Source organism: Agelaius phoeniceus, chromosome 4 (genome assembly GCF_051311805.1).
Source record: "Agelaius phoeniceus isolate bAgePho1 chromosome 4, bAgePho1.hap1, whole genome shotgun sequence".
NCBI classification, from domain to species: domain Eukaryota; kingdom Metazoa; phylum Chordata; class Aves; order Passeriformes; family Icteridae; genus Agelaius; species Agelaius phoeniceus.
In genome coordinates, this window is record NC_135268.1 from 42,713,008 (window position 1) to 42,984,623 (window position 271,616).

General features: G+C 36.9%; 3 protein-coding genes and 1 long non-coding RNA gene across 27 annotated transcripts; 1 reads left to right on the forward strand and 3 right to left on the reverse strand.

Annotated features, from left to right (window-relative positions):
- Positions 1 to 9,616: 9,616 nt before the first annotated feature.
- PDLIM3 (PDZ and LIM domain 3) lies at positions 9,617 to 32,950 on the reverse strand. 2 transcript variants are annotated; one of them, XM_077177428.1, is made up of 8 exons: positions 32,570 to 32,950; positions 27,178 to 27,329; positions 25,505 to 25,589; positions 20,167 to 20,354; positions 16,388 to 16,651; positions 13,733 to 13,860; positions 12,484 to 12,595; positions 9,617 to 11,604 (listed from the first exon to the last, which is right to left on the reverse strand). In XM_077177428.1, exons 1-8 carry the CDS (start codon positions 32,660 to 32,662, stop codon positions 11,415 to 11,417), a joined length of 1,212 nt encoding a protein of 403 aa, XP_077033543.1. In that variant the 5' UTR covers positions 32,663 to 32,950; the 3' UTR covers positions 9,617 to 11,414. The 2 variants fall into 2 exon arrangements, with proteins under 2 accessions (XP_077033543.1, XP_077033541.1); XM_077177426.1 differs by lacking the exon at positions 16,388 to 16,651 and having other exon boundaries at positions 32,570 to 32,939.
- Positions 32,951 to 47,642: 14,692 nt separating this feature from the next.
- SORBS2 (sorbin and SH3 domain containing 2) lies at positions 47,643 to 192,671 on the reverse strand. Of its 23 annotated transcripts, none has more exons than XM_077177435.1 (25): positions 192,379 to 192,671; positions 173,706 to 173,833; positions 125,783 to 125,832; positions 118,156 to 118,182; positions 117,035 to 117,159; positions 115,426 to 116,043; positions 107,691 to 108,176; positions 103,808 to 103,952; positions 101,347 to 101,522; positions 96,033 to 96,099; positions 95,189 to 95,233; positions 93,828 to 94,011; positions 90,700 to 90,814; positions 77,681 to 77,733; positions 76,852 to 77,039; positions 73,072 to 74,631; positions 70,304 to 70,395; positions 67,858 to 67,904; positions 66,555 to 66,669; positions 66,331 to 66,459; positions 64,385 to 64,588; positions 56,844 to 56,951; positions 53,282 to 53,331; positions 50,445 to 50,551; positions 47,643 to 49,683 (listed from the first exon to the last, which is right to left on the reverse strand). In XM_077177435.1, exons 3-25 carry the CDS (start codon positions 125,790 to 125,792, stop codon positions 49,622 to 49,624), a joined length of 4,713 nt encoding a protein of 1,570 aa, XP_077033550.1. In that variant the 5' UTR covers positions 125,793 to 125,832; positions 173,706 to 173,833; positions 192,379 to 192,671; the 3' UTR covers positions 47,643 to 49,621. The 23 variants fall into 23 exon arrangements, with proteins under 23 accessions (XP_077033550.1, XP_077033553.1, XP_077033551.1 ...); XM_077177438.1 differs by lacking the exon at positions 192,379 to 192,671 and adding an exon at positions 192,099 to 192,340; XM_077177436.1 differs by lacking the exon at positions 192,379 to 192,671 and adding an exon at positions 191,978 to 192,093.
- On the reverse strand, positions 59,095 to 64,378 carry LOC143693969 (uncharacterized). Its single transcript, XM_077177454.1, has one exon. The coding sequence runs from the start codon at positions 61,097 to 61,099 to the stop codon at positions 60,284 to 60,286; it is 816 nt and encodes a 271-aa protein (XP_077033569.1). The 5' UTR covers positions 61,100 to 64,378; the 3' UTR covers positions 59,095 to 60,283.
- Positions 76,222 to 85,043, forward strand: LOC143693970 (uncharacterized). The gene is made up of 3 exons (XR_013182106.1): positions 76,222 to 76,279; positions 76,428 to 76,507; positions 84,873 to 85,043. It is a non-coding gene; the product is annotated as an uncharacterized LOC143693970 (long non-coding RNA).
- Positions 192,672 to 271,616: the final 78,945 nt, after the last annotated feature.

The window sequence follows — 271,616 nt, forward strand, 5'->3', positions numbered from 1 at the left end:
CAACCTTTAAATTTAACGTTCAAATTAAAAAAAAAAAAAAGTCTGTAATATGATGACTTAGACTCTGCAGAGCGTTTGCTGGACAAGGACTTCTCTGGCTACGAAGGCAGGCACAGGGAAGAAATATCTCAAGGGAACGCTGGTGGGACATTCCCAGGCTTTTGGAATATAATTGCCTGGCTAGTTCAGTGGTGGGAGATGTTGAAGAAATTTGGGCTTTTTAATATTCAGTCGTGGGACTTGTCATTCAGTGCTGATGCTGGAAGTTTACACGTTTTTGTAGCGTTGGAGGATCGTAGTTCTGCAGACTGACAGAGACATTGATAGTTGTCCATTTGAGCATCATTTTGGTGGGCAGTTGCAGTTATGTAGGTAGTCCAGGTGGGGTCATGACTCTCATTCCTTAAGAATGGTAATGCTCAAGGTTTTCAGGGTCTCTGAAGAGTTCTAATGTGGTTTTGCAGAGGTACAAAGTTAGTGAAACCACTTTACACCTGTTGAGGGACAGCTGAAGAGTTTAGTGTCTGGAATTAGGCCAGCAGTATTACACAACACCAACAAACGTAAATCTTATATTTAGCTACTTACCAACTGAGAAATAATTTATTTTTGTTTTTAATTTTTGTGGCATCATAAGGAGAAAAACAAATTTTGGTTTATATATGCAATCCATAATTAATACAGCATAAAATCTGTCACTGAAATCTGTCCCTTGCATACAGTTTTGGAGAATTTTATGGATCCTATTCTATGATTAGTGACAAAGTTGTCTCCAGAGATCTTCAGTGCTCTTCTGTTCACTAGAATTAGAACCTTTTACTGGGAATCGCTGATAGAGAAATTTGCCCTTAAAGTTTTAGGAATGGCTTTTAACAATTACTGGTCTTGATCTTTGAGTCAGGGATTTCAGCTAGTCCTTAAGCTATGCTAGCAAATCAAGTAGGATTTTTTTTTTGTTTGTTTGTTTTTGTTCTTATATTGGGCCGTTTTGTCAAAAGTAACATACAAAATGTTTGTTAAGTTGTAAGCAACCTTACTATACCATGAAAGGTTTGGGGGACAGCAGAAAGCATTTTTTCCAAGGAATGCAAGAGCAAGAAGGATGAACTAGTGATGCAAGAATAATTAATCATTTGAATTGAATAAATGTTAAATTAATTTACCAGTTCCTGATACAAGCCCTCCAAATTGTGGAAATTTCTCAGAATATTGCATCTTCTTTGTCATTGAGGATACAAACATTGAGAACAGTGAGTTCTGCCACTATACATGGCACAAATTGATATACACATCAGGTTAGCATTACCAGGGTGATGTGTGAATCCCAGCCAGGGAGAGAGTTAATCCTGTGGTATACTATCAGTTTACAGATCAAATAAAAGTTCTAAATAATGAAATTATAGATCTACCCTGGAAGAGAACATTTACTTGGAAATTTCTTCATGGTACTTTCCTGACTGTTTATGCTATCATGGGGTTTGTGTGCAGTGGAGACTGTTCTTAGCTTATCTGTGTTGTGATCTTCCTGGATTCCTGAAATGTCAGTAAGACAAGGAGGGATGACAAGAGAAGCCTTCTGGAGTTGTCAGCTCCTATTTGCTGTAAATAAACAAGATGAGCTCTTTGAAAATACCACAGCTTCCTAAATAAAGTGTTTAGTCCCAAATTTGAGACAAACAGGGAATGGGTATGGGGGTCTTCACCTGAAAACATAATGGAAGTCTTGGCTTGAAAACAATAGAATCATTGCAAAATTCAGATGTACATCTTTATCTGAAAGAAGACCAGTACATTGCTTTGTTTAGAAATAAATGACATTGTGCATTTCATTTTCTATAAACACATCCAAATATCGACCCATGAGAGACCATTGGTATTTCTTCAACAAGAAAATAAATGAAAAGTAATGAATATTCTTTTTTTCTTTCTTATGAAATACATGAAAATTGTCCAGTGCAGAAAGACATTCCAGGAAGTTAAACACTGCACAAAATCACAGAAAACAACAATGGGACTCTTAGTTAATAGTGTGAAAATGAAGAATTGGTTTAGCCAGTTTTAGTTTTTTTGTGTTTTAGCAGCCAGTGATGATTTATGTAGCTGTTTTTCCTTCTCTCATGAGCTCTTTCCCATAATATCATAGTTTTCTGTTGTTAACATAAGGACTCATCCAATTTGCAGCTCCATTACAACATGCTTCTTATGGAAAACCACCCAAAAATATTTACAAGAGATGTGGAGGGAAAAGAAACTGAAAACCAAGAACAAGAGTAGATGAAAAACAGTAGAGCAACACTGTGCATCAGAAAATTGCCAGAAATTTAGCAGTAAGTGAACAAAATTCAGAAAGTATTAACAAGTAAAATGAGGAAAAGCATAGAAAGGATTCTGAAATGCATGATTTGTTTAGTGGCATCCAGTTATCTGAGTAAAGACAGGGTGATTAGTGATGAGATTGTATTACTAATTTTGAGGAATAATATGATGCTTGGGGAATAACCCCAACCCCCTAAAAGCCCATTTCCAAAGGGTATCAAAGTTATATAGCAGATTTAAAGTGTAAAGAATTTTTGAAAGATTTTCAGGCTGTTGAGCAAGTTTGGAAGAGATTATACACACTGTAATTCAGCCTCAGATTTTAATGGTGAATTGAGAGTAAAAAATGGAGGAAAAGTTGAGAAGAATAAACCTAAAGTTCACTTCAAAGATGCTCTTCTGGAATTTGCTAAACTTCATAAATTAAGTTTATCAGTAGTTTATTAGAAAAAAGGAAGAAAAAAAAAATCTTCTGGAATATGCAAGGGCAAATTGAAGTTAAAAGTATAGGGGGAATATGATAAAATGCCTGTAAGAAAGAGCAAGGCATGGACGAAAGAGAAGTAAAGAAAAAATTGTAGTGACCAGTTAGTATGGACAAGAGCAAAAACCACCATAACAAGGCCAGCTAACAGGGACAGTAAAATCTGTGAAGAGATGATGTCCAGCACCTTGTGTGATGAAGAGTATTTTGAGAGTAACTTCCAAGGACTCCCATTTGTTTTTGTCTCTTCTGACCTGGGGCATGCAGGCTCTTCAGAGCTCTTGCCAGACCAGGACTTCTCTGGCTACCAAGGCAGGAATAGGGAAGAAATCTCTCTGCAGAGCCCTGGTGGCACAGTCCCAGGCTTTGTGTATAGGTGGTGGAGGTCCCCTGTGTGCCCTAGAAGATGGTTTTGACATCAGTTTTTGAATGGGACCATGTAGAAGCTATTGTGCTCATGTGGGAACCAGAGTGGCCCACTGATCTCATTCCCCACTGCTTGCCTTAAGAGCTATGGGCAACTGACTGGATCACTTTTAAGCTGGAATTGCTGCAGCATTTTAGTATGAAACCTAACATTAAAGGTTTTGGTGAAAAAAAAAGTTATGGAAAGAAAGTTAATGATTCCTCATTTACTTGGGAGAAAATAAATTCTGTTTTCTGGATAAGTGAATTGGATGTGAAGGTAAAACGTGATCTTGAAAAGATCACAAGTAAATAACCTTTTTTTTTTCTTTTTTAAAAGAAAAGGCCTCAGGAAGAATATATAAACCATAGAACAAATTCCAGTAAAGAAGAAAGATCAGTTTTTGGGGGGTAAGTTTATGAGTTAAGGCTTTATCTTACATTTTAAAAGGTAATAATTTTAAGGTGGAAGAGACATTCTCTGAAGATGAAGGTAAATTGTTTTTTCTCAAAGATATGAGGAGAATTGTCTCCCTTCCTTCCTTCCTTCCTTCCTTCCTTCCTTCCTTCCTTCCTTCCTTCCTTCCTTCCTTCCTTCCTTCCATTTTTATTAGATACTATTGTTAATAAAATCAGAACTGGCATATTCTTAAAAACTGCTGAATACATTCTGAACCCTTAAAGTACTGATTTATTTTGCAAAATGCTTCAACTTATCTAATGTAAAGCTCTAGGAAAATGTCTGGCATTGCTCTCTCAACATGAAGGTTCAAGAGGTGCCAAGGATGACTCCTATTTTCCTTAATTGGTGTTTGACATTGACTGTTCCCTAAAGAAAGCTTTCCCAGAAAAAGTCAGTAACAGTTATTTGCTGACTGGTTTTAATAAAAGAAGGAAAAAGAAAGAAAATAAGAGAGACATATTCAGAAGCAGCCCATTGTTCTCATAACTTACAGTATCAGATGGCAATCTGCCTCGAGAGTGCATGACTCAGGTCTTTATAGCCTCATGAATCTTCTTAAAGAAATATGGACTGAATCTGAACAGCTAATGAAATTTGTCTGTGTCCCTCATTATGATAGAAATGTTAGAATCAGATATGGGTACAGCTGCCACTTGTTGATTATTGTGAGGTGATCAGTAGACATGTTCCACCAACCTTTGAACAGGTGCAAGCTTGACAGGTTTATTGAAACATGATAGGAGTGAATATACAAGTGTGTGAGGCATTGGGATCTGACCGGGTGATCATAGAGACAAAATCCGTTAAATACTTGGAAATGTCAGTTTGATTCTCTAGCTGGAGAGGCAGTGTATGAGTCAGAGCTGGTGATGTAAATTGACCTCTCCAGCAATGTCTGAAGTATCAAGGGCTGAGTCATTTAAGGGATACATTCAGAACAGGATTCTGGTATCACCACTGTTGGCAAACTTGCCCATTTTCAAATAGGAATCTGTATGAGTGTAAATATTCATACTGTTCTGCTCTACTAATTATTTTGTACCATGTATCCAGCATGCTCTGTTATTGATAAATTAAATATAAAATTAGACACAACATTTTTACCTGACACTGGAATTTTGGGAAAAAAGAGATTGTCCTACTTTTCTGTATTATGTCTTATATTGTGTTGAGAACATGAATTTGAGCCCTTTCAGCATTCAAGAGGAGGCTTTGTTTCCAGGAGATTTAATTGCCATGAAAAGCCTTTTGGCAAACAGCAGTGAGATCTAGTGCAACATTGTGTTCTGAATGCCTCAAAGGTTTTGCTTTTTCTTCCTTACATGCCGCAGTAGACCCATGATTGTTTTGACAGCTTGTTATTTGCCCAGATGTTACCCGTGTAAACCACATTTTACTCAGTCCTTACTGAGCCTAGAGCAGCCTAGAGCAGGACAATAACTGCTGCAATTTTTGCTAACAGACATCAAAAGCCCCATCTCTGTTTAGGCATGTTTTTCAAAGAAAAATATCATGGGGTCACTAAAACCTCATCCTTAATAAAGGAACTTACCTCATTGGCATTTCTGTGGACATGTAAGGAAAAACAGCCCTGTGTGTCAGTGTGTAATTTCTGAAACATTACACTTTCATACTTTGTCAAGGGTGAGAGTAGTTCTGGATTCAGAAAGGCCAGTTGTTAATAAGCAGAGAAGAGGAAGTATGTAGGGAAGGCCATTACCAGAGCTGGGTGATGCATGTGCTCATAGAGAAGAATTTCATAACAAGCCAGAATGGAAACAGTTGGATGAACGATGAGTCAGAGAAGTAACAAGTACATGTTTTTAGAATTATACTCCAGTATTAGGATTAAGGAATCTTCTGAAGTTCCTGAGAATGTATAACCATACATTAATATATACCCAAGCAGAAGTTTAAAGAACTAATCCTGTTAATACAATGCAGGATCCTTACCTGGCTTCTCTTTTTTCCAATTCATTTTTACTTAGGGAAGAGAGAAATTGTTATGAGCCAGCCACTAATTGGATCAGCTGATAAAAGATCTTGCTGGTGTTTTGGTGTATGGCTAGTTTTTACACTCTGTGTGTTCTTTCTTTGTGCTGAGTGATTACTGTGCATTCTTCTCACTTTGCAATTCTTAAAGCTTCTTTATTTCAACTTCAGTCCACTAACCTTGTGTGAAAAAATGTTTATGTCATCATGCCATTTTTGCTTCTGTACTGTAACTACCTTGTCTGCTTAGTCTGAATTTTAAACTGGGGGCTACCAATTATTTTTAATTCTCAATACAGTAGCTGATAGAGTTGGACCATTTCTGCTTCTCAGTGATCTTGGAATACGCTTTCCTTGTAGGATGAGGTAAGGTAATCAGTGGAAGAATTTAATTTTGAAACAAGTAGAGTTTTCCTATATCCTGCTTGTGTGTAGTTTTGAACTGGCTTGCTGAAAGAGGTGCATGAGATCTGGAGCAGTGAACAGAAGCTCTCTGTAAACATGACCATGATTTGGAATATAGGGATATTCTTGCAGTGAAATTAAAAGGAAATTGAGGGAATTTGCAACAGTAGAACAGCAGAAAGGAATGCAGTTCTTGGAAAATAATAGAAAGCCAGAATAAAAGTGTCTTAGTTAAGTGTCTCATATTTGGCAGTTTTATTCCACTCCCAACTTCCTTAAATATGCAAGATATGGAAGTAAAAATGTGAGAAGTCCAAATTGCACAAAGTAAAGAAGTGGTGAGAATTATTTGTGACACTGCCAATTATAACAGAGAAATTTCATTCAAAAACATGATTATGAAATAGCATTAATTTATTAATAATGCATTGAATAACTTCTACACAAATGGGATAGTCAGTATATGAAAACGATTTTTTGTCTGTAATTAGAGTGAAATACTGATTGTCATTTGTTCAATCATAGATTCTCTTTGGGATTTACTCTTCCTCACAGAAAACTACCTATTCCTATGCTTCCTGTGCACAGCCTGTGAGCACCTCATAATTACCCTGCAAAGCTGGTGCTGGGAAACTCAGATTCCTTTCTCATTGCAAATGAACTAGATATTTCTGTGCTTTGTGCCAGGAGTGTAAAGTGTTGCTACTGACACCCTACAGGTTTTGCATAAAATCAGAAGATTGTTCTTTGTTGTAATATAGAAACTTGGTTCTGGTCTGAATGTGTAGAGACAATTGGCTGCATGTATTATTTTATTGCCATTGAACATATTATTCCAGTCAAATCTCCTTGGATATCTGGTGTAATTAATATTTAAATTTTTATAAGCTCCTATTTTTACAGGATAATTAAAAATTTCTCAAATCAAGAATATACTATTTTTAAAAATAATTATACAGAGAATGAGTCATCTATATAAATCTGTGTTTGAACAGTAACATGAAAAGAAAAATTGTAAAAACCTTGCAAGAGATTTTTCCTCTCAGAATCCTGTTGGTATTTAGGGAATATTTTGTTTTCTGAGTAAAAGTAATAATCTTTAACTATTTTACAGCTTCTGTGTTTTGTGATTTATCACTGTAACACAGCTGTAATTTTGTCTACCCTGTATAAACCAGTATTTCCTTAAAGGTTCATTTTGGACAACTGTCCCCTAGTGTGCCAAAGAGAGTGTTTTTTTTCAAAGTAATATAATATAATATACAATCTTTCAAGACTCTCCTAAAAGCTTTATTGATCTTTGGATCTTGCTCTGGTGTGCAGAGAAGGAGGATTAGGTAGAGTGCATGTAACTACAAACACTCACTGAGAACTGTAGATCAAACGTGCTTTACCATATATAGAAAAAAAATCCTTTGTGAATTCATTGTGTAGATAACATTTTTTATTCAGCATATGCTGTGGAGGCAAAGATTTTTGTTGATGGTGCTGACCATAAACTGAAGACTTGCATTTTATTTCAAAACTTCATGCACTTACAAAAAGATAGGAATAATCTGTGTGTGGAGATTTCTCGCTAACAGTTTCAAAGAAGCTATCACAGTAGCTTGCTTGGATGGCAGGAGCAAAAAAAGAAAGAGAAATGGATAAATCTGCAGAGTATGCTTGCCTTCAGAGAGAAAATTTGATGGATACATGCCAGCAAACATGTTTTATTTCCCACCATTTAATTTATAAATTTATGAACCCACTAGGAAAATAATGGTCTTATCCTAGTGAAAAAGATCCCTAAAATGAAGTTTAAATCAAGTACATGTGTTTCACAAGCAAGTCAAATCTATACCCAGCTGCAGAGTTATTCTCCTTGATATGGTTTATAGAAATTTGAACCAGAAATCTTGATCAAACAGCTCTGAGCTTTGAAACATCTGAAATCAGGTCCAATTTCTGAGACTGGATAAGCAGTCAGTGATTTAATTTCTGTTAAGAAGCCTTTTCTCTATGAAACTTGCAAGCAATTCTTGAAGCTAGGTGTGTTTTAAAAGGCAGCAAGATGCAGTAGGAGAGATCAATTGGTATTGAGGCATCTGCCTTAACACAGGTGTCAAGCATGGTTTATTCAGCTCTAGTTTGATTCTATGGACTGAGTTCCCTTTAGTGGTTGGTGTGCATTAGCAGTGCTCCCAGATCACAACTTCTGGTTGAGTTTCATCCTGAAGGAAACCACTTTGTGCACTCTGATGTTGTGTGATGTGAACCAAAATGCAGTCCTTGGGAACAGTGGGGGTTTGCATTCAATAGCCCACTTCTGATCTGAACAGAAGTGTGAGTCTAATTTTTTAGGTGATGAAAGGTAGTTGAAAAAATGAAGGAAGCTATTTATTTGATGGTAAAAGCAGACTCTTTTAGCTACTCTAGAGTACTTTCTAAGATTTCAAATTTTTTTGCAAAACTGCATTATTTAAAAGACCAAAGGCATTTGTCTTGGAAGAATTGATTCAAAAGTAACATATAAATTAATTTATATATTTTCAGAAGTAATTCTTGGCTTCCTCATTTGGAATACTGCAGTTTCTTATAAGTTTTTAATATCTCCCAGAACAGCCCTGATGTTTATGTAGCAGTAGCATAACTAGGGAAAGCTTTTCCCACTTGTTGATCAACATCTGGAGAGTTGAGATGAAAAGCATATGAGGTCACACTTCTACCTTTTTCTCCAGCTAAAAATAAATGCCATGCCTGCCTTTGGCTTGTAATATATGTAAGAGTCCAAGCACAGCTGAGAGGCACAGTAGCATTAAGCTACCATCAGGATTGAGAGGCTACAATGTTCTGAAGCCAGCAGATACAGTGGGTAGATCTTTAGGTGGCCACCTTGTGTGCCAGGAACCAATGACACCCTATGGAGATAAAGAATTCGACCTTGAGGATGCAAGAGAGAGAATTGGTGTATCTTCCTCTCATATTTAAAACTATTTTCAGTTCTCCCAGAGTGAAGTGGCTGGGGTGAGATTTCCTACTTGTCTCTTCTATCAGGATCAGAGATTTCAGAGTCTGCATTAACTGAAATAAGGGTTGACTTGATGTTATAGTGTTGTACAGGTTTTCATCTAGGTCAGTACCTGCAATTAGATAGGCTTACCTTCTGATTCTATCAAAGCCACATCCAACTTCAAATCTCCCAAAATAGCACTACAGGATGATGCAATACCACTGAACTTACCCCAGAGTTTCAGCATCAGGACATGTTCTATGACTTCTTGTGTCTGTATGTCCAAGAGTTTCCCCACATTTACAATTGGTGTGTTTGGTGTGTTAAAGAGTTTTGAGTCTTTAGTTTGGAAAGCACGTGATCTCATTGTTTTAGAAAGCCCTGGATGTGTACTCCAATGCCTAATATAAAAACTGTCTTTCATTCTTGCCAGGGATCTGATCAGTCCAAAGCACACTGCTCTCTCCGACTGAAATCCAAACCTCTGTTGTTGTCAGGTCACTTGACACTCACACTTCCTCATTTTCCATACCAGATGAAAAGAAACACAGAATATGTATCATATGTAGTAGATTTATTTTTACTTTTAGTTACCTCACAAAGACATAAAAATTAAACAAACATTTGAAATAATGAATGACATTTTAAGTTTGTAAAAATAGACATTATGCACACTTTTATTTTCAAAAGGATTTTCAAATTTATGAGCTTTATCAATGAAAAAATATTAATACTACACATTTCCTCCATGATACCTGAGGAGCAGAATTATATTTTGTGCCCAAAAATAATTCAGAAAGTAACCTTGAAACGGGTGCAACGCTTTTTTTTTTAATCTCTGCTTTTGATATGGAAATGTAAGTAATAAATGCAGTGACACACACATTTTAAAACTTTTGAGTTCTGAAAAAATACTTTAAGACATTTTGAGAAGTCTTTGAAGATACGGACATTGTATTTAAATCTTTGGGACCTGTGAATTTTTAAAATAAATTTAAAGTATGTATAATTTATTTTGATTCCACATTCTACTTGTATTATAGGCTTACATTATAGAATGGGTAAAGTACATGAGATTGTTTGTCTCTGGGTTGTTAATTTTTTGCTAGTCTTGTGGATTTGATATAAAATTTTGTAGATTTTTCTACTTTAGAGCATGTTCAAAATACCCCAATAAAGAATTTATGACTTGGTTTGATGTTTTCTAAAAGTGCTAAGTATGGTTTTCCCATTACGTGTGTTTATGTGGCTGGCACCTACCAGAAAACAATGTAGTCCTTGACAAGTTTCAGAAATTGATTATAAACCCATATTCCTTCAGCTTTTTGGTTTTTTATTCCTTAAGACTTCACCAGGCTTTTTAATAAAAGACCTTGCCTTTGCATATTTTAATTAACATTTTATTTTAAAGTTGTCCAAGCTTTAATTTATCAGCAATAAAGATATTGTGATGATATTTCCCCATTGTTTCTAGTATGGAAATTTAAATATGGAGATACAAACATCCACTATCATTTTCTGCAGGAAAGTTTTAAAATTTGTTTTCATTATGAATTCACAATTCTTATTAGAGTGTGAGGTTCTTTTTCCAAAAAACAATTTACGTGTGTGCATGCCTTAGAACAAATTTCTGCAAAGTGATGTGAAAGTTGATATAATTGCAAAATCATTAAGACAATGTAGAACTTTTGCTTTGCTTCATACTAACCAATCTTTATTATACTAACCATTTATTGTGTGACTTGACATTTATTTTTTATCACAGTTGCTGCATCAGAAAATCAAGGCACTATAACCCCAAATTCAGAGCAAAGTAAGCAAAACATGTTTGGGGCATACATTAATGATAGTTGAATAATAGCAGACATGAACAACTGCTTGTTTTGTACTAAACATGTAAAATTGCTGTTTTTCTAATCTGTCAAGTTTCTACATTTATAGCGGCCCAGCCTGTAAGACTTTGATGGTGTTGGTGTTTGCACAAATACCTAATTTAAGTTAAAAGTAATATCTTGCTTACAGCACTTATGTATATAATAAATATATATGTGTGTACATAATGCTGTAGCATTCATGTAATACCTCGGCTGTTTCACTTTTTGTGTTCTGGAGAGCTTTTTTAGTTTATACTTCCTTGAGTTATACTGACAGTTTCAAACCCAATATTTTAGCAGAATTTTGGTGGTATAATAATCTATTGCTGGCTAACAAGGACTTCTGCCTCTCTCAGAATCCCACAGGGAAAGGTTTAAAAGCTGCTACTTTGGATTTAGGCAGAAGTCTTGACACTCGTACTGCAGTTCTAAGCTGGTAAAGGCTTTTTGTGTGCATGCATACATTTGTGTGTTAACCTAGGACTAGCATTTGGGGTAAACCGTGACTGTTTCGTATCCCTCTGGTGGCCTCATGCGGGCGCGGGCGTGAGCTTCACAGTACAGCTGGCCCTCCACAAAGAAGTAGCCTTTTTGTTTCAGGTTGAGATCGCAGTCAGAGCACACAAAGCACTCCGGATGCCGGTATTTATCGCGTGCCTTCACCACTGTCCCTCTATTTGGAGACAAGGAAAAGAAAAAGGCCCAATCAATGAATACGAATTCAAAATGAGAAAAGAAACTGCAGCAACCCGGATTATTAGAAGTTGTCTCTGCCGATGGCAGGGGGGTTGGAACTAGAGGATCTTTAATGTCCCTCCCAACCCAAACCATTCTGATTCTATGATACAAGGTATGTTCTAGGTATTTATTTTAAGGCTTTACAGTTGTTCATCTTGTGGTTTTAGAAACTACTATATAATTTAAGATTGGATGCTGAGTTTGAGTAGGTGACATAAAATGCTGTAGAGTTGATCACATAGTTTACGAACACTGGAAAATGAAGAGTTTGAAGAAATGTTGGATTGGTTACAAGACAGAAAGCACAGCCTAACTTATCAAAAGGGTGACAAAATGACTTTCAAAACCACATTGCTTTTTCTTCATGTGTGTGTTTTCTCAGTTCATCACTGTGTTCTTCGCTGAAGTTAGTGATGTCAATCAGGTAGAAATCTGATAGTTTTAAAACAGGACAACAGAGCTTTCTGAATACTCCCACTAGGTTGGGAAAAGGATGCTTTGCATTAGCAAGAAGTTTTTTGGAATTCACAGCCTGACACAGCACAGCATGGGTAGCTGCTGGTTTCATTGTGTAATTGTTAATAGTTGACTTGCAAAAGGTCCTGAGAAATCTCAATTAAAACCTCAGTGGTACTTAGTCAAAACTTATATAATCTGTATTAAAATTGTTGAAGGTACAGGTTATAATTTGACATTTGGAACAATATATTTTTATATCTCTATTCTCTAGCAGCACTTCTGTAGTTTCCAGTGGTGTTTGAGGATGATATGTGCTTGAGCTGGGGATTTCTAAAACGAAAAAGAAACAACTTACAGAATCCCACTCCCACATTTGTCACACTGTGGCACTTTCTGGACACCAGGCATGGCAGTAGGTATCTTTGTTACAGGTGCTTTCACACTTCTTGTTCCCACAGGGCGCCCATCTGAGAAACAAAACAATCCTGTTATGTACAGGATAATATAAAAGCATCTGATGCAGTTAAGTACTTTTCTGCACTTTTCTGTACTTTCTGTACTGTATGTACTCTTCTGGATGTTTTTACAGGCTTTCACTTGCATGAACAAACAATGCAGTCCCACTAGAAAAGTTTAGTAGGCCAGATTCCACCTCTTTGGAATCAGGAGAAATATTTTGTAAGCTGCAGCCAAAAGCAAGTCCAAAAGAGTTTGCATATGCAGTGCTCTCTGCCTCATGGACATCACCTAATTCTCTGAGAGTAGGTCTTGGATATAGCAGAGAGGGAGGAGGATTGGACTTTAACACAGAAACATGACATAATCCAGACCTATTGTCAGAAATCTTCTTATTTATATAACTAACCGTACAACAATTTGGAAAGGTTAGTAACATGATATCAATACAAAATAATAGCAAAATACAAGAAAATGCTAAGTAAAATCCCACAATGATATATATGTAGACAATTGGATGACTTTATTCCTTCTCCAGTAAATATTGATATATAAACATTAAAATTTAAAATATTACCTTTTAGGCTAATTTTGGTTCTATTTTGGTCTTTATGTTCTTTTTGCTCAATATAATAAACTTGCTGCCTTTAATAATTTTATTTTCAAAACTTCTTCATTTGAAGGAAATATGACTATAAATTATATTGTCTTCTTCAGTTTTGATTTAGAATGAAGAGGAAATAAGATTTAAGGGGATTTCAGGATTAGTTTAAATTCCTCTTTTCCTGGATGTGGAAGAGAGTGTTTTCTTTCTTGGTGTCATGAGTATAAGCATCTTGTCCCAAAAATGCTCACAGAAAAAACTTTATGTTCAGTTCAAGTCAACTTTGGATATTAAAGATCTTAAAATCTGAGAGGAGATTCTGGAAAATGTGATCAGCACCTGCATTGTATTCACAGAGGAGACTGCTTGCTGTAGCAAGGAGGGGAAATGGCAGGAGACTGGTGTGGCAGCTATAAGGTCAGGAATTATTTGGGCTTTCAGGAATTCTTGTATCTCTAATCTTTCTTATTTTCTTCATGGATTCCCCCCTCCCACAAACATTTTGAAAGTATTTGAACAGGTAGAATATGTTGTTATTAACCACCTTCCTCGGAGACTAAATTCTGGAGCACCTTAAAGGAGCCAGACTGGCGCGGCTGACTGGGCTCCTCCTGGTTGGCGTGCAGCATCTTGTACACGTCAGACTGACACACTGAGTTGGGAGATGGGTCACTGTGTTAAAGAAGGAAGAGCAGATAAAAACAGTTTATCAAACATAACTCTAAAGCAAGGTCTCTACCAGGCATAGAGTATGATTCAAAAAACAAACATAAAGACATGTTCCTACGACTATTGAGAAACTTTCTTCCCAGGTAGCATTGCTTTATATGGCCTCTTTGATCTAAAAAGTAATGAAAATAATTAAATCAGTGCAACTGTTACAAAAATAAATCTAGAAACTCATTTACATATTTCCATAATTACTGTTTTGGCTCTACTGGCATTTGAGAAAAGGCCATTTAATCTCAAAGTAGTTTCATTCCAGTAATCATCTGCTGTATTACCGGGTGCTCTCTGCTATGGTATCCAGAAGTTCCCTTTTTGCAGCAGCTGCTCTCAAGAATGTTGTTAAAATCACAGCTCATGCCTTTACATACGGTCAGCCAAAACCTAACCAGTCAAATCTTTTGGGAGAACATGACTTCTAAGTTAGCTTGATCACTAGGTAACATGGTGATTATTTGGCTAAGAGAATTGTTATTTATTAAACATACAGAGATTACAAAAAAGGAGTGAAATAAATACTGCAAAATAGGAAACACTGTAAGGTGAATACTGAAAAATGGATGTTCTAGTTCTTAATTTAATAAAAATAAGACAAGGATTTCTTTTGCAATGGCAGTGTTATAATAAAAATATAAAGCAATTTATTGCCCAAACAAGAGTTCATGGTTGAATCTCAAATGATCTGTGAAACAAAGATTTTACTGAGAATATTTTCAGAGGCATTTTAAACTCTGCTGAATATTTCAAATTGTTCATGATAAATGGCATCCTAAGTAGTCAAGAGGAAGAGTAGAGGTCTATAAGCACTGACAGGAATTAGACTGAGTATGTAGCATTTGTAAATTTCATATACTTACTGGGGGTAATCAGAAGCATCCAAATTTACTTTGATGAAGTCTGTTATCTTACAGCTACACACGCAAATGTCCAGTTTAAATTTCCTGTTGCAACTGGCTTACTACTGTCCACAAAGAATTAGACTGGGTTTTTCTTTAAATGGTTTAGTTTGTTTCTCCTGGTAGCATCCAAGCTGCCAAATGGCCCAGTAAAAGCAGCAGCAGTTGGACAATGACCCCTGTTGTTTAAGTGAATTTTTTGATCTTCATCAATCAGTAGATTTCTTTGAGCCATCTTTAAGCTGGTGAAAAAACTACCAGTTTCTCCTGTGAGCTTTTAATGAATAGAAGTAGTGTAGTTTTTACAATTCTTGGCAATGTTTAATTAAACCCCTGAATTCTCTCCTCTTTACTAAACTATTTATAAATATAAAGCAGGTGATAATGCAATTACATAGAAGGCAAAAACCCCAGACACAAATGTGTCATTTTACATTTCTTAATGCATTCATAGTGAAAACCATCCCAACAGTAAGAGACATTTCAAACCTGCATAGAGAGAGTAGGCGATGTCACAGGCAGTGTGAAATCTGATTACTTTGGGCTTAATCCATTATTTCACAATAATGAAGCAGCAAATTTTTCTTTTATTGTTCTCTAATTGTTCTGATTGAGCATAAATATTCGAGCAATAGAGTAACTTCACTCTGAAAAGACTTCATTAACTACAGTTTTCATTAAATAGGATGAACCTAAATATTTTTATATAGATATGGATTTTTTGTTAGCAGCAGCCAAATTCAGCAAGGTGCTGAAGAAGGCTCATTGGTGCCAGGGATTATTCTTATTTAAAATATTAGTACTTAGCTTTATTTTATGCCATACATATTATGAATTATTAACTTAAGTACTGTTGTAAAACAGGAAAATAGGTCACTATTATGCAAAGGTAAAGATAAAGCAACCTAAGTGGTGAATTGTCTCCTAAAAAATGAATAGTGCTTTAAATTTTTTTTATTGTATAATCATAATTGTTATCCATATACATAAGGTTCCTATCTGACTTTAGTTGTGCACTGAATAAATTCATAAGTCAGACAGGAATTGTAGGCCTACAGTCAATTCTGTCTCTTTTTATATGAGATTTAGTTGTACTGAATGAGTCTAGAATGGGAGTTAAGTATCTAGAATACTATAACCATCTATACTATTTCCTAATCTTCGTAACCTGAATTTCAACAGTAGATATAAATTTTATTTATTATTATTTTATGAATTATTAATAAGATGAAATGTTTAAATCATTATTAGATAAATATAACAGTTGATTAAAAAGTTTTAAATTTTGGAGTGGTCAGTCAGGCAGTAGTCCAGGCAATATCATAGTTTTTATTTATTAGCTGCAATTCTAAGATTATTACTTATGAAAAATTTATTTGTACATTCTGAAGGACTCCTTTAATACTTTGGGTTAAAACCCAGAAATGACTAATATTTTAGTGAGTATTGAATGGTTTTAAATTACTTGGTTTCTCTCTAACCGCTTTCCCCCTTTTCATAGGAACAGTGTGATACTATTTTTTTGGTATACTTTAAATTAGTGTATTTATAAATATTATAGATGCTGCTCTAATTACCTTATGACAGGTGTTTCCCCCAGAGCTGTAGAAACTTGGCCTTGCAGTGTTTCCATGATATTGTCATCTGAGTACAACTGCATAGGTGTGTTAAACTGGGCGTGTACAATCTTGACACCGGGAAGCTCCATTTCCAGGGGCACATTGGGGGCCATCTTAGACACCGCTTTCAGCTCCGTGGGGCAGATGGAGCTGACCGTGCTAATGGAAGAGGGGGTGCTGCGCCCACTGCCACAGTCCAGCCCCGAGGGAGTGCTGCATCCACTGTGTTCATGGCCACAGGGCAGGAAAGGGTGCAGTGTGCATGGGATTACAGAGAGTGAAGACAAAAGGACAGGGGTACGGTGATGTTAACAGCGCTGAAAAGCATAAGTGGAGCGAGCTCCGAAAAGCAAAAGTACAGAAAGTAGAGAAAAGCAAAAGTACGTGTGGTTATTGATGATAGTTTTCCTATAAAAAGTATCAAGGCCAGTTATAAAGCAGTCCTCAAAATTCTGGCATGCATTTTCTTTAAAGATAGTAAAAATCCTTTTATAGATGAAATAATTCAGTATATAACATTATTTTACATTTTTAATGCTAGGTTTTATTGTGGAATAATGAAGCCTCCCTAAAATTCTCTGTTCTAAGTGAGTAATTCTCATAATCTATAAAAAGGGTAGGAGGCAAACTTTATGTAAGTTGTTCATGTCAGAGACAGAATAAACACCTGCAGCACTGGAAGAATCCTAGACACATCATTCCAGTTCTGTACCTCGCAATTATCTCACTTCACTGCCAAAAAAATACTATGAAGTAGTGTAATACAATGAATGTGACATTTCCTAGTTTTACTTAAATTCTAGAGTAAAATATTTCTGTATCTTTTAAAACTAGTTTAAACAAATTTAAAAAAAAAAAATATTTGTTGATCATTGCAAAGAAGAAAAGTTAATAAAACATCCAGGCTTACTTTTGCTTTTCTAAATTACAGTGTTTCCAGTAGAATATAAAGTGGTCCTCCACAAAAGCAATGGGTTAATTCAGAGAATTAGTCTTATGGCTTTTGAAGTAGATGTTACATATAATTTATATATAAAAAATAAGAGGTACACTTTTAAAAAATATTAGTGTTGCTTGACATGACTGAAGTAACTGTACACCAATTCAACATACCTGGAAAAAGATTAGCAAAAGAATGTGAATACTAGACCTGAAGTCTTTTTCAGTATCACTATTTTGAATACTTCAATCTTGTCTGCATGGTACCTCAGGATTTCTTTGTTAAGGGGTATTTCTTTGCTGTTGCTGTGTAACAGCACATAACCAATTCTTTCTACAGTCATTGGTTTGCATTTATGTGATATTCTGAGCTGTGGGACAATAAATGCTTCATCTCTGTCCTCCACCCTGATATCAGGGTTGTGGGTAGTTCTTTCCAAGCTGTGTAAACCTGGGACAATGCTCTGTTTCCCAGTTTGATAGTACAGAACTCTGCCCAGTAGCTACTCTTGGGTGAAGTAGAAAACCCAAAATTCTCCCTTTGATTCAAAGCAGAATTTGTGTAGGACCACTTTCTCAAAGTTTTAGAGGGAACTAAACATTTTTTCATCAAAGATATGTCAAACAAAAGCATTCCTGAAATAGTAGGCAAGCCTTAATGCAAATATAGTTGTGCATCATCACCAAGCATGAGCCAGCCAAAAAATTCACACAGGGCAACATACATATTTGCAGTATTTTCTTTTAGAAGAAACAATACCACCCCATTAGATCCTGCAGTAGAATAAGTTCTGTCAGTGCTAATAATGTTAGTAAATGGAATGTAGCAGGAAAAGACTAGAAAAAGCACAACTGTCACTCTCACTACATGAAGCCAAAGTAATATTAAAACAGAATAAATTATAGGTAAAAAATAAATAGCATATAGTTAAATATTAAAGACAATTTCCAGTTAGTTTCACCAGAGTGAAGTCCCAAATTCTGTCCAATGTCCAATCCATTAGCTCAAACCCACAGTCCACAGTCATGTCTTCTTATAGTCAGAGTCCTGTTTAGCCTCTGCTATCTGTTCTAAAGGGATATTTAGAGCTGAGGTGGTTTATTTTTTGCTGTGTTTAGCAGTGGATTAAGTCCAGCTGATGAAAATTAGTAGAAAAACTGTGACTACCAAGGTTTTGTAAATGTAACACCCTCTGTCAAAGATTCTGCAGTTTGCAAGTGCAAACCTTCCCAGTGCTAGAATTCCAGATAGACCTTGCCCAACTGAAGTTCTTAAATTTGTTGCATTGCAGTTGGGGTAGTTTTTGCAGTTTATCTTCTTCATTTTATATTCTGGTAAAAGGCCATTTACTTCAACATTGATGTCATTGAAAACACGACATCATTTTCATTTCTTAATTGTGAGATTAGGCTTTTGATACTCATTTGATTCTTCATAAATCTAGGCACTTGTAAAATGGTACCTAGTGGTCCCACATACTGCTACTGCTAGAAAGGAAAAAGGATCACATCACAATATATTTCATCCCTCAGGCCCTTTTGAGCTTCCTTGTGGTTTTAGCCACAGAGCTTGCATTGGTTTTGTCCCCTCTGTAATAATGAAAACAGTAGTGAGGAATTTCATCACCAGTTAAGACAGAGGTTTATTACACTAAAATAATGGATCTAAATAGATAAGACTTTCTGCTTTGGAACTTTACAAATCTGTGGCATCAGTTTTACTACTTTTAGCTCAGCAGTAGGTTGTCCTCTGGAAAGAGGTCTGCTGAAATGCAAATTTGAAATCTCTGAAGGGCCTAGCTTATAACTTTCTATCTTTAACTATCTTTTATTTATATGTAGGCTATCTTTTATTTATATGTAATATGCAATATATATGTACTATGTAGCTATGTTTTATTTAGCATGTTAACAAATTACACTGTGTTTGGTCAGAAGAAGATATCATAGTGGCAAAGATCTGTAAGTGTACAAAATCTGGTGCTGCGCTGTAAACTGAATCATGGCTGCAGTTACTTCAGACTCTGAACAGTATAACTGAGATGGTAGTGTAGATCTACTTTGCTTTGGAAAGAGAAATTGGAATTTCAAGCCTGAGTTCTGAAAGACAACCATTTAATTATTTTTGTTTGTTTGCTTTAAATTTCAGCATTAGACTGTCTAATACTATAAGTAAATTTCAAATGTATCAGAATGCTTAGTTAATGTCAATGGTGAGTATCCATCCATTAAAAAAAATAACACCATGCATCAAATCCAGCACAGCACTCAAAGTTTATAACCTGCTTCGGCCTGAGATTATGAAGGGTTTGGGCCGAATATTATGCTTGTGCTCAAAGTAGTTGATATCCTGTAAAGCAAAAAGAGATAAAATAGCTTTCTTTGGCCTACAAATCCTCATTCAGTCATAATGCTTTCTAGTTTAAACATAGCTAGCAATGTTTACAAATTTTAACCATGAAGTAACCATGTTTAGTTTGTTCATTCCCGGTGCTCAAAATACAATCACTGTACTGTTCAGAAACATGCAGAGTAAAGTGCAGTTACAGGAGAGAAGGTTGGAGGGTAGTGTGTTGCAGCCCAAAGCAGAGGGCAAATTGTAGCTACCTGCAAGAAAGCTGAATGGATAGTTCTTGGTGTTGGAAAAAAATATTTCTTTGATCACCCTTTTTTTGGATAATGAATAATCTCCTGAGTCTCAGAAAAAAACAGCAAGAGCTGGACTTTTAAATTGAAACCAGAACAGATAATGACATACCAGAAATGACGATGTATCGTAAGTAAATACCAATACTCACTTTTGAGCTGAGTTAGGAATGAGACCCCTCAGTTGTCCATGAAGCGCGTCTTGAATATTGCCAGATGAATAGAGCCCAATTGGAGAGTTATAGGAGGAGCTCACTACCTGTCTTTTGTCATCAATATTTGCTGCTGCAACAAAAGGCTGGGCCCTTCTGTTGTGAGCTGTACCAATAGGCTTGAATTCCTGTACATGATAGGCAGACAAAACACACAGAGCTACAATGCACACCGAAGCTAGCAATGAGTAAATCTGACAACACCAGTATTGTTAATAACTGCGTTTTTACATTTGCAATTCTGTTATTTTTTAACTGGTGCAGGCATATTATATTTTTCCATGAATTTTGTATGTCCTACTTGAGCCATAAACATTAATTTGTCACCTCCAGGAAAACAGAAGGCTTAGAAGAAATGGGAGGGATGAATATTATAGTGACCTTTCATATCGGTCCCCAGATCTGACACGGTTTACATTATTCTTTTAAAACATTAAATGTATGCTTATCTTAATTTCTTTGCTTTAGTGCTAATCTCTAGTTTCTTCATTTTCATCACAGAGTGATAGACGGACTTCCAAAAGTATGATTTTATTGCAAGTGTCTTACCTAGAAAACACATAATTTTTAATGCTTATTTTAACTGAAATAAAATCTTGAACACACATCAGATTGAGGACATTCTTCTGAATGTGTTTTATTTTTAAAGCATATCTGTGTATCAAAAATTTCACTGCTCCATAATTTTATGTGAAATCATCATAAATAAGTAAAACCCAGAAATGGGTAAATTTGAAATCATTCTGCCTATGTGCCCATATTCTGCCATACGTTTTTTGTCATTTACCAGGATAATTTCTTCAATTTGTGGAATTTGAAACGATAAGGTCTGGAAATAAAATCTCTGTTGGTTTATCAGATACCTTAATATGTCCTTCTGTAGTGGTTGGCCAGGAATGATAAAGATGTTTGACTGCATGAAAATTCACTTATTTGTGTTCTGCATATTTATTATAGTGTGCTTTGAGGCACTTCCAGCTCAGGTCCAGTCCTAAGCCTCAGAAATAAGGACTTTGAAAAAAACTAATGTTTTCATCTGCCGAGGGTTTTTTCCCTTTTTCCATAGTGAGTGAAGGACATGAACTGCTGCAGTTCATCACCTTGTCCTGATGGCATGTGGCACTCTTTGGAAACAGTGCTGTGAGAGGAGAGCATTTGAACTTTCATCCATATGGAATAAAAAACTTTTGTTTCTAACAAAGAAGTTTCTACAACCTGAATTGGTTTTTCCTTCGAAACTTGAACTTGCAATGTTCAGATAGCAGAGGTCATTAATACTTCAATTTTCATAGAAATTTTTTCCAGTTCTCCAGTTGTGTTTGGTATTGAGTACAATTGTTATACAAGAGTTTAGGATCAGACTAAAGAAAAGTCATGGATATATAGAATATGCAACCAGAAAATGCAAACAGTAAAAAGCAGTTTTATTAAATGAAAATGTTGAGCAGCATTGCACTTTAAGAGGCTACTGAAAGCAGTAATCAGATAAATGAGCACAAAGCTTTTACTTGCAATTCTTTCTTCCTGATAGAACAGAGTTGCAGTTAACAAAAATGTATTAGTAAATGGAAATAATCTAATGGTTTAGGATCATGGCTACTTAATGAAAGATATTAATGTCAAAGTATTTAAAATTGATTCAAATCCATGTATGATACAAAACAAACAAAACCAACTGTGAACATTGTAATTTCATCCCCATATTTCATTTCTTATAGAGAAATGAACTGAAGATGTGGCACCATAACAACATGTTTACAATGTAACAGTTGTGAAACAACTTGCAGTTAGTGAGACTTAAATTCTACTTTCTTTATAACTCATCTATTAATATAAAATGTCAGTGACAGAACATACAGCAGCAAAAGTAGTCCAGCTCTTGTGTTTATTTGATATCGTTGAGTCAGTGAAAAGTCCTCTTTTAGTTCAAAAGCTAAATGAGAACTGGAAGTTGTTGAAATTTCAAAATAGGAATATTGGAGAATTACAGTACTTAATTTATTAATTATTTTTCCCAACTGACTGATTTTTTTGCAGGCCTAGCTACATTTTTGCATTGATACAGGTGTCAGGGATAGAAATAATGTAGCACCAAAAGCCTGTAGAAATGCATCTGTCACAGCTTATATGATGGCATTCCTTGGGGTAATTGCTGTGACAAAACACAAATGTGTACGTTTTGGAGGTATCATGTGACTAAGATCTTTATCTTTGAATGCTGTTAGAAAGAGGGGTAAGACTTTAAAACTAGTCCAGCACAACTGTATTGTTTCAAAAGTTGATTATAAATGGTAATAGACTAATAACTTCTTAAAACAATGGGTTGTGTTTTTCTTAGATTTTTATACTTATCTACATGCATAATATAACTCCCAGGAATGCATAATCTCCTTCATGGCCAAAAGTCTCGTCTGACTGAATGTTTAAAGTTCAAAAGCAAAGGTAGAAGTAAGAAAGAAAAGTTGAAATAAAAACAATTAAAGAAATTGTGGCAATGAATACAAAATTATTTTCAATGAGGTTAAAGGGATCGTAACAGAAAACATTTAGGAGTCATCAATCTTTTACATTGACAATACAGCAGAAAGCATTTTAAAAGTAATTTTATGATAAAATTTGCCATGTAATGGTTTTTTTTTTCTCTTTCTACATATATTTGTTGAGAACCTTATGTTCTAAATTGCCTTTATGCAGAATACAATGTGATTGTACTAGTAATTCTTCAAGTGGTCTGCTATTTCCTATTATTTATCCATCACACTATAGGTTGCTCCAGTCTATCAAAATCAGGGTGGCTGTTTTTTTATGTGGGAATGTGTAGCTTTCAAGAATGACTCTCAGTCAGCCACTTAGTGCTGTGAATTAGAATTGTTGCCTCAGTTTCCTCTTCCCAGTTTTAAAAATAGTGAGAGATTTTACTGTGCTCTGACAATTGCCTGTATCAGTCTCCAGGTGCTTTTTAGGATATTCTCAGTCTAATTCAGAAGTTTGCTACAGTGTGAAGGTTCCTTGTTCCATACTGTATGTGGGCACAGTATTTAATTGTTTATCAGGTTTCACATAGCCATCTCCATGAACTGTAGAATAATTCTCATTCATTGAAGCTAAAGTAAGCATTCTTTGCCAAATATTTGGCCACATTGCTGAACAATTTAACATAGGGTTTCCATTCATTTGTAAGTATCTTTTATTAGCTTACAAACTTGAATTAGATACTTATTAAGAAGATTGTGTAAGTCATCATTTGTTATTGTTATTTAGTTGGCTCATAATGTATTTTAAATAACTGACTTCTCTTAATGTTCTTAGTGAATTTTAAAATGTCTATTTGATGAGAGTGAAAAAAATGGATACATTTATAAGATCTATGACCTTTTGAGTAATTTCAGTTATTATATATATAGAAGTCAGGGGTTTTCAATTTCTGCACACCAGTAAGTGTATGCAACACTTTTGGATAAAAGATTTCTATATTTGAAGTAATATATTACTGCTTTTGCATTTTTCTCCATTCATTTTGGCTTCAGTGCCTATCTTTATTGTTAGAATTCAGCAAACTTTTAAAAGATTTGGACAGCACAGGTTGTAGTTGTTGTTGCAAAAATTTGTCATCTGAGATTCAAGAAACTTTTACTGTTTTCTATACTGCTGTGTCTTGTGATGTGACTAAATATGCTGTAAAATTTCATATTAAGTTCCAGCAATTGTAGAAAAATAAGCTATATGTATTTTTTATTCCACAGGCAGTGGTGGACACTCAGATGGAAGAATTTAATCTAAAATGTAAAACGTTCCACAAATGATTTAGTATATTTGCTTGCAAGCATTGCTACTTTTTGGATGCCTACTATTTATGAAATATACTCAGTACTCCTGAACTTCCTAGGAATGAAAAAGAGATATACTAAATGAAAATTCTGGCTGTTTAATGTAGGAGAAACAGTTTTTCTGATTGCCCAATGGAGGCTGCTTTTCAATAGTCTGCCAGATAGCACTTAGTGAAATCTTGTGATCTATTTTTAAGGAACTGTCCTTTTTAGGAATGCAGCTTTCATGCAGAGGGATTGCTCTTGTGTCATGCATGCCTGCATGGTTTTCTCTAGCTTTTGTAGTGAATTTGTTCCATTGCTAGTCATCTAATGTGTATCCTAGCACTTCCACAAGAATATGCATTTAAAATAGTTTTGTTTCTTCGCTATAGTATTTCTGCTGCTGAAGAGGCTATATTATTTCTGATGGAGTTTGCTGTATCACTTAGTTTTAGATCAGAAAGAAGAGAGAGAAATGTAACACTGAAATGCTGTATTCATGTTTGGGAGCATCTCCGTGAAAACAGAATTGGTGGAAGTATTTATTGCACAGGGTTTATTGAAATGGAATCTAGACTTACATTTTTTTTTCCCTAGGATATCACAGAATAAATACTTTGACATATTTGCTTTGAGCCTGGCCTTCCAGGATCAGCAGAATATTCTTCCCTCCCTGCTCTTGAGATAACAGCAAATGTTTATATAGGTTAAAGAGGAATGTAGGTTAAAGAGGAAAGAAATAAAGGATGAGTTGTAAGCAGTGGCTAGCTAATTTGCTATTAGCAATATGAAGGCTTTGACTGATAGTAGCTTTTCTTTTTTTGAGTTTGAAAAGAGAGATGGCTTTCAATTGATTGGATTTGCTTTAGTCATATACAATGATCAAGACTTTCCTAGTCAGAAGTGGTGAGTGGTTTGCTTATTGACCTGTACATGGATCTTGTGTAAATATGTAAACTTCAGTTCTCTGGCATAGTATAAAAATGTGTGGAGGTAAAGAGATTCAGGATTTAAAGATTTCTCTGTTTAACTGACTACATCAAAATGAAGTTTGCGATCTGATGAGTTCATCACTTAGGTACTTGATATTTATTCTGAATGAAGAACTTCCACCTATGACGAAGAATCTCTAAAAGAGTTAAAGCAACTTGAACTGTATCAGAATAAGAGGACATCTTTTATTTCTATAATAAAACTATGGTGATATGTAGACTCTTAAAGGAAAATGAGAATTTGTTGTAGTTTTTTAATGTTTTGTTTTGGTTACAGCTGAAAAATCAAAAACATTGAGTCAGATAAAATGGTGTTCCTGGATGTCATAATCATGGTGGTTCATATGAGCTTAAGCTGGCCAATTATGGATGAAGTTCTAGTTTTAGAAGTTCTAGAATTTTAATGACCACAAGAGAGATTTCTTTGAGTTTAAAAAGGCAAATGAAAATGTTTGGGTAACTTTTCAGAGTTCATACCTGAGGTTCAGCTTCCAAATTTATCTTGAAGGGATGTGCTTTGCCATCTTCTGAAACTTGTGGGGACCATAATTTAGTTCCTGCCCTAGAAAGAAAGTAAGAGAGGCAGAATTTAAATAATTTGAATTCCTATAAAGTTGTGTATGTCCCCATAAATTATAATGCAGCTTGTAAATCTGCAGGCCTTTTCTATGCTTTTTAAGTATTTGACATAAAAATATGTCAATGATATGTAACTGATATCTATTAAATGTATTTACTTTAAAGAAATTATGTATGCTATTAACAATGGGAAATAGGTTGTTAATAGTTATCAAATGCAAAAGGAAAGGGAGATTAGTGCCATTCTGATCAAGCTAACCAAAGTTTTTAGTTGCTAGTTTTTAATGGTTGCTAGAATTTATGTTGGGTCCTCAGAATATTTTATATGAATAATTGAATATATTAGTAATAAGCCTAAACATCAATTTCTTTTTTTTTTAAGACCATAATTTCCGTGTCAAGCCTGCTTTTCAATGTTGAAGTACAGTCTAAATATGCAAAGTATTTGCAAGGGGAAATTGAAGTTGCACAGATGATTCTTTCACTCATGTAGGCAGAAGTAACAAACATGAAAATATCAGTTACAGTTCTGTTTTTATTGATAAAGTGAAATGTGTCAGCTAATTTTAAAGTAGGGTAGTAGTAATGTTAAATATGAATCTGGTGCTGCTTGTTGTATATGGATTTATCACATCTTGAAACTGACTTCCCAGGATAGTTGTTAAATGGCATATCAATCTGTGGCAGAATATTGAATTAACAGAAGGAATTTTTAACTATGGTGTGTGCTCTAGTAATTCAACAACACTCCTTAAAAAAAAGGAAACACTTTTGTATTTCAAAAGAATTATTGAAGTCAGCTACCATAAAGAGCTGTGCCTCCTTGAGAGCCTCAGGTTAATCAGCCCTGTCTTAGTTTTGGAGACAGCTGAAAGAGTGTGCCAAGTGATTCTGATTACAGGCTAAGCAAATTCAGCTGGAGATGTGAAGCTGCAGGTTGTTTCTCTTCCTGGCTCTAGTAGAGAGAAGTGAGCACAAAAGTTTCTGGATTACTGCAGTTCAGGTAAGACAGTGTTTCTCTGTTTTGTTTTGAACATTGCTTTGAGAATAATTTTTAGGCTTAATATGTTATGACCAAAGAGATCGATTGGCTTTAAACTCACTCCTTATGAAAGTGTGATGTGATGTTGTTTTCCCTAACTGGGATGATGCAGTGGCAGCTTCATATGTGGTTGGGAGAAGGAGGCAGTGACGAGCACATGTGGCTGAGGGAGTGTTAGAGCAGAGAGGTCACTGAACAACTGACACTAGATGGGGGTTTTATTATTTCCCCAAAACATGAAGAACTGCTTGCTTACTGACAGTAGACAGAAGACTTGTGCAGTCAGCAGAATTACAGAATTACAGTATTACAGTGTGAATAACATGAGGGAAGCCGTTCTTTTTGTGCCTACAAAGATGGGTTCTGGGGAGTCTTGCTTGATCTAGAGTTTAAGAGGTAGGCCTGGTACTTGTAATTTTAAGGATCTTGGAAACTTCCTCAAACTATTTTAAATAGTTGCACCATATAATAATTGTACTGTTGATTGAGTAATATCTTCTTTCAGAAATAGGCAGATGTGTACACGTACCTCTCTATTTTCAAAGAAAGCTGATGTGTAGCTGCTTTGATTCTCTCCTGGGCATCATTATGTGTCATGTTCTCTGTGCCTAGACCATCAATAGCTATAATAACATCACCAGGGCACAGGTTGGCGGCTGAAGCCTTGCTTCCAGGTGTAATCTGAAAAGACCAAAATGTAACTGCTTAATCACCATTCATGCCCAAAAATTGATAGAGAAAATAAACTTCATCACATTCCCCTATTTCCTATTGGACAGGGGAGGTACTTTGCCAAGGCTTTGCAGTTCTATTGTCAGGAAACCATATGAATGTTTTACTCATCATAACTCTGAATTAAAAAGAAATTATCTTCACCTTTCTGCATTAGTCTCTACTTTGATTTCTGTAATTACTGTAACTCATCTTTAAATATTATTTCTCCACTGCCATTGTAAATATAATTTGCTTGAAAAAAAAGTTATATTTTCCCTTTAACAACACCAAGCAGTAGAAAAACATTGGTATTAAATTGTGTTGCTGAACTCCTTAAAGTGCTTAGTTTTAAATCCCACGGCATTTAAGTACCAGTGGCCCTGATCCTTCATGGTGGTTTGTGTGGTGCAATTCATACCTTATGTACATGTACCACTATCTGTGACATTCACAGAAATAGCCCTAAACTTATCTTTCTATGCTTGCTTTTTTCTTTTTTTGTCTAGCTAACAAACTTCTATATGGTTGTGAAACTAATTGAAATGCAACATAATTTTGCTTTGAAATAGCTATTGTAGAGAGGCCATGACCTTAGATGTTACTGAAGCTTGTTCTAGAATTACAGGCCTCTATTTGCAAGAGGTGACTTCTCCTGCCACTACAACACTTACAAATACCACATACACAAGAGGTCTTAGGTCACTGAGTGGGATTTCCGTCCCTTACGTATGTATTGCCGTTTTGGGCAACTCTTGATTACCTAGACAGCAACATGAAATTGATGCCTGTAGCACATAAACTTCTGAAATTCAGCTCTCAAAGAGCAGAAGGGACAAGTTGGGTCATGCAAAGTAACATTAGCTGCCTATTTGTAAGTAAATGAATCCCAGTGTGAAGGCAAAAAAAAAGTCAATAAAGTCTTATTTCCAAATGTAATTATTTTATCTGTGGTGTATATTAAATGAAAAAGAATATTGGAGAGAATTTTTCTCAGTATGGGTTGTGCTATAGTGAAAGTAAGTGTTGTCTTGACTGCAAAACATGCTATGGAGACATTATTCAGCTGTGCGGTTTCACGGTTTTCTAGCAAAGGAAGAGAGTAAGCTGCCCAGTGTACTTCCAGCATGTTCTGAACCCCTGCTTTGGTGAAGCTGGCAGACTTGTCTCTGAAGGGGACACTACTGTCAGCATAAAAGCCAAATAGAAATTCTTTTTACTATGAGTTGCGCTGTATTAGTGTTGAAATAATGGTAAAAATCAGTGAAGAGGAGTAGTTCTCTCCTCTTTCCATCTCCGCTAGGGCAGTCTAAATGATCAAAGAGATTGTTTTGTGAGCTCTTTTTCTGCATTCCCACATGTAAACTTATTTTTCATATCACTGCAACAAACTGCAATGCATGTGTTTTTATCAAGTCAGGCAAATTTTTGAAAGGGGTGCTTATGGCCAGCTTCAGACTTTTACACCCTCACCCTTCAAAAGAATGGACTAGTGTATTGTGTGCTTAACAAAATGTTCAGGTGCCTGAATAATCTCTTTGTATATGAATTGAGGAAGTTATAAAGTCTAAGTCTGAAATCTCTAAAATTGTCTACTTCTCAAACTTCAACAGCTGCAAGTGTAAATGATCAGCATTGAGACCACTTATACCACTATAATAAGACAGGGGTTAGAGGTATGATCATTCTTCTTCCTTCAACATGGAATTGCTCCTGATTTGGCTTAGCAGGTTTGAATATCTCTGCAATGACAAACTGCAGCAGAATTCCTCCTGTTCCAATGTGACTGTTGATGCTTTAATACCTAACTGGGCAAACCAACCATTCTTGGTTTCCTCTCAAGAGTAACTTAGCTTGTATAACCCTTATGGAGGTTACCCTGCAGCTTATGTGTTTTACACGTCACAACAAATCATCTGCTGTACCTGTGACATACTGCAGCAAAGCCCTGAGATAGTGATCCTGCCTTATAAAGTAGTGTGTCTGCCTAGCACAGTACATTCCCCTGCAGCTCTGCTGCTAGCAGAACATGCCCTGCTCCCTGTTGCTCCTAAATCCCTTGGGTTTTGTAAGTTGTCAGCAGCTGCAGTGATACCACATAGATGTTTGAATGGGGTTACCATCGCTTGGTAGGAGCAAGGAGGGAAAGGCACAGGAGTCTGTATTTCCTATTCCTTGGCTGAACTGATCATTGCCAAGCTCCTGAGATTTCCCTTGAGCCTTAACACCTTGATGGGGGTTCTGTGCTCTACATGCCCAGGCCTGCTAGGCTGCAGAGCAGGCACCTGCCCTGCAGACTACATTTAGTAGGAAGGGACCACGTTGTGCAGTGCAAGATATCGTGGGTATGATATTGACATTGTTCTTTGTATTGACATGATATTGACATAATTTAAGTGGTGCTGTTTCTTAAGGACTTACTAGTGACACATTATCTGTGTATTTTGAACACTTAGAATTGTGTTGTGACAGTAGTGCTTTTGCTTGCTCACCCTGGCTTCGTGAGGTAGATTCTAGTCTTGCTTTGGGAAATTTTTGCCTTGCTTTTCAGGCCATGTCTGCATGGTATGCCTGTTACTCCTGTATCCTGGGCATCTTGGATGTGGATAAATACAAAAATATGTGTTGGTCATTCAGATGTTACAGACTATTTAGACACATGAGGGTCAAATGTCTCCAAGGAAACTCTGAAAAAATTTCTCTGGATCTGATAATAGACTTGTAAAGCTTATCACCTTACACCATCATAAATATTTCAGGCACTGTGTTTTTTGAAGAGCGCTATGAATGTCTACAGACAGAGTGGCTAAACATAAAATTGAGTTAATATGAATACTTGCACTGTGATTGGTAAAGGTCTATAAAATAAAATAGAACTTAAATCTAGAGTTCATAATATTTTACCATTCTCTCCAAACTGCACAAGTTTCAATTGTTCCTGTAATCAGTTTCATTATTGCAATTTCTTTGCATCTGTACAAAGTTCCAAGTATTCTAATGTTTTCAATCTTTGTAGTTAATTTATTGTTTTTGACAATAATAGAATTTGAATATGTTGATTTTTACTCCCCTCCTGTGTTTCCTTTTCCTCTCTTCCAGTGATCATGGCCTGTAGGTTTTCATTTGCTTGAAACAGTCAAAACAACAGAACAATTTTCACATGATCTTTTGAAGTGACATCTGTTCTTTAGACAGGTGGATAATGATCTCTTATGCCGTCTGTCTCTCTTGACAAGTCCTGATAAAAGCTGTCTCGTGTTGAACAAGGACTTAGCCAACCAATCTTAACACCTGCCCAATTATTTTATTCAGAAAAAATTTAAAAATAATTTCTATTTATTTAGTTTTTCTTGTCAGGACAGTTAAACCTAGTGTGAATGGGCTGCTTATGATAACCTTTACAAAAGGAATACCTAGACCCCAAGAGGCAAGACTGGTGAATCTTTTGAAATGCTCTCTATTTCTTAAGGGGTATTGCATGAATACTTTATGAGGGACTCTTCTAAATGTATGCAGTGGCAACAAAAATACTAACTTTAAACAAATTTACTGTTAATATTCTTAAACCTGAGCTAAGCAAATGTAACCTTTTTTTCCTATATATATGTATTTATATATATAGATATATTTAATTGTACTACTTGAAACGTGATTTTGAGCATTTCTGCAATGGCTTATGTCTAGTGAGGAATTTGGTAGGTATGAGTCAACTGCAAAGTAATTTATTCTTTAGAAAGTTATATTTATAGTAACATCCTTTGTTATTGCAGTTTTAAACTTCATTGCACTTAATCTAAACACAAAGAAAATACAAACCAGACACCGCTAAAATATTTTTCATTAGAGATAATGGAAACTATTTTTCTTTTAGAGGCCCATAAAAGGCAAGGAAGGCCCCAAAACATCCAGAGATTTTTTTTTTTAATTCAATGTTTCTGTCTCCTCTTTCTCCAAAGGCTTTGCTATATTCTATGAGTAGTTGTTATGTAGCTTCATTCAGTCAAATAATAGCTTTTAAATTTACTCTATTTAAAAGAAATAATTTTTTAATGCTTTTATAAACCTGGAATGAATCACTAGGTTAATTTTTACTAGTTACTATGTGAAAAGATGGTCCTTAAACTTTCTATTGATTCTTGTTTGGAAGCATATTTACTGCAAGATATCACTAGTGGTATCCATCCTTCAAGGCTTTTGACATATACTCAATACCAGGCAAAGTGTATATAGTAAGTTGTAGTGTAGGGCTTAAAAAAAAACAACCCAGAAAAAATGAAACAAAAAACCCCCGTAGCAATTAGGAGGCTCGTGGAACACGTATTTGGTGTGTCTAAGGTCCTGAAAAGCAGCAGAAATATAAGGAGAATGAATTCTAGTCTGCTGGTCATTGAACACAATTTTGAAAATACAGAAATTCTCCAAATATGTACCCTGTATTTTGAGCACATCCACATCTGTAGATGCAGGGCAGCTGACAGTGTGTTGTATGCTACATTGATGAGTCACTGGTTTCTTATATTGTAGCTCATATCTCAAAATCCATGAAAAAGAATCAAGGCTCAAATTCTTGCCATTTATTGGGGGAGGGAGGGCAAGGTAAACTTTTAGTTTCTAAATATGGCAAAACCCACCAAATAACCCACCTTATTTCATATGCAGGACTGGATAACTTTCTAATAACTCACTTTTTTAACATTCATGAAAGTGAAAACTTTTCGATGTGTAAAAACAGTTATTGTTGCCTTTGCTGGCAATAAACAGAACTTGGTTTAATTAAATAAGAGTCAGATTAATCTGCAAAGCACAAACTGCCAGGCATGAGGAGCTGCTGCCAAGCAGTTTTCTCCCCTAGTGATCAGAGAGGCTAGTTGTGGAAAGCATAAAAGTGAGGTCTTGCTTTTAGTTGGTTTAAATGTAATTTTGAAAGCCTAGGAAATAATGCCAAAGTTTTTCTGCTGCCAACGCACTTGAATTTAATTTTGACACCTAAGTAGAAGTGCAGTTAAAGTCTCTTAGACCAATCACAGAAACATGTCACACAAAACTTGTAAAAACTCTTAGTATTCAGCTGGCTTTCCTCAGAACTAGCAGCTACTTTTTTATCAGCTCACAGCTTTGTCTGCATCTCTGAACTCCAGAAAAGTAAATGACAAAAATCTACAGCAACTATTAAATGGAATAAGTAGAAAGGAAATTGAAAGAGTACATACCCTGGTTATGATTAAGGGTTGGTTAAAATCTATTCCTCCTGAGAGCCTGAATCCCCAGGGTGATGGTCCTTGGAGAACAACATTTTGTGGCATTGTGGACGGATTTTCCTTGTTACTGTTCTCGTTTCCTTGGGTCTGTGTGAGGAGCTGAGCTGTAGGAGGAAGGCTGCTGTCAGCAGAGCACCTGCCAGACAGGGCAGCCGACCTTTTATACCTCCTAAGAAGTTTTACTCATTCCAAAGCTGTGGGCACTGCACTTTATCCCTGCTCTTTGGGTGACGTCAGCCAGTCCCTCGGCTTCTCCACCCACAGAGGGGAGTATCAAACTCGGACAAATAAAGCTTGAATGCTGGAAAGTTTACAACAAACGCATCAACTTTATCTGCTGCTTCAGCGTCCCCCTCAGCCCGACAATCAGTAAGCTTCAGGATGCAGCGTCCTGGTTTCTTAAAGCAACCTTGTTGCTCACTTGATATCTCGCTGTTTATGTTGCTGGTGTTTGATTCAGCTTTGCAATGCAGTGCTTTGATTTTGTACATTACTCTGGTTCATGTAAACAGAAGTACTAAAAAAGGAGATTTCCCTCTCAAGGTCTTGTTTCACATCTTGTCTTATTTGTAATGTAACAGGGTATTGCATTAAAAAGTCCTTCCAGCCCTTCAGCTGCATTTTTTTAGATAGTCACTTGAGACCATGGCATGCACCAGTCCTAATGCCTTGAAAAATCTGGACTGACGTCATACATATTTCTCATACTGTAGAAGAGAAATGCGGTATTAGGTGATGATGTCTTTTTCCCTTTGTACAAATCTTAGCTTTTTAAAGACAGTTGTCCTTTGCTTGTGACTTGCTAGTAAATAGTAGTGTTCATCAGAGGTTTTTGTAACTGTGTTCTTGTCAAGAATATTTGAAAGATATCCTCTGTTATTAAAGTATAATTCACATCCTGATCAGAATGAAACACATAGTAGTGACTCTTTGAAAGTAAACCATCAGAAAGGGTATCTGTATCACAAAGAGCTTGCAGGGTGTCAGTCAGCTGGTGGGGGCACAGCTTTCATTAGGAATGTGAAGGAAGATAGGCACATTTAAAGAAATAAGGCAGGTGTTTAGGTTAGTGGTGTATCAGTCTTGGTGGCTGAAATACTTTTGTGTATTTTGAAGTTGAAGAAAAAATCCTCTCATTCTTTCTGAGTGGTGTACATACTCTGGTACGTCCTAACATTTTGAGATTGGTTCAGTATATATACCTTCAAAATATTGCCACTATATAGTTCATCCTGTCAGAGTACACTGTGTGTGTTCAAGGTCAGAACTTATCACCAAGTAGTACTTCAGTTTCTTACCTTTTATTCTCTTCCATGATTATCTGTTTTGAGTGAAAACACCTTGCATATTTGGTACTCTTTTGTTTTCACTCCTCTTCTGCTAGTGAATCATGTAGTGTGTTTTGATTTGTAGTGGGAAATGAATAAGATATTAGATGTATTTATTTAAAGAGTTCTTTCCTGTGCAATTTGCATTATCTTTTTCTCTGAACACTGGCAATGTCAAATATTAGATTGCAAATCCTGCAATGCACTTCAGTAGAAAATGATTCTGAAATATAGGAATTTCAGTGTCAGGTCAAACAGTATAATCAGGCTCTGAGTTTCCTGTGTCAAAAATTATGCTTGTATAATAACTTGTCCACTGGGGAAATTCCTTCCAAGTTCCCATTCTTAAGTTACTGATTTATATCTTAATGTGCAGGTTTACTTTCTGGGTGTGGGGTTTTTTATTTGGTGGTTGTTTGTTTTTTTTTAAGAAACCCAGGTTTGTGATTGCTTAAGTGTCTATAAAGTTTGTTCATGTTTCTGTACTATACTGAAATTTGCTCATATGTCCCTTCTAATCTTGTTAGATATATGTAAGGGCAGGGTGGTTGCTAGGCAAGTGATAGCTCTCAGTTTCAGTGGAAATCATATGCATCTATGAAGCTGAGCTTTTACTTAAAGAATAATTTTTTTTCTGCCTGGTTTACTGGAAAGGTGACTTGCTCTCCAAGGTGCTGTTGCTCTGGAAAGCAATTGTGAGATCTGGTTTTATTGATGTTTCCCAGGTTCAGCTTTTTTTTTTTCTTTTCTTTTTCTTTCCTCTCTCTAATTAGAAAAAGGAAAAAAATAACCAGAAGATTGGAAAGGCAATACTGACTTGATGCTTGTCACATAAGGCTGTTTTGTAGTTTCTTTTCAATGGCTGCTTTTAAGAAACTCCTTCACCCATTTACGTAGTATGTGTACATTTTTTGGCTTATCTACCTAGACCACTTCTGTTTTTACATACTAGACCAAAATGACCAGCTGAGCTGGATTGAAGCCAGAGACTTTTATCCACTGGACAAAGGTATATTCCTTTCAGTAAAGTAAAGAACATGTTCTTTTTCTTGTCTGGTTTTAGGGCATCATATTTTCTTTCTTAATAGTTGTAACTATGAAAATAGGTTTTTGTAAATATGAAGCAGTGTGCTATTTCCTCTTTTTTCCCCCTTGTATCATTGAAACTTCCATATAATAAACCAAGCATTTTTAATAGATTTTTAATAGATTTTCTTGTTTTGTACTATGGGGTCACTGGTGTTACAACTTTTTTTACTTGCAAATTCTGCTGTGAATTTATGTATAAACTGGCCTCCCCAGAATAATAATGTAATCTTTTGGTTTATAGTATGACTACCCAAATGTTTGAAGCAGGCTTTTGCTTTCCAGGTTGATATTTCATTTGATTTTTGTGCCAAATGTTATTTTTCTATCCAATACAACCTGAAAGTATAACCACCATTTTCCACCCGCTTCCTCCCCCAGAAATGGAAGGTGGGGGGAAGCTGTGTCAAATTCCTTTGTGTCACTCAACTTGTAGAGATTTGGGAGCTGGGCTCTCAAATTAGGTATTAGAGTGGTAGCAAGGTACACAAATCTGTCATTGCACACCGTGACATCTCTCTAGCTTTCAAACTCTAGCAATCAAACTCCTATGCCCATGGTATGGCATTGTTTTCCATTTTGCTAGCAAAAGGCGAACTTCTTACTTCACATCAGAATGTTTTGGATGCAATTTTCTTGTTTCTTCTCCCAGTATGTCCCTGCCTTGATGGAAGAAAATGTTGTTTTCCTTACAACTTGGCAGACTGAGAGTTGAAGAAAAAGGTTTTAAGGAGCAAATGTTTAAAACCAATTAATCCTTCTGTAAACTCATGGAGTGCTCTGTTTCAGCTGCAGAACCAGAATAAACCCTGGTACAGGCAGAAACAAACAAAAAACCCCCAAACACTTCAGAGTCCACATTTTATGTCATAAACCTTCTGTTTTACTTCAGAGCTTAGTCTATATCATAATAAACTATATTGGACTTTACTGTTTGTGAAGTTTAGACAGTAAGAGTCTAGGATGCTAAATGGAGCCTGAAAATCACTTGCACATGTGGAACAGCATGTACTGAAACTGGCTGTCCAGAGGTGAAAGGTCATAGTGTTCCAAACAGCCTGTTTTCTATTTCAAAACTCATGGGTATATGAGAAATCTTTTTATAATAAATACTACTTATTTTAAAAGAGTTCCCAAGGCAAGAAGACTGATTGTATGCAGATTGTAGTTTTTCCTAATTCCATTGTTTGAGAATGATTAATAATTTGGATACTGGTGAACTTTTCTTATCAGCTTTTGGTTAGTGGATGTCTGACAAATTAGCAGTACCGTTAGTTTTTCCTGGCAAGGGAGAAATCCTCTCTTCTTTTCCTAGGTGGTATGAGAAGCACCTCTGTTATTCTTCTCATGCATCTGGCAAGGAAGGGGGGAGTGGAGGTCTTGTACTTTACCCCTCTCCCAGGCATTAGAAATTCCTAGGCTGGAAATACAAGTGAGGTGGAGAAGGACATTCCTACAACTCCTCCCTCCCTGCCCCAGCTTTGTAGATGTTTTTAAGCAGTGATTTAGGTCAACTGACCTCTCATTTTAAACCTTTGGTTATCATTTTTACATAACTCTGATACTTTTCTCTGCTGTTAAGATTCTGAGTAGTAAACTGAAACTGATAAGTATTTTCTTAAAATTTTTGTATGCAGAGGATTTGTTCTAAATTAACAAGCCAATAAGTGTAATTTTTTTAGTGAAATAGTATGTTTCAAAGCTGTTTCATAAAACTCTAAGCAAATTGAAAATAGAAATTGAAATATTTTATTTTTAAAAGTTGTTTAATTACCGATGTGCTTGGTTTTCTTCTTAACTGATATTTGTGCACTGATTTTTTCCCCTTGGTTTTTTTTTTATTTTTAAAAAAATGTAAAGGAGGAGTTGGGGATATTTATAAAATAATGACAAATGTTTTAAAAAAAATCTAAGGAGTATATTGAATAGAATGAGATGCTGATGTCACATTAAGGTATTGAAGTACTGCTTACCTTAATTTTGAAAACTCGTGTCTATACCCTACATTTGCAGCTCTGTGTTTGCAATCTATGCATGTATTGACTTTCAGTCTGTGTTGCTAAGACTCTGATTACTGCACTGGTTTTCTGAAGTGTTGCTTCTGTCATACTAATTCAATTTTGCCTGTTTTGCAGGGGGTTTGATATGGTTATGACTAGGAAAGGAATTTGTTGTCCTTTATTGGTTTCATTGTGAGCCTGATGTGTCAGCTCATTTTATCATTATGACTCCCAGCAAAAAAGTTGCAAAGCATTTCTCAGATTTTGTGCTTAATCGCTGCATTTCTCAAATTTCACAATTAATTTTATGGCTGTTTTTTTCCTGTTGTGTATGGAAAAGTGTTTGCCTTTATGTTCTGACAGCCTGTGGAAGTTCTGCTGGAGAATCTTAAAACTGAGGAAGGATTTGTTTTTCTTTTCAGCTCATTCACTCATCTGTGGTTCTGCTCCCTTTAATAGCTGCAGTCAAACGTCATGTCCAAATTTGGCAAGCTGATGCCTTTTTTGTTTAAAGTTAAAGCCATTTTGGCATTGGAAATGAGATAAGCTCATTTCAAAGAACTGAAGTTGGAATAAGTTAGCAAGGCTTTGTGCCAGCAGATAAGTCCATTATGCTTCATAAATTAACATGCTGGCACTTACATAATTTTTGAACATAAGTTGGCTGTTACACAACTCTCTGATGTGTTTGCCATTTGACTTTACCTGAAAAAATAATGCACAGCAGTTGTTAGATTTATAGAACCTCTTTCATGAGACATATTATACTGCAGCATTTAGGAAATAGTCCAAATACTTCATTAGGTGTGCAATGACACGTACCTACAGAAAAGATAACATGCCTCTTCAGACACCCAGCACTGCCTCTGTTAAAGGCCAAGTCTCACTTTTCATTTCTACAAGAATTAGTCCTACTTCTTGATTTCATGTGTGATTTTATGTGTTTAGCTATGTAATCTTTTATTGCTACATGGAAATTAACTGTATCTTTTCAAGAGAAAAGCTTATTTTGCTAAAGGGATAGTGAAAAGATCAAGTGGTATCAAGACACTTGACTCTTGTTCTTTCCAAGCCTTAGGTGTAAAAGGTAAACGTTTACCACTACATTATTATTGCTTGTGTCTGTGTAGGCTAAAATACATCTCTGATACTGTTAGTATGCCAGTGGTGGCCAACCATCTTTTTTTTGTGTATCATGGGTTGCATGGTACAAGTCAAGTATTGGCAGGGCCCAGAAAAGAAGACTCTGGAGGACATAAGGTGATTAGGACCAGGGAAATGGGCAGTGGAAGTGATGGAGGTAACGTGAGGCCTTCCAGAGGGGTATGTTAAATTGTAATTTAGCAGATAGTTATTTTAGATACTTAGAAGCTGTTGGCCAACTGTGTTTCAGGCATGACCCAGTCAGCTTCTCCTGTGGACATCTTGGTTAGACATTGCATCCTTTCTTTTCAGACATGTATTTTTGAATTGCTATTCAGGTCTCATTCATGGGATATGAATTACTGTATCCACGCAACTCATAGACCAAAACTGGCACAAAATGCTGTGGTATTTCCCTTCTATGTTAGTTATAATTAACCTTTTTTCTGCTCCTTACCTAATCAAGATAAAAGGTTATAGGCAAGTGAACGTATTGGGATTACATATGCTGCTGCTGGAGAAGGAGCTATTCAGTAGCACTAGATGCAACAAAAATTTAGAATTTTGCAAAACTCAAGGGTAAGAATAGATCCCTAGTACAGCTTGTGTGACTACAGGAACCCATCAGGCAGGAGGGAGTAGCAGTGCTTTTTTGGATTGCATTTTGTCTAAAAATTAATAGATGACAAGAGAGAGCTTGTTCTTCTTGGAGTGGTAAAATTGTCAATGAAGATCCTGTCTACAGTGTATGTCCCTCTCTATGGCAACGCTTATGTGTATGTATGTTTTCTCCCTTCTAATATATTTTTGTCAGTGAAAGTTATATCTAGAAAAACATCTGAAGTGTCAAGAAAAGAACAGTGATTTCTTGGTTAAAAAGAAAATTCTTATCCCTTTATGGTTGTGATTTGTATTTTATTCCTGCTCCAAGATTTTAAATTTTTTCCATATATAGTTCTTAAATTATTATTTTTTGACTTATTGAGAATGTCTTATATTGTAAATAACAAATAATAAAAGTCTGGGAATGCTATGACTATTTACAAAATACCTTTAGGAGAGGCAGAAATAAAGTGGGACGCAAAGCTGCCCATCCTGTCTGGATCTTCTTCTGAAGTTTCTCTTAGTTTTCATTCTATGCAGTTCTTTTTAACCACACCTTTATCCTTGGCTGTAAAATACTGCTTTTGCGTACGGCTCTTTGAATATAGCAGAGCAAACTGCTTATATGCAACTGTACTCCAAATGAGTGAATGCCACTGAGAGTGTGTCTGGTGTTTCCCTGGGGCTGGCTACAGGTTTTTTGGAGGCATGTAGGCAACAATGAACCATAAGGATTTGAACTGTGGTCCATGGTGGCTCATTCTGTATTGCTGTACTTGGCAGGTTTTTCTGTCAACCCCTGTCTGTGAGCATTTGTGTCTATGAGAGAAAGATATCCTTGGGAACAGGTATTTACAGTTGTTCTGTGTTAGTCTACTGATCCAAGATCTCTATCTAGGAATCTTAGGAAGAAGGGAAAACAAAAGTTCATTCTGCCTTGAGCCTGAAAAAATATATGTTTTTTTTTTCTAAGTACAGAGCAGTCAGGTGTTTCTTCAAAGCATGTGTCAAACTTCTAGATCAATACCTTGACCTATTTTGTGGTCTCCCAAGAGATAAGACTCCATACACAAACAAATGATGAGATCACATGTGAGATCACATGGTAGGTCATAGTCACTTGTAGTCCTAGTGCCAAAACTTCTGGGTATTTTTCTCTTAGAAACGGGCATCAGAATGTCTTTTAATATACAATTGTTTTCTTATGTTCCATAAAGTACCGTATTCAGCATCTATTTTTCTTTCACTTTGTGGCTTGGCTTCAGCATTTTAACAGCAGTTGCTATGGCAGAGTTAGCCATGTTTATTGGGTCATGACAAACGGCAACAGCTGAAAGACAAATATCGTATTCTGTTTTAAGTATAAGGTGGGCCCTGAGCCAGAGATTAGCAGCTTCAGAATATAGCTGGCCACAAAGCTGGATCCTCGGGTCCTGACGCACACTCTAGTTACTCAAGCAGAATGCTTGAATGTGGCTAGATACTGTAAATATTTTCCCCATTACTATCTCGATTAATCTCTTTCTGCTTGTTTAAAGGACACTGGCAGCTTGTTCGTGTCCATGAATTAGTTTTTTATCAGCAAAAAAAAAAAAAAAGCTAAATGAAAGTAACTAATTATGTATTTCACACTTTGCTCTGACTGGAGTTTTTGCTTGATTCTGTTCAGTGAATGTAGGGGTAAGTGCACAGAATTGAGAAAACATTTGCAAAAACTGGCTGTATTGTGAAAAATGGTGAACTGCAGCAAGGATAAAAACAGCAGAAACTTAAGCAGGACAAACTTCTCATTTTATCAATCACTTTATATAAAATGGTAGATGTGAAACTGTCAGATATCTACAAAGAGTCTTAAAACTGGTATTCATATATCCACTATTGCTATATCCCAGCATGTGGAGAGTTAATGTAGTTCGTACCATAGCTGGGAATTTTTGTTCTTGAAGTTTGCTGGTATTGTGGAAATCCAGGCCGGAATTAGGGTGTAATTCCTCTAGGCTTTTCAAAGGGTAATCCTCATTCTACAATGTGAAGTAAATAATGGTATTTACAGGTAGTGCTTTGAAATGTGAGTAAAGTCTCCTAACAAAAATCTCTCTGGAAATAAAGACCTGAAAACGGTTTTGCTTGCAATCCTTTTTACTGTCTCCCTTCAGCTAAAAAAAACCCCACCCAACAAACCAAACACCAAAACCACTGAAAACTACAAACCTCTTCAGAAATGCAAAAAAAAGTCTCCCTAAGACTGATTTTTTTATCCGCTCTTACCTGACCATTGCATTTCAGCAATTTCTTTAGCATTTCTCAGAGCTTAAAAGTAACTTGCTAAAGGTCTCTTGTTTGAGGGAATGCCAGAATGTTTAAAGTCAGGATCTTCCAGCAAGCTCCAGGAAATGTGCTGTGGGTGCTGTTAGCTAACTTAGGTTTTATGGTCTGATGCAGGTGACCTTCTCATCTTTGCAAGTTCTGGATTTCAGCAATGATGTCAAGTTGCTGAGGTCTTTTGGTAGACGTCTGGGTAAGGCAAGAACCAAAGTGTGAGAGCTTGAATGGAATAAAACAGAATTGCAGTAATTTGCAGTAGTAAAATGTTTCATATTCCATGGATGCCTTTCCCTCAATAGTAGTTTTGCCTCTGGAGCTGACAGGAAGAGGAGTGGTAGAGCAGGAGGAAAAAGTAGGGTAGGTCACTCATATGTGGGGGGGTTGAGAGAGCAGCTGCATGGTGCTTACTTTCCAGCTGGGCTTAAAACCAGGACAGTCAAATTTCCAGCTGGACTTAAAACCATGCCCTTCAGGGTGGGCAGGCCCATACAGCCTGAAGGATTTCTTTGGGTTTGCTGTAGCTGTTAGTATCTCCCCCTGTTGATCTTACTCTTGACTCTTTTTAGTCTGGTCTGACTATAATAGTTACCATTTTGTGGCTTTCCTGGGGAGCTATCATTCATGGAATCACAGGATGTGTGTGCTGAAGGTGATGCCTTGTGAGGCACCTAGAACAGAGGCTAGACAGTGTTAAAGGAATAAAGCAGGTATTTATTACAAGGCCTTCAGAGGATACACCTTGGGCAGTACAAGAGCCCGGCTGTGGCTCCACCCAAGATGAACACTGATTCATGAGTTTTCACACTTTTATAAGTTTTGGTCCATTTACATATTGGGGTTAATTGTCCAATTACAGCTTCAGGTTATGAAGTCCCATCCTCCCAGATTGCTCTCCTCATTTATCTGTTGTTTATCTGTTTGGGCCTGAAGCTACAACAGTGGCCTTTGTTCTGAGGCTAGAAAAGGATTGTTTTGTCTAACTAAACTGAAGAGAACTTGCTAAGACTTTATATGAAGTTCAGAATTATATATACTAATGTATACAGAATCTGGAAAATATGAAAGCTAAAACTTAAGGCATCAAAGGAAGAAGGCTGACAAGGCTGGCTCCATAACATGGCCAGGTATCCTGTTTCTAGGACCTGAAACAGCTCTCCCTGGTTTTGTCTGCCTCTGATGTCCCAAATACACTGCTCTTTCTTCAGTAGTAGCCACCCCACCTCTCTGGTTTTGTTGTGTATTAGGGGTTTTTTTTGTTTGGTTTGGATTTTTTTTGTGGTTTTTTTTGTTTTTTTTTTGAGTGGAGGACATTGAAACATCATCTCTTTCTGTAACTGAGGTACAGATGGTGAATGTATGTCTGTAATGAAACAATTTATTTTAATTTAGTGCTGTTTTTCCTCCTGCATTAAAGCAATGGTTAAGACCTCAAAGGACCAAGGACATCTTTGCATGAATGCTGTACAAATAAGTTGCAGATTTTCTGCCTTGAGAATTCTTGTCTTGAAGCTTGTGCTGTTTGTGACCCTGAAATGAAATAGATAAACAAAGGAAGTGTGTGTTGCAAAGAATGGAGAAAGTTTGGATAGTTAGCAGTAATTTTATGATTCTGTGCACAGAATTTATCCCTGGTGTGTGCAACTGAAAAGTCAATTTTCTGTAACAACTCAAACTGCAGAAGTTTTGTAATTAAAGCTGCAATGGTCAGAAGTTATGTGATGCTGATATAGGTTTGGGACAATTTCTTTCTTCCAACACTCTCCTTTAAAACTCCTTTTGACTGAAATGGTAGGTACAAATGTTTTGCACCCCTACGTAGCAGCATGCCTGTTTCAGAATGCGAGTATGCATTGGTGACTAGCAGAGGGGCTTCTTGTGCGTCCTTGGTGTTTCCCTGTGGTTTTGATGGCACATGACTTTCATACTTTGTGCTTCAGATTGTCTCATGTGCTGCTTTATGTCTTGTACCTCAGAGCTGGCTGCAGGAGCAGTTGAAATGAATCTATAAATAGTTCCTTGAACTCTTCCATGGCATATAAATATTGCTCTCTACTACCCCAGACATCCTGGGCACATTCATTTGTCCTCTTTTATGGTGTAAGGAGGGAAGGGCTCATTCTCACCTGTTCAAATATTTCCAGTTACTTGTGAAAAAACCCCCTATCTTTAACAGATGAATCTGTGGTAGTGTAAGAAAAGCCTCTGGTGAGTATTAAGCCAGCTGGTATTTGTACATGTTTCACATTACAGTTCAGAGCACTAACCCAGGGAAGCATGAGTTGGGTCATTGCATGCTTGGGGTTTATCTAGCAAATCACAGTGACAGAAGCGGTGCAATGACCCACTTAGAACGACATGTTCAGGCTTCTCAGTGTTCCCCATCTGAAGTGCTGGTTTCACTTATATGCTTAACTCAGGAGTGAGGAAAAGAATCACAGTGCAAAGGACTGAAGGCTTGATTATTTTATTGAGCAGTTTATTTCTTTGGTCCTTAAGTGGCACTTGTAGAAAGTCTTGAGATAACATAACTCCATTTTATATTAATGTAAGATGGCCAAAACAATCTTAAAGGACCAGATCCTTTAAGATATTAAAATAGCAAATTTCTCTTCCAGTTGGTTGGAGCTAAAGTTTGGACCCCAAAGTGGACATAGGTGAATACTGGGCCCTCTCTTGCAAAGGGAAACGTTGGCTTGTGAGAGAGAAGTGAAACCCCTCCTTTTGGAGGGAACTATCAAGAGCCACTGCTTGTAACTCTCTGGTAATTCTTCACTGATAGAAATAAATAATTACATTATTCTTGGGATGTTTTTAAAGTGGTTTACTGGTTTATCTGATGGATGGAAAATGTAGGAGGATTACTTTGCTATTTGTTTATGGGGGTGATGAAATAATGGCTTCCAAGTTTGTTATTTGTGTTGGCAGCAAGAAACATGAATTGTTGAGATGTGAGTGTCTGTACTGAGGATAGCAACGCATTTTGTGTTGTCAGTCAACACTTCCCCCCCTCCCTGCCCTCGTGTCACTTGTGATGTAATGCCATTCTGATCTAGTGGAACCCTCTGTGCTCCTGATTTGTAATTAGATGTGACATCATGATTTAAAGGTAGCTCAAAAAATTGGTATGGGATAGTTGTTATAGGCATTAAAGCTATTTTAGTAAGAATGCTTTCTGCTTTTTTGTGGTATAAAACAATTGGTTACCACAAAACTTTGCTCTTTTGTGACTCCTGAGGAAAGAAAATCTAAATATCAAAAGTCATCTTTCTTAATACATTATATATGGGATTCTCATTGATGCAAATGAAACAGGAGCTGGGAGTCCCGGGTGCAGCTGCACAGTGTAACTATTTGCATCACATTTGCACTAGAAGTTGCACCTGCAGGATTGTTCAGGTTCTTCCCTGGTTTCATCACCACATAATAACTAGAAGCTTTTGTTTTTTTTTTTTAATGTTTCAGAGGTGACATAAAACCCATAAATGAAAGCCTAGCAGCCACCAGTATCACTTTCTTTGGCCTAATTAGTTTCTGACTTAGGGAAGTGCAAGCAGGAATTCATTGTGGATTTCTGTCATATTCTGCATAGATATGTGTGAAAATAGTTTTAATTTTCAAAGGAATGTGACTTCACTATATGGATGAGAACAATAGATTCTATTGGGCAATCTTTAGCTAGGACTTGGGAACTTAACTATCTGGCCATTACAGGGTGGATAACAGTAAAATGGCAATTTTTGCATCCAGTCAGATAAATGGCATGATGTTGATTGATTATTGATAGACTTTCTTCTTGCAGAAGAAAGTCTTGTTAAATTCAGCATCCCCATTTACTGTGTATGGATAAGGTACTGATTTCCTTTGTGTTGGTCTGGCAGTTCCCTGCTGTGTAAAATGGATGGATTTAGGTGTTGGTCTGATTGGTATTTGCTGGTTGTAACAATGGATAAAAGAATTTTTTTTTAAGCTAACTTGTCAGTTAAGTACAAAAAAAGGGAACTCTCTGCTCTGCTCTGTGTGAATGGTTAAAGAAGTGGATTCTGGTCTCTGTGTGCACTCACACTTTTCAATATAATAAAACCAACCCAAACTGGATGTTCAGTTGTTCTAGTGATTCTTTCTTATGCAATTTATTTTCATGCTAACACAGAAATTATTACCAATACTGTGAGATTTCTTGACTTCAAAGGAGCTTGCTATTAACTGGAGCAAAGGCAGGGTTTCACCCTGTAACTATTAATGCTGTAAGAGACTATACTTAGCAATGACCTAAGGTCTTTGTAGGGCTACTGACTTCATGTTTCCAGCTTCCCATGGGCTCATGCACTGCTTTTTCAAATGCACAGGAAGCACCTCGTGTTCCTGTCCGGGTTCTGTATATCAGCATTTAAAAGGCAACTAGTAAATACCAGGCATGGCAGAATGACAGCGTGCTTTGCTTTGGCACGGGTGACAGAATGTGAGACCTGCTAGGGTGACCCTTTGCTTAGTTTGGGATATAGATCACTACCCTGAACTGCTCATGCATTAGTCTCCCTGGCTTGTTGATGTGTTATGGGCTGTCTTGTTTTAGGAAGCCTTTCCTCAGCAGCAAATACTCTCTGTAGGGTAGGGACTGAGATCAACTGGTTTTTCGGGATGCTGTGGTTATATTACCTGTTTGTCTGTAATGTGCAACTCTGCAACGGACTTCATTTTATTGCACTGGCACTGACTTTTCTTAGTCTGCAAATCCAGCTGCCAACTCATAGCATTAAAGCAAATCCTAACAGAAATCAAGAAGCATGCTACATATGCTGACAAGAGAAAAAGAATTTGGTTTGATACATAATTTTCCAGAAAAATCAGTGAATATCTGAAGCTTTTAATTGATCTGTTCTCATCTTTTCCTAGATATTAAACTGGCTGGCTTCTAATTGCCCAGACCTCTCTTGCTCTGGCTTTTTTTGGATGAAACACCAAAAAAGTGGTGATGGGGTGGCCTTCTTGGTTTTATAGGGGCCTATCCAAGGAAACTCAAAAAATCCCTTTTTTTTTCCTTCAATAGTGTAGTTGGGATTTCAGCAGACTTAGCAGATTGAGTATGTTTGGTTTACCTGGACATACTTAAATATTTATCTACTTTTTGATGAAAACATTAAGAACTACAATCTTCTCCTGAAGTGTCAATGGCTTGCTATTCTCATTAAAACGGCAAATATTTTCCCTGTTTTCATTCACTTTGCAATTAGCAGAGGATTCTATTTCATCCCTTAACCACTCAGACCCGTAACAATCCAGAATTTCTTTATATTAATGAGACTATACTAACCAGCTGATGTTACTAGGCTAGTTTTTATAGAAGACTATTAAAGCACAGCACTGCCTGTTTCTGACAGTTCTCGCAAGTACCTGGCATAAAGCAGGACTTCAGTGATGCCCTAAATGCCATGCTGGGTCACCCAGCAAACAGAAAGGGCAAACCAAACCATGTTGCACTGCATATGCTAGAATTTGGTTATTGGGCTGTGAGAAGAGATGCATGGGGTGGGTTTAAGCTAAATTAGCAGAGGAAGGGAATGGTCACTTCAGTCATACAGACTAAATCAGGCCTTGTCCTGACTGAAAGCACTCCCAGAACTGACAATTATACTGACGAAGGAGTTTCTGCTGGAGTTTAACAGCAGTCCTTGGTCTAGCCTCCCTGTAGACAGCTATCACTTTCAGCTACATATTTATTATTTATTTAGAGATTTTGGTGGGTTTGCATTTTCCAGCCCAGCAATTGTGAAGACAAAACAGCATACATCAGACTTGAGGAAATGGATTATTCCTGTCCAAAGGCAGGTTGCTGCTCTACTGGATTCTTTAGTGGTAGAAGTAAACCATGCACAGCATTTGGGAAGAAGCAGTCTGGCAGGAATGGACAGTGTGGCATGGTGAAGAAGGACTAAAGAGCTACTCTGAGGCTCCAGCAGTATCTGTGTGACCAGGCAGTGAAAAAAAATTCAACAAAAAAACCAAACACAAGCCCCCACCCCAAACCTAGAACCTGCTTTGCTTCTTGCTGCAAGTTTTTTTGGACAGTTGTTGCCAGGCAGAGATGTCCCAAGTGTAAAATATTTCCCAAAACCAGTGTTTTCCTCAATTCTCGTTCCTATGCTGTCATTTACCATGGGAGTTCTCGTTTTGCTTTTGTTGAAGGATTAGGATGTAAGAACTTCTGGCATGTATAAAGGGTTTATACATTGTGTTTCTCTGTGAAGGGTGGTTCTGGCAAGAGAAAAATCATCTCAAATTATGGACTTTCTATGCAGAAAGTCCATAATGTTGCTTTTGCATTCAGGTGTTTCAGGCATGACACAGAAGTGGACCAAGTGAGAGCTGTGTGGGCAATGCTAGTGGCACATATATATAACTGGTGTAGGCTTGATGGGGGGTGTGGGGGGTGTGTGTAAGTACAAGGTGTACTAATATTTGCATATAAGCTTGAAGAGTTAAGCACTTTGCAATACTTAAGTGATAAGCTACTTGTATTTGGAGAAATGATGGGGGAAACAGTTTTGTACTCCAAGCAAAATTTATTAGAAGTCTATTCAAGAAAAAAAAAACAAAACCACAGAGACCTTTTGCTTGTAGGAATTCAAAGTCAGTTACCTGAAACTCAGGTATGAAAAACCTGCATTTTTCTAAAATCAGATACAGAGTAGAAACAGTACTTTTTAAATATCACAGGCAACAGATATTTAAGTCCTCAATCATAAATGGCATCAAAGATAGTATTAATCTCACAGCAAAGCTGCATGCAGATCTAGTTTAAAATTGAAAGCCTTTGAATATAAAGCTTTTGCCATGAAATCTGCAATAATAAAGGTATGCTGCACAAAGATGTTTCTTTACCTTTGCCTTAATGACCTTTCTCAGTAATAAAGACATATGTACATTTAGATTTGGCTGGTAAACCATATTTTAATTAATAAAATTTTGCATAAAAGGCTATCTTACAGAATTGCACTATCCAGATGTGCTTATGGTAAACAGAGAAAGAAAAGAAAAAAATGCATTGAAATGTTCTGTATGTGAAGAGGGCAAATAAGAAACTTAATTTTTTAAAAATCAACAACCAAATGGCTCTGTACAAAAAAGCAAAATTATGTACAAAATGCTACAGAGACTACATACATTTTGATAATTTTGATCCTTTATCCATGAAAAATGCAGCAGAAGCTTTTGCCATCTATAAGGTGCCAAAGAAACCAAATCCAAATTTTTATTTTCATAAAGCCATAGTCATTATCATCCTGTGCCTTAATTTCATTTGCTATTTATGCTTACCTTTGCTTATGGAAAATGTATGTTTTCAAACACTTGTTCATTCAGACAAAAAAACAAAACCCAACACCTCTAAAATATATTTGTTTTAATACTTGTGACTTCTTTTTTCTGTCTAAATTCCTAAAAAGAATGTGTAACTTGGGTTTCATTAACATACATACACATATATAGTGAAATAAATCAGTACATGATGCTTGTGAATATTTTTCAGGTGGCTATGTTAGGAAAGAAAAAAACCAAAATCCAACAACCCTTTGCACTAACACTGTTTACCTTCCTGCTTCTTTAATTTCCTGATAAGTAAAAACACTACCTCTTACACTTCATGTTGCTTACTATTACAACATTTTGATTACAACCATTTAATATCAGACATCAATAGCAGGTTATTATTGTCTATGCTTACAGCACTGTCTTGCTCTTCCTTAAATCCTCTTTCCCCAGTCTTTGTGCCTTTTGCACTTCTTACTTTTTAACAGAAAACACTACAGGTTCACTACAGTTTTTCATTAGGGAAAAAAAGATAAAAGATTTAGCCAATACCATTGCACCCGTTCAGAACACTTGCAGTTCTTCCATTTTTCACTTTGCTTGCTTGAGATTTTACAATCACTGTGCATTTGTTACAGCATACAAGTGCAGGCAAAAAGTCTATATTATAGTTTGTCATACATTGTAAACCAGTACAATAGGCAAACCCGTGACACAGCAATGTGGAAGCAACAAATGCTACCAAGCTAATAAGAATGTGTAAAATCAAATTTTTAAAAAATAGTAAACAGCAACTTTCCTCTGTATTACATGCATGCTGAAAAAATCCCACCAGACTTCATGGTAGTACCACAAATGTTCAAAATAAGAATACTTTTTTTCCCCCTTCCCCCCTACCCCCCCATGGTAACTCATTTATGTACCTGTCATCAGGCTTTTTCCTATTGTGTTTCACACGGAAATACTTTAAACCAGGGAGTATTTAAATGTTGAAATGCTTCCTCTTGTCTCAGAAAAGCTTAGTTATTCACACTGTGGTCGTTGCTGTAATACTGCTGGGACGGTTTGGCGGGTGGGATGGGATGAGGGTGAACTAGATGGCCTCTATTTGAGACTGCAAGCGAGAAAACAGAAGGCCAGCGTAGCATGTTTTCTAGCAGCTTTATGCAGATGTGTTGCAGAGATGCAGCATAAATAAGTAGAAAAAAAAAAATTCACAGCCTCTTGACATAGTTTCCAGGGAAAGTACCAAAGAATTTGGTTCTTCTTGAAGTTCCTGAAATTAGAAGCAATAGATGAAAGATGGGAATAACAACAGAAAATCACTATGTAAGCATGGCCTTAAAATTTTTTGTGTTTAATATTGCACAAGCAGAATGATCTAGAGTTCCTTATACTATATATTATTTGTGAGGTTTAACAAAGTGTAACACGGGAAGCAAAATGCAAATGAAGAAGCATAATTGACTAAATTGTTAGGCCTGATTAAAAGCTGTGCTAAAATTCTTGGTACATAGAAATAATTTAATTTCATCAACATAAAGTCTATGAAAATAATGTGAATTTTTTAAGTATTAAGAACTTGTCTGTTGATTAAGTTAGCTGCTGTGTGCATGAGGGTTTATGAAATGATTAGGTCACCATATCTAGGCCTGGTCATGAAATCATCATTTGATCAGTAATACTTGGGTTTCACAAGTGGTCAGTGCTGTGGATGTATTCCCATGAGAAGGTTTTAAGGTATCTGGCCTTTATAAAGAGAGAAGTAATACATTGTCCATTCTGTGTCACAAATGGCAACAATGCTGTACAACAATCAGGAGCTGTGTGTCAATTTGGCATCTATCAATTTTAAAAGAGAAAAGTGCAAAATCACCTGCTAATTTCAGTGGATTTTGGTTGGGATTTCTCCTGATAAAGCCAGGTTCAGATTTATTACACTAAATGCCAAAAATCAAGTTGTTTAAAAGACACTACATGAAGAGGGCAGCACAGGTCAGGGGGAAAAAAAAGAAGAGCAACCAAATCAAAACATACCCACAAACCATCCATCATCACATTTTTCCATCACATCAATGACATCTCCCTCTCTGAGCTCCAATTCATCTTCGTTCCTAGGGGTATAGTTATATAGAGCCTGAAACCTTAAATAGGACAAATGAGTCATTTTAAAAAGAAGTAAGAGTTCCTTGCACTTTTGCTCAAGTAATGGAGCTGGTTCAAACATTAAGAAGAAACACTTCTTGCAAATAGAGGGGAAAAGGAATTCTTTTTGCCTAGTGGACTTGAGGGTTAGGAACTTATAGTAAATAAAATCTTCATTAGAAAGGCAACTCATGAGACATTGAAGACTGGGTTTAAAGGCAAGTCTGATGGCTCCTCAACCACTTGTTTCAAAAGCATTTTTTAAAAAACATTTTAGTGTTATTTTATAGTTCAGTAACCTAACAGAGGACATTTAAAGGAGAGTCTAGATGCGCTAGCCATGGTCAGCACTGTGGTTCTGCCTTTAAGCTCCAGAGAAGGCAGTAGCAGCACAAGTGAGGGTACCCAGCACAGCAGCTCTCACACACTGTCACTGGGGCTGGGGGAGCTCCCTGGGCTCTTCAGTGGCTACACAGATAAGCCATCTGTGAGAGTGAGGGAGAGGCCTGGATCAAATCAGAGGACATAGGGATGGAAACTCAAACAATATTCAAGCCCTGAGCTATGCTTCTACACCTGGCCAGGGCTGCAGATTGCAGGATATAAGTGGATAAATGGCAAGAGGTGTGCAATTACTAAATACATTGTATTTCATTCCTTGCCAGCTTTTAATTAAAGTTTTTTGAATTGAAAAAATAAACTCTCAGTAGGGGGAACTAAAGGTTCTTGGGCTGACAGTCCACAGGAAGATTGTTGTAAAAGCCTTTGAATCCTATATGGTCAGAATTGGCCTTTTTTCCTAAGCAACCGTGCCTTAGATATGACTGACTGTCTAAATGAAGCAGGGCAAAACTGCAGAAATTGGGAAAAGGATATAGTTTGAATTTCAGATTACTGAAGCAAAACATAATTGTATCCATTCTTTTCTCTTAGAACAGTTCACTGAATTTTAAACCTTATTACCATCATTACACTTTCCCCAGTACTAACAAGATAGGTTGCTCATTGATGTTTTTATCATTCTGGCTGAGTTTTCATGGCTTAAATAAGATGTTTACTTCAGTAAAAAATTCCTGCTCCTGAAAGGCCAATTTGAAAATCCTATATACAGACTGGTGCTAGGTTTAGTTTCAGGATGTTTATCTTAAATAAACTACACTTATTTTTCACATTGCTGGTTCAGAGATTAGAAAAGAAGAAAATATTCCAAGAAAAAAAAAGAAAACCACCTTAATTTCTTGTCACTGGCAGTCATCTTCCAAGCCCCAAAAGTATCTTTTTGTATTTTAATTAACAAAATGGAAAGAGACTAGTTGTTTAAGCAACTACCTTTGGTAATTTGTATAGCAGTAGTAAGAACAATCTGTGCAAAGAGCTAAGTGGCAATAATATTTTCTGTTATGCTTATCATCATTCCAGGAAAGCAGAGCTATGGTGATATTCCAAAAAATAATTAAATGCAGCTTCCAAAGGGAAAAGCTTTGCAGATGCAATGTGTCATGAATAGGATTCAAGCCAATTACTTACTCAAGTACAGTAACAAGAACTTACCATGAGCTCTCTTTGTACTTTAAAAATTGAATCTTAGTAATTTCTAGATAATCCATCTAAAAAACTCCTTTGTAGTAATTTCATTCTCTCTATGCTAATCTAAGACTTTTATAAGTATGAAAACTCTACTGGCATTTACAATACTGACATAAAACATATTCAAGAGAATTTATATATAAATTTAAATATAAAATGAATATATTTATATTTTTAATTTTAGGAGCCAAAAAATTTAGTCATGAACTACTTATGTCGAACAAAATGAATTAGAAAATTATTGCTTTCAAAACTGAGTAAGGTGCTTCAGTATGCTCAACTATAGCAACAGGAAGTTGTGGTTTTAGTGAGATTGAATATCCCAGTCTTATTATGTATTTGTGGTATATCTATCTGGTAACTTTTTGCCCCTCTTTTTAATCTTTAAATGACTAAGGAAAACGTAAAAATATTTTTAGACAATATTAGAATATATTAGGTACATTTTATGAAAAATTATCTAATAGGGCATATACTGAAGTGCTCTGATGCTAAAGGAAGAATGGCTACTGGTTTCAGTGATCACTGAAGTAGGACCTGAGTGCAAGGCTGGGGGGGGGATGGAAATCTCAAGACAATCTTGCATTTTAACTGTCAGTACTGAAATATCCCAAGCACTTAAAATAAGACTTGAGTTCTAGGTTCTTCTCCAGTTTTCAGAAAAGCTTTTCTTGTATCTCATATTTGAATTGCACTTGTAAATCACACCAAAAAGTGTGAGCCTGTGTTCCTGTGATCAACATTATCAAGTTACTTTTTTTCTCTCTATTCACATCCTGAACTGTTTCTGAATAATTGTATCAAGTCAGTGAAGCAGATCAGTTGAATCAATGTTGAATCTGTAATTGTCATTTTCCTGAGATGTAAAAATGGAGAGAATAAAAAAAGTCAAAATCTCTTCTGTAATTACAGAAAACGGAGAGCTGTTAAGTTGCCATGTCTGGCTGCACTGAATGTAAAATTAAACAAATAAGGCTTTGCCCTCTGGGACATTCTTGGCTATCTTCCTACATCATGCAGTTATCAATAAATCTGTGAAATCTCTTCATAATTGTACTTGGCAAGTTAAAAAATTATCTGATGATGTGCTGGCTGTTACTTAAACGTTAGGTTTTGGTTTAGTAGACAAGAATTATACTTACGGTTCCCCCCCACCGTGTATATTTTCATGAGAAAGCACAGGGCGCTGTGGCTGAAATGAAATGATTTGAAATGTAATAAAGATTTGCAGTTTAAGGTCCAAATAGTTGGATAGGGGTGTAACACATAGTTGCTCAAGAGTCCGTATTCTACCTTGTGTATAACCATGGCCCGTTATGCCCCCCTTCCAACTCACAAGCAATCCTTAAGAGACACATCAAACAACTGAATCTCAGCACGTTTAAAGATCTGATTTTTGGAGGTCATAATAAAAACTAAACAAAACTGTGAACTTCATCAACAGTCCATTCTATTTATAGCATAGTACAAAGCTGGAATAGAACCCTGCTGCCTCTTCACTGTGAAACAGAAATAACACTAGAAAAATCAGATGCAACTGATGAACATCATACATTTTTTGGGTGAAATATATTTTTAGATAAGCAGATAAAATCTCCTATACATAATGGCAGAATCTAGAATATTCACAGACGAACAACATACCAATTTACATTACACACACAGAGTACTAACTTGGCAGGCATAACATGCTATGCTTTAACTAATTCTGTTTCATCTCAAGCCATGCAGGCTATTGGGAGGCAAAGAACAGAAAACAATTTTGAAAGAATACATTTAATTGTGTGACTATAACAATTATCACTTCAACAGAAAAAAGTAGTCTGTATTTCCAGTGCAGAACTTTTGAAAGGAACTATGTTCCTTCTTAATGGAGCATTACTGAGCAATAATATCCAATACATCTGGATGCATGTAAATGAAAAATACTAACCTTCTACAGAAACCATATCCTGCTTAGAAAGTTATTGACTTATACTGATTATAATCTGGCTGGGGCCAGAAAGTGCAGGAGCAGCTGCTTGGAAAAGCTCTTGATATGAGCAGGGATCGTATTCTCTGTTGACTGAGGATGCCCTCTGGTCACTCTGTAGAGACAAGTCTGGGAACCATATCTGTTTTGGGAATGTGGATATCAAACACTGCTCATAGCACTTTCTTTCATGAATTGAGTAAACTGCAACCTGATCTTTAGCCATGGAATTTTTCTTATTGCCCCATGGTTCTCTCTTGGTTTGACTATTTCAGTCACCCTTGAAGATGATACAGTCTTCCAAGAGAGAAGGCAGCCGTAAACAATCCACAGGCTGATGGCAAAAATTGAACAGAAAAACACGGGATGTAGTTTGTTAGGTTTCTTTCCCCTCTTTTTCCTCTCAGCATCTCCAGATGGAATTAGTTAAATTTCTTTTCAGCAGTTTCTATGAATATGTGCAGAAAATATTGTGAACAATTTGTACTTTACAGTCTATAGAGTATATCTTTTAAAAGGTGTCTAAATTTGCAGGCAGGTAGATTACAGATTTTTTTTTTTTAATTCATATTATTGAATGCTAGGTGGGAAATAGATTTTCAAAGTAAAAAAAAAAAAGTTTATACTCTTTACTGTCTTCTCTCCCTCTTAACTCTGCCTCTGCCCATGTACAAGATGGATAATTTTTACTCAAGAATAAACAGTAAAGATTACAAATTAAACAGTTCTCAGTAAACCTCCTTCAATGGCTGGCTTGTCTAGCAAGCAGAGAATAGTCAAAATTCTTTGTATTTAGATTGAAATCTGCCCTGATTTGCTGCTAATCTTTCATCAGGTCTGTAACTGAGCTGAATGTCAGAGATAGAGATGCAAAAGAACTCAGCCAAGGTTAAGGACTTCTCCTATAAACAATGGAAGTAAAAGTCCTAAACAATGCTACAAATGATTTAATGCTTTGAACATAATACCAAGCCAGGAAGAAACTGGGTAGGTTAGTATTATCATCTTTTTCTGCATACGCTTCATAAGAGGTTCTATTGCTAATTAACCACTGTAGAAATAGATAAGAATCAAGACTCATGATTTAACTCTATGTTATTGCTGCAGAGAAAACAGTCCGGTGACAAAATTACAATCTTGGAGAAATAAGGTGAAGTGATTGGTGGTATGTCTGAGCAGGGGGACCTTGGTGCTTGCTCTCTATTTGGAGGCATTCCACAGTAATACCCCAGCTGACATCCAGAAGCTTTCTCCCTGTTTTCTTTCCCTAAGCTCTCATTCCCATATACAGCTGTATTGGCTGGACAAAGGACTGTTAACAAAGATTCCTAGTTTTCAACTGCAACTCAGTTTACCAGACTGTCCTATTTCCTGGGAAATATTGCAGGACCTAATCCCAAAAACATTAAGGAGTGTGCAATCAAGTCAATGGTCCCAGCTGTAAGCCTGATTTTCATGCATGACTGATACTGCACTTACATATAAAAGTTCTGTAGCATCCTAAGAATGCAAATTAGGTGCATGATATGTGCTCTTGTACTTTTGGAATTAAAGTAATAAACACTACACATTAACCAATACACTCCTCTTAATATACTGGTTACATTTCATTCATTTGGAGTAATGTGCAAAATTGAAATAGGGCTTAATCCCTTTTTTACAGCTCTCATTCCTAGTTGGCCTTTGTGTTAGATGGTATTTGATTGCTACTACAAGAATTCTGGCCTTCCTAGGATTGAACTGTCTTTCTTCATTAGTGAAGAAAACGCTGTCCCCTCAATACCTGGAAGCAAACAGAGGCCTGCCAAAAAGCAAAGACTTTAGAAGTTACACAAACCTGCCTATCTTAAACTAAGATTCAAATTTTAAAAAGGGAGACACCAGAAAGATGATCACCTAAAATCAGCAGCAACAGCATGGAAAATAATTAATCCCATTACCAGTTTTAAGACCTAAAGTTAAGAAACCAATGCGAAGGACAAATAAATCCTGGGCTGAAAGTGAAGCATAAACCACAATTTCTCATTCTCATATTGTTTAGGTTGAGGGTGGGGTTTTTGTGTTTGATGTTTTTCGGTTTATTTTTTTTTCCCTTTTTCATAATGTAGATTACCTTTTTGAGCAAAATCCATGCAAATTTGAAACAACCTGACTTTTTGGCTAAGTGAAAAAATTAGAATTGTGTTACAGTTACATTACAGATAAGAAGTGAAAGGTTAAAGAGTATTAAAATCTGGAATGCTTGGATAAGGAGGACAGTATTGAGTGAAAAAAATGTAGCAGGAGCAAAACATTTTGAAAAGAAGGATGTGGATTCAAACCAAAAAAATTCAGTCTGTATACGTGCAAAAGCCTGTATATATGAAATAGAGAATAATTTTTTTTACTGTTAGAAGCTGTAATTTTAATAAACTAAAAATACTTTGAAAGAGACAAGTAATTTTAATAGAACTAGACTAACTATAAATAACTAAATATAAACACCTTGTAGCACTGGAAATACCATGCAGTACTGCAGAGATGCAATACACTAGTGGATTTATATAAAAAGTTCAGGCACACACAGACCTGTTGCCTTTACTCAGTCATAGCACAGAAGCACAACAGGAAGAAAACACAGCATACTGATAGTATTGAGACACTTGGATAAAAGCAAAATACTGAAAGACTAGACACTGAGCTCCTTGTCCATGGAAAAGCTGTTATTGCACACTGGGCATCCAGTACCATACCCTGTGTGAATAGCTGTGACCTCTGACAGGTGAGCTGCAGGATCTCTTAGTCATCACTGGGCTACGAGGAGGTTTACCCATAACAAATAGCTCCCTCTTTAAATTAGCCTAGAAGAACCACAAAAACTTTGTCAAGCGAGAGTTTAAGAATGAAGCACCATGGGATTTTTGTTGCTTCATTCCTACATGCAAGTCAGACATGCTTTTCCTGATAACAAAAAGCAATTGTTACAGGTAGGAGGAGTACTGTTAGTACACAGTATTTTCATTGCTACCACTGTATCTTTTTTTCCCAAGGGTTTCCTGCTCTGGTACATGCCCTTACATGTTACAATTATAAGATGAATCATGTATAGCATATGCAATTGGAACAGTTATTGCATGTGGACCCCCTGAAGTAGCTCAGATAATAACACAGAAAAGCTCAACAGCATAGAGCAGAAATGCTACCTTAGAAATACCAATGGTGAATGTAATTCCTTGCTGTTAAACAGAACACACCCCCTGGATTTGCATTTAGAAAGCAAGTAAATACTTGGTGGAAAGTACTTCATGGAAGTATCCTCATTTTGTTAGCATCCCTACAAATCAGCTTCATGTTTGTCAGAATTCAGTTATTAAGGAGTGTGTGTGCAGCCCATGTGAAATCTCATGGGCAGGAGTGAGCTGGGGGGAATGTGAGGAGAGCAGAGTGCTATATTGGAAACCTTTTCTTAGGTATTTCTGACTGTCAGTAGAATGTGACTAAACAAAAAAAACAAACATCCCCCTCTTAGGAGAGGGGTGAATAAGAACAGCAAAAAAAGATACCAAGAGAGGCCAAGGAGGCAGAAAAATGTCAGCATTTCTCCTTATGATGTGTCTTCAGACTTCTTTTTTTGGAGGACACATCCCTCCCACCAACAAAATGCAAAGTGACACTTCCCACCCATAGCTCCTTGTATTCCATTTAGTTTTAAGCCACATAGCAAATATATATATATGTGTGTGTGTGCGTGTACATATGTATTTTTAAATTAACAAAAGTTACTGAAGTATGCGTATACCGTTTCAAGAACATATATTCTTTCTATGTATTTTCAGCTTGGATTAACACACCTTGCTCAAATAAGGGCAAGGAATATACAGGTCACCTAAAAAGAATTTCAGTGTAGATGAGGAATGTTCTTAATTTTTCTGGTTAGGCTAAGCAAAAGCACCAAAAGCACTCTACCAACTGCTACATTATTAAAAGCTGCAGACACAAGTGCAGCACTCTATTTTACTCTTCTTTGAGATGGAGCAAACCTAAGCTCATGACAGATTCATGCCCTGGAAAGAAGCCTTATGTCTCTTCCCTGCTTCAGAAAAAAAACCCTGATTTTTCAACAGATTTGTTGATCTTAAGACTTCTTTAAGTCCATTATGTCTGTTTTTTCTGTGAATGCACATTGTAAAATGGGGTAGATCTTAAGAAAAGAAAAAAAAAGGAGGGCATTTATGACATAGATGTAATGATGGAATGATCACTTTTCTAGGATAGTTTCTCTTTACGTTACTTTTTCTCCTATTCATGAGCAGACAAATTTTCTGGAAGTTAGCACTGCAAATTAACGTTGTCTTTCTAGAGCAAGTTTTCATTTTTCTGCCACAGAGCTTCAATGCTGACACAAAATGTAGTCCTGAAGAGGGAATAATCTTTGTCAAGTCCTTGACAAACAGAATTGGTATTTAGAACATGACCCTCAGCAGTGGTGCTTTCCTGTGAAATTTATGACTTTTCTCCCAGGCTTTGGATTGAAATTGAAAACAGGAACACAAATGTTATCTAGTTTCTGCATAGTTGAATACAGTTCTGTTTCATTCAAGTAACTCAGTTACACTGCTGTCCTAGTATGAACCTGAAATTGAGTAGAAGGCTTTCTGCTTTCCTATCATTGGTATCTCCTTAAACTATTGAATTGTATCACAATGGTTATAGCTTTACCTTGTGTTTCACTTGAAAAAGGCCTATCAATCCTCCATTTCTTATGTTATTTAATATTAGTAGAGAAAGCAGTACATCTGAGAAGATCAAACTCAGTGTTAGCCTTGCAGTTATTTAATAGACACGAAGCTTTACAACAATCCATATTCAAGGGGTGCAGTTACCTTTAACTGTAGTGAGTCTTTCTCCTGCTGATGTAAGGGTTTAGAGAGGAGAGGAGCTGAGAGGGAAGCAGTAGACAGGGATATTGTAGGAACGGAGTGGGAAGTAGGTGCCTTGGCAGAGGGAAATGGAAGATTAGAGGAAAGATGGAAAAGAGGATCAGTCTCTTGATGTTCCAGCAGAAAGCAGAGCTGGCTTAAATGTTTAAGAAATATGAGAAGTAGCTCTGCTATAAAACTGTGTTCCAAAATCAGCTGAAGGATGTCAAATGCTCAGTAAGGGGGCATGTAACTAACCTCAACAATCGCAAATCTCACGCTAATCTTATTATTAGTCATCTACTTTTCTGGAAGACATCTCTTGCCTCAGAAAGCATTAAAACGATGCCATTTGTGGCCATGGATTTCACCTCTATTCTTAAGTTTTTCTTCTTTGTTTTTCAGGTCATTTAAGGGTAGAATGTAATTAAAGGGCAAAATGTAATTAGATAGTTTAACATTTGGTCTAAAACATATTGTCCTAAGCACCTGACATGCATGCTGTCAGTGAAAGCAACTACCTGAATAGTCTGTTGAAGTAAGTGCTGAACAGAAAAAAGAGCTATGCCTGGGAACCACACAAACTGTATAGTTACATTGTGGCATTTAATGGGCAGCACACACTTGGGATAGCTCAGTGATGTAGGGTCCCAAAGAGGAACAGGGAGGGCTTGGGGAGGAAGCATTTGTGTAACTGCCAAACATAATCTGATCTGTTACTGTTAGTCAGATCCTTGTAACAGAGCCTGCTATAAATACATCAGCTGTGAGCTGACACATGCCAAGCACAAACCGCAGAGTCTCTGCAGCAGGCGCATGTCCCTCCTTCTGGAGGCTGCTGACAGCATTTGCTTGCTGGGGCCTGTCTCTCAAAAGGGGCAGCACGCAATGGGCTGGGGAGGGAAATGGTTCACTGGCTTTTCACATCAGAAACTCCTCAGCAAAGAGCAAGGGCAGGAGGGAAAGGACAATTGATACATCATAGAATTTACAATAGTGCCTGCTTCTGAGAAGGGACTGCCCCCTAACGCTGACAATTTTTAATCATAGAATCATAGAATGGTTTGGGTGGGAAGGGATCTTAAAGATCATCTAATTCCAACCTCCCTTCCATGGGCAGGGACAACTTTCTTCTTAAATCAGCTTGCTCAGAGCTCAGTTTTATCAAATGCAATTATATAAAAGTGTGCCTGTGCACAATACAAACGTGTAGATACAAGGCAGAGAACAATTACACTAAGTTATCTGAACACAGAAGTCAGGGTTGTCAGAAATTAAAATACCTTAAAAATATCTGGTGAAGTATATCCTTCATAACAATCCATAGAATCTTCTCCACTTGCTATTGGGAATTCTAAATTGTCATGTACCAGATCCTCCTCTATGTACAGTCTAGTCAGTTCTTCTGTTGTGTCTTGTGCTTCTCCAGAGAAATCTGATTCTTGAGATTCTGACTGATCCCCTTTATTAAGTGACAGGTCTGCAGTACAGATTTCCTCTTCGTTTTCAGCAGCTAGCACACTGGACAAGGAACCTTCTTCATATGGCAAAGGGATGTTATGCATAGCACCGTGTTCACCTTCTCTTGTAGCATCTGACAAATCTCTAGGTACTTCAATAACTAAAGGATCAATTATGCTTTCTAAGTCTTTATCTTTTCCTGATTTGGTATTGTTGCTGACATGCTTATATGTTATGTCATGAGATGAGCTGGCTGAAGATGAGACAGAGGGAGATACAAGAGAGGACAGAGGGAGATCTGTAGGAGAGCTGAGAAACACCTCTGTATTTGGCATAAAGTGACCATCCTTAACATGGTGAATGCTATTACCTGGGGAGATTGCTACAGTCTGGGAGGTTGCTAATGCCAAAGAATTGAGTTCTTCTAAGTCACAAAGAAAACTGTCTGGAACTGATGGAGAAGTTAAGCTGCACATGCCTGAAGGTCTTGAGAACCCAACAGTCCTTGAGAACAAGTCACTACAGTCAACCTGGAGACTCTTTTGATCAATGTGTGACCAAGATGACGGAAGTTGTCTGGAAAGTGGGCTCAGTGCTTGGGAAGGCAACTTCAAAAATAAGAAAAACATGGGAATTGAAATAGATAAGCATGACAGAGAATTAGGATATGAGTAAACTGGAAAATAAAAATGTCTGTGCCATCATCTGGATTACAGGGTACAATTTCAGTGACCATGGGTGTCTGAAATCACTACTATATGAATCAGAACAGCAGGAAAGACATTTGAAACATGAAACTATCAGGTTCTGGCTTAGGGCATAAATGTCAAACATGAAGACAGATCTGAATCATTACATTCATGAAGGCAACTGCATTTGATCTGCTGAAGTTATGTTACTCATGGTGCTCTGTTAGTGAGCCTGTCACAGGTTATTAAATCATACAATTAATAACAATAATAATGAATTTTTCCCAAACCATTACTCTTATTTTGAGAATAGAATTTTCAGAAGTACACTTCAGGTATTATTAAATACTTCTTTCTAAGTACAACAACTAAGGTAATTTCTAATTATTAAAATGTTAATACTTCTATTTTTTCTTAGTACTTCTGAGTAAATGTTTAAGAAACATCTTTAATACATTGCATACTTTTATTAAGGCATGAGCTGCTGCTCAGAATGAATGAATTTGAGAATTCAGAATGAATTTTTTTTCAAAATTAACCCCATTAGTTCAAAATGATGTCAACATTTGTGAAAGGTACATTCAGTTCAAACTGGACATAGGCAGTCAACAATGCTTTTGAAATAGTGACAGCACAGTACACAAGAGTATGCTTTGAGTACCGTTACACAATATTGATTGAAGTATCCTTCTGGTAAAAGAAACGTCCTTTTCTAAGAACGAGAGACTGGTGAGTCATACGTACACAGCATCAGTAGATATCCATTGCTTCAGTAAATACTGAAAATGCATTTTTATTACTATAAATCCTCAAAATTAAACTTGAGCAAAAAATATTTTGATCTCATCGTTACAACTATCCAAAATAATTAGATGTACACCTCTTAGTTATCTGGACTACTACACACTTTAATTATTAATGTAGTAGAGAAAAAAATTTCAGAAGTCTACAATAATGTTGCAGAATAGGGAGGTTAGTTTACTTACCTTCTGCTTGAGTTTTCTTGAGGCAAACAGCTTTATATTATAGTTAGACAAACCTTTGTTACAGAGTCTTCTGTACCAAAATAAACAGTATAGACTGATACAATGCAGTCTGCTAAACAGAGCTAAGCTGTTACAGAAATACTCAGTCTCTTTCCCTCATCAATCCTCTTAAGCAAGGGTCCCTAACCTGTGGTTTTAAGGTCAATAATACTGCTGAGGAGATTTCACCATTTTTACTTTCCCATGGCTATAAGCTGCACTATATATCTATATCTAAAGATATAGATGGATTAGGCCAAGTTACAGAGAGCAAAACTTGCTCACAACTTGTATGGCTTATTTATCTTACTGCCATTAGGTCAGAGAAGTTTAGTACAATTGTTCTAGCAACAAGAAGTGATATGTGGTAAAAATCTCCAAAGGAGTAGGGAAAGTGGTATCAGAAAGTGTGGTAAACTCTAGAACACCTTCAGGACTGATGAAATTCTTCCAGGTAGCCAGGAACAACATGTCTTCTTTCTGTATTCAGAAATGGTATTGCCATTTCTGAATACAGCAGAATCCAGAAAAAAGATGTCTGTTTAAGAGTCTCAGTGGAAGGTGGTTTTGATTTTTTTTTAACCTGATTGTTGAAGAAGTATCTTATGTTAAAAAGAAGGCTTCTACTAATTTCCTTCCCTCATGAACTAATTTAGTAAAAACTAACTTAATAATAGCAGCAGGATATTCTTGTAATATGGATGTAAATGCTCTGAAGCATCACCTGTGCTCAACAAGAGCTACGGAGCTTTGGCAGGATACCTTAGAGAGAAGCCTGCTCCATAGAAAACAGGGAGAGGCATCTCTGGAATAGGGAGCACTTAAGCTGCCTCATAGTCTTGACTTGCCTTCAGGACCCTCTGGAGTCCTGTAACAATAAGGAGCCCTGGCTTATTAATACCTCAGTTGGCAGCTACAGAATTTGATGTTACTTAAGCAGTTTTGTGGGAATAGAAGAAATAGGATCTAGTTCTCTGTTGTGACACATTCTGAAAAACCAGACAAGACCTGTTCTAGCAACTGTCCCAAACTAACTGATGCTTATTACTAAGAGATATTTTCAGGGGCTACTGTTGCCTATAAATGACATCTTTGGATAGCTTTTTACAACCCCAAAGTAGTTAGTAAATGTGGAACTTATTTCAAAGTTGAAGAATGTGGACGATCACCAAGTATGGAAGTAGATAGAAGTAGAAAAGAGGACAAACCCAAATGAAACATGAATTAATAGCAGGACAAAGAAGTTTATAATTACACACAAAACTCACTGCCCATGCTGAAGAGATAAACAGCAAAGGTAAAGAGGAAGATCTAGAAAAGTTTCCATCTTGAATGTTCAAAGTAATTGATAGCAAGTTAATTCTTAGCACAGTTTGTGTGCAGAAACTTCCTTAGTTTTGATCACTGCCAAAAATGTTATGTTCCCCACACAGGTGAGTGCAAAGCCTCACAAGTGAATGATAAACCAGAACACAGGAATCTTTCTGCAGCATCCTGTAGTATGGTTTGTGGTAGTTATCTAGACTAGGAAGGAGAACAATTTGGAACCTATGATATGCATCTGGTGTGAAAAATATACAAGCATAAAGGTCTGCATTCAAGTTCATTGACAATGTGATGACAATCATCTCACTCCTAAATGAAACAATACTGTCAGTTTGTACCCCTCCAAGGAATGTACCAACATTCTAGCCTCCTCATAGACTATGAATGGTAAAAGGAGAAAGGTTTTGGTACAGAATCACTGGCTGTTCTCCTTTGCTTTAAAGGTACAGAACTGGTCTTGGCAAGCTGTGTCCTGCATGCTTATGGAACCGTAGGCTTTTAGGACAGCTGTGTTATGGGAATGCCTTCAGATTGTATACTATTAGAAATCTTCTAGACATACCCTTAATGCTCAAATTCTTGCTAAGATTCCCAAATAAATTTTTCTCTGTTGACTTGACTTTTCTGCCCAAATTTCACCTGTCTCTACTAAAAATAATGTAATAGCCAATTAAGAACAGAGCATAAATCCTGGCAGAATATGACACACTTGTCTATTAAAAATTATTTACTAACAACATAGTAATGCAATTCTACCTGTGCGAGAAAGAAAATGTTGTGTACTTAATCCCAAGTTATGTATAATGTTAACAAAACATTACAAGTCCTCCTAAACCCACTCTAGGGGTGGCAGCTAACATCAGAAAATCCTTACCTTAGTTGAACTTAAATGATGTATTCTGTCACTAGAATAGCTTTGGGGTATTGGAGGGTCAGGATAGTCATCTACACCTTTTGATGGATTCTTTTTGATGACTTCTACATAGGAGACAGGGAAGATGCCTTGTTTGTTGGTTCCTGGTATTTTACCTTCATACCAGTTTTGATCAACTCGCTTAAGAAGAATTACTCTGTCTCCCTGAAATGCATTATGAAAATGAGTTATCGGCACATACATTGAAAGTTAATTTTGTACATAACAACTATTATTTTAACACATAATATTATCTTCCCTACAGTGCTGCTTCCGATCAGTCTTGAGCATCATCTCCATTTTCCCATTTTTTCCTCCCGTTGATAACAGCCATATATAAAACTATCATCCCAGTAAAAGGAGGGGTTAGGCATAGACAATAAATGTTGTTCTTTTACTGGAGGGGAATCTCATCTAGTCCTTTCCTCTTGCTTGGGAGATTAACATTAACACTTTTCTTTGGAACATAACCTGTTTTAATTGTTGGCCAAACCACTAGCTAATGCCCCAACCATAGTATGCATTGACTGATATGCCCATTTTTTCTTAAGAGTGATAAAAGTTCAACAGTGAAATCCGTGCAAGTGCTTTGTCATCAGTAGCAATTCGAGTAAGTGAAGGTAGAAAACTAAAATATGTCAGTCTGTTGAAAATATGAGAGAAATAAGTGTTTTTCCTATGTAAAATAGGCAGAACCTCACTGTTTTTAGGGACTGTAGAAATTGAAATGGGAAACATCAACCTTATATTCAAAGCTTGTACTTTACGTGCTAGACCCTTCTTTGGTTTGCATGATGTTCTTTTCACCATGTCTTTCTGAAACAAATCCTTGCCTATTAGTTTTGCATTCTTTTGGGTTTCTTCAATTTTGTTTCTGTAGCTGATGTGTGGAGTTCACTACAATTGTCCTTAGTGAGATGGAACAAAGGAAAACCAATGCAAATCAGCTTTCTAAACAAACCAAAACTGGGCCATTAAGATTATGATCACCTCAATAAACACAAAAGCTAATTTTAGAAAGAAATAAGACCCCCAATTATCCCCAACCTCTGACTTCTCTAAGTTCCACTTCCTGGGGTTTTTTTAGACCTCTCTGACTTTTACAAATTTCCAATTAATAAAAAAAATCCATTATTTTCAGTAGTGCTGGATTAGGCTGTAGGTCAGCAACAAACATCTCTATCCTTACTTTTTTGCTTAAAAGAAAAACAAACCACTGAAAAGCTTCTATGAACTCTAATTCTTAAAAGAAAAAAAAAAAAGTAAGGGGCAGAACTTCCCAGTGGATGAGAAGTAACCACTGCTTACAACTAAGCATTTAATGTCTGCAATAATAAAGTTTTTCTACAGTATTAATATTTCAATGTCTAACAAACTTCAAAAATTAAACAGTTATTTTGTTCATGTGCAATTCAGTATAGCCAATAGGATATGCATAGGAAAGATAATAGAACATTATAAACAAAGAGCTGTTATTAAGTAAAATATTTACATTCACAAAAATATCTCTGAGGCTTTTTTTGGTATCTTTTATCTTGTGTAATTTTCTATTTATTCTGCATTAAAATCCTTACTATGATAATTGTGACAGCCAGAAATAATTTAAAAAAGGAATAGATAATTGAAGTGAAAACTCAAAATTTATCTGGGCAGTTAGCAGCTGATTGCATATGCTACTCTGCCACAGTCCAAATTAAAGGCAAAACACATTTACAGTATTTGCAGGTAGCTGAGACAGACTGCAAGGCAACAAGCTATTATGTTAGTGTTTCCTACCATGGCACTGCTTTGTGCATTGCAAATCTAGAATGCAGAGTGTACAAAGAGCAGTATTTACCTATATATTGATTCTGTGTAGCAGGAGACATTATAATGGTATTTTGATGGAAGATAGTTCTCAACTGTACCTTTCTAAGTGATAACTCCACATTTGTGTCTGCACTGAAATTATATTTGGCAACAGCTTCTCCAATCTCTCCAATCTGTGCAGGGGGAGGTGGCCTGGCAGGCTGTGCTTTTTCTGGGGGAGAAAGTTTCTAAGGAAAAAAAAAACACCGGATTTTCATCATTCTCATGTGGTTTGTGGACCTATTACCCAAATTAATTAAAAGAATTAAAACAAAGAACAAACCTCAACATAAGAAATTGGGAATATTCCAACTCTTCCATGGTGCTCACCCTCATACCAGTTTTGATCAATTTTCCTGAGGATATAGACAGTATCTCCTTTCTTAAAGGACAGCTCTCTGTAACAAATTTATTTATATCAGATGTTTATAGCTTTACATTTAACTCTTCTCCCTGCATGGTTCCTGAGATCTTTACAGTTTGGAACTTAAACAGAATGTAACAACTAAACATTTGAAGAAAAAGTGTCACAGCTATGGTACATTTATCAGTTGATCATAACATATAAAATCAAATGACTTGCATTATGAATCCCCATGAAGTATCTATAGGTTACAAAGGCCTGTCTTACATTGTGATTTCAAGGAGGCATTGCTGGTTACTACCAGAGAACTTAGTATGATGTGTGCATGCAAGTATGATGATCTTCATGGCTTATCACTACCTTTCTGCAGCATAAAGCTTGGTGTGCTTCTGCTCTACACATTTTTTCTTTCATAACATCTATTCAGAAGCATGAAGGACACAGGATTATGTTCTCACCATTTCTCAATATCAGAGACAGTGGGTTGTTAAATGTTGGATACCAAAAAAGGGACTTTAACATCATTAAGAATATTTTCAGATCCTGGCTTGGGAGATCTTTGCAGTATCATCCATTTGGTTTTTCAAGAGCTAATGTGCTGCTCTGGTAATTTCAGTTGTGACTTTTGTCCTGACACAGCTAATGTAATTCTACTGTCAATGTTTGGTCATATCTAAAGACTGTTTAAATGTCTTGAATCATTAGAACAACAGCAGAACTTAATTGTAGACATTCTACTTTGTCTCATATCCTAAATTAGTGGTTCCCAATATTTTGCTATGGACCACTGCTTTTTGTGTTGGTATGTGGCACGTTACATCCTGCAGAAAGCCTGTGTGTGTTGAGACAGACAGGAAGAGGCTGAAGCATTATACAGACTTTTGATAAACTCATTATCTATGACTCTGGTTTTAGCAATTTACCCTCTGTCACCTAAATGTAATTCACAACCAAGAGCCTTCACAACCTGTGCTCTAGAAGGTGGAAGATGCACAGCTATTCATGTGTTCAAACAGATACAATGGAGAATATAATAATTTAAGATAATTTTTTTACAAAGTAACTTCTCACACAGTTTGCAAGTGCAGGGACTACTGTGGCAGCAAGCAGGGTCCTCATGCCCATGGCATCCACTGTTGAAACTGGCTCGAACACCACTTAAGTGGTAGAAAGAGTTTGCTTGAATTATGAATTCTTGAATGAACAAAAGTCTAGTACTTACTTAGAAGTCTGAGCTTTAAAGTCATATACAGCTCTAGCTGGCAGTTTCTGAAAAACAGGTGAAGTGATTAATACATTCAGGTAGTATTACTGTATGATAAATGTGTTTCAATTTTTAAATGGTGACCAAGATCCAAAAAGAAAAGGATGAGCTTTACAGTGGTTCTTGAAGAAATAGGCAATAAAATATACATCTTTTTTTTAAGGTAGTTAGGTGTTTGGGACTTAGTGTTCTAAAACCAGAAATAGCTAAATTTTAATGCAGACTACTGTGCAACTTGATGTTTAAGAGAAGTACCAAAGTAAATAAAAAAGTCACCTATGTCAATGTGACTTGTAGGCAACTAGATCTCTAGGTACAACATAAATACACATACTTAATATTCTGTAGTATTTTAGGTGCCTTTAATGTAAACTTGTTATCTGTAGGCTAATTTCAATTGCAATGATGCATGACATTTATATATATATATTTATATATACACATATTCTCTGACAGCTGGAAATGGTTGGAATATTTTTAATTTCTATAATTACATTCATAGTTTTAAGAAAGCACAGGACTGGAGGTGATCTGGGTCATCTGTGCAGCTCTCTTGCTATCACAGGCAATCACATGATAACATTTCTTTCATACATTTATCAAGTTCTGTCACCAAGTACATGTAAGCTCAATAGGACTGTCTGCATCTGACAAGTAGCCAGCACCAGATACTTCAGAGGAAGTGAAAAGCAGAACCACATGAGGGCAGTTGTTGAAGTGATTTAGTCTTGCTCTGCAAGTACTTGCACAGATAAGATCACCCCATTCTAATAAATTCCTCTCTAGGATGTCCTAGTGACTAGAATGAGCTGATTATGCTATTCTGAGAGATACTATTTGTCATGATGTAAAGGTGCACATCTTTTTATGACAGGAATAAAAAGGGACACTTGTAAATTTTACATTTTAGCTTTATTCCAGGCCAGGTGTTCTTGACTTGGTTCTCTCTCTTCTTGTCATTTTAAGACTAGCAAATCTAGCACACCTACAGAATTGTCTTCAATATAATAAAAAGCCCCTGAAGTTATTATACGGATCCTGTCAATTTGAATTTTGCCGTACTAATACAATTTTTATTACAGATCTTCTTCAAATAAGATAGCCTAAATTTAAAAGCATTTTTCTGTTCCTTGCTCTTATTAAAAACAGTCTCTTAGACAGGAGGGGATATTCATATCAACATATGATTCACATCAACTGTAACTAAGCCCTATGCAGTCTTTCCTGATTTTGGTACAGCTGGTATTGTAACTCTTAAAGCAAATAACAGAAAAAGTGGATATGAAAAGAACAGTGGAGCTGTTTAAATACAAAATACTTTGAAATGTACAAAACATACTGGAAATAGACATGCCTTTTCTCTTTAACATTTTTAAACTTTTTAAAACGATCTTAAAAATGTCTTGTAATTTAAGTATTTTATGTATTTTCAAATTGAAAGATGATTTTCCATGTCACAGGATTCTTTAAAAGAAACATACAATATGGCTCCTATGGAACTATGGAACTCCTATGGAACAATATGGCTATGGAACTTTTTTAGACTGTATTTTGTAATGAGAAATCTTTTTTTTTAAAAAAGCAGACTTTTAATCAAATTGCAGAAATATAAGCAAGTCAGTGGGGTATAAATGGTTCTGAATTCAGTTCTAATCATACCACCATTTATCAAGGTGTATAGCCCAGACTAAAATCTTATCTATTAGCAATTAAAATATAGTAATCTTTTATGTTGTTTGGAGAGCATTTATAGTTCTAGACCTATAAGCATTCTTAAGATACAGAATAATATACGTTATTTTTCAAGATGTACTTTTCAGTGATGCTTTGTGTTACTTTAAAGGTGGTACACTTCCATTTTCTGGTGGCCTGCTTCCATTTACTCTTCCAAAACATAAAAGCAATCAGTACCTAACCATAATCACCAACTGCTACAGATGTTAGAGACTCCTCTTAGGATAACTGGTTTTGTCTAATCCACTGACAGCAGTGGTTTGCTTTCCAAACAAAAATAACAGTGAAATATAGATATTTTGTATCAGTTTTGAAACTACCAAGGTAGTTTCTTTGTGTAATACTTCGGGTTTCTGAACAGCCTTTCCCCAGTCAAGTCTGTTATTTTTCTCTATTCCAAACACACACTCCAATCAGTTTTGACAGAGCTGATCAATAACTAGTGAATTTATGTCCATTTCTATTTAATAATGAACAAAAGAATGCAGCTTATCTTACAAAGCCTGATATTATTTTAACTTCTTGAAATACCAATCTCCTTAATGAAAAAGGAAGATGCTGTTCCTTTGGTCTGCATCATTATATAGTCTTAAAACCAAGACAAATCTTGTCTCAAATATGTTTCCAATTTTCCATATGGATATTGCTGTGTTATTTATTGTTTCACTACCTCTTTGTCTGTAGTTCCTCTTCTCTCCCTTGGAGTACATCGTCCCACATCAGTGAAAGCAGAAGAATAGCTTCCAGGAGACTCCTGGTCTACTGAAAACAGAAATTATGTGAAACTACGATAAACAAAACCATTCAAATCTGTAATGCTGCTTGCTTTCATTTTGGGGGGTGAAGAGATATTGAAATCTATATTTTACATTTAATAGAAAGAAAAGCACATGGTATGATGGTTAAGAGCACCTTTAAAGGAAAAAAAAAAATTACTAACTTTAAGGAAAGGCTAAGGCTGTCCTCTGATCCAGAGCAGAAGGAACTCTATGACTGAGGATCAAGAGAGTGTATTTATGCCTCACTGTGAAAAGGGATGCTCCCCTGCTGGGCCAAGTGGAAGACATGACAGCAGGTCTCAGACTCCACCAGGTTGCAGGACATTGTTTGGAATGCCAGCAATGTAAACACATAATTACATGCACAAGACATGATTCAAGCATGCTTCAATGAGAAAATGTGAAAAAACATTGTTTCCTCCTAAGTGATCTAAGATGCATTTCTACTTTACCAGGGGCACATGTTAGGCAGCACAAGGGAATTTAAAAGGATGTTACTTGATAAAAACAATTCTGTTTTAAGAGATGGAATACAAATCATATTAGTCACCAATCTATGTGGCAGACTTTTCTAAAGCACAGTTTGCCAGTGTTTATTAGAGGATGGTGAATATTTTCTCATGTTTTGATAAGGATAAAATCAAAATCTCATACACTCTATAGCTCTGCAAGTTGCAAATGTGAACTGAAAATAGAACTATTTAATGAACTGTCTCTTAACTTCTAGAAGTACTGTTTTAGTTTCCTACTACCACAGTGGTACTTTCTAGTGGAAACGTGATTTATATTTGTCTTCCCTTGACTTCATTCCCACAATCTGTTGTTACCAACATTTCTAAAGAAATGCAAGTGGAACAAAGAAAAGAACTGAAAGCATCTCATCCATTCTAATTGGTTGTTGGCTAAGCCACAAAAAATTGAGGCTATTGATAAATACAATGGAGGTAAAGAGATCATTTTATGATTTATGCCATTGGTTGTAAGCATGTCATTCCCAATAAGTATATCCTAGCCCTAGTTCTGGACAGCTTTTTTGATACGGCATGTGTTCCTGAATGAGGATGTACACCTACTGCATAAACCTAAAGATACAATGAATGACTCCAAACACATCTATTTTTTTTCTTAAATTTCTAGCAGTAAGAGAAGGATTTGGAAAGGAGTGAAGATGCAGAAGCTTTAGGACAAAAAATTCTCCTTCTTTTCTCCACAGCTCCTTATGCAGTCAATACTGGTAGCTTTGAGTCATCTGCTATGACCTTCAGGTCTCTGTGTGGTTCTAAGAGATGCACACGCATCCAGCAAAACACGAAAACTTGATTAGAAGTAGAGCTCAGCTATGACTGGTGCTGATGGAAACTAATTGAATATTCTGCTTTACTCATTCTCCATGCTACTTTAGGGATATTAATGTTGACAGAGTGTATTGCTTTCCTCATGCCAGGCTCCTTCATAACTGCAAAAGCTAATAGAAATCCACATTTACTTTACACTATGGATTTCCTTATTTTCACAGACTGGAAAATTCTCATTTAGCAACTACAATATGTGAAAAACACATTTTTCAACAACTTGAGTCTCATCATGTAGTACTGTGTGCCAGGGTTAATTATGATCAAGTATGACTAATTAAATTCTGAACTGCATTTTATAGCTGTTTTTTTACCAAATTTTCTATTCTAAATATGCCTGTTACAACTAGTTAAGAAAAGATGGTAATAAGTTCAATTCTGATTTCTCTTGAAATACATATTTATTATTGTGCTACTTGCAAAAGTTACACAAAAACATGTGAGAATAATGATAAGATGGGTTTGATCAAATATTGCATAATTTCTATATTAAAGACATTCTCTCTTACATCCATTTGGGATTTCAAGAATATATTTTAACTATTTTTTTATTTTTAAAATTGAAATAAAAGAAATATCAAAAAAAGAGGCAGAGCAACAAACAACTCAAAGCAGTAACTTTAAAAACAGATTGGTCATACGTACCCTGACAATTTCATTCTTGTTTTGATTATTGAGAAATTCCCTTCTAAGAAGACAGGAAATTTCTCAAAATTTATTTTGAAATTCTATGGAAAGAATTAGTTTGGCTGCCACAGAAATTGGAAATTGTTTGAACAGTGGAAATGGAAACTTCCTAAAATGACCTTAATATCTATTCACAAAAAATAACACAAAGTAGTGGATTCATAAGAAAACAGAACCATCTGTCTATGATACTGGCAGCATTAACAGCATTTTTATCTCTTATATTTAATAAAATTATATAGTAAAATATATTTTAGAGTCACATTCTTTTTTTCTTAGTGATAAAGAAGAAACCAATATGCAGATAATCCTAAGTTTGACCAGCATCTTATGATGCATGAATTCACTGCTTAATAACATCATTATAATTTATAGAACTAATTTAGTTTCAATTAGTTGAAATGCACTGCTACTTCAGTTGTCCTGGTTACTGTATTTTGTGAATAGACAGCAAATTTATCTATCCTCAACACCTAGGTGAAAATGATGTCCTTCACTAAGAATTTTGTGGGATGAAAGCTTCTTATAGACAACACAAAGTGGAATGAGAAAGGGTGGGAAACACAGGGAGTAAGGTTGGATAAGTCAATAACAAGGATAGAGGAAGAAAGTAAATCCACCTTGGAAACACAGTGCACTATCATTGTTGTTAGTTGCATCCATGTCTGGAAAAGAGGCACTAAGAGGTAATCTTCCACAATCATTCTGGTACAGTGGACAATGGATAGCACCATCTTGAGGCAGTGGATGAAAAGGCTGGTGCGTGGGACTCTTTTTCAGAGCTTTAAGAGATGAATTCCTTTCTGGAATGTCTGGAAGCAGCTCAGTAATAAGTCTGTGTAATATACTGTTGTCGGGCAAGCTTCCCCGCCTTTTTTCAGCTTTAATTTGGTCACAGATGTCTTTAAGTGCAGAATCTAGTGCTTCAAACACAGATGACTTGCATTTTTTCTTTTCAGTTTGTTTTTTAGGAGCTGCACTTTTTTTCCTCCGGAAAGGCACTGGACTGACGAGGAATGCTATCTTAGACAGGCCGGATTCAACTTCCTGTCTCCTTGGATCTTCAGTGGTTTCTTGCTTAGCCCTTTCATGTTTTAGCATGGTGGTGAAGCGGGTGTAGGATGCTGGGCATCGCCCTTTGCAGGAGCTGATGAGATGCCTGTGGTGGTGGTGATGGTGGTGGTGGTGATGGCCTGATCCATAGAAGCTTTCAGATGAAGTGAAGGAGAAGTGATCAAAGTCACTTTCACTACAAAAGGATGAACCCTCTATCTGGATAAAGTCACTGAGATCAGAAACCACTCCGTCTTGATCGCTGTCTGAAAAATCTATATGTGATCGTTGTGGCTCATCACTGGTCACTTCAATATGAATTGGCACCAGGGTTTTAGACTTGTAGCTCCGTTGTACCTGAGAGGGATGTCTGACTGGAGTTTCTTCTTCCAGCAGGGATTCGATAGAAAACCGCCTCTTTGGACACAAGCCATTTTTAGGAGGCTCTAATGTAACTGTTGACAACATGTCATCACCAAGGTTCGGCATTGATTTTGACTTCTGAATTAACTTTTCAAATTCAGATATTCTGGTTGGCACCATGTCTCTGGGCACCTCCTCAGTAGATGACTCTCTCCAGCCTTGAAGAATACCTTTGTGCTGTTCTTTTTCATATTGCAGTATTCTGGACTTGACAGAACAAATCACCTCAGAATTCATCAAGTCCTTGCGATTGATGCGGTGCATCTTTTTGTACATCTTGAGGAAACCTGGAGCATCATGCGCAGATCTGTGACGAACTCTTGACCTACCACTACCACGGCCCTCAGCGTATGGGGAGTTCCAGTTCATTGAGCAAATTTCTTTGGAGTCCTCCTCACATAACAGAGAGCCCATGCTTTCGGCCTTGGCCTGTGCATCAGGATAGCTATCATGATCATCTGTCAACAGGTCATCACAGCTACGAGATTTCCTCTTTGGAGAAGCAGCTTCCTCTGTGCTACTCCAGACTTCTGCATTTTGGCGAGTCATTTGCCAGCCATTCTTGTAGCTGGTTGCCCTTCTTGAATCATTTGGAACAGCTAAATGTTGTCTGTAAGTGCTACAGTAATCTAATTCATTTGAGGTGTTGTGGTTGTGCACTGAGTAACTTAAAAGGGATGGATATACTTTGCTAATATCCCCACCTTTATAATCCATAGAGCAGCATGGTAAAAAAGAGACATTGCCAGAAATTAAAAGATTCAGAAAGTTGGAATTAGCATCAGTAAGTATTAGAAAGACTAGAAAAGAGATAGTAATTAGTGCATTTATCAGCTTAGGTCAGTACATAGTTTGTTACAGACTAGGACTGCAGAGTTAATTATTAAGTTATTTTCCAGCTGCTAAAATGCACTCATGATAATCTGAACAACAAAAAGAATTCCTTATTAATTATAGAGATGTTATCTCCTCTACAACTGCTGCCATCAAAGCAACATAAGAAACCAGGCATTAATTGGGGATTAATTGGGATTTTTAAGCAGGTCAACAGACAATAAAAACTGCAAAGTATTTAAAGATGAAGTCACACAACAAATCTAGACCTCAGGGTAATACTGACTTTTCCAACGGAGCATTCTGAAAAAGTTGTTTATGATTTTTAACCTGTATAATACCCAGAGTTCACAGCATCCACATATTCTAAGATAATTAAAATAAAGATAAATCTTTGTATCAGATCAAATAGGAAATTTCTCCCTGTTATTCACAGGTAGTCTGCTCCTTCCCTGTGTGGCAGCACTGAAGGGAGTAGTGTTTTGTACAGCTTATGCAGGGCAGAGGAAGGCAGCTCAGGAAGTGCTATGCAAGTGTAAAGGAAGGTGTATCAGTTTACTGAGCCTAACCACAATGTAGAAGTAAAAATAACCCTTAGATTGACTTCCATAACAAAAGCCTGATTTTTCAAGCTTTAAGACATATTTTTATGTGCATGGTAGATCTAGAAGACACTACAAGACAAATCTGGAACAGTGGTCTTTCATAATTGTACTGAACTTTCAAAAATAGTCTCAAGTGGCAACATTCAGTTCAGGAAGATGCTTCAAACAGCTCAGTCTGCTTTCTAAAAGAAATGGAATCTAGATCTGAAACTGAAACACTTGAGTTCAAAATTCATGGTGATCAAACAGTTTATAATGTGCTCCTTTAACAAATTGGTTAATTTCAAGAAAAAATTAAAATTCTACAGGGGTCATAATGCTGGGACAGAACAGTGTCACCTTCTGAAAGGTAATTGGCTGTGGAAGATATTCTTAATGGAAGGATTTTTAAAAACAGGAAGTGTTGAAGTCATGCTTAGTACTTGTTATTGGTGGCGGAGTCAAAGGCACATGCAGGCAAGTAGAATCTATTAACTTTTTACTGCCTCGCCTAGTAAGCCAAATGGATGAGTTATTCCACTTTTAAAATTACTGCTGTAACACTTTAATATTTTAAATGTTTAAAATACATTTACTTTTCAATCACTTCACTCTCAATGTTCCTCACTGCTTTTCTTAGACACTTTCTGTTGCAGTCTAGATATTATGTTCTTTTCACTGTGAATTTAGTGTTACAAAAGTTTACTGATTAGTTAGTATAGCTACAAAACAGAGCAATTAAGAGAATAATAAAAATAATAATTCAAAGAGATGGAGACATATTCAGTATTATTCTATATATTACTTCCATTTTATATTTTACTGGAAGCTTTTTTGTTTTCTAGAAAAACCCATCCAAATCTCCAAAAACCCAAATAAAGAACTGACTCTGTGATCTCTTTCCTGGAGAGACATGGAAAACAGTAAGAGGATGGTGAGTTACTTGCCAAAAATAAGCTAATTAGATTGCATCAGCTCTACTAAATACTACCAAGGATTTAAAAAGTAAGAAATCAGACTATGGATGCTTTCTTGATTAAATAATGTCCTGATAACAATGGATATTTTCTTGATTACATTAGGTCCTAATAACGGACAACTAAGACATCCCCTATGGATTTAAAAGGTCTACTATCCTGGACATACATCTTTAATCTTACAGGTAATTTGTCTCAATTTACTTCCTCAATATAATAAAACTAGCTTTAAAATCACAATAATCTAGTAAGAGAGTAGTAGAGTTAATAAAAATAAATAGGGTTTATGTATTGTGGTAGAATTCATAGTCTTCTTTTAGTCAATTCTCTTGTCAGAACAAGCAGTTGAAACTGGAAAATCCTTGTTACAAATCCAGCTTTCCAGCTTAAAATTACACCTGTAAGAATAAAGAAGTCTGCCTTTCAGGAAAGGCTCAAAGCTGCTGACCAAGCCGCAGGCAGCTGCTACCCACATGAAGTACAACACATCAGCAGCAGTTTTCTGCTAGCTAACATGGCCTCCTCTTACCTTTAGCTCGTGATGGAGAAGAAGGAGATGAGCTAGTTAAAGGCTTCCTAAGGGTGGAACATGAGCCCTGTGTGTCTGTACGGCCCAGGTTAGGTCTGTTGGCGTTCTGGTCACTGTGTGCCCTCTGGTGACTCACAGCGGGCTCTGACTTCCTTCGCTTTCTGTAGTCACTCGCAGTACTTGCAGAACTACAGAAAAAAGCAGGATCAGTCTGACTCTGAGATCAGAATTCAGGAATTTAAGAAGTAAGGTCATAATTATAATATTGGTTTATAGATGAAAAACACATAAAGGGAAGAAGCACTGGTCTCACATATCTTACAGCCTATTTCCCAGTGAAAAGATTAATTTGTTCTTAACCTGATTGTTTTAAAATTGTACACAACATTACTATGCCATTTTCTTTGAAATAAATGCATCAAGATATGTTAGACTATTTTTTGGAACTAGAGTTTAGATGCAAAGATATGAAAAAGATAGAGACTGAGAACAGTCAAGGTATCATGCTTAGGGAAACAGCACTGAATACACTGCAGGCAGTAAGGGTAAAGAATAAATCACTGCTGCTGAGAGAGAAGCTCAGGGATGTTAGTGGAAAGACCCAGAACACGGTGTGATTAATTTAAATGCAAACGCTAAGTCCTTGTAAAACTAAAATAAAATCTACACATCAGTATCAAAATCAACACTCCAAGCATCTAATTTGCCAGTAGCTCACAAGGTGAATGTTAAAATCTGACTCTTCACAAAATCTGCTGGTGTCAGGTCTCAAAGAAGACCCTCAGGCTGGATAGTCTGTGTCTGCTGAAGTATAGATAGTGCTTCTTACCTGGAGGGCCTGTCCAGGCCTCTGTCTGTTGAATAGTGATGATATAAGGAAGCCTGTGAAAACAAAAACATGGATTGTTATGTTTGTATTTGAAGAAAGAGTGACAATTTTTTTTATCATATTTGATGACTCCTTGTTACTCTGTGGCAAATCCTATAACAACAGCCCATGATAATTAACATCCTGAGCACTCCATCATAGACACAGCAACATTTCATGAGAATAAATTATGCAGCTTTTAAAAAGCATTGCTAGATTTCATTACCTATTCTACTTCAGGAATTTTTTTCCTTTAAAGCACTGTTACATAATGATCCCTAATCATGCTTTTTTATATACTTTTCAAAACCAGTTACAGAACAGCTGAAACAAATCTTTACTGTAAAACCAGAAAAATCTGAAAATTATTCTTTTATGTATATGTGAGGTCTGCAAAGCTTCTCTTCATCCCTCAGTTACTCACCAAAATCCTACAACCAATAATAGCCAGAAGCTTTTGTCAATCCCATGATGTTTGTGGTGCACAACTGGCCTTATATACCTGGTAAGAACAGTTCTCATCACAGAAAATGAGTCATTGCTTATGGAGTTACAGATGCAGCTACTGGGAGATGGAACTTCCATAATTACATTATTAATTCAAAGTCAGCCTTAAATGACTACTGATTTTAAATCAACCATTTTAAGCCTTTAGTCAGAATTAAGTAATATTACAGTTCTGGTACCCAGGTATGAATCTAGAATGAACTGCTTGGTTCCTGGGGTATTTCTTCATGGGTATAAAGCAGTCAGGTTCAAGAATTGAACTTCTTTCAAGTTCCTGCCATGTCACTTCAGCTTTCCATAACCCAATGGACTAGAAATAGAACTATCATACAAGTTTCTAAGGTGCAGGAAATATTTTTTCCCTTTATAGAGAGCCTTCTTGGCTTTTTCTGTGCATGGAAAAATCTTTGTCCTGAAGGACTGCTGAAGTAATGCCACTCATGGGCTGTACAAATCCTTTCTTTTGTTGGATTTTTTTTTTCCCCAATGATTTGATTTGCAAGCTCATGAACAGAACTTCACCCAGATCTGTTAACTGACACTTAGGTAGAGAAGTCACCAGTAGTCTTAGAATATTTGGGAACAGATTTTTTAGGACTATGGGGTGGGGAGAGCCACACAAACATGCCACAATATGAAACAAATGTTATCTAAAACTTGAGCTATTTTCACATAGTTCATATTTTCAAGTTTTTCTTTACACCCTCTGAAGGCTTATAAGTACTTTGTGACGATTGTCCCATCACTCTCCAAATGCAATGATTTTAAGATATATATCAATACTATGAGGTCTATCTGCAATAAAACCATAGAAGCCAGACACAGTGTTGCTCACACCACCAGCCAGTATAACCACAGGAAGCAAAGGCCTCAGGTCTGTGTGCTTCCCTGCACTACCCATAAAATACACATTCAGCCTGTCCTGGAAAACACTCGAGTCTCATTTCAAAACTGGCCACAACCATCTTCCTTCTCTTGACCAGTCACTGCCATGGTCTGGAAGCAGCCAGGAAGGACACACAGGACCACGGGTGATCTCTCAGAAATGTTGCACAAGGTGGTGCAAACGTTGCAGACAAATTTTCATTGAGGATTCTTTCGTGCAGATGCCAACCACCTCCACTTGCTACCACTGACCACATTGGAGGGGACAGTGGCCAAATGGCCCTGAGGCAGTGCTTGCTTCCCACCACCTGTAGTGGCTCCATGCCTGTACAGACCATGATGTCACTCCCAAGGGTGGAGCAGATCCTCACTCTCTCCTGTGGAAGGCTATGGGATCACACAATGGAAATCCCACCAGAGGGAACTTCTTTTCACAGCATTCCCCAGGCTATACACAGATGGCTAGAAGTGCCTATCATGCCAAAATTGCTTGCTGGGTTACTGGCTTTCACTTTACATCCTTTAAGATTCTTTTACCACCTTGAATGCAACTTGCCCTTTTATCCTTTATTTGATGCTGGCTTTAAAGTTTTTTCTCTATGACAGATCCTGTACTTTGCCCATTCTACAACACTAATTTCTACTACAGGCATATATTATTTTATAGATTGTGTGGAGTTTATACCTTCTCTCCACAGGAAGAGCTTCATTGATGTGACATATAGAGGAAAGGTGAAAGTAAATGCTGTGTGTGGTTGTTTTTTACTACTTGTTTTACTGTTTGCAGCTGTCCTATCAGCTCTTGGGTGTTTATTGACCCACTTTTAGATGGCCCAACTGAACACATCTCTCCCATCCCCAAAAATAATTAGCCATCTTCCACAATATTCAACACTGCTCTATATGAATAAAGGCAACTTGAAAAAAAATTAAATACTGGAGATGACAACTCCAAATCTTTTTTGAATACTTTGATTTGGTTTTACTAAAAAAAATGATATATTTATTTAGAATTTATCCAGTATTTTAGCTGTTTTCATGCATCAAGGCTTTAATGCTGATTAAAAATGGAGCTAGGGAAAGTAGGCAAAAGTAAAACGAAAATAACAAATAGGCTTGTTTGTACGATGGTTATAATACTTTATCAAGTTATTTTGAATAGTCTCCTCCTTTGGAGAAGTATTAAGTTGCTGTCATTTTTGAACATGATTTATCATATTTAAAGATTACTAAAATTTCAAAATTAAAGAGAGGACTTTGTAAATTAATCCAAGAGAAAACCAGTGATACTTAATAGCCATTTTACCCAGACCTACTGAACATGGGAATATTTCAAAGTCATGTTAGGGCTTTTAAATTGTCTTCCTTGATTTATTGAAAACCAACAGGAATTAGAAAAGGCCTAGAAGCTTTTTCTTTCAGAGAACTGGGCCCAAATTTCAAAACTATGAGCTTTTTCTAGATCTATAGAGAGCTTAAAATCAAACGAGAGTAAATTGCAAACAATTAACAATTTAAGACCACAATTTGAGTTTAACTTTTGGAGAAACTGCAGAAGATGAGAGTGAATCACAAATATGGATGAATTAAAGCCACCATATGAAGCAAAGTTGCCAGTAGAGAGGATTTGCTGACTTTTGCCCTAACGCTGTAAAAAAGGGGAGGGAGTGGAGGAGGAATGAAAGCCTGAATCTCTCCCACTCAGAGTAGGGCAATGTCAACCCACTACCTGATCTTGATTAATTTTATTTGCAGTACTGACAGCAACTGTCAACCCTGAGTTATAAATTACAAAAGTACTATTAATTGCTGTTTTACCTGATGAGCAACCTTAATTGGAGCAATGACAGCTTAGCCACAAAGGCTTTCACTTGACAGATAGAATTTGCAGTCAGATATTTTAATAAAAAAATAAACTGTGCTGATGGATTAATTGTGCAAGGCACATGCCCAACTCTGAAAAGTGGGAATTTGTCAGTTAGAGACGTATGGAGTGTTGTGTAATTCTGGGTATTAATCTCTGAGAAGTTTTGGGTATAAGGACTCACAGTTCCTAGGATAATAAGATCAACATCCAAATGCACTAGTGATCTGGAAAGATATGAAGACAAAGATACAATGATTGTGAATTAGAAATGTTTCATAGCTATCAGAAGGAAACCACTAAATTTTAACAAACCAAGATATAAATGGTGAGCATTCCAACCCTTCTTCCCAAGAGAATCATCTGAAAAAGAACCATTCATTTACCTCATTGGAAACACCAGAAGAATTGTCTTGAACATAGTCCAAAAGCTTTTTAGGTGGCTGCATCATAAAAGCAGAAGTGTAGAGATGAAATGAAGGAGGATCAATGGCAGCAAGGAATGAAACATGTGGAAAAGGTGACACAGTTAGAAATTAAGTGTTGACAGCGTCAGATACAAAGAGTGACACACACGGGTAGAATGGAAGGATAAATGTGTTATTTTTAAAATATCTTAATAAAATGTTAGTAACTTTAGGTGGTAAAATTTACAACTGGAATGGCTGAATAAATACCAGCAAGTTTTAACACTGAAAGAGAAAGGTCTAAAGCATCACAGTTATGCTCTGTTGGAGGAATTTCAATAGATTTTATTTTAAAAGCTATTGTTATCTGTAAAATATTGTTTAGATATGGTTAATCAGAAGAATTTATCTGTACTGTTTCTGCCCACATAGAGGGAGAAATGATAATACCACTTGAATGGCAGGATAATGGAGATAAAATGTAATCCATGACAATGTGATAACAATATAGACCACTGCACAAGAAATTAAACCCAGATATATTTACCTTTATTATTTTTTAAAATTTTCATGGGATATTCAATGGGTAATTTTTAAAATGCTATGATTAAAACATTAAGGTTTTAAAAGAGTGTATATCATTTGCTTTCTCTTCTGCTCTCCCTGAAGCAACAGGGAGTTTTGATTTTGGCTTATGGCTAGCTACAGAAAGGGACTAAGGTGCCTGGTTCCAGGGTGTTCTCCAAGGCCCTGTGTCTGTGCTCAGGCTCCTCATGTAGCTGGCATGTCACTAATTAAAATTCTGATAGGCCTCCAGAGAACTGTTGGATGACAGGGAATGAAAAGAATGGGGATATTTTAAATCCTGATACTCTCAAGCTCATGTCTTTAGATTTCCTGTCTGTGGCCTGTGGCTTCTGCTTTTTAAACTCAAAAAATCTCGGGGAGGATCTTGGGGAGCTATGAGAATGCTTAAAAAGACTGAGGGAGTGCTTAGGTTTACTTCCCTCCTTTTTCTAAGGGGATTTTAATTTCTTTTAATTTTCTGCCTGTCTGAATATTGCAGACTTAGACACTCTTTTGGGATGAGGATATTTGCTATCTTTTTTCCTAAAGATGTTAGAGTGCACAGGAAAGAATTGGAGCTCTGTGGAGCCAGAGAGGGAGTGTGCAAAAGCAAGAGCGGGTGCATCTCCAACCGAGTTGTTAAGGCGTTGTGCAGGGAGGAAGTGAAATCTAGTTCTCAGTCTTGCCTCAAGGACAGTGTTACTGTTTTACCATTGTAAAAAACATACAAACAGCCTTAGGTGCTTAGATACAACTAAGCCTATGGTATTTGCAGAAGAACTGCACGTGCTAAGGAAATTGAAGGTGAAAATTTGAGATATTTCTGATTTTTAGGTGTTTTGGCCAGATGGAACTATTCAGGTTTATAATTTTAGACGTAAGTGCTGGCAGCAGGTCTAAACCAGCACCTGTTTGCCAAAGCCCTTGTTTTGGGTAATGGCACTCTGTGAAAATTGGAGCAGAACTGAAGTCTGTCAATTCAAACAGGTGTCCAGCTTGAAAACAGAGCAAACCCATATCTCTGTGTTCAGGTAAAAAATACATATTCTGCATGTATGTATATAAGATATGAAGAAAAGGAAAAAAAATTCTCAGTAGTTCCTGCTGTAAGAAATTTGTTTCTGGCTTCATACATTTAAATTTAGATCTGGTCCTTTAAGTAAAAGTTATGATCTGTAACTTAGCTTCTCTAATGCAAACTGTCATATTTTTCTGTCCTAGAAGATTGTTCAAAAATAATCCAGCCAAATGAAAAATTTGAGAGAAACCAGCAAACATCCCTGTTTATAATGGAATTTGTCTTATTATTAATGTCTTGTTATTAAATACTTACACACTACTATTTATCTAATACCTACTCCTTATTAAAGCTATTACTATAACTACTCTAGCAATTTAAGAGTCTATTTGAAAAAAAAATACTTATATTTATGGGACTTTACTGCCTTTCCTCAAAAAAAAACCCTTATATTAATTTTACTGGCTTATACTTGGTGAATTTGGTAATTTAAATTCCTCATTCTAAAAAGATTTTTTTCCTAAAGTGGAAATATCAATATTCTGTCCTCACTTACCGGACGTCCAAACTCCAGCTCTGAAAAGAATTTATACCAGGGTTCGTTTTCTAAATCTATGTCATCTGGGGTTATGCGATCAGTCTGGAGCAGTTGTGAAGGAAAAGGGAAGGAAAAGGCACACACTGAGCAAAGTGCTAGAAATGCTGTATCACTTTAACAACAAACACACAGACATAGAACAAATATGGGGAAATAAATGGAATAAAATGAAAGAATGAAGATGGTATTTAAGATAGAGGATATTCGTGTTCAAGAGCTGTCATTCACTGGTAGCTTTAATACTTTTCTTTTGGTTGATGTTCTTCCAAGGACTGGAAGATGTTAAACATTTTAAAATTACATTCTTAAAGCTAAGAGGGCTCTTCGACCTTTTCTTTAACATCACTGCATTAGTTAATTACATTTAATGCTGCTAAAGAGTCCTTGTTAGGAAGATGGTTTAAATGATTGTCTTCTCCAGCATAGGCAGGAAATTGCCCATCAGATCAGCAATAAAGACACAACTTTATCTGTATTGTTTTTGGTCATTCTTTGTCTTCTCACAAAGCATGTTAATTCTGAATCTTGATGTCTTGAAGCAAGCACTGAGCAGAGATAAGGAATATGCATCATGCAAGCATCACTATGTTAAAAAGCCACTTCAGCCTATGAAAAGGAACTGATATATTTTAAATCCTATGGTCAAAAGATAGGGAACAAAAAATTATGCATTCCATTAATATTTGTTTCAGCAGTACTGTGAAATGCTTTATCTTGCATAGCCTTGTTGACATAATGAAGCATTTTTTTCGACAGTGGAATACATTGTTTTCATCTGAAAATTCTCACAACCAAGGGATAAAGGAATTGAAGATAGTATTAAGGAAATTCTTCAGTGAACAGAAGAATAATTGACAGATTTATTCAAGCAGCATGAAAACATGACGGTGCAAAACAGTACAGCTCTCAATGGGATATCTAATCAACTGTAAACTTGGCTGCATAATTACTTTCTAAATAGCTTCAGTTTCTTTGTAGCATCTGATGTAGGCTTTCATGCAGCACAGAATTACAGTGAACTGTTGGCTTAAATATCTCTGAAACAGAGAAATCCTCTTGTTAAAGACATTTCTGAATTTAAAATTTGCTTCTCCATAACTGTAATTATCAGAACCTAGACACTAATTATGGTGTGCCCTAGAAAGCAATCATCAAAGAAGACAGGGTCTTGCAATAAAGAATGACACTGGTGATCAAGTATGTGACACTTTTTCCTCCAGTTGAACTGTCACCAGTAGACTGGAGCAATCACACACAGCTATTTCTGTTTTCTGCAAAATATAACACTGTGCTTTTGACCATTTCAGGTAATTAAACATCTTACAGCACTTTTCTTGCTGCTTTTGGTGTTACTGGGACAGCCTGCCAACACTGCTCTATTGAAAAGTCAACAATCCTTCAGAACTACCTTGGTGCTCACGTGTCTGTGAGCTGTTCATGCAATATCTGGACCCCAGCTGTTGTTTTATACACTTATCTTCACAATGCCCTTTCAAGTAAGAGAAGTAGTATTTCTGTGAATGCAGAGGGAAGTAAATGTCACTGATGAAAAACTTGCTGTGTTCCACAGAAGGGTTAGGAAGTGAAGATCCTCTGGAATTTTGCCCTTACATTTCTACCAGCCACAGCTGTACCTCAGCAGTACAGCTTGAACTCAACTATAGAAACCCAAGTCTTTCGTAGAGAAGCACTACTGAAATTAGTTTCATGAACTGACTACTAAAATGTGTGAATTTAATAGAGACTAGGGCTAATTTAAGAAAAAAACACAGGATTCTCTTCTACAGAGATAAAAAGGCATGAGGGCAAAAAATGACAAGATGCAAAATGCAAAAGATAACTTTGCTGTATATCAACTTGATATACAGGAATTATAGGAAATGCTTGCCATATTTAGAGGGTTTTTTTGCTTATCTTAAAAAAAATTCCACAATTTGCATCTGAATAGTCTGAGAAGACATTACTAAACAATTATTTTCCATTCTTTCTCCGAACTAAGTTACTGTATGTTGAAATATTGCATGTTTTTATCTTTATATTCTATAAAAAAATTAATTTTCCCAGAAATGTTGATATCAACAACATTTCTGTGTATTTACAGAAAACAAACAAATAAATAAATAATATAAAATGTATATAGGGTTGGAATTGTGGAATTTTTTGCTCTAGAAGTCCTGGCCTACTGACATTGCTCTGAGCCTCAAGGTGCCCTGAAGAGCCCCACACGTACCCAGTGATGGAACCATGTCCCTCCTTGCAGGGAGGCAGAACACACTGACAGATCAACTGGGCTCCCCTAAACCAGCCAAGGAGATAAAAATGAGAATGGGAGTTGCCTCCCTTTTCAGCTTCAGGATACTCTTGCAATTAGCTGTAAGCTTAAAAACCCTTGTGTTTCTGCTGGTAAAGAAGAAGCTAGAAATCATGTATTTTATCTAGTTTCTAAGTTTTAATTTCTTCTTGGGTAGCAAATAAAATGAGGCTGTTAAAAAGTATGTAAAGCTAGCTCCATGCAGCCAAGTCCACTTTAATTTACAGCTTCAACCGCAGAGGGCAGCAAACAAAAAGAAACTGAGCACTAAAGCCTGCAAATTCCCTGCTGCTGGCAGTTCTGGAGACGACTGCAATCCCTGTTCTACCAAGATCAATACACAGGCAATTGATTTTGTTGGGCTTTTGGATTCAGTTGTGCTGACAGAGCTTTTTCTATTATCTCCCTTTCTAAGAGACTTGAAATGAATGAATAATTTTGACTTAGAAGCTGCACTTGGCTTAGTCTCACAAAGCATCTCCCAAACTACTGGAATAGAAAGTAAAAGCAATAAGGGAAAATCCCTTTTTTCGACTTGCCAGTCAAATAATGTTCCTACAATCTATCCTTCACCTAGAAATTTAGTAATATTTTGGTTATTAATTGAAAATATACTACTGAAGACCACTAAGTAACTTCATTCCTTTCGCCTTTTGCACCAGATAGTCAACACAACACTGCATCAGCATACTCAAGTATAGAACATGGACAATGAGCAAAATTACATCTCTAGTATTACATGTAGCTTTGCCTGTTCTTGGTTTGATACACAGATAGACATCCACAGGTAATAACCAAAACTGCATTTAAACTCATGAGTTAAATGGCTCTTACATGTAGATCAGTATTTTGCATTTGCAAGTTCAAACACCAAACTGAAGCCTGTCTGGAACAGAGGGCTGAGATACCTGTTGTAAATTTGGCTTTGGCACTTTATTATCTCTAAAGAATTTTCTTTCACTTTTTAAAATTTATTTTGGACTACTTTTAAATAGCTGTGGTAACTCCAAGTCTACTACAGATGGACTTAGTATATTTCTTCATGAGAAGAAATATTTTATATTGCCATATTAAGAATATCAAGCAGAATATTCAAATAACCAGATTGAGATGTCAAAAGCAACCAAATATGCATGCTCTAAAGAAAATTTCCAATTTTTCACTACACTAAAAACCAAACCAAACAAAAAACAACAGATGTACATCATGGAACAAGCCCAGTCTATTTCTGGTATTTGACAAAACAGTAATTTAGAAAAATTGATTCTAATCATGAATTCTTCTTGAATATAAACTCAGTACAAAATTTGTTTGTTGAACAGAGATTAAAAAAATGTAGAACTAAAATTTAACCTCACAGTTTTATTTGACTACCACATGTATACTTTTATGCTTAGAGTAAAATAACTAATGAAAATAGAGGCATTGCATATACGAGTTTTATGAGGTCTTTTTTTACAGCAACACTGAGATTTTTCCTTACATACTCTACTGCAGAAATAGATATATGTACATGTATGGAGGAATTGCTTCTCATATATACAGGGCAGAAACTAGTAAAAAAAATTAATTTCATTTACACATGAGTAAGATTAAGTTGTTACATTGCCATTTAATTATTAATGGAAAGTAAATATTCATTTTAGGAAACAAGTCCATTGTTTGGATGATATTGGAGAAAAAGAGGAATATTTAGCTGAATTGCAGACACTGGAGATAGAAACACACATCAAAACAACTTTTGTACCACCCTATCAGTGGCTTCTTGAAATACGAAAAAAAGGAGCTGTATCACCATGTCTGGTAAGACTATTTAATGCCTTAATATCACAAACTTTTACTGCAATCTCAAAGTACTCATCCCAAACCTCTCCTTTATGCTGATGTTTTATACTCTTACAAATTCAAATTATGGAAGAAACCACACTAATTTCCTGTTTAATGGAAGAGGATACTACACAATACAGCAGTTTGAAACTACAGTCATACTTCTGCATCTATAACAATTAGTGATCCCTAACCAATCTATCCATTTCATGTTTCTTACTAGGTCAATGTTTTAGTTTATTATTTCTCACATTGTTTTGATTAATGCAGATTTTCTTTTCATCAGTGAGGATCTGCTGCATAGTATTTCCCACTAAATGTTAGCTTCACGCTGAATCTCAATTTCTTTTATTGCTGTGTTCTCATCTCCCCATTAATCAGAACTAAATTCCAGTCTGCTACCTACACCAATAAAGGGAATGCTAATCTCTCAAGTCTGATTTGTCAGACTTGACAGATTATGATACAAGGCAGCTGTAAATATTTTATATTTTTAACAGATTACTTTGCCATCAAAACTACAATCTTGTAGACATGGAAATTATTTAATTAAAAAAATTGGAGATTTAGGGTGTTAGAAAAACTCCCTTTGGTTTCTTTGATTTATACAAAACTAATAAAGTATGACTTTCTAGTTCAGACACTATAAATGTCTGTCTTTTGCAATATTAATTTACCACATTTATTTTATATTCCACATTTTTATTACTACTTTCCTTCAGTATCATAAAAAAAAATTTCAGACATTAGAAATAAAATATTTTGAGATTATTAAGATGGAAGATTTAATTCATGCAGTACTGATACGTTTGAGAATTTGGAGTTTTCATCTGAATTTGGAACCAGTGCATTATTTTCAGAGGTCAGCTTTTCCTACACACAATGAAAAGAGCTTTTGACTTGCTTTGCTGATCATCCTTTAAGAAGTTAAGTTTTACTTTCTATATCCCATTCAGTGAATACAAGGAGAGCAAATACTTCAGTGAAAACAATTAATTTCCTGTTAGTAACATGGTTCAAAGGTACTATGTTAATTATATAAAGCTAAATAGCATCTTTATCGACAGTAGACATTCCAGATTGATGAAACTGTGATAGCTTCCTAATTTTTTCAACCATGTTACACTAGTGTCAGCAAAACTTTAATCTCATAATAATTTCCAATTTTTTACAGCTCTGAAACATACATAAACAAAGAAATCTCTCAGTTCTGTATATGAATGTACTTTCCTCAGCTTTAAAAATTTCTTATACAATGAGATGGTTCCTTGTATGTACATCGGCTAAGCCTAAACTTTTAGTCTAAGCTTCAAGATGGCAAAGTATGACCTTACCCTTGATGGATATTGCTTAGTAAGTAACATGACTACAACATGACTAATGCTTTTCTGCATGAAAATATTTTAATGACCAAAGCTCAAAATTCCATCTCTTGGTTCAGATTAGCGAAAGTAAAATGCATAAGCAAGTGGGAAAAAAGATTCAGCAACAGTCAGCAAACCTCATTTTCTTGTTATTTCATTAGTTTGCTAGAATTGAAAAAATATAGCTCTGAAAATATTCATCAGCACTGCAATGGTTATATGAATTATTTTTGTTCACATTACATTAGCAAAAAATATAATTTATTAAAAAAGTGAGGCCATTATTGGAATACACTGAAATCAGTGTAATTTTCTTATGTTTAACTTGAATCTGCTATTACACTTTGGCATTGGGAAAACTGGAAAATTACCTCAGTGTTTATAATGCAGCCTTGGCACTCAAAAAGTGCTCAGGAAAAATGACACTGCCATTTAGATAAAATTATTTGTTAAGTTCATCTGCACTCAGATACTAATTATATTTATTCATTACCAGTTCCTACAGAAATGCCCATTTCCTCTTTGAAAAGCACATTGATTCTGCAAGAACTCAATTTCACAGAAAAAGAGCTTTGTGTTTTCTAGTTAACAAAAAAAATAGATTCCTGCAAAGACCAGAAAAACAAAGGAAAAGGTGCTTGGTTCAGGTGTTTCACACAGTTGATACACTGCATATTCTGAAATTCAGTCATTTCCTTAATTTGCTTTAAATTGGCAAAATCAATTCTGTGAACAAGCATGTAATACAGAAGCAAATAACAATCCAGCACTCATTTCATAAACCTCTTCCTTAAAACTGGACTCCCTCAAACATTTCAACCTCAAAGCAAAAGACCAAGAAAAGAAAATATCACCATTGATACATAACAGCTTTTCTAAAATAAGAAAATGTTAAGATAGCACAAAGTTAAATAAGAAGAGCTGGGTGAATGTGCCTTTCAGCAAATGAAAACTTCTGTTAATTGTCATTTTGCAAGCATTAAGCATAGCTTTATTCCACAATTGCTATAATTATTCAGAAAGCAGGAATAAAGACTTCTAATTACATGTTAATGTATACTCATTCATAATGTACATTCACTCAAATCACAGAGTATTTGAGGCTGGAAAGGATCCCCAGAGGTCATCTAGTCCAACCTCCTGCTAAAGGTAGGAATAATCATATCAGTTTGCTCCGGGCTGTGCTCAGGCAAGTCCTGTCTGGGCAACCTTGGCCATTATTTGACCAAAATCTCCTTAGCTATACAATTCAGCACATCCTGAAAATGCAAATATCTTCTTTTTATGCATTAATTATTCAGATATCATATGTGCTGTTAACACTACTGAAAATAAGTGCTGTAGATGCACACCATTTAGAAAAAGCAGTTTCCATCTGTTTTGTCTATCATCCATGAGGTTTGCATGGTGGTGATTCCTTGGAAACACCAGAAGATGTAAGTTAAGCAAATAAGCCAAACCAAATTTTTCCATACAACCATCAGATAAGAGCAAAGACAAATTGCTGCAAAATTGTATTTGAAAAAGGATCTTAAATATTCTTCCAAATAGCAATTATTAATAGTAAGTAATAAAAAGATAAGCTCTTACCAAATCGCTTACTGTACTACCCATTTCATTTGTGTGTCTTACCGGTCGTTCGTGCTCAAGGATCGATGACTTTCCCGGCTCATACTCAAAAATACTTCTTGGTTCAGAACGGAACTTGCGAGTATCTACCTTTCTGTCAGGAGGGTCCCAGTCGTTCCTAAACAACAAATACAGGTAACTGAGCTAATTTACTGTCACCACCTTGTGGTTTGCAGCCCTGTACAACAGAAACCTGCAAAGCCAGATGATGTCCAGAACAGCTCATATTTCCAGATCTCAGCTGTGGCATTGCAGTGTTTTACTGTAACATCTTAACCTGTTTACAGCAAGTATGCTCAGTACAGAAGGAAGAATACTAGAGATGTCCAATCTGTGATCACTCGTATTTTTCTTTTAACTAGTAGAGCAGTTTAAAAACTACCCTGGCATACCACATCAAAAAAACATGCAAACCATTGCAAATAACTATACATGTTTTGTGCACTATACTAATATAGGCAAGTGGTAGATATTTTGTCATCACATAGTATGATAATAAGGCCATATTGAAAAAGTTATAAAATTTTCTGAGGCAAAAAATGAGGAATTATTTTAAAAGACCGCGTGATGATCAGTATCCTGATCATTGTAGAATTACTTCTGAAAACCTTGTAAGCAGCATATTGCTTCTCTGTCTTGAATAGATACACAAGAGGAAGAATTTTGCAGTTGAATTTGGAATAGAAATGTAGCCATTTTCTCTATAATTATAAATTTGCTTTCAATTTAATAATGCTATGCAAAGAATAAAAAGTAACCCATGCTACCATATTTTTTCAGTCACTTATGTCATATTACTAGGTACGTATACATTTTGGGGGAATACTTAGCTAGTTACAGTGGGAGCTACCTTTGCATGGCAGTTCTTGTAGTACCTCCCTCCATTCTACTTGGAAAATTGTAGCTCACACATATTTTTATTTAACTCTGTGTAAAATGACCCACTAGTAACTCAAAGGTTGGAGGAAAGGGGAGGGGAAATACTACCAGCTATTGTCTGTATTTGATAAGAAAGAGCACACACTGATTAAATTTTATCAGTTCTATTGGTCTTTCTGGCGTGACTTGGTTTGATGTGACCTGACATAATAATGCACATGTCATGTGCCTTAAAAAGATCTATAGGGTAGCTTTTGTTTGTAATATGCTTGCAAGTGCATTTCAGGGACACAGACATCTCTATTTATAAAATGCCCTACATTTAAAGGGAAGTAGTTCTACCCAGCTTTATTGTTTATTTTCACTGAGGAAAAAATTATTGTCGGAGCAGAAAAGGTTACATTTTTTGAGAATGAATAGGAAAATGGAAATATTCAGGTGAAGTTGCATTACACTGTAAGCCACTGAAGAAAAAAGGATGCTACTGAAATTCTGATTCACACTCAGTTCAACTAATTTACAGTTTTCAGCCTTTTATCCTGTAAGGGCTATATTTTGAGCTCAACTGCTAATGCAAAACATATCTTGCCTCTCAGGTATAAAACATGTGATATATGTGGACCTAAGCCTCTTAGGTGAGATTTTAAATACTCTGGCTTTTTAGGCAATTAAAAAAAGAATCTCCCAATGGCAGGAAAAGATTGATGAGCTATAGCTTTCAGCAGTGGGCAAAGCATAGCTAATGTGTTTGGCATCTCTTGGCCTGGAGAACACAGATTTCCACTGAATGTTGCATCATGCAGAGATTAAAAGGGGAGGTTAAATAGCCAAATTCAGTGCTCAGCAGCTGTTTCCAAGCTTGACAAGGTGCACTGCAAGAGGCCTCAGTTTCTGTGACCGAGGCATTTGGCCTAGCACAGGACAACAACTCACACAACTTCAGAGATCAAAGCTAAACAACTCCACATTTTGGTATCCTGCTAAAAAAATCTGCACTTCTGTATGACCTGCTAACAAACCTCAAGCCTCATGGCCTCTGTGAGGCAGCCCAACTGTAACTTTTAGCGTTTCCTCTTGACAACCTGCCCTACCCTTGGAAGCCAAAATCAGTAACCATCAAGCAATCTCATCTTCCTCTCCAGTATGTGTATCTACTGATCTACACTTTGGATTGCCACTAGCGAGAAATTTTTCAAAAAGCCATAGTTGTGTCTTAATTTTCAACACTTAGTATGGTTTTTCCTCATATTATTTTATTCAAATTGCTAATTAATTGAACCTGTTGAATATAATTACATTTCTACATATAAATATGTTTACAATATCCAAGCTGACAGAAATGGCCAAATTCTCTTTTGTTGCTTGAGTGTAACCAAGAGAGAGGAGCATGTAGGCACAGATGAAAGGAAAAATATTACCCTTTGAATATATAATATATGCATAGGCACATATATAGATTTATAATAGCATATTATTATATTAATAGGTAGTATTAATTAACGTAAAGAAGATTTTTTTCTCGAGCTAGAACCTACAGACATGCTGAAGTCAACAGAATTTGTGTGCAGGTCTCTTGCAAGTACTTACCTTTTTATCAAAAGGGTAAGTACTTCTTTTCTGAGTTATTTATTATTAACTTTTTCCAGACTGAACTCTAAACAGTGGGACTTGGTTTTGTGCAGAGAATTTGGGTAGAGAACTATGAGATATCCAAAATGCCTCTTTAATCTGTAAACACTGCCTTGGTCTACCAAAATAGAGATTGAAAAAAATGGGGGTATAAAGCACTTCTGAACTCTGGGGAAATGTGGGTTGACTTCTATGCTCTTGTACAGCTTTGCTCTCCCTTGACTTTTGAATTACATCATCTTTTTGATGCTTTCTCTTTGGTGCTGGATACAATAAATGGCTTTCCCTACTCAGAGACTAACTATTGAAGACAGCTCCTAGAGCACAGACTGTTCTGAAACTCAGCAAGCAGGACAATACCACTAATGAGAATAAAAATCCTTAATGATGCTCATGGGTGCATCATGAATAAGAAAAAATAATGCTTTAGCACACTGAAGAAATGAGAGCACTATGCATGATGCCTGGACTCCTGGCAAAGATCACCCCTCATCACCTGACTGGCCCTTGAATAAAGCCCTTGAAGTCATATTATTCTAGAGCTGCTGTTTTATCCCATGTTATTTTCTGCAACTGGAGTACTGTACTTATCAAGAAGACCTTTTGAAAATGCACAAACTTACTTTTCTGGTGTAGAGCGTTGCCTCATACGATGTGGTGGTACTGGTGGTGGCACGTGGGGTGGCAAAGGGGATGAGACCTTAAAGGCATCGGAGCTACTGTCAGAAGCACTTTTGGACAGTGGTCTATATGTCTGTGTCTTTGCAGCTGGGTGTGCCTGAGCAGAGAAGGATGGACTGTAGCTACCTAATATAAAACAAAACCAGAAACAGTCATAACATGAGAGTAAGTCTTAAAAAAGCACAACATGGACTGCTACAAGAACCCACAGTAACTCCATAAAATGGCAAGAATACAAAAACGTGCAAATGAGTTTTAAAAGTACATTGCTGTGTATTGTGCAGCTCATTAGAGAGCTTCTTATATATTTTTACACAAAATTACAAAGACATAGGCAAATTTCAGTGCAGTTAAAATAAATTAATTTGATGGAGAAGTTAATGGGTGTATACATCCATCACATCTGTTAATGACAGCCTGTAATTAATCTCCAGGCTCATCCTGTTGCTCAGTTGTTCCATGTTCAGAAGATAGAGAAGAGGCAGGAAACACACCTTTTTTGATTGTTTAATAACTATTTGATTTGTTATGATGAGGCAATAGCATATCTTGAAGAGGATCACAAGAGTACAAAGAGATGCCAAACCACTGACCCACAACAAGTCATCTGAACAGCACAGAAAAAGGCACTATTGAAAGCATGTTTAATGCAACAAAAACTGAAATGGAAAGATTTTTGAATGGCTGTTTTGCAGAAGGCACTATAGCCTTTTTGCACATAGTCTATTCATGCTTTCATTTTTGCTTTCTTTGGAAATAATTTTACCATATGGGTATAATCTTCTTAAGACACAATGATTATATCTTAGATGAGTATGTCTTTTCTTGTGGCTAAATTATGTCAACATGAATGCCTATAACAAAAATGGAAAAGTTTGTAAAAAAATCATTTTTATTAGGCACTCTCGCTGCATATTTTTAAAGTGTATTCAGTACATTATTTTTGTCTTTCCATGTTGGTAATTAGTATTTTCATTTTCACACAGTAGTTCCCTTTCCATTTCTATAAAGGAAAGGCTGTGTTACTAACAATCACTAGTGAAAATAAATGCAATGTAATCAAGAAACCACAGTGTTAAGTGTATCCCTCTACAGTAAGAGGTCCACAGCTGCAATTAATTTCTGTAGTAAGAATGAAACTAAAACTTGTTTCATTTGGGGAAAAAAGGCATGAACAACTGAGATCAAACGAGACACTAGAAAATGTGTCTACAAGCATTACAAAAGCGAGCGTGAAGAGTTAACTACACCATCACTTGCTGACATTAACAAAGCGTTGTTTTGAACACGGAGTAATTCCTACCAGTATTGTATGCATATGCAGTATTATACAAGTCTGTGTCGTCATCTACAAAAAGAAATACATATGTTACAGTACTGCCATACATGCCAGTTCATCACAGAAAATGAGCTTTGTCTTTGCAAATACAAATCAAAGATTGGTAAGCAATCAAGCACTGTATTTCTTTTCCTTGTCTCATAGGTGCTTTTGGAAAACTCTGTCTTCCCATTATACTTAGGCTGTTTTTACCATCTTACTGTGTTGTATCTTCTGGTCATGTCACTCATATTGCATACTTACTAAGTTAGCACTAAACTGCAAATTACTTTTTGTCTGTTCTTTTCCTCTTCCCAGGCTTGATTCCTTCCTTTTGTCAGCGTTCCTCTGCTACAGACTGTTAAGTTGTTGTTCCTATCACAAAAGGCAATCCTACTACGTGACTAGTGTTCAAGTTAGAGCCTGTAAGCCAACATTCTCCTGCCTACATTTCTTATTCTCCCACTAACATTCTGTGTGACCATACTGAATGTTAGCTCTACCTGAGATGAGTAGTCTCCTTCCTTCTGGAGGTATAATGAGCATAATTGCCATTTACACAGTTTCCTGACATCCTTGGGGCAAATCATAAAGGACATTAAAGCTAGGAATGTCACCAAAGCTCAGTTTCAGCAAAACCAAGTAAGATATTCTATGACAATAATTAAATTCAGGCACAAAATTTTTCCTTAAGCCAGCCTGTTTACTAGCCCACGCTGTTCTAACACTGGAGTTCTCCAAAAGAATGGCAGATGGTAGGAGATCTACAGTAGAAAATTTCTCATCCCTCAAACTGGACATGAGGAGAAAAAGACAAGAACAGACTCACCAGGCTTATGAACCATATGGATTTGCTTGAACATTGTCTTGTACCAATCCTTTGGCCTGTCAACTGTCTGAAAAAAATACAGTTTTAACAATTAACAAAAAATAAAAATACCCATGTGTACAGATTGAATCAGACATTTAATGTTCTGTGGAAAGAAATATTATATGTTATTCCCTATTTAATATAACAGTTTGCATTTATTTTGAATTAATTTATGCATTTTATCATGGAATTCCTGTAACAAATTCTGGAAGACACTGAAGACTGAGTCTGTCTTGGACTCTGATCCTGGGAAGGTATAATGGTTCAGAACATCGGAATTATTGCGAGATCAACAGTTCATCACCTTAGTGCTCTATATCTTACAATGATGAATGCTAGATTCTATACAGAAAATAGAAACACCTAAGCAGTTATGATTACAAACATGTAAGAATGCTTTTTTTGACACCCCTGGCAATTTCTGGCTTACATGACTTTCTAAATATAATTGTTAAATAATGCAGAAAAACTTTGTAATACTACTGAGAAAAGAACTAAGACCACACTATATTACAGACTTAATGTTTGGATTGTTGACGAAGAGTATTCTTTTTAACAGTTTTAAAAGCCCTTTCCAGACAACTTTTTTTAACTTATTTAATATTCACTCATTAAATTATATTTATCCTTACTTTTGCAAACTAAGTAATCCGAATCCCAAGGTTCCCAAACTCTGTTCATATTGACTCCTGCTAGTGCTTCTTTTTATCTTACCCTTCTGAATTTTCTCTTACTGCAATTTTCTTTGAGAGGATGATAATATTCCAGGAAAGGATTAACACAAAGGCAAACAGTATTATCCTTCTTAGGTGCTAAAATTTTACTTGTTCCACAGTAGCCATAAAAGCAGAAGTTTTAGTGCAAAGAATCATGGAATCATAGAATGGCCTGGGTTGAAAAGGACCTTAAAGATCATCAAGTTCTAACATTCCTTGCACCGACAGGGACAATGTTCACTAGGCCAGGTTGCTTGGAGCTCCATCCAGTGTGGCCTTGAACACCTCCAGGGATGGGGCATCCACAAAAATCACTATGTTCAAACCTCATGGTACACAGGGAAAATTCAAAGGACCTCTCTTGAAGTGCATTATTTTGCACCAGCAAATACCAAATTTGCAATCACTTTGCTTACTCCTCTTTAGCACAAAAAGCAAAAATCTATGAATTCTTCCCTACAGAATACTGGACAGATGTGCATGTGTTCACCATCTTTACTAAATCCCACTTTTGCCATGATTACTTGTTATCTGTACATAACTAATATGTTTTGTTTACAATGGTGAGCTCTTACTATGAGGGACTAGGCATGTCTGCCTAGTCCTGTATTCTGAGGACTTATATTGAGTTCTCATAAAATTGCTACTATTATTAGAACAATGTTTAAAATAAGAGCAGACAGTCAGTTCCCCAAAGAATTTGGGGATCTCCTGGGTAAGAAAAAAATAAAGCAGAGTTATGCTTTTTACCTAGGCCTGCCTTGCAAGACAGAGGTAAAGGAGGTTCAGTTTTGTCTCAAGATAAAATAGGTCCCTTCCCCCACTTACCAATGTGCTGAGTTCTGCCAAGTGTAAGCTATTCAGAAGCAGATTTGGGTCATATTCATATTGTTTCCCAAAAGGTCTTAAATATCTACACTAGTGGAACTCTGATTAGAATAATTTAGCTGGACTTGAAACAAGTATGCTGTTTAGTGCTCCAGGATGATATATGCTCAAAAGTTTACAATTCCAGGAAGTCTGACGCAATTCACACTGATGGACATAACCTCCCTGCTTCTCCTCATTTCCCACAGCAACAGTCCCATGATATTGTGCCTGCCTTTCTGATTGTATTAAATCAAGGAGAGTCTTCCAACCAGTGGTAGGTGAACAAATCACAAATAATGCATAAATACTGCTGCCATGTCCCTGCTGTTTGTCAAGCATTGTCAGGTCCTCCACAAAGTCAAAGGAGGCTCCCACACAGAGATCAGGTATGAAGAAGCTTCCATGAGTAGAGAAGGTTTCCCAACATCCTTCTGGGTATTTGAATGTTTCTTTCTCTCATCATCTTCCCAGCAAACCCTCCTAGGAGTTTCAGCCTCAGCCAGTAACTTGGCTTTATGTTATAAACCAGACAGGATTAAGAAATAGAATACATTAATTTTGGAATTCATTTTCTCAATTTATATTCACTAATCCCACACACCAAAATTGTTTGAGGAATTAAGAGTATTCACAATGCACAAAGCCATTCAGATGCCATCCTGCTTTGCATATATTACAGCTGATGCAATTAAATATTGGAACACGGCATCATCGTATGTGAAAAAAACAATCAGCCAAACAGCACGTAGAGGACATAAGAAGTAACTGCAATTGCTCCTTTGGAGAGTCCGTAATCCCTGCACTATTGTAATCATCCATCAGGAAGTATGCAATTAAAGGAGGCCTCTCTGACCCTGAGATTAGTTCAGCTGGTGGGAACAGGGTGCTAATAATGCTTGCATACCCATATGGGCTATTCACTTAGAGCTGGACTTGATGATCCTTGTGGATCTTCCAACTCAGAATGTTCTGAGACTTTCAGTGGACCTCTGTTTTTTTGTGTTTTTTTTCCTGAGCTGAAATATTACACCACTAAGTATGGAAAAGAAACCTAGCAGGACTTGATTTTTTTCCGTCTTACTAAGTAGAGGCCTTTCAGTCTACCAATTTATTTTTGATAATTAGATATAAATATTCATTTTGGATGGACTAAAACAGTGTAGCGTTACTGCATACCATGAATCTGGCTTTTCCTTTCCCAGGTCCCCATCAGTGGTAAATTGTGCTATATTTGACTGAATGCTTTTCTGATTGTACAGAATTTTATCCTCTCTTTTTCAGAGACTTCATTTTTAGTGTCTTGGAATTTTACCATCTTTGGGGCAGGGCTTGGCACAAAGGCAGAACCTAACAACAATCTGAATTTTCAGACTTGCATTTCCCAGAGCTACAAAGAGCTAAAGTGGCACAGAAGGAACATGTTAACATGGGATAGGGGTTCTGAGTGAATAAAAAGCTTTATAGGAGTCCTTCCCTTCTCAGAAGCCTGATACAAATGGGTTAGCAGGAATAGAAAGAACATCTTTCTGTTTTCCTTGGCTAAACAGCTGTCTCGAACCATGATCTAAGAGTAAAGACAGACTCGGAGGAGACGATCACATCTTGCAAAATCTCTTTACTCCTAAGAAGCACTCAAAATCTGGAACACAGATGCTCCTGAGTTCTTAATAACATGCTAAACTTCGAGCAGCACAGCATTTTGGAACACAGTGAGTGTTACCTATCACCCCTGAATCTTCATTTACTGCTTTTTCGATAGACTGTTGCCATTTTTGCAAAGAGGGAAGAGTGAAACTTCTAAACTTTATGTGCAATGATAAATTGAATTAATTTGAAAACTTCTCTCTTCAGATGGACTGAGGGTGAACCTTCTGGGAGAAGATTCCTATTTGGATTGCTCACTCACCTTGGAGAAAGGGCAGGTGATATACTCTACCTTCTACTATTAATGGAAAATGCACTTTTAGCAGTTTTGCAAGGTGCAGCATATTTGAGTCTTGCTGACAACTATACCAACTTTGTTCTTGCTCAGCTGGGATACACAGGGCTCAAATATACTTGTGCACACTTATAAAGTAATCTCAAATAAGTATCTTGAAAACAAATTTACTACCAGCTATGCCTTAAGGAAGCAGAATAAGGATGCAAAATGGCACATCAGATACACTCATACATACACACGCTAGCATAAAGCTTTAACTTCTATCTGATTGTGAGAATTATTTCTATAATAGCAAGATTACAGGCTATAAGATTTCTTGAAATTGAAACACACCAAAAATCAAAGCAAAACCAGCAGGAAAATGTCCTAATTCAAACTGAATTATATTTTTAGGAGAAAATCTGAAAGACTAAGATCATACAACCTGAAAGTTAAATATAGTTTGGCAAATTGCCAGCTTCATTAGGCACACTTAAGGGGGATTTCTGTTATAATCTTATATAACTGATATGCTCCCTATTAGAACAATCTGCTACTAAAAAAGCACAAAACCAATTACCATATCCAATATAAAGCAAAGGGACTACTTACTTAAAAAGAGGACAGAAAGCTAGAGCACTACTGGAAAGAAATGTCTTCATTTTTAAAAGATTCTGATCATATAACTTTTTAATGTCATAAATAAAGCAAGAAATGCCAGAGTTTCTCCCCCATTCCTATAAAAATTGTCCCCATCTTACCACTTATCCTGATTTTTTCCTATTGATTTTCTCCATTAATTCCTGGTTTCCCCTCTAATTTTTCAGTCCCTTGAAGCAATTCTTGGCAATACAACATAGCCCCCCATCTGTCAATATTGGCAGACAGGATACATCCAACAGCTGCTACATCCCTGCACCTCACTAAGACTTCACCTGCAAGGGCTCTGCCGCTTTCATCCTGGCTCCCACTCTTCTCCCTTTGTCCGTCCAGCACAGCAGTTCTTCTCTGGCTGGGGAGGCCAGCAAGTGCTGCCTTTACAGACCTAGTGCAGCTGCCTCTGCGCTCTCTGGAGCGGCCAGAAGAGGCTGCCCTGACAGCAGAGTGGAAAGAATGCTTCAGCATAGTGAAAACAAAACTCTTCAGTCTGACATCCTGGGACCACTCAAGCAGTGACCAGTGGCAGATGATTAGAACGGGGCTGCACAATGAAAGGGCTCCCCAGCTATTCGCTTATGTGTCACTCAAGGGCACAAGGATTATTTACTGCACTGTCACAAAAATGCTGCTCCCTTAGATTGCCAGCAGAACAAAACTGCACATTTCTACACTACCCTGATGACATGAGAACACTGCCCCAAAAAATGCAGAGGTGTAAGATTTTTGCATATACACACAGATGTACATATGATTATTTGCACACACACACACATATATACATATATATATATATAGTATGCATACGCTTTATTTCAGAAATAAACCAAATGCAATTACCGTGCATCTCCAAAAGGCAAGAACTACAAGAGACACAAGAAAGACACAAAATTTTGGCTACTTCTAATTAAAACTAGAAACATGAGGTTGCCCAATTATGCTCCCATCAGCATTCTCCTTTTCGTCAACACACAATATTATATTCACAAGGCTGCTGATTACACACGCTCTATTCCAAATTATATAAGAGTAGAAGAATGTGAAAAACCCATTACCAACAATCAGTTCATTGTATGAGTTCATACACAGATTTCCCAGAATTTCCTACCGTTCTAATTGCTGTAGGGATTCCAGATTCATCTACCGGGCCAATCCCTGCATAATGTGGAGCTTTAATTACTGTAATTTTTTTTTCTTCTTCTGAGGATCTACAGATTGGTATTGTACTGGTGGTGGTGGTGGTGCCAACATTCTGAACATGCTGTGAGTATGTCTCTGTGGACTCTGTAAAGATAACATGACAGAAAATTGTGTAATGACTCAATAATCATACTTGGCAGTTAAAACATACTTCCCCATTTCAGTACACTGTACAAAGGCTGACAATCTTAATCACATACATATACATTTTTTTAAAGAAATATCATCTTAACTCGGGATTTGCACTACTTAATGCACTACTTAATGCAGAATTATAAACTTATTTAAGGACCAGACAAACGTCTTGCTCAATAAAAAGAGAAAAAAACCCCACAAACATAGCAAGATCTGTTGAGAAAGGTGCAGCAGCCCTTCTCCTATAAATCAAACTTTTGCACATTTTCTACCCGTTCCTTGGAAACCAGTGACATAATTTCAAAACTTCCACCCACCAAGCCTAGCAAACTATAGAAAATTGCTGCTCCCTAAGCACAGAAGACAGCCTTGCACAAAAACTTATGTCATACATGCTAAGAAACATGAAGTTTTGATGCATGAATATTTTAAAGCAAAAAATCCTGACATATAGTGTTCTCTTAACATGTGTTGATATGTTTATGGGACTACATGTATAATCCATAAAAATGGTTTTTGTAACCCAGCACCTGTAGAGCAATCTGATGATCCACCTACAGTAATTCAGGTGAAGTGTTCAAGCTGATACTGTTTTATGGTGACCTGCAATATTTCTACCCTTCCCCCTTAAATCTTCCTTTATAACTAATGAAATTAATACATCACTATTACCATTTCCTTCTAAAATGCAGACCAAAACTTAACAAGAAACACCTCAGTGCTGGGATGTGACATGAAAATTTGTACTTCTGCAGACAATACACTCTTTCCTGTGTACAGGAAAAAGAGCCCTCCTCCTTCAAGCAGCAGGTTTCAGTAAATTAGTGGGCTGCTATTACAAAGCCTCTATTTTGCAAATTCAGGTAAAGTGAGATGTTTCCGCTGCAGAATAAATGAATGCAGGAAGTAAAAATATATGTTCTAACACTAATGGTGACAATAAAAATTGACTTTCATGTGGCATTAATATCCACTGATTATTCTGAAGAAAAATATGAGTTGTAATATGAGCCTCGGTGACTCCTCAGTAAAAGGAGCTCCAGTGACTGAAAGCTCTAATTTTAATTTGAATATTTCTGCTCACTCCCATTGCAGTGCTGGATTTGGCATGGCTGTTTCAGCTGTTTACTCAAGTCTGAAATCCTGTAAATAATTCAGTGCTACACATATATGGCGAGGGGCAACTCTGTGTGGCAAACGTCTGAATATTTGGAACTTTTTCCCAAAATGCATGATGTTAAATTTAGAAAACATTTTGGATTTGATCCTTCATTCTTCATAGGCCTCAAACTGAGGCCATCAGGGGGATTTCTACATGAGCAAAGAGAATTAAATCAGGCTCTTACTGTGGAATACTGAACTTCAGCATCATACAAGAGTGAAAGTCTTGGGAAAATACATATTTTAAGAACATCCAAACCAGTACTGATAGATCTTTAGATCAGCAAACTGGAAGCACTCAAAAACTCTAGAATTCTGGGATTTGGAGTAACCCATGTATACAGTTTTTGTACTTATCACTATGATGACAGCAGCATTTGTCTAAGATGTCTCAGAGCAAGAACTGTCACCTAATTTCCCTGCAAGCACAAAAAAAAATGTAAACTGTGGGACCACATTCAAGTTATTTTGCATGCATAATCTTTTCTAAATATGCACATCACTGGTAGAAAAAGCAAGTAAATTATTCTCTTGGCAAAATGGGATAAGACTGGCAAAGAGCCTAAGGCTGATAGTACTTGGTTTGTGTTTAATTTTTACATTAAAGATGCTCTAAAAAAATATATAAACAAGTTTGAGATTGATGTGGCTTTAGGTTTTTAACAGCCCAGAGCCTCTCCCTTTGTTGACAGTATTTCTGCTGAAGAATTAAGGAAGTTGTAGGGAGGAGCAAAGTACAAAGTGGGCCCTCAGTTTCTTATGGCAAAATCTGAAAGGGCTGGACAGGTTGAGTGATTTGGATAGATGCCCTTTCCTTGGTAAAGCCAGTAGAAAATTGGCAAGAGGTTAGCTCACACACCTAGGTTATAAAACTTAACAGTAACTCCAGTTCAGGATCACTGCTGTACCTAACAATGAATGCTATTATGTTTTTGCATTTACTTCCCAAGGTAGATGAATAGACAATACCTTCATTATGGACGTGAAGCACTCTGCAATTGTTTGCAGTCTTTACCACATGAATCAGAATTCGTTGTGTAATGTATAAAGCAAACATTCTGTGTGAGGCTTACCCATCATCCTGCCATGCTGCATGATAACAATGTTGGAATTGAGTGAAGCTGGTGGAGGGTAAGCTGAAGAAGGGGAAAAAGGCCTTTGAAAGTGACTCACTGGGCTGGCAGCAGTGCCAGAATTCCCATTCACTGTGATCTGAGCCTAAGAGAGACAAAACAATATCCCATTAAACTACACACAAAGCTCTCCAACTGCAATCCCAAAGAAAGAGTGATGCAAGACTGTCATCCACGCAACAATTCCCAGTTGTCAGGTACACAGCCTAATCGCATCTGCATTCACTGAAACACAAAGCTTATCACAAAGGGAGCAGAGTGTGGCCCTTATATATCTTGTACCTCCCCTCTTCCCTCCTTGTGTGTGCTGGCTGTGACGCATGCTGTTTTGGGAAGGTGACAGAGATCATGGTCAAGGCAATGAAGATGGCACAAACAAGGTTTGCAGATGTCTGACAGCAATATAAAATGAAGATGGCAGTAAAAGCTCCCAACACTGTGTGACAAAGGCTGTCTGCCACAGATCCCTCACACCAAGAGACATATTCCCTTAGTGCACATACTCAAGCACTATGGATATTAATGGGAACTTCTGTGCAGACTGAAGGGAAAAGTCTCATTAAGACTAGCTGAGAAGAATGAAAAAAAATTCTTTAAAAAATGGAACTCAGCTGGAGTGACTGTGGCATGCTGATATGTAATCTATCACAATAAAAATAAATAGCACCAATTAAAAAACCAACAACCCACAATCACAAAATGACAGAACAAAATCAAAATCAAAAGTGGGAGAGCTAAGCAAACTGGAAAAAGCAGAAAGCACGTAAAGCCATTTAGGCTTTAGTCACTAGAGGCACTTCACAAGAGGAAACTATCTGCCCCCAGGTTTAGAATCCTTGCACTGGGGCTGCATCACTTTTACAGGGAGTATTGAAAGAATCAAAACTGAGATGCTGAGAAAGCATTGAATGAAGTAAGAGGGTAGTGAATATTTCAGCAGAAAAGCAAGTGAAGCTCTCTGCAACATCTCCTTTAATGCAGAACTGTTCTTTAAATCTGAATTAGAAGAACTACAAAATTGGCTCAATTTTATATAACAAATGAACTAAAACATGCTGCAGATGTAAACAAGAGACTACCTGAAGCAGCAAAGCATAAATAAAAACATATTAAAATGCATATTATTTTTACAAATAAAAACTAAAATATTCATGACCTTCTGTATGCATTTGTATTCCGGAGATTACTGAATTGATTTGAAATTTTTAACATCTTGGCCTCTCATAGCTAAGGGAGAAAAACCATTTCTGGGTCCTATGCAGACATTATGTGAACTCCTAGATGCATTCAGGGGTTTGTCATTTTAAGGATGTCTGTTTTCAGAAATGAGCTGAACAGTTTCTGTCGTGGTGATGTCTCCATTGAAAGTTTTGTGTGTAAATGTTTCCTCTCTTAATAAACTCCAGAACCAAAAGTAAGCTGGCTTTTCTTCCATGACCCTCTCCTGCAAAAAAACCCAGCTTTGGAGATGGAAGAATAGAAAAGCTACATAACTCAAAGACAGCATTTCAATGAAGGCATGTTTTCAGATAAGTTTTCAAACTGAGGCCAGCTATCTCTCCTCTACTTCAGGGGTTCACCCATTCTCTTCTCCTACATATTATCTTTGGGAAAGCTTGTTTCTAGGGAAGGCAGGGTGCAACTACATGCAGAGCCTTACACCCTCTTACTTATTTACCATGGCTTTTGCTTCTCTGAGCAGAACTGGTGTGAGTTCTTTGCAGACTCCTATGAATTTTTGTAATAAAAGACTGAGATATTCCAGAGAAGGACTTTACCAAATAGCTCAGTTAGACAGCAAGGCATTTACACTAAGTAGTACAAAATATCATGAAAATAGGACCCACACAAGTAGTGGAAGGACATCAGTCATATATGTGTATGTGGCATGTTCATGACATTTCTGGGTTTGCTTCTGAAGGTCTTAGATAAGATCTCAGCTTAATTATAATTTTTTAGTTTCTAATGATTTTCTCCTTGAGGAAAATGTCTGTGAAGGTGGCTATTTCATTTGTTCATCTGCTGCATCTTGCACGGTTTACAAGGTTAGCTAGAGAAGACAGTTAAACAAAATTTCAAAGGCCTTTTCTTCCCTTGGAATAATTTGGTAGTTAATGACATTTCAATCTGAGAATGTGACACTTTAGGTCCAGGTGACAGAGTTTATTCCCAGATTTTACAAGGAAGTAAAATCCTTCAAGATGTTTTTCATTTCATGGATGCATTTTTAGCCATCTGGACTTTCTCTACAGAGAGTGGGAGATGATGACTTTTCTATACTGCAGAGTTGGGTTTTGCCAGCAGTTTAATTTCTGTGGGGTTCTTAGGACTACTTGGTGATTTTTGCTCTTGGGTGAGTGTTTTTTCATTTGGCTTTGTCCATTAACAGTGAATAAACATTATGCTCATCACTGCCATGTGTAAAAGAGAAAGTGATGGTCAGACCTGACCATTACATAGCCTTCTACTGGGACACTAACCCAAAAAGAGACAGAAGGACCACCTGCTCACTTTAGCTTGCAAAAAATGATGCTCAAAGAAAACAAATACAATTAGCTGACAATTTTAGAAGTAGGCTACAAGAAAATATAAACATTCCATGCTTCCCATAGCTAGTAAATGGTCATGTGGTGACTCTGTCTGACCAGTCTATACTTATTATGGTATCTTTGGCTACAATTACTGTGTTTTATGCAGATTCATAGTAATGATTCTTAAGAAACCCCAGTGTTTTCAGAGCTGTGTTACAGAAGTTAAGAATTAAAGTTTTTACATGACTGCTATTAATATTTTTTAGCAGCATCCAGAGCAATGACAACCAATCATTGGCTTTCCAGGTGACTATGTGCAAGGTTGGACTCAAAATACTTTTTATAAATTATACACAAAGCTTAAAAAAATATATATACTCTTTGTTCTTTTCAGGCTTGAAAATTACTGTATGCTGAAGAATTTATACAAAGTTTGAACACCGCTGTGACCCAGTAAAACTTTGGATTCAGAACATCTCTCTGTTTTGCAATTCAGCAATGAATTGCTCAATTTAAATGAAGGCTTTGTTCTGACTCATTTTAATCATGTGGATAATCTCAAAAGAAATCAAAAGTGATCTGGGTTTGACCCAGATTCCATACCTTCTTTCTCCCCACATATGAGTATACTAAGGTACAGAAAACTGAATGTATCTATAAAGTGTCTAACTGCATACTGGTTTTTCCCTTGACTTCACCAAGAGAAAAGTAACAGTACACTTGAATAGTTCAAGATTATTTATGCAGTTCAGTCCTATAAGAAACTGTATTTAGGAAAGGAAAAGGTTAATTAGAGGAGAGAAAACCAGTTTTGTGCAGTCATCATGGCTGGGGAAAAAACTGCATTAAATACTGTGAACATTTACTATGAATTTACAAATAACATTATTGAAGTCTGCATCTCAGTGTAAGTCAAAAATGGTGGTAGTCCAGACTCCAAAAACCTGTAAACCGATAACAATATTTTAAACAAATTTCTTCAAGCTCCATGGAATGCTTGCTTTTAATACTTTGGAACAAGTATTTCTTGAATTGATTTTTTTTAAGCAAGGCATTTGATACACCTTAGCTGACCACTCACAACTGTGTAGCAATCATTTCGTACTCCCAAATCTGCTATGCCAATGATTTTTTTTTTAACAACTGTTACAAAACACTGTCAGACTGTGACCATGGAAAATTACTACCAAAATACTTGTCTGTGTAATGGGATAACAGACAAGGTCGAACTCTGTTCCCCTCTGACAACCTGTTTGAACAAAATGGAGGAGGAAAAAAGGAAGCATAATTACATGAGAGGTGGCAGCAGTGTTGGTTAAGGTGGTGCCATCTGACACAGCAGACATCTGGCTCAGGGTTGGGGAAGGTGTTTCAGAGCAGTCAGTGGTATCATAGCTACAAGTCTGCAGCTCATCTAGGATGGCAGTGGAGCACTCGCTCAGCGTGCGCGAGGAGCACTCGCTCATGGCAGAGTCTGTGCTCACAGAGGCTGCTTCGCTCCTGTTCCTGGGGGCAGCACTGGCAGCAGCCAGGAACGGGCATTTGTATGGACACTGGGACAGGGCTGGGCTCTGATCAAAGAGGGAAGGCAAAAAATCATCAAGCGTTGGCAAGGAATATGGTACTGGGTGGGTGCCACTGTCTGGTGAGAAAGAGGCTCTGTTAACTGGTACCACAGGAGAAGGAAGAGGCAGTGGAGAAGCTTCTGTTGCTGTTTGTCTGTGTGTCTGTGAAGCATTTACCTCCATCACAGGGGCAGTTACTTTCTGGTTTCCAAGCTGAGATTTGAGGGAAAAAAAAATAAGAAAAGAAACAGATTACTTAATGAATAAAGAACTTTTCCCTTTGCCTCTTGCTGGGTGTAGGGAGATTACAGAAGTGTAAGGTTTTCAGCCACCCAAGGAAGTTCACATTTACAAAGATTAGGAAATAAATCAACCATGCTCTATATTAGAGTAGGACAACATGAAAGAAATGAATGCATAAAATACTAGTGGAAGCAATGCCAGAAACCATAGTGTGCTGAGGATGAATATTCATAATGTACTGCAATATTAATGATCTCCATTGTGCATTGAGGGGGTCACACTATTTTATTCTTCACATATATATGAGGCTAGAGAATGTCATGTCCATGTAGTTTTCAAAGTAAAAATGTATCTGCAAGTCTGATCTCGGTAAATGTGACACTTATTTTGTCAAGGATAGGCATGATTTTGAAATTAACTGTAATATAAAGATGAGCAGGACTGCCAGATATACAGGAACACACTTAATGACTATTCATATGATCTGCAAGTAATAGCTGGTAGAATTTTTTGCCTCTTGTGACTGAATACAACTTCTCCACTGCCTCTCTAATGAAAATATTTGGATGATCTTAGAATTTCCAAGCACCCTGGAAGCACCCTGTCACAACCTACTCTATGAAGTGTATGCATAGAAGTCTTTTCAACATTAGAGGACATAAGGATTGTTAGGGTAACTGGTATAAATCTGGGGAACAAAGACTGGGAACACAAGAACAGGACATACTGAAACAAAACATGCCAGTTTGGATTCAGCACAGTTCCTTAAAAGTAGAAGGGAACAATCTCCTGAGAGTGCTTCTGAAAACTGCCACACAATGTGTGAGCTTTATGTTCTGTCATTTCAAATCAGTCACAGGCCACTCAGTTTAAACTAGCCCTGCAAGTGGCTTTTTGCATCTGCAACTTCTTTTTGAACTAAAGCATGTTGGCATCTAGTATTTGTTAAACAGCTACACAAATCCTTCTATACTGCCTATTAAACCACAAGCTTTCCATTAATTCCTAAGTATTCAAAATGCTGCCTACTTCAGCACTAAGGGTTTCACTGTTGATAGGGCTGAGGACATCTGGAAAAGCTATTGGGAAAGATTGTTTGGGATTTTAAATTTATGTAAAACAGAGGACAGTAAGACACTATATGTAGTAAATACCACTATAAAAAGAAACATTCAGTCATCCATATCACCTTGTTATCAGTAATATGGATATTTCCTATGCTTAGACTAGGCAGATGTCTTTAATCATTCAAAAAATGTTTCAAGCCATCAGATTAAAATGCCATTTTGGCATTTTAATCCAAAATCTGAAAATATCTTCTAAAGCCCTTGTGGAAGACTTGGAACACAACCCAGATTATGCTACTTACAAGAGGTCACTGGGGTTCCAGTTGCATAATTCTTGTTGAGATCAACTAGAATTTACACAAATAACCTTACTGAGGTCAATGGGACCATCCCTATAAATAAGAGTTACAGAAAATAATCTTAAGTATGTGAACAGATATCTATTACTATCAATTGTTCCAATTGATTAAAAATAAATTTTTGGCATCATTGGATCTCTAGGGTACACAACAATAGGCAAAAGCTGCTGTTATAATCTGCAGTCAAAACAGTGAAGAAACTTAGTCAAACAGCTTAAAATCCAAATCTTATTCACAGCAATGTTTCAAATCTACAATTGAACACCCCCCAACTTAATCTTTTCATAGAGGAGATCTGAACAGATTACCTCTTAATTAAAATAATCAATAACTGAGTGTATGACTGTAAAAGGACACAGTATTTTCATAGAGAACTAATTTGCCAATGGAAACTTCAACAGAACAATGGACTACTATTAAAAATGATGTCATGAAAAATTAGGATGATTATGCAGCATAATATATTTAAGATGTTAGCATTTACACACACATATAAGAAACTGCAATTTCACCTCACAGGTACATAAAGGGGAGACAGAATCATCATTCATGATGATTTTCAACATCTATGTCATCAGATAATCATATCAAGATCTCCAGCAAAAGACAAGAACCAGATCATGCTGTAATTATGAGGCAGAGCCAAAAAGAAGCTCTGAAGTTCTTGAGACCACTTATCCTCTCAGCATCCCCAGAAGAAAAGTTATATATGACTGAGCCAAAATGTGTAAATTAATCTCTATTTGTTAAAATAGCAGGACATCTTGGGGAGTTGAGAAATCTAGTAAACCGTCTGGCTCTGAACTGAGGAGATTTCTTGCATGCTTGAGAAAAGAAGGGATAGACAACACAAGGACAGATATTCAGGGTGCATCCAGAGAGCTAATGAAACTGAGATTTTAAAGAATTTAATTTGTTGTGATTGGCAAATAATAGCTGATTATTTGAGCCAAATTCTAAAAAAGAATATAAAGTTGTTATTCTTACAATGCAGACAGAAGGAATGCAGCAATTCTAGGAGCTGATTCCCAACATAAAGCTTCTAGGCTTTATAGAGTAGAACTTCTATTCTGCCTGGCTCTACAATACTTTCATATATATAATCATTTCTGTGGGAAAGAGTGGCTGAAATTGTGATTTAAAACAGCCTTGTTTTTGAAAACTGATTTAAATCACTTAAAAAGACATGGAATGTTGGTAATCTCAAACACATACAACTGGCTACTACTGATTCATACTTTTCACTGTGCATGCAATCTCAGCTATGAATCATATTTTCTTATATTTTTCACTGTGAAAAATATGAAAAAGACAAGGCTGAAGGCATTTCAGAAAACTTTTAATACTGGCTCCATTCAGCATGCTTCAGATTAGATTTGTTATTGATATAGCAGCACAAATGCTAGCAGAAGTCAGGCAGATTAAATGCCCAACAAATACTTAATCAAATGATGAAAAACCAGCTAGACTGTGGCTGTCTTGGGTTGTGGAGCAACACTTGAGAGACAGATAAATGTCATCAGTCTTGATGTGAATTGAAGGTCTGAAGAGCAGCCTTTGCTGCAGACATCTGCTGGTCCTTTGAAATGCTTCTTTTCCATCAAATAGTAAAATGTCAGGCCTGAAGAGCACAGCTGGTATCCAATTCATATAAAGTAAACAGGTGACCCTAGTATGGGTCTCAAAATCAGTCATCTCTTGTTTTAATGCAAGATATGTGGGGAGTGGTGTGAGATTAATGACACCAGAGTCCTGGCCTTGCTTCAACAGTCAAGACACAGATAAGGAGACTCAGAGATAAGTGAATAAATTCATTGTGTTAATACATAGCAGAGTTTAGTAATCAACAATCAAATTACACCCATACATTTGCATAAATGGGTAAAAATACCTCTATTTTTAATTATTAAAAGCTGATTTCAAAATGTCCAAACTAATGCTGCAAATTATATTCCAATGCCCATTTTTCTACCTAGCCCTCTTATTCTAAACTCAGTATAAGGAGGTGTAGTTCAGCCCTTGTCTAAAGCAATACTAGTAATGCAGAACTTAAAATGAAAAATACCTGCCAAATTTTCTTTACTTCACATCTGTCCCCAGAATACTGAAACCAGTTTTCTCTTTGTTCCATATCACTCTACATATTGCCAATACCTAAAACTCAGAAATGTACTAAATGAATTGATTTGGATTTTTTTTTTAATTCTGTATTTATTTTCATTGATGCACATTTCTACAGCTATAAGGCTGTCAAAAGAAACACTTTCATAAAAATCTGCTATAGATGTTTTACTCGTCCAGGACATCAGGATTAAACCAAGTGTTCAATTCATCCGGGGAATTCAAATAACAAAAAAAAATGCTTTGCAACCTCAGTTTCAGAGAGTAATATCTAGAACAACAGGACACTTAGGAACCCAGGAACAAAATAATTAAAAAAAAAGAAAAAAAAAGAGGTGATTATTTCTGAAGATGCAGTTCAGAATTCTTCATCAGTTTATAACTTCTTCTTATAAGAAACTTGGACAATAAAATTTACCTCTACTGGTTTCATACTAGGAAATGCCAATTTCTCTGTTGAGATGGATACAGTCATTGCTCCTATCTGCAGTGTGGTGCAAAGAAGCAGCATCTCTTGGGACTGTAATAATGTAACAATATTGAGAAACCTGAATGCTTCTATTTTCATATATACTTTTAAGGGGTTTAACCTTTCTCTGAGTAGGAGTGTTTACAAAATGTCACTCAGTGAGTCATAGCACACTTCTGCTTGCTCCTAAACTTTCAACAGATAAGCACTGAAATTCAGTGCAAATGGGAGCACAAACAGCAAGATACATTAACCTGGACCACACAAGCTCCCTCTGGGCTGTATATTTCCATACTTTGTGACAAAATACAGTTGTACATGTTGGCTAGACACAGATAACCCACATGCACAGTATTTCTTCTTTACTACCTCTTAAGAAGAGATAATTACCTGATCTTACCTCATTCTCCTTCACATACATAAACCCAGATGCATAGGGAGAGTTGCACCTTTCTAAGTCTATTTGGTTTTTGAGAGTTACTCTGGCAACTTTAAACACTGCTGACAGGCCTAATCTACAGTCTGAGAGCATCCTCTGAGGACAGAGCTTGACATACAACCTATAAGCTGCAGGTAAAAAAGTATTTGAACTCCTACACAAAGTCCTGTAGAGCTTGCAGATCTAAAATAATTTAAAAAATGAGAATACTATCCTGCATGAAAGTTAGTTTTCTATGTGAGAGAAATTGTGACCTTTGCAAATATTATGATATATAGCACTAAAGGGATCTTAATATTTGGCATTAGCTAGAACAGTTTCAAGGTTTTAAACTGAGACCTGAGTCAGAAAATAAATAATTTTTAAACATATAGCTGCAGCCTTTATTTCTAATCTTAGTTCATGGCATCTTCATTTTTGGAACTCACCTGATGCACATTTTTACACAATCTCACATGCTGATTTGTACTCTAGTTTTTGGTATGTATTTTAGCAAGGAGCTACAAAAACCCACTGGCTCCACCACTCAATTGTGATGCCAAATACGCCCCCTTTCATTAGAATTTATTTCAAAATTGAACACCACAGAAAATGTCAGCTGCATTTTGCAGATAAGAGATCCATAAAGGGATACAGCTTGAAAAGATGGCTACATGACTTAATGATCTCTGTGATCAAGTGAAATTTTTCTCCTTTTATTCAGAGCAACCCAGTCACCAAATTTCTGATAGCGCTTCCCACATCCTGAAATCAAGGAGAAAGCAGAAAACTAAGTGCAGAATTGCCAAATAAGCCACAGATACTTTTCTGATTTTACAGCTTGAAGTGAAACTAAACAAGATTCTAAATTAATGTGATTCTAAATTAATGCAAAATTTGTTTTGACTTTTAAAATTCCAAAATAGCAGCTAGAAGATGAATTATTTTTAGTTTTTTTGATTCAACTTTGAGTATTATTCTTAATCATAAAAAGATATTTCCCCTAATCTTTATTAGCTATCATACTTTCTGTTTGAGAGATTTATCTGCCCATATATAATGCATAATATTCTAACAGGCTGAGCAACTATTTTTAAGTGAAAAGATAACAGATGCAAAAGTTGAATTGGCCACACCTACACCTGTTCTGCTGTTTGACAGTATCCTTTGATACCCATATTTAAAAGACTTGCAATATCTTCATATCTACCCTATCTAGCAGAAAAAGCTGTGGCTCAGCTTTCCTTGCTGTTTCTGACATGGATTCTTTACTGTGGCTCTTGCTTGAACTGACTTGTCTTACCTGACAAAAATCACTGAGTAGCAGACTGGTTCTTCTAAAGGGTAAAGCAACTTGTTTTTTCTCAAAATGTTCTAAATTTTATGCAGTCTAAAAGAAGGATTTAAGATGACAGATTTGTGTCTAGTCTTGAGGAGGAAAAATGTGGTTATTGCTTCTGTGCTCCTATTTTTTAATGGAGAGAATTCAAAAGGAGCATTGCAGACTGTTGCCATATAATTTAACAGAGCTCTGTTCTGATTAAAAATTTTGCTTGGCATTTGAAGAGGGAGACAGACATATCACAACTTTAAAACTACCCTGTTTTTAATGCAGATACTTATGTCTTCCAGAGTAGAAACCTGGTTAAATGTGATGCTCTGAAAGAACCTCAGTCTGGAAAAGCAGAGGTGTTACTATTATTGACAAGAGGGCTGTAAATGGACTTTTTAATTTACAAGATAGTGCTGTATTTACTTCAGAGTAGCCTCAATGATTCCAGCAGAACTAGATGAACACAAATATGCCATGATGGGATTTTCCCTCAGACAAAGCTTTGAGGCAGACATGCCTAGACCTACAGCAATCTGTACATCCATTTCAAACACAGATAAGCTGTTATATTGGTAGATGTGCTAGAATAATTATCTTTTTAAATAGAAAAACCCTAATGTGGCTAGGTAAAGCAGAGTAGAAATTAAAAAGCCTATTCAGAGCTCTTCTTTTGCCTAGTATGTATTCACTGCTGCTTTCTTGTGCCCAGGCTTATTTTATTTGACTCAGGCAGTTTCTGAATGGTGACAAACCCTGCTCAGCCTCCTCTGGTCCTACACTGTGTGTCTGATACTCCAATTCCTCCTAGGTGAGATCAGCACAGTTAAAGAATTTTCATTTCAGTAGGTGTAAGGTATAGGGGAAACAGATGGACCTAGAAGTTCAGTGCCCCATGATGTTTCATATGAAGGTTGTTGACAAAGAATTTACAGACCCATTTTCTTTAAAAAGCTCTTTTGCACAGGACACATAGGAGATGCCAGTGCCCAGCCTTGCAGAAAGCACTGACTCACAAAATTTACTTTTTGTGGCCCTAGAAATCTGACACAGCTGCATTTAAGATCCCCCCAACCCAAACCAACCCAATCCAACTCAACCTTGCTTGATCCTTCCAGCATCTAAGGCAGCATAACCCTCTAATGCAATCCTCTCTAGGAAGAGCCACTTGAGCAGATGCATCACCTACAGTACACTAATTTCCTATGTTGCATTTGCACTCTGTAAAGTGCTCACAGATGAATAAAGAAGTCTGCCTTCCATCTCAGCTAAGTTTTTTTTTTCAATAACCTTCCAAAACCTTCAGTTTTTGTTCATTTCTGTTTTGGTCCACATGACAGGTAGTTTTACCCAGAAAACACAAGATCTAACTTTGGTAATGTAAGTATAACTAAACAGATGGTTATTAAGTGATTCATGAAGATCTAAAATAAAAGATGGAAAAATTAAATATACCACATGGCATTCTGCAGCCTGTGAAGAAGGAAGAACTGTAGACTTTTGTCCCAAATCCTTTGAAGACATCTTTGAAGTGTCTGGAGAAATACTAGGTGGATGATCTTGGATTTCAGGCTCTGCTTTATTGTCAGGGGTGGGAACTATCTGAACGGAAAGAGATGCTGTGTGTATCTCAGGCATGGGGTTACAGGCAGGTGAGACAGGCCTCTGTGAAAACCCTGGCTCTTCAACAGGCTTGAGCTGTTGCTGTGAATGACAAGGAATGCTACTTGCTGGGTCACGTGTCCGGGTTAATTTCAGGGTAGATATCTTACGTTTTTGAGACTGCTGCCTCTGGCCTTGATGGAGAGTGGTGCTAATGCCAGCTACTGTGCCTGTGTCTGCACTGGAGACTGAGGGCAGGGGTTTAATGATTTTCTGTGCATAGGACACACTTGTGTTAGATATTTGAGAAGACATTGTCTCCTGCACAAATGTCTCACTAGTGTAATAGGCAGTATCTGAGAGGAGGTGTTTAGCTGGGCCAGTAGTTCCTGCCTGGAGATTAATTTCGTTCTCGGGATTAGTTACTCTTGCTTTCCGAAAGCTTTCTTTTCTAGGAGGTGGCAGAGGTGCCTTATTTGCCAAAAGCATCCACACAGAGCAAAATAACATTGAAGAAGAAACAGAAAGAAAGTAAATGTTAGTAGGAGATATAGTTCAGTTTTACTTTTATATTTAAACAAAGGAACTAGCAAATTAAAGGGCTTCATCTCAACATTGCTAAAGTCAATGAACAACTAAATTGGTCAGGTTCCCACCACCATTTCCTGTGCAACTTCTGTTTAAAAAGCCACATGTTCCGTTTACTCAGACCAAAGTGGGATCAGAAAGGATCAGAAGGAAGCCCACAGTCATTCATTTTCTTTTAAAAAAACAATTCTTACACTGAAAAAGAATTATTGCTGTGAAAGCATTCAGGTATGTAAGTACTCCATGATCTTAGATAGCAAGCAATTATTCACAGGTAACACACATATATAAAACACAGAGCCTCTTAATCTTTTGAATTAAAATAGTACCAGAGAGAGTATTAAAATTGGTATGCTGATTTTTTTTTTACAGATAAAGATGTTCCTAAGCATGGAGGTGGTTTTTTGTTTATGTTGTGTGTTTTTTTGGTTGTTTTTTTTTTTTTTTTTTGTTTCTGTTTTTAGTATGCTCTAATTACATTGTTCTGCAAAACAGGCAGAAGCATTTTCTACCATATAATTAATACATCTTAATCCTCAGATATTTTGATGACCGGTGGATTTTTCCAAGTGTAAACTGTTAATAAATATTCTTTGAAGTCTGGGAACACTCCTAGAAAGCTTTTACTTGTGTATGACCTAGTTTTATTTAGCAGTCTTGCTCACTGAAAGCAAATTCTGGTAATTAACCTGGGGGCACACAGCCTGTGTGGGGTATGCTTTATCTATGCAGCAAAGCAGCCTTTAGTGACCCACATGAGCAGGTGATTCACACTGTCTGCAAGACATCAGGCAATGTTTCATAGAGGTATCCCATCCATATGTGCTAACCCCCAGCAGTGGTGTAGCATTAAATGTGGTGTGTCCAGTTTTACCTGAGTTGGTGATTTTTTATCCTGTAGGTTTGGCCGCACGCTCCTGAAGCCTTTTGCTGAAAGAGATGAGCTGCTAGCATCTCCATTCAGTGTCTCTCTGCTGCCATCATTGTAAGATCGCCAAGCTTTTGCAAATAGAAAAGAATGAAACCATTTTTTGGGTGTGATTAGTACATCTGCACTGCTCTCAACATAGCGACCCACCTACTAAACACACTGCACAACTGACAGTGACGCTGTTTTACCATGGAAGTTATAAGAACATGGCTAAAGCTGCCACTCTACAAAATATTAATCTTTAAAAGTTCAGAAAATTCAAGCATTGACAACAGTTCTGGTATTGGGCAGGTAGACATCTTCCCACAATTTTCATACAGACTGTGGATTTTTAACCTTGAGAGTCCTTTTGAGGTGCTGGTGCTTCAGCCCCTGTATAAATCAGGCTCAAGTTTCTTCACTTTCAGATTACATTCTTGAACTTCATGGCTGTGTTAGATTTTGAAAAACATCTCAACTCATGTAAGGTTAGCTGGTCATGGCAGTTTCAAAAGTTTCACCACAGTACCCTAGTTGTCCCAATAGTGTTCCAATCTTATTGCAAAATCTAAATTACACCTCTATTTTCCTGCCAACCATGTTTTTTTTTTTTTCTCCATCCTCAGACCTGGAATGCCCTCAAAGCGTTGGCCAAACACAGAGGGAGATGTTGAAGACAAAATACCGTAAGAGGCTGGGAACAGTGACACATTATGTGAGCAGGCTGCTAAGTGAAGGTGGGCAGAACTTGCAATCCTGAGTAAGGCACTAAAAAGGAAATAGCAAGTACCACTGAATGGTGCCACAGTGATGAAGCTAAAGGTGGCAAATTAGCAGTCTGTTTTTTTCCCACACATTTCATTTTTCTGACAACATATTCTGTGTTACATGAAATTACTGCTTTCAAATGAGCCCTGAATTTGAGGTCTTAACCATTAACAATTAGAATTACCTAATTTCAGAGGTGCTTCCCTTGAAGAATGAGGAAGTATGGAATAATGAAATCAAATAAATAGAAGATTATTGCAATTAATCCACTTACATGGTATTACACTGATACATAAATAATACAGTGTTTCATTTACCTGAATCTGGAGACTGAGAATCAGACCCTGAAAAAGAAATATCCAATATTAATTTGTGTTAGAAATAAATCAAATTTGCAAAAAACACACAGAAGTATTGATAAGATGCAGTTCTGCCTGTCTAATGAATATTTAGTATGTTTTACTTGTTATGAATATTTTTAGGTAAACAATCTTCATAAATTATTTTTTAAAACTAATCTAGCTTCTGACAATCATTTTAAAACAACACTCAGATTCCTTTCCTTGAGAAGAGTTTTTAAATCAAGTTTCAGTAAAAAGTTTGTAATAAGTAAAACGTCTTTTTCATGCTTTGTTATCTTGAAAGAAAATACAGGGGGTGTGAGACCCAAAACACAGATCAAAAGCAAAATTAATTTACTAATTTATTAATTTACAAATGTAATTAATTTTTTCCTAAGTATTCCTGATTTTTTTCATGAATGACTACTAAACATAGGCAGAGAGGAATTAAGAACACTTTCTAAAAAGCACTGTAGAAGTAATACATCTGTCAGTGTGATAGGAAATAGTGCTACCCTTCTCCTCCTGGCAAAGTAATATGGCAGAAATGCACATTAGCAGAAAAAAAGCCATTCAGCAGTTTTTTCTCAGTGGTTGGTGGTGATACCTGAGGCCAATAGGTTTGGAGAACTCTGAACCCTCTTCACAGCTGTTAGTGTGACAGACATTGCAGCACGTTTGCGAGCACACCCACCGCTATCTGGAAGCACAAAACAATACAGACAGCAGCCCCAGACAAAGGGAGCAAGCACATGCAACACATCACACTGTGAGATATGCCAAACACACATGAAAATAAACATGCAGTTAAGGAACTGCTGCAGAAATCTCTGAATTTGCAGGTTTGGCAGATTAGCAGAATACATAAAATTTCACAGGCTTTAAATAACGATAAACCTCACAGAGAATAAGTGAAGAAAGCTGTGTTTAATACTTAATCCACTAGGGAAATATATACACTCTGTTACCTGAAAGACTGCTTAATTACAGCTAATTAGCAAAAGCAAACAAGTAATCAAGATAAAGGCTTAAGCGTTTCAGAATAATATTAATCAATAATCTGCACTGTAAAATAATTTCATTGTAGGCATTAGAAAGACACCATTCATAAACTAAGCTCATGTTTGATCAGCTGACAAAGTACTTTTGTTCCTTTTGGATCTTTTATGCTCCAGAAACAAAATTACCAGTGAAGGCATAATTTTTTTTTTCATTTTGATGAAATGAACTGGTTGTCCCTCTTCCCCTTTTTTATCTAATGTAAGTTAAAAAAATAAAAGAAATATATATCTGGAACTGAATAACATTCTGAGGAAATGACTAGAAATCTAAAATAATTTTTAAAAAATGAGGTATAGAAAAAAAACCTTCCTTCTGGATCTTGCTCAACTCCTTTATTCTACTCCTCTCTCACTGGAGCTGCCATTACATTTTATAAATACTCTCTTATTATTAGAAGACAGAACTTAGCTTTTTAGCAACTCTAGCATAGTTGTAAAATAAAGTTAATAAATATTCTTTGCAATTATATTTAACTAGAGTATTTTTCTGCTCGTCACTAAAAGAATTATTTTTAGTATTTGATACTACTGAGATTTGATTTAGTGCTTCAAGGAAGTCAAAAACTACAAGTATGATAAATGCCTTTTTATTTCTGTAGCCTATGACAGGGAGTTTTATAAAATTAAGGTGTTTATGAAGACCTGCAACCTATTTTCAGAAAGTATCTGCCATAATAGCAGTGATTTGAGCACAGAGTCATTTCTAACCCAGGTCTGCAAGAGAAGTAAGCTCCTGGTATTTCTTTGCTCATTCCAATATCCCCCTGCTACTTCAATCTTTCCAATACTCCCCTGGCCACAGGCCCTGTAGGATATGCATTAAGAAGTTGTTAACATTGGCAAACATCAGAGCCACTGCCTTAGAGGAAAGTGGTACCAAAGACTCATTGCCAATTCCAAGGTGCAAGGCAAAAGGCCAAATCATTTCAGCCAGCAGTAGTTGAAAGCACTACATTACCTGCCATTAATTATTGGCATTGTACGTGTGACACAAAGGCAATGGCTATCAAATCTGTACATGTGTTTTAGTTTGCTTACATAAATACAGAATGGAAATGGTAATTGAAATTACATTTTCCCTTCTTGTATTCCTTTTCCTCCGCCATTGACATCCAACAGAGGTAATTCCAATGAGATTTGGTGATGTGTCAATACTGGGGTTCTCTTCTAATCTGAATATTGGCAGACTTTGAAAGCATACACTTAATATAAGCTAATGTGCAAAAAAAAAAATTTTATACTGTCACAGCTCTTATTCAAATTCAGTGGCAATTTATTTGTAACTTTTCAAGAGATACCTTCCTGAATTTTATGATAGAGAAAGTGAAGACCATGACAAAATGACTACAAACATTTAATTATTTTAACTTCAGAAAATTCTGCTTCCATTTAGTTTTTCATGTATACTTCATGGACCCATAATCTAGCAAAGTGTTTTACCTTCATGCAAGAGAAATAAAACAGATTTTAACTGACTACATACAATATTTACCCCTATATATATAATTTATATATATTCACAAGTCTGTTCCTGCATTATTTATCAGTATCTGTAGAAAAAATAATGAGATCTAATTAGCATTCAGTTAAGACATAACCTCACATTCATATGATGTTGAGTTGTGCAAAATTTCTAGTAGAATAGGAATGTGTGTGGCTAAGCACATATTGATGCATGATGGGTTCCATCCTCTCATCTCTGTTCAGGCCAGGCTCCCATTAAGTGGAGTGTGGAGTATTAAGAAACAGTAAGGAAGACTGAATTAATGATCTTCTGCTCATTTCACTTGCAAACTATAAGCAATTATATCACATAGCTGTTACTTAAGGAACAAATGAGGTTATATGAAACATTCTATACAAAACGTTTGCATATATAAAAAATGTGGGCACAAATACGCATACACACACTCACAATTCCTTTGACCTGAAAAGTTCTTCAGGAAGGAGTCCTGTCTAACTAGAAATTGCTTTAACATTGAAGCAAAGGAGACCCAAACCAGCTAAGGTCTGCAGGCAGTGCTAGAATATGAAGTCAGGCAATAATTCACAATCAAAACAGCTGCCTAAAATGTAATCGCAGCTTCTTTTTCTCTTCCTCTCTTAATTGTTTCCACATTTAACCCTTCCCCCTAAATTCACAGCCCCAAGAGCTGCTCCCACTAGAGACAGCATCATCCTCAGTGAGCTGTGTATCTGTATTTGACAAATGGTCTACTGGTTGGGTCCTGCCCCAAAGCGAGATGGAGACGATTCAAAACACCACCATTTCATTTGTAAGAGCAAGGGGTGGGTTTCTTAAAAAGACTGTTTCGGAGAGTTAGTAAAAGCAGGGGCATGAACAAAGAGGGCAAAGATGAAAGGATGCTGACCTTGTGTGAAGGGGTGAGAGAGAGCAGCCAGGGGCAAGAAATTTTTAATAAGCTCTTAAAGCTTATTAAAGAGAAGAAAAATGGCATCCAAACATTAGGTTTGCTGATTATTATTCTATTCACTGAAATTGCGAATCGTATAATTTTTCCTTTTGTCTGCACAGTGAATTCTAGTTTAGAAGTCTTTAGAGCAGGGCTTCTTATTCCTTACTTGCATTCTGACCTTTTGAGGTAAAAATATAATGCTGGGTCCAACCGTCCAGGACAGACCAAGCTGCTGCCTGTTTATGTCCCCAGGTCCAACCAGGAGGGAGACTGGAAATGCCTTCCTAGCAGACAGATGTACACACCACATCCATACATGGCCAGACACACAGCCCCAAGCCCTCACACCAACATGGCACAATGGCCTCACCACCCTCTCCTCTCTGGCTGAAGCTCCAACAGGGAGAATGGCACATGTGGACAGAGTGGATCCTTCCAGCAACTAACTGGGCTCAAACATTGAATCTGCCACTCATTCCATGCCTGCTCTCCTGGAACAGCCCTGGATAAGGAAGACCCTTTGTTCCTTGGGTCACCCTAATTCGTGTTCTTGCCTGCCCTTGTGTCCCTGTGCTCTTCCAGGCTTATGGAGACAGATAGGCCTTTGATGGCTCTCATGATGGGTCTGGGAATATCCTGGCAGGGCAGGCTATTACTTGGGCTTCTACTCCTTCCACTCTTTATCTGAATTCAGTTTTGCATGTGCTGATGAGTTTTTTTACAACATAATCTACACTGACAAGTAAACTTATTATTTGGTTCTTTCATGCTGTTAAAATTTAAATTTTTTGTAGAATGCCTGGAACTCAAGGCACCTAATTTACTTCAGTGATTTAAAAGTGGCTTAATAATCTGCTCAGGAACTCTACATGGACCCAAGAAATTATGTTCTTGTCTCCCAGACAAAATATTCAAGAGAATAGTCCATGTAATGACTTCCATTAATAATTTTAACAAACAGATAATATTAGCAATCCTCCAGAACTGAATACTTTTCACTCTTGGCTGTTCTTTATGTGCTTCATCTAATGCAAACAGCTAACTTGTTTAACAGCTTTAAAATTAGATGCATTTATCAAGAATGATCTGTGTGAAATTCAGCCAAAATATTTGCAGATGAATACTAAGAATCTGTTTTAACTATTAACTTCTATCCATTTCTTATTCCTCAATGCAACTACCTCTCCTCGACATGAGCTATGCATGCACATATGCATAATGAACAATAAGGACATTTATCCTGTGTTTTAATCTGATGTGAGTTTCAGGGGCAGTTCATGTTTTCTGTGAGTTAGTTAATCAAGCAAACAAGCTAATGATGTTCATCAATCTGTAAAATACCTGAAGACTTATTGAAGAAACCCCCTAAATATAGGTTAAAATATGATTCTGTTGATGATTGCTTACTCTGGGTTTAAAAACACACACAAATTCTATGAGACTATTTTAGATTTATGACAACATTTGAACTCCAAAAGGAAGCAGAAGCCAAAGTACCCTTGATACTTCTGAAAAACCTTATCTGTATCTTACCTCTGCTTCTTTGCTTTTGCAAAAATGTTTCATTGCCTTATGCTGCTGAATATTCCTTCCTAACATGTGGAACAGAATTAACATCAAATGCTAAAAGATCTCTCCCATATATGGTAGAGTATTGCAAACCAAAGCTCTTCAAAACATTTTCTCTGTAGACAAAAATATCTTCCGGAGGGTTTGCTGAGACAGACTGCCAAGTCTGCAGCCACAGGGAAGGAACTCTGGATTAGAGGAACCCAGTCTAAGCAGTAGATTTACTTTTTATTTTTAAAGCTGCATATACATTAGCTTTGCCACTCCACCAGTTACTGGCATCAAACTAGAGAGCTCATTTATCTGCAGGAGTCATTGATGAAAGGCGTATTTTTAAAACAAACTAGTGGCAAATCAATAGCAACTGATAACCTACAATGGCACCATGTACAAATTTCTGTTATAAAGCAGTGAAATAAAAAAAAACCACCAACCCCAAACCAAAGCTGTAGCACTCATGTTCAAAAGACAGCATACTGTAGAAAGAAAAAAGGTAAAAAAAAAAAAAAAAGGAAAGAAAAAACAGAAAAAAGGAAATAGCTAGACCAGAACAGCACATAGAACAGCTTCCACCTGAGTCACTCTTTCTTAATGAAGTAATGCTTTAGATAGGTGCAAGGATAGGTGTAAGACATCCACTTTTACATCCTACTCACATGTTTTTAATTTTTTTTACAGTCAGAAAACAATCTACCTCAATAAAATAATTGATAACAATTGCCACATTTTGTCAATACCTTCCTTTCAGTGCAGCTGATAACATGCACATTAATATCAAGCACATAGAAGATGAAAAAAATGTTTTCACTGTCCAAGTGCAGAGTAGATTAAAGTTCAACCTAAAATCATGGTATCTTTAGGTAACTGGAGAGGATTTCAGGTGTGTTCAGGACTTTAAGGTCTGTTTTTAAGGCTCCTGTCTGATCAGAAGACTCCCAATCCCCAAGAGAAGTCATTCAGCTGCAGATTATTTAAATCTTATTTCTTCTCTCTTGAGATTTCATAACTTACATAAAAAATCTTAGTACAGCATCGAACAACATCAAAGTCATAACTTACATCAAAAATCTTAGTACAGCATCATACTTTGGGGCCACAGTAGCACAAACTGGCAATTTACCTCTTTATTCATATTTTTTGAAGTAGAAGCTATAAAATTACCTCTATCATGTGATTTTGACTCATATGATGGCAATGCACAATGTAATTATAGTATGATGATTAGGAAAGTTACATCTGAAATTACAGTTCCGTGAAACGAGTCGTATTTTAGTACTACCTGGATTATGCAGACTGACACATTTAGAAAAGACATCTCCACCAAAAATGAGAAAGGTATGGGAAAAATTTCAAATAGTATTTTTATAAATGAAAAATACACCACTTTGATTAGGATTTGAAAAACAATTAAGAACAACCAAAACTTTGGGGAACAAAACACGCTCAAAACACACTCAAACGAGAAACTTAATTTCTCCTGTTTATTCTATTAACAAATGTAGTGGTTTCAAGTGAACCGATATATTTTAACTTTGAATTAAAAAATATGCTCCAAAACTGGATCCTACTGAGTTTCAGTTGTCTGAGACAACAGGAAGCCATGAAGCTGGATTAATACAGTGATCTAGATAATGGCACCTATATCACAGAAAAGCTAATCCCTTTGACTTAGAGCATGCTGCTGAAATTCAGACTTCAAAGGTAGTTTTGGTCCTCAGGTCCCACATATCATGACATGGTGAAGCACTGTGGTTAATGATAAAGCCACTGGTTTGGAAAGGATGGATAGGTCTGTCCTTGTACCACAGTTAATCTGCAAACCAGACAGCTCACCTATGGAGCCTGAAAGAGCTGACTCCAACTGAAAATTTACACCTGAGTGAGGCCACAATTTCAGCAGTCTGCTTTCAAGAGGCATATTCCCTCTTCCAGCACAAAGAGCAGCACTATCTTATTGGCTTCAGAAGTTCAGGAGCAAACATTAGTACACTGTCATAGATCATGAAGATAACTTTCTATAGAGTCCTTAATCGGGTGAATACATCTGTTACAGCAACTTGAGAGAAAATACAAAGCACTCTAAGTATAACACATCCTCAAGATTATTCTCAGCTGATATGCAAGTACAGTTTACAATACAGGGATTATATGCCCCTTAATTTAGTGACAGTACAGAACAGAAATAAGGGATTTTCAAAGCATGTGCATTTTCTTAGGAAAACGTGATGCTTTAATAACACTTTTCCACCACTGTTGTATCCTCATACTATGTATTTTCACATAAAACACACACGCACAAAACTGATACTATTAAATTAAGCACAGAAGTCTAAGCATGCACTTTTATGTATCCATATATGTCCATACATAGAAAAACATGTATGTAAATTTTATATATGGGATACAAATACACATAAGCAGGCATACTATTAAAATATCCAGCTTATTTTGAATTCAGCACCAACTAAAGTACAATTTGTTTATGAAAATTCTAGTAAATTTGGGATCTTCTCTGCTCACAAAAACAACACAAAAAATCTCACAGATGCAGCATACCTGTGTTCATTTTGACACTGGAGGATTTGCTATAAAAGTCTTCAGATTTCCTGCGGAAAATAAAACGATCTATTAATTTGCACAGGACAAGAATGTGTGGTACAAAATGGCAGCAGAGCTTTTTGGAGGGATGGAGAATCACTGTGATACAAATGGCAGTCCTATTTTAACACTGCTTTAATTAAATTGGTATTGCTTGTCCTTCCAAAGTTAAAGATGAGCTGTCACTTCCATTATAAGTCACCCTATCTTCAAGTGTTTAGTAGCTTTCTTGTAAATATTTGCTGTAGGATAAAAAAACCTAGTGATTAAATTCCTGGTCTTGAAACTATAAACTAAAAATATTTTCCATACGGGAATGTGGAAATATTTTCAAAAGCTGCTTACAAGGTTTATTCACTCCTTTGCGCAAACTAAAGGATGTGAAGAGTAGATCTCTCCAAATATTTTCTAAGCAGCCGAAGTTACCAAGTCTTTTTCAACGACTTATAAGCAGATATTGTTGTTTTCATCCAGTGATTTAATATGTCTCCCCAGACAACACTGACATTCCTAATCTTGCTTGATGTATTTCTATGCACAGAATCAAGACACGTGTCTTGGCACTCACAGGAATCCTTATGAAAACTCCTAATGGAGCAGCGAATCAGGTCACTTTTTACAGATAATAACTTGCACCAAAATAATGTAAAGTGCACACGAAAGTTGAATCTATTTAGATATCCCAACTCTATATATTACTTACAAAAAAACAAATAGTAAAACACAACCAGCCAAACTACAACTGCAGAAATCTCATAACATGCTATATAACAGCCAACTTTAACCCACCGATGTCATGGGACGGAGCAGACACTATTTTCCACCTACTGCCAGTTTATGTCACAGCTTTATCTCAGGATAAAGTGGTGTCTGCATACTAAGCATCTGTATTGTCACATATACACTGTCCAACAGAATCTACTTTAGCAAACGTGCAGACACACCAGAGGCCAAAATACTGAGGGCTAAAAAAAAAAAATTCTCCTACTGCCTTATTCCCACATCAAGTCCAAGATAAAATAAAGGTAAAATCAGATTTCGTAATGTAATACAGCTTCAAAAAATAAATTAAAAATATAAACTGCCTGACTATGTTGGAGTAAGTTGGAATGTATGCATGAGGGGCCATTTTTATGATGGGAGATTAAGGTACTAATTAATACAAGTAAACAAAATATCAAAATAATTCCAGTTTCACTTCAACTCAACAGGAAGCCTAAATTAACCGTACCTCTAAGGTAATATGTATATTGCCATATTCCCTTGTATTCCTAACAAGGCCAGACATTCCACTGCTTGAAAAAATTACTGTTTTTCAGCAATGATCTGATCTCTGCTGCTATTATTCAGTCAGTTTTGTGACAAAAAAATATGTATTTTTTTGAGATTTCCTGATTTTTTGATTTTTTTTATTTCTTGAGAGCTATGGAAATAAACAACGGGCAGTGAATGAAGTTTTGTAATATTATTTTTATGCTGTAGTTATCAGTAAACTACTGCTGTGAATTTTTAAAAGCTCTTATAAAAACTAAGAAATTTTTTTCTTTTTTTATATATGGTCTCTGACTGAAATGTTGCATTTCTTTCACTGCTACAGAACGTTCTTACAGCCTCAAATTCCCACTGCATTTTCAGACTGCTAGAGGAGACACCATTTCCATGCCTTCTTTTAGCTTGGAACTGAATTGCTGACCGTACCACATATAAGACACAAAATGCAACATGATATTTATTTTCAGACCCAACAAGTAGAGGACTCCAGGAACACTGCAGAGCTAAAATGATTTCTAGCAGGTGGCTTTGATATATTTACCCAAAGCATGCTTAACTCTTACTCAAGTTTTAACAGACAAAACTCAGTTTGAGCACTACAGATCTGTACTCCTGACAACTTCTATCTGAACAGTTTAGGCCACATGGCTGACACTCACTGAGGGGCCTCATACAAATCACTAATTTTTCCACATTAATCTAATTTTGCTGAAAAACAACGTAGTCCTGCATACCTAAAAGATATGCATGTAAATGAGGCAATCCAAATCTGACACATGCAAACCACAGGCCTTTAGTATTTAAAACTAAAGTAGTTTTGAATTCTCTGCTTCTAAAGAGCTAAAGCACCATTCAAATACTTAATGATACTGGGGTAGAAGCCAAATGAATGCAATGAAATTAAATGCCATATGCCTGAAATAATTTTATTCAACATTGTTTCAATCAGCCTTTAAGATCTTTGCTTCAAGAAGGAAGTGGTGGGGGAGGAACCGGGAGCAAAGGGCTGGTTTTGTTTTGTAATTCAGCTCCTTCTTAATTTCCTCCTGAAAATTGTTTTTTGGGAATGGGTTTGCCCCTGACAGAGGCAATGAATGTTGCACTGGAAGCATCAGACACTTCAGTGCCAAGATGCACACCCGATGGCCAACTGAGATACTCAGCTCTCAGCTAGCCAATGCTGTGGTGGAACAAAGGCCTGCAAGGGTCTGTGCACACAAAGCACCACTGCAGTGAGGGAGATTTCAAAATCAGTCACCTGGATTGGGCTCACACCTCATCTTTGATGCTGAGGTAAAAGAACACTAAGTTTAAGCACAGTAGCAGGCCTAGCTTTTGCAGAGGGAAATCCTGGATTAATCTTCATGACCTTCTTCTATAGTTAACTTCATCTGGAAGAGCTAATGCATCAGGAAATGAATGACTGTGTTAACGCACAAAAATGGGTCTGTTGGGTTGCATACAACTGTAGTTACCATTGCTACATTTAGTTCCACTAAATGCATATCCTTGATAATATTACAATGATTAACAGCTCAGAAATTCTTTGCATTGCAAGAGGTTACTGAAAAGACTTGTGGGAATCTCATTGACATCTGCTCTATTTTCTCCAGGAGACCCTGATATCTACTTGTAATTACTTCTGTTCCCGGTAAGTTCTGCAGTGTGGGGTGCTGAAGGAAAACATTCTGTCACCCCTTCTGTTCCACATTCATATGGAGCTATAAAAAGGGTTAGTGAGAAGTCAAGGAAGGTTTCCCCACCCTCAGTTTATTCATGAATCAAGATGCATGACTTGACTGTTGGGATTTAATTCCATTCTTTTTCAGATCTTCAAGCACCTACAAACATTAAGGCAGAAGAACCATTTAGACGCAGTTCTGTGCATTGTGCTCTCAGATGACCTTGCCTGAGCAGGAAGGTTGGACCAGGTGACCCAATGTGGTCCCTTTCAACCTTACCATTTTTGTGATTCTGTTATTTACTCTTTGGCATTTCACAAAAGATATTATGAAAAACTGATTTAAATGTAATTTTCTGATAGAGTGTTGTTTTTATTAATTCTAAATCTAATTCTAGTACATGCTCTTTACAGTTACAATCCTTTGTATTGAATTCTACTCCAAGGACCTTTGGTGAGAGGAGTGACTGATTTAGAACACAGAGTACAGATGGATCAACAGCAGGATAGATAAGTGTGTCTGGCTGGAAAATTACAGATTTTCATTTTCTTAGGAAGAGAACAGTTCCCAGATATTTGGAGAGGACAGGAGCTTTCCTGACTTGCATGACAGGGAGTGTCAGACTTTCATTAATGGTGCTTGCCAGTGTCATAGTTTGAGCTTGAGAGAGTAATCTACTTGAGAAAATATCTGCAAAGTTAAGGAATCGAATCAGTGGTGAATTTACTACAAGGATTGTTTATTCAGTCAGTTTAAACATTGCAGGTGATTTATAAACACACATTTATTACCAGGCAGGATCCTATTTTGCAGGAGGCAGTAAATTCTTTTAATGCACATCATTAAGACTCTGCAGAGCATTCCTGCTCTGCAACGAGTCAATATACCTCATATGCCAATTCATACACTCAGTGATGGAGGGTAAAAAAAGTATGAAGCTTTAGTTCTGAAGGTATGGTGAAGCTGGCTATTTTATTTCTCTCCCTATTTAAAAGAAATTCTTTCAGATGTTTACTGTTAGCAGGAAAATGATGGCAATAAGAATGCAATGAAAACTTGATAAACCCCAAGTGTTTAGATTGTGACACCAACACTTGCACAAAGGAACAGCTGTTCTGAGGCTTCCTTGCTAGAAGTCTCTTTTGCTGAGCCTATATAAGCTGGTAGAAATCTTATATGGAAATCTACTCTTTGTATGAGAAAATGTTTGATGGAGCACAGGCAGATGATGCCTGCAATGAAAATGGCTCCCCCATGTTTCAGTTTTATTAACATGCAACAAGAATTACCCAAAATGGCAGGGGATCTTTGCTAAGATCCAACACAGCAAGGCATATGCTGAGTATATGCTTTAGTATGTGCTTCATGAAAGCCTCACAGAAATATTTTTATGCTTTATGTTAAACACAAGCATAAATACTGTTTGCCCTAGACCACACTACCTTAGCCTACAAGGACCTGAATACTCAGAAGTTAGAAGTCTAGTTCTAATTAAAGTGTTTTCAGATAGATAAACAAAGAGAAAAACATAGGCAGACAATTGAAATCATAGTTTCTGTAATTTTAACTTTAAAGTTTTTCTTAAAAGAAGAGATCCTTATGCTAAGTGCAGTGCCATTGTACATATTACACATATGCATATTATCTGGAAATGTACTGGTCAGATCATTAAACAATTGGGATGGTGAATAATTTGTACATGGTCATAAATTTCTACTGGAACACAATAGAGAAGTCACATTGTACTCAGCAGCAGTAAGTGTGTGACCGGGGAAATCTCTACACACAAAAGTTCTGTTTCCTGGACCATCTGCAGTCCTACAAACAAACTATCTTAGGCTGATATCTAACTTACAGCAGATCAGATATTTGAGCCTATTTCCTCAGCAAATACAATACTAACATTGTTATTCAGTATACTGAAGACTTGGTGTTGGACAATGGCAGTTGGCTCTAATTCCCATGTACAAATGTATAAAGAGCATCTGTACAGGAAAATCCACCACAGGAGTCTATGGCTGATCAGTCTCTCTAAGCACATCAAGATTGGATGCAAGTGGAGGAAATAAAAGCCCTATTAACCATTTCATGTACCTTAAAAGCGAGTTGAAAATCATAAGGTAATTTCTATTCATGAGAATCATTAAAGTCTGAAGCACTTGTCAGGAGTGATGTGGTCAGACTTAAGACTCTTAGCTTGTCAGGTGTAAGTGAAAAATGTGACAGTCTAAATGCAGGGGAATAAATCTGATGACACAGGAACTGCTTTCCAGACACTTTTCCTAATGTAATTTCTCTGGGAATGCTATAAATGCAAGATTAAGCATCTTTTTTTCCCATGTTTCTTCATGCAACATAGAAAACTTATTAATTGTCTGATAGGAAAAGCAAAGGCTACATGTTTCTAAACTGCAAGTTTCTAACAGCAATCTTTGTGCACATAGCATTAGTAGAAAAAGTTCAAACACTTGCATTTAAATTGGTATCAACGTAAGTCTCTTTCTCTAGAGGAAACATATGAAGCTCAAAATTTTGCCTGTTTGTAGCATGATTTTTACTAGATACTTATTTTGACTTGGTATGTAGTGAAAAACAAACAAAATTTCTGCACTTGGTTCTAAATAGGCACTTGCTGGCATGTCAAAATACTTCTCAGATACTTCAGTAGCAGAACATTTTCCTAAAATGACAGTGCAGCTATACGAGGATACCAAGAAAGTTATTCAAGCCGACAACATTCTGTACATTTTACTGGTTATTTTTACAGCTGCAAAAGGAACGAGCAGGACAAACTGCTGCTCTTACATTCTGCATCTCCTCCTCTACCACTACAGTAAATTTAATTAATAATTCCAGTCATGCTTGTGGTGTTTATGATTTTTTTTTCATTATTTTTACTACTTCAATATAAATAAAGAAGGAGAAAGGTTCCATTAACTGAATAAAGGTTAAAAGAAAAGTTCCATTAACTTGCTGACTCCAATTCACATTTCTTACGCTTTTATCCAGGCACCTACTACTGTTTTTAATACTACCAAATTTTAAATTTCTAGCTTTTAGTGGTGGTTATTTTTGTTCCCTGCTTTTGTCTTCCACATCTGCTGTTGTTTTACAGGAACTGTATTTGATCAAATAGAATCTTTCCATAGACTGGAAATTATTTAAGATTACTGTATGGGAGCATGTCACTGAAGTAAATATGCAGTGGAATGGTGTGCACAGATGTAATTACAAAAAACGCCACTGTAAGACAGATGCCTTAAAGGCATTCTGCATGTTCTTAGTACTTCTTAAAGTTTTCATTTTATCATGATGAAATATTTGTCTTTTAGGAAATACAATTTTTAAACAATGGAACCCAAAATTCACCTGTCAAATCTTTTAGACAGCCTTTAAAATTTTATTTAAAGTTTAATTTCCCAGAAAATACAAATATTCCCAGAATATCCAACTATTTCTCCATCTTTTTCAAGACAAATATCATTAGAACTATGTTCCTGTCAAAAACTCATCATTGAAGGGTTAAATCTGGATTCTTTAGATCGCAGTAACTACCAAAGTCATCAGGAACATAAGACACTTTTAGTTTAATTTCCTGAACTTTGCAAATTACTGGTCACTTGAATCTTCAAGTATTGTCTAATTTTCTGTTTCTATACAGTATGACAAACAATGCATTCTTGCTCTTGTCTATTAGGTATGTAATATGTATCAATTTCAGACTAAACATGCATAAATCTCTACCTAAATTAGAACTCATTACAATAGGGCTTTTTTTCCCCCCATGAGTCAATACCACTCCCTATAGAATCAGTGGAAATAGTGTCAATTCAAAAAAGAAAAGTCCATTTCTGTTTGCTTCTGTTGGTTTTGTCTTAAATATAAAAATATGCTTCCCTGAACTACTGGGTAATGTCACATATAGCTAAGAGAGTTGGACCAGTGGGTGAGGTGATACAAAACTCTTTAATATATTCTTTTAAGTGTGCTGAAGGAGCAGCATTTTGCTTTAATCTTTCTGTAACCTACACATAAAACCAGAATGAATAACTATAACTTAAAAGACTAACTAAGAGGATACTAAGTGAAAGATTTTAATCCTTATTATTTTTTAAGATAATAATTTGAAGGGATTGTACAGGAAAACTTTCAGTACCCCTCTATTGAGTGCTTAAAACTTGTGACCAATTTTGGCTAAGCTTGACAGAGATGCAGAGGTCTTGGGAACACTGAAGGCTTACAAGTTCCACGAGGAATTCTCATAGAGAATACAGACTTTACCAGAGCCAAGTGGGAAACATACTCTAGCATTGTTAGATAAAGGTGAATTCATACAGGAAGGAAGACTTAGGAGCTGTAGATGGATAAATGCATAGACCTTCATTAACCCAGCCACAAAACTCTCTCCCACACAGCATCCAGTTTAATTTGCCTTCTTAGGCAGGAGGAAGACAACAAAAACAACCAAAATATTTCTGCTGTCAAAAAGGTGAAGAGTTGAACCCAAGATTTTTCCATTACATTCATTCCAAGCTCTGCATGGATTGATGACTAACACAGTTGGAACTCTGAACTGCCTCGGTGTGATTCAATTCCAAAGGGTGTTTCAGCCTTTGCAAGCAGAAGGAACTTTCTCCAGCAAAAGGGTAAGTGTCAAAGCCTGACATCCACACAGGGGCTTGACTTGAGGTCAGCTCTACTCTGGCCCTGCAGACCAGAATCAGAACTACAGACACACCTACTTCAGTGTCCTCCTGTCACAGGAACGATGTGAGGCTCCTTCCTTGAGCCACATCTTCCAGTTTAGGTTTGTTGGTACATCTGCAGATCTACCCTATGAACCCAAAATGACAAATACTAAAGAGCAATAAAATGGGGGAAAGAAAGATCATAAGATTTTAGTTTAGATTAAGGAGCTGTGAAGCAAAATGTAGAGTAAATTTATTCACTGTTGGTCTGAACAGACATATGGCTTCTTCAGTTCTGCAGCACAAGAAATACTTCTGGACTTTCAGTCCTCCTGCTGACTTACAATGCCTCAATCCCTAAATGACTCATCAGTGACAGCAAGTCAAATGCTATAAACTTCTATCCCTGCTATAAAGCCTGCCTTATACCATGCAGTGTATCTCATTACCTCCTAGCACATTTTGCCATTTCTCAAGAATCATAGCACTGCTTTGCATAGCTGTAGTCCCATTGGAGACTTAACTGTTCAGAGGAAAGATATTTAACAGCAGCAATACTATTGTTCTCTCAAAACTAAGGATAACTCCTTATGTACAACACACAAAAACCAGAATAATCAGCCTTGCAAGCTTGAATTTGAATGTTTTGCTGATACTGCATTTTCCCCTGGGGCACAATCATCAATTTTCATTTCTTAGAGTTTCACTCCTCCAGATAACAGACATCAAAATAATGCCACTGCTACTGTTTACAACACGAGTATGTGAACTGTTTCAGACCTCCAATAATGAAATCCAATATGCCTCAATGCTATATAGAACAACAACAAAAAAAGCTACAATTCTTCCTAATATAAATAGCCAAAGAAAGAACTACCAACCATTACGGCTGGGAGTATAGTTAACTCATGTAAATAAGGAGTGTTAATACTAACTATCTGTACCTGCTAGCTGAATTACAAAAGTTCTAGACATTTGGTAAATTTCAGATTGTATGCTTATCCTTCTCTCTCCCTCTCAATACCTTATTCTTCACCAGCACATTTAAGATTTCTGCTAATCCTTTACTGCACATCCTTTCAGCACATCCTTTACTGATTCTAGAGCAAATCAGAAACCGTCAAAAATTAACCTCACAAAGATTAAGCAGAATGTTATTGGAACAATTGTGAGATGGCACAAAAAAAAGGTTCCTTCTTCACAGAAGTGTTGAAAGAAAACACCAGAGGTTTGTGCCAGGCTTGCAGCAAACATGGGACAAGGTTAGGGATCACCTGAGAGGTGACTGCGTGCCTGTACAGCACTGCCAGGTGTGGCCGTGAAGAGCATGGTCTGAGAGCTTTCTGGGCTCTTCCACAATAATGTTCCCTTCCCACTACCACAGGAATGAAAAGGGAGAGGCACAAATCAGGATGAGTTTTCACTCTTTTAGTTCCCTACTACCAAAGCAAACTGTGCCAGCAAATGGAAGAAGCACCCTGAATAGCCTACTACTGACTCCATTCCTTACCCCAACCTTCTCTCACATCCCATGAAGAGATCCAGTTTGTATTTTGGATGAGGCCACAGATTTGCAGAAACAAGTGATAATAAAATGATTGCAAGAACTGCATCCACACAGAGGGAACAAGCTGAAGCAGTACAGGTAGCATCAGCTGGCATTTCCTACCACAGCCTTCACAATGCTAAGGTAATTCCTTTGCCCATCACCCTCTAGACTTTCTTTCCTTCTGAAAGAAAGGGGAAATACTGAAGTCTCATTATCTGGCACAACAGGGACACCCAAATCACTTCTCTAGAGCCATTAGACAAACATCTGCCTTCTAAGCACTCAGCCCTAGATCCCTTCCTAGCCAGTCTTATCTCTCTTAACTCACTCAATTCCCAGCTTGTTGCCACTACTCTCCAAACCAAACTCCTCCTTCCCCTGCCAAAGGCAATTTGTCACAGTCTACTGCTCTTATTCCCTCAGTCTTCAAGCCAGGCAGCCTTGTCCTCTGCAAAGACTGGTCTGTAGTGGGTCTGAAAGAATAGCAAACACCAGCATCTCATTTTCAGATTGCTCTAGCATTCATTGCAGTACCAACTACATGAATAGTCCCACTCATTGCCTATACTAGCCCTGGCACTTAGAAGCATTCAAGTACTCAATTCTAATTTTCCATTCATGCGCAATGGGAATAGGTTTTCAGATTCTGCTTTTGCCAAATTTCTACCAAGCACCTGCAAACAGATTTTTTGGTGAATTTTTGCAATGAGAGGGAAAAGTCACATTCCTATCAAAGCTGTGTTAAAGTTTTTCACTGCATTCCAGCCAGCGAGTCCAACTTTAGCTAAACTATAGGTGACCAGAATTTTTAATGCAAACAAAAATGTTATATTGTAGAATCATGATCTCTAACTTTTGACAAGAAAGTTGAAACAGAATCTTAAATGAGCAAGCTATGATAATAGTTAAACAGACAATGGGTCTGCTGCAGCTAGTTAACAGAGGCTACCAGTGCAGTTCTAAACAAAATGATTGAATATTTTAGTTTTAAGACAAGGTTTGTTTCATTATTACAATGATATATGACAGTACATATACAAAGCCTTTTCTGCTTTCTAAACCACCTAGTGACATCTTGCCAAGGGTATGTTCCCAGGAGCACTGATGGCAACAGGATTGAGTGGGTTTAGCACTGATTCCAAATGTGTTACATTGAGGTTACCAGATTAGCTCAAATGTACCTGCAGCAGCCCCAGCTCTGACACCACCACGAGTGCTATTTAGGGCTCATTGTTCTGCTTGGTAAGTGTCACTCAGCTAACTCAGGGAGTGCCTGCACATGGGATGGTATCTGTTTCAGGAAAACACATAGATCAGTTACATGCCTTGCTGTAACACCAGCTGTTCAACCTCATCAACTGCGGGATGAATAACAAAAAGGGGGATAGATGACATAATGCAGCATGACAGAATATCTTCCTTCACATACTACCCCCCAGATTACTTAATATAATTATTAAAATAATGGTCTCATCTTAATCTGGGGTACCCAGTATCTTAATGTCAGTTTTACAGCACTAGGCATTTTTATGTGTTTATTTATTTTAAATTGGCAACAGTAAGTGTCATTCCCTTAGCAGATGTTCTCAGTTCCCACACTCTTAATTATAGTTTTATAACCACAGCCACCTACCTTACAATGCACTGAAGCAGTGTGTCATTTTGAAAGCCACTGTTACTTGCTCATTAAATTCCCCTGCTTTGTAGAGCACAACTGATTTCAGCTGAATGCCAACCCACATGCACCTAACAGAGACCAGGCTTCAACTCCAGCACATGTATTTCACGTGAACGTGCACAAGTTAACATGGAGGCATGCTAATTTTGTTTAGGAGTGTTCTGAGGAAGAAAATATCATTAAGGTAAATGCATTTTATGATTTTAATTAATACACTACACTGATTGTTAAGTGGCATAACAAGTTACAGTAATTTTTTCACTGAAGAGGAAATTTATTTAAAATAGCTTGAAAAATGGAAATTTAACTGTAAACAAATCTTACTATCAACAAACTAGACAGAGAAACGTGGATAACACTGTTACCTTTCTACTGCTTTCACTCACCACTGTATGAAAATCTAGAACTTTAACCAGGATTCAGACCTCACACTGAACAGTGATGGGAACAGTGTATGTTCCAAAACTGTCATTGCAGCCTGTAACCTCCTCCTTTCAGCTTAGCCATATGAAAACCCACAAGGTTTTTGTCAGGAAGAAGTGTCAGGGTGCTCTGTCAGTTCTTGGTTTTCTCAGCAGCTTTCTGGGATGTTTTTCAGCACTCATAAGTTACTTACAAGCTACTGGGTAGCCCAGCAATCCTCACAATGGAATACAGTATCTTTAAGGTTACCATTTCCAGAGTTTTCTGCCAACAGAAGAGTCTGCAGAGGCAATTGGTAAATTTTAATTATCTTACAAACTGCAGTCCTAAATAGTAGATTGGTAAAATTTTTAAATCTTTAAAAAATCAAGGGGCTATAGGCCTGAAAATATACTAACTATGGAATCCATCAATATCTGCTTTGTAAGGATTTTTATATTTAATAGTCTGGCTTATAGCAATATTATTTAGAACTTGTTATTTCACAATCATTCAGATCCAAAAAAGTATAATTAGTCACATGAAACAGTAAGAGAGGACTGTATGGCAGATGGGTATAGAAGTAACTGTCTTCTTTAAAAAGATTCAACATTTAAAGGACCAACATTAAATCAGATTTAAGAAATTTATAGTGACTCAAATTATTGATATTTCACCCGAACTTTCTGAATGAAAAGGAGGAAGGCTTAAACTCGCACTGGATTTTTAAACATGCATCTTTCTCATCCAATAATGAAATTATGCTAATTAGTCTTGAAATTTCCTGAAGTCATGAAATAGCTATCTGTGAAAACCTGTCAAATTAATAAAGTTAATGAACTGAAAACACAATTGCTTTTTCATTCTTTACAGCAGTTACTGGAGCTGCTTACAAAACACACTGCAGAAGAAAGCAGAAGCCTAAAAAAAGGAATATTTTTTAAAATGTAAAAAGCTATTTTAAAAAAAGCCATCACCTTAAATTGGTCCCAGGAGATGTAAATACCTCCCCTGAAAATTTGTAACATTTGAGGTAGTAAGATGTTCCTTCTCCCATCTAAATGAAATGGTATCAGAGTTCTTCCAATCAAAAGATGAGATAACCCTGAAGGTCCTCACATAAACAAAGGAATGTATGTAGGAATCAATTTGCCTTTAAAAGGAAATTTTTGACCAGGACAGATTAGTGTTCTGATTTCTATTTCACATAGTTAAAAATTATATACTTGAGAAACTAACAGTTTTAGAGAATAAATGACCTGCATTATTGCTGATGCATGTCAATTTTTTTTCTTTCTATTCTACTGTCTTGCTGGAATTCTCTACTTCCCTTTTACAGTACTATAATTCTTTTCAGACTCAGTTGTCACCTGTGTGTCTAACCCCACACAGTCCCACTTTCCTGGCATCCTATCCTCATTTCTGAAGGTGATCTAAGTTAATTTTTCTCCCCTCCACTTGCTCTAAGTACTATCAATGTCATAGATTCAGAAGTTCCTAAATTAACTCCTTTAATTTCAAAGGTGTGGCTGTGAACACCTCTCTGCTTTCTGGTATTTTGGCTGTAATTTCATCCCATTCTGTCTTACCTCTTGTCAGCCTCCCTCTCACTCAAAATCCCATTCTGAAGCATTGCCCCTGTTGCTGAGGAATGTGCACATCTTTATAGGGTTATTGTAATGAACACTATGTATGAACACTCCCTTGTAAACTTGATGAGGTTGAAATTACCACCCAAACACAGCATTTTGTAGGAAAATACTTTTTCATAGAAAAATGTTCATAGAAAAGAGTAGCAATTATGGAAAATGCTGCATAAGTTGCAAAATTGTTAAGTGGTCCTGTTTTGCTTCATTTACTTGTAAGCTTTTTTCCAAATTACATGTTTGATTTTTTGGCTAGTCTAAGCTTTTATTTAAATATAAGTTAGTTCACTGTAAATTGGCTCTGACGAGCAACACAAACTAAATGTTTCCAAGAATTATCTTAATCTGAATTTCCACTCACAGAAATTTGACATTGATGTTCAGGTTTTGATTTGCTTAGAAAGTCTGAAATACTTTCTGTAATTTCAAAACAATCTCTCTAAAGCAAAGTAACAGTTTCCTGTGTAACTCCGCTCAGTTCTTTAGCTCTGCCCTATGATTCACCTCAATTTAACTACTGACACAGCAACAGTGCCTTGCCTTCAAGCATATTTTAATGTAGTTTTAATTACCTTAAAGAAACCACAAGGCAAACACCAGATTTAAGTGAAGATAAGATTCATCTTTTTCTCCTTCTCCCTTCTGCTATATAGCTATAATATATGAATTCTGCTCTTATTTAGAATAATTTATACCTCCTTGAAACCAGCCATCTCATGATATCATGTTCACATTTACTCTTTAAAAACCTTCTATACTGCTCCTACCTGTGATACACTGTTTAGAATTAATTTCATTGATATAGCACAGTATTTCATTTTGATATAGCACAGTAATCTAACTCGTTATTTGCTTAGGTAAGAGATGTCTGCTTATATGTACTTTCCAACTCATTTCTAAGTGTCCGTCACACTGTTTTTCAGTATAATTATTTTATTATTTCTTACTACTTTACAAAAGTGGCAGTTTCAACACAACCACTACAATGAAAGACTACAAAAGATAAATCACTATTGATAGAAATTTTTACATCACATGGCAAGCCAATGCTAATACCAAAAAACATTGAGCACTTTGAAAATCCAACTGTCACTCCGTGGTTCTGTAATTCTGTCTTCCCAAGTCACTGTTAGACATGAAGGGTCCCTGCTCTCCTGGGGATGGCTGAACACCTGCCTGCCCATGGGAAGCAGTGAATTCATTCCTTGTTTTGCTTTGCTTTGCTTGAGTGTGTGGCTTTTGCTTTCTCTATTAAATTGCCTTTATCTCAACCCACAAGTTTTCTGTCTTTTACCATTCCAATTCTCTCCCCAGTCCTGCTGGTGGGGGAGTGATGGAGCAGCTGTGTGGGTAAACCACAATATGCACTCTTAGTTTGCTTTGACAACAGCCATCAAATTTGATCCATTAGTAAAAGCAATCAACACTGCCGAATAAAATGATTCATGAGGTGGGAAGCCTTTTTATTGTAAAACATCAAAGCCAGTAGAATAAGTACCAAATAAAAAGAAACAAACACTTTGCAATTGTTCAATATGTTACTATGATGGTAAAGAAGTATACTGTACAATCAGGACAATCAGTGTCTAGCAATCGAGGGTTCTTGACTATGACTTTGGTTTGAGAATTGCAGACTATCTTACTGGGAGAACTACGTCAAAAACGGCATTACTAGACGTGGTAACAGATGTGATTACAGGCTTTGTGGATGGCTAAAGAAAGACATAAGCTGCATCTGTTCTCTAGTGCAGGACCATGCTGCACTGTCTTTGGCTGAGGGACATCAGCATGAACAAAACTTAGAGTGGAAGATAAGGCCCTATGAATGTATCAGCAGTGAATAAGTAACTAAGGCCATGCCATCCACAAACCACTGAATTTTTATGAAGTGCAGAAACTCTGAAACAGCAAATGCTTCTGAATATTAAGTGAACCAGAACTGTAGGTTTCAAAAATTATTAACTGTTCTCTCGTGCCCTTGGTACTCTTATTTTGTATTGAATGTCCCATTGTGTCTCATGGCCTCTGTGCTGGCTGGCAAAAACCATCCATCACTCTACCTAGCATTTTTAGAAACTGGATAATTTGCTTCAGTTTAGTAGATTTTAGCAATAGTGATACCAGATGAAGCTATGGCCTGAGCTAAAGAGCCATAAAGACACGAATCCATACCTCAGTCACATCTACCACAATTCAGTGACTGTAGACAGCTGCTCTAATGTACCCCATTTCCAGTGGGTATCAGGCACAAGTCTTCCAAACACCTGAACTTGTACAAAAGCTGCCCATGCATGCATAAAGCCTCTTCATTTCCACAAGCATACAGAAACTAAATGCTGCATGTTATATCCCTCCAAGAAGAAATCTTGCACTTAGTATGAGCACAAATTCCTCTACTTTTCTGCTAAAAGCAGGGAAACTGTGCTTAAACTTGATGGCCTCTGAAGTTTTGTATAAGTAGGGTATCAGCTTCATTTAAATGATACCAAACAACTACTTAAATTAACTGAAAGTAAAAGGTGAATCATCAGAGTTAATACCTTTTTGCCTAACATTGGCAATGAAAGTCCTACTCCAAACTAAAATGTACCATTTTCTGTAACACTTCATAATTTTTTCTGTTTGCCCTCTGGTCAGCTCTTTTCTCTATCCTCCAGTCTTAGAAATAGTGAAGAATGCAAATACTTCCTGCTATTTCCTCTGCTGTTATTAACCAGTGAAGTTCAACTGAGGTCAACGGTGCCCTTTTACTCCAGCTTAGGACCCAACCCCTTAATTATTTCACATTTACTAAAACCTGTTTCATACAAGGAAGTTCTATGTAAACAGACTACAGACTATGGAATTTCTTCCACCACTTAAAACATCAAACACAATACAGGCTTTCTTGGTTTGTTGTTTTTAATTTAGAGACTGTGTAAATACAAACTACTATTATGCATTAATAAGTCACCCACAAGTAACCGCTACATTGCTACACTTAATGTGCAATAAATCACAATTTGTATTGGCCTGTACACATTAATGGCCAACAATATATACTGTTGTATTACCAAACAGCAAATAGAAGGGGACAGAACAACTACTACAATACAAAAGTTTTGCATTTTGCCTCTAGAAAACAGATACAGAATGTACATGTGATAGTTGGAATGCTACCATATGAGGACTTGCTTGCAGAAGCACCACAAAGCAGATCTGTTCAGTGGCTCTAAAATAATTGTAGGGCTTTTTCATTTCACAATTTTTGTTTTGTGATAGATACACTTACAAGAGACCAGCAATTCTGTCATTTTTTCTTCCCTATGCATCACTTCAGTTTTTAGTATTGTATATAAGAGAAAAATTCATTGCACATAGTCATGATTACCATACCATCAAGGACATGTAATGGCTTCCTGACTTCACAGCATTAAGACAGTCTGATTCAGGGGCAAAACATTTTTGTTTGTGCTATCTCAAAGGAACAAAACCTGTCACTCCTTTTGGCCCATGAAATATATAATTACACAACTAAAGATTTCTATTCTAAAAGAGCACCCACAGCGAACACTGTTGTAGAAATAGGTATTGAAGTAAATGAGTAAGACTCCTGCATTGACTGAGTAAGATTCCTACATCAACTTCTGTGCTTTGAAAACCTGACCATAGCAACTTATGTTAAGAACTTCATCTTAATGTTTAAAATACAAAATATTTCCTTTTAAGAGTTAAGCATTACCAGCATATTTGAACCAGGTGTATTCAGGACTTCACCATTACAAACATTATTTTATTGAAGTAACCAAGATCAATGTTGTCACCTACCACATACATATCACCACATACACAAGTAAAAAGCACATTTTATTTTCAAGCCTTGTTTCCAAGACATGGGAGGATGAAGAGTCCTCCTCTCCACTGATCTCAGTTTTTCATCTGAGAATTTTTGTACTGTATATGAGCTGATATGTTATTCAAGAAAGTTGCTGTCAAAAAGCCACACACTATCTACCAAGCTAGATACTAGAGATGTTGAGATTCACAGAAAAGCAGGTGTGCCTTTACTAAAATGATAATTTTGAAATTTGTCTTATAAGAAATTATTCAGTACAGGAGTTTGCAGTTCATTGACACTCTGTCCAGAAGGTTATCAAACCATTCACTTCTTTCTCCGAGAATGCTAGGCTGAGTGAATAAAAACCTAAATTACAGTGAACTGCCACACTCCAACACATCTCAGCTAATTATGTTTAGCAACTATTTTATTCCACAGAGTTTTGCATGTATGGCTCACACAAGAAGATGAAGGCCATTAACACCAGAAAGCTGCGTTGTTTTCAGCCGCTACCGTTCAGCGGCTGCAGAGCCTTTTACACCCCCCTGTCCCACACAGACTTCCTTGAGGTATGACAACAGGAAACAAATGTGGGTGTAGCTGGACAGGCTGTAATTGTTTTGAGCTTCCAGTGGATGTAGAGTTAGCAAGTCACTCAGAGGTCAGAGCTGTCACAGCGTCCCACTGGCTGAGCAGCGCTGCTCTCCATGGAGCTCTTGTAGCTGCTGCCAGGCAAACAGACATGGGAAGAGTTTAATAACAGAGAAAGCAGGCAGTGGTGTTGTAAGAGTAATTTTCTCTGCACTGCTTTTGACAAGTCTTTCTAAAAGGAATTTGAGAGGAGCCTGGAGAATTCTTCCTGGGAGGAAAAAGTGGAAATTTTGAGACATGAACTAACTCACAGTAGCCACAATGGACACTGTGGAGCACATGCAAATGAACTTTCTGCTATATTAACTTAGACTGCTAAGGCTTCCTTTAAACAAATAATCTGTAAATGACCTCAGAGTAAATTAACCATATGGTTTTAGGTACTGGACTGCACCTCAGGGCACTTGGACTCATTTCTCAATGTGAGAACAAAGAATCAATATGAACTCTGGCAGTATCATTTTGTTAAATAAATGAAACAAAATATTCTGTGAAGGAGCAAGAAAAAAATGCCTGCCAGGAATTTTTGCATTGAACTTTCTGAATTTCATGTACATTTGGCACAAAAAGACAGGTTACCAGATTTATAAGTTTGGCTCCTTATTAAAAAAGTAAACATTCATTGAAACAGTGCATTTTATGGGTCATTAGTACCAAGCAAATTCAAATTCATGGAGATCACCAGCCTTGGGAAGTTCCTGTAGGGAACTGTAGGGATGGAGTCCCTTACAATGTAGGGACTCCTCAAGTGCTGGAGGAAGAGGCTGATAGGAAACTCATGAAATTCACCAGTCTTGCACCAGGGATGAAATAACTCCAGGCAGCCCTTACAGTCCAAGGAGCAGCTCTGCAGAACAGGACATGTGAACCCCCCCAGAGGAACAGAAGTGGATTGCATGCCTTTAGAGCAATGATGGCCACCTGCACAGGAGCTGCACTAGCAAGAGTATCACAGGTATGTCAGGGGTAGCTACAGGTTGCCTCTGCAGCTCCATTTTAACTCTTCCATACATTCCATTTTTGTACTTTGGAAATAGCAGTGGACAGCCTGTCTAAACTCAGGCAGTTCCAGAGTTTCCACTTTGAATGCCCTTATTTTTGCATATCAAGAAAAAACATGCAGTGGTGAAAAGGGGCTCTTTTGTCTTTTATATATTAAAAAAAAAGCCAAAACAAATAAAAAATAAATAAACTAAAAGACCCAACAGATTTGGGTTGGGTACAGGAGGAAATGACATAAAATGACCTTGATGAGATCACCAAGAAAATGATGGTTAGAAATAAATAGGCCTGGGAAGAAGAATGGGTTTAGCTGTTCTCTGGAGTGCATCTCGATCAACAAGCCTTGTGTATCATCAATAAAGTGAGTGAACATTGCAGAGGTAAGGGAGAATTACATTTTCTGTAGCTCAGCTTTAGAAAAAATAATGTACCTGTTTAATCTACAACTAAATGTACTGAGTTCTTTTTATAGTGTGTTGACACAATTTTATTATGCACAAGCTCATTTTTGGCACAAGCTTAAGCTTACTGTAGGTAAAATGGTGATTTTTTTTTAGAGCTGTTTTTGCATTAGCCAACAAAAGTTCCTAAAGAGGTGTCCATGAAAAATCATTATACAAGTAAAGACTCAAGATCTGTAATTACAGGCTAACTTTTTGATAAATTATTTCTGGCCTCTGCCACCTGGACCACTCTAAGCATTACAGGAATTTCATATTTTAGCTTTTTAGCAGAAAGCTCGTACAGATGTATACACATAATCTATCCATTACTCAGAGTAAATTCAAAAATATTCTCATTTTACCCCATAAAGAAACACAAATGCCTTAGCCATGCTAACACATTGGCAAATAGCTTTTGAGACTCATGTTCCACACCTATAGCTGATTTATTACCTGCCAAATCTATCCCATAATGTAAACAGTTCCCAATGCAAGTAGTAACACAGAGAGGCAAATGGCCAAGGATATGGCAACTGTCTTAGCTACCTTTTCACTATACGTTTTCACTAGGCATTTGTGATGAAAGAAGTTTGGTTGATTGTTTGTAGTGACTATTTTACTATTTTCTTAAAATAAGTTGTGAAAAAACCCCACCACCTAACCACAAACTGGTAGCTGAAAATGGATACAAAGCTTGAGTCAAGGCAAAACATGGCTAAAGCACAGGTCTGAATAGGTTCTTTTCATTTCCATAAACACATCCAAAGCACTTATTAATTATGAAGCAAATTTTCCTGCTTTTTATGGCAGATGTGTTGCATTAATTTTTTCCAACCTGTTAAAACAACGTTCCAAAAGAGGCTATGGGACAACCCATCAGAGGTTATCACGTATATCTGAAAGCATCAAGGACAAAAATAGGTACTTCACCTATTTTTACTTTCCCTCAGTAGAATTATCCAATGCTTTAACTCACAATTCCGCACCCTCCCCAGCTGGGATCAGTTTTTGCATCAATATTTGACCCAATTTGGAGTTTTTATGGGACCTATTTGCTGCTGTGAGTTCAGTCTTTAAATTTGTGTTCTTCTGTTGCGACTGTCGCTTTTCTGAGAGAAAAATTATCATCCAAAGGCCATCCTGAATCTTCCTGACACCTTTATTTTTACAACTATATTTTGCTATCTAAAAATTGGTGGAAGAGCCAACAATTGCAAAGACCTGCATTCCAAGAAGTAAAAATTATACATACCTATATTAATTTGCTTCTTGTGTTGTAAAGATTACACAAATACCCTCCGAGGATTTTCTAAAGCTCATGAAAGTTGACATGAATGGCAGCTAGAAGGACAGGCACCTTTAGGACATCCCAGTGTGTGGTTATATGACTCTTGAGCTAATTACAGATCTTGAAATAACAGTCCCTGTGCATTTATAACATTTCAGAATAAACCTTTGTGAAATTGCAAACATGGCACAGACAACTATCAGTAATTCTCAAAAGATTTATTCTGTTCTTGGTCTGTCTTCTCAACTGCTCTTCCTAACAAGCACAAAATCATGCTTGACATAAGTGTACTGACCTTTGCACAAGGATGTGCATGTGGCAAGAATCATTAGCTGTCAGCTATTCCCTGTGAAAGGACCAGGAGTTCTCAGGTCCAGACTCTGTCCTCCTTGTGATTCCCAAGCCCAGCCCAAGCAGTTCAGTACTAGGTCTGTAACTTGCTATTCCTGTACCAGCCAGAGATGGAGAATTGTATATCTTTGCTAGGTCCAACCTGCAATAACCATTTGACTGAGAACTTCTACAAACCACAAGCCATGTATTTTGTTTTTCTCTTCCAGCCCTTGCTAAGGCCTTGAGAAGCAGATTTAGTTTCCATTCTACAATTTTGCTGAATATACTTTGAAATCCATTTGTCATTCCTCAATCTAGAGGTGCCCATTAAAAATTATTTCAGTAAGCATGCTACACACTAAGCAGAAAGAAAATGTAAAGAGCTCAAACATATTTAACAATATTCTCTAAAATTTCTTTCTTCTTCATGGTATTATTACGTCTTGCAAACATCTCACAACATGTAAGGTTTGTAACCAAACACTTTCATCTGTGCATGATATCTTTTTCTCATTCCCTTTATAACTAGGCTACAGCTAAGATTTTACATCTCTTCCTTCTTCATGCTGACCAAGAATAATGGATTATTTCAATGTAGTCTGTATCCCCTACACTGAGCCCCTCTATTTTTGCTGAAATTCACCAGCAGCTACGGCAGCTACTGCAAAATTGAGCAACTAAAAAACCTAAAACAAAATGTAGGTTCCATCTAAATTTTATGGTAAAAGTAACCACTCTGTTGGTTGCTCTCCAATTCTGACTGAAAATGTGCAAATGCCTCTTTACCCAGTTATAGTTACTCACATTGATGTTACCAGTGAAAACAACTTTTAAATTATTTCACCAGCATTTTCACAGTAACACTCTGCTGGGTTTTTTACACAGTTTTTGTTTTTTTTTTTTATTTTTAAAGAAAGCACATTACTCCCACCTAACACACAAACCAGGCATTTTTTGGATCAGTTCCTGTTAAGGGGCATACCTGAGTGACCTGGTGTTCTCTCCCTTCATCTGCTTTTCACACAGCTGAATCCAATAGGGTGATGGTAGAGAATAAAAATTCCTAGAAATCTCATCTTAAGAAAAAAGAACATTTGGACACTCCTGGTAGTTGTAGCACACACCTAGGTACTCTAGTTATTAACTAACCAGATGTAATCTGTCATAATGCATGCAAAATATGAAATAATTTATCCACGTATGCACCAAACACTCAATTCTACCAGGATCATCAGATCATAAAACTATAAGCAAAACACTGTTTTGAATCTTTCACAATTCCATAGTCACTGCTGGCATGATTAATTCTACTACCTACAAAAGTAAATTCTTTTTCTATTTTCACTCTATTTAGATCTAGATCTCAGAACCTAATTAAAAGCAGGAAAAAAATTTAAGCAAGGTTTTAGAAAGACCTTGTGCCATGCAATTATCTTTTTAATGGAAATTTTCAGCAGGGATCCCTTGTCCTTGTCCTGTGAGTACTACAAATGCCTACTAACACCATGCATGTCTAATTAGATGACTGTGGGTCCTATTTAGAAACATTCCCAGCCCATATACATGAAAATAGCTTTTTGTATATAAACAATTGTTTCATGAGATTCATTAAACCTGTTCATTAATAGCTTTTTGTATATAAACAATTGTTTCATGAAATTCATAAAACCTGTTTCATCCTGCTTGCACTAAGAGGAAATATTCAGTTCATTCTCAAGAAAGGTGTATCAGAAAGCATGTAGTCCTACATAATATTAAAAGTTCATTTAAAATAAAAAGGATAGAAGCCTATTTTGAATTTTTGCTTTCTCATGAAAGAAGAAAATAAATCAATGTAGGGAAAGGCCACAAGGAGCCAGAAGCAAAATGATTAGCCATGATAAGGTATGTAGCCATATTTTATAACTTGCTTTCCTTCCCAAAGTAAATACTGAACTACAGAAAATGTATTAAATTCCAAGTCCTACAGAAACTATGCAGTGACACCTGACCTTGCCTCAAATGAGGGAATAATTTACAACATTATAGCAATTTCCAGACCTTTTTGTTTCAACAGCTTCATCAGACATTTTCCCTAAGTGAGCACCGACCAAGCAGTGCAATGCTTTCTGACACGCTGGCCAAGGCAGGTGAGCTGAATGAAAGGCAGCAACACTCTGCTCCTGCCTCTCCTCCAGCCTGCATGGCTCAGGCAGCTCAGCTCCTGTCAAAGGCATGAAGTCTCAGCTCATCTTAATGCTCTGTCTTCAGTCATCTTTGCTGAAAATAAAACCTTCCCTAACAGGATAGGTACACAAAGAGGATGCTTTGAGAGCTGGATGATAGAAAAGCCTGAAGCAAGTTTCTTCTCCTGTCTTAAGACAGATGAGGCTGTTACACATCTCATAAACCACATCTGAAGCATGCAAAGGTCCAAAAATAACCTTAGATTTTCATAGGTTCTCAAATGAGGACACTTGCTTCAAGGCTTTGTACTAATACTGTAGGTCATGCTGCTAGGATAAATTATGATGCCACAACCTTACAGTATCCCTACAGCACTGAGGATGCATCAGCTGTGAAGCAAGGAAACACAGGACTGTCTTGGGCTTTGCACGTCCTCTGTTTGGTGTTTTGGTCCCACTGCAGATACCAATTATTCAGGCACAGTATGTGGAATTTGCACACAGAAAAGGAAGGCCAAGGGTGAGCTCTGCTTCCAATGTGTTAAATAGAATCAGCAGCCCAAGAACTGTCTACTTATCAATTTTAGCCTTGAATGATAGCATTATTCCATATGATACAAGAGTTTTCTGACATGAGACAATCTGCAAGCTGAGAAATGATGGAAAGCAAGGCAGAAAACTGCTGCCATAATAATAATTTTTTCTTCTACATCCAACAGTGTTGATGTATTCCCTGTAACAGACATTGCTATGGTGTATTTCATAGACACAAATCTGTGCATATTGTGGAGAAATTAAACTTTCTGATTCGAATATCCAAAGCTGTAATTACGGCTAATACCAGGCTTGTAGTAGGATTCCATTCCTAGCTTTCCCATTTAAAAATATTAGGACTCTGAGTCAAAGTCTTTAATATATACTCACAGAATCCAGAGCATTCTTTGAGATCTAAAAACAGGCTTTTCTGGATAAGGATGGGATTATTCCCAAGCTACAACTAACCATGCACTGTTGAAATCTGCTGGATTAAGCCTCAGAGAAAAAAAAAACCTCACATGAAACAGATTTTTAGCACTGATTTTGCATACTAGAAAGCATACATTTTCTACTTGCACACAGTTAACTGAACTCAGTTAGCTTATATTAAAAGCAGCCTAAACAATTTTTTGGCTACTGTAAGAACTGGAAAAGCAGCTTTAACTCTGCAGTTTTGCAATGCAGCAAGTACAGGGATATTTTTATGCTTTCTGCTTTTTCGAACTTTTTATAGACTATTTCTTTTCTTTAATTCATTCCAAAAATGTCCCCTCCAAATATTTTTTCCATATCTAGACACAAGATGTTGTTTCTTTTCTAAGAATACACAATACTTCAGTTTACAAAACTGCCAGTCAAACTCCTTGACGTGAACATATCTTTATATAGTAAAAGCATCCAAAGCCTTCTTGTGTGGTATGTGGTTACAAAGGGGCAGCCCTATTAGGTGGGAATCTATAAGGTCAGATTTCCCTTCCTACCTGATTGGTCATTCTTACAGAAATTTCCAGTGGAAACCACAAGATTATTTGTCTTTTGCTTCTTTGCTCTGTTTTTCCTGTTTGCATTAAATGAGAAGTCATGCATATCTTTGGCCTCTAATATACTGAATATTTTTGCTCATGTAAAAGAATCCTGATCACATCTCGTTGAATTTGTGTTTCCAGCTCTGGAGGCAGAAGAGTCATCCATACTAAAAGTTACAGCATCACATATAGTGGGGGAGGGGATTTGCAAATTAGCTGTCAAGTTGAATACCAATATGAAAAATTTAAGAAGCTGACAGTTACCATTTGACACTGAATTACTGATCATGCCTTACGGTAAAGATTAAATTATGTTAATATTGGAAAAACTGCAGCTACTGCAAAATTGTGCAACTAAAAAACCTAAACCAAATCTATTCACCTCTGAATTCAGAAGGTTACAAGTCTTTCTCTCAGAATAATAAAAATGTTAGGAATTAAAAAATTATTGATGTATTTTAATGCTATCAAACATTTGACACAAGGAACAGGTTATAATAGACGGTTTCTCAAGCCAGATTATTTTTGTGTTCATAGCAATTCTCTACTGGAGAACAAACTACTAGTAGTATTTTTATAAATTAATAATTTAACATACACAGTGAAATAAAGAAAAATTATACTAAATTTTGTGTAGATTCTTTTATTAGTGTATTTTTCCCAGCACCTCTCAAACACAAAGCCCTTTGTTACTGGTTTGCATGGTTTTGCCTCACTTCTGCATTATAAAGTATATGAAAGGTTGTATTTATGGTAATAGGAAAAGAAGACAGCAGGTCTAGATAAGGGTGCCTCTCTCACTTGAAGAGCTGACAAAAAAATCCAAATCATTTTCTTCAGAACCTACCCCCACCTTATTTCACACACAAAGTATCTGCAATACCAAGAAGCTCACATCAGTGACAAGGTGACAAAACCTTAGGGCTGAAAAGGCATGGCTTACTAAGATTTAATATTCTCTGCCTTTGATAAATTCCAAATGCCAGATTTTGTTGATACAATCACTTTAATCCAGCCTCTTAATTTGTCCTTCCTATCCTGCATGTAGGAATTGCTCATTATACATTTAAATGCCATTAACTGTATGTTGACTGCTATTTTGAATTACAAAATGTGAGCAGTAAACATTTCAGGAGAGGAGAAAGCATCCTGATGGCTACAAGAAGAGACACCTTCCCATCCCCCTCTTTACCCTCTGCAATGGGTTAAGTAACAACACTAATAAAATATAGATGATGGAAAACTCAGCCCTTGAGAGAACAAGATGAAGGCATCATATTTGTGGGAAGAATGCACATAAACAAAGCTCATTCTATATATTCAGTATTTTTATATTGCAAACAAGTATTTCACTGGCTGCTCAAAGAAGAGAAACAAAACTGAAAATTATTATTAATTTTAAAAAAGGAAAAATACCTATAAAGATAATAAACATTTTCTTGGGTGTTGGCTTTTCAAAAAATGGGATGTGTGACTTGAGCTTTTATATATCTTCTTTTGGTGCTGTTTTCTGTAACTGATGAATGTTGTGAATAGCAGATATGCTTGGGAGAGAAACCAAAGGGAACAAATACACAGACCCCTGCAAATCTCTACTGAGTAAAATCAAATTCAGAACACAACTGCCAACATGAGTAAACAGACAAATATTTCACTAAACTTTTACTAATAGTAACTTAGGTACGGTGATATCTGTCAATGAGACAGAGCATGCAGAAGGAAATTCTCCTTAACAAGAGATGTATGTGTGAATGCCAACACCTGCTATCCAATTTCTTGCAGAATTCCCAGGGAGGCCATGCATGTAAATAGAGAAACACAGAATTAGGATACAATCTTTAGATTGGGATACCAAGCTGACTGAAAAACCCAGACATATAACAATCATACTGCTGAGTTTAGTATATCCAGCTTTCTAAGTGTATGTTTATAAAATTCAATTGCCATTGCTTCAAGATCCCAAGCTGGCATCATTCCAAACTTCCAGGTTTCTAAAGCATAGTACAGCACAAAAGAAAATTTAATCCTAAGAGTAGCAAGGGTCCCACATTTTCCCACACAAATCTTACAAGCTCAGGTATGGTGCCACGTTTTCATGTCTGTTCTAGAACTAGCAAATCTGCACTGCTTGTTTGGGTTATCTGAATCCTCATTGCACATACACTGTCTTCCACAGGCCCTGAAGGAATTCCAGGGATTTCAAGCTCACTGTCCCATCTAGGTTCCCTGTAGAATACAGAAGAGTCTGAATTTCTAAACTGAAGTAAACTCTAACTGGGACCCTCGCTGTATGATGTTTTGGAAGCAGTTTGTCCTATGTCATTCAGGGAAGCTTGCTTTTTGTACTTTCCCCAAAACCCTCTGATTTTATAAATTTCCACAGAAAAGTATCTCTGTACCCTAAACAGTCAGTGCAACCCAAGAGGAGAAAGCATGCAAATGCGTCACAGCTAAATTGTAGAGCTCCTTTTTCTCTTCATTTACATTTTTTGTTAAGGCTAATGATGCAGATGTTCAACATCTAGCCAAATTCTCTATTAAGCTTGTAGCATCAAAGGCAAAGTTATGAACTTGGACAAGTGTTTCTAAAACAATCTAAATCTGCAGCTCATTCATCTTCTCACACTGCATGATTTCTTGAAGCAAGCAAAAATTACGCATCTCCCTGCATACAGCAGAAACACCAAAATGTGTGACAATGTAAACAAACTCTGTTGGATGATTACATGGATTTGTAACAACAAGATCTCATCTCAGATTTTTAATTGGTCAACTTTGAAAGTATAAATGTGTTTAACTATACACAATACCCACTGTAGTTAACTATATGTACTGCCTATACGCGAACCCTGCAACTACAAGTATAAAAAACTTCTATAAACATTTTACAAAAGAAATGTACATATAGACAGTATAATAAATTGACATACAGCATACCAACACCAGACTAGCAGGAAAGATTAGGACCAAGGTCATGGTTTACCTACTAAAATGCATCTCGTGTTCAGAAGACAAAGATGCCACGTATACTACAGTATTGAAGCAAAGAAACAAAACTCCAGTTTCTTTCAGAAAATCTCTGGATACAATTATGAACTCTAAATTATCTTTTAACACTTTTACAGGACAGAATTAATTGACATGTTTCATATCTTCCAGAACAGGAACAACACACAATCACTAGCACCTGATGGTTTCCACTTATACAACAGCATCCAAATCCCCTGGTGTGGTTAAACCTGGGACTTACCTCACTTTGCCCCTAAAATGCTAAGAGTGATGAATAATGTGGTGAATAATGTGAAAGCAACAGATCACCTAATGAACTGGTGAAAAACAAGTAAGACTCAGTTTCCACTGCTTTTTCCAGAAAATGTGATCTCAGAAAGACAAATAGGAGTAGGATTAAAAAGTTTGCTGAAGAATAAAAGAAATCAGCAACTGGAAAAGACAGATAGTTAGAAAAGGGCAATGAAGCCCTAAAACAAAAAGATGACTGGGCAAAGAGCTAACATCCAGGCCTGCAGACATTTTGGCCTGATTGGTATATTTTTGGGCTACCCTTGCACCCTACTGAGATTAGGAAACATTTAAAAACCTTGCATAACAGAATGTAAAAAGAGTAGTATAATGAAAGCCTTGGTAGAGCTTGTTGCAGTAGCACTCTCTGGGAAAGCAACAGAAGCCTGAACAGTCATCCCTGAGCACTCATGTGCATCCAGCTAGGCAGAAGAGTTAAAGCCAAATCTGCCAAGAAAAAGTACAAACCTAAAGCTTATACCCAGAAGGCAGTGAGAAATAAAAAAAAAAGTAAAATAATAATTATAATAATAAAATACAACTGCAAAACCAACACACATTACCTATTACTGTAACAAGCTCCACGATCTCAACAGCACAGCTAAGGTCAAAGTACACATCCAATTCTGAAAATGGGAACAAGAAACACACAGAAAAATAATGGCTGGATTTTTTTTTTGACTGATCTAGATTGTAAAGGAGATAAGAATCAAAGTCATTGACACAAACTGAAGGGAGGCATTTAAATGGAGGCAAGGTTTTTTTAAAAAAAATTTGTTGTTTGTAACTTCTTGAGCTATGTAATTTTTGACTGTTAAGAATTTCACATTATTTCAACTATAAACTGTAGTGTGGTGTCAAGAATTTTATTTAAAATGACATATTTCCACTACAATTAATGTATTAAATCCTTGTCCTTCTAGGAACAGAGACATACTTCAGAGGTTAAATACATTTTATTTTAAAACTATCCATATAATTTGCAAGATATTTTGGAACTGAACTTGGAAAAAAGATAATTTCAGATTTAAAGTTTTACAATGAGACAGCAATTTCTCATGAAAAATAGAAATGAAAAGTTAATGCACTACTCCAGAGCTGCTCCCATTGTTTGCTGTAGTTATGAACATAAGCATATAAGTTACATATATAGGCCTCAATTTTCAACATCAAAGTTACTTTTTTCCCCCAAATTTGAAGCAACCTTCTTTGAGATGGCCAGGAAATTATCCCTCAAAGACAAAAGGCATTTCAATGAGCTGTATCTTTGTCAGAATCATATCTTACTAGAATACCTAGCATATTATTGCATCTGTTCCACTAATCACTTGAAAAGAGTGTCCAATCACCTCAATGTAAACATAGCTTGTCAACAAAGGATATTTTGTACAATAGGAAATGGAAATGTACAGCTTGGATGTATTAAGAGTGGTAAGTCACTATCTTCAGCTTTTACTTCTCTTTGTGTTTGGGAACATAATGTGCATTTACTCTGTGACTATATGGGATAAAAAACTGTGGTCATTTCCTATCGACCACTTCATTGTGCAGCTCAAAGAATGTCAAGGTCATATTTTTATTCCAAGCCATAGTTATAGCCCTGAAGGTAGCATGCAGTGCTTCATTAGCCACATTGAATTGTACAGAGCATTACTAATACCTAGATGAGCAATCTGCTTTAATCAATGCAGCATCTGACATACTCTTTCTGTAATACAGAAGAGCTGAGAAAACACAACTTAGTGTGATTTGATCACACTAAATATTTTGCCCAATAATTTCATTCATAACCAAAACACATATTCTTTCCAGACTAGAAGTGTTGGGTATGATTTTGGGACAGCCTTGACTCAGCCCACAGATGAGTACAGCCTGGTGCAATACAGCAGTGTGCCCTCATCTTTTCAGATGACTGCATGTGAAAATAAGTGAAAAAATTTGCATATGCACAAAGAAAAGTCACATGTAAATTCCATAGCTGGGTAAACATGAGGACCAGCATGCCAGAAATTATGTATGCAATTAGTATCACACACATGAAATGGTGCGGATAATTATGGACCGAATTTGAAAATGCATCCTGCGTCATCTGTACCCTGCCATGCTCCCCATCTACTCACCAGGATCTCAAGTGCTGGGCTTTGCACAACACTAGGCATGAGTGTCTGTATTAACTGCTCCAGCTGTCAGGAGTGTTGCCTTCCAGCTATCATTCTCAGATGCTCATCAGACATGCTTATTCCAACCCAGTCTACAGAGTGAGTGGCTCAGCTGCTGTCTGCAGAGTGGAGTTTTTAAATAGCAGCTGTTGGGGAGTCATGATATTAAGTCCATATTTCTAATGGACAAGACATTCTTGCAGAAAAAATGACATATCTGCTTTTGGTTTTACAGAGGTCTTAGTTCTCACACTTTTCTGGTACTAGAGCTGCAATGCCAGAAACTTTAATGCATACAATTCCCACAAAGAAGGCAGAAAGGTATGTTTACAAATGTGGAAAAGACTATTTCCTCTTAATTTGAAACAAGGCATATAGTATTTGTTTGACTGTGCAATTCCAGTAAGAAATTTGTATTATTTTGACAGTTAAAAAAATACTTATTACTATCATCTACTAAAGGACACTTTCACCATAGTAACAGGCTCAATGTTATCCACCTGTATATAATTCTATTAAAAGTACCCAAGTACTCTTCTGACACTATTTTGTGATTTTTTTTCTCCTTGGTTAAAACTGCAGATTACTCACATTCTCTTTAAAGATCAATACAATTAAATCTAATTATAGGATGCCATATAGTAAGTGTATAAGTCTGTAGCTAAACTTTCTTCTGAATTACTGTCCCAGAGATCATCTCTCTGATCACAGCAATTGCAACTCTGCTACAAAGATAGTAAATTTCAATTGAAAGCTTAATTAGAAAGAAACTGTTTCCAAAACCATTGGCTGGAGAATTGGAGGCCTCATAACCAAGTGTTCACTAGAAGGAATGAAAAAACTGCTAACCAACATAATTGACACAGAAAAAACTCTTATTAGACTCACTCTGGTAAACATGAAACAGAAGGTAAATCTGGCTGTAGACAGCACTGGGCAGCCAACAACCCCAATAGGAGGAGATTCCAGGTGCACTCAAAAAATGCTAAGATTTGAGGCATCATTTTCATCCCAAAATCAAAGATGATAGACAGGCCACAGGAAACTTCAAACTTCTATGCTTCTGTTGCCAAGTCCAGAACAGCACAGTAAATGGAATTCTTGCCATTACCAGTAAAAGAAGCAGGCCAGTTAACCAGTAACAGTACTGGTCTGTTTTGACTGAATTCATAACATTGACAGACTAACAATAAATTCCTGTTTCTGCACACATATCTGCTTTTTGGCTGTAAAAGTAAATCCTGAGTTTGACACCAGGAGCTGTGAAATATTTGCCTAGGCTTGGAGGAGGTGGCAAGCTTCAGAGTAACTGCTGGTTTGTATTACCCCAATGCTATCCCCAAACACAAATATCTGCCCTTATTACCAGAACCCATGCACCTCCTGAATGTTCTTATTTTGTCTCCTAGAGAAACTCACAAGCCCTGTTTTGAGTGGCATCACTGCTAAGTTACAAAGTATACATCTGCTGTTATCTCAGGTAGAGTTTTCCAAGTAGAATAATATTTGTATAAAACTTAATAAAATATATAAATATTTGTATAAAGCTTAATAAAAACATTTCCATCCTGTGACAGAACACTTTATGGAAATACCTTTTCTTCAACAGCCACCAAAATTAGCAATTACCTTATTTGACCAGGTTTAGTTCTGAGGACATCTTCATTACACCAACAGAAGTTTACAGAATATCCTGAGTTAGAAGAGACCCAGAAGAATCATTGACTCCAGCTGCTAAATGAATGGCCCATATGGGCATTGAACCCACAACCTTGGTGTTCTCTAACCAACTGTGCTCATCTCAGTAGGAGAAAGTTAATACAATTAACTGGAAAGCACTCAGGAATCAGGCACAACGGGACAAAAGGCACTATGCAAAAACTTGGGTTGGGGTTTCTTGACCATTTTGGAACACCCAATTAAAAAGGAATCCTCAGTGGCTAACACTGCCAAGCCCTTTTGTTGTGGCTTGTTCACAATCACCTTCAGCAAGCAGTATGCCTGTCCCTGTGCTGAATCAGTTGCCAGGCCCTGTACATTTGAGGGATCTGAGTGCAAAGAGCTTGGCTGCTGTGACAGACTGCACAAAAATTTTCCCCAGTCTGAATGATTTCAGAGTTTGTGTGCATTGATCCATTCAAAGACAGCAATTACAGTGCCCTGACTACACCTGAGAAACTGCAGTTTCTTCTCACTTGTTGCTTAAATGCTGAAGAAGGCTGGCCACTGCTGGGGCCACCACTGAGCAGTATGGGCTGCTGACAAACAAAGATGTTACCCAGAGATCTTAGCCCAGCACTTTGGTGTCTTTCATGTGTGGATCCCCCCCTTTTCAAACTCCTCACTTCATTAGCAGGGATAAAACTACTCCATCACATTTTTTAATGACAACTGAGAGACTGGAACTGAAATGCCATCAACATGCTGCACTCAAAGCCATGAGGCCACTCTCAAACAACCTTTTCCTTCCACTGCTCCTTGACAATTTCAGAGAGCCAGAAACTAATGCTTCCTACAGTTTCAGTAGTACACTAGGCACCATTAGAAAAATATATCCAGAAAATGGTTGACCTAATTCCAACTCTTACATTTACATTTAAAGCTTTGAAGGAGGTGCCACAGGCTACAGTGCTTAATTTTATCTTCATTAGTTTGCAAGGATAATTTCTTTGGGGTTTAGAGACTAAGTGCAGAAATTAACTCCCTTTGAGCAGTGCTTCTTGGTTTTGGGAAAAGGCCAGCCTTAATTTCAAATTTTTTTTCTAAAAACAAGTCAGATTACCCTATCAGAGCTTACTGTTATGAATCTTGATAAACTGTTCTAGGATTGAGACTCAAGAAAAAATTGTCATTCTTCCTTCTGAAATCCTGTAATATAGGTAAAGCTTTTGTATCCACCTAGAGGTCATACAGTTGATAAATAAGTCCAGACCACTGCTAGTTAATTTCCTCCATTCAGCTTATACATACCATCTTGTGCATTTACACTTAGTTTTACCTGTTTGTCTCTACTAAAAACAAAATACAGCACTGTAGCTTCAAAATGAGACAACTCTGAACCCGAATCATAAAGAAGGTCCTTAGAAAACATTCAAGGTTGCACCTTTAAGCTACAGAATTAAGTTTTTTATTCTCAATAGTGAGTGATTTCCAGTAAATAAAGAAGAAATACATCTCATGGACAGGCTCAGAATTTAGCCAAAAGGCTGTAATGCAAAAGGCCTAGGCCATAATTCATATTCAGTTTTCTTACCTTGGTTCTTGCTTGTTACATTAGCACAGAATAGTAGACTCAGACACTAAAAATGCATTGCACAAACTCTTCATGGGTTTCTCATCATGTCACTTACCAAATTCTGCATACTTGCATTTGCTACAAGTGAAAAATGACACCTAAGAATGTATGAGGAAATATAATACCTTTAGGAACCTAAACCTATCAATTTAACAAGTGAGGCTTCAAAATAAATTTTCATTCAGATATCTAAGAATGATGGAAAAATCATATATATGTAAATAAAGCTGCTACTCTACAGAAAAACAACTCCCTATAGAAAAGATCTCTGTGCAGATTTATTCAATCATGCATGCCTCATGTGTTACTACTACAGCAAATTACCCAAAAACAATTTCTCTGTTACTGAATAGACTCAATTCATCTACCAGTGCTTAACAAATATTTGATCCTAATTAAACTTAATGATTTTCTCTGCTTCTGAGATAGTGCTGCAGATCAACTCTTTTTTTAGAACAATACTTGATTTAAAAGCAAAATTCTGACAACCTGGTGTGAATTCTGTTCAAAGATGAGTTAACATGGAAAAACTGTGTCTTCTCTACCAAGAGATTCTAAAAGTGGCAAGTTGATTATTCAAACTGTGTTGCTTCTCAGATAACTAAATTAGATACATTCCTGTCACCAAAAACTGCTGATAATGAAAAGCCACTCAGGACTCCAAAACCATTGGAAATCTATTAATACATAAAATTAATAGTCAACATATCCTACACTTGATTACACATTTACAACTGAAGAGATAGCTTGTTATTTTAAGGTGTTTTACCTGTTTGTTTCCTTTAAATAAGGAAGAAAAGTTAGAGTTTGCATGTTAGTTTTGTGTTCACTTGAAATTTCAGTGTTCTGCTCTATCAGGGTATTAGGGAAGTCATCTTTTGAAAGATTTCTACCACTGCATAAAAAACATTATGAATTTTCTTTAAAACTAGCACATTCAGCAACTTTTTTTGTTTGTTTTTTAAATTAAAAACCTTGTTCCAACTTTGTCAAAATTCACCTGTTATCCCTTAGGAAGACAAAGCTCATTTAGCCAAGCCATGCACACAGGATTTAGGGTGGCCAGCACTGATTCTAGAGACAGCAGTGGGGAAGAGAATTCCAAGGTCTTTCTTCTGTCAAAAGAAATCTTAAGTTTTGAACATCTCCCATGGATGGCACTGGTGCCCTGAAGTGAAATATATTCCAAATAAAGTATTCTGTCATGTACAAAGCTAATTTCACAGTAATTCCTTTGTTGTCATTTTACACCTCACACTCAGGTTAAGAACTTCTCATTTTAAACAGCTACTGTTACCTCCCTCACTTAGGAGTACTCATAATTTTTCAGAGTGCAGAATGGATTTGTCTGTGCATAGCTTATTTACTAGTTATCAGAAAAAACAGAACTGCCACCTTATTTGGCACTAACTGGTGGCCTCAGCACAGAAAGGATTTTCATGCTTGCCTAGACAAAAAGTCTCCCCTGAGACGTGCTCCATAGTTGTGTCATGCCAAGGGAAACTGAGCATGCGCTTCTGTGAATTCTGGTGTTGCCCAAGAAAACTTTTATTTTTGGGGACTCAGTCTCTTCCAAGAATGTCTATTTCACAGGTTTTCCTCCAGCCATGCAAGGAAGAATAGCAGAGGCAAACATTCCTCCCTCAAGCTGAGCCTATAAATGAAAATTAGAATTGAAATCACTTATGTAAAGTAATACTGGCAGGAGTGGGTGCTCAGAACTAGTTTAAACTAAACATTCTAAATTGTTTCATCAGACACCTGCAGGAATCCTAATTTATTTTAATGCATGCAATTTAGCAGTTGCAGAAACACTACATTTCAGCAGTATTGACAGGATCAGCTATTTAGGCCAAGGCAGTTAAAAACTTCAAAATAGAAATTTATAAGGAATTAAAATGAAATACTCTATCCTCTACCTGGAGCTAACCTACTTTTTAATTTGGGGACAACTAGAATGTCTTTTCAAGCTTTGGGTGGATATTTCAAATTTAGGCAAAGTAGAAATTTTTAGGAGATACAGAAGTGAGACTTCATGACACACAAACACTTGTGCATAAAGTGAGAAGAGATGGTAAGAGAGACTAAAGGCCAGAATCACTGCATTTACTTAAAGTTGAATAATTTCTTTTGGAAGTCCTATTTACATGAGCAAAGCATATGAGTACTTTCAAGGAGTGATTAAACCTATTCCAGATCAAATTTCCTTCTGACTAAGCTGCTGTTGACTCCATATGGAATCCCAATTCTGGCACATTAGTGAAGGGCCTAAAGTTCAGTGGGTCCAACCCAAGTCTTGTGGAAATACTGAATTTCAGATGTATTATTTTTAAAATGTTACTTCACAGGACTCTCAATCCCTTTCTAAGGAGCATCTTTGCTCATTGTAATGGTTTGAGTTGCAGGTTTAGTGCTTTTGAAGCTCTGCTGTACATCTGCCCCAAGCCCAAATGTGTATTATCATTATGACCTGACTTGAAGAGTTTACATTTCTTTGAAGTGCTAATGCAACAGGTTTCAAGTTTCTACATCACTTGAGTACTGCCAGGTTTCCAGCAGAATTTGAAGTCTTCACCTTAGTTCTCTCCAGGAACACCTGTACCTTTCTAAGTGAGAGTAAAAAATATTTAATGGTACCATCTACGTCACTATTTCATTTTCCTAGACAGACTGGTTTTTTATAACAATCTAAACAAGTGCATGGTTGGTTTTGCTGATAATCTTCTGACAGAAATGCTGGACATGGATAAATGTTAGGCTAGCTTCCATAGCATAGGAGAATCCAGATGCATTTGCCTCCTTGTGCACAGGGAATAAGTTTGTTTTGTGCCTAAGCAGCTCGACTGCAACAGGAGTACACACATAAGATGTAGCTTTCAGAATTGTGAATTCTGTTAACAAGAGCTCAACAACAACATAACCACCTAAATTCATACAGGAAGGTATTTTGCTAATAAATGGAAACAATCTGAAAATGTACTCTCTAATTAAAAGAAATTCATAAGGTAGAAGCTATTACAACATCAGTAGTGCTGCTGTTGACGCATGAAATGAGGTACTGAAATTAAAAAAGTAATGACTAATTATTTCTACTTACAAAACCAATATGAAGAAGGGAGGTATGTAATTAATTTTTAGCCTTTAGAACACAGGAACTATCAAAAGATTAAACTAATTTTGTGAGACTTCTTTTAAGACAATGGCTGAGACCATCTCTTGGACAATAATCTAAGTGTTTAGAGGCCAAAACACATAAAAAAGAGGTCTTGCCCCTAGTATATTCACAACGTGTCTATGCAACAGAGTTCCAATTTTTCTTTTTTTTCCCAAAAGTGAAAATTAAAGCTAGTTTTCACTACATAAAAACTCCTCCAAAACTAGTAATGTGCAGATTGCACAGTGAAATCCCTAATCTATTCCCTCTTGCCAGATACAGCTGAGATCCTGATGGGATACAGATAAATCATCATGGATACTGCTCTATGGAGAATTCAAGGAACAAGCTAGAACAACAGTGGAGGAATTCTCTTTTCTTAGAATCCTTATGATCACAGAACCACTATGTTTGGAAAAGACCTCTGAGATTGTTGAGCCCAACCGTTAACCTTGTACCACTGTGTTCATCACTAAACCATGACTGCAAGGGACACATCGACACATTTTCTGATTACTTCCAGGGATGGTGATTCTAACACTTCCCTGGGTAGCCTGTTCCAATGCCTGCCCACTCTTTCTGTAAAGAATTTTTTTCTAATGACCAATCTTTAGTACTGCATTAAATATTATCAACAGTGCCATCATCTTAGGTCTTTCACCTGCTTGCAGGACCTGACAGATTTCCTACTTATTGCATCCCAAGTTTCTGTACTCTCCAGGATTTAAGGCTGCAGCAACTATGATAGATATCAATAAGCAAATTCCATATGCAAAGTACAAGTTTTAGAAGTTCTGATTATCAGTATCTGACATTAAAGATGATGTGTGAAGTCAATATATGAAGATACTTTAATGTTTAATGAACAAGGCAAAGTACAGTAAAACTTGAGATGCACCCAATATAAGGGGTTATGAAAATTCCATATAAGCTATGAATATTTTATATTCTGGGAACACTCTTGATTTTTAAAATTCCAGTGCAAAATTATCAAAACAGTAATTTGCATCTGTTTGTTCTCCAGTTTTTGCTGTATAGTAAAATTTAATTTGGGATTTGAAGTGCACTACTATCTCTGTGGTTTTAAGCTCATATTTAACTGATTCTGCTTTTTAGGGTAGAAGGCATGGGGATGAATTTTTTTTTAAGAAAGTAATGGCTAACCTTATGTCACGTTAGTGAGCTATTCCTCAAGAAACTATACAGCTAAAGACCCTTTTTGCATAAGTATTTTAGGATTTTATCCAAAATCCAGCTAAAATCTTGTTGTTAAGGAGGAGCATAAGAAAGTCACATTTATGATTAAACAGAAGCCTTTTAAATAACTTATTATATATGGGAGTATATGGTTGCCTAGACAGAAGCAGAGATGGATACTTATCTCTGCTCAGGGGACTGGGAGAGCTGACAATCATCTGCTACCTGCTGTGATGAACACCCCATTGCTTACCACATGCCTACTCATTTTCCAAGTGCACTGATGTAAGATGACTGTCTAGACCAGGTTTTCTTCCATCATATTAGTTCGCTCCGAGTTCACCTGAGCAGCTAAAAAAATGCACTTCATATTAAATAAAATCACTTTAATCACCCTTAATTTACAATTAGAGAATTAAAAACAGGGCACCTCAAGAGTATGGGAAGATATGATTTATTTAAGAGATTTCTCTACTTCAGTGTGCTTTTATTGGCTTTCTGTAATCCTGTAGCTCATGACTGCTTGGGTGCTGCTTGTACTGAGACAGAGAAAAAAAATGGTGTGTGTGGGCCATGCAGTGGTATGAAGGTAAAGTAAATCAGCCTAACTTTTAGTGATGACAGCTTATTTCTCCATATTTCATCCCTGTCTATTGAAGGATACCAACCAAGCTTTCTTCAGAAGGCAATGACAGGCAAATATCTGAACCTGCCTGGGCCTTTGACAACACTGATCTGTCACACATTGAAGCAGTCACAGGGAATGGCCCAGGAAGGCTGAGTTATCATTTGTTAATACCACCCTTATCTTCTGCTCTAAAAGTTAATGGTATGACTTGTTTAAAAATACTATTGGAATCTATTGGAAACCCAGAAAGCAGATTCTGTAAAACTGTGCATCTCAGAGGAATCTTAAAATAAACACTCAATGTTATATTCAAAGGTAAGACTACTGGTCTGGAACTACTAGGGTATATTACATTTGAAGGCTGTGTACCAACCAGTCATTTTTCTCCATTTCCTACAAAGGCTACCAAAGACAAGTTACACAGTTCTGAAGTTGGTTCAGCTCAATCTGGGATCCTGCCTTCACCATGAAAGGTGCATCTCCTTTCCCTGTCATTTCTGCTTTCCCTGAGTAAGGTCCACTGATCACTTGACATGAGATAAATGAGAACTAATCCTGCAACTAGGATCAAAAAATAATGCCTGGTTTTGCATATACATTTTCAGTTAGGTAGGTTATATTGATTTAAACATTATTTTGAAAATGTGAGCATAGTCGGCCTGCAGTTCATAAGGAATTCATGTGGAAGGTGCTTCAGACTAACAGTTCACTGCCTAATGTCCTTAACTGGTCCACTGAAAACAAGCAACTAGTCAGACAAGCTTATCTGAGACCTGGTATCAGCTGCAAAACTAGCACCTCTGTCTAGGCCAGAAGAGTTAGCACACTAAGGAAGCTAAGGAATGACAACTGATTAACCACATTAGCTGCATTACATGGTGATCTAGCACTGAATAATTCTGAGTTTGTCTTAGTATTTCTCCTTATACCATTTCCTGCCAGAACATTCTGTATTTTTTTAAATACTATAATGTTTTGCAACTTGGAGTTTCAAACAAACAGTAAAAAAAGATTTTGCTCTTAGCTATATAACCTTTACATTGCTCTAGACACTAACATCAATAATATTCCTACTACTATACTATTTTGTAACAGCAAAAGGAGAAGATTAAGAAATGGCCACAAGGGTGAATGATGGTATTTAAATAAATTATGGCATTAGAAATAGGGACAAAATAAACTACCCATTCTCAGAAGAAAATGTCATTTCCAAAGAATGGTCTGTCCATTTGTAACAAACACTATGCTTTGTATCACAAGGGCAAAGCCCAAAAGAGTAACAACTGTTAAAATTATCTATTCAAAGTTAGTATTGATTTTAAATGTGTCATTGCTGCATTAAAACTACTCCCAATCTCTAAAATACAGTAACATAAAATATAATAACTTACCATATAAGAGCCAATTTAAAAGGTAATTTGAAATTTACTTGCAGTGTTAGCAGTACAGTATGAGTTCATGTACGCTGCCTGGTCTAAACAGAACTAATTCCTCACAAGGACTATTTTAATTCCCAGTATTATGCATCTGTCAATGTGAAAGGGAATATTGCTGAAAAAAAATAATTTGTAATAGAGGGCCAGGCAGAAAAGAGGGATCTTACACCTGCAAGAATTTACACTGACAAAATTTACTTTGCAACAGCATCTCTATTCACCCAAGCTTTCCTGAAGCATGTGAAAAATTCCTTCAGATATAATATCTTGTCTACCACAAGGCTGAAATCCCCTTACTTTCAGAAAAGTAAATTCAGTCAAGACTGAAGCTGCCTTAGGGTTTGTGTTCATATAGAGTTAAATGCCCATTTGACAATCGCTGAACTATTTGCAACATTAAAAAAAATGAGACAACTTCCTGCTTCCTTCCTTTCCTTCAATTAGGCTTTCCTCACACATAGCAAACTTCACCCTTTACATGTACTGATGGATTTATAGGAATGGCTGTTGGTATTGCCATAAGGTGATGTGTGAGGATACACCTGCTTCCTGAGCACAGCAGCAGCTGCCACGCCGCAGCCACTGAGGGAGCTGCCCTTCCCTCACCTTTGCAGAGCAGCTTGTAGCATCCCAGGGCTCTCCAAGACACAGCCCTGGAAAGCCACTCTGAAGCTTTCAAGCTCACAGGCAGAAAACATCAGCAGAGAAAAACAGATGACTGTACCAAAGGTCTTAATGAACCCTTAGAATTTCTCCACCCTTTCAAGCATTGAAATTGTATCCTAGGAAGTAATGAACAGAATGTTTGACTGTAGCATGACCTTGGTCTACCACATTTTAAAAAAGCTAGCAGTAACTTTTCTGGTAAAATCCTTTATTAAAGCAGTATATTTTACTGGGTTCCAAGAAAACGTTTTACTGGAATCTTAGTAGGCAGGCACAAACAATAACCCTGTCCTCACTTGCAGCTGTATTGCAAAAAGCAATGTACTTGCAATCCAAAGACTGAAATTGTCACTGAACATTCAGCAATAGTGCTAAGAGAATATGACAAAGTCATCACTAAACTCAGGACACTCCAGACTGGAAATTTTATAGATGTAATTTGACCTATCACAGCCCCTCAGCATGATCACAGACTAACTATAGAAGTTCCAATATGCATCTCCAATATAGATGAGAAAACACAAAATAGAGTTGAGTAAGAATATTTTAATAGTGAAAAAATTGCTCAAGTTCATAATTAGTTACAAAAACAATTTAGGAAAGTTTTTTAAAGTTTTATATTTCACCCTCATGACTGATTTTCTATTTCCTCTATTTCTTTAGCTAACCTATCTGTGGAATGATAAATATCATGCAAACAGCTGAGCCTTTACCACATGCACTCACAAAGTTATGCCTTGTTATGGCTCCAGCTAGTCAAGTTATTTTCAGCAAAGGTCATCAAGTTCTGAAATCCATTTGAAAGCAAGAAAAACAAAAAAATTAAGTTTTATATTTATCACAGCCATCAAGGCAGAATTATTCCAAAAAGACAAAATTTGATAAGCAGTGAATTAAGTTTTAAGGTAACACTTTAACAGATTAAGTCTTAAGACTGAATTAAGTGTTAAGGTAAGTCCACTACAGAGGGAAAATATTTTTGTTGTTGTTACAGCTTGTTATTCTTTTCTCTTTCCATCAATTCATATCCATAGCTAAGTCAATGATATAATTCAGAAATCAGATAATTCCCATTCAGGTCATTATGGTCCCAAATAAGCCTATTTTAAAAAGCCAAAGACATCTGGTTCAAAAGGAGGTCTTTTGTACCACAGATTTTGAAGTATGACACATCAACTTAATTCTTTATACTCTATCATTAACTGAGCATCTTCCAATTGAGTGCTAACCTAGTGTGAAGTTTTACCTAGTCACAATTAGTCAAACACCTTTCTTGCAAATATGCCCTTGAATTCTGAAATATAATTATGCCTCATATACTGCCTAGGAAAAAAAAAAAAAGTAAACCAACCAGTACTTATTCCACAAAAAAATGTTTGGAATGAAGTGCAAAACCAAAACCATCCTAGCGTCAATTGATAAATGTATCTTGGGCTGACCCTGTAGTGACAGAGAGCTAGAGCTGGGTAAATGTCTTGCTCATTCCAGACATAGAAGAAGGCAGGCCAGACTGGAACATGCAAGGTTTCATCTCAGAAGATACTGCTTTGCCAGCAGAGAGCTGCCTGTGTCAAATGGACTAAAGCATTTCACTGACTTCACATAGACAAATTTCTGTGACTGAAAGCCATGTGTGAATACACCCTGCACAGAAGATAGTCACAGTGACATTTACTGATGCCAGTGTGACAGGCAATGACACTTTGCCAATAAAATGGAGTAGCTGTCAGAGAAGTGACTGAAAGCCCAAGGTTTGACATGTCACAGCTCATGTCAGTAGCACAGCTGTATCTGAAGGCCAAACCAACTACCATTGTCTTAACTCAGTGGTCTTACACTGAACTTGGAGGTTTTTTTCTTTATTTCACTTGCCCACAGCAGGACAGTGATTTGCATGGTTACACTAGCAATCTTGGCATGGAGTTTTAGCATGGATGGGTAGACAGAGCTTGTAGCAGTGAACAGACAAGTATTCTGCAAGTGCAGAGCTGTCTGTGACAGTTCAAAGGCTCAGACACATACACAAATCTTTTAAAACCTTAAGAATATGAACAACCTTTGTCCAGGCCACTCTGCTTTGTCAGATAATTGACAGACAAGTTAGTAAACTCAATTAAAAAACATGTTGTAATAAGTAGTTCAAGCAGCTGACTCAAAGGTCTTTCAAACTTACTCTGTTGTGTTTGCTGGCCTATAAACAACTTCCTCAAAGGAGCCCAGATTTCAACTGGAAGCAGCTCTCCAACTCTAAACTAACATTCTGGTCAAGCACTTAAATATTACTGCTAAGAGTAGAACAGACTGCAAGTATTAGAACATTACTGTCACACTATTACTTTTCATTCTACCTGTTCCCAAAGAATATAAAGACCTGAAAATTTAACAAAAGCATCTCCTTACCTATGTCATATAATGGTATTTTCAATCTGAAGTAAGTTGAATGGTTTTGTTCAAATTCTGATTAGAAGTCAGCACTCTGTTGATTTCAGCTCTTCTACCCATTCCTTATTAATAATATATGTATTTTAATACTTATAAAAAAAATGTAACTTTTCTTGATGGATCATTTGGTTTTACAACCAAACACTTGGCACACCTCACTGCAGAAATCTAAGCACTCTAAGTCATTTGGATGAGACTTCCTGGACTCCGGGAAGACAGATCAACACCATGCTGACCTGCCGCCTGTCACTTAAGTGTTCTTCTAGAAAATCACCATGCAGTCAGCTGCTACAAAGCAAGAAACTGTACAATTATTTCCAAGCCACTGGATTTATGCTTATCTATTTACATAAAAGAGGGAAATCCAGATAGGGGTGGAGAGGTCAGTGTACAGCAACCTTTGCACCAGCATACACAAACTACAGAGGACCTAAAGGTCAAAATAATTCAGACAGCCCATTTATGCCTTTTAGGATTCAGATGTTTGCCTAGATATGCTTTTCAGCTTTTAATTCCAAAGATTTGGGGTTTGTTGGGGTTTTATTAATTTGGTTAGTCTTTGGATTTGTTTTTAAAAATGGTATTTAATAACCGTGCTTTTCAGAAATTTGGCCCTCAAGTCAAAACTGAATTTCAGTTCAAACAGTAGATTAAACTGTACATCTGCTCAATTTTAATAAAGAATCTTTCCTTTAATGCAAAGCCAATACTCCAAAATGTTTTGTGTGAACATATTATTGAGGTATCAATAAGAAGTGGTGATACAGCTTTTAACATCCAGCTGTTGCATTGCAGGTAGGCTTTTAGGAGCCTGCCTGCAGGTGAAGTCAAGACACACTTTAAGGAAGATTGTTCAAAAACTTTCGACACTAGCTTAATTCTGCTTACAGAAGTTTAAGATCATTTTAAAACACTGTTTCGGTCACAGTAAAAAGCAGAATCTTTCAGTACATTAGAATGTCCCCAGACTTTAAGCTATAACATCTAAATTTATAGTTTAAAGCACACATATTTCATATCCTTGCTTTTAACCAAGTCTTACATGAGTTTTATTCTCACTTTTAAACTATTACTTTGGGCCTGTGCTGTAACATTCCTAAAATCAGCCATCAGGTTCCCTTTTCAGCACTGGAAAGCTCTGTGCAGGACCCAGAAGGGAAGTAGGAACCAAAAGGTGATTTTACACATTTAAAGATCCAACAGACCTCTAAGAACAAGTTCCAAGTGCCTTTATTTGACTAACCATCACTGTGGAAAGATTAACTAGCTAATTCTATATATTGAAGGCTGTGAATACTCTTGAAAAATTCCATCCACTGGTCAGAACTTGACTGTTCTGAAAGACTAAATCTTATCACGACAGACAACTTGTTCTCCAAATTAACTGTCCCTTTACATGAGCAACACAGCTTACCTTCCCATTTGTACTTCTTCTGCTTCCTTCCCTCCCAGGAATTAAATAAGACACTAGGACATTGTTAGATACACAAACTGTTTATATCTGTGGATCTTATTTCAACCTCTTTTGACTTCAGAAAAGAAATCTACTGCTTTCCAGGAGGCCCAGAGGCCTCACAGAGATTCAGGGTCACACATACAGCTCTGCTGCACTCAGCTGCACCTCATGCCTTAGCTCACTAGATCCATCCAGATAAATCACACAAGTGAGTGAATCCTATGCAGGTGCCTCAAGGAGCAGTTTCAAAGTCAAGAGGCTCCTCACATGGCAACTTGGTGCTTGGACTTTCAGCTTCAAAAGGCTGGAGCTGATACTGCCTTTTTCACCTGTTCTTTTTGCACAGACTAAAAGTCTCCTTTGCACCAGGACAGTTCCTTTCTAAATTAATTTGTACTAAATGAGTGTTACAGGGAACCTTTCAGGGAAACAAGTCATTAGCAGCCTCAAGTGTGGAAGGAGCTGGGGTGCCCAAGTCATGTCCAGCACTAAAGATGACACAGCATCAAACATTCTAACTGCATTAAACATTTAGGGACACATATCACTAAGGAAACATACCAATTCTTGAGACACTAATATTATGGAGACAAATGCAGTCTTACAAGTATAAACAGATAATGCCTTATGTGAGCCACTTGAAAACAGATTAAAGCATACTTATTAGATTACTTAGGAAGAGAAAGTGCTTAAAAGCATGCTTTTCTCAATAAAGTACAACCACACAAGTGGAGGGATTTTGGACCAGATGACCTCACTGTGCTTCCTTCCAACCTTACCCATTCTGTGGTTCTGTGGCTAAAAAGGTGAATTCTCTGCCATGTATATGCAACTTTATTCCTAAACCAGTACTTTTCTAACTTATACAAAAATTAGAATCAAATGAAACTCAAGGCTTGGAGCAGAAGTGAAAATTATTCATTGTTTCATATGCAAAAGTACCTGCTTTTCACTTGCAACTATTATTTTTTTTAAGATGGAAAATTAATACTTCCGAAGTTGCAGAACATGGAAAATGTTTATCTAAAAGACAGCGGTTTTCTTAAAAAAGTTAAGCAACCAAAAGCTTAGACATGATAGTTAAAATTACTAATTCTTACAGAAGATGCTGACTACTGTACTTGAATATTAATAAAGTGATTAATTTTACTCTCTTCCCCCAAACCACAGATTAATGATGATGAGCAGAGGCTACTGTGAGAAGCTGGGAATCCTGCCAGCTCCTGTTTCATTTGGATCAATTGAAAGGTTAAGCACAGCCAAAGCTCCAAAGCCAACAAAGAGGCATTGCAATTTTGCACTGCTGCAGACACGAGATAACCAGGATGCCATAAAAATTGCAGCCCTCTATAGCAGCTGGTTACATACAGAATCACATCACAAACTTTTTCCAGAGCTATGTGTTGCTATCTGAAAATACCACATGGCCAGGTAGTCCAGTGCAGACACAGCTCATAGATGTCACATATGAATGTTCTCAGCATCTCCATTTTGGTATATCCCCAGTCTGCAGTTAATGTGAGGAAGAGATGACTGCACCATGGCCTTTTACTCAGATTCATTTACTTTATCACCAGTTCTCAATTTCGAGTTTTCAAAACACCTTTTTCTTCTCCAGCATTGTCACATATTAAATCCATGCACTTTCACCACATTACTATGCTCTGCTGTAATGCTTAGATCATAAATGAAAATCCCATACACAACAGTTCCCATAAAACTCCAATGCCATCAGAATGAACAGAAGACCACACCATGGAAGTAACATCATGATGAAACAGCACATTAAGCTAAGGTCTTTCTCAGCACAAAGCTTTTAACAAGAAATCTAAGTTACCATTATCCTCTGTTTCTCAAGGTAACAGTTCAGTAATATGATATTTTGTTTGGATAACACTTATTTTGGCAAAAAGAAAATATTTTCTGAGACACTTTGATAAAATAATTCCATTATAAAATGCTGATAGATACAACTGCCTCCTACCCTTATATTCAAGCTCACAAAGACACTAAGGAGGGAACACAGTTGTGTAACCAAACTGCACTAACTGAGCCTTTTTTCTACATGCACAAAAAGTTATAAACAGTGGTGTTAGGCCATCCCAGATTTAATGGGTTCCTTGGGACCATTAAATTAAGTAAAATGAAAAATTCAAATAAGTAAGTTGTTGGCTTTTTTTTCAGTGTATTTTGACATCCCTTTTGGGAAGTGAACAAAGACACATTGTCAAAAGCAGAAACGTGCACAAAATGTTACCATTTGTTCCCCATGAATGCTAAGGTATACTTATTCAAGGAAAGGAATTCCACTGCTCTCCTGAGATTTTCTCTCTTATGTTCAATTTTGTGCCAAGTTCACTCAGCTAAAGTTTGGGATGTGCTAGCGTGCCAGATACAAGTTCCTCTAAGTCAGCCCTGCTATTCACTCAAAAATTGCAAGCAAAATATACAGTAAATTCAAACTTACATGAATTAAGAAATTACCATTAACAGACCATCAATGGTCCTTACTTTGAACAGTTCAAGCAGTGTTTTTAATTGAAAATAATTGGTATATATTTTTTTGTCTATTATCCAGCATATTTATGTGTAATTTCTCCTCCAGCTATGTCTTTGGACATATTAAGCGATCGCATATTTCTAAATTTCTCAAAGAGTAATTGCAGCATGGCCTCTGAGGTGTCTTAAGTTCCTTCAGAAGCTTCAGCTTTTTGAGAAGTAATTCTCAGGTGAAAAACTCCTTCAATATGAAAACCATCAATGTAAGACAAGTAAGATATTTTTTACGGAATCTAGACATCCATTCCAGCTTTTCTCTTTTTATCCAAAAATAAGATGGAAAGCTTCTTACTAAAACTTAAATTAATTAGAAAGCCTCCAAACAGTTTCTATGTAAGAATGTTGATCCGTTTTGTTTGGTTTTTTTCTATGAAAAGATAACTATCGCTTTACATTAAATATAACACTTATTTTAAATATGACATTCGGTTTTCAACATATTTTTGGAAATAAACTGATGCCAGGGCTATAGCAAAGCCTGCAAAATGAGCTGTGCAGAGCCAGGGCATGCAGTATGTAAGTACACAGTAACTGTGGCAAGCCAAAGCATTGCAGCATAAGTGATCAGATGGACTGGGTATATATAGGGTGCCATCTAATGCCAGCCAACTGCTTAGAAAAACCTCAGCACAGAGAAAAACATTTTCTGCTCTTCCAAGAATTTCTTCATTTGATTGCAATAAAGAATAAAAATAGAAGGTAGAGGACAAACTTACTTTTGTTTGGGTCAAACTCAGTTAATACTTCATAATCAAAGGAAAAAAAAATGTTTCAAGCTGTACAATCAAAACCCAGGGAAGCTATTATACATAAATACCTTTAATAGAACAGTTACAGAATTATATGATCAATTAAAGACTACTGATAAGTATGCTGACTGTCCCATGAAATAGGCACATCAAGAAAAATAAAGCATTGTACTTAATAACATCAATCTACTTTATCTAGAAGAGGTGAAACCAAAAATCAATGAAACATGAATGAATGTTGGGAAAGTTTATTTTTAAACTCTGACTTGACACTGAATATACTTTGCAATACACATTCTTACATTACTTTATGAAATGCAGAACATTCAAACAGGTAAATCCAGGAGAGAATAATCACCACTTTTGCTTTAAAACATTTAATGCCTTCATTATAGCAAAATTAGAACAAAGCACTAGATAAATGATTAAACCACATGTATACCAAAGTGCCATACAGAATAGATACTAATAGATACTATTCTGAAGTTTGTAAAAGCAGCTCAGAAATGCCTTTGGAGCTTGATCTTTGTACTTCATATACAGAATGCACCAGTACCACCAGGAAGCCAAAGCTGGTTTTCTCTGAACACTAATTAGAAACTCAGAAATGCAAGTCATAAGGGTGGGAAAAAAGACAAATCCTTAAGAAAAGTACGACTTACCAGACAGCCGAGTTTAGCTCTGTCTCAAATGCAGCAGAAGAAAGAAATTTCTGTGTATGTAGACCTTGTTTATTTAGCCCTTTATGAAGGTTTCTCTCAAGAAATTAACTTAACTCACGTGCAAGAGTCTGCAAAAGAGAAAGAGAAAGAGTCTAAGCTGCTGGCTTTTTTCCCCCTAAGAACATTTGAGCTATTTTCAGCAGTAATGGGCTTGCCTACTATCGAAATGAAAATGTACTACAGCACAAGCAGCCTCCCAACCCAAGCTAAAAAAATCAGGAAATCCATAGCAAAAAAAAACTTTGTTCATTGTCCAATTTCTTATTTAAAGAAACAGAAGGAGCGGGGAACAACCACTGTTGATGAAAAAAACCAAACCAAGCTACTGTTAAAAGGAGATCAGGGACCTTGAAGATTATAACTTTTAGCTTGGACAGTGAACCACCATGGATATTTTCAATGTGAAGAACACCTTTTGAGTTTGGTTATCTCTGAAGATATTTGGCCTTCTCTACACAGCATTTCATCTGAGATGGGAGTAATTCTATTTGCATTAAAGTCCATCATATCTGACTGGTAAACACATCCAAGGACAGGACAAATCAGTATACCAAGATTGAAGGCAGTAGTTTGTTTCTAGTCTGCATCTCAAGTTTCCAGTTTCAGCAACAGTACTATTCTGGAAGCCTAGTGACCTGAAGCTGCTGGAATTCCATTTTTTTGACCAGGGCATTCACTGACATGATAAATACCTTCCTGTCCTCCTCTGTCATGTTGCAAACCAACTAACTTACCATCCCATAATGTAAAAATACTGGAAAACAGAAAGTATAAATACAAAGTAATGACTCTAAGAAAAGACCCTGAACAGCTTCACAGGTACATAAAAGCTAATTACTTTGAAGTTTAAGAAAACACAGATAAACTGAGTCAGTGAAAAATTATCACTGTTTAATTTTTTGCAGCCTCTTCTGGTAGAGGAGAAAGCTTCCATCATATCCCTCTCTATAACTTCCCTCTGTATATCTCAGCAATTCTTGGTTTTGTTTCCTCAGAAAAAGTTCTCAAACATCACCACACTGTTAGGTACTGCCACTGAAAAATTTTGTTACTTTTGTTCAGGGAAAAGTTATGAGACTTACAGTTACTTTCACAGCTCAAAACCTAGAACAGGCTGGGGTGGTAAGATTGCAAAATGTTTCAATATCTGCTACATTTCTAGTCACATCTACTTAAGCACAATCATTTGATAACATTTTAGAACACCTTAACTTCTGATTTATTCATGAACAGTAGCTGTTTGGAAGTTATATGCACACATGAAACAGGATGCCAGACACAAGCTATTTATTAAACTGTTAAATGAGTAAAGCAATGCTCATTGTTATAAACAAACATGAAAAGCACATTTTCTCCTGAAGACCTGCATAAAAATCATTAGCTATAGAACGCTTAAAACAATAACGGAAAAAGCTGCTAAATGTAAAAATATAGCACAAACTCCTTCTGTGTTAGCTCAAAAGCATCCTTTCCATTTGATCTCAGCTATTCTTAGTGTTACAGCAGTTAAAAGAAGCTACAACAAAATCCACAAACTCTAAATACCAACCTGTTAAATCAATCATTATTGCTACTTCATTCCTGATGTCCAGTTTAAGACCATCATTTTACCACAAAACTAGTCCAGCAAAGATAAAAAGCTCAGTTTAGATTTGAGATTCATGAACAAAGATATTCAAGGACTCCAATAGCTTAAATTTCAGATAATGTGTGAGTTATAGCCAGCTTGAGAGCTGTAATGCCAAGTGGAACAAGCAGTATAGTTTGTAAATAAATACAAGACCTGTATCTTGCAGACCACTAGTGTCAGATTCTACATTACCTTGCCATCCATAATGCTTTCATCTGGTGGCTACAAGCTAAATCAATAAATATCCACATGCTGAATACTAATACTGCACAAGTACAAAACTAGAAGTATGTGTTAAAGTCATTATTGGCAGTATCAATTTACTACTGACACAATTTAATACACAACACTTGGCAGCTCAGCATTTCTTTTCAGAGGCACCTTCTCAGAAGACAGATTTACCTTAGCTGCCTCACCATCAGCAATTAACCTATCTTGGTACCTGGTTTCTTCACACACTCTCTGCAACTGTACTTGTGTGAATAAATGACAGTTTACATATTAGTGTTTATAGCATTTACTAAACATGATATAAGCACTGTTTCAATATATACTAAGGTGCTTTAGCTACTGCATACAAATCAGATCATCTTTTATCCACAGGAAACATGAGATGTCAGAATATCACATATATCATCTAGGTCTCAAAGATAAATGTACATCTATGTTTATTAGTAAAACAGACAAATATGTCGCTACTGCCAAGACTGTCACCATATGCTTTTAAGGGACTGATAAAAATCTCTTTCATTTTATGGCTATTAGCCATACTAAAATTAACAATATAATTTCTTTAGTGACCCACTCCAGTGTGATTTAATCAATTTTTAGCAAAATTGATTAGAACTCAAACATGACCAAGAAGTGTTCAGCTCTGCTGCTGCTGTAGGTACTTGGTGCAAGTCTCCAGGACCTCTGTAGCCAGACACTATAGGACAGACACTACAGAAATTTTCATAAACCAGAGGAAACAATCTTGATTGGTAAGAGATCCAGAAGGTTGCTCAAAATACTGAAAGAAAATTTGCATACCTGTTTCACTGCACAGATTCACATAAAGGAAATCTTTATTTTTCTAAGCCTAGCCTTTCAAACACAGTTGAGTCACTGAAGTCACCGCTTCATATGGAAGGGCTGCATGAGAATAATCCTTTTGAGAAGTGTCCCTGTACATTTCAAGATATGCAGGTGAACACTGCACAGCCAGGTGTAATGACTCCTTTTCCTTGTATTATTCTATACATGAATCTATTAATATACTTTAAGATTGCTGGAATACCTTTGAGTAGTATGACAGTATGGCTAAATGAATTGCATGTTACCTGCCTCAGGAAGAAGCCAGGAGTATGGATAGGATTTCTTTAATTTTTTTTTTTATTTCCAAATAAAATTTGAATTTCATCTGAACCATGACAGGTAACATAAAATGAATTTAATATTAGAGAATGGAAGCAAAATGGATGTAACTCTGTTTTCAGAAGTCTCCCTTGAGAGTGTTCATTCATAGAACTGATCATCTCAATCTCTGAAATGAGTATTTTTTAGAGTGCAGGAAAAAAAGAAATCTACAGAAGGAAAGCTATGGATCACATGCTTTGTCCTGGACTTCACCTAGCCTCAAAAGTGGCTAGGTTCCTTTAGACATACAGGAACTTGAAGGATCTTACAAATAAGATTTATTTTTCAATGTCACGTGTGTTTTCAGTAGCCTCCACTGCTGAAAAGCAATGGAGCTATGAAGAAGGGTGGCCATGCTCCTGGACAGGATGGAATACCTTGCTACACATAGGTCATATACAACATTATTTGTGGTTAATCTTGCATAACGTAACATAAGTAAAAATGCACGAACATGTGTTAACTGAACTTAGTGCCAGGGATGCCTATACTCAAACAAGCATCAAAGCAGCTTCCTGAATTTGTCACAGAAGTGTTCTACAGATAATTCATGCATTTGAAAGACAGGGATCAAGATAGCAAGTAGAAAGAATCACACTCTCACGTTATTAGCATGAACTGGTCTGCAAAATGGCATATGGTTCACAAAGCATTGGCTCTGCTGGTCTGCAGAACAGCAGACCTGCATTCTCTTTAAGAGACCAAGTGTCTTTAGCTATATTGAGGTCTCATTTTTGACTTCAGATTTATGTTAGACTGAAACCCTAGCCATTTTTTGTAAGTCATTTTACAGTTATAATAAGCAGCTATGTTATAATTTTTAATATGTTTAATAACACCATTATATCACACAGAATCCACTAAAAATTATTATTATACCTTTAAACCAGCACCAAATAACTACATTAAAACATAAGGATACTCTCAAATTTGAAGTGAAATCACAGGCATTTAACACCCTCCAACTATTGAAAGCACATTATCTAAATATTTAAATGCTCTTAGTCACCTGTTAGAACCAATTCCAATACTTTAGCCAGTTCCATATAACTGGGTGCAAACCATGTAACTGCTCTCATAATGATGTGAAAAATGACTACAGCCACTACAGCTATCATTCTGAAACTGGACCAACAGGATTATATGCCTGCCTACTTTGTTAGTAAAACTAACTTCCTCTGTTCCAAGAGCAAACAGTTAAAAATGAACAGGAAAATAAATATGAGAAGGCCTTTTCAGGAAACGGGGAACAGGAGCTTATTGTTAATCTCACTCTTAATATATATTGTTAGGCCATTGTTTCAAGAACTTGGTACAAAGTTCTTTGTCCTTCAGGTCTGTTTTCTGCTAGACTGTGCTTAACTCTTGTGTAAGACTGTGGTTGGTTTTTGGGAGGCTGCTGGGGGCATTACAGAGTGGAGTTTTCCTAAAGGCCTAAACCTCAGAAATGTAAACAAGCTAGGACTCTCAATCTGGGATTTACCAATGCAAGTAACAGGGTCTTTTGAGCCCAAACGAAAAGGGGCAGTTTCTAAAATACCCATTTTATATATATATATATACACCCAAATTTCTAAGCATCTGTATATCTTTTAACAGTTAGCTAAAATTTTCCTCCTGAACCAAGCAAGAAAAGCCTTGCCTTAATGAAACGACTGTGGTGACCACTGTCCTGTGCAACCTTGTGTTTTATCAATCTTAAATCTGAGGCACAAGTATGCAAATGTTCTCGGGTTTTTTCCACTCCTTAGCAAAACCATGGAAGATGATGTTATGCCACCACATTATTTTTAAAACCACTGTACTGATGGACATTAGAACATCTGCCACAGATATGGAAAATCTGGATTAAACTTCCAGAAGGATTTGCAGTCACATCTCCCACTTCCGTGACACAATCCCAAGCCTCATGCTGTTGTCTGGTCTTTTGAGGACATTGGTCTTCTTTCACAGAGTAATCACATACTTCATGTGGCTCACAGAGCAAGAATTGTGAGTCATAAGCTGAAGAAAGGAAAAACTTACCTAGAGGAAGGAAAGTTTGAGCAACTGTTACTCTGAAATATTTACAGCCGAGCAATATACTCTGAAACATAAACACCTTCCCAAAGTTATCTATGGATAAAACTGTGCTCACTTCTCAAGGGAGAACTGCCACCACCAGGCTCTGGGGCCATGATCCTGTGTGCAGCTGGCACTCTCAAGCTGCTGCTCCATGTAAGGAAAAAAGAAATCCACAGAAGTAACACAAGTCCCAAATCCTTCCTTCCGCTTCACAAAGACTTACGTTACAGAGCACACACGGCCTAACACCATTCTGCTTTTTCTTAAACCACCAGATTATGGCCAGGCCAGCTTTACACCTCCACACTCTGTACTGAGCTTCTATTCCAATTACCAGGACTAAATCCACAAAGGAATTTAGGCTTCTCAATAATTAACACAATGGTTTTCTGCCAATTTGCTAAGCTGCCAGGCTAGTAATGAAAAAACAAGGGACCTATATGAAAAACAGTCCTTATTTTTACCAATTAAGTAATTTTAATGTTTTCTGCTACTCACAGCATAGAAGGTAGGAAACAGCTGAACTGCTGCAGCAGAAGCTTTCAGGCACTGAACCCTAGGGTGAGCATTTTCCACCTCAAATGAGTACAAAACCTCTCACTACAAGGCAAGCAACAGTGTAGAGAACCATCTTTCCATCAGTGGTCCTTTAGTCAGTTTATTCATTTTACTACTATGATCCACCAACTGAAAACACACCCTAATGAGATAGTTCTTCAGCATTTTAGAATACAAAGTAATACTACCAGAGTCTAGTATTTTTATGACATCTCTTTCTTTTTACCCCCATTAGTCAGATTTCAAAGGCAATATTTGGTTTTCAGCAACCCAACATTTGTATTTATGTTTCCTACCTCTAATGGCAGCATACAATATTGACATAATAGAAACAGCTGAAGTCAGACAAAGCTCACCAAGACACAATTGCTTTGGCAAACTCTTTGCTGCTCACAGTTTCACATACTCATGACAACTATCAGTCCTTCAGGCTGCAAAGATGGTAGTTGCTTCAAGAGCCCAGGTACACGACACCAGCAGACTGAACCTACTTGCAGCTACACTGCCTCCACCTTTGTCCACCTTCATGTTGCTTATCAGCAAGAAAAGGTGCTGCCAAAATGCCTGAGCCTACCAAGCCTGTTCCTGCTCCCTACAAAACATCTCCTTTCTGCAGTATGATGTAGCACACAACAGGAAGCTCCTAAACCAGAAAACTGACCCCTTCCTGTTCAAATCTCTTTGTTCCTGAAGATCATAATTTCCCCAAAGATTGACAAATCCTCATACAGTAGCTTGGAGGGAAAGGAACTCCAGGAAAGGTTTCCAGGAAGTTATACAGCTCCCAAAAGCAAAGTTAAAGCCCGAAACCAACACCTGCCAGTGGGAACGGCTCAGGAAATCAGTGCTGAGCTTGTGTTTGTTTTGTCTTCTTGTTAACAGAGGCACATGATAATGGAGTCATCTATCATGTATTGGTTCAGCTAAGTGAAAATGAGAGCTCTTTCACAGTTTTTGTTTGCTGTTTGTGTTCTTTACAGGACTATTAATTGCAGAACAGGCTATTAGTTTGAAACATTTGTTTGAACTATATTCATGTTTTTCCTAGCTCAGGAAAGTCAATTTGATATTTGCTGTACTCAAGGCAATGCAGGATGTTACAGAGGTGCTGCCAGTTCATTGGTCTGTGTTGAATTATCTGTAGGTCAGAACTAATTTTCCAGCTAACAGAATTTACCCTCATTTAAGTGGCAAATAACAGAGACAAGAAGAGCATAGTCACCATGGGTGACATTACTTTAAGGATTTTTAGAAATTTCTAATTCTTCTCCACCAGTAATCTTCCACTGCTGATCAGTGAATATCAGTAATAAAGAATTCAAAACTGCAGCCATATTTTCCACTGCAAACTTTCTCCCTGAATGGAAAAATTCTTCCACAAGGAAGGGTGTCTACAGACACAACTCTAAAATAAGACTTATTTGCTATCTCTGTTTTCAGTAGCCAGTATGACTACACATTTTATGACATGCAGGGTATACTCCTTAGGAAAATTAGGCCATTAATGAGACCCCAATTCATATGACAAAGGCCAGTACCACCCAGGAAGGTGGAGAGAAAAGATCCTTAAAAATATTCTTAAACAGCAACAAACTGAAAGCTGGAACAACATGATGTACATATTTTGCACATTGGGTGGAGGAAGGAGCACCTGTCATACCATAAATGTAAGGTGGCTGAAGTTGCACAAAAGAAGGTTGGGAGAGGGGTTCTGAAGATAGGTGAGAACTGGAAGTCAAGAGTAACATAATCTGAAGTAGATGTCCTATTTTGTATCCATGAAGTTTTACACCTATTAGGTAGTTTCCTCTCTTTGAAAAATAAATACTTGGAAAGGTGGATTTCCCTTCCTAGAAATTGTTTACTTCCTCAGAACTTTAACATCCTCTGTTTTTCAAATTCCTCTGCCTATTAGTAATAACAGCTCAAAAGACCCTTCTTTCCCCTCAATGCTGTTTACTGTTCATCAGCTTGATGAAATGACTGTTCAAACCAGAAAATTTTATTTTTAACCCTTAAACAATGATCACTACAAGCAACAATAGAGTTGTGCACATTTGCACTTAAAAAAAAAACAACTGAAGGATGAAGTCAGTGACTTGTGGTATCCTCTGCTTCAAAAGCGGCTTGAAAACTTAACATAAATGGAAAAACAAAATTGAAAACTTGAAAGATAATTTTTTTCTACAAAATTTATACAGAATAGCTAATCACACAGTTTTCTATCTTACTTCCCAAAAGAGATGGTAGAGATAAAATAGTTGTCAAATTACAGCCTTGTATAAAGCACATCAAAAGCAGACAGCAGACGTATCTTAGCAGAAGTTTAATTATTACAAATTTAGTGTCCAAAAACACATCAAACTGCTTGTGTTCTGTTTGCCCTGCCTTCTGCTTTGAACCCATTCACTTAAAATTTAAGCTCAGGCACATTTGATTCCTGCAGCAATTAAACAAATTGCTCATGAGGAGAACATTGGAAAAGCATTTGATGATATTTTTTGTCAGCCTTTACATTCTGATCAGCAGGGTGAAAAAAAATCACATGTGATTGACAGTTATCTGAAGACTAGAGTTTGAAACCAGAGGGCAACAACAGAGGGGGGAAATCACTAATAGTTTTACACGGTGTCTGTACAGCTTTTGGTTATTTATAACAAAATCAGCTTATGATAGATGGGTGGCATGAACTAGAAACATGTGAGTTAAGATCAAAGTCTAAACTGTCCAGAAGTTGAGCAGTTCAAATCATTTTAATAGTGCTTTCAAAAAGAGAAATAGCATTGAAACTTAAAAAAAAAAAATCATCAAATCTCTATGCTAACTTTTATGTGATCCACACCTAAAGAAGTCAACACACAAAATCTTTTTATGATGCAGCATTGAAACATTGCTGCCTTTGAAATGACAACACAAAGACATCTCTATTTCCTGATTCCTCCTCTTCATGAAACTAGTGACCACTTAGCCTGGTTTTGATAGTGACATTTCAAACTCACAGGTGTGTCTGATACAGTCAGCACAGAAAGTTTAGGATGAAAAAATATCCCAATTGCACTGACCTCAGTTTGAAAATCTGGTTAGCATTTGCAGGATTCCAAGTTGAAATGCACAATTTGAACATAACTTCTGATGTTCATCAAGAGGCTGGACTATTTACTCAACAGAACATGCCCAAAATATGGTAAAATTTGTCTATATAAACATGTGAAGCTATTTCCAGTAATAAATACACTGTAAATAAGGTTAGCAGATTCATCCAAGATGGTGTCAACCTTTTCAGCCCAGATCTTACTAATTACAGTAAGACTTAAATGTTGATGTAAGTAATGACAATCAGAAAATCTATTATATCAAGATACAAAAATAAACTTTGTAAACAAATAAGATTTATCTTTTAGATAAATCTTTCCAGTATTCTTCAAAAGAAATTTACAGGCACTTTGGGCTGAACCTAAAGTTAGAATAGCAAAAAGCTGCATGCTAAGGCCTTTTCAATGGTATTTTAAAAGCACACATTTACTGTAACTACTTTTAATTAATTCAGGGAGGATTCCTACCATTGCATTCAAAGAGAGAAAACATCGATAAGAGCTTTCAAAAATACCAAAGTCTATAATAATACCATTTGTAAGTGTCATTTTGCTAAATTCCTCTCTGCCCTCTTCCAACAAACCTTTAAATGAATTCTAAGTTCCTTGTTTAGAAAATGTCTTGGTAAAGAAAACACCCAGGTTTAAAATAAGTCACAGAAGAACAACTGCCTTGAAGTCATGCCCTTGCTTTTAAAAATATTATTCAGATCGGATTCTTACAAGGCCAAACTTGAATCATCATTTCAGCACTTAAGAGCTTAAGATACTAATTTAGGATTATGAGAAACAGCAAGTCAGATTTCACAGTTTTGCAAACATAATGGTAAGAATTCTACAATTGTTTATTGTACCCACCAAAAAGGGTGGACACCTCAGAGTATAGTTCCAAACCCACCCCTAAAAAAGTTCATTAAAAATGATCTGCTTCTGCGCAAAGCAAAGCTAAAAATCCTTTTAGTTCTTTAAGAAAGTGCTTAGTAAAAACTATCCCCATGTCCTCACCAGAGAAAATAAGTCCAGAATTCAAAAGAAGTGGTTTCTTTTATGAAGATTTAAATTATATATATTATTAGATTGTTTTGACAATTTTAGGTATTGAATGTGAAATTTTCACAGCATTATCTGCAATTAGTTCAGAACCGCCCCCCCCAACTTTTTAATGACCATAAAGAGAAGCTGTTCCTAAACATGCTGGAAGATAAAGTCCATAGAAGTCTAAATACAATATATATAATACTGAAGATGACAGTAGAATTACACAGATTTGACAGGACTACACACAAGAAAGCTTGCAATATAATTATTCTTTCAAGTCGTGTTTGAACTCAAGCCACCTCCAAGTTCCAGCTCAGCTCATCATTTTAAAACCAAGTAACACACTGAGAAATGGACATTTTCTATAAAGACATTTGCAGTCCTAATTCACTTGTGTATAAAGCAAAACACATTAATTACCCCTTGAACATTCTAACAGACTTTGTCCCAGTTAAAACAATTTGGTGTAAAACCAAGGGACAGAAATTAGAGCTCCTTAACACCTGATCTCACCCTCAAAACTGCATTATTCCATTGCTGGTGCAGGACAGCTAGAAAGAATCCCATTTCCATAATGGGTAATCACATTGAAAATGTAGACTTCTAATGCTTCATCTAAAGCACTTGTGAAGGGACAAGACTCATTCATTTGGGTCTCCCAAGAATAAAATACAACATGAAGAAAAAAACCCACAGAAGGAGATCAATTTGTTTTCAAATCTGAAAATTTCAATTGGAGTTACTATGTGTGCAGATGAAGACTAAAAATCAATTTAAAAAATGAAAAAAATGAAATCTGTAGTTTGCCCTGGCACACTGTGTATGGGCTGGAGATTTGACTAGAATGCAAATATGACATTTTGGTGGTTTTTTTTTTTTTTTTTAAATAAAAACCCCAAAAAAACCCTGAATGCTCAGGTATGTGAACTCCTCAAGGAAGTGGCTCATGTTTCTTCACACTTGTTTCCCCTTCACTCTGAGTGTGTGTTGTAGCTTTTCCTGAGAGGATTGATTTCTCCACAGTACTTTTGAAATCTGATTTCTAATTTTGTTTTGGTCCCCCCATGAGGAATGCTATTGTTTAGGCCTCTTGTCAACACACAATTTAACCACAGTATCTGAACCCATGGTTTTAAGTAACACATTCTGATCTATGCAAGATGCACCCCATGAGACCACTGTAAATTTTTTTTTCTTTGAAGCCTCTGTAGTTGTCCCTGCCCCAGAATAGAGGGCATATATAGATGGCTCGTTGTCTTGTCACTGCAGCAATTATATCTATCTTTTCCTTTTCAAGCACTTTTGTAATTCTTTTCCTGTCTCCTCTTGCAACTCCCAGAAGTCTCTTCACAGTATCTGCTCAAATTTCCCCACATACATTTCATCCACTCATAAGTAGCAGTAATCTTTTATCATAAGAACACTTCCCAAGTTCATCTACAAAGCTACTATTTGCTTCTTCCTCAGATACCCTTTATATTTTCACTTCTGCTGCAGGAAATCAAGAAAGCCACTGGTGTTGTAGTCAAGCAGAGGTCAAAGCCATGAGCCATGTGTTAATAAACCTGCTTTTTAGTTTACCTTTGCATCAAGCCTGCTCCATCTTTCACATTTAGCACATATTGCAAAGAGAACTTGACCCTGCTGTACTTTCTATAGCTCTTACTGACATGTTTATTTTCATTTGTGTTCTTTATCTAAGCAGTGACTGATTTTAGAGAATTATGTTTAAGATAATTGCACCACTAAATACAACAAAAAACAAATTCACACCTGAATTAATTTAGCACACAATCTCTGCAATTATTATTGCCTTGCTCATAAGAGAAGTATTTCCTCAAGCTGGAAGGGATCCTCCTACTGCTTTGTATGTATTAATTATAACAGGTACTGGCTTTCAAACAAATTCTGTAGAGTTTGCAATCCTGACAGTTAAAAGTGTGTCCTGAATTTGGCCTTTGCTCAAGACCATAAATCAGTCATCTGTGAATCAAATGCCAATGGCAAAAACATGTGAATGTGTAAATCTACAGCTATGCAAATAAGGAATTAAAAACCTCTCTCTTGTACATGTTTAGAAGTAGAATGATAATCTGCAAGGCTCAGATTACATGATCCGTATCTGTAAAGTGACCCTTATAGAGGAGGTCTCTTAAAAGACTTGAATTTGCCTGATTATCTGAATGTATGTCAAAACAAAGCCTTTGGTTTGGTCTTTATTCTACTGTCAAACCTGTCACCCTTTCGTTTGCTCTCATACAGTAGCACTTCATTTGATTAGCCTCTTTCATATTTTACTTATTCAAAGTAAACCATTTGATTGCATCAGTCACACTGAAATAATTATTTCCTTCGGATTCCTAACAAATACAGATTTCTCCAAAAGAAAAACTGCAATTACCATGAATTTGATTATCTGGAGAATGTCACTGCTTAGAGTTCCCTGTTCATTAGAAATTCACTAGAAACTAAATTAAATTAAATTTGTGCTGGCAACTGCTGTCTTCTGTCAGGATTTGCTTATTAAAATGTGTAACTGTATAACTGGCTGGAAGGAGCAGTGTGACGTACCTGATCAATATATGAATTAAATGAAACATAAACAGTGTTTTGCACTGGCAACCCTTTGGGTTGCTACTGCTTGCTTTTCTTTGAAATCTTTACTGTTAGTGGGAAGAAAGAAAATACAAAGTTGATGCTTAAATCAAACAATAACTGTGCAAGATTTTAACAAGTGCAAAGCACAAAATACACAAAAGTCAGTAGTGTGTGACCTGTATGTTCAAAAGGGGATTATTTCTTGGATACTTCAACTAGGCCAATCCCTAAAATTTAGGATTGTCTAAAGGCTGAAGCAGTTTGAAATTCAAAACTCACATGATGTTTACAAACAGCAGCTGAAATACCAACAAACTTGGGCCATCTAATCCATTAACCCACTCCTTATGAAGGTCCATGATGGTTGCTTTATTGGACACAGCAAAATATCCTGTGCTGGAGATTTACTTAATAACCTTCATGAAATACAATTTTTTTGTAATTCTCACCAATCAATAATTGCCTCATACCAATTATTTACTCTTCCTTATTTATCATAGTCCAATGTACTAGAAAAGCTCTCATTTCAACAGATAAGAGAATTTGAAGTTCTCAAATGAACACAAAATTCAGTGAGAAATAGGCATTTAGTACCTTTAAAATGTCATTTTGCACCTGCTTGATGCCAAGATGTCAGATTACATTTATGTTTTTATAAATGTTTATACATATTTATGTTTAAAAAGGAAGATATTTTTTATTTTATAATTGTGCATAATTTTTCGTTATTAAGAAAAAATGAGTACTAAAAGAAAAACAGTCAAAGCACCCAATTTATCTAATCCATGCTTTGTTCTATTGCCTGAATCACTACTTTTCACTTGTAGTCACTTCAAGCAGTGAAAATACTGTTCCTATGCACAGAGACCCTCTGTAATAACATGTAATTTCTAGTTCATGCATTTTTCAGACGTGAGAATTGATCCAGATAACTGAATCTTGGACAGCCTCCCCCACCCCACCATGCTAAAACTAAACTCTGACAAAGCATTAGTTTCCAGCAAGTTAATCCCAGTGAGAGATATGTGGCTTTATTAAACACTACAGCTCTCAAGGTGCACTGTGGTGATGAAGCTCCATGTTCAGGCTATGGTTATTAGGAGTCCTCAGAACCCATGGCATCATGCTGACAAGAACACTCTGTGGCTGTCCTGCTCTTGACATAGCCCCTACCCCTTCTAATCACAGACCACACCATCCCACCTAAGCCTCTTAGGAAGGGTTACAGTCACCTTTCTGCCTTGTTGCCTGCTTGAACTGGGATTTCACCTATTGGTGCTGTTCAGAAAAGAAAAAAAAAACAAAAAACCACCAAAAAACCAACCAAATAAAAAAACAACCAACCAACCAACCAAACAAACAAAAACCCCATAAAACCAACAATACATTAAGGAACCAGACATGTTACTCTTAAACTGTTTGAAAAAAACACAAAGACCCTTCTACCTATTTTGACCTTCAGTCACAACTACTGATTTCTGAGTAGCATAACTCATCATCCTACAACTAAATGCAACCCTTAGAAATCAATGCATTTTACTATTTTCACAAACATCAATGAATCTGATTTTCAGCTGTGAGAACTGCAGTTACTGATTCCATTTCCATTTGGTTTCATCATGCATTCCTGCATATTCTTTTGGGTCCTGAAGAAGCAAAAAAGTAAAGCTGCTACTCTTGTGGACAAATTTAGTTGATAAGCCACTGCTGCTAAACTAAGGATAGCTTTAGGTACCTGACAAACAGTTCAGTTGTACACTGCTTTGACACTTGTACATAGAGTGCAAGATGAGTACCCTTAAAAGAAGTAGAGCTTTCATTATTCTATCTCTCAGCATTATTTAACAGCTGTTTTATGAAAAGGCTAATGAAAAAGCTTGGTGTATAGTTTGATCATAGTAATGATTGAGAGGAAGAATGTTTGCTTTTCCTTTTAGTGTGTTTTTCCCACTATTCTCTGAGACTCACGACCTTCAGTATCACCTCTTTAAAAGTGCACTATGTTACTCAGGTTACTTAAGAACACAGAACCACATCTGTGCTATTCAACCCCCTGATGGTGGTTGGTGAGGTTTTTAAGGGTGGATGAGTCAGAACACTATCTGTATTCAGTACAGAAAGACCAAAAAAATCAATCTATTTAGGGAAAGAAGTTAGAAATAACAGAAGAAACGGGTCTGCCTTTGGAATTTCCTACTTCACAGCAGTATTAGCTATGATGTACCACTGTTATGGAACAATACATCTGAACAGAAAAATACATTACATGCTTCAAAAACACTGAAAGCAGGAGTAGATCTAAAATGTCGTCATCTAGCATGCCTTTACTCAAAGATACATGCTGCCCTTTTAAGTACTTACTTCTCTCCCTTTTCCCTCCCATACATGAACTTTTCCATTACATCAGTGCCTTTAAAAGTCTTTCTAGTTTTTGTTTTAGCTTTTAAATGTTAAGAAGCTTCATAATTTCAGAAAGGTCAGCTTTTGTCAAAACACTTTCATGAAAAGACACAAGACTATTCGAATAAAAATGAACACAGGGCATCTATGGCACAGTCTTCTCTCATATAGGAAGCAACATGCTACATACAGCAGTAAAGAAAGGAAATTCAGACTGGCACCAGTAACAAGCTTAATCCAATAGGAAATAATGACATGAGAAATGACTGGTATCAGAACAGTAGGACACAACAACAGAGCGTGCATTTGTATAATTCTAGTTTACAAACAGGTAGAAATTGACAATTTTTATTTCTATTTTTGTTCAGACAGCCTCACCGGAGCAGAAATACTGTTCCAAGGTCACACCTGATGGAGGCTGTGCACTCCAGACACAACCACATAATTGATGCATTACATTCAATACCTGATCCTTCAGGTGCAGAAGTGACATTCAGCCATTTCACAGAGTAACACCATACAACATACCCTAACTCCATAACTGTTCTTCCCTGGGCACATCCCTTCTGTATTGCTGCTCACAGGCTGGTCATGTCTGTAAGGACACTGAGAAGAGTCCACAGGCTGAGGACAGACAACACATTTCCACACTAGCTCTTATAAGGTTACTGTGCTCTACACACCCCATGATCGGTTGATGCTTATCACTGGTTGCTCAAACCTGATTATTTTTAACAAACAGCATACCAAATAAGCTATCACACCACTTCATTTTACCTCCTTCGGTCATCCTGGTCTCTTATTTCTATTACTGTTTGCACCTGCTACTATGACACTGCATTTTAGGATTAATCTGCCTGATTTTGCTTTGTTGGTATTCTGTTTAAGAGCTACACATGGACCCAGAGTCACCTTCTAAGGTCATCTGTCTAAAAAATGTTTGAAGCAACTGTAATGTTAAAGCACGACAGCTGATGTTATTTACATCTCTGCTGACCAAGAGAGAGCCTGACTTTGGATAACCTAGAGGCTTTCCAATAATGCATAATCACCTCTTGATAAAATCCATGGCTCCACTGAAACCTGAAAAACTTCTAGACTTAAACTAGAACTCTATGTTACCATTTCTAATACCAGGCTCTCCGATTTGTCCTATGTCATATTATTGTCAAGGTCTTCTTGTAAACCTTCTGTTGATAAATACACTTCAAATCATCATGAGACGAAAAATGTCCCTCTCCATGCATGTCCATTTAATTTCTACATCAGTGACCCAATTCTAGGCCTTTAAAACTTACATGATGTGGAATTAGTTTGCACTGGATACGCTCATTACTTAGTTGCTGTTTGTTACCTCTAACTCATTTAAATTCTTCCTCTACATCAGATTCTATTGCAGTACCTCCATGACCACTACTGACAGTCACCGATTTGATTTACAAATAGCTCTGATGGGATCAGATGTTGCCAAAGAGACAGTAAGGAAGCAGAGGGAAGCTGGGAATCGATATGAGAAAAATAACAAAAGGAGAAAAGCAGAATGGAAAGAGCACAGAATATTGGTTTAAATAATAATGACTAATAAGATGCATCTATCAGCACCTAATGGGTGCACACTGTTTACTGATTAGTCATTGCTAGTCTTCACTTGTTTTCCTCAAACCATAAATTCTTCATAGCGAGAAGAATCCACAGTGAGAATCAATTCACCTTGAACAGCTAGATCCTTTACTTTGTATACTGCTACATCCATATTTCTTATCGTTGTAACAAAATCTCCCTCTTTGTTAAAGCCTTACCAACATCTTAAATACTAGCTCTGCGTGTTTATAATTTTCCTCATAATTACAGACTCAGTCATAAATATAAGAATATAAATATTCATGCAGTGCCACACTGTAAAGGCACTTCCACTTTACAGATCACAGATGAAGGCACCTCTCTAAACCACTTATTGTGTGACCCCTGCCCAGAGGCATAAAGAACTTGGTGCGTGTGCATTCACCAAAAAACAGAATCCTGAAATGGCTCAAGTAAGATGGAGCTTTTCTCAGGGGAGAATACATAGTAGCAATTCAATTAGATACTGCTGTTTCCAAATGCAATGTCTCACTTGAGGGACAGTTGCTGATCATGCTTGTTCAAATGCCTTTGCAGGATATATACAGAAACAACACTGGAATTTGGCTCCTAGTTACAGAGTGCTGGTTACTAATTTAACTATAAAGATACCAGACCTCAAATTCTTGATTTCATGCCCACTCAACTGTCCAAACAAATGGCTCATCTCAGTGGGACCTAAATCCACATGAATATTAAAGAAGGCTTAAAAGCAAAATATCATCTTATTTTCTATAGATGCAAAGTGAATCACAATATTTAGATCAGTTTTCAGAATAATATAATAATAATGCATTTCACTATAAGAGAATTCAGAAATTGTATTAATGCATAAGAATACAGTTGGTAGTTAGGAAAATGCTACTTTAAATAGAAACGTTATCTGTCCTGAGGGATTGAGGTTTTATTGACCCAGGTTTAACTAAAGCAAATGTGTTGTGATTAATAGCTACTCAGAACAATTCATTTTGCACTGAAAAATCTCCAGCATTAATACACAGTCCCTATCAGAAGACCTCTCCCATTTCTACTAGCTCCCGGTATACGTCTCCGTGTTTTTATTGTCTGTTCCTTCAGTAGATTATCTCAGAATCCCTGGGATTGTTCAATAAAGTTTAACCGTCTTGTGCTATTAATGTGCTGGTGCTCCATGTGGAGTGCTCGTTTCCTTCCTTTTATTGAACGCCAAACGGAGGGACACAATGGGTGTGTTGTGCTCTGTCTAGCACGGAACGTGTGATATCTTTAAAAAGGAGGTGTGAGCTGGCTTTAATACCACTGCTCTTAACAGCACAAGTACCACAAACTAATCAACCACAGCACTGGGGCATGCAGTCCATTGAAAGCTGGTGAAAAAGCTGCTTTTTATTATGACCTACATACTGCACAGCAGCAGTTGGACAATTTAAATCTAACGCTGTGGCTGAGCACAATGCATGGAATCTACTAGTGATGAACTCCGTGATGTAAGGCAAACATGCTCACTAGTTCTATAATATTGTATTTCACCCACGCTATCCTGATAATAAAAACACAATGACAATCCAAACAAAAATATAATCCTTGCCTTTCAGTAGAATTTTCTGCTAAAATAATTATCATCTATTGGAAGCATCCTTCTGAATCAGCAACCATATGGAACAACATTCACATCGAAACGTTTAAGGACAACGGCAGTCAGATCAATGAATTCAGCAACCACCCTAAACCAGCCGCGGACCGAAGCCAAGGCACAGGCACTGAGAGCAGCTTGTTTCCCGCACGAAGTTGTGCCCAGCTGTGCCACAGACCCGCACCAGCCCGTGCCCAGGTACCTCTCCCGCAGCAGCCGAGGCGCACGGCGCTCCCTTTTGTGCCCGGGTCCGGCGGCAGCAGCTCGCCCGGCGGGAGCAGCCCGGGAGCCGCAGCGGCGCCGGGCCGGGCCGAGCCGCACACCTGCTCCTGGCAGCGCCGCGCCCGGCGCCAGCCGCGCTCCGACCAGCGACTCCCCGGCCCTGGATCCCGGCTGGGCTCCGAGCGGCGGCTAGCGAGCTGCCGAGACAGCAGTGCGGAGGAGCCCTGCCTTCACAGGACAAGCCCCCGCTCCGCCGCCTGACAGCAGATATGCAGCATTATCGCCCCGCATTCCGCCTCCCCCGAGCAGCGGCGGGAGCGGCAGCCGCCAGCCTGTCAAAATGGCAGCTGGCGAGCCCGCTCCGCCGCCCGCATTACTCACTAATGTGCCCGCTTCTCCTGCGTCCCCCGACGGGATTGTTGTTTATTCCCCGGTATAGCACAGCAGAATATGTCACATTGTTTTCCATAAGCAAAATGGCTGGTCCCCTCGGCACCGCCGCAGAGCGCTCATTGGGCTCCCCCGGCTTGCCGGAGCCATGGCAACAGCCAACAGCGGCCCGGCCCGCCCCGGCGCTCCGGCCCCGCCGGCACCGCGCCCGCGGAGCGCCCGCACCGAGCGGGCACCGGGCAGCGCTCAGAGCCGCCCGCGCCCCGGCGCTGCAAAGCACCGCGCGAACGCGGCCGGGGAAGCGCCTCGCTGCGCCAAAATTGACAGGGAACTGTGTAAGCACTCAGGGTAAATAATCGTCCTTACCTAGGAAATAGACATTAGGGATAGCCATTATACAATAGTCAGCTGGTTTTTCAACAGGAAAGCCTAAGTCCCCATTCATTCACAATAACCTAACCCCTGACATCAAAATTCTTAAAGGTTAAAGGTTGCTGCTTGTAACACAACTTTCAAAGGTTGCACATTGAAATTACCATGTAAATCAATTTTATTCTATTTAGAATAACATGGTTTTTTTTTTTTTAATTTTCATTTCAGTTAGAAGTAGGAAGAACAGGAGACATTTGTGAAGAATTTAAAACTGCTTATAAAAAATTCTGCTCTTCAAGACCTGTCATGAACATGTATCTCAACTGCCTAAGGAGTCAGGAATATAAGATAGAGAGCACAAGCAACATCCATCAGCCTAAAGTTCTCAAAAAGTCACTTAGAAGCATTAAATGTATCTAAGCAAGCATACTGCATTTCATACCCAAGAGTTCTGAATATTGGTCAGAACTTCCCAGTTGTTAGCAGGGATTGACTTAATACATGTATGAAATAATTGCATTTCCTTGTTCAGTTTTACTTTTCTAGGGCTACAGCAGATTTTTTGCCTCTGAATACAACTTGTAGACAAAGCTCTGCTGCTCCACCCCTCCAAGTGAATTTGCCCCTTCTCAGGATCCAAGGGCAGTGGTGTCACTGTGGAGTCCTGGGCAGAGAACCAAGGTCCACTTGAGTGGATTTTACACATTTCTTCCTTCAGCATCTTCACCCTCTTTTCCTTGTGTAAATTTCTCTGAAAGTGAGTACTGAGCTCTGTGAAAGTGACCTGGGAAGGGCTCACAAGGAAACAAGTAAATAAATTCTGTTTAGAATTCTGAGGTGTTGGAGCTGAAACATTCCAGTATATTTATACAGGTGCTTCAACACAAATGCTAATTTAGGCTTGTTTCTTTGTCTCGTAGCCTTCTTAAAAAAGATGGGTGGATGTCCACATCTCTCAAACTGCAGCTGGGGCTAAGAATCTGTTCTAGAATGTGGTGAAAATACTCCCTGCTCCCATGACTCAAACACATACTTTTGGTGCCATGACTACTGTTCAACACTCATTTTTGATTGAAAAGGGATGTCTGCTGATTAGGCAACCCAATTCTGAAGCTTTTGCCTGGAAAACATTAAACTACTGAAGTAATTATTTACATACTAGGTATTAAAACAAAACCAGCCTGCATTACAAGAGCACTGTTTCACCATGATTGGTTCACTAACTTTTTTTGTTAATAAGCAACATGAGACAGACTTCACATCCATCTTTCTTTTTAATGCATTGATACAGTCACTGACTTTTAAAAAGATTAAAAAAGCTCTTCAGTAAGGGAAGACACAAACAGGTTTTCTATCACTTTATTGCACTAAGTGCAGTTACTATCACAATACTGTCGACAGACAGGCTAAAATAGCTTTTGGAAGGCTATGAGTTTTTAAACAATATGTTACAGCTTGGAAAGGTTTCAGGAAGTTTGTCCATATCTCTGTACCTGAACATATGCAGGCACCTGAAAGTACAGTAGAAATACATCCATTAAAATGTTTTTGAATTTTTCTTTTTAAAGAAAAAGCTGTTTTAAGATTTCAAGTTCATAATTCAATATTTAGGGATCTAGAACTCTGTCTGTAGTGCAGGCACACTTTTAGCCAGAAAAGGTGGATGGAGCTTTTTCCTGCAGTATCTCACAGGACTTAACAATATACATGTACATGCAACTGTTCCTTCTCTGCAGTTTCATAAGTGATTAGGCAGAAATTAGAAGAGGCTTAACCCAAGTGCAGATTATGGCTCCAATTCAGCAAACAATTAAAGCACAATTGTGAGAAGCTAACCTGAGTTTACCTAAAATCTCTACAGAAGCCCTTGAAACAGTTTCTGATGCATGCTCTGTACAGTCCTATAATTTCTTCTGGCAAAACCCACTAAAACCATAACGTCAAAGAATGTGAACTGGACCCAGAGTGAAGCTGTGAGACTGAATAACCTCTGGTAGTCCCCCCCAGGCTCAGTTACACTGGTATGTCTGTGCTTCTAGGAAAGCTCCAGAACCAGGCAGCTGAAACTGGGGCTGCTAACATGCTCCCCTTACATAAAAATGCAAGTGCAAGGCATAGAGTCATACTGACCCTACAATGAGTATTTAAGTGCTTAAAGATAACCACTTGCCTGCTGTATTAGAACAGAGCTGAAAATAGAACACATCATTTGGTATCTTTGCTCAAATCCTACTCCCACGTTAATTCAAATGAGCTTCCTGATCTCACCTCTAGTACCTGGAGAACAGTTGCTCATACCAGAGCAATCAGAGCTGCAAGAAAACTAGTATTCACCAATTCTTACCAGAACATTGCTAACAGTCTTCAGTTTTGGGACAGAAGTAACATTATTCTCAGCCTTATCTCTAAATACTTGTATCAGCATATCATTCACCACTCTAGTTTAGCCTGTCCTGCTATTTTCCTTCACAAACTGGTTTGCAGCTGTCTCAAACCAGCTCCATACAATATAAAATATATGCCTCCATCAAGGCAACATTTAATTCTTAAATCAACTCAAGAACTGTGATTTGCATACAATTCATTAAAATTCATTGGTTTATGGATAATTAATTTGCATTCTAACACTGTTTTAAAAGCATGAACAGTAACATATTAAAAGGCATTGTCATTCTTGGACAGGAAATGTCAAAAGAGTAGATCCTAAGAAGCAATTACTATATTAAAATCAGCATTTCATTTATTGAATGGCATTGAAATTATTCCTATGGAAAACACCTAGTGTTCAGCCATCCTGAATATCATTAACAATTACCCATCTTTCTGACCCTCATTCAATTTCTGTAATCACTTGATGGTATATTGAAATGAGAAAGACTTGTAAAGGCAAATTGGACTGTTATAATCATAAAGCAATCATCATCTATCAAAGTTCTCAAAACTAAAGAGACTGATTTTTGGCTTTTTAATACTGTTTGGTCAGCTTGCTTGAATGCAAAGCAGTAGATAAAACAATGAATACCTGTAGGTGGGTATGCTGAAGTACAGGGTAGTTAACATTGTTTTTCCAAGGTACCAGGTGAAGACAAGCCTATGAAAAAAAGCACTGATAGCCAATTCCCAAGACATTACTATAATTAACTGCCTGAGACACAACCTGTAGACAAGTAAACTGGAATTCAGAATAAAAAGAGTTCATTTTATCCAGGGTCAAACTTGTTCGCAGCTTCTCCAGCTATTGAACACTGAGTGCAACTCCAGTTATTGGCTTTGCATTTTCAGGTTCTCACCAATAACAACTCTGATGAATTTTTCTGTGCTGTGGATTCAATGACATACTTGGCAAAGATGCTGACAGAGAATTCTATCTAGATTAAATAGAGCAAGGTGTTGATTTAAGTATTTAAGGTGTGTCATGCATTTAAATAAAACAATCACAAGAGCATTGCAGAAACATTTTCCTGAGTCTATTTGGGAAATTCTTACCACAGGAAATATATTTTTTTATTCATAGTTGCCTTTTAAGACACATTCCTCACCACATAAGTACAGCCATAGAAAAAGCAGAGAAGAGAGAACTAACTTTGATTTTCTTAAAAGCAAATATTTAAAAATTTTAAAAGGAAACCCTGAAGCCCTTTTGTAATTAATTAGAGATGAAAGAGTCTTAACCTAATAAGACTAGTTCCCTCATGTTTTATACCAGGGTTAAAAATACTAGTGAATTCCTAGAGCAATTTCCACACTATTTCCTATCCTACATTTAGTATTTTACTTTCTGATGTAATTTAATAAAAAGGCAACAGTGAAAGTATAACTGCCTCAAATACAAAATATTACAAAAATTAAATTAAGGTGCTTTTTAGCTATTTGGACATACAGTTTTGGATTAATTTCTGCTGCTTTTCAAGTAAGATAAAAAAGAATATAAAATAGACTTTTATTTTTCTGTTTGCTTGGCTATGAAATTGGATTATTTAATGCATTATATAAGTTAAAAAGCTATCCACATATATATATATATACACACACACTGTAACACATATATAACTTTGTTTCCATTAATCCTAAGAAAACACCTCAATTTTTATGGTATTGAGCAGATTTTAAATCAGGAGAAGTATAGTATGGATAAATATTCCATTTTCAGATCTTTAAGATGGTATTTGAGAGATTAAATGTGAACCTGAGCTCAAAAAGACTTAATATTCAATGTGCTCCCAAAAATGAATGCTTAAACATGCAGTTTTAAGAGAAAATAGCAAGACTTCAAAGCAAAACTAACACACAGAAAGGAAGTGTCTTAAGTGTCATCCTCAGAATTTTGGAAATAGCACCAAGAGGTCAACTGTGACCTAAAGCAAAACAAAAAATGAGAAACTGCTGCTGAAATGCACTGTGCTTTCAGAAAATGCCAAGGATATTGTCAAGACAAGTAATAGTTTATCTGGTCAATTTGTAATTGAAAGATTTCCAGTCCTGATTGTGTCATGTACTAACAGTTCCATTAAATAACTACATCAATTCATAGCCCTAAGCAAGAGTTCAGATGAAGTCCTGAAGAGCACCCCAGGCCACCTAGTTTCCAGAACCCAAAAAAGCAAGTTTTGCCTCTGTTATGCACTGGAGAACCCTACAAGCCTGAGTTCCTGTGAACATCAAATTCCAGACTCAGTGCAGAGTCCTGAATTGCTGACAGTGCTAGAAATTTTATGCTTCCCACTCTATTGGAAAACCAAACTTGGCAGCATACATTATGAAGTCTTATTGCACATTCTACACTTGTGTAGAGAAATATAAACTTGAGATTGATAGCTACATAATGAAAAGGAACTGTTTTCTCATCTTTTCTCCAAGAGTAGGGCAAACAGAATTCTTAAGTGAAAATTTTATTAACTTCTCAATAAGAGGTTCCTCACATATTGAATTTACAGAGGAAGCATAATGAACAAATATCCAGGACAAAGGTTATTCCCCCTGCTTAGACACCAACAGCCAACTCCTCTATGCTGAAAATTTGTGAGTATTTCTCAAACATCACTTTCAGATATTTAGGAAGATAAGCTATCAGTCTCCAAGCTTCCTTTTTTCTCCATTTATGATACATACATCTGAAACTTTTACCCACCTCTCTATTGTTATTCTTCATCACCCTCTCCTTCCCTCAAACCTGAAGCCACATCCCTGGGCTATTGCCACTGTCCTGCTGAACTGCACCTTCTCCACTGGCATCACTTCCTCTTCCTTAAATCACTGCTTCAGCTTTTAACTCCTTGAGAGCAGCTCCAGAAAGCCTCAGGCCCTGGTATTCCCAATTTGCTGTCCCTTCATTTCAAAAGCTTGCTTCATACCATTTCATGGGCTGTTCTTTCATACTCCAGCAATCAGGATATGCATTCCTCTCCTCCATTTTGAGAAACAATTCTTAGCATCTAATCACTACTTTTATACAATATCAATTGTAAGAAATGAAAATAAAAAATGGCAGGAAGAAGAGTTTGTTAGTGGAAAAATGGGGCAGGAACATCGATTTTCACATGCTGCCCACAATTCTTGAAAATGCTTTGCAAGAGACTTTTACAACTGACCTAGACCTCCCCATGAATCCTGCCTCAGGTCTGCTTGGCACAAAGACCTAAACCAACAAGAATCAATTAAAACTGTTCTATTTCTGTAAAACTTGAACTATCTAGAGATAGCTGAGTCATTGCTAATAATTAGGATGGGTTAACAATAATTAGGTTGTTACGCTTTTTTTTTTTAAAGATTTGTTTGTCCATATCTATATTCTTTTTTCCCTATAGCCTCAATCTCTTTCAGCCACCTGCATTTTGTGTTCTTTTCTACCCCTTGCACTACTACCCAGCAAAAAGTAAGTATTCTTCTTAATATACCTCTGACTAATCTAATTTCATTCCATCTGGCAGAGGAAAAACAAAGAAGAAATTAAGTAACAAAATCAACCCCAAATGATCTCTTTCCAGCTCCCCCACCCATTACTTTCAACATTGCACAATGCTGAGAATCAGCTTACTAAAAATAGAGAGCACTTCCCTAGACATGACCATACTTGTGGCTCTCATCTCAAAAGAGTTGTTCTTGCCCGATTAGATTGGCTTATTATGTGATAGAGAGCATGTTGGGCTAGTCCAATCTGTCTCTGACTCTCCTCAGAGCTAACCAGAGAATATTTAAAGATCTGCCCTTCATTGCAGTTAGACTCCACACACCTTGAATTCAGCATTTTCTTACCTTCACGTTTCCCCCTGGAAAATTTACTATTTAAAACCTAAGCTCAAAAGTATCAGAAAGAAATGCCAGTACCTGTGGTATTTCAGATTATCATTTGTTAAAAGCAATAAGATTTGGAAAGAGCAGATGAATGGGAACATCAGAGCAAATAAGTATGATAAAGGTAGCAAACCACCTTATTTTTCCAAGTTCTTTGAAGACAGGAAATTTTAAATAAACTTGGAAAGGGGACTTAAATTTTATCAATTCTGAGAACTTGGCAGCATCTCCCTATGCCAGATGAGGTCACAAATCAATCTCAAAACACTTCTGACAAAGTGTAAATGCCATAGCAGGGTATGTCTAAGTCACACTAACATGTCTGGCTGGCATAACTACAATAGCAGAGTTGATAAGGTAGCAACCAGCTTATCCACTGCATTCTTTTCATGAAGAGGTCATTTCTTCTTTTGTGCTAGGAAGTGAAACAATGCCAAAGCATTCCAGAATTTCTTAAACAAATAGCAGCATCTACCTCCACTTAGAGGTTAACAGTTTGTACTTTTTTGGTAGCTTATTTATTTTCTCTAGGAGATAACATAACACATTAGGAACTTTAACAGACCACCTGCCAGATATATCCTTTATTCTAGAAAGTGAATCAGCTTTTTTGTTACGGTACTTCTAGATTACAATTTCCTTCTCATTTGGTGTGGCCATGGATTGACTTCTTAAACTTAATTTAACACTCACTTCCTTTTAGCCTGAACTGACTTTCAACTCTGTCTTAAGTTTTGGTCTTAAGCCCTGTTCAAGCAATAGGTATAAAATTACAAAACATGACTATATTAAAAAGTCTGCTGCCAGTTTTCCATCAGGTACCTCACTTACATTAAGAGTTTATTATAGAAACTTAATCTAGACTTCACACTAGAGTGAGGAAAGGTGAAATATCCTAATAGGAATGTGATCCTTCTCCACAGTGCTGGTGAGGCCAGCCCTTCAGAGCTGCAGAACTGTGTCTGGTTCTGGGCTTCCCTGTGAAAGGAGCCTTTAACTCCAGAGTGAGGGACTACTGCATGCAGTAGTATCCAGGATCAGAGACAACAGGCACAAACTGAAACATGGAAAAGTGTCTGAACATTAGAAAACACTTTTTTAATGTGAGGGTGAGTGGGAACTGCCACAGGTTGGCCAGTGGGTGTTGCATTTCTGTTATAGAAGAAATTCAAAAGCCTTCTGGATTACATCCTGGACAATTGACTCTAGATGGTCTTGCTAAAGCAGGAGGGTTGGATCAGAGAATCTCCAGAGGTCCCTTCCAACCTCAACCATTCTGTGATATAAGAAAAACCAATTGTCTAAGTTTTTGTTTTTCAATTACTATAGATATTTATTACTCTCTGGCACAAAAATTTAGATCTTTGATTTCTCCAAATAGAATCAGACTCAGATCAGCAGAAACACAAAAAGTAGTATCAGAATCTTGGATGTAAGAATGGTTGGATACTACAGACTCCCAGCATTTAACTTTAGGGAAGCAGCAGATAAGAGTTTGGTCAGCATCACTTTCTGAAATAAGCTGCAGATTTAGAGTGGGAGGAAAAGAACCACTGTATATAAACAAGAGGAAAGAAAACAAGAGACTCAAATGTATTCAAGATTTAGAAGCTCACAACACTGATGTTGTTTCCATAGCAACTAATATACTTGAAAGCAGGGAAAAAACAGGGTGAGGATTTTAAAGAACAGCATCACATACAGATTAAAAGCAGATACTGCCCACCGATGATAATCTGAGGTTTGGATTGATGAAAATTACACATTTTATAACAAGAAGTATCACTTTTTAAGGGAGTCAAGTCCAATGAAACTACCCTACTGATAAAATAAGAGTGAAATAATAAAAACAGCACAGTGAAACACCCCTGGTACTTGACAGCCTGTCTTCCAACTCTTTAGCAGGCTAAAACCAAGACAAGCAATACACTCCCAGTTAATGCAGTTGTGCCTTGGGCACTCATCACTCACTGTCAAAGGTGCTGTCCAATGTTATTTCCTTCATTAGTCAGAATAAATGACCTATGTGACTCCAAGAAAAGACAGGATAAAGTAGATAAGGAGAAACATACATTGCACTAACCTGAATCAGATGATTCAATTGGTTTGCAATGTTTATGTTTTTATATCTTCTTGTCCATGCAGTTGATGGCATTGATATAATTACCCTTTTCATAAAAAAATACAAACAAAGAAGAGAATTTATACTTTTTGAGCTTAGGGAAGACAAAGGAAGACAATGTCAGTTCTAGAAATAATATGTAGTAGTGGAAAAATGCTTGGTAATAAAGGTGCTATAATTCTGCTGGATCAAGGCCTTTACTGGTCTCTTTTGCAGCAAATACTAACAAAAGGCATAAAACCCCTGAAAGAGGAAACCCCTGTATACAATTCTTCCGTTTATCATCACTTCTGAGAAATGCAACAGCATAAACCTCTAATTTAAGTGCTGTCTATGCTCAATAAATGGCTTTTGCATCAGAGGCAGAAAAGCCTTATGAACTGTATATTTCTACACTACATCAGGCTACATCTGATATATAGCACAGCCTCAGAATTTTCAGCTGCATAAAAGTTACTTGGAAAGCAAAATCCAATTTCAAGCTAATTAGCCACATAGCACAGCTGCATGCAGTTTCATCATCACACATGTCCAGGGACACGCTCCAGAGGAATTCTGAGTCCCTAGTGCCAGGCTCCTACCCTTTGTAAGTGACTTTTCAGGAGCAGGATCACAAAGGCATTCTTGCTTATCAGAAACAGGGAACGTCATGGAAAGATCAGTCTGAAGCAAAGTTTCAGAAGGTACTTAACAGCACTCTTGGGATCTTCAGAGCTACGTAGTTAATGTCTATGAAATGAAATGAGTTCAGTGTACTATTTTCAAGTACTTGGTTTGGTGTAATAAAAATTTTCAAGTGTTCTGCCAATAATCAACAGGTAAAGTCAACATCTGCCCAAGACCACTTCAGTTGATTTGTTTCTCATCTGGAATTTCTTTCAAGTACTTTATCTTTTTAGAAATCAGTATCCTAACATCCATACAAGAGGTAGAATACATAACCAAACAAAATCTACAGTAGTTTCCCACATTGATATATTTCAATATTCAAATTATGCAGAAAATTCTGGCACTGGATCGTTAAAATTTACTTTTGTTCTTAGAACAAAAAAAGGAAAAAAGCTTGATTTTTTTTCCACCACAGTGGTGAAAAGGATGTAGGTGGGGACTATAATTGACACTAATTATTTGTAGGAAAGGTCAGGGTTACCTTTTACCGACACCGTAAGGCAGCTGATTATCTGCCACATCTCTGGAACACAGTCACGAATTTGTCAGTGACTAAAAGACAAACAGGCTCTGGCTAGCAATCAAACCTGGCAACGTTCAACAACACAGCACAGCAGATGTCTTTTTAAAATAGGTAAATGGTAAGGCACTAGATAGTGTAATGCTAGATAGCTGTAATGCTGAAAAAACCTTGATAAAAGCTCCTGTTTAAGCACTTAATAGGTGATTTGGCAGTATGAGGTTCTCAGCATTTGAAGAGCTAAAAAGAACAACTATATCACAAAATTCCAACTCAGTTTTGAACTCCCTCAGAAAGTCTTCAGTTTCTACAGGACACGTAATTTAATTTATTTGATACATTGACACCATTTTGAACAAAAACTGCACATAAAAGGTGTAAGACAGACAGCTATGTCAATATATCTGAAAAAGAAAGACTAGATTGGGTTGTTTAAAAATATATAGTACCTCAAAAATTAGGGAATTTTGTCTCAGAGTCTCAGGAAATCCCCCTTTAAAAATTGAAAATTATCATACCATATTACAATTATTATTGTTGCTGAAAAATCCAACCAGAGACCTGATACATATTATTTGATAACTGATTTGTTAACGGGATACTCAGTGCGCCAAGAAAAATGTTGTTTGTTATTTAGTATGTCCCTGGAGAAGTTTACTGAGTGTTAAGTGAAATGAAAGTTCCACCACTGAAATCCTCTTACTGGCTTTTCAGGGAGTGGAGTTTACAGGGATGAGGCAGCCCATTTCCAAGAAGCATTGCTTCAAATTTTAGTCTCAGAACCACGAGAATGGAACAAATCCATATGCCCATGCACTCCTACTTAACAAGTTAGCTTTTCCAAACAAAATCCATAAATGAAACAGTATAACAAATTCAGTGAGACTTCACTGTGTGTCATTTTGGCTGTATACGTTATAATAGCAAAAACCCCTTGTTTTGTAGTGATTACCAGTCCATAATTAAGGGTATGTATAAACTTAATTTTTTTGGAGTAAAAAGAGTTCATTTACAGTTATGCTATGCAGTTCTGCAGCAGCCAGTTTAAATGCCATCAGCTCCAGCTTTTGCCTACAGGTACAGACATTCAGCAGTCAAACAATGCTGAGAGACTGCAGTGGAGAAGACTCTTCTTGATGCTGAGGAATGCTACGTCCAGGGGATCATAACACTCATCTGGGTATTTCCATTCTCTGAAATTCTTTAAGAAATACCACAAAATTTCATGCCAAAGCAGCAGTTCTGGGGAAAATTTCTGATTTCCTCAGATGTTTCAGGGTCACATTTCTAAAAATGAATTCTGATAGGGAAAGAAATCGATCACTTGGGCTCTCCAGATAATGGTAGTTTTGATTAGTAAGAGTTTAGACTAGCAAAACAGGGAGAAAGATAATTATGCAGACTGGTAGTCCTGGTGCATAGCAGTTGTCAGCTTTCCTTCCTTTTTTGCCCAAGAACACTGCAGAATTGTGCTGTTCAAGCTTCACAAAGCACACCAAACCCTGGCTCCTGGTTTTGCAGAAGTTAGTAAGCAGTACTTTGCAACATGATACTTCCCAAGGGAAACACCAAAACTTTTCTTAGTTCTCCTCACCGGAGACAGAAGGATATTTGTGAATCAATCCAAAAGCATTTTGAAGCACAAGTGTCAATGACTGCAAGAAGCAAACTGAAAAAAACCTAAACTGCTTTTAATTTATCACTGACCACCTCTCGCTGACAGTGCTTTGCTCAGTGCAAGCCACAGGTCTCTCATGCTTATCAGGTAGAGTAACTACTTTTAATTCCAGTGCAACCACACTAAAGCTTAAAAGCAGAAGGGTTAACAAATCTTTCTGACTGACCACAGAGCAATGGCCCAGCATGACACTACTGTTTTGTGACAGGCCTATAACTTTACCCATAACTAACTGTAAATGTCATGTTTTCATCTGGTTTTTGCTGATTGTATCTGAACAAGGAGGATGTTATTATGTCTTCTCTCCTCGAGGAGTGAGAAAACAGGACAAGAAATATGAAAATTCTAATATCCTTTCTGAAGGACAATCTTTTATTTAGGAATAGAAAGATGTCTCAGTGCCAAAAATAATAGAAAAACCTGATTTAAAATTCAGAGATGGCAACCAGGATGAGGGTGCAAGGTCTCTAAAACATCTCTAGGATTATAAAGCTGGCTGTTTTTCATGCAATTCACCACAGTCAGGCTAATCTCAGTAATACTCAATTTACCAATCCTATGAAAGGGTTTCACTAGATGTGCAAATGTATGTATCTACAACATACTTATAGCTGTCAATGTCTGGAACTCAATTTTAACATTCATTCAACCTTTTTTGTGTTTACCTAGCTAATATTAAAACATCTCAACTTTTCTAGAGCCAAAGATTTTCAATGACTTCAAAGTGCCTGAAGCTGAAGAAAATCTGAACAATGTTAGAACAATGAAGAAGCCCTTCAAAGATAAAAATACTGCCACTTTTGAGGTAGGTAAGCAAGCATAGACAAGCAACTCGCCCCCAAATCATCTAATGGGCCAATGGCTACAACATCAAGAAATTTTACCTTCCTGCTTTTTTCACCATTTTTCTCTCCAGCTTCCCAGACATACCCTATGATCTGACATCACACCAGTGCCAACACCAGTTCCTCCATCACTCCACATGGTGAGATACATGATTTTCACTGTCATTGGTCAAGGCCTTAATCAATTGGTGCACTTGCTTTCCTTTAAACCAATCATTGATTCCAGTGGCAGCTTTTTGAATTTTAACTTCCTACATGGAAACTTGGATATACAGTCAATTAGCTTGACTTTAGATTCAACATGACTAAAGAAAATAGTCAGGAACAGACAGGAGAAATCTTATTGCATTTTGGTATGAAGAAGAATTCCTAATACAGTCCTCCTTTTTAATGAGTTATCAGAAAACTTAATGACTTATCACTTTCTTATTCTCCAGTGGCATATATTTTAAATAGAGAAACTCTGAATACACTATTACATTTACGAGTACCAAGCTGGGGATTTTTTTCATTGGCCAAGGTCAAAACTGAGGAAATGTTCAAGCTTCTAAGTAAAACAAGAGCCCAGAGTTTTGAAAATGTGTGAGGAGACAAAACTGGTATTTCTAGTGTACCTGTCCAAAATGAAACAGAATTCCATTTCCCAGTTAGGAGCACAAAACCAACTTTCGTTTGCTCAGTTGACTGTAAGGTGCAATCCTAGCTCCAATTCCACTGTGCAAATCCTCACACTACTAGGTTCTGGCTCTAAATTCAGGGATACAGAAGAAAAAGACAGGGCACGCTCTCTGTCCACCTCTAGCCTGTGCAAGTCCTTTATCCATACACAGAAAACACAAAACATTTATTTGTCCACCTTTTGTGAACATTCCAGAAGGGGGAAGAAGAGAGGCATCATATAGTAACTGCTCATCCCAAATTTGGCAGCCAGGTCCAATCCCAAATACTGAGTCTTCTGTCAATGGCAGCAGCAAATCACATGACAGTACTCTGTCACACTGCCTCTTTTTTCCTACAAAGGCACAGTAATTACCAAGTTAGCAGTACCTTTGCTATATCACAGCTTCAGGACCTGAACCACAGCTTTACAGTTCCAGGCCATTTTTCTGTTAGGCCAGGAAAGCCCCAAAGGCTGATGACCAGAGCCAGAGCTACTCTTGAAGAAAGAAGTCTAGAATGCAGGATGCACATTGCCTACCCATATTTATCATTCTCTTCCCACTTATTAAATCCTAATCTACTAAATTGCTCCAGGCCAGACCAGATCATCTGGTCAATGTGCTTTTACAGAACATCTATGCTGACATGTAAGCTTCCATTATTTGTCTGAGTTCATCCAGAACTTATTTACAAATGTAAAGACCTAGTTACAACCATGGAAAACAAGCTACAAGAATTCAGGAAAAGTTAAAAAATCTCCTGCTTTTAAAAAACATCAAGTAATCTTTTTGGAGCAGATTGGCCATGGCTCTGTCAGAATAAAGAGATGGTGGTGAAAGTTGAACTGTTCTTCAACACCTAGTATTCCTGCTAAGAACAACTTAATACGCAACTGGAAAAATAAGACATTATTAATACTATGAATTATTAGGAAATGAAATTCAAGTCCAATGAAAATTTTATTCCTTATAGAATGAGTCCTGGGATTTGAATAAGGACAGATCTCAGTTTTCAGTTTATACACTCTGTGGTCAGACAATTTAAGACCTGTAGTATCAAGAAGTGGCAGTGAGTCAGTCTCACAACACACAAAAAAACCTCCACAACAAAATTCAGTTTATCCATTCAGTATAGTTTTGTAGATTGCAATGAAAAACATCTTTCACAGCCAGTTGTTTTCAGTGCTTCTGCTCTGGAACTTTACTTACAGCTAATTACTAACAGAGGCTTTTTTGTTTAACAAGTATTTGAGGTATACCTTGAGGTACACTTGAGGTTTCTGTTCTGACAGTAATCACGGAGTCCCCAAAGAAAATGTAGGTGGAATCAATTATTTTTATTGAAAGAAAAAGAATTCTTTGTTACTAAAAGGATCTGAAACGCATGATTCACAGCAGAGAGAATATTCAAAATTATACTATGGTGACTTATTTCACAATGAGAAAAGCAATTTCCAAGAGCCTGAAGGAGGTAGAAGTTCACTGTATAAAGTGGAGACTTCCTTCTTTCAGATTTAGAATGTAGGCAGAGTTTTGAGGGGGGAAACAAAATATTCCAAAGTTGTGCAGTGTTATCAGATCCTTAATTTAATTAAGTTTTCCTATTATAATAAAAATTTCAAGCTCCAAAATCTTTAAAGGGTACACCTTGGTAAATAATCAGACAGGCTTGGCTTGGACTCTTTTTGTTTTGGTTTCTTTTTCCTTTCCTAAATTTTTCATTACATTCCTCAAGCTCTAGTCATTTGATTTCCTGAACAGTAATAAAATTATTTTTTAAAAAGTTCCAAGAAAATCCAGTAGAGCATTCAGAAATCACATTGGTAAATTTTAAGCAGTAAACTCATTTACTGCTTCACAGACATTTATTTTCCAACATACCTACTGTTGGTAAATGAACAGGTGCACCTACATGTGTCACTATAAGGTAGCATGTGAAAACAAAATTATGTGGGACAAGTAATGATTTTCAGGATTCTTCTCTCATTTTTTATATTTGCCCTTATATTTTATATACCTTTATTAATCAGAGACAGCAGCAGAAATAAGTGAAGTGATAGACAGAATTTACACTAATTTATAATGATTGTCATATCTGATGAAAGAATAAAAAATAAATATTGAGGTATTTTCATAAAGTATATTTATGATTGAGATATTTTCTCAAGAATTTGTGTTCCTTGAGTAATAGAAGTGTGAACTCTGTTCAACAAGTAGCTGTGTGAACTTTCATAGCTCTTGATTATACCTGTTAGTCGTCATTAGGAGCAACAATGGAATTACTGATAACAACTCTGGACTGAGAAGTTATTCTAATTCTGCACAGCTAACACCTTTCAAGGGATGACTGAGTGGGTGTATGTGTATTCCCATGCTCCAAATAAAACTCAGCCTACTGTTCCATACTGATGCAAAACAATTTTCTAAAAACAGGGAACTTGCACTTCTCTCCTGTGCAGCATTTGAAAACAAATTTACAAGACAGTGAACTACCTTTGCCAGGGAATGCTCTACACAATTGCACCATAGTGAATTATCAGGGAGCTTTCATGACTACACTGAAGCATGTAAAATGTTTTGGATAAAGCCACATCAAAACGGTTTGTTGTCTATGGATTAGCCATATCCTATCCCTTAGGACAGATAAATGACAGGAGAAAGACCTCACACCAAACAATAAAATAAATCATGCTGGAAAGAGATAAATCTTTTCATTTGGATGCACTCATAGGAAGGCCAGGGAAGTCACCGTATTTCCTAACATGAGCTCTTTGCTCCTCATTTCCTGAAGAGGAACAGCTAGCATCACACCCTGCCCAAAATGTATGTAGTGTGGATTCAGCCATCTCATCTCTCTCTTTCATATCCTACCAAAAACACAATTGTGCCCTTGGTACCACCAGCAGGGCCCCAGTGGCCAAGCCTGCCTACAAGCATCTGCTCTGTGATATTGAAGATTTATACTGCAGTAACATATACACTTTGAGAACACAGCCAAATACCTGTGGGAGCACAGCACCTAGCTGCCCTTCCAACACTTCCACTGAAAGCTGGAAAATATGCAGAGCTACTTTCTTGTCTTTAGGACTACAACAGGCATTCTACAATGAGGAAATAAAATCTGACTGATACTGTATGCCTTCTTCGTAAGGAACTCTAAATCTTTTACAGGGGTCTGATCAAATGCAAAGCTCTAGTGTTTTAGTGATAGTACATTAAATCTAGTGATAAACATAAGGAATTTTCAGGGAAGCCAAAGGAAGTCTAAAGTAAAATTCTAGTCTTCTGAAGGGCTAACTTAACTGAATAATTTATTTTCTTATCACTTGCTGTAGCTTGATGTTATTTTAGAACACTAGCTACTTATGAAAACATCCATTCATTACTGGCCACATCCTGAGGAATATGTGTCCATTACATCAGCTGAGCTAAAACATGTCCCTGCTTTCAAGCACTCAGACTCTAGGGAATAGCTACTTCTTTAAACAGTTTCCTACATTTCCCTCCTGAAAGTCCAGTGCAGTCAGAACTTAGTTTCAAAACTTTATAGCATTTTAGTTGCCAGAATCAAACATATTCAAATGCATTAAAGCAGTTTTTGTTTATAATTCTACCCAAAAAGTGCTAAGCCAAATAGTTAATCTAATCTTTGATATTTAGGGTATTACAAATAGAAATCATAGTCAGGAGTATAGTTTTTTTGGTTGGTCATCAGTGATGTCACCAGTCCAGGAAGTTATATAATCACATACTGTACATTCCAAAGGAATGAGCTGACACCTAGCCTTTTAGCTGAAAAGTTACATTTTCACACTTTGTCAATGAATTAGCATCCATTGAAGGTCTATAAACAGAGTGATATATACATTTCTGAGACTCATCAGCTGAATTTATATATAGTCTGTTGAAAGACTTGCTTGCTAAGAGCATACTTTAGAAGAGAACAGAAAAACAACTCAGCCTCTTCTACTGCCTGGGCTCCCACCTACAGGAGATGCCAGAATTAGCACTAACATTTGGTTAAGTGGTAGGTAGGAGCCCTAACTCTGTAAGTAGCTAGCTCAGTGTATGGAAAACTGTATGATGAGAAGTCAGTGTTTGATATGCTGAACTCAAAGGAACCTATTCTGAATTTCTGCAAGTCTTGCACTAGTTTTAGTGGCCTCTAGTTTCACGCACTTCAAAATTGTATTAACTCATGCTTATCATTAAGACCTCACAAATTTCCTCTTTCATCAGGAGTAATCAGGGTCTCCTTTTACACTTTCCTGTAAGTTTTCCAGACACTCTAAGAGGGTACCATCATATTTGTCTTTCATAATGTCATGCTGATTTACATATCACTGTAAGGATACTTATACTGAGTTAAACAGCTGATGCTGCAGTTAAGATTAATTCTGCTAGTTACTAGAAGCTATTGAAGAGTCTGCACTCCTTAATGACATTGTCCTGCAGTGAACTGATGGTAAAAAGGAAACTTCAGTGCAGAAAGGCATTATAAAAAGAAGATTAGCCATAACAATACCTTCTCACAGTGTCTTGTTTATTTTAATGAGAATTTGGTTACCATAATAAACCGTATAAATTTACATCCACACAATTTCCAGCATTTCAAAGCTTGCAGAAAATACAGAAACATAAGCAGGTATCTTACCAAACTGACAAGTCTTGCCTGTTTGTTTTGGTTGGGCTGGGTCTTGAAACAGAAGGGAACAGATGTCAGAGCAAGCAGTCAGCCTGAAGAACTGGTAAGAGCACACTAACATTTTCCCACCTATGTCAAACTGAGCTAAAGGCAGCCAGAGAGAAAGGACCTCTAAGAACTCTAAAGCTATTTATCTATTTTAAAGGAGTTATCCACATCTCAGTCTACTCATTTTAAAATTTGCAATTACAGAAAAATTTGTCCAGTCTTTTACCTCTCAGGGGAGTTCTGATATCCTTGAAAGCAGCAACACCTCTCCTGCCTGCACTATATATGGTCTGTAGAGAGATGTAAAAATACTGATGGTATTTTTGGCCACGCTCTCTGCATTGGCTTGGTCTCACTTATTTTTAAGTGTTCTAAAAAACAGAAGGCTGATTTCTTTCTAAAGAAATGATACACAGCCTTATTATGACACTCTCTGATTAATTTTTTTGTTTGTTTGTTTTTAATCAGTCCATCATATTCTAGTTATTTGGTTGTATAAGGTAAGACAAAGCACAGGGTGGCAACTTGTTGCAGTGTGGTTAATTATAACCACCATATCAATATGAGCTGCCATTCAAGTTAATCAAGGTATTCCATTATTTTTATTATCAGGTTAAGAGAATGAGATCATTAGCACAAGTCAAGCTATAAAAAGCTGTGGCATAACTGAAGGCTGATGCAATCCTAAAATAAACTTAGAAAGAAGTTAGGCTTTTTCCAAATAGATCATTTAATTCTCCTAAATATCATTACATGCACACTTAAAACAGTTATAGTTTTATTTAAAAATATCTGGATTGTTAATACAATGAAAAAACATTCATTGGATATCCAGTCTTCACAAGAGCATGAGTTATTAAAGTGCTTGTAAAAATAACATTGTAAAGCTGTTTTATTTTTCTGGATGACATCCACCCCATTTTACCAGTAAATTTCTTTTCTAAAATGCTAGCTCTCATTTTACAATGAGATTTGAAACTACAATTATGGTCAGATTCACATGATCATAGAAAACATCCAACAGGCCCAATACCATCCCAGTCCCATCTGTGCAAAATCCCCACCCTTAGCCAATGCATTTACTCTTTTCTTTTTTTCAATTGTGTGTAATGAGAGGTACAATTTTAGGTAGTGAAGTTGGTCTAGATATTACTGAATTCAAATGAATCAATTGATCTAAGATGCAGAAAAAATTCACTCCCTCACAACACCCATAGTTCAATAACAATTGTAAAATGGGGAGAGTGTTGAATCTGTATAACAACTGCATAATAAGTATTTACTGTACAAAAATAGTGTATGAATATATTAGATCAGAAAAAAGTAATTCTAAATGTATTAATAAAGCAATGATGACGTGTACTGAAACATCACAAAACCAGATAAATTAATAGCTTTAAATCAGTGAGTGAATTTAAATTTGTATTTTTAATCTCTGACCTGCTGCATAAAGCATCAATGCTTCATTTTTAGGAGAGCTTACACACTCAGAATGAGATGAAAATAAACATTAAACTTCAGATCTAAATTTAAATATTCTCTTTAAAACAATTAACTAATTTTCTTGCTTCCCTGATCTTCTCGAGAGGAGAGGTCCCAACCCTTAAGAGAAGACATAACTTTTAGCTGTATGAAATTACTGAGAATTTGAACTATAATTTTTCAAGTAGTTCATCAGCTGTTAAGGTTCAGAAAACTAAGATGCCACAAAGATTTTACTATGATGATTTCTAGCACAGCAAATAGGTTACCAAGCAACATTAATATATGGCTTTTTTCTTTTGTATGCACTCTACTGCTCCCTGCTTCAGGGAACAGGATATGTCTGGGAAAGACTAGCAATAAACCTCTCTCCTCCTTGAAAAACTTTAAGCATAAAGGTAATTCACCCCCTCACTGATTATTTTGACCTAGTTAGTATTGAATCTAAGCTCAAAAAATGCATGTAAAACATGACTAGAACCCCCCTCAAGTGTGCAATTGCACATAGTCCTGCTAAAAAGGAACTCTCCAGAGTTCTGTCTTTCCAGTGTAAAGAAATGAAGCAACAACATGTCCCCTCCCATGAGAAGAAAGCTCCATCTTCTACTGACTTGAGGCCTTACTACAGGATTCCCAGTATTATGATTACAGATACAGCCACACTGGTACAATCATCCATCATAAAGCTATTTACTTAGGATTTTCATGAATAATTTTTCCTGGTATTAAAAAAAAAACCAAACCAAAAACCCCTATAAAAATTGCAAAAGCCTTTCCTATGCTGGAAACTGCCCTGACCATGGATTCTTATCTTCACTCATGTAATTGGATTACTGAAGGCATAATTTCTGGCAGGTAGCTCTAGCCAGTGATTATCATAAATCATGGCCAAGAGCCCTTTGTTTATGGCTTAGCATCATAAACTGGAATCCTGACATAACAGATGTTTGGCAGTTTCCTTATACAAGATGGATCCTTGTAGCCCTCCTCCACTCATGCTGATATTTTAAAAGCTTTATTTAAAAAGCAATGCTTTAAGAAGCATTTTCTAGTAAACCATAGCTGCTATTTGTAAGCTAATCTCATTAACAAACATTTATACTCACTAACCAGCCTCAGCAAACTTCCAATGATGAGTGATGCACACAGAAATAAAGCAGTCCTGAAGGCTTTCAGTAATCACTGCTGCACAATGACATTATACCACTCAAAACATACTTTTAAAAGAATTTTGACATTTCATAACACTGAAATACAAATAGTGCACTAAAATCTGTTAGCTTATGCTCAAGCAATCATGTATATGAACACAGAGAATACCTATTTTGTCTTGAGTAGAACCAGGCTATTTGAATATTCGAGGTAAGATAAATATCCTTTATACCTAGAGAAGTTACAATGAATGGAGGGAAGAGAGCACATACAGAGAAAGACACAATAACTTTATAGGACAAATTTAAATGTGTAGAATCCAAAGGTCCATTATTGTATCCAGCCTTTTGACAGAGCATCTACTTTACACTATTTCATTTTGACTATTGCATGTTGCATTTTCATGTGATAAATATTTAAGTAACTGACAACTGGTATTAGATGGCTTACTACAAATTCTTATCTGAGTTAATCTGCATCCCTTAAACACAAAAGAAGCTTTTCTTGGGAGTATATCACTATGCTGGGCAAATCAGCATTCCTGGCAGAGCAGCTCATTCTAACCACTCTTAGAAGCACAGCTTTTACAGAAGAAGTTCCATGGATGAAGCCAAATGCATGCCAGATTTCACAGCAGGTAGTCAGTGGCATGACAGCAACTCCACATCTCTACTCCCAGTCCTGAAAACACCAACCATATCTGAAATACCCTGAGTGTACTTTTTATGTGCAATTGCCTCAGTGATAATGTGAGAAATTGAGCAAAGGCAGTTTGAATAACAGAAGATGCAGTGGACTGCATTTCTCAAAAAGTAAGAATACTTGGTTGTTTCAGCATACTAAATCCTAATTCTTCTTACAGAGTTATTGGATGTGACAGCATTCACTTGCACCAAAACAATATGTTAGATTGCAGGGACAAAATACATGAATACACCAGCACACCCATTTTGTGATCTGCTAGGTCCATCTCTGAGGTATTCTGCAGTGATACAAGTTTTCTGTTTGCTTTTAGGTTTTGGCTGTCATTTTTATACAATGTATAATCTCCAAATGTACTGCACCCATAGCACTTTGGACATGAGCATTGCAGTCTTGCAAACTCTAAAAGACTCACAATTCAGAAAAAGTATCTACCTCCTGGAGTAAGCATTAGAAAAAGTAGCAATGGTCTTCATTATGACAGTGGGTGAAAACCTTAGTCTGCATTATAGCACAGGCATTGCTCTCAAAAACTCAAAACCCTTAACAGATTAGAGCATCATAAAGATGAGGACTGTGTCACTGATATAAAATGGTCAGCTGAGCCTACAAGACAGAAAGCACTGCACTGGAAGTATTTATTCTGTAAGAGACCATTAAAATGCATACATGCAACCTGTGTGGTTTTGAAAAATAACAAGTTTAACCTTGCTAAGTATATGGTTTCAGCGTTCCTTTCCCTTGTCTTAGTGTCATCCAGTGAAAGAACAATAAAGCAAAAAGAAAACAAATTGAAACAAGAAAATCCATTTTAAAACTTTACTGTGATTGAACACTGGAGGAAGTTGCCCAGTGAGGTTGTTGAATCTCCAGTCTCAGAGATGCTCAAAATCTGTCTGGACATGGTTCTGAGTAATTTGCTGCAGCTTATCCAGATTTGAGCAGAGTGGGTTGGACTAGACAGTCTCCTAAATCTTTTTAAACACCAGTTGTGTTGCAATCCTGGAATTCATCAGGTTAGGCAACTAGAGCATAGACAGAAAACACACCAAAGTTGTGTGGAATGCTCACCCCCCCTGGAAAGCCCTGAATCTCTGGTGTCCCCTCAACAGTACCAGAGGACTGCCTTATTTTCTGGGACAGTGAGATGTCAGACAAGGCCTGACAAAAAGCAGAAGGTCTATATAGTTTTGACCTTTCAGGCTAATGGATACCCACTATAATTACAAAAACCAAAGGAATTTACTCAGCAGAGGATTCTTCATAATAGGAATATATTGCAGTTCAGAGATAAACAGTTAATTAGGACTTGTAATTTCTGAGCACAACCTTAGTGTTTTAAATGTGAAAATATTAATTTGCTCATACTCACAGGGTATGCTCAAATGATTCTGAAAAATGATAAAATGTTCATTACTACTTGTCAGGAATCCACATTAATAGCAATGTCCCCATGATAAGTGACTCCTGAGTGCAGGATTAGGGCACTTGGAACACTTTCATCATTTATACCCTTCCTGTACTGTCACAATAGAAATAATCTCAACAGAAGATTTGGTAAGGATACCTTAACCCAATTAAGGAAGAAAAAGCAGAGAGTAAAACAAGATGTCTAAATCCTAGAAACCAGACACAGGAGGGTTTTGGTTTTTTCCTAAGGGAGCATGTATAGTTTGCTTCCACTATGTTGAGTTTCCACAGAACTTTAGAATATGACTAAAATGTAAAAAATATTTTGATTTTGAACTTCAGATTTATTTTTCTTGCTTTTTTTCCCTCCTGATCACCTAGATTCAAGCAAACAGTAGAAAATTTCAAAAGGGTCCTCATGGTCTACAATCAGTTTTCTGTTCACACGCCTTATAAAATATGCAGGCTAAATAAGGCACCATAAAGCAGGGTAGTCAGACACCAGGGATATCACACAGAATCACGGAATCAAGTTTGGAAGAAGCCTTTAAAATTATCTGGTCAAATTGTCGACCCATACCAATATAATCAAAACCATACCCTTGAGAAAAATTCTGATATTCTTTGGTGCTACCAGTTGCCCCTGTCCTCAGTCAGTAGAGAAAATATGGTTAGAGTGCATACTGCAAACCAGCATGGTTCAAGCTTATGAAAAAAGTGCCTTGGTACTAGCATGGTCTGAAGCTAAGTTCACCAGGCTCAGTGTCAGTAAATTTTACTTGGTCAGGCTAGAGATTAATCTGCTTATCTCAGTGATCCTACAAGACATCCTTTAGCTTGTACTGCACATCCATCAATCCTCAAGAGCACAATTTGAGATTCATCACAAAGTTTGTGAAAAATGCTATATTGAGCTGAAATACAAGACATTGGATAACTAGATGGCTTCACTCAACAGATTAATAACATAAAACTGCACATAAACTCAGTCCCTGTGGTAAGTACACTGCAGTGACAGCCAGCCTGGAAAGAGGTGTTCTCTAAGGAATCCCTGGTAGAAGCAGCACAAAGTTCCTTCCAGCCTGTGATCTATGGATCAGAGGGAATGAGCAGATTCACTTAAGAACAAGCAACTGTCAGTTCTCCACAGAGAATAGGCAAACTCTAAAGCATTTAAAAGGCTTCAGTACATATCTGGTGTCTTTTACTGTACAGTTCCTTTTAATTAAAACAAAATACAGCAAAAAGGAAATATAACCTTGGAATTAACTATATTACCAATAACTCTAGCTGAGGAGCTCAAAACTCAGTTTTAAAGTGGCTTGTTTCTTAGGATTTTGTCAGATTTTCTAGGTCTCATTTTAAGATCCACCACAAAGTACAGAAATGAAAAAAACACTACAGAAGCTTTGGGGCTTTTGAGTTCAAAACTGAAAACATTAAATTGACATAACTGATTAATGAACTGAGGACAGGATTTATTTATTTTTTTTAATGAAAAATAAGCTCAAGTGGCTAACACGAATTTCAATTAGCTGCACTAATCAGCGTGAATAGTAGCAATGAAAGATTCTCTGAATTCTCTGAACTGTGGAAATAAAGCTGCCACTTCAGACAAATAACTGTAAAGAAGCACCTCAGAGGAAATACTGGGTTTGAGCAAACACCTGCCTACTCCCAGGCTATGGAGAGTAGAGTACATGCAGCCAATATTCTCACTCGAGTGTGCAAGTGTGTGCAAGAGCCTGTACGCAATCTCGGCAGGAATATGAGCAAACGCAATAGAAATAGCTGCCTCACAGGGGAACCATTTCAGCCATTCTCAAACAGAAACAACATTTGATAGTTAAATTTTCAAAGTCTATTACATCCTTGCTAAGCATTTAGGATTCATGAACTAGAAGCAGAACTTTCCTAGAAGGAACACACATAGTACTACTGAATTTTTCAGTCTATAACTATACTTGTTCAGATGACAAGTACAGAAAATCCCACTTCTGTTAAATCCTAAAGAACTGTTTTTATCTCATTAGGAGCAGGAATATAGATGGCATGTAGTATGTTTCTATTTTAAATTAAAGTTTTGGAAAATTACCACAGTTAAACCAGATTTAGTTTTTATACTTTTATAGTTGTCACAGCCAAGCAATATAATCAGGCCTCATATATTAGGAGATCCCAGCCCAAGAGAAAAAAGTGATGACAGAAAAAACCTGGAAGGCATGAGGATACTTATGTCCCTCCATTTTTCACACATCAGTATTTCCTTCCTAGCTGTTACAGAAACCTAAGAGTCCACACAGGAATTACTGCCTGTATGTAGGCTGTTACACTTCATCTTCTGGGAACTGAGAAATGCTATTCTTTTAAGGATAGACTAGGCAAGAAAAACAGTTGGGAGTTAAAGTAATTGTGCATAATTACTCAGTGGCAGAAATGAGAGATCTAGATTGTATTTCCAGGAGAAAGCATTTCCTAAGTATAGCAGCAGGGCCACCTTAGAGACATCTATACCCAACTACGTTTGTTAACATATGAATACCTTTAAAATTGTACTTTGTAAAATTAGGAGCTACTTAAAGAGTGCAGTTGCTGTGCTGAGCATGTTTGCTGTACAGAAGGTAAATTCAAATTATTTATTTCTATCCTCACAAGTGCTCTAAAATAATTCAAGCATGAACATAATTCTCTTGCCAACTGTTCTATACATGAATCCTTAAAGATTATTTAACTTTTGGTTTATTCAGATTACCAGGTCCTAAGAACATGCTTGTTATTGTACAAAACAAATTATTTGTGCCTTCCTGAAGAGGCACACAGTGCTGCTTAGAAATACTAACATAATATATCAAACACATTGTCAAAAATACGTATTGGTATTACATTTTAAAATTTGTTGCACAAATTCCATAATTGGCTTTGGAAACTGGAGACAACACAGACAGCATTTTCTTGACACTCATATGCACTGAAATAGCTAGAAAATGCTAGACAAGACGATTTGAGAACATGAGCTCAAAGGAATAGAATGCTGAAGAGTGGTTTAATATAGTTTTCTGTTCAATAGCAACAATTTTGCTATTGAACATTCCTTCAGTAAGCCCACAATTTGTCTGAGCTGAAAAAAAAATTTAGCCAGGAGCGTACTCTCCTGCTACAATTCATTCCCTATTGTTTTAAGGATCGACTTTGACATCTTTAAATTGCAAAATTCCAACATAATATGAAAAGTTGGTGTAGAAATTTTCCTGCAATGACTTTAAGTATTGTAGATACAGTCATGTTTTGTGGTTACAAGTGTCAAATATTATCAGGTAGTACATCCCCAGATGAATACTGGAGTATTTTATTTATTCTCACATCAGCTGTAGTAATTTTGTTTCTACCACAACTAAGATTGTGAGCAAAAGAAACTACAGGAGCAACTAGATGAAAGAACTTCACTTTAATGCCTTACATTATTTTTTAGTTGTTTTGCACTCCTCTTCAACCCCAAGGATGTCTGTAACATATTCACATAATCACAACAGCAGTGGGGTTGGAAGGGACTTCAGGAGCTTATCCAGAGCAGCAGCCTGCTCAAGTGGGATCAGCTAGAGCAGGTTTCTCTGGTCTGTGCCAGTTGGGTCAAACAGTTACAAGGATGGAGATTTTCAGCCTCTAGAGGCAATCTTTTCCAGTGTTTCATCACTCTCATTACATAATTTTCCTTGTGTTCAGACAGAATTACATGCATATCAGCTTGGGGCTAGGGACAGTTGGCTTAGTCTGATATACACAGGCACCCAAATCCCAAAGTGCAGCATGATAGCACTGCCTCCTGAGGTGCCAGCCCATAGAGAACAGCTCAGACACAGGCTCTGGGACACTCCTGCTTAGTGTGTGCATTCTCTCAGGTGTTCAAGGCTACAACATACACATAGCCAGCCCTTCAACCAGACTGAGACCTGGGACTGGCCCTTCCAGGTAGGAACCTTTGCTCTTGTTCCTTCACTGGCCTGTGGAAACATGAAAGGACATCTCCCTGAACACAGAAAGGAGAATTTGTCTTGCAGAAGTCAAAACACAACAATTAGAGTATTCTGTAAGACAAATCAGGGAACTAAAACTGAAGGCAAGGGGAGACTGAGTCAATTTCTTCCATTTGCTGATATTTTATCGTGCTGCAGTACAGGAAGGAGAGGTTCTACTATTCAACTGAAATGAGTTAAATGACCAATACCAGAGAAAACCATGTTACAAACATGGAACATTTCTCTGCTCAGAAGTGCAGGGAATCAAATATAGTCCTGCCCTCAGTGTTGTCCCTTGGGTAGCTCTTCCTCATTGAGGAAAACTACACGATTCTTTGGCTTGTAAGTATCTATTCTAGCACATGCTGTAGAATTGACTTCAGTGTGTGCTTAGAAGGAATTAAGTCTTACTGTCTGCTTGGCTTTCAAGGTCTGTCTTGTTTTGCTGACCCTCCTGATGTCCCTCATTTGTGTTACAAGCTAAGGAAAGGCTGCCTTTCCTCAGGCCTAGATAGAACAAGGACACAGAAAATGCTTCTATTATTGGCTCTGTTGAGTAAAAAACTGACCTAGAAAGGCTGTTCCTCTTCCTTAGATGATTACATTGATCTGTACGCAGAAGAAAGATCTAGCCTTAATAAAATCCAGTTTATCCTAGAAATTAAGAATTGCCATGTCTATGACCAAGGGGTTTGGCAATTGATTCTTTGTAGCAGTGTAGAAAAGACAGTCCTTCATTAGAGAAATCACAGCTTCAAGAAAAAACCTGATTTACATGCTTCTTTAGGATACAGTCTTACATATTCAGTATTCTTGAACAGGCACTGAACTAGCAAAGCTGTAATAAAATTTGAAAAATGGTTGTAACATTGGTGGGATTTCTGAAATTACAGTATTGATAAGGGAAAGAAAACTAAGAAAACTTTTGTGCATATAATTTACTCCATATTATTCCATAATAGTATGAAGAACAAATAACAACCTCAAGATCGAGTTTGATTGATTAAATCAAGTATGTCTAATTGAGTGATCAAATAGGAAAAATTGAGCTGACCTTGTCAATTACAAGCTGTTAAAAAAGTTCTAAGGTTGTGTATTTTAATATCCCAGGACCACAATTCTAAACTGCTATGTGCTAGAAGAAGCAGTATGAAAATGCCAAGGTATTTACAAAAGTCTCATGAAAGAATTATGACTACGTACATTTAAATTTTTTTAATATTTAAAATCTAAAGCATAATAAAAAATAACTTTCTCTTCTGATCTGCCCATGTGGAAGATATTTAAAGGACTGTTCTATCTTGATGTAAACTTTCTCAATTAGGTAGTACCTTATGTCCAGTAGGTGGTACGTGTAGAAAAGTATAGAAAAGCAGTCCAATATATACATGTTTGTGCCTGGTTTTATCTAATAAAATTCATTAGATAATACTTGTATAAGCAACTATGAGTTTTTTCTTTTAGTTATCAATTGCAAACAAAAGTAAATGGAAGCCCAATTTTGCAAATTATAGCCACCTTCAAGTTTCATTATGTTTGTCACTAAGGTTACATTTCTAATAACTGCAAAGGAAGGATTAAGACATCCCACAGTTTTGCTGACTTTTTCACTTAAGATTTTATGTCAGAAAAAAAGAAGCAGAGGTGCTTGCTGCCAAAACATTTAAAAAGAGGAATTTAACCTTCAATTCATTGAATTTTTGCATTATCCCATTATACATGTGATATAAAACAGGAATTGTTGCTATGACAAAAGCTTCTATGTATTTAAATAAATCATAATTTAGTCTTAAGTTCCCTCTTGCCAGCAGCATAAGCAACTGGTCCACAGCTCCTAACAAAGACATTTAAACATGACTTAACACTTTCTTCATGATAGAAAATTTGATATCTGCATTTTTGGTGAGGCCACTATCAGGTATTTTCATATTATTTTGGTATGTATATAGGTTCAGAGCCCATATATGTATACAAATTCCCTGAGCCTAGCTATTACATACAGGCTCTGGATAAGACAGAGCTTCATCATATCCCACTTTAGCAGTAGGCTTAAAAACCCTCTTGGGGGAAAATCTTTGTTTGTAAAGCCTGTTAGTTACCTCTTCACATTCAATTGTTTCAGAAAATGTAGTTCTTTGCAACGCATAGAAGTAAACCCATCTGCTACTATCAGAATCTAAAAGGACATGAAGGTTTTAAGCACAACATTATCCAGGGAGTTCATGTTCTGGTCATTATTCATCAATTATTCATCAAAAGCCCTGATCCACTTTCTAGTCAACCTGTCAAGTGAATATTTTTCTTGATGTTTTTTACAATTTTTCCTCTTCATCTGAGTTTGTGATTTGACTGCACTAAAACATGATTGAATTCACTCTCATTTTATGAGAGAAGCACTCTCATCATGAGTAATACCACAATGAGATTCAAATTAATTGAATTCTGACATTTAATATACAGAAGGTTTTCTGTTACTCCCTGTATAAGTAAAAGCACAGTGCTGTGATACCAGTAAACACATGTAATCTGGATATATTTAATATTTGTGTTTCAGGCAAGTAATTGTTAATTTTACAAAAACCACAGCAAACAGCACACAAATACCTTGTAACTTACGATGCAGCCAAACAAAAAATTGTATATAAATTACAGTCAATATGACCATCAAAAGTGTAAATAAAATTATGTATAGAATCATGGAATCATTTAGGTTGGAATAGATCTCCAAGATCCCAAGATCTTTGAGTCCAACTTTGGAACAATCCCCACCTTGTCTACTAGGCCATAGCACTAAGTGCCACACCAAGTGTTTCTTGAGCAGTTCCAGGGAAGGTGACTCCAGCACCTTCCTGGGTGGTCAATTCCAATGCTTTACAACCATTTAGGTGAAGGAATTCTTCCTAATGTCTAATCTGAACCTCCCAAGGTGCAGCTGGGGGCCATGTCCTCTTGTCCCTTGCTGTCTGGGAGAAGAGGCTGACTCCCACCTGGCTACAACCTCCTTTCAGGTATTTGTGGTGAGTAATAACATCTCCTCCTTTTCTCCAGGCTAAAATCCCCCAGCTCCCTCAGCCCCTTCTCATATGACTCCCTCTCTACACTCTTCACCAGCTTCATTCCCCTTGCCTGGACTTGCTCCATCACCTCAGTGTCTTTCTTGCAGTGAGAGGCCCAGAGCTGGACACAGCCCTCGAGGTGTGGCCTCATCGGTGCTGAGTACAGAGGGAAAATCCCTGCCCTGATCCTGCTGGCCACACTATTTTTGATACAATCCAGGATGCCACTGGCCCTCTTGGCTACCTGGGCACAGCTGGACGCTGTCAGCCAACACCTTCAGGTCCTGACTCTGATGTGCCACTTTCCATCTACTCTGCCCTCAGCCTGTAGTGCTGTAGGGAGTTTTTGTGATCCAAGTGCAGGACCTGGCACTTGGCCGTACCCAACCTCATACCTCTGGCCTCAGCCCATTGACCAAACCTGCCCAGATCCCTCTGCAGGGCCTTCACACCTTTCAGCAGATCAACATTCCCACACAACTTAAATGTTGCCTGCAAACTGACTGAGGGTGCACTTGATCCCCTTGTCCAGATCATACATGTAGTTGCATTTTGGAGGCATTATAGTCAAAATTCCAAGACATGGAACAATGTAAGTACACAGGAGTGTAAAGAAATGGGATATCCTGCCAAATAGCTAAGAAAAATGACTGAAAAATCCCCATAAACAAGACAAAGAGAAGGCAAGATCCTCCTTTTTTGAAAGGGTTGCAAGAAGGATAAAACTAAGAATGAAAAGGAGAAAAAGAAATACACTCTGTTTTTGAATTCTCTCAGAATTAAAGCCTGATTAGCTTGACCACCTTAAGAGCATCAAAGACAACTTTCACCAGTTCTAAGAACACAGCTCATCAATTCTCAGATACTGTGTATTTGCAGCTAGCATAAGGCATGCTTAAAGGCCAGTTTTGTGCATACTGTAATTGCATTATCATTACAGGCAAAAAATTGCTCTTTTGTTAATGCTTGAATTTAATAAAGTTTTGTTCTGAAGTGTGAAGCTGGTCTGATTTAATAGTTTCTAAACTCTCCTACCCCAAAACTCTCTAGTTCATAAACTGTTTAAAGGTTTCTGTTCTAACACTAAAATTCATACGCTCCTAAATAAGAACAGGCTCTCTCCAGTGTCCAACTGAATCCTTAAAAAGGATTGTCTGAACAGAGTGATGTCACTTCCTATTTCCCTGTCAGCATCATAAGTACAGGGATCTGAACTTATCAAATACTACATGTATGCAGGTTGCTATCAAGGCCAGGGTCTTTGTTTGTCTTTCCATCACAAAGCTGCAGTCGACATGAAAGTGGGCAACTGAGAATCAGTCTACCCTATTGGCTTAATTGAATCTGTCAAAAAGGAGTTCACTGCTATGTTAAGAAAACTCTGCCCTTCTTGATACTCATGGAAAAGCTACAAAAGCTGGGATTTTATAATTGTAAGCAGGATAAAGAGACCAGTGTTTTCCATATATGTACCTTAGTGGGTTTAGATTATTTTGTTTTAAAGGTCTTTTTAATAAAAAGAACTGGATTAATAAATGTGAGCCTTATGCTGTGACTCTTGGTTATCTTTGTAGTATATTTGCTATACCTGGCAGAGTACATCCAAATCAATTTGTCATCAGTGCTCTGGTTCCCATTGTTCTCCAGGATTATTTTAAGAGCTGAGCCACTAAAAAGAATCAGCCTTATCAAGAAAGAGTAATTCTCCATGCAGAATGCGACCTCTGGTCTTGGGTACTGTCATCCCCACATCTGAGACAGAAGAGTTTTGCTACTATCTTCTCTATCTTTCCTAGGATCTGTCCATTCTAGGATCGGTCCATTCTAGCTAAGAACCATCTGATATAGTTTGTGGCCGCCCTTGGAAAATCACCTCCAGTATGATTAGACAAGAATATCTCAGCCCATGTGTTCACACACTTAAAATAGCTGCAGATCAAAGTCCGCATCCTTAGTTTTTAGAAACTAGACTGCATTTTGATGTTATGAATTATTCCACTACTCTGCTATATGAACTCATAATTTTGTTCCACTATAGGCATACATATGATGCAAGGCATAGGCATGTCATAGTTGGAGATTATTACATCTGTGAGTGTTACTGGCTTTTCTTGGAGATAACTCAGATTTTCAGAAGCTATAGATAAAATTTTACATGGAAGGAAATTTCAAAAGCCTTCACCACTATAGAATTCATTAGCAACTGAAGATTCCATGCTGACCACCTATAGTAGCTTTAAAAAACTGTTGACATGAACTGTAAAATCTATAAAACTGAAATCAGTGCTAAGAAAAACTACAGTGAGCAAATATTTTACTCAAATACCAGTAGTGCAGCTTTCATACTGCTTTCCCAGAGATTTTAGGACAAATTAGAAAAAAAAAAGTGATAGGCAGAGAACTGGTAGATAAAAGTTTAGCCTTCTGAATTTAATTAAAAAAGCCAAAGGGAATATTATAGTAGTGTAGAAACCACAGATGAAAAGAAAGCTCACCCATTTATTTCAACAAATGGGAGGAGAGAGCACATAGACCATTCAGGCTGGAATAAAAGAGCTACAGAGTGCCAGAAGCAGAGATGTTTGACTTACGATAAAGAACAAAGTGTAACTTTGCAAAGTTTAGTAAACACACAGAATTAGTTCTTCAGAAAGAAAGTTGGGACAAACTATGAAGTTAAAGCTTGTAATGCAACCAGCTAATTGAAATTCAGGGTAGTCAAGCATGTGGCATGATTAAAAGGACAAGAGTCATGCTTAATATAACAATTAATGAGGAATTAATATAAGAATACTTTAATCTACATTCTACATTCCAGTACATTTTCCAGTTGTTGATGCATATAATCTCCTTCTCTCTTTGTTATATCAACCACTTATACTTCATCATACATATTAACCCAACCAGTACTGTCCCATCTCTCAAAGCTTTATTCACAAAGCTCAGTGAAAGGGGAGATATTTTGGATCAAGACAGCAACAACATCCAAAATTTATCTCCATAAAATGTCCTTTTAGAAGACTTTCCCCCAGTTGAGAATGAGGTCAGTGTTTATTACTCAGCCAGAGATTCTCATATTGAAGAATGCAGTAAAATATAATAGTATTTCACTTTTTAATCTTCCAGCCACTTAATCAATTCACTTGACTTTTAGGTAAATCCTCAGCTAGTAAAGCCTCCTGCCCTGCCCTTCCAGGTCAGGATCTACAGCTTCACATTTCCTACATTTATGTTTTTCTTCAGCTAAAGAAGGTTATCTAAATCAGTACTAACTCCTTGCTGGGCAAAGAGAACACATTAGTCTGACCTGAATAGTTATGACATTACAGCACAGAGTTAACTGAAAGGTTCAAAGTCCAGAGTAGCTGAAATATTTTCCTGCAGAAAGTAATAATGCAGAAAAACAGGAGATTTTTTAGCTGTGGAATATTTATTTCAGATGATGCTATGAAGTGATTCTAGTTGAAAGAAAGATCAATTTTTTTAATGCTGCTTATAATGAACTTAAATTCCTTACTGCATGTTCAGAGTGCTGAACTGTAGAATTTTATACTGCAGTTCAAGTGACCATAGCATTGTGGTGCTGAAGAAAACACATTTATGCTGTTCAGCACCAATTATCAGGATTTGTTAATATTACTAGTTCTTTAATATACCCTCAACACAAAGTCTGTTTAGAAACATGAGTGTACTTTGCATATAGCAAAAAAGTGAATTTTTTGCTTTAGGTCAGTAATATTTGAATAATAAGCCTTAAGAACACATTTCAGGGAAACTCAAGTGCTACAGGTTTTTTAGGGGTAATTTTAATTTCCTTCTCATTGCATCTCATGAATTTTAAAATTCAAGTACTGTTTTTACAGAATGGCTTTTGGGATCCACCCCTAGCACACGTCATTTATTATGACACTGTTCTGAGAAAGACTACACACATGTATTCCCATATCAGGGTGGTAGAATGGACTAGCTTACATCTACACTTAAACTACAACACTGAGCTACATGCACAGTGGTAGCAATTTTTTGGTGAAATAATTTTGTCCCCTGAATGTTTTGATGAGGCAAGAGCTCTCCCATTGCATCTTGTGCATCCATATTTCTCAGAAGTGCTTGGGCTCGGTAAAACTGTCTTTTCCAATTAAAAACACCACAATAACCTTAAGCAAAACTAGGAAACTGGAACCATGCAGCAGGAATACAATGCAGTAGTAATGGTCTTCAGGCCATATCTATATAGTGACAGATTTGATGCAATATTTGCATGTAAAATTTTTGAATACTTGCTTGAATAAAATCTCTGTGAGAGCCTTATTTTGCAAAAAGAACAATATGTATTTCCTCAATTATTTAATTTGCATTAATAGCCACTTCCCTTTAACAGTTTCTTGTATCTAAAGTAGAATGTTGAGTGCTCTGCTCTATTTTCTTGCTAAAAAAAACACTGATGGACAAACAGGAACATGAACAGTGGTGCCTAAATTATACATCATTATATTTTTCTTTATATGTAGCAGTTGAAAAGTTCATTTTTTTGCATTGAAAAAGTCAATGTGCAACAGGAAAAATGGAAAGGATTAAAATTAAAAATTTAAATGAAATTACTGCTGGGAATTTTCTCAGATTTTGAACTTGATAAAACATAGGTATATTTCCCATTCTGTAAAGGGTTTCTATTCAGTACAAGTTCCATATGCTTTCCAGCTTTCAGCATATATGCAAATAAACAAAATTCAATACGGAGAGTGAGAAGGACCCCTTGAGTGTTTACAAAAGGGTGATATTTTATGAGCCTGAAATCATGCACTATCTTCCACCTCACACATAAAACACTCAGGACAAACGACTAACTGAAGTACAGCAGAAGTCTTCAGTATCAAAAGAACCAAGACTGAAGCATTCTGCATTTTTGTCTGCAGGAGCAGTGTTCAAGCTCATCATCAAAGTTTTGCTTGAAGGGCAACAATTTTTAAGCCAAGTGTTCTAGGAGAATCTAATACAGAATCCCACTGAACTACGACATAAGATACAGTCCTGAATATTTTGCACACTGGACATTAGTCCTTATCTGCCTGTCCAATCCAAAATTTACTGCATCATCTATTTTATCCCATCCAGAAATGGGAAAGGTCAAGACAAAGGAAGCATGGCAGTATTCATGGTGCTGCTGGGTAGTGACAATATACATTTTGTAGTTCTGTTTCACTGTTAAATATCTCTGTCATCCATTGTTTTGCTTGAAGATGCATAAAATACAAAGCAAGGAAATCTTGCTAGATTATTTTTAATCTTACAAAGTTACTATGATTAAGATTCCTCTCAGGACACACTTTCTTGGATTTTTAAGTCAGATACAACTTTCAGACTTCACTGCATGAGAATAAAAACTAAGATAAGAAAACCCTGTAAAGTTGCTTAGAGCTACTACAGAAAGGATTCCTCACTATTGAATTAGAATATCAAGTAATCCTACTATTATGTCACAGAGCTGTTTTATGGATCTGTCCTCACTTGGTGTAGTGCTCAAACACAGGAAAGGCAAACTTCCAGTTTGGTCAATCAATGTTCTACATGAAACTTCTTGCCTACCTGGCATTTTTCTTACTAGCTTTAGTGGTCCTTTCTTGCTCCCAGACTCCCAAAAGCCCTTTGTACCAAATCCACACTGAAACACTTGGTGAACAGGCCTAGATTGGTGTAACTGGTTCCTTTACATGTTTTTATTTAGAAGTTACTTTCATTAACCAAATCACTACTCCTAAGTGAGCAAAGCTTTTTGTTCATTCATTAAGCAGAAAAATTCCTCAAGTATACTGAAAATTAAACCACTTACCATATGCTTCACAAACATCTAATTGCTCAGAAGAAAAATTCAGGCAATTAGCAGTGGTAGTAAATAGAGGACATCTCTGCCCCTCAGCAGCAGTTTCCCTTTTTTAAGGGCTGTTCCTTCTACCCATACTGAGAACTCTGATCTACATTGTAAAGACTTGTGCATTTGCAATTTAGTTGTCTTGCTTGAAATGAACTGTTTCCATAAGATATTTGATAGGATTATTTTCTTCCTTCCAGTTTCCACACAAGCTGTAACAGTGCACAGCTGGGTCAACAAAGCCAAGAACATACTTTGACCCACTGATTATAAGAACAGCTGCCAAGTTTAGTGCATAGGAAGGAAACAAACAATTTAACTGAAGCTGGAAAATTGTTCTTTCAGCTTCATACTTTAGGTTAAAGTAATTGTGCCCTAAATCCACAGCTATTGAAAGCTTCTACTATTTCTACTCTGGATTACAATTCTACAGTAACAGAGACCTAGAAATCTGTGTCAAAGCTTTTCTAATTATGAATATTTAATTTTCAATAATGAAAAAAGAAAAGATATCCATGGTTTCATAAAAGCATTTTCAAAGATTCTACAAAAAGTGCTGAATATTTCCATCAATGCAAGAGTTATAGTTAAGTGTCTCAGAAGCTTACCTATGCCAATAAAAATAATGATCACTTGGTGGTGGAGGAGACTAAAACACAACAAAAACAACAAAAAATCAAAATTCAAGTAGACTTGCCTTTTTTGTCTGTCGAACCTGCCTTTTACATGCTAGGAACTTTGAACTGTTATGTAGCTTTCATTACCTAGAATGTAACTGTAATGTAGCCATATATTACATTTCTATTCAAGTATAATAAATGAAGAAATGGAATGATGCAAGCAGAAATACTTTCTTACAGTGAGATGTCATTTCATCTATAAAGCTATCAAGACCTTTACGATTAACAGACCTCAGTTCCTAGAGCAACACAGGGGAAATATTAAGTCTTTTTTTTCAGCATAGAACTGAGTTCTAGTTTCAGATGCATCCAGCTGTGCTGAAATGAAACTCATTTGAATAAGAAGTCAAAATTACAGCAGAAAGTCATAAGTTGATTTTTTGCAAAGAAGCAAATGGAGTTACATTAAAAATTCTACATGACTATCCACACAAGATTAAGTTCTGGACAAATTACAAAAAGCTTATAGTCCTTGCAGGAGATGTACTATAAAGAAATAATGAGAAAAATACTTGTTTTAAGTCCACTGTTTTATATAGGTGAACTAATTTACAAAGATGAGTAACTAGCAGTTGTCCAACAATTATCCAATTCAGGACTACGCTTTCCAGAGTAAGTACTACATAAAGCAACATGTAAACTCCCAGAAATAAAAATGTCAGTACATAAATGCAACACACTGGCACTCAAGGATCCCTTCAAATAACTGTTTATAAACAGGTTTTATGAAGGTAGAGTGGCTCAAAGGTTTCCAACGTAGTTCCTTACTCAAAAATAATAGATGCCTCAATATCTGGCACTAATATTTTGATTTTGATGAACTTTCTCAGATCAAAGAAATCTGCCTATGTCCTTACCAGCAGCTGTGGAATGCAGATTTCTATTCACTCCAGCCAGCATGAGAGCTTGCATTCTGCTCATCTGGAAGAAGAGCCTCCTGATGAACTTTGAATTTCCTAACCACATGTAGCTGAGAACCTGGTAACTTGGGAGCTTAGTTTTTAGGGTTTCTAGTTTATCATTCTTTAGGGCTTCTTTTTATTCTGTTTTGGGAGTCCCAATATAGTTCAATGCTCTTCTGGGAAAGAAGAGCTTTGTTTTCTGTCGTATAAAGTATTAAAAAAATAAAATTAAATATTTTCCTTTTCGAGGACAATGTGAATTTAGCCCTTTGTTTTGAACTGGGAATACTTAAAATACTTTATTCAAGTGGAAATGGGTCTCAATCAAGCTTAGGACAATTAGATAATAAGCAAAGAAGCTTCATTTCAGGAAAGGTAAGTCACACTAGAAGCAGGACAGATTTTTGTCCTAAAGGCACATTGATGCAGCCACAAAAAGCTCCAGATGTTTAGCAATAGGAGAACCAACTGAAGCTGCTTTATCAGAGTTGTGCAAAAATACAGCAGAAAAATCTTTCAGGCATTACTTAAGATGAGGTCAAAGAAAACTGACAGACATAAAGGACATGCTCCCTGTTAAGCAAGATGGGGTCATAAACATTCAGATCATCCATGGATAAACAAGGTCACAGAAGACATATAGCAAAGATGGAATGTAGTAATGAAAATAATAAAAACCAACAGAAAACATAAGATTGAGGCTGGCGATTAATTTGAAGATTCAAGAGAAGGACACGTGCTTAGTTATAATTATCAGTTAGTTAATACCTGAAATAATGTACCATTGATGAGACATTTTATTTTACAAATATTTATAGATCCCATTTTGCTTACTGCTATGGAAGATACAAAAGAAATCATAAATTTGCTGAAAGTGTGCAAGTTATACAAGAAAATAAAGCCCCTTCCCTCTCTTTCTCAACAATTCCATGTTCTCAATTTACCCAGACTTTGTCCTCTGGGATTTGTTAACACTAGAAAAATGGGGAACATTTCAACTATTTCAGAAGCATTTGAACTGGGAGCAGATTTTCAACCCTTTGCCCGACAACTTGAATACTTTTCACTAGGAATTTACCTTATATTGAAATCACTGCATGAAAATTTACTGAGAGGGGAAAGGCCATGCAGGTGGCTGCCACTGACTCTATTTGTTTTCACAGATTCTGCTGTATTTTCATTACCACCAATGTCAGCAGCTGACAGAATCCTGAAATAAGTTACTAATAACATTAAAGCTCACTCTAACTTTAATAGTTGCATTTTTCAAGAAGGGCATTTTAAAGATCATCGTCACAATCAAGTAACCATTTGGGAGAGTGTGCCCAGGGGGAATAAATCTCATGACGCCACTGATCCCAGCTTTCTTTAAAGCCTATTCTCCCTAATTAGTGCTGAAGAATTCTGAATTAGCTTCCACTAGATTCATCTTTTGCATGTAATTACTAAGGTACACATGTCCTTGAAATAGAAAACTAGAAAAAGTAGAAAAAAATGAGGTGTTTTTTTTTTTTTTTTGGTGTAGACTAACTTATAAATCACAGCTTTCTTGGTGACACACCGGATGTTGAAATTCTGTAAGGATTTACAGTATTGCAACTTATATCAACATATGTTCTATTCCTTTGTGCTCTGGGGATAAACAACTGTAGAGATACCACTTCTGTTTTAAATGTTAAAGCTTATGTAAGACTTAATTATATAAGAAATTAGGGTGTGCTGTATTTTGGTACTGAGGTGTGATACTGCACTTAAATCAGTACAGTGATATTATTCAAAAACCTGGAAACAAGTGGATGCTGCAATGTGCAGCTAATTAGTATTGCGGTAATTAAGCTAAGAAAGAGCTACTGAACAGCTTTGCCAGGTGTATTACATATCAAATTACAAAACAGTCCACATTCCTAGCACATGACTTGCACCAATAAATCTCAGTAAATGCAGCCTTCCTACAGTGATATCCTAATTCTAATAAAAAGTTCCTGACACAAGACCTTTACAGCTAGAGTAAAATTTTTAAAAAGTGATTTTGATAGAGTGAGAGCAAAATGCAATACCTCAACTTCTCTATCCAAAGACAATCCTGAAGATTTCTCCCTTGCAGAGAAATCTGACTCATCAAAACAAGTCCATCACATGTAAACAAAGGTATGCTTGAGACAGCAGACTGAGTGCTATACGCTTTGGTTTTTTACACATAGGTGATTTTACCTGTTGGTTTAAATAATTTTAATGAATTCATACAAGTAGGCTTTGAAAAATTATTTATAAAGCTTTCTTTTAAAAAAATTGCTCACTTCCTAAAGTATTTGAAAGTTGGTCATGCTCCAAATTTAAAACTATTAGTCAGCTACAATGACTACTTCTAGTAGTCATCAGCAAGTAAAACCTCAAATTACTTCCCACTCTAAATAGGGGGAAAATAGTTGGGTTTGATCTGATTAGTATTGGATCTTAAAGAAAAGCAGTGAATAACTCAAAATTAGTTATTCATATATATATCAAGTATCTCCAAAGTTATTCACCTGACTTCTAAGAGATACTCCTCTTCGAGAAAAGGATACTTGATATCTTTAACCATCCAATACAAATCCTAAGCAGCTAAAACTGTCTTGAAGCCTGCCATGCTTCTGGAACAGATGGGCATAAAAAGCATCTTCTGCAGTTTTCCTGTGTTCTATTGAAGGCATAAATGTCAGACTTAAGCAGACTGATTCATTTCGAAGACTACCAAGTTTTTTCAAATAACAGCAAAGACAAGTACCACAGTTGGGCAGGCTACCTACAGGTCTCTGCAAGCTCTGTCCTTTTAAGAAGCACATCAGGCAGGCAGGATTTTCTCAGGCATGCACACATTTAAGTTCCAAGTTCTGCAGACTTGGATAGTGGCTAGAGCAGCCGGTGCAGAGAGTCCTTCATAGGCTCAGTGTCACACATGAAGAACCTTCTCATGCAGTCCAATTGACACTACTCTTGTATAACATTGGCATCACCAGTTTATGTCAGTCTATATATTACAGAGCAAGTTTAGCTGTTAAGATGGCACATCCAGTGCTCTGCAAAAACTACATTTCAAAGTACTGTTCAGTCTCAACTGAATTTTAAACCCTTCCTGCTCTTCAGGCAGATCTCTGTCTAAAGCAACTCCACATCCATGTTCATGACGCTATTTCGGATTATATAGGCTGACTAAAAAATATGCAGATGCATCTTTTTTTATCAATATAACTGAAGTGATATTGATAAGACTGTTTCTGCAATGCTTCTGACTTACTTTAATCATGGAGTGACATACAGAACTCCTGGCTCACCTGACCGGATACCTGTACTAAATGCCGAAGTTATTGTGTATAAAAACTTTCTATGTACAACTTCAGCAGGCCAGGATTAGACACTAGGTGTTTAAAGATCTTTACAAACTGCAGAGCTATTACATACCATCTAATATTATAACCTGAATCCTGAAAAGCAGTTATTTCCATGAGAAGTATCTTGCTCATCCAGCTCCATGAATAGCCTAGTAGTCAGGCCAAGCTATGTAGTGTTTGAATTAGTTTCTATGACTTTGATGTATAACTGATGTGGTGCTTCTGTCAAGCCCTCTGCACAGAGACCATGCTTAAAGAGATATTACTGCACTGCAACTCTTCACCTATGGGACACTGTTCTGAAAAACTCTGCAGGCTCCAATAACAACTGTATTTCTACATGTAGCTATACATGAAAAAAGTTGGTACAATTGGAATGCAGTATCATTAAAGACCCCTTTTTTAATTCTGCTGGCCACACTATTGCTGATACAGGCCAGGATGTCATTGCCCTTACTGTAAGTCACTTATTCTCTGGATTGAAATAGTTTCATGTCTTGTCTTAAGAATGCTGCATTAAAAAAGGGCCATGCAGAAAAATACCATTAGAAATACCCAAAGCATAATAAACTGGTTCTCAGAAGTCAGATGTTCAGGGACTAGACACAATGGAACAATGTCCATAAGACTCATTTGGCTAGCAAAAATGCAGCATAAATTCTGTTTAAATGGTTCTAGTTCTGTTTTAGCTTGTGTGAAGCTAAGTCAGTTCTCTGACTGCATCTGAATGCTAGCGTAAGGCTAGAAGAAGATTGTGACCATCAGTCTCAAAAGTATGTGTATTTTCATTCAATCATCTCAATTCAAAAAATCTTTATTCATGTTTTCATACTTTCAGAGTAAGCCATTACAGTGCATATAAAAGAGTTTCTCCCAGTCCACCCCTTTTCACAAAATATGAATAGACCAAAAGAGAATCCTGAATGCAAGCCAGTTCCCACAATTTCTGATGTTAGCTCAGGTCTGTTCAGGGGAATAGTTTAATAGAAGCTCAAGAATATCAGTTTACTTCAGCACACAGTATCTTCTATTCTGGGATCTGTGTATTCATTAGCTTTCCACCTTTGCAACATATTACATAGCTACTTAAAGTAATCTGAATCCCCCAATTCACAATGAATTGAAAGCAGCAAATTTTTCTCAGCCTCAGCTTTCCAATATGATCTTTCTAATTTTACAGGAAACTGCAAAATATTATTTCTGTTGAGCCTTAAGGTAAAATACCATAGAAAATTACAATAGTTACAACTACTCTAATTTTAAAAGGCAAGTGTAAAATTTTCAGGTTTTCAAAAACTTTCAGAGAAACAGCTAATTGTAAACCTAATCAGTTTTACAGGATATTTAGGGTGTTTTTACATCAACTCATTTACAGGATGCAAAAGTTATTTATTATAGGTAAAACCATTTTTATTAGGCCTTCAGAAGAGGTTCCTCCCTGTTTAGTTCTCACAATTGCAAACCAGTTTTTGGGGCATACCTTAGTTCATGGGTCAAGATACCCTCCTATCATCCTAGGAAACACTTAACTAATAGTTCCAGGTACCAGCTCAAGGTGTTTTCTATGTTAGTTCTAAGGGCCCAAATTCTCCTTTATACTCTGTGAGTTAAGACCAAGCCTAGTGTACTAAATGTAATAGCATTAGAGCAAAGACTAGGGTGCCCAGTTCTAAGTAACAAAGGCCATTGCAAAATTTTAATCCTCAATGGTTTTAGGTCCAAAATTATGTGGTGGAGGTAGAACTGAGCTCTCTGTTCTTTACAGCATTATTCTAATCAAATCTGTCATCTAATGAGATCTCACAGGACCCTCAAGTAGGTAATTTAGGGTAACTGGCTGACATGCATTTCTTCTTCCAACAGAAAAACTGAGCATTACACATCCATATTGTTTTTAACTATATTTTCTAAGCAAAACTAGCAAATTCTAATTAAATCATTGTAAATCTACAAGGTATATTCTACCTTCTTTATTTTCTGATCTAGTATCTTGGCCAAATTCTTCACTGAAGACATGCAATTATCATCCTGCATGCATCAGACAAGATCTACAAGTGCAAAAACACTCTATACCAAAAGCCATGCTGACATTATGAAAGGACAAGAACTTAAAATTCTAGTGCCTGTGCACAACCTGCATGCACCTATGCTGCTCTGCATAAAATGCATTTGTATTATCTCCACATTTATGACTACCACACTGCATCCCTCTGATGTTATATGTAACAATATGGCTGAGAAGACAGGACATGGCACTTAATTTTGTCAGCCTCTACTTCACAGCAACTGGTAGGTAATAGCCCTCAGACACAGATGATTTTTATATTTTTGAACATACCATAAGGAAAAAATGTCTTCTGGAGAAATGAATAATAAACAATATCTTCTGGAGAAACAATAAATGATAAAAAATCTGGTTATTAGAATACTTTAGAAAAGCATTTTCCATTAATTTGACAAGATGTGATTATATTCATTGTATGGAAAATGTGATGCCTTAGGTTTTTTGCTTTTATATTTTTAGATTCTGTACTGCTTTAGTGTGTAGTTCTGAGCTTCATATTAAGGAATGGTAAGCTCTCTTCACAGAGTATGTAGACAAAACAATTCCTTTCCTAGCTGAGGACCAAGGACAACTGATCCAAATTTTAGGCCCAAGAGCATAAAAATGTGGACTGAAGAGAGAAAAACAAGAAGGATGGGACTTCATAGCCTACAGCTATAATTGGACAATTAACTCCAATATGCAAGTGCACCAGAACTTACAAAAGTGAGAGACCTCATGACTAGTCGCCCATTTTGTGACCATTTTGGGTTCATCTTGGGTGTAGCCCTGGCTGGGCTCTGGTGCTGCCCAAGGTGTGTCCATTGAGGCCTTTTAACAACTACCTACTTTATTCTTTAACTCCATCAAGCCTCTGTTCTAGGACAGCCTTGACAAGGCATCAAATGAACTATAAAAAGTATTATAATTATATGGTACAGGTTCAGCCTGTTTTAACTTTTCTCAGCAATACTGCAAGGATTGTGGCTACTTCAGTGAAACATATTTCAGCTGTATCCAGAGTGTGAGCTAATAAAGCAAGCTAAATCAAATGACATTTTCTCATTTTAGTGGAGATTAGCAATTCTCTTGTTGCAGAGCAGTGAGGTGAATATAGAGGGACTACACACCCTCTTCTCTGTCACCCCTTCCCCCTCAGTTGTTGAAATCCACTATAAGCAGCAGTTTTCTTTTTCACCAGGTTATGGCATTTCACACTTGAGTCATTCCCCACATCACTTATAGCTCAGAATAAACTCATCAATTTTCACATGGGAAAATTGAAAGCACAGCTATACCATTCATCAGGAACACCATTCATTCACTGGTTCTCCCAAATACACTTTTACCTAACTACTCCTAACTGAGCAAAGTGATCCAACAATTGAGAAAAATTTTTAAAATCCCTAGACATAGATAATTTTCTGACCCATACTGGCAAGATTCCTCATAGTTTTACCTCAAGTAGAACACAACAATTGCATGGATTACTAAAGCAGTTTTGATTTTCTAGATTTCAGATTATTGTCATGATGCATCAAAGTTTTCATCTGTACAGTGGATAGTGATATCAACACTTCTACATTATTCCTGAGAGTTATTCTAGAAACTAATATTGAAGACTAATTCCTTGATATCTAAATGCTCTTTTGATACCTACTGCACTACAGAGTTACTACAGTCAAGTGAAAACAGGACTTTATGAAAAGACTCCCTGAAGCACTAGAATTCTAAGTCTATATAAATATTATTCAAATAGTTTTATGAAGTATTTGGTGTGTTTCACAGACTTTCTGGCAAGGGCTTCAAGCCTCTGCTTCCCCATGTCTGTTGCTGAGAAACACAGAGCCCAGTTTTCAAGCTTTTATAGCACAGTTGCAAGCACTACCTTTATATAAAACCAGCTTGGCATATCTTGTAAACCCATCAGGCTTGCAGGAAAGCACATTTCTACAGAAAGGGAACATGTGTTCAATATCCAAATTAGTATACACAAAATGCATACACGTCTGTAAAAAACACTGTCTGCTTTTAAGTCTAGCAAGCAAAAGAAATTAAAATGTAAATTTTATAAAAGTCTGGCTTTACTTTATCTGAGGAAACACATTTCTGTGATAGCCCTGAGGCATTGATGATTATGTCAGTTTATCCTTCACTTCTCTATATAAAGATTGACCTATCCCCCCTAACCAGAAATAGTTAAATTACTTAAAGACCATATATTTTCAAGGAAAGCATTTAATAGACTAGTCTGTCCAACAGCAGCCTACTCAAACAGCTGAAATCCAGTAAATATTAGGAGAACAAAATAACTATCTGGTAGTTCTTAATTAGCTATTTTTAATTTGATTACACAGAGACTTTCTAGTATTTCTTTTAGGTGATGTTCTAGCTGGTTAAATTTAAGTAATTGGTACTATAAACTGACTTTACTCTCTGATACATCAGCTTAGATGTGTATATATCAAGATATGAGTAATAATAAATGTGAAGGCTTACACAAGTGAGAAAACATACGGAAATCTAAAAAGTCTAATTTTACAGAACTCTGATTACTTAGTGTGTGATGTGGTCTGAAGTCTGACTTTTATCTTTTATTAGCTATATTGACAAATATCCCTCAAGAGCACAAATTATGTGGGGTTTTTAGTGGTAGATATACCATCTTGGTTCACTCAGTCTGGGCTAGCTCTAGCACCATCCTAGCATTTCCACCCTAAATGCAGTGTGGATAACAGATCCACGGCACCACGTATTTTACAGATCCATCTTGTCTAACTACATTATTTGTTAATGGAAACACCTGAAGGGCCTCTGTATATGATTTTTTATGTGCCATTAATAGAGGGACCTTACATTTGCATTGATATTAGCTAGAACTATAAAGAAACATTGTTGGTCCTCCTATTTACATATGAAATAGGAACAACTGCCTTGATTTTTCTAAAGTCTCTTAATAAGTCTTTAATAAAGATATTCCCATGCTTCCTGCCTCCCAGTCTGTGGCTGCAGTATTATAGCTCTCTATCTTCTGGGAGATCTATAAGAAAAGGAGTCCCTTTTGGTGCCCAGTTATCACACTGAAACAGTCTGTGAGCCAAAGAAGCTGTATCTGGAAAGACACACTCATAAGATGGTGGGAAATAATCACTTACTATGGAGTCTCCTCCATAAAACTAGTAAAAATTAGTGCTTAGGGTCACCTCTAGTCCATTAGTCTTTGCAACTTTTCTGGAACTAACTTCTCATGAACCTTGTCCCGTTGCAAAGAAAAAACTTTTGAAGATAAATGCAATTACAGAAATAAACTGCATTTACTTTTGTAAGTGGTACTGATACTTTTGTTTATTTTCTCCCATTTGTTCTTTTGAAGAATTCATCTTCACCCTTACCCATTCACCCCAGGAAATCAGTCTTCAGGCTCATGCACACCTTTTCTTAATGTTTATTTAAGATCAGGTTTTCCCTTTTGCACTGCCAAAGGCATGTGATCCTCAGAAAAAGTTGAACACTAAAAAAAATTTAACATTTATTTAAAGCAAGTGCTTTTCTTCCATGTAAATACACAGTTCAAAATTAGTTAACCACAAGAAATTTTCCTCCAAGCACTGCTTTTATGAAGTGTAAATCATTGATGACTTTTTTAATTTTGCACATAAAAAAAGCACTGAGTACCTGCCCAATTCTCCTGTTATCTGAATATATATACTCATATATATAGTTATATTCATATACATGAAACAGAAATACTCCAAACTGCCCCAGAACAGCTGGAAAAACACTGACTTTTTTTTCCTTATTTACACTTAAAGATGTCTGAAGGAAAGCAATTGAACATCCAGGTTTCACTATCTATATAATCTAATTCTTAAATATAATCTATTTGAGGTCCTGTCTATATCTAACTCCTCATACCTTTTAATTACTATAATGACAAGTTGTTGTTTTTAATTTTTTTTTTCTATAGAGAATCCACAAATCAAAATATGTGCAAAGCACAAAGCATTTAAACATGAGGAAATGAATAGGCAGCTAAAGTAAAGCAGAGTAACAAAAATGTGTGATCAGAGTATTGTCAGGGAAATAAATAAAATTGCCTGTGTTTAGTGGTTCATCTGAGAACACATCATCTGTAGATTGTACAGCTGTATTGGAGAGTATACTTTTGTTAATTTGGAAACCTTTGAAAGAAAGCATGGCATCAGGAACTGAAAATCAATCATCAAGTTGGTGAGCTTTTCACCTATAAGGTGTTTGACCATTAACACAAGATATAACCTGCATCCACTGAACTTCAGATAAGCCAGTGCTTTGGTGAGAATATGAACTAGTTCAAGTTGAGAAAATTACAGACACATGCAGTTAACCAATTTGTTCCTGCACATCATATCAGGATATAAACTTAAATGAGGTTTGAAGATGCAATCCCAGAAAGTCAACAAAGATCAGAACTCTGATATGTCCCTAAATTTTCAGGAAATTCCATCAGTTTCTGTATTACACTTATACATGCTACCCCCCATGTGGCACACATGGACTGACTTGATGTAATTACCACGTGTCACATTTTATTTGTAAACTCTTACTTAAATACAATTGTTGCTACTTTCCAGTATTGCAACAACAGAACTATCAGAACAAGAAATTCCAGCCTCAGTTTAGAAGTACAGTATTTATTCAAATACACTACACCTATCTGTGCTGATAGATGGATGCTATAGACAGAAGACAAAAGATGACATTCACTGAGAGAAAAAAAACACCCTGCAGAGTTTCTGGTCAATTAAATTTCTCTATATCTTTAGCTTCAGCTTATTGACCAACAAAAATATTCAACATACTAATACCTGCTTTTTATTATAACTCTTAACATCATTAATATGATAGCCCTCGAGTCACTAATCAGTATTATCATTGAGCATATTTCAAGCACTCCACTTCCACCAAACTTCCATCTCCACCACTGTAATCCACTGAACAGCCATGGTCTGACTCAGTTATTAGTCTGCAGGTTACAGTCTCCTTTCACCATTCCTTAACTATGCTCATGTAGATCATCAATAAGATATGCCTTGTCACCCCAGCAGCAGCTTCTTTCCAATTCTGACTAAATATTTAAGTGCCATTTGTTTCACAGCAATACACAAAACCAAGTTATAGAAGCAGAAAAAGGCTTCTGTAAATAGCCATCTTTCCCAGCTTATTTTAAATTTCAATATATAAACTATTCCATGGAGATCACTTACCAAGACATGCAATTTAATCACTTAAAAAAATGACAGTCTACATTAAAAAAGTGCTTTCTTGAAATACATCCTTTAACCTAATGCATCAACAGCCTAGCCATCCCAATAAACCTTCTATTTTGAAGGAAATATTCAATTATAATGAAAATATGAATACCTTAAAATGAGGACACACCAAAAAGGGTTGCAGCCAGCTTGCCAGAGTGTGTGCAGGGTTATAATACAGCATTTGCCTGTACCCTTGCAGTGTTGCCCTGTCTCTGTCCTGCATGGCAGCCTTTCCTACCCCACGAGGCATTTACGACATACCTGTTGCATTCACACACAGGCAAGAAGAGCAAGCAAACATGCTACTTGTTAGGAAGCATCCAACCTTTACCTCCTTGCCCATCTGACAGGATGGCTGCTGAGCTCACTACTCACACCTTAACCTTCAGCTGGGCTCATTTATTTGCCAGGAGACACATTCAGAAAACTGAGAGTTACAGGAACAGTAGCAGGTTAGCAGAGCTTGCCTGGGGGAGGGGAAATGCCAAACCAAGAAAAGCTTCTCAAAAAAGGTTTATAGCTTTCCAAGCTTACATGTAGACTAAACAAGGACAAGCCTAATAAAATCAATTGCTTCACAATAGCAAGCTTTGTGTTTACATTCTGAAAATACTGTAAGCTGTATCTGCTTAAAACAATATTCAATGGTCAGGTGGTTTGCAGTTTTAAAGCATGTTAGCATAATCAGCCTTAAATTAAAACAGATGGGAATGACAGATATGTTAAGGTTATTAAAGACCTCTAAAGGATAGAGTTAAATAAGGTTACCTAATCCATCTTAGAAGGGTATTATGAATTGCATCACTTAAGCAAGAATAGCATTCTTGTATCTATTTTTGATTTTACAAGACTAAATGAAATTACCAACACAATTTAGCCAATGGCATGCACATAATATATGTCTACTTGTCTCGGCTTTTGAGTGAAAAAACAGGATATTTCCTGATATTGAAAGGCAGATCTTTTAACAATGAAGATGATAATTCTCCTTATGTTGCAGTTCATAGAGAATGCTCACCAATGAGCACAATACATCAGCAAATAAAAATCAGCATATACTATCTATTTAGGGAGAATGAGAATTCTACCACTAAAACCCTTAAATATTGTGGTACAGACTTTTCAGATGTTCTTTTAAACAAACCTCAAAAACCCCCAAGCCCTTCAAAGCTTACAACACACTGCTGTTTTCGCCTGTGTAAAGTGTGTAATACAAATGTAAGTTAACAATCTTGCCTTCATATATGCAACAGCTATTAACTTGCTTTTTAAGGGCTTGTTCTTGCTACCATAGCTATGATAAAAATGTCTGTGATACCTCATTGTCTGGTGTACACAAGTGGAGTGGGAACCTCGCCTCAAGCTTCCACTTCTGTACCAATACCATGTTTTCTTCCTGTAAAACTTGTTTCAGCTCAGTAAAGAGTTTTCAACAAGCAGCCAAACTAGCTGAAAGCTTTCTAGTCATATACAAATGAGGTGGAAAACATGGTTAAGAGCCTGCTCACATCAGAGGGAGAAAAACCTCAACCCACACAAGGTAAATTCCTAGCAGCAGGCCATCGTGTAAAGGTACCTTCATGCACCTTCCCTGTGGAAGACCACAGGCTGCTCAGAAACCCAGCCAGGAAGCAGTGTTAAACATGCCTTCTGAGGAGAGGTGCCAGAACCAGCTTCCAGGCAGAAAAAGGGTTTATGCATCCTGTTTGGGTTTTGGTATTAATATGCTGAGACTTGGTGTTAATATGCTGAGACTTGTCAAAGCTACAATGCTATCTCAGTATGTAAAAAAGCCATATAATATCCTTTTTTAACCTTCCCTGCCCCCATCTCTACAATCCCCAGACTAACAAATCCCAGTTCCCAAGGTTAGCTGGAGACTGAGTAACAGCACTGGCTCCCAGAATCACTTTTCTGAATTTAGATGCCTATATTGAAGTAAATCCCATTTTGCAAACAGCTTAGAAATTATTTTCAAGGGTTTCCAACATCAGGTACACGGACAGTTTAATCAAACTGGAGCACATAAGATCTAAAGTTCTGTTACTGTAAACTAAATTTTGGAAGTGTGACTGAGGCTTTTCAAAATCTTTCAATGTCTCTATTTTTGAAAGTAAATGACCTAAAACCTATTTTTAATATACAATTTGCTAATAATTTTGACATCTTTATTCCTTTTGCTGCACCAGAAAATACAAAGTGATCAGGAATCAACTTGTCTACTTCATGGCCTTTGTAATATTAAACAAAGCATTTTATTCAGCTGCAAATTACATTCAACTATTTAAAGAGATCTACATAATTGAAGTTTTCCTTGTGCATTTATGTATAATAACAGAGCTGCGCTAGTAAACCTTCACCTACTGAAATGTTCTGCTACATTTTCCCAGCTGCAGGGCACTTGCAATATCTGGGCACATTCTAACCATCCACCAGGATTTAAAGTAACTGAACTGAAATCTAACAGCAGTATAATTCACTAAGACCAAATTCAATCAGCACCCAGAAGGAAAGGGGATTAGAATTAGCATTCTAAATCTGTGTTTGGTAGATCCCATATACACTTTCATTTCTATTCAGTAGAGAAAGTTGCAGTGGAGAATATAAAGTGGAATCTTTGCTAGTGACAAAACACATAATTCCAAGGCAAATATATTATGTGAAATTAAAATGCATAGCTCAGATAACATCAGCATCTATAGAACCAGAAGAAAATTTAGACTCATTAGTTTCATTAAAGAGATCAAACGTCGAGACAAAAGAAGAGCTTTATCTGTAAAAGCCCTCCAATATTCCTTAATATAGAGAAAGCTAGTATATTAATCTCACTACACTGCTATTTTTCACTATTCTACTTAAAGGTGTTTTTCAAGCAGTTTCACATATGGTAGAAGTTTTGGCACAGATATTCTTAAGGCATGATGGATATATATCTGTTTGTAAGTACCTTAAACTGACTTCTAAGTGACTTCTGGCAAGTTATACCAGAGTTCCTCATGAAGCATGAAGTTCCCTTAAACAAGAACAGTGTCTTTTCTTAAATGCGTCTTTAGAAAATGAATCTAAAAGGTTTCATGTGAAGTGGTTTTATTTTTTTTTTTAAAGCAATATTTTGGAGTACAGCATGAAGAAGTGAAGACAATGCAGTAGTCATAACAGATCTTGGAAGAACACAGGAAATGTGTCTCAAGTCACAAGAAATGCATTACAGAAACAAAAAAAACCCATGTGCAACAATTTAATTTTCTTGCATTATTAAATAAAAATCTCAACATTAAAACCAAAGATCAGCTACTTACCTTTGCCAAACAGGTCAAGTTAATAATGAGTGTGCAATAACCCCAGTCTTTTCACCACCTTTGCAGTGCACTTTTGTTTGTTTTCATGAACTAGGAATTCTTTTTTAAGATAGAAAGCAAGACTGTCAAGTGTCATATGATTCTAGAAGCTCTGACTGTTACAAAGCCAATTGCTTCCAGTGAAAGCAAGATTATCAAAAGTTAGAAGGTTACTGAGTTGAAACAAACACTGATCAAGTAAATGTTACAAATATTCAATGGAGTCAATATTCCAATATTTTTTCCTTGAAAAAATTTATGTTCTACTTGAAGGACACTTGAAAAATACCAGTTAGTGTGTTAACAGGCTAAAAGCTACTGACACTGACATGCTGCTGTTATCTGAGGCATTACAGCAAACTCATTTCTGCTTAGAACAAGCCCTGATTGCAGATCTGGGGCACTCCCAGAGCTAGGAGTGACAGAGGCAGTGGAGCTTCAGGAAAGCACAGTCAGATTTATCTGCAACTAATGGAGAATTTGTTGCCTCCTTTCTCTGTGTAGCCATCACTTGGAAACTCCTTCCCACAAATAAATTTGATCTCCTGTATCTTAAGGCTACCAAATACTGAGCTGTGTAGTTCTTAAATGGCGAGTTCTTCTCAATAATCCTCACTTATTTTCATAGCACCTACTATTCAAACAGGTAAATAACTAGTGGAACTAGCATCCTGCTACTAAATACAATTCTTCTGTACATTATTCACGGGACCTAACCTCAAAGCACATGATGTACTGGTGGCCAGATTTCAACACTGCTGGAATGCAAAGCCTTGACCAGAAGTCAGTGTTAGTATCCTATGTGTCGAAATGACAAATGTCAGAAAAAAACAGCAGCTGCTTCAAAGAATGAATAAAAAGTACAGCTATAAGATTAAAAAAAAACCTAGGAGGTGCTCACATCCTCAGGGGATTGGTATTTTCTCCAATCCCAGCAAGACTCTTCAGTACATTCAAGTACAACATACAGGCCTCTGTAAGGCTACACTGTTGAAAGCAAAACTGACAAAGATTTTAATCTCCATTAGAAAAGCTTAAGAGCACAACATCCATTTATTTAATAACATATGCCACAGTTTTACAAAGTCTCAATAAAAAGGGCTTTCAGAGTCTACCAGGCAATTTGGAAGGCTGCTAGGACATTATGATAGCATTCAACATCTGAATTCATATTGACAATGGCACATACAACTTTGCATAATATTATTGTGCCAGTTTCCAGTTGTTCCTTATTTCCCCCTGCCATTAGTCACAGATGAGTACTGTAAGGCAGAAGGCAAGCAGCTGTCTAGGGGAGAAAGAGCATCAGTCTTCACTGCCCACTTCAAACTTGACAGAGTCTTGGAAGTAATTGCAAACTTGTCTGTGAGAGAAAAAGGAGAAAAGAGTCTGGAACAGAATGTTACACTATAGTAAAACTGTGTAAATAGAAAAACATCTTTACCTCCCAATTCACAACTCATGAAAGTGGCAGAAGTGCCAGACCCGACACTTCCTCTCCTCCCAGCCTTGCTTCTACTATATGAGTTTTCCCTTATCACTAAGAAGCTCTGGGTCAATCTAGATAAAAATGCCCTGGAGTTAACAAGGAATGTAACAGCAGAATGGGCAACTACAGGAACAGCAGATAAGACTACTTACAGCACTTTGCCCTGGTTAAGAATATATTGGCAGAAAAGTAGTTGAGGTTTGTGGCCAGTTGTGTTGAAATACTATTTATACTACAGTAGACACTTGGCATTTCTTTCACCCAGAACTGTATTTCCTTCTCAGCGATGTCTTAAATTGGAAGTTCCTAGGAGACAGGTGATGTTCAAAAGGGATAAATGAAAGCAGTATATAAGATGAAATTATTTCTACTATTTAGTTATATTGTTAAACAGAAGTGGACTACCTGAGGCAACCAGTACTGCAAACTGGGCTTCGTTAGCAGATGCTATGGCAGGTTCCAAGACTTAAAGGTAACTTTTTATCCTACCACCTCTAATGAGAACATATTTCACCACTGTCATTTTAAACCTTGTTGCCTCCAATCCTCACTGTTGATTGCACCCAGACAATGTAACTCCAAGACCCTTCTCCCAAGGGCAAAGCAGACTGACTTTGTTACAGCAGTATGTCTGTAACAGCAGTCTCAGTGAAGAGTTAGAGAATCTTCAGTTAAGCCACACACATGCAGAAAAATCTGAAAATCCCTACTCTGAGTGCTATTACAGAGTCTTTTAACTTACCAGTTGGTTTTTGAAAGGTCACTTTTACATTTCTTGTAGTAAATGTAGCTGTAACTATAATTTATTTTGGCATCTAGCTGGTATTTGGTGGTCTTGATATTTTTACACATACAGTACACTTCAAAAACTTCACTGAAACAGTTCACTGTTCCCTTAAAAATGAAAATATTAAAGATGTAAGACTCTGAAAAAATACAAGTTCTGTTCCTCTGCCAAAGTTGATAGAGTTTCCATAAAAAGCAAACTCCCCTCTAGCCTTGCACTAATAAAACTGTGCAAATAACTCCAGCTCATATTCCACTCCACAAGAATTCAGCTGCTTCATAATAAATGGGTTACACTCTGATTCTTGTGCTCTGCCCAGCAGCACTAGGCAGAGGGGTTACATTGAGATCAATTGTGTGGCTAGCTTCTACCTTAATTTATGAGCCAAGCAGAGTTTGAATTTTCACTAACTTGCCACAGCAAAACAAGTTAATATTCTGCTCATTTTCTCTCACTTCTCTCAAAAGCTCAGGAGCCACAGGCACCAAAAAAATCACTTTACCATCATTAATCAGCTAGTTCTTAAAGCACACTTGCCATAGAAAATACAACTAGTTCATAGTAGCAAAATGAAACTCCATCTACAGATGCTTTATCCAGGGTGAAGACAACTTAGGTCTTATTCTAACTTCCACTATTTCTTGACATATTACAGCAATTTTGTCAATACTAAGTTTTTATTAGTGTGAAGCTTGGTCATGTTCTGTGCAAGATGGTTTTTATATTTGAATTACTGTATTTTGCTAAGCATACAATTAGTGTTATTTTAGTTGACTCTGCTTTCCTTAATCCAATATTATGAAAGCAATAAAAGGCTTGGAAAAAGACTAGGAGAGATACTGAAGCTGTTCTTCTCCTCAGAGGTAAGCATAAAACACTTGTTTGTTTTGTTGGTATTTTTAAAGAAAATGTATCTTGACCATGTTCTCAACCCAACTCAAGTCTTCTATCACTAATTCTATTCAGTACTAAAATGAAAACTCACAAAAATAGTTTCTCAATGAGTAACTTAAATAAAATATATGAAAGTTCAGTAGGTGACAATCTACCAGGGCCAGCAAACTAAAAGCTTAGTATGGAATAAATTCAAATTTCATGCATAAAAATGTTCTCCTTTTAAGATAAAATAAGACTCTATTCAATGTCATAAGCAATGTAATTAGGGAGGTGTGTTAAAAAGGAATAAGGTAAAAATCACACATCTACATAATTTGAAAAATCTTGAAACAGGAGGGAACTGGGCAGAAACAAGCCTGCCTCATTCACACCACAGAATTAACTTTTAGGAGGAACAAGATTTTTAATCATGCCTAGCATTCAGCCCCAAGGTCCAGAGCTTCTGTGGCTTGAAAACAAGATTTCATAGCTATTGGTGCTCCAAAGCTCGTGTTCTATTGGGTAGATATTACAGAAAACAGTTGGATCATTTCCATGAGGAAAAAATATTGCCAAGTTAAATGCTCTGCTTTATGGTAGACTATAACAGGTGTTTTATTCTAACACTATAGCAACATTCACTAAGTTCTCACTGAGAAATTCAATTTCTCTAGGGCTTAAAGTGTTCAACTGTTGCTTAAAAATACCAAAAGTCACTTCCCTCATCTTGTAGAAAGTAAAGGATACAGTTAGATTGTAGAAAATGGTGTGGCTCTTTATTGCAAAAGATATCTGTATGCTATATTTCTCCATATTTAAGTCTCTCACAATCTTAGCCTCCCCATTTAACTACTAGATTAAAATGTTTAAAAAATTAGAAAATTATTGCTTTCTAACAGAAACATTACAAAAATTCAGCACATTACTGCTGAATAAACTGTCAAAAGGTTGACAAGGGAAAAAAGGATATAAAACAAAGCTGTATTGGAACCTTTCTAGGAATTAAGTTAAAATACTCTTCAAAACAAGCCTTTACTTGACTGTTTTTTATAGCTATTATTATACCTAGTAACAGTCATCTACCCATTCCACTGTAGTTATCAGGTATGGATTAAAATTTTTAAGGGGGAAGTGTGAAACATTAAGAATTAATCATTAGCACCCCAAGAAAAGCCAAGAATAAACATTTTTGTCACTTCTCATGCTTTTGATAATGACAACTATTTTGCAACTGTACACACAGAAACAATCCTATGTTGATCAGCATTTTGCTCACAATTGAAGTAAGTTGTGGAGTTAGAGAAGTAAGAATATGGAATGGAGAAAGAAGGCCTTGTGCAGGAGAGGAGGGTATGTCCTGCAGGGGTGGGCAGGAGCCTTCTTAAGGATTGGCAGAGGATTGTGTGGGTGTCACAGGTGGGAAGATGCCATGGCGGGATTCCTAAAGTGAGGGGATGGCTTTTGGGCAGGCTTGCACCCTTGTGAGACATGAACTGCCAGGAGCAGTGCAACCTCATCCCAGGGTGGCACACGCTTGTGAGCAGCCTCTGCTTGCTGTGGGACCAGCAGGAGTGAGGCTGCAGTGGTGTTCAGAGGCTGAGGGTGTCCTCTGAAGCAGATTTTTGGGCCTGTGGAGAAAGTACTCACTGCATGGTGTTGGGAGAGGTTTCCACAGGAAAGGTGCAGAGCAGTCTATGCCTTCCACAGGAAGGGTGCTCACCAGAGGGTGTTTGCCAGCAAAGTGCCTTGTATAAACACTTGGGTGGGCTTGCAGTCTATGGAAAAGGGATCAGGCAGGGGTGATGGCTGGTAACAGATGAATGGATTTGTCCAGAAGGAAAAGATGCCTTTGAAGGTGGCAGGGTGAGGTGTACTGTGGCAGCATGGGCTAAGGGATTGAGGAAAGCATGTGGGCTTGTGAGCAGAGAGTTGCTGGGGGAAGGACAGCCTTGTGAAAGACTTGCACATGCATGTGTGCAGCTGCCATATGGTGTGAAGGTGGTGGGGGTGGCAGGAGAGCGCACTGATGCTATTCATGGGCTGAGTGCCTCATGTTTTGGTGGGCTTGTCTTCCAAGAGAGGACCTGTTATGTGGGGGGCCCTTACCCATGAGTGGAATGCCTCGTGTTTGGAGCAGGCTTCCAGCCTTGGAAAAGTGGTTGTTTGGAAAGCAGAAGACACCATTGAGTGGGACAGAAAGTCTCGAGAAAGGACTGGGGATATGTAGGGTGGAGCCTTGTCTAGGGGTGACAGGGGATTGTGAGGCAAGACATGGTGGGCAAAAGCTTGCTGTGGTGATTGTGAGCAAAGTGCATCCTGTTAGGGGAGGCTTATAGCTGTGCAAAAAGGGGACAAGGGAGAAGCCTTATTCTGGAGTGACCACTGCTTTTGTACAACTTTCATTTGCACTGTGGGCCTTGTAGGCAACAACAGTGTGATGAGTGCAGTGATTTATGCTTGAGGGAGTCTCATCTTGAAAAAGGCTGTTCCAGCAAGTGGGCATGGGTGCCTGTGAGTGGCAGATGCCTGCAACAATGACAAGTTGCATGAGGGATGACTTGAAGTTCTGTGCATGACCTTCTTAGTTTACTACCCACCTCCCTTCCCCACATTTTAGGTTTATTTACAGGGACAAAAAACCAACCTTAGAAAAAGTTAAAATCATGTGTTAACTTACCATCTATAGACTTTTTTAGTACTACTTTTCTTAGCTGCCTCCTTAATGCTTAAACTGACCACCTTTCTTTGGAAAGACTTGATACCCACTTTAAAACAAGTTCACAGAAGACTGCTGTAGCCCAATTCAGATTTCAGCTTCTACTCTGACTATTCTCTTCTGACTCCCTGCTTTAGAACACATGCTTTTCGGACTATTGCACTTTAACATGTAATTTCTTTTTCCCATCCTTCTCTGCTTTATTATTGTCTAGCAGAGACAAGCTACCCAATGCCCAGCCAGCTCATATCCCCTCTCAGCACCTACCTGTTTCCAGTCACCTCAGTTCAGCAGGGATTTTTATTTGCTGTTGTCTTAATGCCCTATCCAGATGGAACTAGAAGGATCAAGCAGTGCAGTTAGGTTTTGCAGGGTGATTCTCTGAAGCTCCAAGTGCTTGTGGTGCCTGGAAGGCTCTACTGGTGTGCTGCAGCTGGCTAGAGCTCCCAGGTTAGGAATCCCTGACGTTTTTCTGTCTAATGCTGGTGGTCGTTTTAGAATTTGGACTGAGGCTAGTATGGGTTATAATTTAACTTGATTGGTATGAAGCTACTTTCATTCCAAATACTGCTGGCTGCACCAAGCACACTGCTATACCTGGGGAGCTCAGAGACAGGGTAAAGGTGACTGATAATGTACAAATTTTTTTGTTTGCTGTAGAGGAAATAGATGGTGAGCAAAAATTGGAATGAAGAGAAGGAAGAAAATCTGACAAGTGAGTATGGTACTCTAACACCTAATTAGTGTTTACTTGAGATGTAGGTTATAGGATCAACCTTCTGAAAACCTACCAAGAGTAATAGCACTAGAGGAATTACTATGAAGTGTCTTCATGCTGAATGTTGCAATTCATAACTGTATGGATTTATTGGTTTTGAGAGATACTGTGTGTGCTGTCATAGCAGGTAAAAGATAATATTGTTTTAAATGAATTTATTTCTTATGGCTATTTGGGATTTTCTTAGGCATAATTAACGTGTTGGTGCTTGGCTGCAGCAGCAGGTAAAGATGGGATCTGTCACTTGTTGCAATCACTGATTTTTAAGTTTCAGTGAGCACTATTTTAGAGACTTCTCTTTGCTGGGCTATTGCTCAGCTATGCTGTGTTTGTAGAGCTAGATCCTGCAATGCAGGTACTGGCCCAGTTTATTGAACCAGAGAAGTGCCCTGTGAGGTGTTAAACTTGATTCTGCCTGGTGTGGTGCACTCTGGACTGCTGTGATTTTGGCATGTACTGCTAAATTTTTATTCCAGCAAAACCAGGTTTATCTTTAAATGCCTCAAGGTAGTGCTTCTGGGAGCTGTGATTGCTATGGTAATCCTGCCCATGCAGTAGGCTTGTGAATACACCTACACTTGGGCAACTTCAGTGGCTGCAGATATAGTTGGTGACACAGCAGTCAGTAGGAAGAGTTGCAATTGTTTTGTTTAACATGGATTTTTAAAAATTGGAACAGATTGCTTTCATCATCCAGAGCTTTTTATCTGAAAAGGAGCTGAGTGAACAATCTGTTGCCTACCCTTAAAGTTTTCACTGGGGGAGGCAAAAAGCTGTAAGCCAGCCTTGGAGGTCTGCTCTTGCCTGCTAGGAAGACAGCAGTCTGTGAATGACTCAGTTGGGAACCATAGCAAAATGGAGCTTATGTAAAGGAGATATTGCTGCCATCAGCCATCCTGTCTGGGTGGATGGTTCAGAAGTGAGGTCACTGTGTAGTGCTTCAGACACAAGATGCCTTCCTATAGCCATCAATGACTTGCAACAAGTACCCCTTCTTTGTGGCCCAGCATAAAAATATGCAAACAACATCATCTTTCCTGGGGCTAGGATGAAGCATAAATTACAGAGGGCACCTTGTAAACATGTTTGAGGCAATTTAGACATTTATGCAATCTTTCCTTCTCAAAGCAGAGCGTTTTTGTAGTTCTGTTTTGCTACCATTTTTACTTTACTTTTGGTAAGAAAATAGCCTCTCTGCTCTCTGTTTTGGTTTTGGTGATACTGAATAAATTTAAGAATTTGAAATTGTTACAAAAAAGGTTTAAAATAATCCTTTCTGAGTTGGGTAATGTAGATTTAGAGATTCTTTACTTTGCAGTAATATAGCTTCCATAGAAAGCTGCATTTGGGCATCTCCTGTTTTAACTGAAGGGTCTATTGTGTTCTGTCCTGCCTAATCTTTTAGTAATGGTTGGATGAAAAGGATGATTACCCTCAAATGTATACTTTCATCTTGACAAACGTACTTTCAGCTTGACTTTTTCATACCACCAGCAGTGACTCTTCTAAGGAGCAGTAACTCTTTGTATAGCACTGTAACAAAGTTTTTGCCAGCCTGACCTTTCAGCATGTAAAAGATTGCAGGAGCCAACAGAAACAGAAAGTGAGGGACAAAATTTGGTGCTCATAGTTACAATTGTTTTTGCTTGATTAAAGGTATTTACACTGCAATTAAATAATATTTTGGTATAAAATTCATAACAGAAAGGAAAGATTCAGTGGTGTGTTATAATTACAGATCAAATCTCTGGAATGTGTTTAGTTACATGTTTAGAAAGCAGTGGACTCTGCCTGTGTCTCCAGATTACTTCTCTTGCTTTTGCTAGTAGCTGCAAGGTAATGTGAACAGTAACAGCAGAGATAGTAAGACTGTAAATGTGTGTAAAGAACACACCAATTTTACCTTTATGTTGTTGTCCCACTTCTTTACCAGAATTCCTTTTGTTGTACATTGCTTTTGAAAGACTAAAGCAGACATCATAATGTTTACTTAACAGCTGGAGAGCTGTGTTTGCTAAGGTGTACCTAAAAATGGTGCACCAAGGTTCAGAGATTTTTTCATAACAACAGTGACTGATGGCCACATATTTGAAGACAATTGGCCTTCTTACTCTGAAAGATGAAGGTGACTTTGCTATAAGCACTTTTCTGTATAAAACTTTCCTATTGATGATGGATTAATCTTAAATGGTGTCTTGAAAATGTCCCACTAAAGAATGATAGGAGAATTTTTTGTGACTAATTACATTATAATTTTTCCATTTGTCCATCTTGATTCAATTTATCAGCTTCATTTTCTTTCTATAGAAAACCAAGTGGGACTTCCATATTTGATGCCTTCAATTCTGTAAAGCATGTCCTCATAACTCACAGTATAATTTGAGAACAGTGTCCTAAATTACTGTCTAATTCACAGCTGGGCTTATTATCCTCAAAATATTTTCCAGAGTGATTGTTGGCACAGAGCAAAACAAGATTAAGTGTTGTTCACAATGGGTTGCTTCAAAGTTGTTTTGATTTTTTCAATGTGTTTTGTCTTGTTTTCAAAGCCAAGCCTTGTGGTTTAGCCTCAGTTAGCAAGCCAGTGCAGGCACCTGCTCACCTGAAAGGTGGAGCTGAACCACTCTGTCACCCATAAAACAAAACAGTTTGTAGGACTTCTAATACCCTGAAACTCAGAGCAAGTAAAATTCGGGGTGAGATACCCTGTAATATACATATTTATGCATGAGCAATTTGTTTCCATGAAACCCTTCATGGGCAAGATTTTATCTAACATCAAGCAGCCTGAATGAAATTCTGAATGAAATGTGGTCATGTTCAAGGACAGAAATAGCAGGTGAAATATGGTAATGAAGTAAATGAGTCTTCACATGTTTTGGTTAGGAAAGTGTTTTTGATTTGAGTGTTTTTTCCAGCACAACACTTAATTTAATAAATTCTCTTTGGAAGGAAACATTGAAGTTCCCTAAGAGTAATGGAAAAGAAAAAAAAATTTCATAACCAGTAGTACTAAAATTTGGAATATTTTATATAATTTGGACAATGGAAAAATATCAAAGCTCTGAGTCCAGCAAAAGGGAAAGATCTTGTTAGCTTTTAGCAGACTTTATCTATGCCCAGGTGTTTGCTTGTACTCCCTGCATAACTTTACACATAGATAAATATAGTGATGTAATAGTTTATGGACCATATCCCAGGCTGCCAAGGTAATTCACCTGGCTTTCACCCTGCTTTTGACCATCCAAGAATTTCTTGTCCTGGCAAAGGATGAACTGCAGGCCAAATCCATATTCTGATGGTAGCTGCTTATTTGACAGTCTTGACCTCCTCTCCCTGCCAAAGACCAAAATGAAGTAGTGAAGAGTTTTACAACCTGTGCAGTAAGCATATCTCTTCTGAAAATGTTCTGTAAATGTTCTGTACTGTACATACATATCAGTTTGTGACAGAAAAACTGGAGAAAAACTGAGGTGTATTATTCTAATCTCCATAACTGGCAATTTTAGCAGGAAGGTGGATTCCTTTTAATTACATTAAAGACATGTTCATGATAAGGGAAGCTACCTACACAAAACTCTTGAGGTGGGGAGGGTGTAGGGAAGTTATGCACATCTTGCAGTGGGATAACTAACATTAAAAACTTTCTATTTAGACTAGAGTGTTATTTTGAAGCAGATTTTCAATTTGCTTCTATTTGACTATCAGTGTCTGAATTACACCATAAAATTGAAGCATTATTCTTAATCAGGATTATAATTAGATAGATGCTAGGGAAAGGGAAGTTTTGTTAATGAAGGTGAGAAGTTTTAAGGCCAAGGAAGTTGCTACTGCCTTTCACCTAAGTCCATGCACCACTAATAATGGCTGATGAGGATATAAATCTAATTTCAAGCTGTGTCCAGGGATCTGGGATGTTCAGGATCAAGAATTTCTGCTGGAAATATTTAGTAACTTTCCAGAGGGAAAGATAGTTCTAGGACAAGACATAGGGACAAACCTTAGTCAAGTGAGGTGCATAGGATAATCCCACTTTGTGGAAAGTACAGGTTGCTGTCCTCGATGATGCAAAAAATTGCAGGTAGGCTGCTTCTCTGTCTGTCTCATCTTGTTTAGACTTCCTTTCCCTTAAAGACAGAAAGTCTGATTTATGCTTGAGCTTAGTGAGAAATTTTGGAATATAAAATACAAGACATGGCCTTGAAAGTTAATGTTTGACGGCATGCCCAATTGCTTTGAGGATTATCATGAAAAATGACTTCTACTGAAATTCTTTGCAGTATTGTTTTTAAGCAGTAGTTTGTTAACTTTCCAGACATACTTTTCATATCCACCTGGCTTGTAATAATTTACTTGATAACACATACTGAAATGTTTGTCAGGCTTATTAGGATCTTGGTTGGTTAGTTTCAAACAAATACAACTAAATATTTATAAAGCTTCTTGCTGATAAAAAGGAAATGGTGCAATATACACACTATAATACTGTAGCTGCCTTGTTGGTCATCAGTTCCTTCTGTGCTTGGAAGTGTGTGCATTTCTTGAACATGCTGTAGCTCATCACTATTCTATATTGGTGCAAATTCCTGAAAGTCAAGCAAGCATGCTTTTTAAACAGAATCCTTGGCAACAAGAAGAAAGGGGAAAAAAATCAAAAGGGCTTGTTTTTCTAAAGACTGACAGAGGCTACAAGTTGAGAGGTGAATCAAGTAAGCTGGATAATGTCCAGAAAGTGAGATTAAGAAGAAAGGAAAGAATCCTAGGCTCAGGCAGCAGAATGATAGAGTAATTTTCTAAGACTTAATAGCGTGACATCAGTGGGCCTTTTAGTTCTGTCTGCCAGTGTATTTATTTCCTTTCTAACTTAAGTTCAGTTTGTTTTACTTTTAATTCTGTTCCTAGCAAAAGCATGAGTCACCTCTTGCAAATAGATCCATGTTCTTGAACAGTGCAAGTTTTTATACATGAACTGAACGGTTTTCAAAGTCAAGAGAATGCAAAACAAACAAGTTCTTTAGAATATACTTGAGCTGCTGTTGATCACTAAATAGTTGCAGACAGATCCTTTGCTGATGCAAATGGGTATAACTTCCATTGATTCCAAGAGGGCTGTGTTGAGCCTTTACAATACAATAAGGAACTGGGTAGAGAGCTGTTACCATCCCACAATCAGGTTTTGTTGAAAAGAAGTCTTGCAAAGTTTTCTCTTGAGGCCCTATAGAACTGCTTGTAGCAGGCTTCAATAAATGCTGCTGAATGAAGGAAATAGTTTTAATTTTCCTCTGCTCAGTAAGAATTTTCAGCCTGGTCAATACTGCTAGTCACTTGAAATGAGGTTCTTCATTTACTGGAGCATCCATGAAGTTCTAGAGCACCAGAAACCTAAGAAAAGCTCTATTTCCTGTACTTTTACTCCCAGGTCCAGCATGAAGAGTCAATAGCTAATATCAGCTCAGAAGAGTTGGAACAGGAGACATCCATTTCTAGACTGAAGACAAAACAAGTATTAGATTCTTTATGCATGTGTTGGCTGTTTACTGCTGTGTGGTAGAATGGTCAGAGTTAAAAATTTGCTGTTGATAAAGAAGACATCATATTGCATCTTTTTGCCTGTGAAGGAGTTACATTATCATTTTCTTTAGACAGAATGAAAGCATGTAAAGAAAAGTTTATAGTAAATATATTTCCTTCTATTGAACAATCAGATGTCTAAAGTTCAATAATTTTTTTTGGCTTGGCCAATATACAGAATTTTATTCTATTGCATGATCATGTTTTTCCCATATGTGCATCATTTGGGATATATGGCAAGTATATTTGGAAGAGTGTCAAAATTAAACATGTCATTTATAATTTATTTGAATATATTTGCTATCTACAATTAAAAAGAAATTGCTTTCACCTACATATAAGTAATAAAAATCCAGGAGTCTTCTAATGCTATAATATTGATTTACATATATTAATTTTATGGTTTACTATATAGTATCAGTTTCCCTGTATTTCAGTTGAAAACTAAAATGATCAGTAAAATGACAGTGGAGGAAACCTCCTTGCTCCCTCACCTTTTTCTAGTGCACAAGTATTTACAGCAAGAAAATGACAGATATTTTCTGTAACTGGTGTTAACTTTTATGTTCTTAAATATTTAATTTCTTGAATGATGACTCTGAAGACATCTACATGAGGGACACTGTAAGACAAAGCATGTTAATGAGCTTGGCATTTGTACTCAGAGCTGATCAGAAGCTGCTCTAGGCAAAGTAATCTTGGACCCAGCACTTTTAACAGAGAGAACAAGCAACAGAAGCCCTCATTTCAGGACATTAAGAGTATCAGAAGATTTGGCTAGTTAAATTGAAGTACTATATAACTTATTCTCTCTTCTAGATTATGTAGAGGCCTGCAGAGCTGAAAATGCCATGCTTTAGGACACATTAATAATTCTTACCTACTGTCAGACATTGAAAGAGGTATTTATTTCTCCACCCTTGGCTATCAGTGGAATACAAATGGGTTACAGCAAAAATTCTAGACTCTGTTGGAGCAGATGTTAATCCCTGATTTCAAATGAATCACTATACTCTGTTCCTGGTGGAATAAGACTAACTACATTTAAAATCTAAATTTGAATACAGCAGTAGACTACCCCTGTGCACAAATTCATTTGAGTTTGCTGCACTATTGCATAGTCTACACTATCTCTGTTTAAATGCATGCTTATTAATGCTTAAATGTATAAATAAATACATTGGCATTGGCTGTTTCAGTTTCTCAGCAGCACCCTGTAAAGATCTCAGTTAAGGCTCATGGCTTTCTAACAATATAATCAGCAAATATTTTCCTGTATCACATATAAGGTAAAGGGGAGTCTTAAATTTGCTATCATTATAAGTGGTACATTTGGTTCTTTTCTTTAATCAAACTCAGATTTGACCAAGTGAAAACACATAAAAAGGAAACTAAGTTGGCTTTGTCTCTTTGGAATGGATTATGTGAAGTCATAGTTGAAGATGGAGGAAGGACCTCTGAAGACTATTTAGTCAAAGCTCTGTGCAAAGGAAGGTCATGTAGAGCAGTTTGATATTAGCTGTGTCCAGTCTGATCTTGAATATCTCCAAGGATGAAGACTTTATAAGCTCTGAAGCCTGTTCCAGTGTTTCATCACCCTAAGCAAAACATTTTTTTAAACAATTTCCCGTATTCCCATCCTTTCTCTGGCTACTACTGAGAAGAGTATTGTACATGCTCCCATCAGATACTTCGTCAGGCTGAACATTCATGGCACTTTCAAACTGCAATCCTTTAATTGCTTTTGCTGCCCTTGCTCTGGTATGTCTATGTCTGTCTTGTACCAGGGAGCCCAGACTGCACACAGTGGTCTCAGCAGTGCTGAGCCCAGGGAGAGAGCTGCCTCTGTCAGCCTGCTGGCCAATGCAACTCAACATGTTGCCACGTTCTGCTGCACAGGTTGGGTTCAACTTGCTTTCCATGAAGATCTCCAGGTTTTCTATCATGCCACTTTCCATTCAAATGCACCCCTCTGTGCCTGGGTACTTGGGGTTATTCCTCCTCAGATGAAGGATTTTTGCGCATCCCTTGCATTAAAAATATTTCTACTGAAAGACTGTGTTTTTCTTAGAGATTACATAAAGCTTCAATAGCAAAATGTTTTGGATTTGGGTAGGACTATGAGAATCAGAAAAGCAAATCAGGACCTTGCCAGCTCTAAATACTGCAACCTTAAATCAAAACTTGTGGGTAAGTACAGATGTAAAATGAGTTTATATAGACAATCATTTTATCCTAATTTCACCATGTATTTCCCAAATACTCCCTAGAAAATGCAAATTTGCAAGTGAGGGCTGGTAGTTTTGTACAAAGTGCCTCTTCCAGATTTTATTTTCTAAAACTACTTGTGCAGTGCTGCATGTGGGTGGCACTGGTGGTATGTACTGTTGGAATTTTGCCTTGACCCTGCCAAAATTCATTCAAGCAATGATCTTTGAATACTTCTTTCCAAACCACATGATGGGCTTTTGGCTTCTGCAAAGGTTATGTTTATCCAAAATCACCCTTAAAATTCAGTCCAAAAAACTCCAAATGTCCTGTTTAGGATATCTAAAATCAACTTCTTGTGATTGTTTTGTTTTTTCATGCAGCCATTGGTTGTGAGCTCAGGCTATGCTTCCAGTTTGAGTGATTAGTTGTAATGTCACTGTTCTTCTATCCTTGCTGGCCACGTGTGTATGTGCATCTATAAAGACATTTTTCCTTTTACTAATGCTTGATGCAGAGTAGTAATATAGTGAAAACTTACTTTTAATAAGTGAAAGCTTTCTTTGCTATATTTCATTGCAAGAGCATTTCAAGTATCAAAATGAAAATTAAAGAACTTAAAAGCCAGCTAGGTTTCACTTGCCACAACATAGGTATTTGTTGTGATGACAGATTTGCAACAGAGATCTTGTGTAGCTGGGGAAGACTTAATATGGCTTCATTGCTATCAAGAAATGAGATGAGTGTTCTTATCTTAGGGCCTTAAATTCATTTCAGTGTATTACACATTGAAAAAAGTATGATAAGTTTGGTTAAACAGCAAAGCTGTGGAAAAACTTGCTGATCAATTAAACAATGGAGTAAAAAATAATAAAATACTGTACAAACTGCAAAGAATTGGATTGTTATATTGCTCTGTCTTCTGCTGATAAACGTGGTATCAAACCTCTGTGAAAACACCTTTTTTGAGACATTCTAAAGTAAAAAATAATAATTAAAATTTCGGGTCCGTAACTCCACCCCCTTATTGGACTGTGCTTGTAGGAGGGCTCTTCACAGCACAACAAGGTTGATAGTGAAAAGAGGTGGTGACAGGTTATCTTTTAGCATCTCAGGGATGACTGAATGCAATCCCCATCATACTCAGCCCTGGAAAGGTTCTCTGCTCCTGGTGCTTGGCAGTCAATGCAGTGAGGCAGCACTAAGTGACACTCTGCAGTGTGCTGAACCTTCTTTCCATCAGGCATGCTCACTTATCCTTCAGAAAGGAACCTCAGCACATCTTCCACTCTCTTTCCAAAGGATTCTGCTTCAGTCTGTCTAGGAGATACAAACATAATAGCTCACACGAGAAGTAAAGTACGTCAAAAGCAAAACATCCTGGTAAAATGTCAGACCCCAGAAGAAGATACATCTCTATGTGTAGGTTGAAGTAAACTTATATCCAACTGTGCCTTTAGTGTCTAGCTTTCTTGCTTCTTTCTTTTACTGAAACTGAATATCCACTGCAGTGCATTAACTTTCCCATTCAATGCAATTTGACTGGAGCTGAGTGAACACTTGTGCCATAATTTTTTTCCATTCTTTAAAGAAGCATTTGAAAGTAATTTCATAGGGATGAGGGACTTAAGCTGGTAGTTTAACATCTTCCCATGACTAAATTAGTGAATTTATTATGCAGTGAAATAAGGACCATAATGTGAATACTGAGGTGTCACAGTCAAATTCTACTTTTGCTCAGTTCCAGTTACAAGAGCAGGCTTTGTAGAAGAGTACTGAATAATGAGTTTGTGCTGGGGAGTGCCCACGGCTGCCCAGCATTTGATGCACTGTCATCTCTATTTCCTATTTCACAGCTATAAAACTGCCTTTTATCTTGGCACATAAATATTTGGCAGACTTTCATTATTTATGTTTATCACAGCCCTTATGCTTTTGCATAAATCATTATGATTGGTTTTTAATGTGACCTAGATAAATAGAATCTCATTGTACATTGCAAGAAATTTTAACTTAGAGTCCTGTTTCATGAATACCTGTATTCATAAGCTACATGAGTACAACATTGATGCTTGTCACACTCATTGCTTTCATGTTTCCAAAGACAAGTTTGGAAAGGTATGCATGAGAAACCTACTGCTGAGACCTGGGGTAGCAAGTTTCCCATAGCATTCCTAGAATAACAGAGGAAGAAATATGCAAATCACTTCAAACCCAGACACTTTGGACACAGCTTACAAATTAGTCTTTTTGGCATAAATCCTAGTTCAATAGCTTGATTATTCAACTGTAGTTTTGCACTCCTGCTACAAAAGGAAGGAATTTCAAGCACGTTGTTTGTGAGCTGCTTACAAGCCCTCCCCTATGAACCCTGGACCCTTTTCTTAACTGCAGCAAAGCAGGCTGAGAACATACCACAGAGCAGTGTGCTGGAATAGTTTTTAAATGTTAATGAATAATATGATTACTTTATTAGAGGACCCTTCTGTGATGTGTTTCCAGGCACTGTTCAGGAATGTATTTGTGCACACAGTGTTTTATTTGCTTAAGAGAACTAGTAATTTTTTTTTATATCCTTTAACCTTCCCCCCACTCCCCCTTTTCAACTTTTCAAGTTGTTGATGTAAAACTTCTGTGAAACAAATCAGGGTAACTGGCAGAGAACAGTGTTCTAATGTCTGCTATAAGTATTTTTGAAGAGTCACGATCTATTCTGTACCCAAATGATTAAGGAGATCGTGTCTATGCAACAGCATTAATCACTCCTTCAATTATGTCCCTGAACTGCTTCCAGAGCTCTGATATCTTATTTCTTCATCTCCTATTACATGTGACAGGAATGAAAAGAGGCTGTAAAAAAGAAGTGGGCACTACTTCCTATTCTAGTTCCTGGTATACATAAAACCACAATCCTACTTATATCTGGCATGAAAAATCTGGATAACATTCTACTTGTGCAGAGAATACTAAAACAGTGACAGGAATAATTCAGGCATTTTTCTTTAAGCAGGTTGTCAGCTTGAAAAACTGTGCTGTAAATTTAAACAGCTCATCCAAGCAGCTGTAAATTGCATGACTAGCACTTACTCAGCAAATGACTTCCTGTGGACCTCACTGACCTTGTCAATATTGTGAGGGGCATGGCTTCAGATGGAGAGAAATTGCTTTTGAATAGTTACTCTGAGAATGTACAAAAAATTAGCTCTGTAACAAGGAGGCATGAGATAACTTAAAAATACATGAGAATTTTTAAAGCATAGAAAGAACATACAAAAATTTTCTATATATTTGGTGTTCCTGATCCACAGCTTTCTTGCTTGTCTCATTATTTTTGTTAAAGTTATAATTTTAATAATAGTTCTTTAAAAAAAAAAACAAAACCAAAACCAAAATAATCTCAGCTTGTTTGGAGGGAAGGTTATTCATTAGCTGTCATATTTATGTAAGAGCTTCCAGCTGTCAACTTAATTGGACTAACATGCAAAATAAAGCATTCTCAGCCCAAAGTTTTACTCCTGAAGTCAGGTCAATTTCAAGCCAAGCTGAGTTTTTCTGAGAATCTAAATTATGTGTGTGTCATGGTTCCAGTTGGCAATATTGGTGAGATCTGCTGGTCTGCACTAGATTCCTTTGTGTACTTGTTTAACTTAAAGTAAATATTACCTATTGAAAAGACATTTTTTCAAGGCATAACACTAGTTTTTAGCTTTAGGGACCTGGATTCTGTGAAAATTATTCTTTTTTTTTTCTCCTAATAACTGTTTTTAGCCAAAAATTTATCCAGGTAATTCAATAGACAATTACAATAAGATTTGAACCCCTTTATTTTTAAACTTGTAAATATTATTTCTCCCTTCATAATTTTTAATTTTTTTTGCAATCACCTCTGCAGTTGTCTACAAAGTAGACAAATTACAGAACTGTGCTGTGAACTCACTTGCTTCTTGACAGAAGTGATTTTACTTGCAATTTGAAGGATGTGCTGTCTCTTACCTATTGTTTCCTGAGCATCTGCTGCAATGGCCTTGGTAGCAGGAAGTGTTTGGAAGTTGAACAGTATAGCTCAAGGAAGCACCGTTTGACTCAAGCAGTTTTGCTGTGTGCTATGTCCAGCCATTGTGACTTAGGTAAGACAGCTCAGTGCTGTTGCACACTCTGAAGGGTTCCTGGGCTACAGAACTTGCAAGGAGTGTAGAACTTGCATTGTGGATCTTTTGCAGATTTTTTGACATTTCAAAATGGGATCTTTCGACCAGCACTAACACTATGGTATTGTCCAGAATTTAAGGCTGTCAGGTGCTCTATAAATTCAGATACTCTCTGTGCTAAAGGACTTAATTCACACAATACCCAACTGCCTGTAAGAGTCATTTCAATGGAACAAGAGAGAATGGAGAAAATAGCAATACAATAATCTGCTTAAGGAAACTGGTAAGGCCTTGGATTTCATGGTCAGTTCACTTTCAATACAGGTGGGAAAAATCTCATGGAAGGAACTGATTTGGAAAACCAGTTCAGTTCTAGGCTGTTCATTCCTGGCTGCACACACAAATACAGCTGATAATATGCAGTATATTCTACATGCAGGTGGCCATGTTTGCACTAAAAATTGAAACATAATTTAATCTCCACCTATAAGATAGAGAAATTGATAAAAGGGTAGTAAAATAGCCAGCCCAGGCTTTCACTGTAGGGGAACATCAAAGGACAGAATTTCTTATGATCTGCATACTATTTGCAACACATTTTGCCCTTACCCTTATATGAAACAAAACTAATAACATGACTTCCTACTAAAATTATTTGGAACAAAAGTATTAAATCAAAATTATTCATCATATCTGTCTTCAATTCATGTCTTCTTAGATACAGTTACCTGTATTGAAATTTAATTACAAAAATGTTCCACTACATATGCTTCCAATTTAAAACAACTTATCATCACCGTGTAAGAATAGATTTCATAGCTGGCTTTGATGAGCAGTGCAAAAGTCTAGATTCCAATACCAAGTGTTCCTACATTGTGAATTTTCACACTTTGTGTTCAGATCTGCTTGCTTCTACAAATTAGCACAAGAATTCAGAAAGAAAAGCCAGGTCAAAGGCATTTTAGTAAGGCATATATCCTCACAGCAGGAAGTAAAGTAAGCTGATAGAAGAGACACTTAGCTGAATCAGAAGAGAAATTCTCAAGTGTGTTGTCTGTTGCAAAAAAACCCCAACCTTCCAAGTGCTTTCAGCTTTCTGTTTGGTGTTTTGTTGTTGTTTGTTTGTTTGTTTGATAATTGTAATTAATCTACCACCAGAAAATCATATGAATAGTTTGTGGGCAGACTTGGGAAAGGTTAAGGCTTGTATCTTAGGACTAATAAGCCATGTATTTTAGGTATCTCAGCACTGCCACACCTCTGAATTTTACAAGACGTAGTCTGTTATAAAACTGTTAAAGTGCAGTTCTGTCCATATGTTACTCCTCATGTTATTTGGATAAAATTCTGGTAAATTCAGTAGCAGCAGCAGGCGGCTTACAAGTAGTGATTGCAATACATATACCAGATTCCACAGGCTGTGGTCCTGGCTATATATATATATATATATTTTTTTTTTCTGAATAAAATGATTCATTCTATGTATATTAAATGTCCAGTTACTTGGGACAAGACTTTGCAATTTCTTGTAATTCTAAATTTAATTCAATAAATGGCATCGTGCCAGTCATATAGCCCTGATTTCTGAAGCAGTTGAAGGATCCGTTTTCCGTAATGAACTTTGGACTTCATGAGCTACTTTTAGGGTTTGTGTCGGTTTCTAAATAGAAACCAACCGGTTGGTTGGCATTTTGCAGAAAGTTACTGCTGACATCTAGTGGTGTTCTTTGAGAGCACTAAACCCTGACAGATATGAAACCTTCAGTAAGTGAAACTGCTAACTTGATGCTTCGATGCTGCCTTTTCAAAATAATACAAGGTGACACTTCCTGTTATAAATAGCTTTCTTTGGTAGGGGTGGGGTGGAATATGCCAACAGCACCAATTGCAGCTCTATGCTTTTGAAATTATCTTACTCTCATACAGAAAAGGGGATTCAATGCATTTCTCCTAACTTTCTTATAATAAAAGTACCTAAAATATTTCTCATAGTTCCATTATTAGGTCAGTTGCTAAATAATGCAGTACAAAATAAGGTATTCAGGATCCATTATTTTTGTATCAATCTATTTGTATTTCAACTATTAGCCATAGTAAAGCAGTGATTAATAGTTTCAGGTCTAAAAATCTCAAGGAATTTCAAGAAACCTATTCAGTAATTGCTTACATATTTGGCCAGGTAGTACTATATGAGATCAAATCTGCTGTCTTTATTACCGCCTATAGTTTCTCCAAATGAAAACTCTTTTTTTGTTTCAGTGCTTTTAATTTAAGGTTTTGGTTTGTTTGGATTTTTTCCCTGATACCAATAACACAAGGAATTCAATTCAGAAGAGATGCATAGTATCCACTGTCTCTACAGTAAAGGAGATCACTTCCAAAATAGATTCTTGGCAGTTAGAGAAACTTCAGTTATGTAGTTTGGAGGATACAAATAACAGTTTTGAGACACTCTGGTTGATGCTATATACAGGTGCATTTGTTTTCACTACAGGCACAGATATTAGGTATATAGATTTAAGATGCTGAACTTCAGTTGAAGAGAAATTAATTTGATTTATGGTCATGTTTATGTAGATACATGAGCCTGATTTTACAAAGTATTTCCCAGTGTGATCAGGAGCTGGGATGAAGAACATAAAACCATACCTAGCTTGTGTGGTGTAATTAAAAGTAAACATTGATGTGAAGTGACTTTTAGACAACACAGCCTTGTGTACTTTATTTCCCCAATATGGATTCTACTTTATGCTTGACATGGCCATGCATCCTGAACTGAAGTAGGCTACTTAGATATGCTGAGACTTCATTCCTCACTTAAATTTCAAGATGTCCAAAACATTGGAATTATTAACTAGACAGACACGTACAATGGTAGAATTATAATTCTAGACATAATCTTTGGACAGTTAATACAAAATTCCTGATGAATTGTGTTTATTCACTTGGGTAGTATTAGGGCAAGGATGCAAGAGGCTCCTACTGCCTAACAGATGACCTTCAGAAGGTCAGCCTATGTTTTAAATTTAAACTGCCAATGATCTTTGCATGCAAGTCTTATTTTCACATGTGTATATGATCAGAAACACTATAAACATGGGAGAACAACATTGTGAAGTAATTGCAGTAAGATTGAAGCAATCAAAAAAGGCAGTACTCCAAAGGGAAGCTGGAACATAAGCATGGTGTTTTGGCTAAATACATCTTCTGGGTTTACTTTCCTCATCTTCAGTAGTGATGTCAGGGCAATGAGCTTCAGGCAGGTGAAACCCACCAAACCTTTCTCAAATCTTTCAAGATTCATGCAAGACACACGCAGAAACTGCTGCTTCAGAAGGCTTCTAGACAGTCCAGAAAACACTGCTTGGCAAGTTCCCCCCTTTTTTTCCCCACTGTGTATTGCTTCTACAGACTGTAATGCTACAACATTAATGTAACAGTTTTTCACAAAAGTTTTTAATGCTCTTCTCACAACTTCCTTTTGCTGTCTGTCTCTTTACACTTGCTTTCTCCTTAAGCAACTTCCAAACTACTAGCCCTGCTGTAATCATCCGATAAGCAGAAGACAGAATTGAAACCTTAACAAAAAATAATAAACTAAATCTATGAATAGAGATTTTTTTTTCAGGCTATCTTCACATCCAGAAAAATATCAGAGTGCTAGTTTTTATTTGTTTTCTATTGGCAAGAAGCCTATAAACTTCAAATGGCAAGAAGCCTATAAACTTGTCTTTAAAAGACAGTTTCCAACTGTGCGTAATGTCAATGACATGACTGCAACCAATAGAACAACATGTTACATGTTTGCATTTTCCTTTCTGGAGAAACAGAAGACATGGATTTTAAAATCTCCCATTCTTCTGTTAAAAATAGATTTAGTTTCCTGGGAAAGTAATGCCTTAATTTCTGTATTGCTGAGCAACCTAGCAATTCAGATAAGTGTGTGGTATAATATCTGTAAACCATAAGCAAGCTATCAGTTGACAGGAGGCAATGTCTTGTTTCATGTGACAATTTCTCTTACAATTCTTTGCCCTGTAGATATTATAGACAGGTCTACAACAAATTTTCTTATTGTGGGATGCTACCATTGTCAATGTATGTTCTCACTCCTGCACTTTTCCTGTGCAATATTCTCTTTGCTTTTTAATTTGTACTGCAGGTTTGGGGCTCCTTACATTGTAGGTAGTGTTTTGTGGTCTGTGACAGTGGCCTGTGCAGAGGTTTGATAGATCCTCCTGATCTAGACTGTCTGTAGAAGCAGGAAGCAGATCCCAATGACATGGATCGTCGCCTACAGGTTTTATTTGGCTGTGTTGCTTGGTAAGATTTTCTGCAGAATGTAAAATAACCTCTTGAAGAATCTTTCTAGCTCTCGGTATCTTTTTTTAATTAACAATGATCAGTGATTGGTTGCATAACACAAGGTTTCAAATGGATATTAAAAGCTAATTAGATTTAAGTAGTCTCTCTGCTGACCTTCAATCATCAGGTCATTTTGCATATTTCCTGTGTTATCAACAGTGAGTGATAAATCCTTACTTCTGGTAAACTAGGTCAGAATTCACCCAATGTAACCTGCTGTTGAGCAAGCTGCCAGTCTTAGATGGAATTTTTCTATATACTCTGTTCTGAACCCTTGTCCTCAGGCTTCTTATGTTTCTGTGTGCCTGGGGCGCTCTCATTACTGCAGCAAGGATCCATATTTTAAGGATGCCTTTTTTTTAAACACTATATCTCACTTTCTGTTCTTTGCATAAATGCACAACACACTGCAGGATTTCTTCTTGTCTTTACTGCCTATTTATATTATCCTCAAGCACCCCCTGATACTTTAGAAAATAGAAACCGTAGCGATAACCAGTTTCCAATGTTACAGGCATGCTGCTTTAGTTGTGCTAAACAGAGTGGTGACTCACACTTCCTTAACATTGTTCTGCAGTTTTACTTTCCCTAATGCAAATTAGTCTGAACGCTATGCTGTTATTCCATTAAATTCCCCACTGGGTCAAAATTACAGCCAAGCTACTGGCATATTAGGTAATTAAATCCACTTATCAGGATGGTTAATGGAGAACAACAGAGCTATTACCATGCAGGGGAGCATATATGCAAATGCCTATTTGTATTTACAAACAAATGTTTCAAAATTTATTTTGTATGCTCAAAGCAACAAGCTGTAGGCAAGAAGAAACTGACCTCAAGGAATGTATTTTGTACAATACAGCAAAAAAATTGTAATAATCTCTAGCTTCAACACACTGAATCAGGCCCAGTGACTTACAATTTGTTTTTAAAATATTTTCTTGAATTTCACAAATTTTAATAGATAAACTTTTGTCCATAATAGCAGTACTTCCACAACTTGCATACAGCTTGGTATAATAATTAAATTAAACTGTAAATGTGTATCAACTGTTAAACCTAGTACTTAGCCAGTTACAATAAGACCCACTTCTCTATTTTTTGTGCCCTTGTTCTGGCTAGGAGAAGGAATTGAAAGATACTGTTCCATGCTTTATTTATAGATAAGAGTTTTCACATTCTTAACCTTAGAAAAACAACAGATGTTTAAGGTCTGCAGGTGAATTTGGTAATAATCTAACACATAGGACCTCATATCTCAATCTAGCAATATTATACTTAAAGCCTGATATTTTTGCCAGCAGTTATGGTTGACCTTTCTTTTTTTTTCTTCTCTGTGAATGATTTTCTAACTCTCTCTGTTAGTCTTGCAAAGAGAGGGCTACAATGGCACTGTAGACAATGGACCTAAAAAAGCTGTTGATTAGATTAAAATAGCTTTTGTATTCTCTTGGATTCAGAATGAAAAATAGAAATCTTAAACACCTGTAGAATCAAAGTTTTGTTCTAAGAACATTGAATCATGTTACTTCATCCTATACTTCTACTGAATTCATAATTTTTGTGTTACATTTGTTACATTTAAAATTACACTGGTCACATTTACCACTGCTAAAATAAAATCAAACATGAATGAGGAAGTTGAAATTATTTGATATTTCTTCAAAAACTTTGTCCAAGTAGTTCTTCCCCAGATACCAGAATCTGGTTTTATAAGGACTGTTACAATTTCTTTGGCTATCATGCTCAACAACCTCAAACCTGTAACTAAAATTGTATTATGTTTATTTCAGTAGTTAAAAGAAGGCAAATTAAACAAAGTTGTGTTGGGAGAAATGTGAGAATATCCTTGAATTTTCACAATAAAACAAAGCATTTCCACAATCCCACACAGTTAGGTAGAATAGACAGAAGTAGGATCATCTCTGTGGAGTCCATGTAAACAATGATATTTCCACAAGGTTCACCATCAAGATTCACTGCATTTAAAAGCATGCTCATGATTTGATTACAACCTTGTAAGGGAAGTTAGATGTGGCAACTTGTGTCTATGGCTATTGTGATACACTTCAGAAACTTTTCAATACCTGGCAGCTGAGAGTGTCTCCTTTCATTGCACTGAAATTTGATAAGGTTTAAAATATACTTATTTTCATGAAGAAAAAACAACCTAAAGAGTAACTCATTGCTACTGTTTCCATATTTTCATGAGAGACATTAGAAAATAAGTGTGGACAAGACATGTGGTTGGGCCATTGAAAAAAGCAATTGTGGATTTGAAGTCAGCTGTCAGCACAGCCAAATTCCATCCTTGGCTATGAGGAATTACAAAGTGTGGACTATCTGGCTGTTTTCACAGTTTTTTCCTTTTGTGCATCTATCTTCTGTGAGCTCAAAGGGAATCTGAGTATTTAGGTCTTTGAAGCTACAGTGATTCCTCAGGAAAAAAAAAAAATGAAAAAAGATATTGGATAGAGATTTCAGTAAATGGAAAGCTGAAATACACCTGTAGCTCTTTTAGATACAGGTTACCTTCAGATTCCAGAGATTGCATTGCCCTAAAAACATAGTGGGAAAATATTTCAAAAAGTGGTAGGCTTGTCCTAATGTTTGCTCTTTGTGTTGCAAGCATGACTGTAAATCAAATTATGGAATTTCTACTTTATTATTAATGTTTGCTGTATTCACAGTGAAACCACTTGGCATAGGAGCCACTGTACATGACCTGAATTGGGGTATAGATTTCCTGTTGGAAATAGACTGCAAAAAAAATGCATGGCAATGTGCCAGAAAAAGGGGGAACAACAAAAAAGGAAGGGATTCTGAAACCAGATGATTAAATACTGTGGGGAGATGCTGTTAAATAGAAACTATTGCAAATAAAAAATATTTAATATGCATGCTTAATTGAGAAATCTGGGTAAGAATAAGATTTTAGGAGGGCTGTCACCTTTTGGGGAGAATTCTTGGAGGTACAAAAATACATCCACAACACAAGAATATCTAAGTCCTAAATTCTAGCTTCTTTACTACTTCCTTACGAAAAAAGGCTAAAATATTTAAGAGCAATAGTTATATATACATTAATCCAGTGCTACAAACATGAAGCATTGAGGGACCTCTTTTATAAAATAGTGGCATAATGAAATGAAACATTTTGACCTTCTCTAACCCCGTCTAAAAGGTTAACTTAAAAGTTAGTGACTTCTCCTTTGTCTGGCTCCAGGGTCCTCTTTTTGGGGTTGGAATTCCCTGGATGAAAAGTAAAGGCATTGACATAATATATGTGCTAGTATTGATGTATCCTTGCTGGAGCAGTGGAAGATGCAGTGAAAAGGGTTCCAAAGCCTTTGAAACTGTCCCAATAAAGAGAGGAGAGGTAGTGCTTGAACAGGAATCCATCCCAGAGTTGAATTCTCAGTTCTCTAATTTGGCTCCTGGCTAGGCTAAGTAAAGCAACCTAACCATAGTGAAATGAACTTTTGTGAATGCTCTTACAAGCCAGAGTATTTCAGATACCTATTCTGTTCAGGCAATGTGATCTATTCTGCAGTAGCAACTGGTCTTTACAGTAAGTGCAACACATCAGAAAAGTGTCAAAGCTAATGAGTCAAAGCTGTACTTTATCTCTGCATATTCACTGGCATTTTGAATGTTACTTCCAGGTGAAAAACACTTTAGTCAAAGCCACTGCTCTTGGCTGGCTGCTAGATATCTTAAATCCCAAACAATGGCTACAGTTTTCAGCTACCTGCCCAGGTCATGTTCCCAGATTTCATTCACAAGCACCTTTTTTATTCCACAAGAGGAATTAAACAAAGAAATGAACGGAAGTAAATTCTTCTGTCTTTGAGGTTTGGGAGGATGCTAGTGAACATATTCTGCCTGTGAATCTCCACATACTCTTTTCCACTTTTGTGTCCAAAAAAAGCCAATGTAACTTAATTTTTACAACTTGTAAATTAGCAGTATTGACTGAGCAGCATTAGAAGAACTATTGCATCTAAAAGTTGTGTGACCTGCTAGGTATTTCAACAGCACAGTTAGACTTCGCCAAATTCATGTAATCACAAGAGAAGAAGCATCTATTCTTGTCTCAGGAGGCACATCCAGGCTAACTCTGTGCCACACTATCCTCCCTTCTAGCTGCCTTGATGTTGCAGGAAGTCCCCTGTCAAGACTTGACTCAGATCTTTAGCATGCAGGTCTGCTCTTTCCTGCTTTTTTTCTCCTGGAAGCTGTGCTCACTTCCAGACATCTTTAAATTCTGTTTCCATGAACCTGTCCATTGCTGCATAGGATATCTGAATCCAAGCACAACAAAAGGTCCTTTCACTTTTTGAGTGGCTGATAGTCATTGAAATGTCTGCATGTGTTCTCTCAGTTTAGGTCTTCTCCCTGATACTTGCAGTGTGACTTGCGGTTTACAAAAACACTGAAGTTCCACTGTATTAACTGGGAACCATGTTAACCCATGTGCTAAGCTAATACACATTTTTGTATCTGAGGATGAGGTAAGATGAGTAAACTTCCTTTTTCCTAGGCTCAGTTTTTGGTGGCTCTGGCAGTGTTCTGTGAGATACTGCACATACATCTCCACCCTTCTGCATTTATAGACCAGATCAGCTTAAACTGGGTCTGTGCAGCAGCTGGTTACACTGCTATTAAACATGTAAGTGAAATGGCTGCATCTCCAGTATTTTGCCTGACTGTGTTTTGTCACCATTCAGAACCACCTCAGTCAAGCTTACCCTGACCCCAGTGTGAGAGCCTTGCCTGATTTTTGTGCTGCTTTTTTTCTAAATTATTCTCTGGACATGTGGATTGCTTAACTCTGCCCTCCATTATGCGCTGTCATGTTCTTTCCAGCACTTGAAAACATAAGTATAGGGTAAAGTAGGCAACACAGTGGTTATGGCAACTTGGGAACCTGATGAGATTGCACACTGCTGAAGTAAGCACAAATGTATCCACTTTGCTGCCTACCAACCATACTTGCTGAATCTGCAATGGTTCTGTAAGCCCTAGATTGTAAATTACATGCAAAATATTTACAAGAGCTTCAGTGCTTTGACATTTTCTGTACTAAAATAAATGTTCTTACCCCCAGTGCAAGAGCTCCAAAAGAGTGG

What these genes read in the sequence shown, in the direction of transcription:
- LOC143693969 (XM_077177454.1), bottom strand. Translation starts at nt 61,099, where the DNA reads ATGTTTTTCTTATTTTTGAAGTTGCCTTCCCAAGCACTGAGCCCACTT.
- SORBS2 (XM_077177429.1), bottom strand. Translation starts at nt 118,847, where the DNA reads ATGTCTGTCACACTAACAGCTGTGAAGAGGGTTCAGAGTTCTCCAAAC. An exon ending in TCCCTACAGCAATTAGAACG is followed by an intron (nt 96,100 to 101,346) that starts GTAGGAAATTCT and finishes TATTTTTTTCAG; the next exon opens with ACAGTTGACAGGCCAAAGGA. An exon ending in TGCATATGCATACAATACTG is followed by an intron (nt 94,012 to 95,188) that starts GTAGGAATTACT and finishes GTTTTATATTAG; the next exon opens with GTAGCTACAGTCCATCCTTC.
- PDLIM3 (XM_077177428.1), bottom strand. Translation starts at nt 32,662, where the DNA reads ATGCCACAAAATGTTGTTCTCCAAGGACCATCACCCTGGGGATTCAGG. An exon ending in CTTTCTTTGAAAATAGAGAG is followed by an intron (nt 25,590 to 27,177) that starts GTACGTGTACAC and finishes CTTTCTTTCTAG; the next exon opens with GGCAGGAACTAAATTATGGT. An exon ending in GGGGAAACACCTGTCATAAG is followed by an intron (nt 13,861 to 16,387) that starts GTAATTAGAGCA and finishes TCTTTAACACAG; the next exon opens with TGACCCATCTCCCAACTCAG.